Source organism: Argopecten irradians, chromosome 15 (assembly GCF_041381155.1).
Source record: "Argopecten irradians isolate NY chromosome 15, Ai_NY, whole genome shotgun sequence".
Lineage (NCBI taxonomy): Eukaryota > Metazoa > Mollusca > Bivalvia > Pectinida > Pectinidae > Argopecten > Argopecten irradians.
Window position 1 is genome coordinate 14,212,603 of NC_091148.1, and position 233,031 is coordinate 14,445,633.

The 233,031-nt window shown below is 35.4% G+C and overlaps 7 protein-coding genes and 2 pseudogenes across 12 annotated transcripts; 4 read left to right on the top strand and 5 right to left on the bottom strand.

The window, feature by feature from the left end:
* The first annotated feature begins 5,220 nt into the window (after positions 1 to 5,220).
* LOC138308602 (putative protein FAM47C) lies at positions 5,221 to 6,524 on the top strand. Its single transcript, XM_069249648.1, has 2 exons — positions 5,221 to 5,461; positions 5,509 to 6,524. The coding sequence occupies exons 1-2, from the start codon at positions 5,221 to 5,223 to the stop codon at positions 6,522 to 6,524; spliced, it is 1,257 nt and encodes a 418-aa protein (XP_069105749.1).
* A 43,280-nt stretch (positions 6,525 to 49,804) lies between these two features.
* LOC138308397 (CD151 antigen-like) lies at positions 49,805 to 85,538 on the top strand. Of its 5 annotated transcripts, none has more exons than XM_069249367.1 (9): positions 49,805 to 49,955; positions 76,113 to 76,194; positions 76,789 to 76,995; positions 77,667 to 77,741; positions 78,954 to 79,061; positions 80,416 to 80,436; positions 81,052 to 81,225; positions 82,052 to 82,135; positions 83,509 to 85,538. In XM_069249367.1, the coding sequence occupies exons 2-9, from the start codon at positions 76,129 to 76,131 to the stop codon at positions 83,575 to 83,577; spliced, it is 804 nt and encodes a 267-aa protein (XP_069105468.1). In that variant the 5' UTR covers positions 49,805 to 49,955; positions 76,113 to 76,128; the 3' UTR covers positions 83,578 to 85,538. The 5 variants fall into 5 exon arrangements, with proteins under 5 accessions (XP_069105468.1, XP_069105467.1, XP_069105469.1 ...); XM_069249366.1 differs by lacking the exon at positions 80,416 to 80,436 and adding an exon at positions 80,471 to 80,491; XM_069249368.1 differs by lacking the exon at positions 80,416 to 80,436 and adding an exon at positions 80,828 to 80,848.
* Positions 85,539 to 86,403: 865 nt separating this feature from the next.
* LOC138309398 (adenylate cyclase type 3-like) lies at positions 86,404 to 116,784 on the bottom strand. Its single transcript, XM_069250589.1, has 19 exons — positions 114,611 to 116,784; positions 113,158 to 113,307; positions 111,912 to 112,030; positions 110,382 to 110,493; positions 109,229 to 109,356; positions 108,679 to 108,825; positions 108,235 to 108,376; positions 103,267 to 103,358; positions 100,432 to 100,587; positions 98,008 to 98,080; positions 97,317 to 97,418; positions 96,269 to 96,516; positions 95,545 to 95,620; positions 94,806 to 94,961; positions 92,544 to 92,690; positions 91,563 to 91,670; positions 91,123 to 91,243; positions 89,774 to 89,898; positions 86,404 to 87,076 (listed from the first exon to the last, which is right to left on the bottom strand). Exons 1-19 carry the CDS (start codon positions 115,196 to 115,198, stop codon positions 86,924 to 86,926), a joined length of 2,943 nt encoding a protein of 980 aa, XP_069106690.1. The 5' UTR covers positions 115,199 to 116,784; the 3' UTR covers positions 86,404 to 86,923.
* Positions 116,785 to 131,402: 14,618 nt separating this feature from the next.
* Positions 131,403 to 159,025, bottom strand: LOC138308603 (solute carrier organic anion transporter family member 5A1-like; annotated as a pseudogene).
* Positions 159,026 to 168,321, bottom strand: LOC138309843 (solute carrier organic anion transporter family member 5A1-like). The gene is made up of 6 exons (XM_069251083.1): positions 168,235 to 168,321; positions 163,783 to 163,964; positions 161,837 to 162,089; positions 161,125 to 161,253; positions 160,501 to 160,601; positions 159,026 to 160,075 (listed from the first exon to the last, which is right to left on the bottom strand). Exons 2-6 carry the CDS (start codon positions 163,909 to 163,911, stop codon positions 159,773 to 159,775), a joined length of 915 nt encoding a protein of 304 aa, XP_069107184.1. The 5' UTR covers positions 163,912 to 163,964; positions 168,235 to 168,321; the 3' UTR covers positions 159,026 to 159,772.
* A 20,048-nt stretch (positions 168,322 to 188,369) lies between these two features.
* On the top strand, positions 188,370 to 192,212 carry LOC138308948 (probable palmitoyltransferase ZDHHC24). The gene is made up of 2 exons (XM_069250004.1): positions 188,370 to 188,502; positions 191,017 to 192,212. Exon 2 carries the CDS (start codon positions 191,024 to 191,026, stop codon positions 192,095 to 192,097), a length of 1,074 nt encoding a protein of 357 aa, XP_069106105.1. The 5' UTR covers positions 188,370 to 188,502; positions 191,017 to 191,023; the 3' UTR covers positions 192,098 to 192,212.
* Positions 192,213 to 194,997: 2,785 nt separating this feature from the next.
* Positions 194,998 to 206,813, top strand: LOC138308995 (palmitoyltransferase ZDHHC15-like). Of its 2 annotated transcripts, none has more exons than XM_069250081.1 (2): positions 194,998 to 195,154; positions 205,461 to 206,813. In XM_069250081.1, the coding sequence occupies exon 2, from the start codon at positions 205,468 to 205,470 to the stop codon at positions 206,470 to 206,472; it is 1,005 nt and encodes a 334-aa protein (XP_069106182.1). In that variant the 5' UTR covers positions 194,998 to 195,154; positions 205,461 to 205,467; the 3' UTR covers positions 206,473 to 206,813. The 2 variants fall into 2 exon arrangements, with proteins under 2 accessions (XP_069106182.1, XP_069106180.1); XM_069250079.1 differs by lacking the exon at positions 205,461 to 206,813 and adding an exon at positions 198,048 to 202,505.
* A 6,189-nt stretch (positions 206,814 to 213,002) lies between these two features.
* On the bottom strand, positions 213,003 to 224,750 carry LOC138309461 (sialin-like). Its single transcript, XM_069250662.1, has 11 exons — positions 224,021 to 224,750; positions 221,742 to 221,926; positions 220,613 to 220,846; positions 219,614 to 219,701; positions 218,791 to 218,886; positions 217,510 to 217,652; positions 216,737 to 216,886; positions 216,229 to 216,361; positions 215,173 to 215,328; positions 214,442 to 214,527; positions 213,003 to 213,324 (listed from the first exon to the last, which is right to left on the bottom strand). The coding sequence occupies exons 1-11, from the start codon at positions 224,121 to 224,123 to the stop codon at positions 213,172 to 213,174; spliced, it is 1,527 nt and encodes a 508-aa protein (XP_069106763.1). The 5' UTR covers positions 224,124 to 224,750; the 3' UTR covers positions 213,003 to 213,171.
* Positions 224,751 to 230,539: 5,789 nt separating this feature from the next.
* The window catches only part of LOC138308604 (calmodulin-like), a 22,358-nt pseudogene continuing 19,866 nt past the window's right edge, over positions 230,540 to 233,031 (bottom strand).

A 233,031-nucleotide genomic window follows, 5' to 3' on the forward strand; every position in this document is an offset into this window, starting at 1 on the left:
TTTGGGGTTTTTAGATAAACTCTTAAATAGTTAAATACAGCAGAATAACTTTGATATGTTATGAAAGTTTAGTAATTTTCAGATGGTTTGAGTACGATTTTGGAAAAGAAAAATAATATTTTAACTTATATATGAATAAAACAAAATGCACTTCCGGTTTTGAATGTCTGATTTTCGAAAAACCAGGTAAAATTGCTTATTTTCGTGCTTTCAAAAATCATATTTCATACCATGAATTGGGAAAACTGATCACATCAAACCATGATATAATGTTTAAACTGTGTGTTGATGCAAAAATATCATGTTTAAAAGAATACACTTAAAAGTAGTTAGCCAAGGCAAAATGCCTATAAACCGGAGGTCCCTCTGCCTGTCAACAAAGACAAAGAAGGAGTTTCCAATCTCTATTTATATATGTTTCTGGTTTAAGACACAGACATCCTATCCACCCCTGAACTATCCCATTATAAACAGGAGGCAGTTCATGAGAATAAAACTGGCCAATCACAGGTCTGCAGAGAAATCCTTTTAGATTTCAGAGAGTGAGCAATGTCCAACTTCAAAGCCACAGTCAACCACAGTGTACCATTATTAGATTATTTTGATGTACAAGATCATCAAGGATCAAATTACCTGTGTCTTCTGTTGCCTTCATTTTTGCTATGCCATAGCCTAAGGGTGGATATAATGTCAGTAGATAGTAACCCCTGGAGTATTGAGGATACACCTCTGCAGGATCATTTAGTTTTGTAAACTTAGATTAAAATATGGTGTTACAAAATATGTTTCATATTAAGATAATTTAAGATAACTAATAACAGATTTCTATGGAGTGGCACACATGCTTTTGAGAGCAATATTGAACATGCAACCATTGATAGTGGGGTTTTTATTCAGTTTTTATAATGGTAAAATTACTGCCATTACCTTTATTCTCTTCTTGAGAATTAATTATTAATAAATAGATTTAACACACATAAGAAATTCTAATAATTTTATTTGCTCAAAGTTTTCAATTTTGCACAGTGCAGCACTGCAGTACAAAAAGCACTCACAGTCTGACCTGCAAACACAAGAGTTTCTTCAATATTCTCTAGATGCAAAAATATAATTTGAGATTAATGAAATATCATTTAAATTTCTTTTCATAATTTTCCATTCAGCTTTAAGTGTTCAACAGTTTCTAGTGGATATAATGACAGTGAAAATAACCTCTGGAGTATCAAGGATGCAGTCTCCCATGTTATGAATATGTCATTGTTCTGTAGTAGAAGGGGAAATATACATGGCTAGTAAGAGGCTGAACTGAATACATCTACCACCTCAGTTAAGGTTCACTGATCTGGACCTGGACCATCCAAAAACATACAACATTTTATTACAATAAAAAGAATAGTGATGATGCATAATTTGTGTTTCTTCAGATGGAAACAGGTAATTCAAACCTTATACAGGTGAAGATTTGATTTAATGTAAAGTATATACATGTAACATGTGTATATACAAAAAAAGTCTGGAGTTATTCTTGTTTTATTGCACTGTTTAAATATTAGAGTTAAATTCTATCTTTTTTACCTCATTTAATAAATATGCTATTCACAAATAAATTTTGTTAAGGTTGACTGCTTTGCAATCTTAAGATTTAGTGGTAACTATTTTATCAAACAGCTGCAATGATATCAAAAGTCAAGTTCTGACATCTTATTCTTAATCTCTGTTAAATCTGAAAATCTTTGAAAAGAGAGTATGAAATTGCACAAAATATTAAATAAATGAAAAGCCTGAATGTCACTAGAATGACTGTTTGTTTCAATGTTAGCATATTAAAGCTTTGATCATACTCTATTGCTTTCTTATCAAAATCCAAAAAGGAAGGGATTGATCATTACATGTATTTTGCCTTATGTTTGTTTACAGATTTACATGGAGAAAATGTATTTCTTTACAAAGGCCAAATATTTCCATTACTGCAAAGAAACACAACGCGAATCTACCGCAGTCTCCAAAAACAAGCACGTATACGTACTCGGTCACACACGGAGTAGACCATGTCCTTAAATGACCCTGGCTGTTAATAGTCCGTAAATTTCATACTCTCGATAAAAAAATCGGTAAAAATCATAATCTACATATTTAGTACTAAATACGTTTATAGTAAGACCAAAAATCTGGTGTAGCACGAGATACTCAGGCCCTGACACTAGACTCGGACATTATGAGTATGGAGGATATAACGACAGTGATAATAACCCTAAGAATATCGAGGATACAACGACAGTGATTGTAAACCCTTAGAGTATCGAGGATGTAACGACAGTGATAATAACCCTAAGAACATCGAGGATACAACGACAGTGATTGTAACCCTTAGAGCATCGAGGATGTAATGACAGTGATGGTAACCCCTGAAGTATCGAGGATGTAACGACAGTGATAGTAACCCCTGAAGTATCGAGGTTGTAACGACAGTGATAGTAACCCCTGAAGTATCGAGTATATAACAACAGTGATAGTAACCCCTTGAGTATGGAGAATGTAATGACAGTGATAGTAACCCTTAAAGTATGGAGGATGTACGGCAGTGATAGTAACCTTTAGAGTATCGAGGATGTAATGACAGTGATGGTAACCCCTGAAGTATCGAGGATGTAACGACAGTGATAGTAACCCCTTGAGTATCGAGAACGAAACGACAGTGATAGTAACCCTTAGAGTAACGAGGATGTAACGACAATGATATCAAACCCGGGAATATCTAGTATATAGCGACAGCGATAGTAACCCATGGAATATTGAGGACAACATCTCTCAAACTTGTAACATATGTACAATGCTCTATCACCTGCAAAACTGATTGCTTTTAAAGCAGTATCATGTACAGTAGCCTGATAGGTTTCATATTCAGCTGATGGTACATGTACTTTCCCTATCAATTCCATCATCTGATTGCTATCATATTTGCAACATATGCTTACCGTATGAATGTGCAGGTTTTACTTGGAAAATGCCTGCTTCTCACATGAAAAGAGAAATAATTTCTAGTTGAGTTGTTTTACATGGTTATAGCATCCTCGATAATCCAGGGGTTACTATATAACTGACGTTATATCTACATCCGGGCTATCTCATAGTAAACCGAAGGCAACAGAAGACACAGGTAATTTGATCTTTTGATGCACTGTGGTCGATGAAACCTACAGAAAAGGTTTAGTGTGTCCCATGTTACCCTCGATACCCCAGGGGTTACTATCACTGACGTTATATCCATCTCAGGACTATCTCTTAATGAAACTGAAGGCTGTTCAGAAGAAAAAAGACTTGACCAATCACATGATGAGGAGAGATAGAAAATATTGTAGTACTACAACAATCATGTTGCTTTAAATAGTATTCTTAATTTTTTTCAAACAGTTTTAACAGCAAAATCTAGTGCAGGTAGACTGGGTTTTTTTTATTGTCGCCATCTTACCACACAGAGTCACGGCAGTAGCAGCAAAAAGCACAACACTCGAAGACTTCAATCTCATACACATTCCATGAAGCCTATACAACCAACTAAGATTTACCTCTTTTTTATTCTGTATCTTACCGACTACACAAAAAATTCTTTCACTCTACATAGCCGTCACATGCCGCTGACGACAACAATCGCCAGTATTAACGGACTAATTGGAAAACCAAGAAAACGTGTAGAAGAATAGAAGAATAGAAGAATTTGATATCACGCGAAGAGATGCATGAAAATTAGGTAAAACATGACTTGTTAATCACATCATTTTCACTTGAATTCAATAGCCTGATATAAAGTTACAGAAACAAAAACAAGTTCAAAATTCCTTGTGTAAATATAGGATCTGATATCATTTTTCATTCTAATTTCATGAAACAAATTCTAGATGTATTATTTTTATGAGTATTAAAACTTCGAAACTTCATGTACTTTGATTTTTTAAAAATATATCCTTTAAGAAATGATTACAAATTCCTATAGGGAAAGCCAATGAAAAGCGCTACTGGTCGATTTACACTTGTAACATATTGAAATATGGAGGAAAAAAATAACGAAAAATAATACAGGTGCGAGTTATTTGATAACAAGTGATTGATTGATAGAGCTATGTATAAAGCAATAAAGGTGTTTTTTTCGCTGCTTTGTGGCGTGTTAAAATTACCGTAATGTGACACGAAACACTGTGGGAATTTGCATTAAATAGCCATCTTTTTTAGGAAAATATGACACGTGTAGTGTTTACAGTAAGCTGATGAATGTTAAAGCTCTATGAAATCATCAAACTCATTTTACATTGACATTTTCAAATTCCTTAGCCATTTCAGTTTACTGTAGGACTGTGAAGCATGTTTTGGCTATTGGCATTAAGAATATGATAATGTTGACGTCACGATCCTTTGCTTAATTTGATTTTGATATGTTCATAATTACTTTTTAGATATGAATTTTGAAGCAAAATTGACCAAATCATTAGGAAGACTGGTAACTTGGAATACAACATACCTGAGTGTCTTCATTTGAAAATTGAACAAAGACAGCTTGTTGTAATCGAAGACATTTTTTCACTCATGCGAAAATATGCTTATATGACACGAACTGTACAACGGGACAATGAAAGAAGACAAATAACTCTTTGGCGAGGGGCAACTGAAGGCCGGATCTACGTACAATCCCGGAAACCACAGTGTCTAAACTCCACTACGCTCCACAACCTACACCCCCGGAAACCACAGTGTCTAAACTCTACTACGCTCCACAACCTACACCCCCGGAAACCACAGTGTCTAAACCCCACTACGCCCCACAACCTACACACACAGAAACCACAGTGTCTAAACTCCACTACGCTCTACAACCTACACACCCAGAAACCACAGTGTCTTAACTCCACTACGCTCCACAACCTACACCCCCGGAAACCACAGTGTCTAAACTCCACTACGCTCCACAACCTACACCCCCGGAAACCACAGTGTCTAAACTCTACTACGCTCCACAACCTACACCCCCGGAAACCACAGTGTCTAAACTCTACTACGCTCCACAACCTACATCCCGGAAACCACAGTGTCTAAACTCCACTACGCTCCAAAACCTACACCCCCGGAAACCACAGTGTCTAAACTCTACTACGCTCCACAACCTACACCCCGGAAACCACAGTGTCTAAACTCCACTACGCTCCACAACCTACACCCCCAGAAACCACAATGTCTAAACTCCACTACGCTCCTCAACCTACACACCCAGAAACCACAGTGTCTAAACTCTACTACGCTCCACAACCTACACCCCCGAAAACCACAGTGTCTAAACTCCACTATGCTCCACAACCTACACCCCCGAAAACCACAGTGTCTAAACTCCACTACGCTCCACAACCTACACCCCCGAAAACCACAGTGTCTAAACTCCACTACGCTCCACAACATACACCCCGGAAACCACAGTGTCTATACTCCACTACGCTTCACAACCTACACCCCCGGAAACCACAGTGTCTAAACTCCAGTACGCTCCACAACCTACACCCCCGGAAACCACAGTGTCTAAACTCCACTACGCTCCACAACCTACATCCCCGGAAACCACAGTGTCTATACTCCACTACGCTCCACAACCTACACCCCCGGAAACCACAGTGACTAAACTCTACTACGCTCCACAACCTACACCCCCGAAAACCACAGTGTCTAAACTCTACTACGCTCCACAACCTACACCCCCGGAAACCACAGTGTCTAAACTCCACTACGCTCCACAACTACACCCCCGAAAACCACAGTGTCTAAACTCCACTACGCTCCACAACCTTCACCCCCCAGAAACCACAGTGTCTAAACTCCACTACGCTCCGCAACCTACACCCCCGGAAACCACAGTGTCTAAACTCTACTACGCTCCACAACCTACACCCCCGGAAACCACATTGTCTAAACTCTACTACGCTCCACAACCTACACACCCAGAAACCACAGTGTCTAAACTCTACTACGCTCCACAACCTACACCCCCGGAAACCACAGTGTCTAAACTCCACTACGCTCCACAACCTACACCCCCGGAAACCACAGTGTCTAAACTCAACTACGCTCCACAACCTACACCCCCGGAAACCACAGTGTCTAAACTCCACTACGCTCCACAACCTACATCTCCGGAAACCACAGTGTCTAAACTCCACTACGCTCCACAACCTACACCCCCGAAAACCACAGTGTCTAAACTCAACTACGCTCCACAACCTACACGCCCGAAATCCACAGTGTCTAAACTCCACTACGCTCCACAACCTACATCCCCGGAAACCACAGTGTCTAAACTCCACTACGCTCCACAACCTACACCCCCGGAAACCACAGTGTCTAAACTCCACTACGCTCCACAACCTACACCCCCGGAAACCACAGTGTCTAAACTCTACTACGCTCCACAACCTACACCCCCGGAAACCACAGTGTCTAAACTCAACTACCTTCGACGACCTAGTGTGGGTACCCGACGATGGACGTAAATGTAATATCCCTAAACAGTAAATTACATGTAAAGCTTATGTTTGAAATCAACATAGCACAATTCCCTGAAACCGTCACTTAATGACTTATGAATTTAGCAAGGTATATACAGGAGAAAACTCAACATTAAGCGTTTAATCTTTTAACACGATACATCGACGGACATTAAACAGTTAAAGACATCAATTTTGCATAACATGTATAGAAATTCAAATTATACACGTTTTAAGAAGATTAAGAAGGTTGCAATTTTACACAATATTGTGAAAATATGTATTTATTTACAGCTGGATATATCATTAGAAAAATAATTAAAAACTTTTTTGCGCCATAATATGATAGTACGATTAGTCAGGAATTGTAACTAGAAACATATGTCCCCTTTCAAAGGCCCACTAGCTTCCCTGAGCAAAACATAAAGGCTTCTTAAAAACATTAATAACATCAGAAAATATATACTGATGGCCTAAGATGAGGTTACAATACCAAAGATATGCAAGATTTCCTGCGTAATATATAACGGTGGAGAGTCATTTCGCTATCTTGCTGTCTGGCACGGTAATAATCAACTATCGCGCGGTATTTAGGACGACGGCGGGAAACATTACACGACCCGCGTTATGAAAATTTACATTTTATTCGTTTTAATCAAATTGTTCAAAATGTGCTGACACGTGTAGTATAAACGGTAAGTTAATACCTCTACAAAATTATCGATCTCGTTTTACATTCCCATTTTAAAAATTACGAGCCGTTCGGAAAGGTATTGGGCCTTCAAATATGACAGACAGCTGGGATACTGTAAACCGATTTAAAACCTTGAGGTATTTTGTATTTTGTAACTACATTGTATGAACCAAGGATACCTCACCCCCAGGGCCCAGTTTCATGAACATTCCTTAACTTTGATGAATTCCTTAACTTAACACTCTCGATAGGGTATCATTACAGAAGTTAAGGAAAATCCCTTCAGTTAAGGATCCTTCCTTAAAATCTGTAATGATTTCATATGGAGAATTTTAAGTTAAGGAATTCTTTAAAGTTAAGGAATGTTCACGAAAGTGGGCCCAGGAAACATATGATTCTTCAACGATTCCTCGTTAAAATTATATATATTTCGGTCTTAGTGTTGACTTCATTTTGAGTTTTGATTGCAAGGTCGGTCGTTACTTTTGGCGTAGAAAAAGTAGATTCTATTTAAAGTGTTCTTCATATTTTTGTCCGCCTCTCTAAGTTTTAAACTTTCGATATTTACCGACTTTTGTAAAGTTTGTATTCTCAAAGTTATTAAACAATTGAAATAAAATATTGATTTTTAGCGTGTACACGTTTAAAATAGCTCGTAAGTATCCGAACTTGTCCGATCTATTCCGATCTGTACGGGTAATGCCGATATTGACCACGTGGTACGGCTCGGGAGGTTCCAATCTATACGGGTATCGCCGATGTCGACCACGTGATGCAACTCGGTTTTCCGATATTATCCGAAAGTTTGAAACATGGCGTTGACTGTGGCCGGTCTTTCAAAATGTGTGCTATTTCCTGCGACATTTACCGCTATGTCAATAGTATATTGGTGTTTGTATGGATTTGAACCATCACATATAAGCATCCATATTCACACATTATATATTTTATGAGAGTTTACAAGTGATGGTGAAAAGTACAAGAAATACACATTTAAGTTATTCTAATAAACCTATTGCAATTCATGCTTTGATGATGGAAATTTACCAGTAATGCATTTGTACATACGTTTACATGTTTTAATACATTAAATGGTTATGCTACACTGAATTGGGCCGTTTCAAAGGTCTACAATAATATTTTGACGAAAGAAATCTTCCATCTTTCAACCCTTTCACAAACTGGCGACATAAATTTGTCCACAAAGTAATTTTACCAAAATAAAACCATCATAATTACACAAAATATGATTCATGGAGAAAATAGGAAGATGGAAATTATAATAAAAACAATTTAAAAATGTAAAAAAAAAAAACCAACACCCCAGCAACCCTTTTGAGGTGGAAATTACTTGTACAACAGCATCATTATGGTTTTCACTATAACTATGAACATCAAATCCTTATTATTCATAAAGAATTTATATTAGATCTGGTGGTAAATTATGTGTCTGACAAAAAACTCAAACGCGTATGTACGAATTGTAAATATGGCTGGCAAGACAACATTTTAGAACAAGTTACATTATGTACAGTAAATTGAGCTGAAACTATATAAAATGATTCAAATTTTACTGTGTTTTCCAATTGATATATTTGAACCTGAATTTTATTCTGGCATTCCAAATTTTACATCATTGCTACATAGTGGACTAGATCTACATGTGAGAAAACAATCAGCTAACCGGTGGCCCGTAGAAATCCTATCCTGGCTCAATCGGGATACATAAGGGCAATTTCGAAGGTAATTTTTTATTCAGTTAATTGTTCCCTAAAATACTATTGCATACGAAAGCAATACTTTTGCGTGTGAACGCAACACTATTGCGTGTAAATGCATTAATTATTGTGTTCGCATGTCCTTTCGCAGCCACCGTACACAACTATACTCCATGAATAAAAGTACAACAAGTCACGGTTTAGTAACGACTCGGATATGACCTTGGCTGAAAATACAATGGTGTCTCTATGAACAGATAATGTACTGAAGCATTTTACTAAGTTTTGCCATCTTATTCTCCATTAGACACACCTTCACATCAATCTTAAGTCAAATACCGTGACGCTATTTGATGCCATTTCGATGATCAAAAAGGCGATCAGCATTTTTTCAGCGCTTCATAACTTTATTGTCAGAACCCACCACTGACAAACATTTAAGGAGTGTTCAGTGACATAAGATGTTATCGCGTAAATATCGAATGAACAAATCGAGTAAATATTTATGTAGATTGTAATGTTGAGAAGAGAACTGATTACCATAACAAAATGATCTGTAAGTGACGAAAATTATGTACTATAAACACCTACGTGTTCTTTAGCGCAATTAAATTTTCGCGCAGTTCAGCGCAATGATGAACTGGCGCAACCATCACCCATATAACAATTTACTGAAAATCAAATTAGCACAACCATATTTTATCACAGCATTTGTCTCGCAAAAAAAAAACCCAAAAAAACCAACCGCTAAAATGATATTAGATAAACTTAAAATCTAAATTCTTCCAATTAACCCGGTTCTACTTTTTGTCAAAACTCTAATAGTAAAAGAACAACAATGTTTTGATTTGCAGTAACTTTTGTTTAATTTTGAATGTGGATGAATATTTTGCTATTTCTCTGACAATAGACCCTTTCGATTCCGGGAAAAAATGTGACACGTATATCAGAAAAATGTGAGACGTTTGTTCAGTGGTTACTATACGACATAGTATTGTTGGTAGGGTAATCTTAGAGGCAAAATGCAAATCGTCAAAAAGTTTATAGACAACATTCTTACATCCCATAGATATAAAATATCAGGTTGTTACATTTACGCGAACATGATTGTGTTTAGATCTAGAGATAAAACCTACATGTGTAGGTATAAGAATTCTATTGTTTTCAATATATGTATATATATAATATATATAAGAAATAAAAACAATAACGACTGACTAGTCAGTCGTTATTGTTTTTATTTCTTATAGATTTCGTCCGTAATGATTTTTCTTTAAATTTATCATATATATATATATATATATGTAACGCCATTGTTGACGCAACCAGTCACACCATGTCACATCCATCAGATAAACATGAAATTATCACCGAATGTGTACCAACATAACAAAATAAACGACACTTTCCACCCCGAAGAAAATATTTAGAAATATATTCTCCCTCACAAATCATGTAGTAGATAAATTAATGTACAAATATCAGCTCCTGATTTTCGCTTGAATACATCATTTCATAAAAGATTCAAATGAAATCATCTTTTGCGGTTTTATAAGGCGTTGTTTTGTAGTTATTTCGATCTTGTAAATTTTCAAATTCAAATCTTTCTCTGTGAACTGAAAAACATTACAGTTATTCTTTTCTCTTTTTGTTTGTTTTTAAATTGTCACTGTGTACTGATTTGATTTATTGGAAAACAAATCAGTACACAGTTCCTTGGTTCTTTCAAAATATTGTAGTTTTTCAGAGGTCCTGATGTTTTCCTTGGCACCACATCTCTTTTGGCCTTCGTTAGAGCGCTCGATCTCTAGAGGATCTGTGTTTTGTTCAATGGTTGAGACATACCATAGTGTTTCTACTCCTGCTTAGCGCCATGCATAAAGGGAGTGGGACGATTGGTTCGCGCGTTTTCAGTATAATGTGATCGGGTGGGTTGTTTTACTTGGTGTCTTCGGCGGCAGGCTTTAGTGATATAGCACTATAAAAAGGGCAACAGTTCCCACTATACAAGAAGACACAACACGAATGTAACCAGGTAAGTATAAGGGCTTCGTAGAAGAGCCTGTAAAATACAGGCAACAGTGACAGCAGTGAGGTTGTGTGTTCGATGTTTAATTTCGAAGTGGTCATTTGGGGTCCTCCGTAAGACAACCAAGGACACTGAATTATCTCCCTTGCTAGGTCGCACGCTATAAATCTCAGCGTATAGTATTATGGATAATAAAATTGTATAGGGGTCCCTGTAAACCAACCCCAAACATCGTCACACGAATATACCGCAGTCTCCCAAAACATACACCCGCAATAATTCATATACGTAACACACCGCATACATGGGATTAAAATTCGAAACATTGAACAATGGCTTCAAGCATTTCATATTTTTGCATCAGTGTACATCCAGAGCCATGCTCACCGAATAGCTAGTCTACTTAAATATGCAGACACTATTCAAACACTTGCCCGGAGGTCAGGATTTCCTGCTGCAATCTTTTATGATTCACAGTTTCGGTTATTCATGCAAGACAATAATAAAACGGCATGGGATGTAATCAATAAGGAGTTGTATTTACATGTCCTGGCTATAAGTTTGAAACCTGTTCAGAGACAGGTGCCCTTTCCATCAACCCCAGCCCAACCATATGGTAATGGAAACAAAATTAAAGGTCGGTGCTGTCAATTCATGCAAACCGGTACATCTATGGATCACAGTGCAGGTTCCTTCTTGTCTGTGCCAAATGTGGGGTAACCACCACCACGTCAGACAATGTAGGGTGCAGGGCAGCAAACACCAAAATAAATCAGCCATTAACCCAAATAATGGAACTTCACCAAACACTCAGGGCAACACCGGAACCTCTCAAACAAACACCTCGGGTAGACATAACGCCACAAACAATCCCAGGGGTCATCCAGGAAACAGTTCATAACCTTCCTACGCCAGTAAAATTGGATATATTAAAACAGTATTTGGGAGGGTATGACTCTGATAGATTGATGAGCCTTCAAAATGGTTTTGAACAGGGATTTTCATTGCAACATCAGGGTGAAAGAAGCTTTCGTGAATCTAGAAACCTCAAATTACCAGAACCAAATCCTGTGATTCTAAACAGAAAATTGACAAAGAAGTATCACTAGGTAGAATCTTGGGGCCTTATGATTCTCCTCCATTCACAAATTTTCAGATATTCCTTTGGGTTTAGTTCCTAAAAGGAAGAAAAATGAGTATAGGCTTATACATCACTTATCCTACCCTAAGGGATCATCGATAAATGATGGGATTTCTCCTGAAGATTCATCAGTTCAATATCAGACAATATCAGATGCTATTGGTTTGGTTAAATATTTTGGGACTGGGACATTACTTGCCAAAAACTGATATTGAGAATGCCTTTGGTATTCTTCCCATATCCCCGAATGATTACGAACTCTTGGGTATGAAAATGGGTGGGAAATATTACTTTGACAAAGTTCATCCGATGGGCTGTTCTATATCCTGTAACCTTTTTGAACAACTCAGCACAGCTTTGCAATGGTCTATGTCCAACCATTTTCAAGCTACAGGAGTATGCATGTACTAGATGATTTGCTATTTGTCAGTCCCCCAGATTCGGATAAATGTAAAAATGATTTAGTGTCATTCCTTGCATTATGCCAAATGATATGTATACCCAACAAACATACCAAAACAGTACAGCCTACAACTGTCATAACCTTTTTGGGAGTTGAAATGGATACAGTTCAAATGGAGGCACGTTTATCACCCGATAAAGTTAAGAAAATTAATTCACTTTTGCCAGCTTTTGGTTCACGCAAAAAAGTTACACTTAAAGAACTCGAATCTCTGATAGGTTTCTCAATTTTGCATGTTGTGTTGTACTTCCAGGGCGCCCCATTTTACGCCGCTTCATTGACCTTACCAAAGGAATAATTAAACCATACTTTCGCATTCGTTTGAATACAGAAGCAAGGTTAGGTGCCTGGCAAGAATTCATAGCATCCTCAAAGGCAAAGCCACGTCATCTCGACTTTCCTAAGTCTCGCACCAAAATAAACCCTGTATTGTAAGATACTAACCATGTATTATCTATATACCTGGTACATATTGTCCATGAGTGGATATGACGTCAGTGATAGTAACCCCTAAGTATCGAGGATGGTGTTAAAGTATTTTTTTATACAATTATACATTGTATATGAATTATGTTTAATGAAGTGACTGTCATAGAGAGATAACACCGACGGACACACTGCATATTATTACAAACGGGTTTGTGGGAGAAAAAAAAGGATTGAGGTTTTATAAGCTCTTAACAAACACAAAGTTTCACACTATGACATATCGCTCTCTGAACACTATACTCTCAGAACTGGTTTTCAAAAGACGTATACAGATGAGAAACTTATTGAAATCCCTTTTGTTATTAAAAAACACACCGTGCAGTGTTTTATTTTATGCAAAACCTATTACCGAACTCCCATATCTATTTTCATTAGAGTTAACGCCCGACTGACGAGTTTGAACAGATAGGGTTAAAGGGGCGAGGATAAGCCGAATTACCTAGATACATAACTCCCAGCATCGCTACTGTATACTAATATTGTTTAATTTCACAAGTCTTGTGTAGAGAATATAGCCTAAATCTTGACTTTAAAGATGCTCCACCAAATAATATTTTTTTTGTATCAAAAACAGTAACAGACGAATTTGTATTTTTCTTCAGTTACAAAAGTTACCTAGTTCACACCATTACCACTATTAAAAAAATTGAGCTTATTTTACTTTAACATAAAAAAAAACTCAAAAAAAAAAAATAATCATAATGATACTAATTGCGTCTCCAAAAATGTTCGTGGCACTTTGTCCTATATTGAAATGAAGTTTTGATTGCGCATGCAATCTCCTCCTGTAGGTGCGGCGTGGGGGGGGGGGGGGGTGTACAAAATATTGAGGACCTTTGCCCCCCCCATTACGTTTCATCTTCCTACGCCACTGTTGATCTTGAATCTTGAATATAGTAAATAATTAAAGCATATAAAATGAATGTAGAGGCTCGCTAAAATAAAAGCTTCTTAGACTCTTTTCATAAAATCTCATATAAAATGAAAGCAAATTATATTTCATTAAATAATCTTATCACATAACTACAACAACCTACATTTCGAAGATTATCACGTCAACATATATTGCGAAAATTCAGCAGAGACGCCATTTTGTCCCGATATCCTTGATATCATGACGTCATTTATTGTTTCTGTCTTAACGTCACAACGGATTTCCAGCAAATGAAAATCATTCCAGGTCATATTACACAAGTGACATGCAAAAAATATTACACGGGCGAAATCAACTACCCCGACCCAAAGACACAGTTACATTATCCACACGAGATCGAATAGATGTTCGCTGAATAACGTCACTGTATACCTTATGAATCTTAAATTAAAATTATTTATAAACTCGGTATCCCCAATTACAAGGTGGCATGGTTTAAAACTCGTATTATTTTTTCTTTACTTTTCTTAATTGTGTAATAACATACAAATATTTGATAAAACAATAATATTTACATTTTGTCATGAAGACTCTCATTACTCAAATTATAAATGCAGTCTAGACTTGATGTAGTAATATATTATACTACTGTTGTTAAACGAATCAGTTCAGTAATGTAAAAAAAAAAATCTTCTAAACGTCTGGCTTGTTAAAGGGAAACTGGAAGGTTATAAACAAAGAGCGAGTTTTTGTTGCATTTTAAATTACTTAAGTATCCAAAGGGAGTATTTTTATCACCTTGAACTTGGCAGTTCAATGTAAATAGTTAAAATTCAAATGTTAAAATGTTTAACTGCGAAACAGAAAACAACTAAACATAACAATAAAGGTTGTTATATTGCAATGATTGGCAATATAAATACGATCTGGAGTGACATATAAATATCTACAGCGCCTGTAAGGGCTCTATTTTATTTATCTTCAACCCTAACTACAATATTGTAGCTCAAAAGACTTTTAGACAGAAACTGGTGCTGTCTAGAAAAGTATAAAAAATCAAAAAGTTTATTAACACCTTTTTATGCATGTTATTGTCAATACTGATCCAGTTTTATACCCCTACAAGGCTTCGTAAAAAAATATATAAAAGTCACCATATATTATTTGCGTTACATATAAATATGGCAGCAATTTCAAAGCAAAAACGTACAGCAATTCTACAGATTGTTAGATTCACGTTTTGTGAACAGTATGATAGATATTATTAATGATTGTTTTGTTAGTTTACGCAAAAATGGTACACAACATTTACATTTTCTTCCATAATTGTAATCTAACAATCATTACCAACATATAATTCTACAATTACTGAGTGAAGGCGGACGATATACACACTTGGGTATTTTTTTTAACTTAAAGCGTGTTACATCATTGCAACACTGGCTGTCGATGGCCCATTAGACAAAAACAAACAATTAAACAAACACACAAATCTAGAATAATGAGTTTGTTTTATTGCATTTTCTATCAGTGGCTATAGTTAACTTCACTGCAACTCACATTGTATTCCGAATTTGCGGGTAGGTATTGATTGTGACGTCATATGTTTGCGAGCGTAACGTCATACGTTTCGGAGAAAACGACGTGCGCTCACAAAATAATGACGTAACAATCGATACCTACCCGCAAGGGAGCTAACTCTGTAATATGCAAAGACGGAATAGGGATGGGTTGGGCCTTTGTAGGAAACTGTGACATTCCTATTTATCTTGCTGTTGTTATGAAAGAGATATCAACAGACAGAGGGGCGTGATAAAGCCGGAATGTGTATGCATGCATTCACTTCAATCCGCAGGTCTTAATATTATTAATTCTTAATATTCATAATAACAACTTTAGGTAAACAAGAAAAGCCGAGTTATCTAGTCGGATTATCGTAATGCCCTATGTTTCTTTGGTTTACCATCACTGTCGTGAAATCAGCTATCCTCGATACTCCAGGGGTTGCTATCACTGTCTTTAAATCAACCATCCTTGATACTCCAGGGGTTACTATCACTGTCTTTAAATCAACCATCCTTGATACTCCAAGGGTTACTATCACTGTCTTTAAATCAACCATCCGTGATACTCCAAGGGTTGCTATCACTGTCTTTAAATCAACCATCCTTGATACTCTAGGGGTTACTATCACTGTCTTTAAATCAACCATCCTCGATACTCTAGGGGTTACTAGTACTGCCGTCACCCCTGGACTATCTCTTTTGGCAAAACTGAAGGCTCTGTGTGCGACAACATACGATACAAGACATTTGGTCCTTTTGTGTGAATTGTATATTAAAAAATCGGATAACGGTACAATTTATTGTTTTGAAGTGGAGCGTAGCTCCCTATATCTTAATAAAAAACCAGTAGGTCAGGTTTTTTTTTCTTCTGAAATGCTTTCAGTTTTACTATGACACATTGCAGCGATTTAGTAGCTCCTGGAATATTGAGGATGTGGTGGTGGATATCACGATAGTGCTAGTAACCCCTGAAATATCGAGAATGTGGGTGGATATCACGATAGTGCTAGTAACCCCTGAAATATCGAGGATGGTATTAACTAACATTGCAAACATGTTGTCTAGAATGATGCTACACAAAAAATAAATCATACATTTGGATTTGTAAAAATTTACAAAATTCTTTAATTGATCTCCATACAGGACATCGCTACTAAATAAAACATAAAAGCTCACTGATAAATTCTTAAACTTGAAAAGGAAAGAGTGCATGGGAAGGAAACAATAATTGTCTATTTTCCAACAATACAAGGATAAAAAGTCGGTTGTGGAGACGATGTTGAAAAGGACGGACTTCGAGTCTATGGAGAATGTCCTTCTATCTTTGTCTTCGACTTCATGAACCCAAAACATCTCGAGAATAATAGTGCTTTAGTAGTGACTTATCGCTGGATATCTGGCTCCAGGATCATGAAAGAATCTTAGACTTCAGTTTTGACTTAGCCAATCATAAATAATGTAACTTTTTGTAACATCATCTTTGATTGGCTCAGTCTAAAATTAAGACAGTTTTGAACTTAAATCTGTTTCATGAACCTGAGGCCAGGTCAAGTATATGATCAAAGAGAAGAAGTACACATCATAAAATTGATGTTAATCACATCGTCATGTCATCAGGACTAAATGGAATCGGCGAACATTATATGATATCTGACATACAAGAAATTCTTTTGAATATATAGTGAATTCGTTTATTTTTCAAAAGCATTCGATGGAAAGATGGACATGGTTTTTTTTTCATTTCGTTCTTTTTCTATCAAATAAGATGCTATTTAGGAGTAATCATCGCCTACAATTTTAATCATTGCAATATTTTTATTGTGATCAAGGAAACACTTTCGGGATATTGTGTTTAATATTGCAGCCTACAATTGCCAAAGTATTGCGACAGTATTGTATTCTGAGTTATGTTTATTTATTTATTTCATTTATTATTTTATTCCAGTTAATGAAGTCACATAAGCTAAGATTGCCTTTAACAAGTCATCGGAACAAGTCTCATCTTTGTTTGCACACTGGAGGTTAGTACCAAAAAAATACCTTACTAGACCTTAAAAACACATTACTACACACATAACTATGTAAACATGCAACCTCATACCATATTAACATATTTTAATATTAAATAGAAAAAAAATGTACAACTTACGGATCAAGGTTCTGGGTATCTAATGAAGGTGTCCTTGAAACGGACAATTCCATGGTCAAGTATTGCATACTGTCCACTTTGATGTCAGTCATGATGGACGGCAAAGAGGTATTATACGTTCTTACACTATGTAGAACGCTGACGAGTCACATTGTCAGAAAAATGTGCTTCTCCTGCCGCAAACGTATAATTATGGTGGCATGTTTCTGCCATCGTGTTATTTCAGGTCGCCTTACGGTAACTCGACTTTGCCAAGATAACAGATTTTATTTAGATTGTATACTACAATGTATCTAACTCTCTGAAGTTAATTATGTCGACCAGTCGAATTACATTGTATAACAAGATATGTTGACTGAGATATTTCTGTCGGAAACTTGTATAACTCGACAGGTCGATATTATTATCTCGATAAAGTCGAGTTATCGTAACGTGACCTAAATAACACGATGGTAGATATATGCCACTAAGCAGTAGCCGTCGTATCAACATTTGATTTAAATATGAATAGGGTTTATTCTTCCGGAAAGAGAATGTTGAAAAAAAATGAAGCGTGCGTTTGCTACAAGCCTTGTTGTGTGTCGGCTTCTCTGTTTCCGCCTACAATTATATTTATGTGTTATGGCCTGGATGTGTGGTACTATTACCGGTATTTCACGGTATTGTGGAGGGATGGAATAGTGTCCACCTCACCGGGCACTATTGCAAATAGTACCCATGTGTGTGAAGCCAGTCAGAGTCCAGAATTCTGGCATGTGTTGTACTAATAATATACAATTATGGGCCGCTGGTGAGGATACATCCAGAATTACAGACCTGGTGAAGGGTATTTTATAGGTTATTTATACATTGTATATCACAATTAAGTGCCGTGTGGATTGAGGACGCTTAGATTCAGTAATATGGGTAAAGATGGCTTTTTTATTATAATATATAGTTACCTGTTCACACTATAGTGGTGTATGGGTTAAGACTGAACGCAAGCAATATGGGTACAGATATGTAATCTGATTAAAATCAAATCTTGATTCTCACAAACTAAGGAAGGTTTACCGGACCGACGTGAAACCAAGATATGGTTTTAATCACATTGTAAAGATATGTTTTCTGTTATAACATATAGATATGTTGTTACTGCAGCAATGTAAGGATTAAGGATGTTTATAATATATAAGTATGGAAGAAGGTAAACAGACTTTTCTCCCTAATGAAGGGTTATTTCACTTGCTAAAACCTTCAACAATGATATATAAACTGAGGATCTTACATTTGTGGCTATGTAATATGAAATTTATTAAACAATTCTGTAAATTGATATTAAAGAGTTTGATAAATTTTATATTACGTAGCCACGAGTGTAAGATTCTATTTATCACATAACTAGTATTTATGGAAATATTAAGACAAAACTTTCAGTTTCGTTGCTCTATGTATAGGAGTGGCGAAATCAGGTTCGGATTAGACGTTTCCGTCCACCGAGACAATCGTATGACGTCATATTTTGATAATTCTTACCTGTGACGTTATAATAGTGTTAGTACACGTATGCATTACGATATTCATGACATGCCTGAATGGAATTGTTATGTGGTAATTCGTGATATATCTCGAAGGTCACAATCGTTTTATTATACTGAAACACAAAACATTCAGAGAGATTCAGTAATGAAATCAAACTGACGGTTTTTATGTGTATTGTATTTTTATTGCATTAAGTTTTTCTTTATTCATTGAACACGTGTATTTTTTCTATCGTCAACTTAAAAAGGTAAACAAACCTAATTTGTTTGTTTGTTATTGATGGATTATTTGATTTCCCCTTTGGTATAATCATGGCAGAATACTTCCATGTCCTGAATTGTTCACGGCCACACGGCGGGCTTAGCCTGTTTGTAATCATCCTCGATACTCCAATGATTACTATAATTAACGTTATATTCACCCCTGGAGTATCATCCAGCAAAACTGAAGGCAGGTCAGGAGAAACCAATCAGAGACCTGCTTTGATGACTACAGAGAATGCAACGCCCACTTAAAATGTACACAGTCAACCACAGTGTACCATTATACGTCTCTTTTGATGTGCATCAATGAACTAAATAACCTGTTCTATTCTGTTGCCTCCAGTTTTACTTTGAGATAGTTCAGGGGGGTATAATGTCGGTACTAGTAACCCCTGGAATATCGAGGATGGTTTGTTATTGAAAGGTCAGCAATTGGGTTTATTATATGACTGGTGTTTTTGCTGTATTTTGATTGCATAATAACGATTGTATACAATTTACAGTTACGCCGTCAAATAATTTAAAAAAGTTGTTTTCAAATCACGTTGTGCGGTCTTTAAATTTCGTTACTGTTATCGTGGTGACAAAATAGCATTTATAGAAATATATTATCGGATAGTTTTTTATTTATTTATTGTTTGTATTTAGAAGCTGATGCTATGGCTGTTCCGTTTATTGAACACTAGGGCATATATAAGATATGCACGTATAGTATTGAATTTCAATGATCGTAATTTATTGGACATACAGGTGATATGAAACCCATTTTTCAGAAATACAAATATTCATGGCGCCATTCTATTTATCTTTCTTCCGGATGAGCTTCATATCAAATGTATGTCCAATCTGGTAACAGTTTGTTGCTTAAGGTAAAGTGTACTCCCAATATATATATATATGAATAAGACAAAATGAATGGTATAAATATTTGCCTAAGAGTACCTTCTGAACATACTAGCAATTAAAATGTACCTCACCATGCTATTTTAAAAGTTATGAATTCTTCAAAAATTGAAAAACTGAAATTTGAAAAAAGTAAGAAGTAGTAGGATATCTGAAATATCCATGCATGAAGAAATAATTAATTACTGACCAAAGAGCATTTTACAATGCATTAGCAAACAGTTTCGTGAAAAAAAACCCAACCATTTTGTCTTAAAAAGGCATTTCAAAACAAAAATACCTTCTGCAAATGTTGTAAAGAGAGAGCGTAGTAAAGATATATGCCTCTCTATAGAATAAGGTAATAGAAACACCTAGTGATCATTAAGCAAGGGGTAATTGTTGTAATGAACATGGTGAGTTATTTAACTAGTGGATTCAACAGTATGATTAAATTGAAATTAAAAAATTGATTTCTCAGTACAACATCCTACATCCTCGATGTTAAAGAGAGCTAAATGCTCGTTAATCACCCCCCCTTAGGCATATTTCTGTTGCGACAAAAATAACTAAAAACAACATTAATACACTGTGATTTGACAGATCGTGGCCGTAAGTTCGGTAGCGAGCTGAAAGTATTTCTACTGTAACTTTTCGAAGGGAAGTCGCTGTAGGACTGGATGTTCATCCTGGACACAGCAGTTTTTTGGTGGTTATATTTTTTTACAATTACTGACGCCATATCTACCCCCATGGACTATATAGAAAACCTGAAGGCAAAGCAGAACAGAACAAGGTAATTTGGTCCCTTTGGTGTTTGTCATCAAAAGAGCCATAATAACGGTACACTGTTTGTGTTGACAGTATTGCTTTTGAAGCTTCAAATGGAAATGATTAGCAATGCCTATGATTGGTTACAGATTTGTCTCTGAGATTTGACAATCAAGTTTTTAACTATGAGTAGTTCACGGGGGTGGATTTCACGTCATTAAAAGTAACGTCCTGGAGTATTTGGTATAGCAATGCGTACTTGGACAGTTTTATTATCTCAAGCAATTGTAACCAATATTAAAGTATTCTAAAATAATTGCCAATGCTAAATTTGACATTGACATAAAATTTGTATGTGGAAAACCATATATAATATGAAACCATCCTATCACATCCAGATGGATAACACCAATAACGCCAAAGGAAATTTTAACTGTAACATGTCACTTTGTACTGAATTTAACGAATAATTTATCAATATTATCAAAAGTACATTCTCATGATACAAAAGTTTATATCAATGTTATTAAAATACATTTTTTACCCTAAAAACATATTGAAACTATTCATCTACTAATTTTTTCTTATTTTGTCTTTTTAAATTCAGCTGAACAATCTTCAAAGCAATATGCGTACTTCAATTTATATTCTTGTTTCAGAGCATTTTCATTGGTTTAAAAATTTACTTTATTCAGCCCATAAAGGAAAAAAATGGCGTCGCCGTTTGTAACGTCGCTTCTGATTGGCTGAGATGACGGCGTAATGATTTTCATAGAGAAAAGAGTCTCAAAATGAATTTTGAGTATGGAAGAGATTTATCTTTAGTTAATTGGATTATAAGGATTAATTTGAATAATTGTTTTTTATGTTATGGAGATATAACACAAAAATCTGAGTGTACTCTCATCATAACCGCTTCGCGGTTAAATTAGAGTACACTCAGATTTTTGTGTTATATCATCCCATTACATAAAAAATCTATTCAAGTTAATCCTTAAATAACTTTTTCAATTAGGACCTGGAATCAATGTGTAACATTCTGGTCAAATTACTCGCCTAGTATTACAACAGCTGACAGATTTCGAGGATAATACGGTGATAGCATAGATATGACTAATTTAATGTAAACCAATGTCTCTTAGAGTCATAACCTTACAATATGCCTGCTTATTTTTGTTGATTTTATTGAGTAATAATATCTTTTGGTACGTTTGAAGACGTCACCATTTTCCGTGTTACGGATTGCATGTCTTGGTATGTGTAATAGTGAACACTTGAACATAGGTACTCCCTAAACACATTATCTTATATATATACAAAACTCATTTCAGAGACACATGATATCAAAATGTTCGTGTTATAAAAAGATTTGCATCTATATCATTCAAAAACGATGATCAGTATGTGACTGTATCAGCAGAGATATGTTTCAATCTATTGACTTAGCAGGCTGGCTTACTTTTCGAGGCATTACATTTATCTCAATTTCCGTTCTGCAACTCCTTGTTATGAGATTATCCAGAATTCTTTTTTCCCCCGGTGAATTCCAAAATTTACATATTACAAAATAAATTAAATATGTACTATGAATGGTGCCATTTGTTTTACAATTTGACCTAGTCATTAATGGCACACAGACACAAAAATCTCCTCACTATGACTATGGTTATTGTACTCCATGTTTTATTTCCAACCGTGGTCCACGCCACCAGTTTGTATCATGTAAGGTCATTTCCCGATAACTTTATAGATGCTCCATCGCTGACAAAAAGCGTATTTTTTCACTACAAAAATTTCCCCACCAAAACACAGCAGTAGACAGACTTAGTATTTTTCTTTCAGTTGACAAAAGTTACCTATTACAAACACACATTCTACCCTCCCATTCGAATACGTTTTTCTTTGAGCTTCTGATTTTACTTCAAGGTTAAAAAATATTGAATAATAATTAAAATTGCATTTCCCGAAATAAAAATATCCGTGGCACTATATCCTATATGGAATGAAGTACTGCTTGCACATGCACCAAAGGCAAAATAAATTATTTTATATTATTTTTCGTGTTAATTAGACATAAATATACACTACTAAACACCAACTATTGTTCAAATGAGGAATATCATTTATGCTCTGTTGGCGGTGGAGCATCTTTAAGTAGACAGTTAGATTAACGTTGCATTCTTTGTATTTATTTACTTTGTCTACAAAATTCATGCTCTTCCTGTAATATTTTTTTTCTTTATGCGCTTCCACAAATCAAACCTTGGTTAGTGAAACTGTAATTGTTATTGTAGAAAGTTATTCATCTCTACTTGGTATAACGTAACTTACCTTTTTGGAAGAATTACTTCTTCAGATGTTTGATGATAATCGAAAGAAAGTCCATGTCTCTAGAAACCGATCCTCTACCCTTAACCGAGGTTATTCTTACTATTCCAAAGCCATCTCACAATCACCGCACTTCTTGAAAAAATTTAGACCCAATTGGCGCAAATTCATTTCTGACAGTGCGTGTCCGGTATCGTACTAAATTTGCGTGTATGTTACTGGCCTCAATCATGCTCTATCGCTAAATTCCTAAGTGTGAGTCTTACTTAGAACTAAAATGTTTTGAGATAATCCTCAAATTATTCAAATTTGTGGGGTCTCTAACATAGTTATTATTATTAGAACAATTTCATCCGTCTTCTTTCATACCTCCCTTTTTGATCTACTTTTGACGCAGTGAATTTAGGGCATCTTCTATATATGCGTATGATTGGTGAATTCACTTTTAACTGCTGAAAAATTTAACGGTTGATGAATTTGCAATACATGTATTTATTTCAATTCTGCTGTCCTGGATACCGCCAAAAATATATTCCTAATAAACTATAGATTAGACCACAAAGAACAACCTTGGATATTTAGTGGAATCAGGATATTGATAAGAGACTTCATAGAAAATATAAATCCACACATATTCCACATAGCTAGCAGCGACATAAACTTGTAAATAATTTTACTTTTTTTTCAACAAAGACCGTTCATATTCCAACGCTAATACACAATAACATCAAATATGGGATTGATCAACAAAAAACAATCATTTTCAACAATTCTTTTATAAAACAGCCTACACTAGATGACTCTAAAACCAGTTCTTACCACATAATCGTAACAAACCCTGAACGTAATACATTGTGAAAATAATATAATTACAGAACAGGATGTTACAGGATGCTGCAACAAGTTTGTAATTTTTTTCTATATGCTTCAGGCCCTGGCCCCGATTTCTCGCAATAACACTTAAGTACACAATACAAATTGATTAAGGTAATAGTTTGCGTTATTTAATGGTGCTCGACCGCTGACAGAGCATAAACGAATATTCTTCATTTTAACAATTACCTGATACCATATATATGTGTCTGATTAATTCAAAAAGTTAAATTAATCACTCTCTTTTCATTATAAGTTACATATTAGGAGAAAATCTTAAAGTTTGGAGACTTAAGTCTGCACTTAAGTTTCGAGAAATCAGGGCCTGGATCATGTAAGTCGATGCATCATCAATGAAACAAAGTTAAAAATTTTATAAAGATTTTTTATTTTAAATTCATTAATGGAATGCATTAGCAGTAGATATTTCGTGAAATTGGCTTAATTAAAAGCTTTTTGCAAAAAGGTATAATTAAAACCCTTTTATATTTCATCTCAGGAAGTAGATATCTTCGAATTTTACACACTCGTTTAAGACTTTAAATGTCGTAATCTTAAACAACATTCATATAATTATAAGTAACTTGGAAGATAATCCACTTTATACTTGGGCTTCAGTCGAAACTATTTTTTGATATCATGTTCTAACTTTAATATAATCAGACAAAATACACTACATCAATTAAATATTGTTCTTACCGAAATAAACTTTACTTTTGGGAGATGACAGTTATTTTATAATAAAAAACAAAGAAATATTTCTAGCAGTTCATACCTATATCAAATTAAGTAAACGAGTTTGTTGAAATGTGATAATAACACTTTATACCGAAATTAATCTATTCCCGCAGATTTTAGTCAGCATCTGAATACTAGTTTTCATTGTATGTTACAATGTACAAGCATTTTTCTATATTAAAGATGCTCCACCGCTGACAAATGGTATTTTTTCACTATCAAAAACAGGATCAGACGATTTAGTATTTTTTTTTCACTTACAAAAGTTACTTACTTTACACCATTACCACCATTGAAAAGTTTAAGCTTTTTATTTTACTTCAAGTTAAACATATGAAAAATAATTAATTGCATCCCGAAAAAAATTCTGTGGCACTATATCCTATATGGAACGAAGTACTGATTGCGCAGGCACCAAAGACGAAACGAATTATTCTATATTATTTTTTATGTTAATTAGGCATACATATACACGATTAAACACCAATTATTGTTCAGATGATGAATATCATTTATGCTCTGTCGGCGGTGGGGCATCTTTAAATATATGTCTTCGTTAAACTTTGTGTATATCTTGTAAAAGGTGTTTCAGTGGCAGGGTTATGGTTTAGCGTGATAAAGAAATTTACAGACACCTCTAAGGTTGTTTTCTGATTCTGAAATATGTCGATGTGTTAAATGAACCTATATCGATATATGAATAAAATACTGTCTAGACTAAACAATTACTAAGAAAATTAAGGTATCACATTTTTCGGAGAAGCACATTTTGTTTCATGAAGACGGTCTTTGATTGAAAGACGAAAACTTGAGCTCAAATGAAAATGAAAAAAAAAAACCCACCTATTCAAACAACTTTAAAACAAACCTTATTCGGTAGATAAACAATATTTCATTACATATTAATGAAAAAATCGTGACCACATATTGATGAATGTAACAACAAAAAGTTGCATACAAAATATTTAATTAATTCTACTAGAGATAAAATAGAAGGAAACACATTTTAGTGTTAATGTTGATTGAGATGCTAAAACAGATTAATTTGTCACCTTGTTTTTCTATTCGAGTTGCGTAGTTTGACACTACCACACACCACCATCTACCTATGAAGAGTACACAATACAAATTGATTAAGGTAATGTTTGCGTTATTTAACGGTGCTCGACCGCTGACAGAGCATAGACGATAATCATCATTTTAACAATACCTGATGTTTAATAGTTTATATATATATGTGTCTGATTAATTCAAAAGTTAATTAATCACTCTCTTGGGTATATGCGTAAGCAGTGCTTCATTCCATAAAAGACAGAATGCAATGCACTGTTTTTAGGATGCAATTGATTATTTTAAATATTTCTATCTTATAGTAAAATAATAAGCTCAGACTTTTTAATAGAAGTAATAGTGTAAAGTAAGTAACTTTTGTAACTGAAGAAAAATACTAACTTGTCTGCTTCTGTTAACAGTCGTCAGAGGGGTAGATATTTAGTTAGAATCACTCAAGCCTGTTGACAACGAACTATTGTTAGCTTTTAGTAGTCCTAGCAAAGCAGGGTCAACGAAAGGACATTTCTCCACTGGTATATAAAACAATAGTTCTGGAATTGAAGCAGAAGGACCTCGTATTTTAAGAGGAAGACTGCTATTGCCAGGTATCTATATAGTTATATCCTTTATTTCATAATTTATTTTTGTATATCATTAATTTTTTTATATTTGTTTTGTAATATTAATAATTTTATCATTCGACGTATTTATGGCCCCGGTCACAGTATGATATGAAGATTTATTTACCCGAAGGTGTAGTATTTCCCGAGGGCATGCCCGAGGGAAATATTACATCTGAGGGTAAATAAACCTTCCTATCACTCTTCCATCGGGGATATAAATTGTTTATCATATCGAAAATTAGCGATTTGCTACTCTGGGTGAAATATTACTTAAACTTGCGATGAGTAAAGCATTACGTTTTACTCTTCGTCCGTTATTGTTGAACAAACCGAAGGGAGGATAACTTCGTGTGAAAGACGGGCGGTTACCATAGGGGAAAACGCCCCAGGGAAATACGATGTTTTATTTCCGCCCGAGGGAAATACTATGTTATATTCCCCTCCGAAAGAAATTTTATTTTCCTAGCATGTGACATGTTTCAACTAATCACAGACACTGTTATAAACATGAGGTATAATAATAATTGTTATATTATTCATTCTATCATTTTTTATCATTTATTTATTTTATTATATTATTTATTTTATCATTTTATTTGTTATGTTATTTATTTTATCGTTTTATTTGTTATATTATTATTTTATCATTTTATTTGTTATATTATTTATTTCACCTTTTTGTTGAAATTTCTTCTCTATAGATTTGGTAAGAAAGGCCCACTACCTTTCCGAAATTGCTTTTTAATTTTAGATTTGGAATGTGAAATGAAATCGATCATTCGGAGGCGTCGCAAAAGTTATTATTAGTTAACCGTTGAAGGGACTTGAACTTATTATTTCACTGTTGAAAACAGATGACAAGTGTTATGCGACTTATTAGATATCCTCAAACTCACACTTCCTCGCAATTAACGTCGGTAAAATGTTTGTCATCAACCGAATGGAGAAAGCTGAAGATATCACATATGGACAGAAGAAGCTAAAAGCATGGCCTCTAAGTGGTACATGCCCATACTTCCGTTACTTCTGTCAGAAAGAGGTCATAAAAACAAACACACGCTTCTGCTATCAAATAATCTAGTAAAATGTGTCGAAATGATAACACCAGCTTATATACCTCGACGTGTGCGTTATCCAGGGTGCTTCATTTAAATAATTTAGGGGGTACAAAGTATCGATTGTAAATTAGTAGTGTGCTCTTCTCAGCGAGCACAGTGGGGTTCATATCATTCATATCGTAATATTTGCTATTTATATTGTAAAATTTGTTATGTATATTGTATAATTTGTATTGTATATCGTATAATTTGTTATGTATATCAATTTGCTATTTATTTTGTGTAATTTGGACAGTACAATTTGTAATCCATATTGTATGTTTCGACATTTATATTAAATCTTTGATATATTTTACTATTCTTTTTGTATAGTTTCTATTTATATTGTGTCTGAAAACTATTTCCAAATACACATTTTTAGCAGAACGAGAGGTCAGTCTGAGAAAAAATTCGTTAATTTAGAAAGAATTTCTCCAGTAACAGCTATACATGAGCGAAATTATTTAACATATTGTAGATGCAAATACTGCATATAACATTAAAGTAATGCTAAATAAACACTGGAAAAATATTCATTTTAAAGTTCAACATTTTGTATATTGAGGAAACAAAGTCATTGATATACAGGTAACCAGCCTGCATCAATTAATTATCTTAAATAAAAACTTAAAAAATATTTTGTGCCTCTCTATTTTCATATTGTATCTATTTTATTCAATTAATGTTATAGTCTTTGACATCGTATCTTAGTTATTCACAGTATATATTGTGTTGATCCTATGGTATAATCTAATCAAAAATATATTTGACACATCGATTGGAAGGTAAATACCAAAAGTTCAAGGTATGGATTATTTCATTGCAATAACAGAAAATTCAATAAAAATGAGTGTCAATACGGTGTCTCGTTGTTAAAGATGCTCCACCGCTGACAAATAGTATTTTTCCCAATAAAAAACAGGAACAAACGAATAAGTATTTTTCTTCAGTTACATAAATTACTTACCTTATACCATGACCACCATTGAAAACTTTGAGCTTCTAAATTTTCTTCAAGAAAAAAATATTAAAAATAATTAATTGCATCCAGAAAAAAATATGTTCCACTATGTCCTACATGGGATGAAGTACTGATCTCGCATGCACCAAAAGAAACATAAACTATTTTATATTATTTTTTGTGTCAATTAGACATATATATATATGTATGATTGACACAAACAAATGATATAAAATAATGTGTATAATTGGTACAATTATTGTTCAAATGATGAGTATCATTTATGCTCTATCGGCGATGGAGCATCTTGAATTAAGCAATAGTGAGCGCTGCCCACTCTTGGATGGGTGACTGCTCCGTTGGTTCGAGCCCCGATCTCGGCACGTTACACGTATGCATAGAAATACAAAGGTTTTTCAAGGATATGCTCTATGACCCAAATAAACGAAGTTTCCACATTTTGCTCACATAATTTATGCATGATTAGGACGATTACCATAGCAGCTACAGCTGCAATGACACGTGATCATCATACCATCCCAATTGTATCATGGATGTACATGAAATTCACTAAGTCACATATTTTGAAAATGTGACCGATTTGGGGGGTCAAAAAGAGCACAAACCATGCAACGTCCTTTTCCCGAAACAGTTAAAAATCATAAAGAAAATATGTTAATTTTACTGGTCTTTATTTTGTATCTAATGACTGAGTATCTGTTGCTCCTGGGCTCCTTAGGAGTAGATGCCCTTATAAGAATCATGTAACAAATACGTGAAAATACATCTGAATGCCATAGCTTTATGTAAAATTACAAAAAATTACTTTTTCAGCGGAATCATGGAAAATTTTCAAAACCAAACGTTTCACAATTTCAACGGGACCAACTCTTCAATTAACCTCACCAATCGAGATTACAATAAGTCGGAAACAGTCCTCCATATTTTGCCTGTCCTGCCAATCGTGCTTACCATTGGAATCATGGGTAATCTTATGTCCCTGATTGTGCACCTGCAGCTTTGCAAGACGTCTACATTCTATCTGTATCTCATGTTTTTGGCCATATTTGACACGGGAGCATTATCAATTAACGGATTTCGTATAATCATCGAATTCCTCAGACAAAACGAGAACTATAATAACACGAAACTAATGCTGCTCTCCGCTGTGAAAGGCATATTTTCTCAGTTATCGTCATGGATCGTAGTGGCCATTACTATCGATCGCTATATTGCTGTTTGTTATCCCCTAAAAGCCAGAGTTTACAGTAAAAAGAAGAGGGCGTTGCTATATGTTGCAGCCATGTTCCTGATTTCCAATATCGTGAGTATTCCAGGATGGTGTGTCGGATGGCAAACTGACTTCTGCATCGTACCCGAATTAACTCTTGAACTCTGTTATAAATACGTTATATATATAAACAACGCCGTCAACTCCAAATTGATCCCATTTTGTCTCACATGTATTTTCAATACGCTAATCCTTCGTGCCCTACACAAAACAATAGGCATATCAACGAGTTTGTCAATGGAGATAGAAAATCACAGGCGATCTCGGCAGTTTGATTGTGTATTTAAAGGAACATTACGGGTTCTTCTTACTGTGACAATTTTCCATTTAATATGTATTTCACCGTCATTGTATTTTGCGTGCTACGGGATTGTTAACGGCAATACTTTAAATGAACTAAAACGCGATTTTCCATTTGGTGCCCATATAATCATGTTGACTAATGTATTGTCTCATTCTTCAAATTTCATTCTTTATTGCTTATCTGGAAAACATTTCCGGAACAAATTTCGCGACATCATTTGTTGTCGCTCCAATATTTTGAGGTGATTTGTAATGTTAGGGAACTACGATCTGACATGAAGTTCACATATGTACTACTAAACTTGTCGTAATCAATTATCGTTTAAAGTCACTCTATACGTAGCTAGCGGCAAAGTATTTGAAGAAGTAGTTGAAATTGAGTCAAAGAATATACATAATGATTTCTTAATAAATTTGGCACAGCATTTGTTGAACGTCGATACTTGCATTTAATTCCTTCATTTTAAACTGGTCGCCATAGAAGTTACGATTGTTGCCGAACGGAAGTCGGAAAATTCATGACCAGTTTTCGGAAGACTTCGGAAAGACGTAACGTAGTTATGGTAGAAACATGGTGTTCTTGAAAAATGGGAACAACTCAGAGATGTTCAATATTTATTTGATTTTTTATCGAAAGTTTCCGAATTATTATCGCTCATCTTGACTTCAACTTAGTCCTGTCTCTGCGTGATTTAAAATTCCTTCTAAATTATGAAAAAAAAATCAAACAGATACGGATATTGAGAACTTTAAACATTTGTTTTTTAACCTTTTCATGTTTTCAGTTGCTTAAGATAATACCTAATGAAAGAATTATCAACAAAATTCTTGACAAAAAAAAATCAATAATCTTCAAAATCAATTTACAAACTTTAATAACGTTGAATTTTAAAATTAAATTTGAGTGAAACAATATAAATGTAGGGCTATATGAAATAAAAAGCTTATATCGATTGCCGCCATGAAGGCATTCGTTTTCATTCTGACTTTATTCTTCGTAGTTTAGAATCCTAATTTATTATCAGATTAATTCAAGTCAATGTAACAATCTTTGTTGATGAACCAACTAGCCATATAATATACAAATATTTCATGGGTTACTGTGCTCTAGTTCATAATATTTAACCCGAGGTGGTGGTAATCAACAAATGTTATATTGCACAAGGCCGAAGGCCGAGTGCAATATAATATTTGTTGATTACCACCACCGAGGGGTAAATATTATGAACTAGAGCACAGTAACCCATGGAATATTTGTTTTATTACATAATCACCAGTTTTTAGTTGAATATTGTTATAAAAAGAATATGACAATCACTTAACAAAATCATCAACGCCGCACTGTACAGAAAAACTTCAAATCCTATTGAAGTTTGACGTATAGCACACGAACGTCAGGTTGTTACTCCGGTTTGGATGTCTTATTGTCTTCTTTAACATTATTAGACCTGCATGCAGCCTTTTAATTTAACTCATTCATCGTATCAGTCCTCTACTCGATAACGTCTACATGACGTGCTTGATTCAAGATTCATTAAGTTAGCGCGAAATTGATCGTGAACCTTTGTGACGTCATAATAACGTAACTCACTGTTACGCGCGATTCCTCGGAAGTTTTCTACAAAACTAGACAACAACAGCGAGGTGTTCCTAAAGCCGTGCAATATAACATCTCGAACCGTGCAATATAACGTTTCCATGGGAGCGTGCAATATAACTTCGAACTGTGCAATATAACAAGGTTTTATTGAACGGTCAGGATGATAGTTGAAAATATTATATTTCCTCATATATAGATTGGTGTAAACAAATTATGTAATAATTATATATATATATATATGTTTATTTTGTTATCATATTGTTTTAACAGCAGGTTTGGTACAAAGCCATTGCTAAAGAGAAAAAGGGCATACACTCTGTACTCTCTAAGGGAAAATGAAAGTAGAATTGTCACTTCCTGTTTTGATACCGATCATCAATGTTGATGCATCACAATCGATTAATCGAAATCGGTTGTCTTTTTGATTAGACATTGATTATAATGGCTCATTGGGACAGCACCATATGAATTTCCAGTATTGCAACGAGACTCAACAAGATCATACCACAGCCTCCCAAAATATACAGATATTTACACATACACATCTTAAATAATAAAACAACCAACCAACGTGCAGTACGTCAAATCCTAGTGTAAAGATTGATGCGATGTGGTCAGAGCTGGCACAGAATGAAGACGCTGAATATTGCAAATGACCAATTACATTTACAGTCACAAAGTGAGAGGAGCAAAAATTCAGTATACCTCGCTGTATGTAGTATAATGCGTGTGTAAATGTCTAGGTTTTGGAAGCTGCAGTAAGTGGAACTCTTCACGCTTGTTATAGTGATATCTAACTGAAATGTGGCCCCGACGACATCGCAACACAATCACTGACAATGGCGAGAGTATGCTCTGAAGATTTCATTGGATTAATATGGTAAACGTACCTATTCCGCGCTGATTTATACACATCGCTGAATTTTGCAAAAGTGGTTTTCCGTTATTAACACACCGAATCGCGTTAATTTGTATCCGCATTAATAATTCATAATTTACACTTTTTCGCATTTAAGTATATTTTTTAGTAAATATATATACATAGACCAAAGACAACGATAAGACGTATACTCATGAATTGTCATAAAATTTCCGATCGGAAAATTTCCGAGAAACAGCTGATTTGTTCTAGCAATGAGGAATTTTTAATGAAACAGCTTATAGTGTGAAAAGGTAACATCTACCTGTTAGATTACATTTGTTCTGATTATGTATAAAGTGTACTCGGCCGGAGTACGGCCGGAGTACGGGGACCTATTTTTCCTAGGGACTATGTACTGCGGTCACGAACGCTCGGAGTACGGAGACCTATTTTTCCTAGGGACTATGTACTCAGGTCACGAACGTTCGGAGTACGGAGACCTATTTTTCCTAGGGACTTTGTACTCCGGTCACGAACGCTCGGAGTACGGAGACCTATTTTTCTTAGGGACTTTGTAATCCGGTCACGAACGCTCGAAGTACGGAGACCTATTTTTCCTAGGGACTATGCACTGCAAAGGCGTACTCAGGTCACGAACGCTCGGAGTACGGAGGGACTATGTATTACAAATCAACTATTTTCGCGTGCGATTAAATTTCGCGAATATCCCGAAAAATTAGAAATCGAAATTCACAGGTAACTATATGACTTTAAATCGCGAAATTATCGTGAAAAGACATGAAATTTAATTTCCTCGAATATAATCTGGTTTATAGTATCACGTTGAAATATCTTAAAGTTATTCATACTTTTTTCCTGTTCTTTTTTTGTCATTTGAAACCATTTTAGTTTTATTGTTTATTCCACATATATAACAGTATAACAGTACAGAAACAGATTACAAAAGACATCACATTCTCGCTGACTTTCCCACTTGGAAGAGGTACATGTATTAGTGCTTTACGGTCAATATTTATGTAAGATTTCAAGTTGTCTTGTCTTGCTTTGTTTTACACACACTGTATATACTTATTCATAACAAGCTTACAGTAAGTGTTGCAAGCAACACATGTCCCCTGCCGTCAATTTCATTTTCTAAACTAAAATTTTTGAAGTAATCTATTTTTAGTAACATTGACCTTTGTAGTTGACCTTTTGTATGAATTTTGAACAAATTCCGTTGATGTTCTCAAGTTAACGTCTGGAAACTAAAATTTGTGAAATCTAAATCTAATTTTAGTAACAGTGACCTTTGTAGTTGACCTTTTGACTCCAAATTAAATTCAAAGCTGTGTTTATTCATATGCTACAATTGTGTGAAGTTTGATCAAACTCCGTTGACTTTTTCTCAAGTAATAATCTGGAAACTAATATTTTGTTAAACAAACTATTTTTAGCAGCAGTGATCTTTGTAATTGACCTTTTGGCCCAAAATTCAATCCCAAGCAGTACCACCTCCTATGCTATCGTTGTATGAAGTTTGAACAAATTTTATTGATGTTTTCTCAAGTTATCGTCCGGAAACTAAAATTTTGTGAAACAATCTTTATTTTGTAACAGTGACCTTTGTAATTGACCTTTTGACCCCAAATACAATCCCAAGCTATGTCTCCTCCTTAGCTATCATTGTATAAAGTTTGAGCAAATTCCGTTGATGTATTTTCAAGTCATCGTCCGGAAACTAAAATTTTGTGAAACAATCTTTATTTTGTAACAGTGACCTTTGTAGTTGACCTTTTGACCCCAAATTCAATCCCAAGCTATGTCTCCTCCTTAGCTATCATTGTATAAAGTTTGAGCAAATTCCGTTGATGTATTTTCAAGTCATCGTCCGGAAACTAAAATGTTGTGAAACAATCTTTATTTTGTAACAGTGACCTTTGTAGTTGACCTTTTGACCCCAAATTCAATCCCAAGCTATGTCTCCTCCTTAGCTATCATTGTATAAAGTTTGAGCAAATTCCGTTGATGTATTTTCAAGTCATCGTCCGGAAACTAAAATTTTGTGAAACAATCTTTATTAAGTAACAGTGACCTTTGTAGTTGACATTTTGACCCCAAATTCAATCCCAAGCTATGTCTCCTCCTTAGCTATCATTGTATAAAGTTTGAGCAAATTCCGTTGATGTATTTTCAAGTTATTGTCCGGAAACTAAAATTTGTGTATTAATCTTTATTAAGTAACAGTGACCTTTGTAGTTGACATTTTGACCCCAAATTCAATCCCAAGCTGTATTTATTCATATGCTACCATTGTGTGAAGTTTAATCAAAATCCGTTGATGTTTTCTCGAGTTATCGTCTGGGAACTAATATTTTGTGAAACGCACTATTTTTAGCTGCAGTGACCTTTGTAATTGATCTTTTGACCCCAAATTCAATCTCAAGTGTATTTATTCATATGCTACCATTGTGTGAAGTTTGATCAAACTCCGTTGATGTTTTCTCAAGTAATTGTCTGGAAACTAATATTTTCTGGGGAAAAAATCAATATCAAGCTGTGTCATCTCCTATGCTATCATTGTATGAAGTTTGAACAAATTCTGTTGATTTGTTGTCCATAAACCATTTTTGAATCTATTTTAATAACATTGACCTTTATAGTTGACCTTTTGACCCCTTTTCCATATGCTACCATTGTGTGAACGAACGGGTGGGCGGACGGACGGGCAGACGGACGGACGGACGGACAAGACAGACAGACAGACAGACAGCACGACAGACAGACAGGCAGACAGAGCAGACAGACAGACAGACAGACAGACAGACAGACAGACAGACAGACAGACAGACAGACAGACAGACAGACAGACAGACAGACAGACAGACAGGCAGACAGACAGACAGACAGACAGACAGACAAGACAGACAGACAGACAGACGGGAACAAACAATATAGTCCCCTCCGGTTTCACCGACATGGAACTAATCATACGAACACTATCCGGTATTGTGATCACAGTAAAAATTACGCCAATAATTGTTAAATATACTGTCACATCGACGAATGGTATTTTTTCTCTAACAAAAACAGGATCAAACGAAGTAGTATTTTCTTCGGTTACAAAATATACTTAATTTACACCAGTACAAACATTGAAAAGTTTGAGCTTCTTACTTTGATTCAAGATTAAGATATTAAAAAATCAATTAATTGCATCCAATCGGTAGTAGTCTCCTCTTAAGTGTCAACACATTCAATTTACCCTCACATGTGGAGGAAAACTTTTCAGAATTGTAATAATTCATAATATCTTTCCTTTCTTAAAAAGTTCTATAGGCAAAATGTTGCTTTTCACATACTCTCTGTAAATACATGTATAGTACTTTTACAATCAGTATAACAATATTTTATGCTTTACATTGCTTACCATGTTTACTAAATAACATTTCTTGTTTAGAGAAATTAATATACACAGATGTTTTCAAAATTATCCATTTTTTATTCTACTGTCAACATGCTTGCATTCACAGAATAGATGTTCAATAGTTTCGTTTCTCTGCACACAATATTAATTTTTGTTATAAAACATTATTTGCTAATATTCAACGCGTGATTCTAAATTGAAACCAATTGAGTAACATCTCTTATGAATTGTATTAAGAACAACATTTTGTACCTTTTCCAATTCAAATAAAAAAATGTAATAAAAAATATCGTACATATCCCTACACCCTCTTTGGTTTTATTTATTAGTTAAAAAGTAATTGGATTCCGTAGGAACAATTTGGGTATAAGAAATGCTATCCTCGATTTCTAACGTTATTCCATCCTGGACTATTTCATAGTAAAACTGAAGAGAGTTCAGGCGGAAAAACTGATTCCTGGAAAGATTACAAGAGAGTGATGCCGTGATACATCCTAGGATGAAATTATCTGTGTCTTCAGTTGCCTCCTGTTTTATTATGAGATAGTTCATGGATGGATATAACGTAAGTGATAGTAACCCCTAGAGTATCGAGGATGACCCAGTGATGGCATTACTTTAACCATTTGACCACCTTACCTCTGGTTACTTGGAACATGGTAAGATCCCTCTATATGCTTTAAAAATAAAATGTTTATATAATATGTATCGGATGAAACTAGAGAGTAGGTTCAGTTTACCAAAAATACAGATAATAGTTCATATTATATAATCAAACAACAGTTATGAATATCCTCAACAAATAAATTTCAGCTGGCAACTACATTATATACCTCATTATTTTAATATTTTGACTGACATTGTAAATTATGCATTTTCAAAAGTTTAATGTATTCATGATTTCAACACGAATATGGTTTATAATGTTATTAAGAAACACAATACAGTGTACTGAAAGATCCCACCAAACAAAATTTCCAAAATGCGCACAATCTTAATTACTTAATTTTATGCATTTTTTTAACAATGAAAGCTATAATGGAAGCGTCCCTTTTAACCATTACTACTGTACTTTTGCTAAGATTTGTGGGTTTTTTAATTTCGTTAAATTCGCAGATCCATCCTGATTCACGAAATATATCAAAATCAGGGTTTATATGGGGAAAAAGAAGTAATTCCAACCGTGTGGACAAAAAAAATGTCAAATTTTCGATGCAATCTGCCCCTTAATCAAGACCAAAAAAACCCGAACACGATCACATAACATGATACGAACAGTATAATATAGGCTGTTGTATGAGTGACAGTTTAAAAGGCTACACATACTGGGACCCTTGCAGAAGTCGTAAAAGAACAGTAGTCGTGATTTAAGAAAAAAATAATTGTTTGAATCTCACGAAACACAGTATTTCCACATAAACATAACGACACCATCATAAAGTATTTGTCAACAGCTCCAGACATTCGGAAATCTGGACATACAGCAGAATATGCACACAATTACTGCACTACTGTTCCCTTGTGACTACTGGCTTGGCCCCAGTTTATTTCGCGAAAATTCCGTCTTTGCATATTACACAGTTAGTTTTTTCTGGGTAGGTATCGATTGTTACGTCACTATTTTGTGAGCGCAATTCATGTCGTTTTCTCCAAAACGTGTGACGTTAAGCTCGCAAACACATGACGTCCCAATCACTACTTACCCGCAAGGGCAGATAACTCTGTAATATGCAAATACAGAATAATCCCCGCGAATTAGTTCCAAACAGTAAAAAACGAAATTTCACATTCTCGAAATTTCACAACTATATAGTACATTGTTATAAAGTTCTAGAAACAAAATCTGGCCAGAAACATTCTTTGGGGAAGGGGAGCAGAGATTGTAGAAATCTTGGCTCTGATCTCCCTGGGTAGAATTGTCCCCTGGGTAAAGGGCGGAGCTCAATAGGGTGAAATAGAGATAATTCATTTCAATCGCATCTATTCATTAAGTTCTGCATGAATTGTAACCAAATGTGACAAGAAACATGTCTGTGTGAAGTGGTGGCATACCGTACATTATTCAAAACTGAAGTTGCAAAACTTTTTGCACCTAAAAAAACTGCCTACAGAGATGGGTTTAGACAAAATGGAACTTTTTGATAGATTAGTATCATTGTTGCCACTTGAAGTCAAGTGCAAAATTGAAAACAACGTAGATTTCTAATTAATATTGCCTCGGCAGGTGAGAATCTGTGTAATAAGACAAATATTTTTGGAGATACATCAAACAAATTAAAGTCCTGAAAAAATGTACTTTAATGTATTTTATCTTTATTAAGTGTCTTACAATACTTTTGGTCAATGGCTTACAAAATTACAGGTCAAAAAGGAAAAAAAAAAAAAAAAAAAAAACTTCATTAACAAAAGAAAGGTCATGATTAAGGATGTATTCTTCTGAGATTTTACTCTCGTTGAAGTCTCGTTTCGACAAAGATCAAAGAAATTAATGATATTTTCAAATACAATTTATCAATATCTGTAGCAAGTTGCCAGTTTCAAATATTGTCAAAAAATTATATTTCTATTTTTAGTAGATTTTTTTTATATGGGGATTTTAAGAAGTGGCCGTTTGGCGGCCATTTTAGAATTGTGCCTTTTTCGCTTTGAAGTAGAATGTTCTTGTGTAGTTTTAGAAAAACACCTTTATAATTACTAAGGTAACACTTATTAACATTTTAAATAATACATAATACATTTTTGTTAAAAGCCTTTATAATTCTCATTTCATAATAACAATTGTAGATGAAAGGAGATCAGTAAAGATTATAAAACTCTTTCATATGTAGATATGAAAAGGATAGGGATGTTCTACCTGAGGGTCACAAAATGTTGTAAAACCCTAGGCTTACTCACAACATTTTGTGATCCCGAAGGTAGAATATCCCTATCCTTCATATCCACATATGAAAAAGAGTATTTTTCTCTCATACCTCGACGTTTAATTGCAGTTTTGTTACTATTATTTTCTGCCATTTTGAAATAAATTCGAAAAAGCGACTGCAACTCAACTTTCCATACATGAAACTTGCGTGATATTTTCAACGCTAATTCCGTTGTTTGTATCTTTTAAAGTTTATCCAGCTTAGTTTCTAAAAAATGTTAAAATTGAACCGAGGAAATAGTGACGAAGCTTTGTTGTATTGGAAGCCGTGTAATACAGATTAACGCAACATTAGTGTATTTCCCTAGACCAGCCAGTATTACACGTACAGGTATGAGAGAAAACAATAAATCTGTATTTCCATGGCATATATACAGTTTGCATAAAAACCAATTTCATAACAAATCAAATATTGCAAAGATTAATATGAAAATATTTTAATTAAAATATAATTTGAGAATGGTTAGTATTGTTTATGTTTTCTTTTTCACATCAAATGAACAACGGGACCAACTTATCAAAAAAAAAAAACACAAAAATTGAAACACTAAAGTATATACTGTGGACAACATATAAAGCAATACTTTTGTATGGTTCATAGTTTATAATTTCGGTATTAATTTTATGGAACAAGTGTTTTTCCAACTTACAAACTTTGGCACGTCCAGGCATTTTTGTCCTTTTTTGGAAAGACAGCAACTTGCTCTTTCACATCAACTGGCCTGCAGGTACAATGTAGTCTGTAACAATCGTACCTGCTTCCAACATGGCATGATCTCAGTATAATGTAACCGGAGGAGTGTGCTGTTTGGTATCTGGTGTTGTGGGACATTGAGATCAACCAACCAACCAGCTATTGTATGACTATATTTGAAATATTTTCTTTTTCCGAATTATTGAATCTTCCTTGACCTGGCCCCGATTTCTCGAACTTTAGAATTAAGTCCCAAACTGACTTAAGTCTAAAGTTTTCAAATAAGTTACATAAGGAGAAAAACTTAAGTTTAGACTTAAGTCTGCACTTTTGTTTCGAGAAATCGGGGCCAGAATGGTTCAATTATGGTCTTAAATTGAGCGCCCAGTCATGGCCAGTGAAGAATGTTTTGGGTTTTATCCTCTGACATGACATATCATAGTCTATTAAACTGGTAGTTTATTCTCTCGTCGTAATCAAACGCTTGCCATAAAGGCAACGGGACGAGCAGTTTGCCCATTGTTAGTAAGATATGACAAAAAACGGGACAGGCATGTCAAAGGAATATGTCCGCATTTCAATAAAAAATTCAATTGTTATTCAGGTGGAGCATTAATAAAACATGACAACGAAAAAAAATGTCTTTTCGATTTTTAACAACAATAGAAAATATGTCATTTTCAATCTCAGATGCCTACATGTATCTCATGGTGATCGTGAAAGGCGGCTTAACTACAGATTTTATTATTTTCTGGTCGTAAAAAGCGACTAAATTTAGGATATTATTTTTCTTCCTAACGTCTCCCTTGCCCCCCCCCCTCATTTTTGACCTACAGAGAAGTCTAATGCTCACTCATGTGAGATATGCTCTGGGTTCTGTCCCCTCAGTTGTTCAAGTCATGAAATTGTTTCTAAGTGGGAGAAAAAAAGTTGTCGGCTTTGATTTGAGTTTGAAACAAACTGGACCTTCTTTGTATCTGGAGGAGGTAGGGTGGAAGATGCAGCTTGCCCATCTTTGTTGCAGTCGTGTTGTTGTGAAAAGCGATACCGAAAGGCCCGAGCGCGCTTCTTTTACCACCGCAATTCAGATGCCCAACATGCGCAATACAACCGTTCTTTCCGCTATATCTGCGCAAAGCATTATCGATAGATTCGTAATATTCCCGTAAGAATCGCAATACTCCGGATCTTTTTCCTCAACATAAGTGTTATATATTCGTTGTTTTTTTTATTACATATTCGCATTTCCAATTGTACCCCACATGGGAGTGCATCCCTTATCGTATTCGCTTTTATTCGTGAAATATCCGTCTTTATTCGTAATAAATAAAAGGCCCAATACCTTCTCGAAACGGCTTTTGATTTTTAAATGGGAATGTAAAATGAGTTCGATACTTTTGTAGAGTCGCAAAAGTTATTAACTTAATCTACTACACGTATCATCACCTTCTGAACGAATTGATTAAAATAAATAAAATGTTAATTCTCATAACGCGGGTCGTCTTATGTTTCTCGCCGTCGTCTTAAAGTGAACAGTCGGGCAAGGATGGCTAAAGTCGGTAAAAATGGTGTGAATGTATCCAGTATAATTTCTTATTAAATGGAAAAATAAAAATCTCTCGTCAAAATCTGTCTGCGTACTAAGAAATTAATTTAAAGTATGGGAATTCTAAAACGTCCTCCCGGCTCACTATGTCCGTGGTTACATTTCCACACAGCCTCGCTTTCAATGCTTTCAACTTTTCTTTACTTTAATGGTCAGAACTGGGAAACTAAGCAGAACTTGACCGTCGTATTTATATGTGACAACTTTTGGAAGGCCAATGAACGCATTAAGACTGGTTTTCTTTGCCCGACTATTCACTTTAAAGTTACTATCACTGCGCCAGATGGCAAAACAGCGAAATGACTCTCCACTGTAATCATATATTGCGGAGGAAATCTTGCATATGATTGGTGTAAGCTCATCTTAGGCCATCGGTATATATTTTCTGATGTTATTAATGTTTTTCAAGAAACCTTTTTCTTTCATACCTACGGGTGTAATACTGGCTGGTCCAGGGCAATACACTCATGTCGCCTGAGGCTGTATTGCATGGCTACTCATGCAATAAAGCCTTGTGATGTCACGGCGTCAACAAAATCTCTATTTCCTCGGTAAAATTTTAACTTTTTTTCACGAATATGACTGGTTTTACTATGAAAGATGCAAACAACGGAATTTGTTATGAAAGTATCACGTAAATTTTCATGTATGGAAAATCGACTTCCAGTCTTCGATTTCTCCTAATTTATTTCAAAACGGCGGGATATTATAGCTGTAAAATTGCAATAAAACATCGAGGTATGCCAGAAAAATACTCTTTCATAAGTGGATATGAAGGATATGGATATTCTACCCTCGGAATCACAAAATGTAGCAAAACCCTCGGCAAGCCTCGCGTTTTACTACATTTTGTGACCCTCGGATAGAATATCCCTATCCTTCATATCCACATATGAAAGAGTCTTATAATATTTTGCGACGGAGAGGAAGTGGGCCTTTAAATGAAGTCTTGCAGATTTTTATATGTTGAACTCTTAGATGCCATGACTAATTTAAGTTTACTCAAATATCATATAATTTCCAAAGAGATTAAAACTTAGAGTGAGTTCTGTCGCACAGGTAATGTGTTATAATACAATCATTGACTTTTTGTGTAGGTTGACACGAGGAATTGTTAACCTTCCAAAGGTAATATTTCTCGAGACAGGACACCGAAGGGAATATCACCTTTCGAAGGTTAACAATTCTCGTATTAACGTACAAAAAAATCAATAAATGTTTTGTACTATGCAAATATTTCTACAATATAGTAGCATTGCCATTTGATGAAATTCCGAAACTAATATAACACAGTTCCAACTCTACTCCAAGATAACCGAATTCCGTTCTTATTCAAAAGTTAAAAAAATAGGAGTAATTAATAGAAAAAAAGAAGAGTTAAAGAAGATAAGATCATATAAGATTAAAGGGAGTATTATTAGATCAAGGGCAAGATGGGCGGAAGAAGGAGAGAAGACTACTAGATATTTTTTTAATTTAGAAAATCGAAACTATATCTCAAAAATAATCCCAAAATTACAAAATGACAATAACATCATGATAACAAAACAGGAAGATATATTAGAAGAAGTCTGCTCTTTCTATAAAAATCTCTATGTTGTCTCAAACAATACTGACAACAATATACAGCATTTGAATTTGTCTGGTTATCTTAATAATAATGATATTCCAAAACTATCTCAGGAAGAGTTTTACTGTTTAGAAGGAGAAATTACCCATGAAGAGGCAGGAAAAACTCTAAAGCTAATGAAAAACAATAAAAGCCCCGTGTCGGATGGATTTACTACAGAGTTTTTTTAAATGTTTTTTGGGGAAAATTGGGAGAGTTTATAGTAAGATCTATTAATTTTGGTTACAATATGGGACAACTTTCAATAACACAGAGACAGGGTATAATAACATGTATTCCTAAACCAGATAAACCTAGGCATTTCATTAAAAACTGGAGACCAATCTCGTTATTAAATATTTCTTACAAAATTGCATCAGGAACTATAGCTAATAGGATAAAAACTGTTCTTCATAAATTAATAAATGATGACCAAACTGGATTTCTATCGGGTCGCTATATAGGGGTTAATACTAGACTTATATATGACATTATGCACTATACAGAGGAACACAATATACCCGGCATGCTCCTGATGATTGACTTTGAAAAGGCATTTGACTCAGTGTCCTGGCTATTTATCGAAAAGGTTCTGCATTTGTTTGGTTTTGTTAATAGTATTGTAAACTGGTTCAAAACTTTGCATAATAATGTTCATTGAGCTATAAATCAGGGGGGAATATTTCATCTTTTTTCCGATATCAGAAGGGGCTGCCGGCAGGGGAACCCTATTGCACCATATCTGTTTATTCTTTGTGCAGAAGTCTTGGCTATAAAAATAAGAAGTAATAGAGATATAATAGGTATCAATATTGAAAACTGCCCCATTCTATTATCGCGGATGACACATCACTGATACTTGATGGTTCTGAGCAGTCACTTAGGGAATCGGTAAAAGAATTAAGCAATTTTGCAGATATTTCAGGTTTGAAAATGAACATTGATAAAACTCAGGTCATTTGGATTGGTAGCAAAAAGTATAGTGAAAATAGTTATTTACCAGAGCTTAATTTACAATGGGGTAAAGACAAATTTACCTTGTTGGGAATCGAATTTAGTCTAAATCTTCACGAAATACCAAAATTGAACTATGACAAAAAACTTACAAAACTAAAATCTTTAATTAAGATTTGGAATAGAAGATCATTAACACCTATTGGAAAGATTAACATTATCAAATCATTGCTTGTTTCTTAATTTAATCACCTTTTCATCTCATTGCCTAATCCAGATACTAAATTCATAAACAAACTTAATTCGATTCTATTTGATTACCTGTGGGCTGGAAAGCCAGATGAAATAAAGAGGGAGAGGGAGATACTTACTCAAAATTATGTTGATTGTGGTTTGAAGATGATCAATCTTGTTGCTTTCATAAACTCACTTAAACTTACATGGATCAGAAGAATTTATCAGAGTAATGAGAAATGGCAGATTTTACTGAAAACTTATATTGACACAGATCTTCTTGCACATTGTGGCTCGGAATATATTAAGATATGTATAGATAAATCTAAAAATAAATTCTGGATTGACGTATTCAAATCTTGGTATTTATTAAATTCAAAATACCTTGAGAATGTTCTGGAGAAAAAACATTTTGAAAGCTCCTATTTGGTATAATAGTAAAATCAAGGTAGGAGGGAGATCTGTCTATTATAAACATTATAACCAGACAAGCATTTTTGTTATAAATGACATAATAAACGAGAGTGACAAATTATTGATTTACACATTTGAGAAATTTATTAGAATATATCGAGTTAACACAAATTTTCTACAGTATCAAGGTCTTGTCGCAGCGGTCAAAACTTGTATTGCGTCATGCAATACACACATACAGGACGTTTTTATCCCTACATACCTCTCAATTTACAGATTTTTCTTAGGGATAATAAGGGTTCAAAAATTTTCTACAATTTTTTTTATTAAATCTGATATAATACCATCCGGCACCAGAAAGTGGAATGCTACATCTGACAACATAGACAAAATGACCTGGTGTAAAATATATCAATTTCCCTTTTGTATAACAACTAATTCAAAGCTTCAGTGGTTCCAATATAAAGTAAATCATCATATTCTTACAACTAACTCATTTTTATCCAAAATTGGATTAGTTGTCTCCCCTCTTTGTACATTTTGTAACTCTGAACCAGAATCAATAACTCATATTTTATGGGAGTGTGAAGAAGTGCAAAAATTATTATGTAGTCTTGATACACTATTGGAAGCCCTTTTAATCCCCTTTTCAGTAAACAAACAATCTTTTCATTTTGACCTACTTCATCGCGTAACTTTCTTCCCAGTAACAGAGTAGATAATGAAATAATCATAATCATCAAACAGTATATTTACAGAACAAGATGTTTACACAATTCATTGAATAAAAATGATCTTGTAAACTTAATAAAAGACAACTATACAATTCAAAAATATATTGCCTATGGTAAGGACGAAAATAATAAGAGTAAATTTGATAAAGAATGGAAAAAATGGGATTCACTATTAATTTGTGATACATGTATTTTAAAAATTTGCCTTTTATAGTTATATTTTTTTCTTTTACCACATATTTTTTCTTTATAGCAGTTATGCCCCTTTGTTTATGCTACCAGTTTTATTTATTCATAATTCAATTTCTTTATAAAGCCCTCCACAAAAGCCGAAGTATGTATACTAGATATTGATATCTGTTCTTCAGTTTCCATTTATTGTTTCTCGTCGCTACCATCTTGTCTTCAGCTATCTTTCCCTTCTTCTAACCTCTCTACCTTTTTTCCTATTTTATTTTCTTAAATTTCTTTGATCTTTATCTTATTTCTCTTTCTTCCAAAACATTGCAATTTACTGAACATTCTCATCATGGCATTTTTCTTGGTCCTTTTTTATATAGATTTACATGAATACAATTTATATACCAAAGCATCTTGTAGGTGTATGAAAGTAGGTGTATGAGTACTTGGAATATGGGTGTGTGCTCTTTTTCTATACTTTCTACTCCGTATGGAATAAAACTACTGTTTTGCAGTGACTGCGTCAATTGTATAACTTAAATAATTTGTGTGTATATAAATCTGGTATAAATAAATGGTGACGCATGCATGAGTTTGTACAAATGGGTATATGGTACTGCTTGTTATTGTAATACCTATTGTGTGAATCAGATGGGTAAGTGAATTTCTTGTACAGGGGCTTAGGAAGCGGGGGGGGGGGGGGCAACTGCCCCCCCCCCCCCCGGTTCCCTAGGACGGGGGGGGGGGGGCAAACATGTCTATGTCTTTTTGCCCCCCCCCCATTTTCGCCGACTGAAATTTTCTAAAAATGCTTATTTGAAAGAAAAAAGGGTCCTCCTACACATTTTTCGTACTTCATTCTAGAAAATTTTCCGCTGCACGGCGCATTTCCTAAAACGTTCAAGCACATAATGTCAAACCTTAAATAGTGAAAATTCAATACACACAAACTAGACTAAAAATGTCCATCAAGGGATTCTATGTGCTATTTAAAAAATGTCTCTTAAAAGATCAATTTGTTTATATGTCTTAGCGAGACAATTAATTCATTTTTTTTATGTTACACAACAATGTGCCGATGGTGTGAAGCCGGTATATTCAGATCGAGTAGGGTTGCATAATATTATGACGACACAATTATCATTTCTAAATGCAGGTAGCTTTAAATCGAAAAATTACCATGTTAAGAACGCTTTATAATCATTAAACTTTATCGTAAAACTCATCTCAGCCATTCTAAATCGTATTTTTTTTTCTCCGGGGGAGACCCCCGGACCCCACTAACACCAAATTCTCGCGCCTTTGGGCGCTCGCAAATTCATCAAAATGCATCGTAAAAATCATCTAAGCCATTCTAAATCGTAATTTTTTTCCCGGGGGACACCCCCGGACCCCCCTAACACCAAATTCTCACGCCTTTGGGGCGCTCGCAAATTCATCAAAATGCATCGTAAAAATCATCTAAGCCATTCTAAATCGTAATTTTTTCCCGGGGGAGACCCCCGGACCCCCCAAACACCAAAATCTCGCGCTGTCGGGCGATCGCAAAATCATCAAAATACATAAAACTAATCCCGGGGGTCACCGTCAGACCCTAGGAAAACACCAAAATCTCCCGCCTTCGACGCTCACACGCTAATTTCGGCCAATTTGCGTATTCGTTAATTTCCTTTTAGCGACCCCACTGTCTATAAAATGTATGAAAAATGAACATAAAGCATCTATTTTATGGTTGGGAGTTGAATTAATCTCCTCCTGTAGGTGTGGCGGGGGGTGGGGGGGGGGGGGTTACAAAATATTGAGGACCTTTGCCCCCCCATGACGTTTCATCTTCCTACGCCACTGTTGTATATGTAAGAGTGAGAGTAAACGAGTTGATAGTTATGATAATTTGTAAATTGCAATGATGAAAAACCTGAATATTGAAAATCTAGACTTGTCAGAAAACGGCAAAACTAACAGTCGCATAACATTTGTTCTTATACCGGCTGATCGCAAATGGCGACTAAATTGGGGCTTCTTGTCGCTCCGTTCGCTCGATACTCCAGGGGTTACTATATAAACGTCGTGGAACTTGCCAGTATTCACCCCTCGACTATCTCATATTAAACTGGAGGCAACCAGCGGCGTAGCTAGGTCTGTATAGGCCTGCATGCCTGGGGGTGCAGGGGGCTATCGCCCCCTGCTCAGGGTCCAGGGGCGAAGCCCCGGTAGGGGGTAGGGGGGGGGGGGGCGAAGCCCCCCAGAAGCTGACGGGAAATTTTTTCAATGTAGTAACCATTTTACTTCTTTGGTAACTTTTAACGTACATGTATATACCAATGGTTAAATGGAAGTCACAATATTTAGGTGATAACCATGCAAAACTATATACATTGTATACATACTAGACTCCCGTGACAAGTGCTCGAACAAAAAAACACGGATTTGGGTGTAAATATTAAATTAGTAAGTAATGGAAGAATTTTGAGTTATTTTTAACTGATGAAAAACTTATGCAGAATATTTTAAACAAAATTATAATTAAGTTTACGTGTTGGTTTGTTTATGACAGCGAGTCAAAGACCACTGTCAAAATGGTGGAAATTGCGTAAGAAGGGACCAGTCCTCGACCACCTCAATAAAAAAAATTGTATTAATGACCTATTTTTCTACTTATTCTGTTCTATTTCTAACAATTACAACAACAAAAATTCTTTTCTAAATCAAAAAATCTGTTCATATTCGACAAAAATAAAAGTCAACTATTTCGTGACACCAGAAATCACGGATTAACACGCGTTTTTAACGGGGCGGGAAGTGAACCAAAATTGATCAATTCACTTTTTCGTTACTAAGGTCAAGAACATGTTGCAATTGCTTTAGTTAAGTTGTTTTGCTATCATTTTTAAGATAATTATATGTTTTTAGAATATTTCTAACTTTTCATGCGATGTTGTTTTATTTTGGTATTCGTAAGTGTTTCCCGATTCAAAATCCACAATTGCTTGAGGGATTTTGGTGAAGAAGTCTTCTTCTTTAGTTTAAGTCTAATATTGTCTTCGACAAAATTCAAACATATTCAACAACTTGGTAACGGAAATATATTAGACTATTCTAATAAATTTCCAGAATGGCCAATCTTCAAGTCTTTCAAATGTGCACAAAGTTATGTTAGGCATACAGTTGGGCATATCATATATATTTATACATAACATAATTTATATTCTGCAGCGTCACGTGTATCCAATGTTGTGTTTTTTCTGACTGTTCAAAAATGTAAGTCAAATTAATTTTTGCATGCTTGAGCATGCAAGCATGCACGGGCGCTACGCCACTGGCAACGGACAGATAATTTAGTCCTAACTGTACACTGTGGTTGGCTGTGTGGCTTTGAAGTCGGTTGTTGATTTCTCTGTTGTCTTCAAAGGAAATCTGCTTAACTGTGATTTATCAGATTTTTTTCTCTTGAGCTGCCTCCAGTTTTCATGAGATAGGTGGATATAACGTCAGTCAGTAATAGTAACCTCTTGAGTATCGGGGATGCTCTTCGCTTGACGCATAATATTGTCGCAATGTCGCTCTTCGCATGCTTGAAAGGCGAAAGATTTCAACATAGATGAACGCAGTGTCATGCAATTTGAAACCTATCACTAGGGACTTTCTATTAAGTATCTGTTTAATATCGCTGAATGAGAATATATATATCAAAATAACGTAAACTGCAATAATTCGAGTAAGTACATGTATCTGATACAGACGTTATTTTTTATCGAATATATAGTTTTGTATCATACAACTGTGAAAATGTCTATAGTTTTGTATCTATTACTGTAGCACAGGCGTTTGGCTCTAGATATATAACAGAAATGTACATGAACACATTAATATATCTAATATATTGTGTACCGACACAATATACTTTATTACACATATAGAGTGTCCTTTTATCTACATTTACTAAGAGCCAGTGGAGTAGTTTCTATATACATATGATATAGACACATATAATATAAAATAAAATTAGGCCTTGAATTTCATGTTGTCTACTTCCCGTGCGATGCCTGTGAAAAAAATGGCGGGAGAATCACACATGCAACATGTACGTACATAACAAAAGAACTCGCTCTACTATAAAGTAAATAAGCAATGTATGGTATTTCACACATCATTTCGAACCAAAACCTAGAAGCTGTAGGACATTCACGACAAACAATTGCATACTTTTGCTTAGCCTTCCGGCCAACACCCACCTATAACTAGGTCAGGCGTATTGTTAACGTTATTTTCGTAACGCATGAGTGCATACTCACGTACACACACATATTTGTGCCCTGCCCAACCCAGTTCATTCAGCAACAGCCGACTTAACGCACAGCAGCCAAAGCTTACTTGGTGAGTACGTAAACTTTTATACATTTACTCGTATATTTCTGGACCATTTTGATAGTTTAGCGTCTCTTTGTATGAGGAAAATAGAATATAGTTTAGCGTCTTCTTGTATGAGGAAAATAAAAAATGCCGAGTACATTGCTACCTGCAGCTGTCGAACAACTTTTCCGTCAAAAATCAATAATTTTCTTGTTATGCACGCCGAGCACAACAGGTCATTTCTAAATAAAGCGCGGGTGGTGGCATTTAAACCGTTACGAAGTCCAAACTACGGTAAGTTGGGTCATTTGTATTGTAAACATCTTGGTAATTTGAGTTCTGTGGGTTTATCAAAGTTTATGATGCTCAATCGATGTACATTGACTACCGGCAGACTAGTAAATGTTTTCTTGTTTAGCGGTTTCTTAGGCCTCAGTAATATACAGTGATGTGCGTTGTTCCATTAACAAATTTGGGTGGGGATTGTACCAGAAACATATACACACTGTCATTAGCGGTGGTTGTACCTTGGCAATATTGGTTCACTGTATACTTGTATTTAAATTATCTTAAATTGTTGATGCCAAAACACGATTTATGTATGTGAGGGATATACCAGCAATTTCATACATAGGTATAGGTATTTTCTGATTTCACAACGGCTAAAGTTGGTACTAAAGGTTACACCCTTTGCACACGGAGTGCACTACGTTGACCAGAAAGTGCAAAATACAGGTAGACATATGCACGAGGTTTAGACTACAGGTAGACACGGAGTGCACAAGATTTAGACTACAGGTAGACACGGAGTGCACAAGATTTAGACTACAGGTAGACACGGGTGCACTACGTGTGAACAAAATCCCACTACAGGTGGACATCGTGTCCAGGTATTTGAGACCTAGACAGACAAGGCTACTGGATGTGTTACAGTTAGGGATCGGGGAAGAATAAGTTCTTCAATTTGAAATAATACATAATTATAATTTTTAAGTGTTTATTTCTTTTTAATTACAACATCTACAATTTAATGTACAGTATATATAACTATATAATACAATATTTTTTTTAGTATACACGAATAAAACCTTTTCACTGCAAAAGTAATAAAGATTGATTTATATTCATTAAGTATATATATATATATCATTTACATCAAGCATTTTCACAAGTTAAAAACAACTTTGAATTGCAGCAATAACCAGTCCTAATGTGCTTTTGAGACACTTTTTCTTTTATAATAAGCTATCAGTAATACAATCATATACCGGGTAACACATAGCTTTTAAACAAAAAGATTTGGTGCCTATCAATCAGATTTGTCTAGCGATACCCTTGTAGATCGTCTTTCATTAAAATATATACACTTTATATATATTTTTCTTGCTATTTTAAGTTCTAAAAGTATTGTACGTAAAAATAGCTTAATTACATATTCTGTATTAAAAACTGAACGTCTTTAAAAGATCATGCAGAATTAAATCCACTTCAAACTATATGACGTCCTCCACTAATTGGCGTGTCTACCTACAAGCTTAAGTACCCAATTCAGCTTGTTTTGATTCTTAATTACCGGTTCACACAATAAGTTTATGATCCCAACCCCGCAAGTTATCTTGGTCGTATATTGCGTCATGGTCCAATAATTTATAACTTGTCAAACATAGAGGTAAGCCACAGTATCCAGCTATACAGGTGCCTCAAGGTGACCATCGATAGATGGCCAGAGGGCAGGAATCGTTACCTTCTGTGTTTTGCACGGCTTTATGAGAATGGGGGCAGTATCTTTATATAATATGTGATTTTAGAATTGTTTTCTATGGAAGTTTGTTAAGACAAACAAATATACTTTACCGTTTAAAATCATATAGGTTCATGAGTTTGAAACACATAAGTACCATTCTTATTAGATACTTAGATACATGTAGGTTCCGGGGTGGGGTGGAGGTGGGGGGGGGGTAGATTGGGATGAGGTATGAGGGTAAAAACTAGCTGGCAAAACATTATAGTAAGTGATGCTGAATACACCTCAATTATTGTCAGGCAGCCGTGAAGTGGAGCTTACGGTAGCTGTACAATGCGTAAATCATGCATGTCTGTCACAATTAACCTTGAATTTACCAATAATACATGTATATATTATAATCAAAGTTAATGTAGATTAGGTACTTATTCAACATTGTAATATGGTATTTTATATACATAGTCATGATAATCAGGTGTCTGATATATGTAAAAAGCCAGTGTAAAAACAAATTAAATTAATGAAAAGATATTGGATGAAATATGATATTCCACTAATCTTGAAATAAATGTTTTAGTTAACTATACACTTGGTATTTAGATTATTTTTAATTTTTAATATATAAAGCTTCATTAACAAATAAATTAAAATGCACTACCAGTCTTTAAAACACATATCCCTATTGACTAGCATTGTTGTATAACTGTACGTATTTGTGTGACGAGTACAATGTATGTATGTAGAGAGGCTGCCACCAAAGTACAGCATGCTATAAATGGACCTCCTGGGGTTGTGATAAGGTACTACATGTATACAGGTGTTGTTAGTCTGTGATACACTTGACTGAACATATTGAAGGGTGCCCAAAGAAGGCCCCAGGCCCCTGGCCCCACTCTGGCCAATGTTAGGTAATTTAGATTATCATACCCGTGTGGTTGATGGAACAGTATGAAGTCCAAGTGACCATGGCAACTGAGCAAGTCCTAGCCTAGGGGTCTACCTTTCGAGAGCAGGCAAATTCCAAGTGAACAATATACTACATGTATGGATCATCACTTTAATATACATGTATACATTGTTATCATAATAACTTCACGCGGTTTGTAAAAGAAGGTCAGCAATATGATATTGTCAAATTTATCAAGGTTTCTAGAATTAAAATAATTATGACAAATTCAGAATCTAATCAACAACTACGAATCTACAGTTTAAGATGGGTAGAAGTTGGATTTATTTTTGATTCTGTCTGTTTGATTGTTAGTCAGACAGCATGTGACCCTACATTTTAGTAACGATCGGTCCTTTTGAACAGTGTTGATGCTCACGAGCAGCCACAATGCCCGATACTAAATTTTTGGCTTTCTTAAGCCAGGTGCTTACAGGTTCCTCAATCGGTTGCAGAGTGTAATAAAGATAATTTCTTGTATGCCGATTTTTATTAAGCGTTAAACAAAAAAATGGGTCGATTTTCTCAATTTCCCCAATGCTTTGTGCAACGCGCCAGGTTCCAGTGTAAATTTGCTTTCTTAAGGCCAGTGCTTTACAGGTTCCTCAATCGGTTTTGCAGAGTGTAATTAAAGTGAAAATTTCTAAATGCCGATTTTTTTTTAACGTCTATGGACGATTTCTCTATTTTCCCCAAAGATTTGCAACCGCGATGCCAGTTCCATGTAGCAAAATGATTATAACGTATTAAACAAACTATTTACGCCGCACCCTTTGCCGTTTTAGAAAACTAATCTCCATACATACATAATTAAACCATTTATGAATGATTTTAATTTGTTTATGTTTATATGTCCTTGCTTTTATTATGCCCATCAATATATTCTTTTTAATCAAAATAATTTGCCGATTAAAATATCTCTTTGGCGACGATTTACTTATACTAAAAATCTTACTCCACGCAAGGTTCATCACTTTATGCGTACGAAAAAGAATTTCATCTTTAAACTACTTATCACTAGCTAAGCAAAATAGTTTTTACTAGGGAACTATCCATTGATGAGACATTTGATGAGACATAACCAGTATGTGGTTTACCGTACGCAGTTAATTTGCAACGCAGTTAATTTGCTTTTATAAATTCTATAATTAACGTCCTTATTTATAAATTAAATTGTTTGATAATATATAATTGAAACATTTTACTTTATATGTATCTATTCAAATAAACATTACAGTACGAATGATTTCCAGTCATCAACGGCAATTTTTATGTTGCAATAAATATTATGTTTCTGATCGCAATAACTATTTCTATCTGTCAAAGTCCATATAGACTGCAGAATCAATACATATTTTCTCATATTTCTGTGGCACATCATCTAGTCTGTCTGTGGTCTGGATGTAGTGGACATTTTACCTGGACACGATGTCCACCTGTAGTGGACACCCGTGTTCACGACGTAGTGCACTCCGTGTCTACCTGTAGTCTAAAATCTTGTGCACTCCGTGTCTACCTGTAGTCTAAAACCTCGTGCACTCCGTGTCTACCTGTAGTCTAAACCTCGTGCACTCCGTGTCCACAATCGTAGTTCACACCGTGTGCACAATGTGTAACCTTTAGTCTACTACCAACTGTACTATATATTATCAGATTGGGGACACTCCCGTATATGCAGGATAATCCTGTATTTGAGGGATAATTTTGTGACGCAAATGCAGATTCTGTGGAGTGAAAATGGATAAAGTTGTTTTAAAAATTTGTTATAAAAAAAGGGCGTCATAATTTTCAGATAGCCATATAACTGATTGAAGACTTCATTTTTTTGTGTATGAACTATTGAATTCTATTATCTCACTTTGTAATAAAGTGACAATTTAGGTGCCTCTCCATAGACTACAGTGTATAGCCATCAGGGAAACTTAGTGGAAATTGAAATGTCATGGTTGATTGACTTTTACCTGTGTTCTATTTTTGGCCAATAGTAAGCAAAATAGAGGTGATTTTGTTTGTGACTTTTACAAACATTTAGATTATGAAATTTGTTTCCATTTGAGTAATACTGTGGAAAGTTGTATTAGTGATGATGCCATTTAAAAATTATGACGCCCTTTTTTGATAATTATGTTTAAAAAACAACTTTATCAGTTTTCATTTCACAGAATCCTGCATTTGTGTAAGAAAAATATCCCTCAAATACAGGACTGTTACTCAAATGCAGGACTATCCTGCATATATATGCGAGTGTCCCCAACCTGATTATTATGACCTCAAAGAGATATCATACAAATTGATATTTAGCTTAATTTGCATAATGACACAATGAAAACTTGAATAGTAATATTATACCAAGTCCATTGTACTGTCACCTATGTTTACAAACAAAATAATTGTCCTAGGACAGGATGTACCGAAACTTTTATTGTGATTGACCGTTTTGTAGTAAACATTTTTGTAAGGCGTTTATATAGTGAGAGAACAAGTTGTTGTACATGCTAGGCTGTCCCCTTGGGCGGTAATAATAGCCCTGTGTGATTTCCAAGGAATGTGACTCTCTGTTCTTAAGGGAATTCTTCAGACCTATATGTATTGGGAAAAGAGGATTCGTGATTGACAGGGACTAGCTGTTATAGTAGGTTCACAGGCCGATATTACTACCTAACAAATAGTATGCACACATATCTTCTAATACACCTATAGCTAAGATACAACTACTGGCTATATATACGTGTATAGTAGACCCCTGCAAGAAAACAACATGGATGTGTAAACCTATCTTTGCTGTTCAGGCTAGATTGGCCACAAGTCTCTAGAATATTGAAGAAAAAAAATCACTAAAATTTGGCTTGATTATTTGGCCATTACTATATGCCTGATTCTAAGTTTTTAACTAGGGGGAGATAATCTAGTTAAGAAATACTGAAAACAACTTGGGGTCTGGTGGCCAGTCTATATGTTCAGGCTTATAGACTCTAACTTTATTTGAAGAATAGACTGATGGAAATAAGGGTACCTGGTCCTGCTCAAAATCTAGACATGTACACGCAAATCATTTATAATCTGGTAATTAATAGGTTCATGAACACTGTTGAGAAATATAATAATTGTATTTAGACATTTTATGTTTTTTGTGTGTTTTTTTTACTTCCTAATATAACAGCCAGGGTCATTTAAGAATGTGCCAGTTTTAGGAGAGCTGGAGTTCCTAGAGAAAAAACACCAACCTACAATGTAACATGTATGGTCAGTTAACTTACTTTATTGGGTTTAACGTCACATCATCAGCCAAGGTCATGTAAGGATGTAGATGTGCCAGATTTGTTGGTTGAGGAAAAACCACCGACAAGTGGTCAGTACCTGACAACTGCCCCACATGGGATTCGAACTCGTGACCCAATTTGGGCCAAAGGTGGATGTCTTGTGGTAATATGTCAGACATCTTCACCACTCAGCTACTGCGGCCCCAAATCACAGTTACTTGTACCTGGCAACTGCCCTACATAGGATTCAAGCAATCCCAGAGAGGAATGGCTGTTGTGTCAGTCCAGCACCCTTAATCCCACAAACCACTTTCATGAACAAAACAGGCATATTTTGAGTATCATTGAAAAATCCTTAGATATTCTTTGAAATAAGAAACAGGGTCAACTATAAAATTTATTATCTATTTACCATAAAACCTTTAAGATCAAATATAAAAAGGGGGTGGTGTGGCCGGGAACTAAGGTATAGCTAGTGAGGATGTGTCACTACACCCTTGTTACCAGTGCATAGGGAGTGTAGAATATATCTATAATGGTTATGAATTGTGCATTTTATATGTACATATCAGTAGGCCTTGTGCATTTTATATGTGCATATTAGCAGGCCTGACGTTGCATTAAATAAATTGATAAAATATTATTTGTAAACTGGATATGCAACATTTTTATGGAAACCCTGAAGTGCTTGTATGAATACAAAATTTTAAATGTTAGTGTTAGCCATTTCCCATAGGTTATCATTCTGCTATGTGCAATCATTGTAATGTGAAGCATTTTGTTATGACTATGTAATCTGGCTGTTCATGGTATGTAATCGTCGTAATTTTTTCCGCTCCAAGGGACTGAAAAATGAGGACAACACTAATACATGACAGGAAATGACATCTGAGCAAATTAAGCAAACCATTCACTAATTAGGTTAGTCTGTACGGCCCTGACAGAGGACCATTTTGTGGTCAGTTTTTATTTATGATCATCATATGTGCAACTTAAAGTGAACAGTCGGGCAAGGATGGCTAAAGTCGGTAAAAATGGTGTGAATGCATGTATCCAGTATAATTTCTTATGAAATGGAAAAATAAAATCTCTCGTCAAAATCTGTCTGCGTACAAAGAAATTAATTTAAAGTATGGAAATTCTAAAACGTCCTCCCGGCTCACTATGTCCGTGGTTACATTTCCACGCAGCCTCGCTTTCAATGCTTTCAACTTTTCTTTTACTTTAATGGTCAGAACTAGGAAACTAAGCAGAACTTGACCGTCGTATTAATATGTGAGAACTTTTGGAAGGCCAATGAACACATCTAGACTGGTTTTCTTTGCCCGACTATTCACTTTAACATTTTAATTCTTGTTATTCAAAAAGAAACATGGAATGAAACAATGGCCCTAAATGACCTTATAGTTGTCGATGGGCCGTAAAACTCAAACAAACAAGGAATGAAATAAAGGGAAGGAACTATAAGATTCAAAGGGATGTAACTCTATAAATACATGTGTCCTATAATATTGCCCATGGTTGAAATTTTGCCTTTTCAAAGGGCAAGTAATAGCTCTATGCTGTTGTACAGCTTCATCAACCTTTACTGTCTGACAGTCTGTCACCAGGACATAATTCTCCAAATTTTAATTTTCTGGTAAACAACAACTCAGGCCTAGAGATCTAATCTCGACCCAGGATAAAGAGCTATAATTGTCATCTAGAATGACCTTGACCTTCATGTAGCTATGGTCACATGGGGTAAAATAGGCTGAAATCATAAAAAGACTTCTTATGAGTCTAGTTATAATTAAGAAGCAAAGGAATCTAATAATGAATTTTTGATATGAATTACAATGACGTAATTTGTTTTCATTTTACTAGTTTATTATTTAGTAATATATTTTGGTCAAAAGGCCTTTGCATGGATCTGTACAGAAGATGCTTTGCCCATAGAACTGACCGGCGGACAAGCATTTTTTTACCACACCATGTTCTTGCACCCATATATTCAATGCTTGTCACAGTATACATGCATGTATATGCAAAATGCAAGGTCACATGTGGTATACACACAGTTTGATTGACAGCTGGTGATCAATGTTTTCTGGCCGGGAAATAAAACATTGTATATTTCCCTTTAAGTCTTTCACTGGGAATTCAAATTATTTCCCATATTGATTGTACAACAATGACGGACGAGGCACAAAATGACAATTTTTAATCATCACAAATTTAAAGTAATAGATTATTACAAAAATCAGTCATTATTTTCAGTATAATAAACAATTTTTGTTCCTGTTGGCAATGTGATATGAAAGCTCATTTATCCTCAGATGTAAATATTTCCCTCTCAGGCAAGCCCTTAGGAAATATTACAACTTTGAATTAGCCCTTAGGAAATATTACAACTTAGAATTAGCCCTTAGGAAATATTACAACTTAGAATTAGCCCTTAGGAAATATTACAACTTAGAATTAGCCCTTAGGAAATATTACAACTTAGAATTAGCCCTTAGGAGATATTACAACTTAGAATTAGCCCTTAGGAAATATTACAACTTAGAATTAGCCCTTAGGAAATATTACAACTTAGAATTAGCCCTTAGGAAATATTACAACTTAGAATTAGCCTTAGGAAATATTACAACTTAGAATTAGCCCTTAGGAAATATTACAACTTAGAATTAGCCCTTAGGAAATATTACAACTTAGAATTAGCCCTTAGGAAATTACAACTTAGAAAGCCTTAGAAATATTACAACTTAGAAATTAGCCCTTAGGAAAATATTACAACTTAGAATTAGCCCTTAGGAAATATTACAACTTAGAATTAGCCCTTAGGAAATATTACAACTTAGAATTAGCCCTTAGGAAATATTACAACTTAGAATTAGCCTTAGGAAATATTACAACTTAGAATTAGCCCTTAGGAATATTACAACTTAGAATTAGCCCTTAGGAAATATTACAACTTAGAATTAGCCCTTAGGAAATATTACAACTTAGAATTAGCCCTTAGGAAATATTACAACTTAGAATTAGCCCTTAGGAAATATTACAACTTAGAATTAGCCCTTAGGAAATATTACAACTAAGAATTTAGGTAAATAATGAACCTTCATCAACTGGGGCCATAAATACCACGGTGGGGAATAAGTTGATAAATTACATGAATCAAAATGGCGGCCGCCATCAGTTTTGGCAGAAAAGGAGGTAAGTCATGGAAAATACTCTTTGTATCGGCATTTTATAGTGACAAGCATATTCCATACAGAATTCTAGACAAACCGATACCTTAGTTGTGTTGCAACACTCTGTACTTTTCTGTAACATTCTGACCAAAGTTTTGAATCGGAGCGATTTTGCTCGTAGTAGAATATTGGTAGCATTTGTGTCAACTCATCAATCCAAAACCTACGTGTTTACTCATTCTTTTACAAAACCAATTATTAACAATGAATATGATGTTTTCAGCCATAAAGGTTGCATATGCAATTGAACGTAGACTATAACATTTGGAAAACATCACATTTATAGCGAATGACACCAATTAAAACGTGAAAACGTACAAAAACTGTATGTTCGTGTATACTACCAATTCTACTACAAGCAAAATTGCTCCGATTCAAAACTTTGGTCCGAATGTTACAATTATCAATTACTTAAAGAAATCAACTATGTATAAAGAAAACAGAATAGTTTTCATATTTTCAGTCCATGTTTAAATTGAGGTACATGATATTGATGCCTCAAAATGTGGGAGGGGTTATATATATATAATTAGGGAATGAGGGGTGGGGCCAGGTAAGGGGGGGGTTCCTAGGAAAAATGGTTTTTTTTTGGTTGAATATGGTATATAACATGTACATGTATATATATACAGAAAAATATTATTGTGATGTAGCAATGCCTGCGGGCTTATGATCAGCTGATTATAACAGATACACTGTATATATATGTACCTCCATAAACAGCTGTTGAATAGCTAAACATCATAGTAAATCCGTGGCAATATATATATATCGATCACATATCCGTCAACCTTTGACTATAGCTATATAGTATATAAACATGGATGTTTTTTATCTTCTCTTATTATCATAATATTACATTTATGTGTGTGTGTGTGTGTATACATAGGTGAGCAGGGGTTGTCATGAATATGGTCAAGGATCAATCTAGCACTGATTTACTATTAGCTACCGTTATCTATAATTGGTGAATTTGGATTGGTTGACAGTTTTTTATTGTAAATTTTGATTGGTTGGTACATTGTGAATTTTGATTGGTTGGTACATTGGTGAATTTTGATTGGTTGGCACATTACTGAATTTTGGCTGGTTGGCACACTCGTAAATTTGGATTGTTTAGAACACTATTGGCAAGTTTAAATTTGAAATTGATTATGAATAACCATTTAATTTGCATTTTTTAATGTGATTTTGACTATATTTGAATGTTGATATTTTGACATTATCATCTATAATGAAATGATTGGATAGTTGATATATTAATTAATATTTGAATTGAATAGAAACATATCTAATTTACACATGGTTTCTTTCCACTTAGGAATATTAATCAACACACAGGATGAGTAGTATATATTAATTGATATTTTTTGATGGATATATTTATTTTTATATATCTTTGTGTTGTCTATAGATTTATTCTAGAATTTTGTCATCTGGTTTAATTAATCTGATTAATGTATCTGCTACACATGTATATATATATACTGTAGATTTTCCCAATGTTTTATGATGTGTGATATAAATTAACTCAACATATCATGTACATGTATTTATAAATATATATCACAGTTCACGAAGACTTGAAAATTCCCCTTCCAATTATGATTCTGTATTTACGAATATTCTAGAATTTAGTCATCTGGTTATATTAATCTGATTAATGTATCTGTTCTATATATATATACTGTAGATTTTCCCAATGTTTTATGATGTGTGATATAAATTAACTCAACATATCATGTACATGCATTTATAAATATATATCACAGTTCACGAATACTTGAAAATTCCCCAACACATTATATATATATATCACAGTTCACGAAGACTTGAAAGTTCCCCTGCCAATTAATTTAAGATTCTGTATTTACGAATATTATTTATATTGTTTTGTTCAAAGTATATATTCTGACCATGGCCATGGGATATTCAAAGAGAAATGCACTGTTACATGTATACATATTTGTTTGTGCAGAAACTAATTATTAACATAAAAAAGATTAATCTGATCAATGTTCATACGTCTGCAGAGATTGCTTCATATTTATCCAAGTTACTTTGGATCCTTATAAGTATATTCTAGCAAAGTAGAAAAAATTCAGAAAAGTTTGCTAGTTTTATTCATAATGATGGAAAGATCTGTTTTCTGTTAGACATAGCACAGAAAAGTATTATAACTTAGATTACATACTTAAATAAAAAAACCAAAAACCTTTGATGGAGTTCATAAAGTCCGGTTTCTACAAAGCGTTTTGGATGGTCCGACTGACTTCTTGAAAACCAAATCTGAGTTTAGGCCCAAAAAATTAAATGCATGTTTCAGGTTACACGACAAAAAAAAAAGAAAATAAATGCATGTTTCAGGTTACACGACTGAAAGAAAGAGAGTACCAACGATAGTTGGGTTTCGATTTTTTGAGGGTGGTGGAGGAGAGGATAGGGTGGTAAAAATATAAGTTATATATAACTTTATTACTTCATTATATTACTTCATAAGTAATGACTTTCAGGCTTTAGGCTTGCTAGAAGTCTTTTATTCCTCATTATAGTAACTTAACTTCATGCAAAAATCGAAACATTCAACTTCTTTGAATACAACATTTTTTATTTTAGTTTTTTGAAAAAGTTTGATAAAATAGCTTGGAACGGAGGTAAAAACTAGAGTAGGTAGTTTAGGGGTACCTGAAACATACATGTTTTTTTTGGCCTTATTGTAGTAATTATAACTACCCACTTTATCATGAACTCGCCCCCTATTTAGCACATGAGTCACAATTGCAAGATGTAATATTAAGAAATTTCATTTTCTTGCATGACTGGCTATCATATTATAGTTACAAAGAGTCACATCAATATGTACCATGATGTATATAATACAAGTTAAAACGACCAATATGCATACATGTTCAACACATGAGGGTGTATCATCATTGACGTCAGCAGCCGTACTTATCATGTACATGTTGACTCATTCACCCCTAAAATTTCATAATGGACTGCTCTAGTCTTTGCTCTAGAAGAGTCTAAAGCTGTCTTCAGGGGCAAATGAGATCAGCATATTATAAACAAAATTATCAGAAGTATTTTAAGGTGTTAGGGATGATGAAAGACTGATTTTTTGAAATATTTAATGATTATTGCCTCAGAATTCATGATTTCATTACTTTTATTTTTATAAAAATATAAAATTGCTGACTGTAGCTAGCTGAGCATGACTGTTTAGATGTAGTATACATGTAGTTTAATGTACTTGAAAGTTTAATTTCTCACGTATTTCACACTCACGTGACCTTATTACTATGAATCATGAAGCGTGTCCACAACAAATACTTATAAATTACGATGTATACATAGATGTATACATACTGGAAATCAATTCACACTAATTAAGAGGGTAGTGAAATCAAAGAAGGCCGAGTATACTCTATCTGTCAAAACCGGTTTTCTAGGAATAGATTCTACTGTTACTCAGGTAGACTAATAAGGTAGGTTATAATTCTCATTTACCATATAGGGTCCTACCCGGTATATATTGATGTAATAATGAAATTAATATAAAGAAATTATTAGATAGCAATTGTTAATTATCAATATCTATATTTATATATATATATTTGGTCCAGAGACCCAGGTTAGATTTCTGCTTTATTTTGGGCATTTAATTAGACTAGATTTTGATCAAGGTACTCCTAAGATAATTTGATTTTGTTATGTACAGGTATTTGTTTGTGTATTGTGTTCTTGTGATAACGTTTGAACTTATCTAACCTGAACCACATTTCATAATGTACATGTGTCACCTATACTTATAAGCAAAAATCAGTATTATGCAAATCTTATTCCGTCTTTGCATATTAGAGTTAGCTCCCTTGCGGGTATATAGGTATCGATTGTTACGTCATTATTTTGAGAGTGCAATTCGCATTGTTTTCTCCAAAATATATGAGGTTATGCTCCTAATCACATGATGTCACAATCAATACCTACCTGCAAGTGCAGATAACTCTGTAATATGCAAATACGGAATATTTTCAATAATTTTATCCAAAATTATAATACTTAAACATAGGTACAAATGTACGGTGTATAAATTAAGCACAGATAAATTTTAACCTGAGGATCTCCGGCCAGTCTTTCACATGTATACATGCGTTTGAAGTCCAGCCAAGATTCAATGTGGGCTTCCTGCAGTAAATATTTATCATCTGTTAGTACTCTGTGCTGTATAAAAGGGCCACATGTATAAAATAGTTTGGTTCATAGATTATAAATGTCTAGGGAAATTGAACTTTGAACGGGGTTATTGTATAAGTATGTCATATTGGTTATAAACAGTGTTTGTATTCTATTTTATCCATCTACTTGTGTTTGGCATGGTAAAGTGGCAAATTAATGAAAAACATCCCCATGGATTTCTTTTTTTACAATATATATTGTCCAAGTTCTATACCATATACATGTACTTCTAATGTGTTGTATTATACCAATAGCTTAGACTGGCCACCAGTCTCTAGAATATTAAAAACATCACTAAAACTATTTTCTCTGATTCCTTAATTAGTTTCAAACTAGGGGGAGATAACTTAGTGAAGAACTCTGCTGAGAAAGCCTTATATCAACAACTAATAATTAGGGCCTGTGACGGCCAGTCTACCAATACTTGAGTGACCTTATATTAGACCCATGGGCTGCTTGTTCAATTGTCAATTTACAATTGTTGTAATCTAAGCTCTCTTAAAAAGTCCATGAGGAACAAAATCCCAATACATTTAGATATCACTAAATAACTTGTTACTGAATTCCATTTTGAAAATGCTGCAAAGACATTTTGTATGGCCATTTGAAATTAGAAAAAGATTGTGAAAAATTATAGCTTTTATTATAATTAATTTTATGTAGATGTGTATATTACGTGATGTTTTCAAATGTTTAGTGTATTAGAGGGAAAGAAAAGAAAACATTGAGTTATTCTTTTGTACCTTGATGAAATGGCTAACACCCTACCCTCCCATTCCAGGCAGACTATAGAGTGCCTTAGCCAGGAGACAGATCATAGAGCCCCTGTAATTAAGAAAGCTTTAATAATTCTAATCACAGCCTCCGAAAATATACAGATATTCACACACACACAACAGGAACATACCACAGCCCCCCAAAATATACAGATATTCACACACACAACACAAACATACCACAGCCTCCAAAAATATACAGATATTCACACACTCAACACTAACATACCACAGCCCCCCAAAATATACAGATATTCACACACACAACACAGGAACATACCACAGCCTCCCAAAATATACAGATATTCACACACACAACACAAACATACCACAGCCTCCCAAAATATACAGATATTCACACACACACAACAGGAACATATACCACACCTCCCAAAATATACAGATATTCACACACACACACAACAGGAACATACCACAGCCTCCCAAAATATACAGATATTCACTCACACAACACAAACATACCACACCCCCAAAATATACAGATATTCACTCACACAACACAAATATACCACAGCCTCCCAAAATATACAGACATTCACACACACAACACAAACATACCACAGCCTCCCAAAATATACAGATATTCACACACACAACACAAACATACCACAGCCTCCCAAAATATACAGACATTCACACACACAACACAAACATACCACAGCCTCCCAAAATATACAGATATTCACACACACAACACAAACATACCACAGCCTCCCAAAATATACAGATATTCACACACACAACACAAACATACCACAGCCTCCAAAAATATACAGATATTCACACACTCAACACTAACATACCACAGCCTCCGAAAATATACAGATATTCACACACACAACACAAACATACCACAGCCTCCAAAAATATACAGATATTCACACACACAACACTAACATACCACAGCCTCCCAAAATATACAGATATTCACACACACAACACTAACATACCACAGCCTCCCAAAATATACAGATATTCACACACACAACACAAACATACCACAGCCTCCCAAAATATACAGATATTCACACACACAACACAAACATACCACAGCCTCCCAAAATATACAGATATTCACACACACAACACAAACATACCACAGCCTCCCAAAATATACAGACATTCACACACACAACACAAACATACCACAGCCTCCCAAAATATACACAGATATTCACACACACACAACACAAACATACCACAGCCTCCCAAAATATACAGATATTCACACACACAACACTCACATACCACAGTCTCCAAAAATATACAGACATTCACATACACAACACGAACATACCACAACCTCCCAAAAATGCAGGCATTCACATACACAACACAAACATACCACAGCCCCCCAAAATATACAGATATTCACACACTCAACACAAACATACCACAGCCTCCCAAAATATACAGACATTTACACACACAACACAAACATACCACAGTCTCCCAAAATATACAGACATTCACACACTCAACACAAACATAGCACAGCCTCCCAAAGTATACAGACATTCACACACACAACACAAACATAACACAGTCTCCGAAAGTATACAGACATTCACACACACAACACAAACATACCAAAGCCTCCCAAAATATACAGATATTCACACACACTACACTCACATACCACAGTCTCCCAAAGTATACAGACATTCACATACACAACACGAACATACCACAGCCTCCCAAAATATACAGACATTCACATACACAACACAAACATACCACAGCCCCCCAAAATATACAGATATTCACACACTCAACACAAACATACCACAGTCTCCCAAAGTATACAGACATTCACACACACAACACAAACATACCACAGTCTCCCAAAGTATACAGACATTCACACACTCAACACAAACATACCACAGTCTCCCAAAATATACAGACATTCACACACACAACACTAACAAACCACAGCCCCCCAAAATATACAGATATTCACACACACAACACAGACATACCACAGCCTCCCAAAATATACAGACAATCACGCACACTACACTCACATACCACAGTCTCCCAAAATATACAGACATTCACATACACAACACGAACATACCACACAGCCTCCCAAAAAATGCAGACATTCACATACACAACACAAACATACCACAGCCTCCCAAAAAATACAGATATTCACACACACAACACTCACATACCACAGTCTCCCAAAGTATACAGACATTCACATACACAACACGAACATACCACAGCCTCCCAAAATATACAGACATTCACACAATCAACACAAACATACCACAGTCTCCCAAAATATACAGACATTCACACACACAACACTAACAAACCACAGCCCCCCAAAATATACAGATATTCACACACACAACACAGACATACCACAGCCTCCCAAAATATACAGACAATCACGCACACAACACTAACATACCACAGTTTCCCAAAAAATACAGATATTCACACACACAACACTCACATACCACAGTCTCCCAAAGTATACAGACATTCACACACACTACAGGAACAAACCACAGCCCCCCCCAAAATATACAGATATTCACACACACAACACCGACATACCACAGCCTCCCAAAATATACAGATATTCACACACACAACACAAACATACCACAGCCTCCCAAAATATACAGATATTCACACACACAACACAAACATACCACAGCCTCCCAAAATATACAGATATTCACACACACAACACTAACATACCACAGCCTCCCAAAACATACAGATATTCACACACACAACACTAACATACCACAGCCTCCCAAAATATACAGACATTCACACACACAACACAAACATACCACAGTCTCCCAAAATATACAGACATTCACACACACAACACAAACATACCACAGCCTCCCAAAATATACAGATATTCACACACACAACACTAACATACCACAGCCTTCCAAAATATACAGACATTCACTCACACAACAGGAACATACCACAGCCTCCCAAAATATACAGACATTCACATACACAACAGGAACATACCACAGCCTCCCAAAATATACAGACATTCACACACTCACCACAAACATACCACAGCCTCATAAAATATACAGACATTTACACACTCAACACAAACATACCACAGCCTCCCAAAAAATATAGACCTGAAATGAGCCTGGCTGTTAGTTCATAAAATAACCAATCAGTCAACCCCACCCACACATATAAAGAGTTACATAAGAGGCGCATCTCTATTTTGTGATTCATTGCATTTCATCTAAGTATGTGGCACTCCTTTAGATGTCGCCCCCACTCTGTTCCGCAATCTTTCTATTCAGCGTGATATAAGCTTTAACCCTTTGTCAGAGTGACTAATTATAAGTGGTAAAGGTGTTTGAACTGAACTCATCCCCTAATGACACGTTTAGACTCTTCTAAGGCCATTCCAATTATGATTCTTGTTCTTTGGATTTTGGAATTTTAAAATAGAAGGGAGCGAGCGAAATTTTTTTTATTATAAAAATATTTTGAAAGCAGAAAAAATTGGAGCGAGCGAATATATTTTCACAGGATTTTGAATCAGACTTTTATGTTTATTTCTTGAAATAACACGTAATAACCAAGTTTATATGTTAAAAATATGAGCTTTGCTCTTTTCTTCAGTGTTTTTAACACTCATAACTGTATCAAAGATGTAAAAAAGAAGAAGTCTAATATTAATTTGAGCAGTTATTGAAAATATGCTATTGCACAAAAGGCTTTCAATACATGGTATATATCAATTTTAAGACAAATCGGGACATGTCCTATTAAAAAGCATGCGTCCCTCAGTCTCTATCTAAGTATCACTCTGTTTGCACGTGGTGGCGGAAAAACTTGACATTTATGTTGTTGTAAGACGCTTGCGTGTTTGAAGAGACAATGCACAAATAATTCAAACATCTGAGTGACCAGATAATAGTGACTAGTGAAAATAAACCCTATAAAATTTGCCCGGGTTCGTCACATTCCCGGACAAAAAAATGAGGAGCAGTAACAAAATTTTTTTGTATTTATTTCATTTCTGGATATAGGAGCGGGGAATTCGACAAACGAGAAATCAAATTGGAATGGCCTAACGTTAAGGCTGGAACAGTTCATTTAAATATTTAAGGGAAGAGATGAGTTTAGACCTGATCCATCTCTGAACTTTATTTGTAAATGAGAGATTGCGGCTTTATTTTGACGTCCAATCAAAGAGATCTAAATTTGTTGGCTTTATTTTGACGTCCAATCAAAGAGATCTAAATTTGTTGGTACGATTTACAAGCTTCCCTTTAGACAAAGTTCAATTTTTTTTCACAATTATGATTTAATTTCTATTTTAGAATCATTTTTCAGAGAAGTAATGATTTTTGTGGCATTGCCTCTACCTCATGTGAATCAATGAGTTGTGTGGAAAGGCCTTATGAGTTCCCATGGATTTTTCTTGTAAAGATGTTTAATTTATACATAAACAGTGATTATACATATGTATACATGTACAAACTTTTCATGTTTGCACAAAATCTTTCCTTGTGCTTTTATATTCAATGCATATAAGACATAAATAAAAGATCAAATGGGCCTGATAAAAAAAATTGTTTACCTTGAAGTTCTGTCTGATAGAATGCATATATGTAATGTGTATTATCTATCAACACCTAGAGAGATGAGGTAGATATATATAGATGTTATGTAATGAGATGTATAGAATCTACGTCAGGAGTATGTCTTGATGATTATTGCTGTCTAGTATCCACATCGGCGTTTATAATACTGTATTCAACCCAATAAGAATCCAGGACTTTTGAAAATAATCGAAAAAGTGATGGGTACTTATATATTTTTACCAATAGAACTAAATTTGGTGCACAAAGTAAGCCATAAATTAATTTGAAAAGAGATAAATTAAAAAGAATTAGAAGCTATGGCATGTATTCAGGTCAATGAAGCTGCCACTTTTGTAGATTTATTTCTTTATATTTTCTAATTCAGCGAGAGGATATCTCTGATGTACCTCGATCACAAACTGATTCTGTGACTATAGGCCTGGTATATACGTAGATATAGGTTATATATACATGTGTATTAGCACTTAGATGCTTCATCGTCCTTGAATTGATACCAACCGGTTGAGATACTTGTATATCATATTCGACCCAATAAGCGCCCAGGGCATTTAAAAAAGTCAAAAAATGAAAAGGTGCTAATAATACGAAATTATTGCAAATCTATACATACAGTTTTGTTTTTTTATTTATTACTGGTTAATTGAAATCAAGGCTTCAAAAAAGGAGGAGGGGCGCTTATAGGGTTGAATACAATGTGTTACTCATACATATATATATATTTATCGCACCTCGGACAGAAATGTCCCCAAATGATTGGCGCAGAGCCGTCACGTGGTGACCCCTAACACTTTATAGGGGTCAGTAAATTTTATTATGGTGCAGTATGGCGGCTGTCGCCCTCGCTTCAAAATTTTAACACATTCTCTTCAACTAAATATATACCATTTCTTTACCGTAAAAATATATTTTATTTATTATCTTTTATGTAAAATTCATTTAAAATCGTTTTAATACTTCAAATTAAATGAAACGCATTTTTTAAATACGAGTTGCTTCCCCTATGCCAGTTTGAAAGTTGATGACGCGGTGAAAGTCAAATGTAAGGATTCAAGCGTTTTCTTGACTGCGACCATAAACAAATGGAGGGGTTCGTATCTTTAGATCTATCAACCCTCACTCTACAGCTAATTTATCGGCATTATTTAAGTGATTATCTCAGCGAGAATGCAGAGATGATCATGAGTCTCCGCTATAAATGTTGGATGGATGTTTGTGTCACTTTTGTTTGTGATGATTTCAATACACCAAGTCTGATGTCGCATTGAGGTAGGCCTATATTGTGCACTAGGAATGTCGAATTATTGTTGATTTATGAATTACTCAGTATTGTTCTTCAGGTTCCTTATACAGTTATTTGCAGATTCTGGAAAGAAATACATACATGTAAATAAATACGTAGGCCTATTGTAGGCCAAATATTTAAAAATGCGGTGATTGTTGTATACTTCGCAAGCATGGTTCAGGTTTGATATCGGATTCTTGAGAAAAACAAATAGGAAACGAAGATCTAATGAAACAAATAAATGGTCCTCGATGCGATAAATTCGTTATATAGTCAGTTACTGACCCCCTATAAAGGCATAGAGGGTCAGTAAGAAGTATAGGAGGCTCGGGCTACACCCTCGCCCCCTATAAATCTTACTGACCATCTATGCTTTTATAGGGGGTCAGTAACTGACTATATAACTAATAATATACATACAGTAAAAAGAAAACACAACTATAAAACAGTTTTTACCGCCCTAGCGCTTTCTCGGCTCTTGCTGGTCTTCAGGGGTTTGAATTATTTTATTTGTAAAACATGACGTCATAGTACAATGACATCAAAGTAAGAATACGTCAAAGTAAGATTACGTCATAACATGGTACATAAAGATATTGTGAACCAGAACCATTCACAATATCTTTATGTACCATGTTATGACGTAATCTTACTTTGACGTCATTATAATATGACGTCATGTTTAATGAGTTAAATTTTAATGAGTTCCCACACAAAGAAATATAGAGAGTTCACAAAAGTTTGGTGAGTCCCACAGGAAAATTATGAGTCCAGGATTTGTTTCGGCGAGTCCCGCACACACTGACTCACTATCTAGTGTACCTAATTTGTCTATAAGGAGGAAACAACTGGTATAATTATCCCCCGCAAAACGCGTTTGCGGGGGATATTGATTTGGGCTCTGTCCGTCCGTCTGTCCGTCCGTGCGTACGTCCGTCCGTCCGTCCGTCCGTCCGTCCGTCCGTCCGTCGTCCGTCCGTCCGTCCGTCCGAGTATCGTTTCCGGGCTATAACTCCTAAACCGTTCAACTTGGCTACACGAAACTTTCTGTACATGTTAGGCTAGTGCTCTAGTTGTGCCTTTTGCTAATGGAAACCTTTCATTTTCGATACTTTTTCTGTTACCATGGAAACTTATTCAAAAATACCATATTATTAAAGTTTCCTTTCTATTCGGGCTATAACTCGAAAACCGTTCAACTTGGCTACACGAAACTTTCTGTACATGTTAGGCTAGTGCTCTAGTTGTGCCTTTTGCTAATGGGAACCTTTCATTTTCGATACTTTTTCTGTTACCATGGAAACTTATTCAAAAATACCATATTATTAAAGTTTCCTTTCTATTCCGGGCTATAACTCGAAAACCGTTCAATTTGGCTACACGAAACTTTCTGTACATGTTAGGCTAGTGCTCTAGTTGTGCCTTTTTCTAATGGGAACCTTCCATTTTCAATACTTTTTCTGTTACCATGGAAATTTATTAAAAAATACCATATTATTAAAGTTTCCTTTCTATTCCGGGCTATAATCGAAAACCATTCAACTTGGCTACACGAAACTTTCTGTACATGTTAGGCTAGTGCTCTAGTTGTGCCTTTTGCTAATGGGAACCTTTCATTTTCGATACTTTTTCTGTTACTATGGAAACTTATTTAAAAATACCATATTATTAAAGTTTCCTTTCTATTTCAGGCTATAACTCAAAAACCGTTCAACTTGGCTACACGAAACTTTCTGTACATGTTAGGCTAGTGCTCTAGTTGTGCCTTTTGCTAATGGGAATCTTTCATCTTAAACTCTTAGTTACAATGAGCTTCATTTATTTTATGTTTGAGCTTTCATACACAACTGGGCGCGGGTGATAATGCCAAGCTTTGCGGCTCCTTGTTATTATATTGTATCAGAGTCCCTGTCATGTACAAAAAAGTACAGCAAAAAAAATCAGACTAAGATATATGTTATATGTATCTGTGACCGTCTATTTCATTACCAGGGACATATATATATATGTCATATTTATTATATGAATATTAAAAATGTATGGAATTTGGCGAACAACATAAATAGATGAATGTTGATCAAGTCTTCAAAAATACACATGCATCTACCACTTACATATACCTGCTTGCCGTGACCATGCATGAATGAATGAACATGATTATGTTATTACGTTAGACCCTTGAATAATCTGTATGCCTTTAGTCCGGAAAAAAAAAATTACAATTCTGACAGAATTATCAGGGAACTAACTAATATAAGTACTGGGCAAGCGACAGTACAGAGAAAAATTTGCAATCTGGACAGTTTGGATGGAGACCCATGCATGCTTGAATGAATATAATATATTAATAAAAAATGTTGTTGACAGGAGCAAAATAAATCTAAAAAAATTTTGCTCTAATGGTAACACGAATGAAAGAATGTAAAACATTTTAAAAAAAAACCCGAATGAGATACTCAACATGCTTGGTATAATTTCGGATGTTATCGGATGTCCCTGCTCACTCATGCATGTCGCTGGTATTTCGACTCAAATTTCACCTTTGAAGTTAGGGTTAAAGTGTGTAAGTGATAGGAGGCTATGATATATAGGTCACATACTAACTCTCCCCTTTTTACTGGTGATTGTTCTGCCTTTAACTTTTAAAAGTTTCAGTAATAGTTAGCCAAAAAATAATGATTCTCTGATTGGCCAATTAACAACATTACAATGTTTTATTGATTTTTTTAAACAAAGGCATCATTATTTCTATAAGGTGATGTATTTAAAGTCAAAATGGGTATCTTGTCAATATTTTACAAGTAATATAGAGTCTTTAAATAATTACATTTTGATACATTGTTCTGCCTTGGAGGAGGGAGGGGCTGCGATTCCTGAGTAAACTTCTTTATTACTGTTGGCCTAGCCTTCATCTGTGGGTTTTGAGTTTGAATATGTTGTGGATGGGTTTTTTATCAGGCCCCAATTTCTTGAAATAAAAATGCAGACTTAAGTCAAAACTTAAGTTTTTCTTCTTAAGTGTGTGACTTCAGTTTGTTTCGAGAAATCGGGGCCAGGTACTGACCACAGGTCAATGGTTTTTCTGTGGGTACTCTGGATTTCCTCAGCTAGCTCCTAAACTGGCATTACCCCCCCTCTTTCCTCCAACAATGTTAAATTGTAGGTGTCATGTGAGAGCAGAAACTTGCTCAGGTGCCAGTGATTCATTGATCCTAATGGGGACGTCCAGATAATTATGACTACACAATATTAATGCCAATGTTTGGTTCCATAAACAGAATATAATATACAATATTGACTCTGACTCTAATTAAGGAATAGATGTTTATTTTGTTGAGGTTATTATATAACCAGGTTACATAAAATGTACACGGCTCCATTATCATTATACCCTCATAACCTCAACAAAATAAACATTTATTCCTTATTTTTAGCCCACCATCATCAGATGGTGGGCTATTCAAATCGCCTTTCGTCCGTGGTCCGTCGTCCGTCCGTCCTTCCGTCCGTCCGTCCGTCCGTTAACAATTCTTGTTACCGCTATTTCTCTAAAAGTACTGAAGGGATCTTTCTCAAATTTCATATGCAGGTTCCCCTAGGACCCTAGTTGTGCATATTGTATTTTGGGACTGATCGGTCAACAAGATGGCCGCCAGGCAGCCATCTTGGATTTTGATAGTTAAAGTTTGTTACCGCTATTTCTCAGAAAGTACTGAAGGGATCTTTCTCAAATTTTATATGTAGGTTCCCTAGGACCCTAGTTGTGCATATTGCATTTTGGGACTGATCGGTCAACAAGATGGCCGACCAGCCGCCATCTTGGATTTTGATAGTTAAAGTTTGTTACGGCTAATTCTCAGAAAGTACTGAAGGGATCTTTCTCAAATTTCATATGTAGGTTCCCCTAGGACCCTAGTAGTGCATATTGCATTTTGGGACTGATCGGTCAACAAGATGGCCGCCAGGTAGCCATCTTGGATTTTGATAGTTAAAGTTTGTTACCGCTATTTCTCAGAAAGCACTGAAGGGATCTTTCTCAAATTTCATATGTAGGTTCCCCTAGGACCCTAGTTGTGCATATTGCATTTTGGGACTGATCGGTCAACAAGATGGCCGACCAGCCGCCATCTTGGATTTTGATAGTTAAAGTTTGTTACGGCTAATTCTCAGAAAGTACTGAAGGGATCTTTCTCAAATTTCATATGTAGGTTCCCCTAGGACCCTAGTAGTGCATATTGCATTTTGGGACTGATCGGTCAACAAGATGGCTGCCAGGTAGCCATCTTGGATTTTGATAGTTAAAGTTTGTTACCGCTATTTCTCAGAAAGCACTGAAGGGATCTTTCTCAAATTTCATATGTAGGTTCCCCTAGGACCCTAGTTGTGCATATTGCATTTTGGGACTGATCGGTCAACAAGATGGCCGACCAGCCGCCATCTTGGATTTTGATAGTTAAAGTTTGTTACCGCTAATTCTCAGAAAGTACTGAAGGGATCTTTCTCAAATTTCATATGTAGGTTCCCCTAGGACCCTAGTTGTGCATATTGCATTTTGGGACTGATCGGTCAACAAGATGGCCGACCGGTGGCCATCTTGGATTTTGATAGTTAAAGTTTGTTACCCCTATTTCTCAGAAAGTATTGAAGGGATTGTTCTCAAATTTCATATGTAGGTTCCTCTAGGACCCTAGTTCTGCATATTACATTTTGGGACTGATCGGTCAACAAGATGGCCGACAAGCAGCCATCTTGGATTTTGATAGTTAAAGTTTGTTACGGCTATTTCTCAGAAAGTGCTGAAGGGATCTTTCTCAAATTTCATATGTAGGTTCCCCTAGGACCCTAGTAGTGCATATTGCATTTTGGGACTGATCAGTCAACAAGATGGCCGCCAGGTAGCCATCTTGGATTTTGATAGTTAAAGTTTGTTACCGCTATTTCTCAAAAAGTACTGAAGGGATCTTTCTCAAATTTCATATGTAGGTTCCCCTAGGACCCCAGTTGTGCATATTGCATTTTTGGGACTGATGGTCAACAAGATGGCCGCCAGGTAGCCATCTTGGATTTTGATAGTTAAAGTTTGTTACCGCTATTTCTCAGAAAGTACTGAAGGGATCTTTCTCAAATTTCATATGTAGGTTCCCCTAGGACCCCAGTTGTGCATATTGCATTTTGGGACTGATCGGTCAACAAGATGGCAGACCGGTGGCCATCTTGGATTTTGATAGTTAAAGTTTGTTACCCGCTATTTCTCAGAAAGCACTGAAGGGATCTTTCTCAAATTTCATATGTAGGTTCCCCTAGGACCTTAGTTGTGCATATTGCATTTTGGGACTGATCGGTCAACAAGATGGCCGACCGGTGGCCATCTTGGATTTTGATAGTTAAAGTTTGTTACCGCTATTTCTCAGAAAGTATTGAAGGGATTGTTCTCAAATATCATATGTAGGTTCCTCTAGGACCCTAGTTCTGCCTATTGCATTTTACGACCACCATCTTGGATTTTGATAGTTTAAAGTTTGAAAAGCAGAAAAAAGAATTGTAAGTTTGAAAAGCAGAGAAAAGATCCCTCTTTCATTTGTCAGACATAGATCAATCTTTGGTGGGCGCCAAGATCCCTCTGGGATCTCTTGTTACAGTTTTTCAATTAAATGAATATTATTAATTCCCGCAGGCAGTTGCATATTTTTTATTAAAAACACAAATTTTTTCTCTACCGTCATCGTCAACGAATTTGATTGAACAGCTGATTAGAATCGAGTCATTCATATGTTCCCGCCAAAAGTGGGGTCATGATCCTACGTTGCTTCCCCATCAAACTATTCACGTAACAATAGAATCGCCGCGCATGTTGTGCTAACATTATACACTGATAATGATAATACTTGAAAGCATGGTTATTGAGTCCATGTCAGTGCAAACTGTAAATAATATGACATAAACAAAGTATTTTGAATTACACAATCTTATATAATTAATGTCTACAAGAATTAACAGATAAACATTGTAAGGTATCAGTTTGTACATAGTTTGTTGTCTTTGTATTTTTCAGAATCTGAACTTTCAAGATGGAGTTGAATTGTGGTTTGAAATGTCTGAAGTACCTGCTTTTTGCCTTTAATCTGATAATCTGTGTAAGTAACAATTTATCATATTTGACTACATAAGCTACCAGAGTATTTGAATAATTGGAAAAAATAAAAGGCAGCTTATAAGGACCAAATTTGGACAAAATTTTCACAAAATTGTTGCAAAAAGTAAAAGTACAAAAGAATTCAAATATAGAAAGCATAGGTTTTCAGATTTCCAGAATGCATGAATATTTCCTTCGAGGTAATGGAAATGGGGGCTTCAAAAAAGGGGAAGGGTTGCTTATTAGATTGAATGTGATGCTTACAAAAATACCGTATTTATTATTAGCCAGGTATATGAAGACCAGCAATTCTTTTCTGGGATCTCATACCTAACTTGAACGCCACAAAAATAGTCTCTATAGTCTATAATTCATTTGAAATGTTTGAAAATGCATGTAAGCACTGAAAAGGAGCAAGAAACGTGTAGAAAATTAATGTGTACTGAATCCAAAGACAAGCATTTGTACTGAATCACATGCGATATCTTTTGTTTATCGTTGATTTGAGAACGTTTACCTTCTATTCTTGTACGTATCTGACTGTGAATATAAATCTCTTAAACTTTTAATTAATCATTATAACTTGATTTTACAGATTGTTGGCATAGCAGCCCTCGTTGTGGGGATAGTTTCTATGGTAGAAGATAGTAACTTATTTAGCCTGCTGAAACTTTCACTTGACCAGTCCACTCTTGTCCAGTCATCGTCCGTGATAATCATCGTCACCGGAGTTATCCTCTTCCTCATTGGTTTCATCGGATGCTGCGGTGCCTACAAAGAGAGCGAGTGCATGCTGGGAATCGTAAGTTCCTGAATTCCTAATTTAATTATATGAAATCCTAATTTATTATATGGAACCCTAGTTTTACTATGAAATCCTAATTAAATATGAACCTGATTTTACTTTATGAATTCCTAATTTTACTATTTTACTATATGAAATCCGAATTTTACTGTATAATTTCTAATTTTACTATATGAATTCCGAATTTTACTATTTTACTATATGAAATCTTATTTTTGCCCTTTTACTATTATAAAAAGGCTACCATATAAACAGAGTATTACTTCAACATTTAAAGATTGACAGCTCATGAAAATTGTCCATGTTGTATTACACTTAATGACATATACAAAAATATTCCATGGGTGAAGTAATTGGATACTAAGTGGATTATGAGATGAAAAGAAAGGTCCAGTCTACATTGTATATTCTCCAATACTTCACACGGATATCCCGTGGTTGCTAGGGAAAAGATAACTCTATCTTACACAGGGGGTATAAGACAGCTTACAGGCGCTAGACAATAACGTGACGTCATCAATACATGTGGCGTAACTGAGCCGCGCATTGTAGATGACGTATGTCATCAATTTTGATGCATAACGACGTTCCTGTGATAATGGCGCGATGAAAAAGCTGGAAACCACTGATCACTTTCCTTGACTGTTTCTGATCTATTTATGTTACAGTATGCTGCTGTTGTTCTCATCATCATCATCATTGAAATCGCTGGTATTGCTGTAGCTGCTGCATTCCAATCAGAGGTAAGGTAAAAATAGACATGTGAAAATCATACAGGTAAGGTAAAAATAGACAGGTAAAAATCATACAGGTAAGGTAAAAATAGACAGGTAAAAATCATAAAGGTAAGGTAAAAATAGACAGACAGGTAAAAATCATAAAGGTAAGGTAAAAATAGACAGGTAAAAATCATAAAGGTAAGGTAAAAATAGACAGGTAAAAAGCATAAAGGTAAGGTAAAAATAGACAGGTAAAAAGCATATAGGTAAGGTAAAAATAGACAGGTGAAAATCATACAGGTAAGGTAAAAATAGACAGGTGAAAATCATACAGGTAAGGTAAAAATAGACAGGTAAAAATCATAAAGGTAAGGTAAAAATAGACAGGTAAAAATCATAAAGGTAAGGTAAAAATAGACAGGTAAAAATCATAAAGGTAAGGTAAAAATAGACAGGTAAAAATCATACAGGTAAGGTAAAAATAGACAGGTGAAAATCATACAGGTAAGGTAAAAATAGACAGGTAAAAATCATAAAGGTAAGGTAAAAATAGTAAGGTAAAAATAAACAGGTAAAAAGCATAAAGGTAAGGTAAAAAATACAGATAAAAACCACACAGATATCATTTAAGGTAAAAATCAAAAGGTAATAAGATAAACACCGGTAAAGCACAGGTACAAATTACACAAGTTAAATTGTACAGGTAATATAAAATACAGGTAAAAGGACTATGTAAGGTTTGGGCCCTTTTTGGCCACCAACTTCATAAAATTTTCAAAACTATTTCTGAGTGATTAATTTGTTGTATTTTAAATATTCAGTATATCCCTTATTCAACTATAATGTCTTTTTCTAATTTTGCAGATGTAGTTGCCATAGTAACCATCCAAAATATGCATAAATCATGAAAATATGGAATTTGGACAATTTTTGCCATTTGTTTGCTTCGTTTTTGTCTATATAACTATAGAGCACATCTTTGATTAATTATAAATGTCATAAGTTCAATTTTCTGTTTGAACCCTGTAATGTAAAACAAGTGCTTTTCAATTATGAAAGTGGATGTGTTGAATCCCCTCCTGTATGAGGGCAACTCAATGTACCCTTTCCCTATGATAAGAAAATCAAATTAAACATGAACACACTTTGTACAATACGTACACCATGCAATAATTACTATAGTACGTTTTGTATGTAACAATCTTCTATGAAGACCTATTGTTCTGTTTGTCTTAGGTGACCGCTGAACTTAAGAACGGTCTGAAGAAGCACATAGCTGAAGACTATGATGGTACTGGTGCCAGGGATACTTTCACTTTCTTCGTTGACGCTACGCAAGTTCAGGTGAGTTCATTGGGACTTTAGTGTGTCACATGACTGAATCATGACTTCCATTGGCTTCTCAAGCATACATGGTCACATGACTTAATCATGACTTTCCATTGGCTTCTCAAGCATACATGGTCACATGACTGAATCATGACTTTCCATTGGCTTCTCAAGCATATACATGGTCAGATGACTGAATTATGACTTTCGATTGGCTTCTCAATCAAACGTTGTCTATCACCACTTTCCATTGGCTTCCCAAGCATATCTTTTTACATGTCTGAATCATGACTTTCCATTGAGCATCATTATTTGTCACATAGACTGAATCTCAACTTTCTATTGGCTTCCCAAATACATTGTCACATGACAGAATCATAATTTTCCATTGGCTTCTCAATCAAACATTGTCACATGACAGAATCATGACTTTCTATTGGCTTCTCAATCAAACCACATGCAGAATCATGACATTGTCAATCAAACATTGTCACATGACTGAATCATGACTTTTCTATTGGTTTCCCAATCATACAATGTCACATTACAGAATCATGGATTTCAATTAGCTTCTCAAGCATATGCATGGTCAGAGGAAGCATTATTAAACTTAAAATAGATCCATAATGACATTGTAAGTTTGATTTAGACCTATTTATCTATTATCTATTTGTTTGGCTGTCTGTCGATCTTTCATTTTTTTACATAAACTTAACTCATTTTTTAGTGATTGTGAAACAAGTTATATAACATATATAAAACACTTTCAATGGACTGGATAAAATTAAAGAGTTTAACGTACTGTCAGGTAATCGTTCCTGGGTACCTGGATAAAAGCGTGCAATGGGTCTTAAAGTGGGCCTAGTAAAAGGCTTAGCCACTACTACACCTCATCACCCAAACTTTCAATTATATTCGGCCAAGTTCATGAAGACTACTACAATGTTATTATATTGATTTTCACAGTTTGACTGCTTGTGGTGTAGACAGTTACATGAAGTTATTTTAATTTTTGCAGTTTGACTGCTGCGGTTTTACATGGAGTTATTTTAATTTTTTGCAGTTTGACTGCTGCGGTGTAGACAGTTACATGGAGTTATTTTAATTTTTGCAGTTTGACTGCTGCGGTGTAGACAGTTACATGGAGTTATTTTAATTTTTGCAGTTTGACTGCTGCGGTGTAGACAGTTACATGGAGTTATTTTAATTTTTGCAGTTTGACTGCTGCGGTGTAGACAGTTACATGGAGTTATTTTAATTTTTGCAGTTTGACTGCTGCGGTGTAGACAGTTACATGGAGTTATTTTAATTTTTGCAGTTTGACTGCTGCGGTGTAGACAGTTACATGGAGTTATTTTAATTTTTGCAGTTTGACTGCTGCGGTGTAGACAGTTACATGGAGTATTTATTTTAATTTTTTGCAGTTTGACTGCTGCGGTGTAGACAGTTACATGGAGTTATTTTAATTTTTGCAGTTTGACTGCTGCGGTGTAGACAGTTACATGGAGTTATTTTAATTTTTGCAGTTTGACTGCTGCGGTGTAGACAGTTACATGGAGTTATTTTAATTTTTGCAGTTTGACTGCTGCGGTGTAGACAGTTACATGGAGTTATTTTAATTTTTGCAGTTTGACTGCTGCGGTGTAGACAGTTACATGGAGTTATTTTAATTTTTGCAGTTTGACTGCTGCGGTGTAGACAGTTACATGGAGTTATTTTAATTTTTGCAGTTTGACTGCTGCGGTGTAGACAGTTACATGGAGTTATTTTAATTTTTGCAGTTTGACTGCTGCGGTGTAGACAGTTACATGGAGTTATTTTAATTTTTGCAGTTTGACTGCTGCGGTGTAGACAGTACAGTTACACGAGTTATTTTAATTTTTTGCAGTTTGACTGCTGCGGTGTAGACAGTTACATGGAGTTATTTTAATTTTTGCAGTTTGACTGCTGCGGTGTAGACAGTTACATGAGTTTTAATTTTTGCAGTTTGACTGCTGCGGTGTAGAGTTACATGGAGTTTATGAATGCGACCCAGTGGAACCGTGGCAACAATACCATTCCACTGTCTTGTTGTATTCTTGAGAACAAGGATGACTACAACGAGAACCCATCACAAGCCAAAGCCAAGTATTCAAACTGTCAGACAGCTCCTGATGCAACCAACTCCAATATTGGCAAGGTAAGTGATGATCGAGAAACTGGAGTGGAAGGGGAGGTCACTCTGATATGTCGACGAGGTTCTTAACATTTTAGGAACATTTTGTCTGATTGAGGAATTTGTGTGTACCTGGACATGACCCCTGGTGGGATTTTCTCAGATCCTCTCATCAAACTTAACGATAATAAGTATCGGTATTTCAATCAGATTGTTACAGTATGAAGTAAAGAGAACCTTACATTGATAGAAGAGTTACAGGTCAAAGGTCATTTACGTTTCTGAAACAGATTTATATTTCAAACGTAAAATGAGGTTGATAATTTTATACCGTCCCAGAGTTAATTAAGTTACGATTATAGTACTTCACTAATTACTTCATGAACAATTTAAAACAGATAAATTAAGTGTTTGTTTCAATAACGCGGTTGGTCTTATGTGAACTAGCATCACCCTAATGTGCATCATTTTGCCACACGACAAAACACTGAAGTGAACCTTCTCTTTTTACATAGATTTTCAAACTTAAATTTGGTGTCGTAACTTTACTTGTAGCGATAAATATAGATGTTCTGACATTATAACTACCCCGTAATGGATCGTCAACATGTTAATCAAAACTTAAATGACTTTGCATTTTGCATTGTGTATGCTACGATGTTTGCTCCGACATTAATTGAATAAGTACACGTCCGTTTGCGAGCACGAGGTATGTTTACATAATGCCTGTTGATCGGTCAATTTTTATTAATCTAACTTAAATTTTATGGTGTGGAAACATTGTGAGCCTTTAAAAAGGGTTGAAAGAAGAACAGGGATTAGTAATGTTATTTTCTGGGTTTTTTTTCAGACTTGCTACAACTCCATTAAGGACTTTGCTATGAAGAATGCCAGGAACATCATCATTGTTGGAGTAGTAGTCCTGATTGTAGAGGTGAGAATAAAACTAAAAACTTTACTCCCTTATGATGATCTTAATACTGTAAAACAATTTATTTTAGTAGAAGGTGATTAATTTTTCGTATATTTCCTGAAATCACGAAAATATATTACCGTAAAAAAGCATTACTAATGATGATCTTAGTACTGTAAACTAACGTATTGTAGTAGGCGATTAATTAAATGTATTTCACAGGCTACAAGAATTTGCGAGAAAAAATACATCGCAAAAATCATTCAACTACAGATATAATAGAGTGATTTACCTTAAAACGTGAAATTACATATGGATTGTGTGACATTGTCGTTTGGCATGAAAACATTTAGTTAATTCGCCACAAAATTCAGTTGGTTAACATTATAAGTGTAAGAAGTGATACGTAAATCATTAGAAAGTTTACTTCACTAAGTTCTAAACTATTGCATTTGAAATTAATTTGAATTTTGAACCAGTATTTACTACTGTTATATGCTTAACATATTCTTTTGAAAAGCTACAATGTATTCTATATATTTGAACCTTGTTAAATTAAGCTCGTTTAACCAGAAACATATAAAAAGGAGATTAGCAACTCTGTTATTTTCATGTTTGGCAGATCGATGTACCCCTGTAAGTGCCTTGGGAGTTATTCACTGAAATCATAAACAGTTTGGAGAAAAACTTTGATATGGAATTGAATTTACAATGTAGTAATTTTCTGATAGTTTGGATGTGTCTTTTGGAAGGAAAAAAAAATGTTTTAAGTTTTTGATGGATGTATTAATAAAAGAAAATGCACTTTTGGTTTTAAATGCATAGTTTTCAAAAAGAATACCAAATAAAATTGCTCATTATTATGCTTGCATTATCATATTCAAATATGTTGATAAGAAGAATAGGTCAAACAGGATTTTTAATCTTTTTATTTATGCAAAAATAACATCTTTAAACTAATGTATTTAAAAAAGTATCGAGGGGAAAATGCCTATAAACCTTGTTTATAAACAGGTCAAATTTTGTTAAAATTGGCTTCATTAACCAGAGGGTCATTATATAGAGTTGGTCACTAAGGCAGGTTTTACTGTAGATCATGAATAAAGAATCTTCCATGAGTGGCTATGTAATATAAAATTAAAAAAAAAAACAAGATTAATAAATTTCATATAAGTAGCCACGAGTATATTTATCACAGTATTTATAGCAATATGTACAAAACTTTCAATTTGACGTTTCCGTCTGCCGATGTAACATCATAATTTGATTATGACATCTTCATTGTGATGTCACAGTTGTGCTATTACACCTGTGTCTTGCGAAATTTATGACAAAGGTCATATGACAGTTATGTGATAATACATGTATTAATTAATTTCCTTGTTTCTGTTTAGGTGATCTGTTTCATCATCGCTGTATGTCTGTGCAACAGACTTAGGAAGGACGGTGGCACCAATGCCTAGGCACTCAACAAGAGTGACCTCCCCTTCGAAGAAAACCTCATCAAATACCTCCCTTGATTCCTCTTACTAACCAACGTGAAAATTTCACCACAAGATTATCCACTCTTTCAATATGTCGAAATTCCTACTGTTGTTTGCAGTGATTGATAATTTGTTTGTACACAATAGAAACGATTTTAGAAATGAGATCATTTCTCAATTTGATTAAGTTATAGTTTTCATACTCATTCATCCCTGAAAGTTCTAAATGAACTGTCTTAGCATTTTAAATGGAAGAGTTAAAAGGTGTCATCAGGGATGAATGAGTTAATTAAAGAAATAGAAAGGGAATTTGGTGAAAGATTGGATTCAAGAAAGACGATATTCGTATCACAGAGTTTGGTCCTAGACCAGTTAAACTTGAATCTCATATTAAAAAATAACCATCAGTAAGGTTTTTATGAGATTTGTTTTATATGTATATATTATACCCTTTTTGTAGTAATAATCCTAATTCTAGATCCTTATACATTTTTTTTTCATTTTATATTTGCATGTATTTTTGTACTTTTTAATGGCCACACTATTATCATTGTTATACTGTTTAGGGATATAATGTTAATGAAAATTATTATTATTACGAGAATATCCAGCTATTACACCTGAACCTAGCTACCTAAGTTATGTTACCATGGCAACAACACCTGAACTTACAGGGTCAAGTGAGGTGAGATTAGTAATTTGGCTTGTTGTTATAGAGCTTGGTTTTACCGCTGTAGTTCTTTTCAACAAATAAAAAGTCATTTTATAAAATGAATTTCAATAAAACGCTGAAAACCAAAAAGAATGTTCTTAACAATGATACATAAGAAGCTTTAGAAATAATAATAAAAATTTCAAATTACAGAATGAGGTCAAGGTAATAGCTATAAGCTTTCTTTTCGTAATATTTCAATATATATCAAGCCTTGTTGTCAGCGAATCCTAGTGTGCTTTTTCCGGATTGAAACATCTTTAGGGTTATGGATGCAGCAGCCATGTTGTTTCCATGGTTACAGTAGCCATGTAGTTTCCATGGTAACAGGTAATGACGGGGTAATTTATCACTGGATTTCAATTAGTGCAATGTCTACGTATTTTCAACAGTTATGATATAACTAATGCAGCTGCTTTTGGTTTTCATGTCAGAGTTGTTTTCTATTTTATGTTAGGTTGTTAAAAATGAAGAAATGACAAACGTTGTCTAAACATTGAGTCAATAATCAATAATTTTGATTGGATTACTTTTATTACGATGATTAAAGAATAACAAATTTGATTGGATTACTTTTACGATGATTCAAGAAATCATGAAATTTGATTGGATTAATTTTACAATAATTCTAGAAATCAAGACTTTTGATTGGATTACATTAAGAAAGAATCGTTGTTGATATGTTCATTGGTTATTGTTAAATATCTGTTGTAGTTTGAAATGGTGCAGTTAAGGATACTGACTATTTTCTGTTGCTGATTTAAGAAATAACATTGTAACGTGTTAGAACTTTGTTCATCTGCTCATATTATTTGTTTATCTTGCCATCATATGAATTTTAATCAAAACTGTATTTCATAAACATGGAAATTTACCCATTTTTATAATAAGGGTGACAACTCCTATTTTTGAAAATCCGGTTGTATTAATAAACTATCTATAGTTCAAAATATGTATTGATAGTTTTTATCACTTTTATTGTTAATTGATTTCATATTCAAAAATGAAAATGGAATTTGTTTAGGAAATAAATATATCTGAATGTGCCTTAAAAAGCAGGATACACTTATAAAACTTCTTTTTGTATTGAGAAGTTTATTTTTTCATGGATAAAGGGTGTTGGTAAATGCGAGCCTTTATTTATTTTTCCACAGCAAGTTACGTTGATCTCTATGTAAACATTTATCATGTGTATAGATTATAGAAATAAAATAATACAAAAAATCCATAGCCTGTGTATTTTATGTTTTCAAAGTAAGTATTTGAATTTTGAACTATTTAATTTTTTTTTTACTATTTTTCAATTTCAAAAGATTAGAAAAAATTGTTTTCACAATCCAATGAAATTAAATACGCAATGTAAATGTCTCTCGTGACGTCAAGATAACGTCGGATTTATGCGCCATTCTCGGTATTGCAAAAAGGTGCGAAAACAAAAGAATTTGCCAATCAGAAAGTCAGATTTAGTATGAAAACGAAGAAACAAGAGGCCCAGAGGGCCTGTATCGCTCACTTGGTAATTGTAAAGCTAAGTTATATTCGGACTACAGGATCATTGTTTCTTTTCTGAAGAAATTTAAAGATTTACCTCTAATTTCCCTATTGGGATCTATTCTTTCTGCTCCAGGGGGTCAGAGCCAAAATTTATACTAACTGTTCTCTTCCCCCAAGGATGTTTCTGGCCAAATTTTGTTACATGCCATGCAAAACTCTATGACTAGTAGTAATTTAAAGGATTTACCTCTATTTCCTCTATTTGGTCCGCCCCTCCTGTCCCCGGAGGGTCAGAGCCAAAATCTATACAAAATTTGACCAAATTTGGTTCCATTCAATGCAGAACTGTGACTAGTAGCGATTTAAAGGATTTACCTCTATTATCCCTATTGGGCCCTGCCCCTCCTGTCCCCGTAGGGTCAGAGCCTAAATTTATACAAAATCTGTTCCCCTTCCCCAAGGATTTTCTGGCCAAATTTGGTTACATTCCATGCAGAACTCTATGGTAGTAGCGATTTAAAGGAAATGTTGACGGCCGCGCCATGACATAAGCTGACCGGCCCTTCGGGTCAGGTGCGTTAAAAATAATGACAGCGGCGGAAATATGAAATTTTAATGTGTTCATTCACTTTTGTCACAACCTTCCCCACACAGTCACTTCACAAGAGACTGCATATTCACAATCATATACTGTCACCAGTAAGCTGATTCATCTGAGAGGGTTATTCCGTCTTTTTGTATGACAGAGTTAGCTCCCTTGCGGGTAGGTATCGATTGCAACGTCATTATTTTATGAGCGCAGTTCACGTCGTTTTCTCCGAAATGTGTGACGTTACACTCGTAAATACGTAACAATCAATACCTACTTACCCGTAAGGGCAGATAACTCTGTAATATGCAAATACAGATAATATAGCACTTTATGTCTTTCTATGCAAAGTGTTTCATTGTGCAGAATGGATGCTATCCACTTTCATTCGATTTTAAACCACTGTAGTATAAATAAAGTTTGTTTGTTAAACTATTGTAAAGTTGATAGAAAAAAAACATATCAGTACTATACACATCCTAAGTAGGTATATTCCGTCGTTATCACAAAATTATACGTAAGATAAAAATTCAGGACGAGTCAACTTGAGATGAAGAAATGGAATCGTCCGTCTTTGACAGGAAATACGTCACAAGTCTGCCTTTTCCTTTCACATCGATTGAACCTCTTAACTGCAGATCGTAATCCAGTCTTTGTAGAACTTGTGCTGTACTCTTTTGTACCTGAAACGATAATCAAAGTACTGATAGTTCCACTCATGAAAATAAGAAGTCTTATTTGGAATGCTAAAATATGATTACAACTATTGAAGACGTGTGAACTAAACCTCAAAATCGAATTACCTAAAAAGTCCCTTCCCCAAAGGTTTACAGTATCTTTTTAAATCCTTCTGTTTTATGAGCATCGCCATAAATATTACTGTAGAGGCAGGTTCTTGGTTGTTCTCTCTCTAACTGAGACTCCCAGGTATTCTGTATTTGCACACTACAGAGAAATCTGCCCTTGCGGGTAGGTATTGATTGTGACGTCATGTGTTTGCAATCGTAACGCCATCATTTTCGGAGAAAACGACGTGAATTGTGCCCACAAAATAATGACGTCACAATGGACACCTTCCCGCAATAGTGCTAACTCTGTATTATGCAAAGATAGAATGACTTTCACAAAACACACTGTACACCTTTAAGGTCATATGTCGATCAACTTCAAAATCAGTTATGTGACAGTCCTCTCGAAGGTCTTCATAATGGATTTAAAGTGTATGTCATTTGTGTGTATATTGCTTAATATACTTGCATTTCATAGTATTATCTCAATTAGGTATACCCACCAAAATGCAAACCAGTCGTCCCACTCCTTTTCTGTTGATTGCTATGCAGGAGCAGAAACTTACATTTCTTACGTTATTGTTTGATCAACAAAAGACTATAACCTACAACCCTCCTCACAAGAATAGCCAAACCAAAAGTGAACTGGTATAAAAGGAGACATTACGTCATAAAATAGAATAGATAGCGTAGCATAGTAAGTTTTCTTGTACAGCTACATGCGCTGGGACCGACAGTTATAATTTTAACGCAGTAAGTATTTGCATTGTACTCAAGTTGTTGCCACTAATAATTACTCTGCGTAATGTTTATTGATCTGCGTCAAGAGAGTGTAGTGTCTGGTTTGCCCGTTGCCAGTAACATGTGACAAGCTAGGTATTTTCCTCTTTTTCGCTATTAATGGTGTATTAAACATTTCCAATCATTCTAGTAACACTGACGTTATATCCCCATTACTTTTGACGTCATTCCTTCTTTTCACCATTATGTTTGACGGCATACCTGTACCCCGCCCCCGTTACTTTTGACATCATAGTGTTTCCCACAGGAAAAAAGGGCATGGTGCTGGGTATTGAAAAGGGCACCTTGACCGTGATAAATAACCATCAGAGGGGCACAAAGGTTATATCGACAACTTCCAATACAAGGGGAAATCTTTAAAACTGTCTTGTTGTTTATTTAATTGTGGTTCAACTTAATATCATTTAAATGCTTTAAACTCTCTGAGTTGCTAAGTAATATCAGGACATCTATTATTCTGAGTGAAAAAAAATGATTTTGAAAATTGTAATCTGCAGATAATATGATCATGACTATAATTGATTCACAATAAAGATCTAAATTTCATTCATATTAATTAAAAGAATGGGAAAATTCAAAATGTATTCCTTTATTTCAATCCAAATACCTTTATTTTAATATATATCTTTATCTAAATATTAAAAATACTGTATTGATTTGAATAAGATAACATGTTTCATAATAATGGACAATTAATTAAAATAATGTTCTAAATTAAGAAAATACAGATAAGTGTTAGAGTAGTATGCAAAATATTTCAATTTAATATAATCTGATAGAGAAAAAAGTTGATTTCTTTTTAATTTGATTTATTTTAATTACTTTGCAATTAATAATTTTATTATTATTAAGATATCTTTTCTAAAAATAAATTCACACCGAAATTCTAAAAAAAAAAAAAAATACCGTTTTCATTTTTAAAAACGTGAATATTAGTAAAATCCTGAAATTCAATACCTCCGGATCTACTATTACAATACACCCAAAATGGCGGCCATTACGATTGCAAATCTTGTGACATCCATCCGATATAGATAGGCCTATTAAACATTAAAAACGTGAGTAAATCATTTACAGTTGTAAGCAGTATTTGTATTTGAAGTAATGCTCACTAGCTGTAGTCATAAAACTTATTGAAAGGCCAGCTGATTGTTTTCTAGGCTGCTGATCGGCTGCTTGACTTCAGCTTACGTAATACACAGACCTGAAAGTGACACCACAAGCCAAGGGTGAAAATAGCCCAAGGCTGCTAATTAGGGCCACTGGGGTGTTGGTCAGGGGGTCAGGGAGTGGTCACACTTCTTTTGTTTACTTAATTATCAAGCCACTACCTGGTATTTTGGTAGTTTAGTAGAAGTGTACTGGGGGCAAACAGGGCACAGCGTTAGGTCATAGGGGCATGGCGTCAGGTAAAAAGGGCACGGCGCGGCGCCATGCTAATCGGGGCTGTGGGAAACACTACATCATACGTATATTTCCACATTACTTTAGATGTCATACTTATATTTCTCCATTACCGTTGACGTCATACCTGTTTTACTTTTGATGTTATATCTGTATTTTCTCCATTATTTTTTACTTTATACATGTAGTTTTTATTACTTTTGACGTCATACCTGTATTCCATTGGCGTCTTAACTGTATTTTCTCACGTTTCTTTTTAAAGCCATACAATTAAATTTTGACTTCATACCTTTATTTTCCTATAACCTTTAACATCATACCTGTATTAAACTCGACCTTAGTTTGAGGTCATACCTGTATTTTTCCAAGTTACGTTTGACGTCATACCTGTATTTTCCCTATGACTCCCGTGCTTTCCATACGGCTAGCCACATTGACGGTGTTACCAAATATATCGTAGTGCGGTTTGCGTGCTCCGATCACTCCAGCTATCACAGGGCCGTGATTGATTCCTGTATAACGTAAAGAAACATAATCATGTATGTTTTATTCACTAGAAACACGTCATAAAATGCAGATTGCAGTACCCGCAAAACCATACGTGGTGTTATTCTCCTCTTTATATTCCGTCTTTGCATATTACAGAGTTAGCTCCCTTGCGGGTAGGTATCGAATGTTACGTCATAATTTTGTAAGCGCAATTAACGTCGTTTTCCCAGAAAAGTATGACGTTACCTCGTAAACACATGACGTCACAATCAATACCTACCCGCAAGGGTAGATAACTCTGTTATATGCAAATACAGAATAATCAGCAATGGTACTGTTTGATGTAAAACAAAGTACATATAATATATGCTGTAAGTGTAATTTTTTTTTGCAAGTGAATACTCGTATATTATTCGTGTACATATTTTGAAAAAATAAATCAAAGACAATATCCGCAGTTTTCATATCGAATATCTACACAAATTTAATCGCTGTACATCCTCGATGTTATATCTACCCCTTTGCGACAACAGACGACACAGTTTCTTTGATCCTTTGATATTTATCATGTGATTGGTCTGGGTTTTTTTCCTGAAATACCTTATGAATCACTATGATAAAGTCCATGGGCGGGTATAACGACAGTGATAGTTACCACTGGTATATCGAGGATGAGTGTTGTATAATGTGATAAAGTCTTTGAAAATATATATACATTACATATACATGCATACGAAATTGCGCCTTTAAACCATGCATATATTTGTAAATAAGGCGTTGTCCTGGGGATTCAAAACATGAAATCTAATCTCGGGGAAAAGTAGATAAAAAAAAAGAAAAAAAAGTAGAACTCGAGGGTAACCTAATTCTTCGCCTCCCCCTTATTCTTCATCAAAGCTTCCTTGGTAGCGTCCTTAATACGACTGGGTTAGAGCTTACGACAGAACTTTTCATCTTTAATTACTTATTAAGGCATCGACGCTGCGTCATTAGAATATCAAAAGTCATCCTTTATGTCAAGGTCTTTGATTTCTCTTGATAATTATCTGGTTTAATATGAGTAATAAAATAGACTGGCTCATTAAAGAGACAAAACTACAGACATTTTTACATAATTAAGCTATGAGCATTTTCATGTTCTCAAAACTCTTCCCATATCTGAAATAACAGTATCAAAAGAGGGTCGTGGATCTCCATGGATACGGATAATTGTCATGATAATCGGAAAAGTCCCCGGAGTCGCTTACCTATTCTAAGCTGAAAGTTAGTAAACGAATCCTTTGATATTTCCTCTATGACGTCCATCATTTTCAATGCGAAATTGACCAGCGTTCCCAGATGTCCTTTCCTTTTGTCATTGCCACTTTCCTGAATAAAGAAGTTAATTGTAGTATGTAAAGTGTATTGTATTAACCGTTATAAAACTAACGATGACCTACGCTACGTTGGGCGCCATTGTAACAGAACGCATGGTTTGATGTAAACATAATACCTGCCTTTACCAAGGATTGAAATATGATATGATGTTTATGATAATTCGTGGGGATAAACTTCTGCAAATTTACTAGCATCACGAAAATTATGAAAGTAACACGCACAAAAGAAAATCTGTTGATGATCACTTATGATTTATTATAACATTGGAAAGATACAGCACAACAGGAGTCACTAAATTATAAATCTTTACCTCCATGGAGCTGTGATCGAGATGCTTCCGTAGACCACTGGCGACCATATATGTGGATCCGATGGTTTTAATTTTACAGAGCGAGGAAAATTCAGCCTCTTGAATTAACTAAAAAAATAATTATATCAAACAAACAAGGAAAATACTAGTTTCTCCTATTTGAAAAATCAAATAAAAGTGAAAAAGATTACTATTGTTTGCGTTATTAGCATGATACAGTGTGTTCCAGTAAAATGTCCCGACGTTAAATTATAAAAATGCATTTATGAAAAATCGGAATTATACGAAATAAGAAACTACGAAGGGTAAATGTTATCATATTTTTGGGGAAATTCAAAAATGAACAGCTAGGATTTCATAAAACATTATGATACTAATGATGATGTCATTGAAAACAACACTAATCTTGGTTATTTTCCGCCATTCGATCCACAAGAGGTTATAAATTGTCGGTACAATGTCATTATTCTAAATACTGGGACTACTACAGACACGATTGATATTTTCAGCAGAATAATATTTAAACAAGACAGAGTTTTTCTAACAAAACGATGTTTTACAATTTGAATGTTCTCGCAAAATAAATTACTGAGAGGAGAAAAAGGTTGACCGCAAAGAAAATAGTTTTTTATGCAATTTCGCGGGGCATGAATATGACCGCGAAAATTAGATCCGCGAATCAGCATGGTTTGAATCACATTAACATGTATATTGAAAGCCTGATCGTGAAAATTTATAAATCGACTATATCATTTTTAGCTAAAATCGCGAAAAATTCAACCCGCTAAAATATCCGGTTATTCCGTCTTAGCATATTACAGAGTTAGCTCCCTTGCGGGTAGGTATCAATTATTACGTCATTATTTTGTGAGCGCAATCACGTCGTTTGCTAGCAAACACATGATGTCACAATCAATACCTACTCGCAAGGGCAGATCTTTAAGATTTAAATACAGAAACCAGTATATTAGATATTCCTACCTCGTCGTAGTCCGAAATGATCTCGTTGAGGAAGCGCAGACAACCCAAGCCGTCCTCATAATTACAGTTTTCGTTGTAAAAATCTTCAAAATGAGGACAGGCAGCAAACATTACCCCGACATCATCGTGTGTTTGACTTAGTAAGTGCTGTTTTAGAAACATAAAGAGAGGTAAGAATCTTCAAAATGAGGACAGGCAGCAAACATTACCCCGACATCATCGTGTGTTTGACTTAGTAAGTGCTGTTTTAGAAACATAAAGAGAGGTAAGAATCTTCAAAATGTGGACAGGCAGCAAACATTACCCCGACATCATCATGTGTTCGACTAAGAAATGTTGTTAACGATACAGAAAGAACAATTTCATTTACTTGATTTCCTTTACGGATTGTGTAAATGTGAGCATGTTGCTGGATGGAATGATCCTTAACGTTATATAAGCCATAACTAGGCAAAAAATTTGACATGTTATTTTCCCTGCAGTAATCTTATTGAGAACCATCAGATTTGATTAATAAAGCTGTAAAAAGTATTCAAATGGACAGACAAACATGTATAATGCCTTATAAACGTTTGTACACTGTAAAATTCTTGTTTTTATGCCTTATGCATGTTTAGATGGAAACATATTTTCAGAAATCTCTTTACAATTACTATTAACACTGTAAGATATGAAATGACATTGTAGACCACAACTTGGCTTCATTGTCTGACCGTATGTTCTCAATGCATATTAAGTATTGAAATTATTAAAATGTTGGTAATTATTGGTGTTTAATAAAATATTAAAAGCTCTTCTTAATTCGTGAGTGTAAACATCACAGCCCATATAATTTTAACGCAAATGAAGGGGGTTTATATTCATCGTAGAGCAGGTTAACAGAATCGCGGTGCGCAGGAGGTGCGTACCTCTGACGTTAACCTTCTCCACGGTAAGGTAATATTGTCTTTATAAACCGTCCGTAAATGATTGTAGTTGGTATAAAGAAGTGATGCGAAATCAACCAACCAACACGATATTTGTCATCTCTTCCTTAAAATAACCTCATTTGGACATGAAGTAAAGTTTTGTATAAGAGCCTGGGTTATGTCACCTTGAACGCCCATAGATATACCATTATAGCATTATAAAGATTAATTTTCAACATTTTCAAATTTTTCTATTGTCCAAATGAAAATAGCTATAAAACTATAAAATGATAACTCATTCATCCCTGGAATCGCATTTAGACCTTTCTTAATCACAATGTTTAGGCCAGTCCAGTATGAAATTTCAGGGGTTAATTAGTTGACCAATAATCAACTGAAACTAGACCACATAATCATATTTTGTAAGGTCATTTCTGATTGGCTGCTATATATAACAGGATACTGATTTCAAAGAACAAAAGAAAAATGAAATTGGAACTTTCAAGAGGTTATCATTATTACACTGAATTACAAGGACTTCTAAAAACAGATTTTGTTATAGAGATATAACACAAATATCTTATCAGTAGCTGCTTCGCGGTTTGAATAGAATACTTTTTGTGAAATCCATACCATAAAAAACTCAAGTTAATCCTTGAACGGTAAATCTGTCTATAAAGACTATCCAAAGAACCAAGAGACACTGGTATTTATAGTTTGCTTGTTTGTTTGATTAAATTAACGTCCTATTAACAGCCAGGGTCGTGTAAGGACGGCCTCGTGTGTAGTGTGCAGGTGTGTGTTTTGGGAGACTATGGTATAGTCGAATTGTGTTCTTTTGTATAGTGGAACTGTTGCCCTATTATAGTACTATATCGCTGAAGCATGCCACCTAAGACACCAAGCAACGCACCCCACCAGGTCACATTATATTGACAACGGGCCAACCAGTCGTCCCAACCCCTTTATGCTGAGCGCGAAGTAGGAGCAGAAGCTACCAGACATTGGTGTGTCCCGGCCAGGGGACAGAACCCAGAGCCTTCCTCACAGGGGTGTGCGCTCAATAAAAGACCAAAAGTGAGGTGATGTCAAGGGAGACGTTAGGAAGAACATAGTTGGTTAGGAAGAAAAGAAACGATAATATCCTAAATTTAGTCGCCTTTTACGATCGTGCAATAGGGGCAGCAGATACAATTCTAATACCTTACCTGCAGGGCAGGTGTTTATAGCCAAGTGGTCTTTATACACAGGACAAACTCTGTGGGAATTTGACTTTTTGGAACCCTGATAAAGTGGTCTTATTTAGTAGGCGGTGTTGATACAGAGGTGGTTGATAAGACAGGTTTTACTGTACCTTTTTGTCGCTGTCGTTTAGAAGACTCCTTGCTATATCAGGTAAAATCATATTGTACAGTAAAGTCTTATTTTTTCTTCTTAGTTTTCTTAAATGTTCATGGTTATTTATTGTTTTGGACCTGTGGAGAAACGCCTTCCTCTTTAGAATTTCAACCTTTAAAACAAAAACAAAATATTTTGTGATACAGATTTACAAGTTTGCTAATGATTTAGAAAGGGTATGCTAGTTTCTTTGTCTTTTTAATCAACCACGTTTTGTATTTTGTAGAAACGAAGATATTTCTAAGCAAATCGGAACTTTGTAAGGTTTTGAAATGCGAAATGGGCTTATAACAAAGTAAATATTCTCTTTAAATGATGCGATTAAGATGACAGACGACAAGTGATAAACACAATACATGTACAGCGCTCGTACCATAATTATGCACACGTCGACTTTAGGACGTCAGACTATAATGTTTTACAAATTGCAGTCACACTTGTCTGTATAGACCATCAAGAGAACATAGAACGGGCGTTATAAACAAATTGTCTAGATAAATATGTAAATATAAGTAATAAACTGTTACCAGATTGGACCTACAGTGGATATGAATCCCATTCGTCAGCAAGATAAAATATTCATGGCGTCCTAACGGGCGCCATTCCATTTATCTACCTTCCGGATGGGATTCATATCCACTGTATGTCCAATCTGGTAACAATTTATTGCTTAAATGTTTGCTGTATCCACTCACCTTTCTGTCCATTAAAAGTACACATAACATCAGGCCCTGTACATTAACCACAGGGATCACCATATCTACGGCTGTGCTACAAAGGAATTAAAATAATAAAACTAATCATTCTAATTGGCTGTAAACGCTACTCGTAACTTAAATAATTTTGAAATAAATGTGCTCCTAGAACATTATTAATATTATGTAACAAATATCGGCCGTTTTATTGTAAAATCACTAACAAATATGCATGCGTTAATCCGCACAAATCTTAAATTTTGATGTTATATGATTTTTTATACAACGTCATTTATGACGTCATTATATATAACATAAATGACATAAATGACATCAGCACATTACGACACAACACAAAATATCAAATTCTGATGGATTGCACAAATAGGTTCTTTGAGGCAATAATGCTCCCGCTGGGCCAAATTTCACGAATATTCTTAAAATAAAGCAGAACAGTTAAGGTATTTTATAAAAAAGGAACATTCCTTGGCTGATGTAATGCTGCTTCCTATGGGAACATATAAGTTAAGGAATTCCCTCAAGTTCAACATCAGAGTGTTCCTAAAACTTGACCGTGAGAGAGCACTGTTGGGTCAAAGAAATTGGGCCCAGTAAGACCATACTAGCTAATTAAATAACTGGACCCTGGAAGAGTACAGCTGTGTCAAAGAAATGACGTATACGAATGAATGGATTATGTTAAAAAAATAATCTAAAAAATTACCTAACGTGATCATGGCGTGGATGTGAATACACAAGCAAAGCGATGGAGCTGGAAGCACTAAACACCAGGACAACACATTTAGCAGCATGTCTTAACGTCACCGCCTCATTCATACAAATCATTAATAACATTAGCTGCAAAAATACGTAGTCTGGCACGGTGTACGTCACCGGTGACGTCACTTCCATTTGAAGAGTAGCTGTTGTGTTGACAATTTGCGATACTTTATTCTGAGCCATCCACACATTCTGCAATGAATTTTGATTTGGTATAGCCGGTTATTTTCGATAATTGGACTTAAAATTAGACGAAAATAAGCAAATAGCCTCAAAATTTCGCGACCAAATTTATGTTATCAAAAATGGCATCATATTTACTAGTGTAGCAGGAAATACAAACAACTTTACAAAATTGTAAAGAATACGACATTTTACAAAATTGTCGGCTCTGATGACGCCATACCTTTTCAAGTAAAACGACATAAAATTTTCGTCCAAAAATTCTTGACGTCACCATGAATAAGAACAGATAAATGTGCAATTTACAAAATATGGACATATGAATACTGAGATAAAGTAAGGTTTGTATATTTGGTCTAACACCCTATTCCGAATTTGCATATTACAGAGTTATCTGCACTTGCGGGTAGGTATTGATTGTGACGTCATGTGTTTGCGAGCGTAACGTCATATTTTTCGGAGAAAACGACGTGAACTGCGCTCACAAAATAATGACGTAACAATCGATACCTACCCGCAAGGGAGCTAACTCTGTAATATGCAAAAACGGAATAAACAACAAGGGTAATTTAAGGACGCTCCTCTATGTATCCAATTTGTTGTGTATGTGAATGACTATGTTTTGGGAAGCGGAGATATATCATACGTATTAATTTTAAAGTTTTATTTTTGCACTTATTCAAGTACAGCGTTACATTTTGAAAATGGTATTTCCGGCATTGAACCGCCGAATCGCGCCAGTCAATACCGCGCTAATAAATAAGAAAAAAAGCCTGTTGGATAAGGAGACGTTGAAGCATGTTACTTACCCCTCCCATGGAAACACCCAGTAGTATCAGCCCAGATAAACATATCAACATGTTCTCTATAACGTGTACTAACAGCGATTTTTCCTTCAGGCCGTCCATCCCCTATAAATCAGAAAAAAATAAAATAAGAAATAACGATGTCATCTAATTAATGAAGATGATGTGAAATATTTATTATTTTCCACTGAACTGTACGTCTGAGCACCAACATCGTCATAGATGTTATTAATTCAAAATATTCAAAGATACATTGTATAAGCATTAAAGGCCTACTTCCTTTCAAAACGAAAACAACAAAAAATCCTAAGAACATCAATTAATAAAATCAAAATTGATATCAATGGCCTAAGATGAGGTTACAATATCAATCAAATACATGATTTATATGTTAACAGTGAAGTTTTGTCGTCTGGCGCAGTGATAGCGCGGTATTTAGGACGACGGCGGGAAATATAGAACGACCGGCGTTATGAAAATTAACATTTAGTATTTTTATTAATTAAATTGTTCATAAACAGGTGATAAGCGTAGTAATCACGGTGAGCTAATACATTTTACGACTGTACAAAATTATCGATCTCGTTCTACATTCCAATTTTATATATCAAAAGCCATTTCCGAAAGGAAGTTGGCCTTAAAGATAGATTTTTAATGTTGTGGTGATGTAAAACAGAAGTCGGAATATACTTACCTCGGACATTGTTAATATGTTAAAAAGCAGTATCAACGACCCTAAAGCCACTGAAAGTATGCTTTTCCAACATCTGAAAAAGAAAAATATAAAGCATATAAAACATGAAGCTGTTAAGTTTAATATGTTATAAAGTACATGTAAATAGATATGATTTTTCGAACCGCAGGCAAGTGTTCGGAATTGATTTTCATGTATTTTATGAGGCTTTTCCAATTAAATTATGAAGTTTATGGATATTATACACTAGAGATCAAATGGTTATCAGGAATATAATACCTGATATCATAATTGGAAAGACCATGTTCATATTTGCGGTTTTTTATTTCATTTATTTCTGTTCCTAATGCAGATATTTCGCCATCTTGAAAAGTCTCAACTCATCTACTATTCACTATGTGCTTGACTGGAAATTGATTCTCTGTTTCGTAAATCGTAGTTTTTTTTATCAAAACGAAATTAAATAAAAAATTCAATGTACAAAAATCGCAAATCAATCAACCTTATGAACTTTTCCTGAAATGTTGTAAGATGATTTTCAGCAATGAAATATGGGAAAACATTTAATGCAACTTTTCCAAGTTCCACTATGCTCATATATTCAAAAGCTGTCTAGGCTAATCACAGTTCAACGATAACTTTCATATATGCATCAAATAATTCCGTTTAAAACTAATCTAATACAATGTAAGAAACCAAATTCGAAATATTCCATTCTCTACCTATTTTTGATGTATGCGTTCATTGTCGAAAGAGAGTTGCAATTATGGATTTCAAAGTGTGCGTTTGAGTTGACTGACCCACTTCTGAATGAAACATTGTTTAGTGTGTACGTTTTAGTCGACTGACCCACTTCTGAATGAAGCATTGTTTAGTGTGTACGTTTTAGTCGACTGACCCACTTCTGAATGAAGCATTGTTTAGTGTGTACGTTTTAGTCGACTGACCCACTTCTGGGTGAAGCATTGTTTAGTGTGTACGATTTAGTCGACTGACCCACTTCTGGATGAAACTTTGTTTAGTGTGTACGATTTAGTCGACTGACCCACTTCTGGATGAAGCATTGTTTAGTGTGTACGTTTTAGTCGACTGACCCACTTCTGAATGAAGCATTGTTTAGTGTGTACGTTTTAGTCGACTGACCCACTTCTGGATGAAACATTGTTTAGTGTGTACGTTTTAGCCGACTGACCCACTTCTGGATGAAGCATTGTTTAGTGTGTACGTTTTAGTCGACTGACCCACTTCTGAATGAAACATTGTTTAGTGTGTACGATTTAGTCGACTGATCCACTTCTGAATGAAACATTGTTTAGTGTGTACGTTTTAGTCGACTGACCCACTTCTGGGTGAAGCATTGTTTAGTGTGTACGTTTTAGTCGACTGACCCACTTCTGGATGAAGCATTATTTAGTGTGTACGATTTTGGCGACTGACCTACTTCTGAATGAAGCATTGATTAGTGTGTACGATTTAGTCGACTGATCCACTTCTGGATGAAACATTGTTTAGTGTGTACGATTTAGTCGACTGACCCACTTCTGGATGAAACATTATTTAATGTGTACGATTTAGTCTACTGACCCACTTCTGGATGAAACATTGTTTAGTGTGTACGATTTAGTCGTCTGACCCACTTCTGGCTGAAACATTGTTTAGAGGATGGAGATTATATATTTATTTTTAAATATGATTATGTTTTTTTTTATTGAAACCAGGACAGCAGTCTGGGCAAAACAAAGTTGTCTGCCTTCGTTGTCACTTTTTATTTTATACGGATTTGTTGTTCAGATTGATGGTGAATGGTTGTAATTGATGAGGTGATGTGAAGATGAATGAATATGACGATGATGAAGATGGCGAGCTGAATGAATGGTGACTAGAATGATAATGTTGACGATAAAAAGGATGATGATGATGAGGATGATGATGATGAGGATGATGACGATGATGACTATGAGGCTGAACAATTTAGTTTAATGATAATGGTGCCGATAATGAGAATGAAGATGATGAGAATGATGATGATGATGATGATAATGAGAATAATAACGATGATAACAATCTTAAGGCTTAACAGTTTAGTAGAATGGTAACATCGACGATAACGAGAATTAGGATGATGATGACGATGATGAGGAAGATGATGAGGATGATGAGGATGATGGCGATGATGTGGCTGGACAGTTTAGCTGAATGATCATGGTGACGATAAAGAGGATGAGAATGAGCAATGAAAAATATGTTTGCCTTTATATTTCAATAATGGTAATACCTATATATAAAAAATTACCATAACAAAAAAATGAAAATATAATAATAATAAATATCACAACCCCATCAAACATCAACCAAATTTGAAAAAAAAAAACAATTAACAGTTTACATTCTAATATACCTGCAATGCATTATCTCTATACTTACGTAAACGAATATGGGAAGTTAGTAACAAAGCCAACCGTCAGCGCAAATACGAAGGAGAATGGCTGCAGCGAGAAAAACTGTCGACGGAATATAAACAGATCTTCCATCTCGCTGTTTTTGAACCTCAGGGACACTGGATTCCATTTGATTTCCTCGCTGTTGAACAAATGGATATTTATATGGTGATGTATGTGCATTTTAATGCTATAAATATTTAGAAATTTAGCAGTAATATTATTTCACTGATTTTAATGTTAGACATACAATACAATCAGATCACACTTTATAATAGACACGAGTTACAAAGAGTCACAACATGAACATACTGCAGCCTCCCAAAAATACGCAAGCACTTCACACAAAAAAACGGATCATACCACAGTTTCACAAAACACGCACGCGCTTCACACAAAACGAACATACTGCAGTCTCCCAAACATACCTTCAAAATAACACGAACATACTGCATGTATGAGAAATTTGTCTTATCAAACAGGTAGTCTTTATGCAGAGGTGGTCGCTAACGTAGAATTGACTGAATGTGGAGAGCGGCGACAACTGGCCATAGTAGCATTGAGTGCGACGCCACACCATGATGTAAATTACTACTAATTACTCTTTAATTAATAGTAGGGGGAGAAGAGAATAAGTGTGCATTATTCATTATTTTTTCGTAATCGACGTCTTGCGTTCATTTACGTCATAGTATCATATACTTATGATGGTTACCTTTGATACATTTTCCCTTTGTCATCTATATTTATCATTCAATTGGTCGACAGCATGCAATTTAATCTGGGTAGGACTGATCATTTTTTATTCTCATCTCTAAAGCGTTGAACAGCTTGTCAGAAATGGCATAAATAGCCTGTTATTTTCGCGAGGATGATATTTTTGCGATTTCGCGGGTCATTACTATGATCGCGAAAATGTGATCCGCGGTGTATCGAGAAATGGTTGAATGAAATCTACCCTTAAATCCATATCGCGAAAATATATAATCGCTTACATATGATTTTCTTTTTCTTTAGATCGAATTGCGTAATTTTTGGTCCACGAAAAATACCCACTATACAGTAATTTACATGCCTCTTAATTAAATCTAGGTTTATGACCAATAACTGTTATTTTGTCTATATACCAGCTACGATATTACATTTAGATGATACCGTGCTACATCCGGAAATGTTAGATGTTAGAAGGATGTTTTCCGCTTAACACTATTTTCTATTTTGTTCACTGAATTATACAGTTTAAGCTTGCTATTGATATTTGGTAATTTCAAAAGGATTTCAATATCAGAGGGTGCTCTTGAAGTCTATACTGTATATAAAATATTGTTTTTTGATAAATACCAGTCTTATGTCATCGAGTGAGGTGACTTTTTTCACGAGATGAAATATTACTGGTATTCATAATTAAACAGGGAATTATATTTTCTTGCATTTTTTTTCTTACTTTCATTTACAGAAAACTTCTAATTCAAAGGCTATTTCTCCATTGTATTTTACAGTTATTTGCCCTTGCGATTATCATATCGTATTGTTAGCATAACATCATATTTCTTAAAAATATATGACGGCATTTCCGCGCACAAACTAATGAGGTGACATTTTCACTGTCAATGCTGCATTCCGATTGGTCAAAAGCTAGTGAAAACATCAAAATTGATATTATCACCGAAGTCTTATGTTCACCGTAAAACCTTATATTTCACTGCGAAAAATGTAATTAATAAATTCTAACATTTAAGCCTCAGGTGATATAAGATAAGTCCTTACGCTGCCGATTGAAATAACAATAAAAAAATTCAAACTCTACGAAAAAAAGACAATAAAATAAATATGAAATACATGATAATGTGCAGATAATGGGGAATATGATATTCGCTAAACATCTGGACATCAATATCAATTTTTTTTCATGCATAACTTTTTTTATACAAGTTTTTAAAAAAAATCACAAACATCTGTATACAGTTTACATAAATGTATAATATTATACATATTATCCTCATTATCACACATACATATGCATGCTGTAAACATGTATAATGTTATATATGTATCAATCAATATGTTATGGGCATTTAACATACCTTTTATAAAAAATGTAAGTATGTTATTTAAAATAGACCAATTCACAATGTTCTTGTTTAAATAATCAAATGTTTGATAAAGATCCTCTTCTTTTTTATTTTCTCTTGAATTTTGTGAGAATATGTATACATTCCAATGTTCTCTATTTTTAACTATAATGGTCAATATATTTTTGTCATCAGGAATAGTCGGGATTGTGTTTTTAGATTTACAATAGTATATGTAAAATCTCATAAGCAACAATAAAAAATCAAAAATATGGAGGGTTGAGATATAAACAAAGTAAAACAAAATAGAATAGATACTATTGACTGAAAATGATTCAATTGGTATAGCATAACATATTAATGATGCTCCACCGCTGAAAAATGGTAATTTTTCTTTATCAAAAACAGTAGCAGACGATTTAGTATTTTTTCAGTTACAAAAGTTACTCACTTTACACCATTACCACCATTGAAAAGTTTGACCTTCAAATTTTACTTCAAGATAAAAATATCAAAAATAATTAATTGCATCCCGAAAAAATTCCGTGGCACTATGTCCTATATGGAATGCAGTACTGATTGCGCATACACCGAAAGCAAAATAAATCATTTTGAATTATTTTTTGTGTTAATTAGACATATGTATACACGGTAAAACACCAATTATTGTTCAAATGATGGGTATCATTTATGCTCTGTCGGCGGTGGAGCATCTTTAACAAAATTAAAAAAAGAAAAACAAAACTTACAAAGACGACGGAGAGTGTTCGGAAACCTCAGAGAGGCTTTCCTCTCCATTTGAGTGTATAATCTCGTTGTTATCTTCTTCGTTGTCGTCATTCTAGTAAAGAAACAATGATCAGACACTGTAAAGACATTTCCGTGTTTCAATAACCACAAATTACTACCGCAGCGAAACTGAAAACTGAAACCTATATCGATTTTTATACAGTAATAAAGAACAATATTGTATAGCAACGAATGAGAAAGAGAAGTACTCGGAGATCGCAAACAGCTAACAAGATTAATTAAAATGGAATATATAGGGAAACATTTGCAACATGAAATCATAATTATATAGTTTTTATAAACCTGTGGTTTCGTTGACGTCAACAGATTGTGATTTGATACTGTAAATTGACCAGGTGATCCACATTACCGTTCAGATATTACATAGCATTTATGAACAATGTCCTTCCGTTTTTGTCTATGACTTCATCACGCCAAAAGATATTGAGACTAATGCTTAAGTATATCAATGAATTAAGAAATTATCTACATATGTTAAAATAAACAAATCCTTCCCCTTCCCTTCCTCCCCCTCTCCCTCTCTTTCTCTAAAATCATGTAAATATGTATACTTTTGCCATATTTGTGCTCTTTGTCATGTCACCATACGTGTAGTTGAGAGGCAAACAAAATGCTAGCGCCGTATAAACCTATAGTGGGCTACATGTATATGCATGAATAATGGCGAAAGTAATGCGGTACCAGCGATGGTCGTATTCGATTTTAATATTTGACAACAGTGGTGAATTGATAGTATAAACCCCGTTGATTTCAACCAAAGGCTACTCAACTTTATTTCTCGATAGATTGAGTATGTCACGCGCAATTTGGAGCCGTGCGGATGAATTTATGATGGTCCAAATCAGAAACTTTTGGTGTTTTCAGTACCGAACGTACGTTCGATGAACATGTACATGTATCAAAATAGGTTTTAACACATATACATGTACGTGTGTAAATACAAATGTAGAAAAGCTACATTGTTTATGTTACTACCGTACCTCTTTGAGCAATGCTTCCGTGAGTATTATAAATAAACACTGTTGTACAATGTACACTTTTGCACATTCCGATGACGTCGCAATGTTTACATGTTGTGTGTCGGTGCAATGAGTCTGTGTTTTTCGCTACAACATGTAGATCTACATCCTATTTGTATTTTTAACATCTTTGGTTGTACGCAAATGGATAAAATATGTTAGGACAACATCAGTCTTTGAGTTGCATAAGTTTAACCAAAACGACCTAGCACGATAATGCATTTTTGTTCGCCTCTGGGGACAGACAAGTCCTGTACGTTATCTACTTTGAATCGGCGAGAGTAGGCCTTACATACACAATGTACGTTTGGGTGTTTCGAAATATGAATGAAACGGAATCCTACAATTGTAGCTTTACAATACTTGTAATAGATATCTCTAATATTTATTGAAGTGTTTGAAACAACAATATAAATATAAGCTAATATTTTGAGAGCGGTAAACGTTTACAGTAGTGGGCCTACCTGTGTTTGTACATGTTCCTCGAAACGACGTCCGATACATTTGAAAATCTCCAAAATCCGGAAATAATGACATGGAACTATGTAAACATCCGTGTATTCAAGTAATTTCAAACGTGAACTGATTAAGTAGAACTCAAGTGATCACAAAATTGAAGAAACTCTCTGTTTGTCACACCTCCTTGACACAGGCGGTTTGAATCGGACGCCGCGTCACAACTACGTTAAATATCCTGCCACGTTATGAATTGTGTAAGCGTGTGTAATCATACGAAGTAAAAGATTAAAACCAAAGTGCTTTGCACCATGGTGTTTTTAACAACAGATAAATAAAACGATTTATAGTTTCATACCGGGATAACCCCATATATATGCTTCATCAGACGGAACTCATTTTATTTGTATGTTCATTGATAAATTGGCGGGAATTTCCGCAACTTTGAGTGGCTGTTCCAAATGCCTGTCGGAACCAAACGATATAATTCAATTTTAGTCTTATAAATGCCATAAACACTAATAAGGGTAAATTTTGAGCTATGAAAATAATAGTTAAGACTGTAAATATAAGGATTAAAGTCTCTTTCTGGTGGTTCTATCGAAGGATAAAGTTGAGTAGGGTATCGATATTTGTTTCATGGACCGCTTCGCGGCCCATTCCAAATATCGATACCCTACACAACTTTATCCTTCGATAGAACCACCAGAAAGAGACTTTAATCCTTAATTAATATTTGACAACATGTCGTGTATGCCGACCATGATTCCACTATATCAAATATGAGTGGCTAGCATTTTGTTTACCTCTCAACTACAGGTGTTTTTTTTTTTTTTTAGTAAAACCGGAATATTTCATTGTGCAAAGCTGTTTACTTTCATAAATAGGATGTAACATGAGGGCAGCGGAGTACATAAAATCCCAATGAATAGATATGTGTACGTTTTCCCGGCATTGCATTGACGATGTATTAGAAATATGCCGCTGAAGTAGCGTAGGCAAAATCTGTCCTACGATTTCACATTTTTAAGAGGTATCGCGAGCTGACTTTATAGGAGAAAAACAAAACAAAACAAAAAAAAACAAAAAAAACCCAACCTTATAACATAGGCAGGTTTAGCGGACTAGTCTACACTCAGTACGGGGAAAGATTAACAAGAGAAATACTTAGACGCAAACGGTATCTGCAGTTTTACAGAATGGGTGTGGATTTACGGGAAAGTGTAGCGAGATCAGTTAGGGTATGAGCTTCTAAGTATAAACAGAATCTGTTTTAACGTATACTTGCATTCCCATTCAGACTTTCGGTTATTTCATATACTTATAGGTGGTAATTAAAGACTCTTTCATATGTGGATATGAAGGATAGGGATATTCTACCCGAGGGTCACAAAATGTAGTAAACCCGAGGCTTACCGAGGGTTTTGCAACATATATTTTCTGAGGTATATTTTTCATTTATTAATTAATTAAACTAAACATACACTTATAAATAGTCCATAAATAGTAATATATATATATATATATATATAAACATTTACATATATAGATATTATTACGCTTCGTAATAGAGGTAATAAAGACGATAAATAAACTTTGGTTAATTTACATCGATTGCGAAACAAGTTATGCAAATCACTTTCGATGACCCGTAAGTAAGCGCGCGAGGAGTCTTAGAGTGGGAGTAAAACAGTCGGAGTGCCCGGCGAAAACCCACGTAATCGGGTAGGTGACCTCAGAACATTTTACGCCTGTGCCAGGGATCGAACCCAGTCCGGCTAGGTGAAAGGCGAGCGGCTTAACAACTACAGCACGTAATAACCCATTACATGCATTAAGCGGAATACTTTTGAAAAGCGTGCCAAATGGCGCTATAGCGGAAGCTGCGGAGGTTGTTTTGAATTCAGTTACGCCACGATAATCCACTTGGATATTTTATCAATAGATGAAAATTGTCTATGTATAATATTGAATATTTAAAATCATTAAATAAATAAAATAAAATCAATGAAGTGAAAATTAGATATCTCTGAGGTTTTTGCGGTCCCTGTCGTAAATGGGGATGAATTTTCAAACACAGGAGTAACGTTCGTTGCAATAAATGATAAGAGGGAACCCGTCCGGACCTAAATTCCGAAATTCTAAAAAATCGCATACGGATATTTGCAGTTAATCATAAAATCAAACAGACATAAACCAGATATAATATCACTGGTGTTTTTTTTTTTTTTTTTTTTTTTTTTTTTTTTTTTTGTGTTTGTTTACGGCATGATTTTCAAAAAACTATTCAAATATGTCCCATTTCAGAACTGGATGAATAGTTAGGGTAGGGTTGCGAGTTACAAATTTCAAGCTTACGAAATTGTGAAAATTTGATCGAGGATCCCAAGTTTTTTTATGATATTTGAAAAGTATATATCCTAGGGTATATCATATACAAATATTGTGAAATTGACATGGGTTTTCATTTCCTTTTTGGCCTATTTATTGATTTTTTACGGGCGAAAATATGGCAAAACATGATAATTACGTATAGAAACGATCCTGGGAAATAACAAAAATTAGTTGGCATTTGTAAAAATACAATAGTTTTGTATATTGTTCTATCGTTAGAAATTTAGAACAAAAATTCAGCAGGATCGAGACTACATTCACTCTCATAATACAGAATTATTCTATTTTCGGCCAGCAAATTTGCACGGATGGTATATTTCAAGCTCAAATACCTCAAAAGAGTTGTGAAACCAAGAGAAAATGTTAACAAATTTTCATAAAAAAACATGTGATCGACCTCAGCAGACTGGGTCTACATAGAAAATAATGCTCGCACATTACACACAATATTTTACGGCAATGTGTGAATTAGATGTTTCCAATACTCATACTGTGGACATATACCTGCATGATTTGCTCATATTAGCCAGAAGGAAAACGTAAACAAACACATGTGCGCTAGTTACCTGCTGGCTCATCACATGCAGGTCGTGTTGAACGGCAGTCACGTGATACGGTTCGGAATCCGACAAAACCCGAAGTCGGTGAACATAGCGGTGATTGAAGGCGCTTTATTCAAAACCAGGAATATATCATCCCTATCCCCGATTTCTCGAAACAAACTTAAGTCAAAAACTGACTTTAGTCATAAATTTTCATATAAATAACATAAGGAGAAAAACTTAAGTTTTGACTAAAGTCTGCACGTTTGTTTCGAGAAATCGGTTATCTTATAGGCTTACATGTCCTTTTGGGGAGCTTAATCATCAATTTACGTGTCAATGTTCAAATATCAGATGTTTAAGTGACATATCGTTACAGTGAAATTTGCATGCAATATAACTTTAAGTATAATATAATTTTATGTTATAGGTGTTGTTTTTCTAAATGAAGTCATACTAAACAGAGACAAATCCCTATATATATATATGTATTTACCTGATGGTTATGGGCTTGTGCTATGAAGAATGTACGTATACCAATACGTTTAAGAAATTCCACTTTCTCTCCTGCTTTACTTGGGGTTATGACGTAGTCTTTGCTTAGCAATTCACGAGTCACGTGAGTTATATGTACCTTCCTGTAAAAAAAAGTTGAGAACCATTATCTACAAAAAGTGAAATATTTATTGAATTTTGGTTTCATTGATAACAAAATAAGTATATTTTAACTCGCATCCCGACTCCCTTACTAATACCGACTTCGATACCTCGACATAAACTCAAAATTTCGATTTGCATACAATTTTGACACATAAACTGATGTCAGATTTTGAAAAAGAACCCGAAATTGTTTACAAAATACATTTTCCTACAATTCAAATGCTAGTACAGTATAATGATAGTTTGTTCACCATTCTGTGAGATAGAGTGAGTAACTTACCCTGGAATTCCGGAACTTTCCATTAGATTTGCTATTTTCACATCCTGCCCAAGAACATCGAACTGCCATTGGCTGAGACCAAGGATGCCACTTAATACACTTCCGGTATGTATTCCTACGCGCATTGTTACTTTTGTGGAAATTTTCCTGGTAAAAAACACCGACAAGTAAACTCTGAATTAAAAATGAATTGAAATAAAATTTCAAATTCATAACCAAACAGTACATTTATTGACAATGAGTGCATAAAACATTAGACGCAATGAAACTACAAACTACAACCATTAAACTTTAACATTGTTGACAACATCCGATGTGCCCTAACGATATTCGACTTCTTCGACTTTGACATATTTACAGCAAGAAGAAGAAATACCCTTAATTGCATTGGCATTGTGTTGACGATATTACTAGACTACGGAACATAGATTGTGCATGTCTACAGGCTAAAGTAATCAAGAATTTTTTAGTAACAATTTTAATATCCTAGAGATTGGTTGCAGATCCACTCACTGCTAATAACACGGAGGCCTGTTGTAAATCTACTCACTTGATGGCGTTGATAATACCGAACCCCATACACACGGACAGGTAGGCGTGATCCTCCTGTGGTTCCGGTACCCCACAGATACAGTAGTAACAGTCACCGAGGATCTTCAGCCGCAGCTGGTGATATCGCTATGGAAACAAAGTTGTTGCTGTATAGACGGCTATTTTTGCGGGATCAACATTTTCTAGGACTCATGGGACATTGGCAAACGGTTTCGAAAATAGTACGCTTTGTGTTCAGATTTCATTGGCTTAAAAACTACTTTATCTGCATAAAAAGTAAAAATGGCGTTTCTGTTTGCAGCCACGCATCAGATTGGCTAATACAACGGTATAATGGTTTCACAGAAAAAAATAGTCCCTCAAAAATTGGTAATTTTACGAGATTATCTATAATTTATTGAATAAAAAACAAATATAAATATGATTTTATGTCATGAACACACCTTCCAACCCTCCCTATTATGGAGGGAGACTCCTGATTTTGAACCCCTGTTTTAGGCAATTATAACAAGTCCAAATTCTTTTAAAAACTATTCAAAATGTCAAGATTCTGACTATACCATCAGAAAGAACAGGTCAAAAAACAATCAACCTTTAATTTCTTCATAGGGGGTTACTAAGTAGACTTCATTGAAGTTGAAAGTTGAAACACGTGGAATTACCCCATTGGAATCTCAGTCAGTTGGCAAGTATGGTCATGTATATATAACACACATATAACCAGAAACTGCTCGCGAAGTTTTTTTCAATGAGAGTACTGTCTGATCATTGTGTCATATATTCAAAACAGCATTTCAAAATTAACCCTTAAAAATTACTTAAAAACCATGGAATCCTTTTTTCTATAAAATCATAACGATGTTAATGAACCAAACAAATTAATCACCATATATATGTAAAATTGATAAGCAATAAATCTTGATACCCGCTACCGTTTAAGCGGTACTAGCATTTCCAGTGGTGATGGAATGTACATTGTAACGCTTTGTAATCTTCCCACTGAAATGACGTTAGCGCGGGATATCATCTTTAAGCTTCATTTCATCACCAATAGAAACAATAGTCCCGCACAAACCTTATCAGGTATCACGTGGTTCGTGAATTATTTCCATTATATAAAATACAATAAATTCTGTAAATGATGAACTTACGTCTGCAATCCTATCAAAAGCGATGAAAATATCGTTTAACATTTTGATTAGCCGCTCTGCACTATAAAAAGACGAAATGGCTGTGAATCCGACTATATCCGCAAAAACAATACTACAAAGAGAAACAAACCATTAAACATAGTAATTTGATTAAAATACGAACGTGATACTTGGATTAAAAACGTTAAGAATGAAATCAAACACAACGATAAAATAGCAACACGATTCGAGTCTACGACATCTAAGTACACTCACTACATAAACCCATTCACCGCTAAAGACACATTTAGACTCTTCTAAATGAAAGACTGGACCAGTCCATTTTGGAATTCTAGGGGTTAATTATTTAAGTGCAATAAGGTGAGGAAAACAGCAACACGTATTTACAAAATCCAAATACAGTTAATAAGGTGTGAAAATGTAACTAGAGAGAAATTATGATAATATAAATTAACAGAAAATATAAATCGTACTTTATTTTCATCTCAAGTGAAAATGTTTAGTGTAGCTATCTCTCTAATATAACTTTGTTTGAATTTTTATATCAATAATTACCATAGAGGACAAAGCAATTAGACATAATTAAGAATCTTAATAATCTATCTATTTTAATGATAAGTATACATTGTCATCAAACTGGACGCATGATATTGCATTTATTTCAGTGTATATATCACCAATGTTGTTTTTGGTTCGTACAACAAATTTCTTCATTCATTCGCTTCACATTTCTATTATTAGAAATTTTCATGCGTATAATGATGCTATTGTACGCAAACGTAAGGGTATATCTGATCAGTTCTATATAAGTTCCCTGAACTTCACGACAATTGAAATAATCGTGACATCCGTAAAGTATAATCACAGCAGCAGATGACGAATTGTTAGTAACCATGGTTACAGTTTAGTATATAAATGATTAATTAAGTCTCAAACGATTGCAGCATTTAATAGATGATAGATATGAGTTAAGTAAATCACAAATACCGTGGAATTCAACAATAGCGGTTTTAATTTAGCATTGGATTATGAGACAATAATAAAAACAAACTGATAAAATGTCTGGGATATTAATATATTCACAAGCTTTGCAACAAATAAGATATAAAAAATTCACTAATGAAGTGATTAAAGGCCAAGTACCTGTCCAGAGCAAAACAAGAAGGTTTCATAAAAAGCGTTAATAACATCAGAAATTATACATACTGGTGGTCTAAGATGAGGACTACGGCGGGAAACATAAGATAACGCGCGTTATGAAAAATTAACATTTGATTTATTTTCATCAAATTGTTCAGAAGGTGATGGCACGTGGAGTATGAACGGTAAGTTGATAATTGTTGCGACTCTACAAAATTATCGATCCCGTTTTACATTCCCATTTTAAAAATAAAATGCCAGTTAGGAAAGGTAGTGGGCCTTTAAAGCTAATCATCTTTCGAACAATCTGGCCTTGAAATAGACACCGTTCTCTGTTCATCGTCATATACATGTATTACAAGGCTATGTCTAATACATTACAGTACGTACGTGACATTGTCACTTTTCGAGATATACATCTTCCTAAACGTCCCATTGGAGTAGTTATCAAATGCTTGGGTGATTTCCTCAGCTATGTACTTCGGAAACGATGCTGCCATTATTCTGGTCTACAAATACAAAACATTGTTCAAAATATGTTTTATTTTGTAATGTCATCTAGTAAAATTACTTTTTGAGGACTTTGTAGATTTTTGTAAACATCAACGTTATCGTAAAAACCGGCAAATATATTATCATTTTTGTGTTCAAATGTGATATTCATAATACATTGTATTTGAAAATATGTTTTGTCACAAATTGAAATTGCCTTATCCAAGAAAATACTAGACTATACGATTAATACAATTTGTATTAGCATATTTTAGGATAAGTGTTGTTTGTAGTTTTTTTTACATGATTTAAACAGAATATCCTATGTCATTGTTTTGATCCACATGTAATTATGTGTCTCCATTCCGATTTGAGGCTAACGGTGACGCTTGCTCGAAGAATTTTTTCCAACTAAAATTAAAATTTATTGTTGGATGATATAAACTGACCTGATCAATATAAATTTAAATCCAAATAATTCAATTTTGCTTGTTACGAGCACTTTCATTGGCTTAAAAATTTACTTTATCAGCCACTAAAGGAAAAAATGGCGTCGCAGTATGTAACGTTGCTTGTGATTGGCTGAGATGACGGCGTAATGATTTTTTAGACAAGTCCCAAAATGAATTTTAAATTGAAATATAAGGATTAATTTGAATAGATTTTTTTATAACATGAAGATATAACGCAAAAATCTGAGTGTACTCTCATCATAAACCGCTGCTTCGCTGTTTATTTAGAATACACTCAGAGTTTTGTGTTGTATCTACCATAACATAAAAAATTCTATTCAAGTTAATCCTTAATGAGATGTTATAGCACCGAAAATAATTTCATATTTGTGACCCGTTTTCAAAATTTTCCTTTTCTGATCCATCAGAGTTGCTTCCTTCGTTTCACTCCGTCACTACTGACGGAGTAAAATTATGGACGTAACTGACAGATCAGAATGGATATTCCCTGTTAATTGTGGTCAGTTGTTCATTGCGATATAGTAACGGTAGTTGAAGTACCTCCTGGAATATCAAGGATGCAGTAAACTATGCCAGACGTCAATACTGCCGGAGATGAACTAAGTTAATCTCAACAGCTTAGATTCGCGAAACCAAAGATAATAAAATGGTGACAGACAACTAAATCTTACCTTAACGACTTGTTCCTCTGAAACAATTTTTTCGTATTTGGAAAATCTGAGATATTCAAGGAAATCCATCAAGTATTCATTTTCTAAGGAAAAATGAGACGCAAAACCCTGACACATCAAACAAAGAAACACAAGAACGCTCATGGTTATCTGTAATAAAAGAAAAATATAACTTTCATAACACTCACGCTTATTATATATTAATAATAACCGGTCAGTGGATCTTAACGTTCATCTGATCTAAGAGTTCTGATACAGAATAAAACAGACATATAAACACTATATATTTGCCCTTTGCATAAATTAGGATCTTGAAATCAGTCAGTGATTTTATCGATTTGTAAATCGATTACAGACACAGGACGACGGACAAAAGGCGATTAGAAAAGGTCACTCAAGACTTCGTCTCAGGTGAAGTAAAACATTTCGAAAGTTATTGGTGGCGTAATCATAAGCACGTCCATTATAATTTGATCGTTTATGAAAAAAACCCTTTAATCACAAACACAATATATATAGGATAATATACTGTATGTAAGCTATTATCAACATGGGTATTTTTTCGCGGTTATACCTGAAAACGACAAAAATTCATTTAAAAGGTTTTCAATTTTCGCAATCTGGCTTTCAACGTATTATTCCGTCTTTGCATATTACAGAGTTAAGTTCTTTGAGACGTCATTACTTTGTGAACGCCATTCATGTCGTTTCGCTTGCAAACACATGACTTCACAAGTGCAAGTGCATATAACTATGTAGTGTGCAGATGCAGAATACAGTATGATTAAACCATTTCTCAATAACTTGCGATCAAATCCGTGTCATTTGGGATCGCGAAAATATCCTCCACATGAAAATATCCTGCTCGTGAAAATACCCTCCCCGTGAAAATATCCTCTGCGTGAAAATATCCTCCGCGTGAAAATATCCTCCACGTGAAAATATCCTCCACGCGAAAATATCCTCCCCGCGGAAATATCCTCCACGTGAAAATACCCTCCCAGTGAAAATACCCTCCCCGTGAAAAGACCCACAACGCGAAAATATCCTCCACGCGAAAATATCCTCCACGTGAAAATATCCTCCTACGCGAAAATATCCTCCACGTGAAAATACCCTCCCAGTGAAAATACCCTCCCCGTGAAAAGACCCTCAATGCAAAATATCCTCCACGTGAAAATATCTTCCATGTGAAAATATCCTCCACGGGAAAATATTCTCAACTTGAAAATATCCTCCACGCGAAAATATCCTCCACGCGAAATTATCCTCCACGCGAAATTATCCTCCACGCGAAACTATGCGGCTATACGATAAGCCAATACAAATTAAGTTTCATCTGTTGTGTTACAATACATGTGGATAGAATTTAAATTATGATAATCTTAAAAAATATTTTAAAATGTTTCAGTTAATAATGTACCTTTAAAATGCAAAATTTTTAATCACTTACCTGAGTCCATTGGTGATTTTGAGCATGTATGTTAATCCCCTGAATTAAAAAGAAGCACGAGCTTAAAGTGATACAGATAAACACGGAGAGGAAGAAAGGGCCAGACAAGGTTGTCATAGCCACAAAGAACATTAACAGTATCCAAATAAGGGTATATTCTGCCAGGTAGGTCGATGCATCCCATAATATCACAGCGACTAATGTCAAAACCGAAAACAGAGGGTAAAATCCCGAAAGTTTGGCTCGGATTCTTGAAAACAAAAGAAATATGAGTAGACCGCAGTGGATAATTGCTGCTGTCAAATGTATAGAAAAAGTTAAAGAGCATAAATCACAGCGTAACTGTATGTCAACCATGACACAAGCGTTGTATATCACCCCTATGAGAGGCAGCATTTCCAATAAAGCCTTCAGGTGAGAATGCACAAAACTCTTAAACGTAATACTGTCCCGTTGAAATCTACAAACATTGTAATAATTTGTTAAGTCGAACCTGAATGAGAGTTCATTTTCGATTGTGTTGTCGGTCGTACCAAACGACCTGAATCTAGTGGTGGGTACCCCCACGCTGGTCAACTCAATACTCATTGTAGCAGAGCACTCTTGTCTTTATGATACTATAGTCACTTCCAAAACAGTCTGAAACCCTGTACAGATACCCTGGTCAGTATTCACTGTAGCAGACCACACGTGTCTATATAATATAACCGTCACTTCCAAGAGCGTCCGAAACCCTGTACAGATACCCAGGTCAGCACAATACTCATTGTGGCAGACCACTCGTGTCTTTATAGTATCATTTCTTCCAAAAGAGTCTGAAACCATTTAAAAATGACGCTAGCCAGCTCAATAGGCATTGTAATATATTGTCTCTATGATATTGTTATATAATGTTACCATTACTTCCAAGAGAGTCCGAAATCCTATATAAACATTGTCACTGATCAGTTCAATGCTTATTGTAGCATAGCACTTATGTCTTTATGACATTATCATCATAGCTTTCAGGGGAGTCTGAAAAACAATAAATTGACGCTGGTCACCTCAATACGTATTATAGCAGAACACTCTAGTCGTTATCATATTATTATTACTTCCAAGAGAGTCGGGAATTCTAAATTCTATATAAACATTGTCGCTGATCAGTTCAATGCTCATTGCAGCAGCTAGACCACTTATTTAAATATTTACGACATTGTTGATACTTCCATGAATGTCTGGAACCCTCTAAACTGTAAAATGTTCACCTAGACTCCCTCATACTGTGACTTTGTTTAAAAACACATTCCCTGAGTCAGTTGTTAGTGTAGTCTGTTTCAATATTTAGTTCTTCTTTTACATGACGTCTATAGGAACATTTATCAAACTCCTTGATATCACCGATACTGCTAGGACAGTCAGAAACCCAGTACACTGTTAAAGTTTCATATAGTTTCCCTCCTGCTTTTGGTTAAAAATATTCCTTCAATTCAGGTATAGACTGCTTCATTATCTAGTATCTCTAGTTTCCTTCTCTGGCTTTTGTTTCAAAATTATTCCTTCATTTCAGTTATAGAGTCTGTTTTATTATCCCGTTCGTCTGTGACGTCGCCTCTAAATGAATAGTTGTTATTTAGCCTGAGTAGGAGGTTAACACTTTTCTGAACTAAACTATACTATTTGCTTCCTTGATGTTAAATCCACAAAAATATGTTTATAATCCCACACACAATGTTGTGACTTCCTTTGGTTATCAGGTGACTTTTTCCGGTGCGTGAAATCCCTTTGTTTTCTAAACATTTAATCACACTTCCGTAACTGCGCATTGGTCGGTCTAATATGTGGAATAAGAAATTAATGAGTTCAGAATACAACATTAACTATAGTTCCCGGATGACGAAAGCCAACTATTTCGCTGCATGTCTCCATCGTGACTGACATGTATATCCGTGTTAATTTTTGCGTGCCGTTGCATAGATGGCAATTCACACTAGCTAACGATGTGGCTTTATAATTGATATTGGCCGTGGCACTTAGTCGCCAGAGAAATAGTCATATTGATAATTATCCCATGGCATTTATCCAAGTATGGTTGTAATGATTGGTATTGGCCATGCGTGTGGATTCCTGACTTTCAGTGTTGTAATATAGTCCCGTTTCTTTGTCAGGAGAGTTTCTGATGTCTTCTTTGGATGATAATTCTGAAAAATAGCAATATATGAGATGTGAAAAAAGGATCTGCAAAAATCTGCAGCGAAATAAACGTTAAAAGAAAATACACAAAGATGTGAAAATAATTTGTTAATCATTGCGTAAAACACGCGCATTAATTGAAAATACACCCTACACAAAGATGATAAAAATTAATTGTGAATTTAGGTATGAAATTCAACTTATACAATAAAAAAGTAAACGGCTTACACAAACATACTCAGACACTAATTTCAAAAAAAAATGAAACACATATGTAATGAGATATGTAATGAGATATGTATTTAGCTTACTACCCATGCTGCTGTGAGTTAGGAACTGTCCAACTCAAATCCAGAGAGTCACGCCTCTCTTGTTATTGATCAGAAAGTGTAAATGAATATCAAGTTGTCAACACATTCTCGATATAGTTGTCTAACTTCCTGGTGTTCTGATAGCAATGGTGGATTTGACTGATCTTTGTTAAACAACTGTAGAAATTAATTAGTTTTACCTACCTGGGGTACTAACCAAGCACTGAAAGATCACGGATCTCGAGAGCATGTGTAAAAATGACAGTAATTTGGCGAAAATATATTTTTTGGGGTTCAAATCTGACCCTTAATTATCAAGATATTACGTAAATTACCTGTATCAATTAATTAATTAACAATTGCCACTGATTATATTGATTAATCAGCAATCGACGGCTTAAAATGGTTGGAATCACATTTCTTTCTGTTTAACATTATTACAGATAACTACTAAAAGAATGGAAAATGATATGCTGATTTTCAAGATGTCAATTCTAAAGATGTGTTCATGGATATTGCAATATTTTTTTTTCCATTGATATTTTTCTTTTATTTTTGTATTTTTCATAGGTTCCTTTGTTGTAAAAGATAAAATGCGTTAGATTTACATAACATTCAAAACAATCATTCAACTTAATCTCTATAATTCAACATACTAATGATATTTTTTCAACATTGCAAATTCATTTTGGATTTTTTTTGCTATGAAATCATTCCGCTGTTATATCAGCCAATCAAAAGAGATGTTACAAATGACAGCGTCATTTTTTCCTTTGTTGGACGATAAAAATTCAAGCCAATGAAAACGCTCGTTACAAGCTTTTATACTACAATATACTAAAGTAATTATAAACATAAATGCCATTACTTGTGCAACTAAGAAAATCTACCAAATAATTGATAAATAAATAGATAGATAAATATTTATATGAATTGTTAAAAATATAAAGTTTAAGAAGTATATCTGTCCAAGCGTTGTTTTGTTGTATTTTTTTTGCATGGTACAGAGTTATCTTTCCTTGTCTATAGGTATTGATTTTTACGTCACATCGTTTGAAGAAAACGGCGTAATTTTCGCTAACAAAGTAATGACTTCACAATCGATACCACACCTACCCGCAGGGGAGATAACTATATTAAGAATAGGAAATCAATACGATCGAGCAAATGGTCTTGAATTAAATACATTAATGTAAAATCACACTGTATCCGATAGAAATTAACACCTGTCAGCCTATTGTGCTGTACTGTCGACAGGTGTGGCTGGATAACAATACCTACATGTATTGTTAATAAAGGTATTGTCTCGGCTGTCATTGTGATCCGCTGACAGAACAGTAATCTGATAATAGTTAATAGCTTGTTATGAAAATAGACCAGATTATGTGACTACATAATCACAGCATGGTGTGTCAGTTGTGCTAGGTGCAAACGTCATTATTCACTCAGGCAAGGGGTAAAATGTGGAGTATAATGAAAATAAATGTCAATTTCATAACTGATAGATAAGCCGTAACGTTTAGTGTTTCATAATTTTAGGCCAAATTTGTGTTATTTTCTGTTTTGTGTCCCAATAATGGTTGGTTATAGGTCCAGTAAGTAAAAAAAAGCACAAATAATTTGATGAATTTTGCACTGAAAGACATGAACAACAGGGTGATTAGTGACTATTCTTTTAAGAAAATGTTCTCTATTTGAGCAATCGCAATGATACATATAACTTGTAACACCTCTAAATTCAAATGTACAGTCCCTTTGAGAGGAAAACATGGGTTTATGTTTGTGGAGTGTTTTTTCCTCGCTATTTGTAGAAAATCAAAAGGACATAAGAAAACTAAACACAATTATGGCTTTAGTAACTGATAAAGAAATAATTTTCATCAAAGATCTATATCAAACGAAAGAAATGAATTGTTTTATTATATTATTGATAACATCATTATATCAATAATACACAATCTTTAGCAAACTCAATTCTGTCACATAATTTCGCATTCAATCATATCGAATATAAAGTTTATGTATAGGCCGTTGGTAGGTGATGTTTCCCTACAGACTCAGTTTTTCTCAACCAACGAAATTGGGCTCATGGTGAAGATTCTGTATTTTCCCCTGCGGGTAGTTTTGAATGTTCAATCATATTTCATGGGGCAACATATTATGTTTTGGAGAAATGACGTTATTTGTGCTCACATTATAATGACGTCACAATCGTTGCCTAACAACAACTTATTTTCAGAATGTGGCACTTTGTGCAAATGAAACTACTTACATTTGATTAAAGTGTCACTTAAATTGCTTTTGTCTAAGCTCACATAACGAATAGCGGGATTGGTAGTCTTATATTTCATAAGTAGACTAGATAATTGTCATGTATAATTGTCATGAAATATATAATGTATATATATGATATAATAAGTACACTATTTTTTCAGACTCATTTCCGACACGATTGATGTTCGCGATTTACAGGCAAAACGTTCTATTGTACTTTGTACAGGTAAAACGCTCTATTGAACTTTTCAGTTAAAACGCTCTAGTGTACTTTTTATAGGTAAAACACTTTTTTGTACCTTTTCGCAGTTATTCAGTCTCGCGAATTGTAACTGTCCGTAAAATATTTGAAAATAATCGTCCGCGAAAATAAATTGATTAACAGTGTAATTTAATATAATTGATACATAGTAGTACAGATTTAGTGTGCTGACGACGACAACGACGACGACGACGAAGAAGAAGAGACGAAGAAGAAGAAAAAGAAGAGGAAGAGACGAAGAATAGACGAAGAAGAAAAAATGAATAAATAAAAATATAGAAAGAAAGAAGAAAGAAGAAGAAAAAAGAGACGAAGAAGAAGAAGAAAAAGAGGGAAATAAATAAAGAAAGAAAGTAGAGGAGGATGTACAAGATAATGATACTTACTGGATAATGATACTTACTGGTAAATGCTGCATACGACAAAGTAGTCTAAATCCTCCATTGTGGTGATGACAACGAAGAAGAAATAGAAGAAAAGAAGAAGATGAAGAGGATGATATATAAGATAATAACACTTACTGATATAATCTGTTGTTCCACCATATCCACATTTATCCTCGAAAGCAGATGCTGACTGAGTCAAGTCCATACCACCCAATATGTATCCTATATATAAGTAACGCTCACTGTTGGTAGCATATAAGGTACAAAACCAGAGTGTTTCCATGGTAACTACGGCCAATAATTGAAATCGGAGTCAGATAGTTAGGAAATGGCGTACATTCGTCTCCATTTCGACAACGAAAACGGAAATTGGTATGAAATTCTTAATTACGTGTTTACGTCAGGTGAAAACAATACGATACGTTAAGCGTAGGCGTATTATTCCAAGTTTAAAACACAGTTATGATGTCATCTACTGTCTTTCTGTACGGTATTCAACATAATACATAGACCTTACCTGTCGCTGTCCAATATGTTACCTTTAGCAGTCCATTACAAAGTCGAACATATTGGACAGCTACATGCCACAGCTTACTTAAATAAACAAGTGATATTTTAGTATGCCTGTATATTATCAGAGATTTAGATAGTATCTATGTCTCTGATATTCCTATGTGCATTTGAACATAACAAGGCTGATCAACAAGAGGCCCAAAGGGCCTTAACGGTCATCCGACTACCTTGACAATAGTAAAATTAATTATATATGGTGTCACTTTGTCAGGATCATTTTCAATTTCTTTCAACAAATTTTATTTCAAACAAGAGGCCCAAGGGCCTCAACATATAGGAAATTAATTAGATATAGTGTCATGGTAGTCATCTTCGATTTGGGATCAACTTGAGATGTAACAATACTTTGTCGGGACCATGTCAGGATCATTTCATGCAAGTTTCAGCCAAATCGCACCGGTAGAACTTGAGAAGAAATTCAATATGTGTTTTCAAGATGGCGGCTGTGGCGGCCATCTTGGATTTCGGATCGACCCGAAAAATAACAACACTTTGTCGGGACCATGTCAGGATCATTTCATGCAAGTTTCAGCCAAATCGCACCAGTAGAACTTGAGAAGAAGTTCAAAATGTGTTTTCAAGATAACGGCTGTGGCGGCCATCTTGGATTTCGGATCATCCCGAAAAATAAAAACACTTTGTCGGGACCATGTCAGGATCATTTCATGAAAGTTTCAGTCAAATTGCACCGGTAGAACTTGAGAAGAAGTTCAAAATGTGTTTTCAAGATGGCGGCTGTGGCGGCCATCTTGGATTTCAGATCAACCCGAAAAATAAAAACACTTTGTCGGGACCATGTCAGGATCATTTCATGCAAGTTTCAGCCAAATCGCACCGGTAGAACTTGAGAAGAAGTTCAAAATGTGTTTTCACGATGGCGGCTTTGGCTGCCATCTTGGATTTCGTATCAACCCGAAAAATAACAACACTTTGTCGGGACTATGTCAGGATCATTTCATGCAAGTTTCAGCCAAATCGCACCGGTAGGTAGAAGAACTTGAGAAGAAGTTCAAAATGTGTTTTCAAGATGGCAGCTTTGGCGGCCATCTTGGATTTCGGATCAAAACAATACTTTGTCAAGACCATGTCAGGATCATTTCATGCAAGTTTCAGCCAAATCGCACCGGTAGAACTTGAGAAGAAGTTCAAAATGTGTTTTCAAGATGGCAGCTTTGGCGGCCATCTTGGATTTCGGATCAAAACAATACTTTGTCAAGACCATGTCAGGATCATTTCATGCAAGTTTCAGCCAAATCGCACCGGTAGAACTTGAGAAGAAGTTCAAAATGTGTTTTCAAGATGGCGGCTGTGGCGGCCATCTTGGATTTCGGATCGACCCGAAAAATATCAACACTTTGTCGGGACAATGTCAGGATCATTTCATGCAAGTTTCAGCCAAATCGCACCAGTAGAACTTGAGAAGAAATTCAATATGTGTTTTCAAGATGGCGGCCATCTTGGATTTCGGATCGACCCGAAAAATAACAACACTTAGTCGGGACCATGTCAGGATCATTTCATGTAAGTTTCAGCAAAATTGCAGTGGTAGAACTTGAGAAGAAGTTCAAAATGTGAAAAGTTAACGCACGGCGGACGGCGCACTACGACGGACGAAACATGACGACTATAGGTCATCCTGACCCTTCAGGTCAGATGACCTTAAAATGTATGCATCAATTCAGTGCTCCAGATATATTTTGAAGGATGGCTAATTGTACTCTCACTGTTGAAAGAGAGGGGTACAACTCTGACTGTTGTGTGAACCCAAAACTTAAAGATGCTCCACCGCCGACAGAGCATAAATGATGTTCATCATTTGAACAACAATTGGTGTGTAGTCGTGTATATATCTGTCTAATTAACACAAAAACTAATTTAAAATAATTTATTTTGCCTTTTGTGCATGCGCAACCAGTACTTCATTCAATATAAGATATAGTGCCACGGAACTTTTTAGGGATGCAATAAATTATTTTTCATATTTTTACCTTGAAGTAAAATTAGAAGCTCAAACTTTTCAATGGTGGTAATGGTGTAAAGAACGTAACTTTTGTAACTCAAGAAAAATATTAAATCGTCTGCTCCTGTTTTTGATAGTGAAAAAATATCATTTGTCAGCGGTGGAGCATCTTTAACAGAGATATTCTGATAAAGGTTATGTAGACGTAGTGTAAAGTAATCTATAAGCTAGAAATTGTGCAAATATTTATCTGAACCAAAGGCACAGATTATGTAGACTATTACAAACAACTGAAATTAACACGATTTTACTAGATGTCTTCTGATTTTATTTCTGGATGTAAGCACTCATACTAGTTGGGTTGAGTAATAACAAGTATTGTAGGGGTAATTTGTACACGTTCATAGAACTTTTAGGGGTAATTGACAGGATTTCAATGGGTATTCTATCCATGTACGCATCATTGCTATAGCCTAAGGTATTACTCATAAACTGTTGTAGCTTGTAGATTTTGACAAAAAATATGCAAAACAAATATACGTTTCAGGAAAATAGTTCACAAGGTTCAAAACGTATTTGTCATCAAATACCCAAGCTATTGTTTACTAGTGTCTATAGCAGATTTGTTGGTAGTACCAGAGTTTGTTTTTATCGGATTTAATCATGTGAAATTGGTATGTGAATCACATCACATAGATATGGTAGATAGGTGAGCTTTGCAACTGGATATCAATGCACATTGTTAATGGTATAATGTTATACCAGTATAGTGAGAAGACTATTAATTAAAGATGCTCCACTGCCGACAGAGCATAACCTATACCCATCACTTGAATAATAAATAATGTTTACTCATGTAAATGTATGCAACACGAAAAATAATATAAAATAAATTGTTTTGCTTTTAGTAGTTAAAGATGTTCCACCGCTGAAAAATGTTTTTTTTTTTCTTTTATCAAATGAATAAATATTTTCTTCAGTCACAAAAATTAACTTACTTTATACCATTATATATTACCACCACTGAAAAGTTAAAGATTCCAATTTAAGAAAAAAAAAAAAAATAAAAAAAAAAAAAAATTGTGGAATTATGTCCTATATTGAATACAGTAATGAGTGTGTATACACCAAAAGCAAAACAAATTATTTTATATTACTTTTTGTGTATTAGATATAATTAGATATATATATATATATATATTATTTATATGATTAAACATTCAAATGATGTGTATCGTTTAAGCCCTGTCGGCTACATCAGACAGGCAGATACTGCGCTAAAGCAATTATTTGTCCCTTCACGAATATGTCTTCACTAAAACACAAAAACCTTTTAACATAAAACATCAATTTAATGAACAAATTAATACATAAATTTCAACTGCATAATGACTGTTCCGATTTTTCTCCAGTGAAGACCAAAATCATCAAATAAACAGTGATATGGATAGGACATTTTACTTTTAGTACCAACTAGCCAAACATCCAACGTCTAAAATGACAACATAATGTTATTTTCCATGGACAAAAAATCTAATGACAAATCTGTTAAAACCATTTCTCACAACTTACAACAATAGATGTCAAAACTCAAGGTGTCATTAAGTCAAATAATGGTCACAACTCACGGACACTAACAAATTTGTATGACTCGGAATTTAAGGCGCTAATCAAGTAATGTGACCCACTAATGGTGAAAATTGAAGTCATGTGACACATAACTCATGGTGAACGTCACAGTCATGTGACCTACAAAGTGTATAACTTATGGTGAAAATCAAAGTCACATGACCCGTAACTTTAAATTACAGGTCATCTTACTTTGATAGTCATCATAATTTATACATTTGGTAGGTCACATGACCTTGATTTTCCTTTATGGTGAGAGTCAAAGTCATTAGACTTACATGTACAAAATGTATAACTTATGGTAAAACTCAAAGTTATATGACCAATAACTTATGGTGAAAGACAAAAATCAGTTGACCTATAAAATGTAAATAACTTATGATGAAAATCAAAAGCATGTGACACATAATGTAAGGTGAAATGTGGTCTTTAAGTTATGGTGGAAATCAAAGTCACATGACCTGTAAGTTATAGTGGAAATCAAAGTCACATGACCTTTAAGTTATGGTAGAAATCAAAGTCACATGACCTATAAGTTATAGTGGAAATCAAAGTCACATGACTTTTAAGTTATGGTGGAAATCAAAGTCACATGACCTTTAAGTTATGGTAGAAATCAAAGTCACATGACCTATAAGTTATGGTGGAAATCAAAGTCACATGACCTATAAGTTATGGTGGAAATCAAAGTCACATGACCTATAAATTATGGTGGAAATCAAAGTCACATGACCTATCAGTTATGGTGGAAATCAAAGTCACATGACCTATAAATTATGGTGGAAATCAAACTCATGGGAAAAAAAAGATATGGTGGAAATCAAACTCATGTGATCAAAAAGGTATGGTGAAAATCAGTTATAAGTTATCGTGGATAACAATGTCAAGTGATCCATAACTTATGGTGAAAATCAAAGTCATGTGACCCAGTGACCCATAACTTATGGTGAAAATCAAACCCAGTGACCCATCACTTATGGTGAAAATCAAAGTCATGTGACCTAGTGACCCATAACTTATGGTGAAAATCAAAGTCATGTGACCCAGTGACTAATAAATTAGGATGGAAATCAATGTCAAGTGACCCATAACTTATGGTGGAAATCAAAGTCGTGTGACCCAGTGACCAATAGGTGAAAATCAAAGTCGTGTGACCAATAACTTATGATGGAAATCAGTCGTACAACCCATAAATTATTGTGGAAATCAAAGTCATGCAAGCCAGTGACCCATAACTTATGATGAAAATCAAAGACACATCACCTAAAAGTTATGGTGAAAATTAAAATCATGTGACCACTATATTTGGTTGCTATCAAAATGCAAATATAAAGACTAAAATAAATGATTTAAGTAAATTAAATGTAAAACTATTGGGTTCATACCTGGAGCCTAAATAAGTCCATAATTTAGCAATCTTCTCTCACATGTTTCTTTCATAGATTACAACAAAATCATTGATCTTACAGAGGTCAAAGGCACATATAGATTATGATAAGAACGTCAGTTTGCAATATCAATACTGTGTTACTATACAGCCCTCAACATTATCAACGAGAAAATTAAAATCAAATTCCAGGCGCCTTATTTTACTGGGAAGTGTGATCCCCCAGATGTTTTTGAAGCACTATCACTTTCTAAACATTAAAATTGATCAAAAGACAATATTTATCCCCAAGTTACTATAAATCAACAGAGTTTTCATTTACAATTCAATTCTAAGGGCGATAAGAATGCAAAATTCACAAAAACTCTAGCCACAAAATTGTTTTGAAAACAAATAAGAGTCGGAACATCACAATATAAATCATGAAATTTAATTGACGCAAAAATAAAATAAATTGTCACAAATATATGTTGGCTTACAATTTTGTTACATTTTTAGTGTTAAAATTATTCTTTTAACTAACTTTGACAGCAAAGTGATCTGGTTTGCTTACCATTGATAAAACTTTCTGAATACACAGTGATTGCATTATCCTGTATCTGCATTTTAAAGAGTTATCTACCCTTGCAGGTAATCATCCGTTGATTGTAACATCATACAGTTTTAATGGACTTAACATAACATTGTTCAAGAAAAACAAGATAATTTTTTGCTCACGAAATGAAAACGTCACAATCGATACCAACTGATAAGGGCAGATAACTCTATGAAGTGCAGAGACGAAATACTCTGTTCCGATTTTAACGTTTTCTCATTTATAATACAATGTATACATGTAAAACAATAGTCCACTAGGAACCAAAATTATGAATTATGATATGTTATTAAAATCATGTATGAGTATGAAATAATGATTCGTACAATAAACGAAAAAAAATAAAAAATATTAACATTATCACTGCCAACGTCATTCATCAAACAATAAATGCATTTTCGTGCTTTTCATTACATAATAAACACCATTTCGCACCAACAATAAATACACCACAATGTTCAACATGAATAAGGTCATTTGGATGGAGTTAAGTGTTACATTATGACGATATTTGTCCAGTTGTACACATATTTATAATTATATACACCTTGAATCAAATCATTGTTGTAGTCATCTTCCAAGTCTGTGAATTCAATATTTATATCATATAGAAGATATTTACAAAACAAAACACTTCAGATTTTGATTTTTTACATTTTATATAGTACACAGCCAGGATAATGAAATATATCTTCTACTCATTCAGTGGATTGTACTATAAATACTACCCCAAATATATCAGTACCAATATACAGTTATCTTTGTGTGTCAAAATTTTTGAGATTTGGACTAAAACTAGAAAATTAAAACTTTGCATTTTGGCTTCAACCCATTCTAAATATTTTGGATATCAAACTTTCACAACCATGGTGAAAAATCATGCTGAAATAACCGTCTTTACCTTGGATAATACTACACCCGAATGGACTGGTGTACACTACATTACCTAAATGAGTTTAAGATCAAATTATAATTATATCACCATTCATGTTCAAAATATACAATCAGGTTTTCCAAATATTACAAATACATTTATGCAAAACATTGAATATTTTTTTACCGTGCAACAACTTCTCAGTTTAACATTAAGTATTTTAATATAACAAAGCCATCTGCCGACAGATATTTTAATTGCAACGTCATATGTTTGTACTTTTCATACTTTTTCAAAACAATGCTAGTTTTGCTCAGAAAATTAAAATAACGTCATAATATGCATCTATCCACATGGGCAGATAACTCTGTTATATACAAAGATGGAACATGCTATCGCAACTTTACAATATATATAATATACCAATTTGATACACAATCATCTTCAAATATTTGTGAAAATCATTCTTCTCTTCAAAATGATAAAAAATAATGATGATTTTTTAAATGCGCATGCAAGGATTTATAAGTGAGAAGGATTCGTGACTGTCTCTTTACACTACAAAACACCAAGCGAGATGCCTATCAACTGGGAATAAAAAACATTTTTCTCAACAAATACTTGTCTTATCGAGTCAAACAAAACACCATTATAAAGTTTATTAAATTTCACAATGTTTATTACTTGCTTTAAGGACAGAAGATTTAGAAGACATGTCTTAAATTTTCGTTAAAAAAAATACAACAGCTCATGAAATGACAGCCCGCTTCAGAATGAAAGACGACAACCCTCGCATCCGCAAGCTACATCAATGGCTGCGCCGACGGATATCAAAGGAAAATCGTCACTTAACATCACGGTCAGTGCACAAACACAAAAGCTCATGGGCCGTACTTTTCCAAAGCCCAGTGCGACTTATACTTCTCATTCACGACCATGGTGCATGCTACCAAATACCCCAGTCAGTGAACTTCTATTGAAAAAAAATTGTCATGGGATTTTTTTTTTAACTCATTCACCCCTAAAAACACATTTGAACTATTTTATTACAAAGGCTGGAAGAGTTCATTAAGAGTTTTTAGGGGTAAATAGGTTTCTTACATTAATGAATGTAAGATATGTTATGAATCTTATTTCTTACACAGTATAAGATATATTGCTGATAATAAGATTTTGCTGGTCCAGCACATTAAGTAGATAAGGTCATTTTCACAGTAACATAGCATGAAAGGACAACAACAATACTTCTCATTGAAAGACAGCGACACGTTTGTCAACAATAAAGTAAATATTTGCATTAAGTCCAATATAGGCATGAAAACAGCAGATATACACAACTCAATGAGCTCAAACAGGAATACCAGTATTTCTTCATCAGTTAAACAATTACATGTATAGGCATAACACCAGCAGAAGTACACAGCTCAGAGTTCAAACAGGAATATTCCAGTTGGTCAGTAGCAGCTATATTTAGTAACAACTATATCATACTGTCATCCTGAACTAATCGGGTATTATCGCGAGAATACTCTATGTAATATTTATTACTCGAGGAGTTCCGGATGATCATACTGTATGCTTCCTTTCAGGTGCAATTTACTTTGATGGCGATCCAAGTAAATTGATAAATGTTTATCTCTGCTAATTGATGTAAATATTAATATATCATAGGGATTTCCACTAAATGTTTAAATCTGCAAACATTAATCTTCGTAAACTTGTATTGAAATGGAAATCGCAAAATTTAGTAGCAGCAAAAGAAAATTTGTTAACAGTAGTTAGACAGGGTCAGAAAATATAAATATGGTACAGCAACAAATCCTTTTTTCTGACTTAAAAACTAAACTGAAAGACAATTCACTATTAAACCGTAGATCCATTATTTCATTTCTGTTAAGTGAACTCAATAGTTTGACTGAGTAACGCAAATGCAATAGGCATATTGATGATAAAATCTGTATAAAAAATGAGTGGGAACTTTAGACAACTTGATCCTTAAACCTATTTATGCTAGGTACACTATGTTCCCAGCGGCAACGGCAGCCCTGTTTCAGGCCACCGTATAGACAAAATGTGGTGACCGCGAGACAATGTGAGACAACGCAGAAGGACGCGATAGACAAATGTGAGCGGTCGTGATGACCGTGGATGCCATGCCAGATTTTTAAACTGTCAAAAATTTTGCCACGGCAGTCATGGAACAGATATTAAATGACACAGGACGTAATGAAATGGGATTGACGTAACAAAACGTAACAGCGCGTACGAGGCCGTAACAAAACTTCCAGACGGTCCGTGGTGGAACGGGCAGCAAGCACGTTCCCCGGAATCTCATGGTGATTTCAAGTTTTTTGACGTTCTGTTGCGTCTTTTCCACGTTTTATCACGGTTAATGCAGATTGGCTGCACGTTTTGTGCCGTTTTCCCAGGTTTGTCAAGGTTTTCATGACAGGCCAAGGTGGATAATAACCACTTTGATTCGTTCAGTCAAGCCACATCACGGCTTGTAGGGGTTGAAAGCCCGACGTGATATGGCGTGTTACGTCTTATTAAGGTCTTACGCTGCAAGCTATAAATGATGGAGTATCATTGCCTGGCCTGGTACATATTTACTACTTCATGAAATTACTTGTACAAATAAATAGATAAAGTCATTATCAAACACATTTAAACCATCAAATTATACCATTATGGCGGACTGTGAAAAACGTATCGGAGCAAAACTAGCATAATTCCATGGCACACCACGTTTTGGGCAAACTGGGCTACCCTGGTCGCCGGGAACATAGTTTATAGGAGTAAAGTGTACTACTAGTGTATCATTAAACAATACTTTGGAATTCCTTCAGATATATTCTTTACAACAAAAACTAAAACACAACAGACTTTCTGACATGTTCTCAAATGCATTGAACACAATTGGGGGATTTATTTTTTTTGAATTAAAATTCACCTGCAAAAAGCACACAAAAGTAAATTAAAAAAATTTTAACAAGTGGGAAAGTGACTAGATAGGATAAAACAGAGGCAATGCTGGAAGTGGCATAGTCAGAGCACCTTATGTTGTTTAACATGATAAAGTTACTTGTATCGGTACAAAAAGTTTAGCATGAATATAGGGCAGTGTTTGACATTTATTTTGGGAAGCCATTTTAAAGCATTTATTGCAAAAGCAAATAAATATTTTGAATTGATATATTGATGCAATTAACATGTGAAAGTGACTTGATATTCGGGTTTTTGGCTAGAAGATCTAAACTCAAATTTGATTAAAAATAAGATTCATTAGGAAATGAAATTCGAAGCACCTGACATTTTTGGCTAACAAAGCAAATGTATATCGGCATGGTTAAGAAAAAACAAGGTGATGGATAAGACAATTAAAATCTTCTTTTTGAATCTGAGTTGATAAAACATGTGAAGCTATTATAGGGAATCTAAGACAAGAGCAGAACGACGGGGAATGTCTTTTGCAGTTTATCAAATTCAAATTTTCGAGTTGGGGGGGGGGGGGGGGGGGGGGGGGAGAAAAAGAAAAAAAAAAAAAAAAAAGGATTATGACAAATATGAGTATTCTGAAGAATAAAAATACTCATGAAAATTTATGAGTATTTCTACAGAAAAAGAAATATAACAAATACATTTGAGACAGCTTAAGTAAAATCTGAACCCATTAAACTGTACTGTCAACAGAAGATATCAACTTTACTTCAAGATTCATACTGATGAATACAATGTCAATAAAATCTTGCTGAAATTAAAATTGCACCATTTTGACTAGATTTATCATTAAAATATACATATATCTTCAAACATAATCAACTCCAGATCCAAAGAACTCAGGAATATTAATTTGTATAATCAAATATACCATCAACAGTATCTGAGCAAGGCTGTTTATTCTGAATTTGCATATTAAATTCTAGAGTTATCTGCCCTTGTGGGAAGGTATTGATTATATGACATCAAATACCCCCAAGGGAGCTAACTCTGTAATAAGCAAAGACAAAATATGAAGAAGTTAATTGTGAAGCAGCTATGCTTTGTAGATTTCCCTGACGAACGGTAAAATCATATATCTATATATGTTATACAACATGAACACTGAACACAAAAATCTCAGCCCAAGATAAATGAAAATTAATCCTTAATTAACAATCAAGAAGCAAGTGTTTCACCCAAGAAAATCTCCAATAATGATTTTAAAACAAAATAAAGCAACAACAATCTTTGTATGCAAAGTGCAACATTTCACCAATTCATTGCTAAGAGGACAGACGTTTAAAAATGTGCTATAGATTTGGATTCTATTATGAACAGCTTGAATATATTTAAGTGGTATAGCTCAAAATATTGTAATTAATATTTAATAAAATATTTAATAAAAGTTATTTAAAGACTAGCTTCATTTGGCAAGACATATAAATTTGATTGTGAAATATAAAGTATTATTATTAATTAAAGACTAGCTTTTTTTTTGGCAAGACAGAGCATTAGGCTTCAAACTAAAAATATTGTTTTAATTAAAAAGTTTCAACATGTAGCTTTACCTGACAAGAAAAAGAATGAAAACATTTTTGGAAACATTTTCCAAAAATAAAGAACAGCTATATTAATTTAGCAAATCAAAATGATTTTCTATGATTTGTAAGCAATTAACTAGTCAATATCAATTTAATTAATTAGAACATGGCAAGATATTTTGACATATTTTCAAGTACAAATTTCATTACTTGTAAATCTATATACTTGTACTGATATGTATAATTGAAGTTGTTAAATATAATTTTAATAATAACAAAATCAAACCAAAACAATCAAATTTGCTTGACCTTATTGAAAATGGCTTAAAAAACTAAAGTGACATTCCTTTGTTTGGACACCAGGTACATGTTGAAATTCTAACCATAAAATGAATGGAAATTTGGAGAAATGATATGGTGCCGATAAGTAATATCACAAATAAATCTTATTTTACAAATTATAGGGATTGTTTATGTACTATTTGTGTTTTGATCATATCTTATAATTGTTCAGAGAAGAATACATGTTTCCAATTTTGTTCCATTCTATCGCTGCTGTTTCAAACGAAGGAATGCTTCTTTTACATCACTTTTACATCTGTCTCTTTCTCCACAGCAGTTTTCTGAATACCTGTGTCATCAAATTATCCTAGCCAAATAATATAATACACATTTGCAAAAACTTGACAATAACATGTGTTTGTTAAGATATTCAATCCCATATATTTGGTATCGGTGACTATTTCAAAAACTAAAAATCCAAAATTCTTTTCTTCACAACTTATAATGGGGGATAGCTGAAAAATTATTGTAAATATTGCAACTTTGAAAAATACAACAATTTACGGTTCATTATTCTAATCCTGATTCTTTGCATTCAACAATGAAGGATATAATTGACTGACTTTACAAAGAAATTAAGATATGCAAGTTATATATTAAATTTTAAATCTGAATATTAACTGATATTAAACATTTCAGCAAAAAATATAATTCCGCTTAAATGAATGGCAGGTAGAACATGAAATGTCATTTTATCACATTTTTTTTGTGTTTAAATAAAATGTCAGTACATACGTATATAATACATTGCAATAAATTTACAACATCGTTTCATCAACTCAAATATCACAATTTGTTTTCAAACATTACATAGAACAATCAGCTCAAATTGTAGTAGATAGCTCAACGTTGGTGTCACAACTATTTACACAACAGTATATTCACATGGCAAGACATATATATATATATTTACACAAAAGTTCATCTTTGCACAGGTAAATTGATGCTATTACGCATATAGAGAACAATCATATACAGAAAACTTTGCAAAATTTTTCCACAACAACACATTTTTCTGTATTAAACATGTGCACTTCAAACTAACATACACATGTCTTTCATCACACAGATTTCCATAGCTTACAATCATACAGCTGACTCGACTGGTCGGGTTAATGAGAAGCTTGTTTCTGGAGTGTCTGAGTCACTGTCACTATAGTGATTGTGGTCCTGTGTGTAGATGGTACTGCAATGGTCCACTGTTTCCTGGCTATAAATTGGTAATACATTGTCATGATAACTGGACGCTTGACTGTGAGTGCGACGATGCCCCGATCTACGGTCAGTGTCGCGACTACTCTGACTGGACGTACGCTGGTGTTTTGTGCGCTGATCGTAATCCATATCCATTTTGTTTATGGAGTTCACGGAATTCATCATTTCACTGACCTGCAATAAACAATTGTCTCTTTTGAACTCCTTTGAATACTACCACAGATTCCTTTAATATCAATATCATTTACGCTCTGTCGGCGATGGAGCATCTTTAAAATCAGTACACAAAAGTACATTTTAATTTCCCTTTGGCCTACTGCAAACCAACTTATTTTTAGCAATTTTTAGCAAAGTAATTTCGCGATCTAAACTTACCTGCATTTTCAGTGATTTTATTTTTGTGATTTATTTTTATCCATGAAATTTAATGGCACATGGATATAAATTGGTTTACAGTATAAGACTATCAAAGCACCAATGACTCCCAAACCTCTTTTCTTACCTAACAATTTTACCTTAAACACTTAGCCAAAGCACCAGAAGAACAGAATTACTATTACAGAAAGGTAATTTTACATGAAATCACTTTTTAATACTTACCGAGAGTGTATTCTGGACATCCTGTTCATTTCTCTTCTTTATCAGGAACCATACAATCAGAAACAATGTAGCACCTAGCAGTTTCAGACCAGCTGATATGCCTGGAAAGTAAAACAGACACTGTATCACTGAAATATAAACCAATAATATACCACCGGACTAGAGAACTTCTCATCTGGATATGTAGAGCGTAAACCACAGGTTCTAAGTTTGATCCCTAGCAGAGGTACCATATTTTTTAACATTTTGTCATTAAGCATTGAACGTCTCATCTTGGCATTCATAACCAATTATGAATGCCAACTGGGCAGAGGCAAATTCAAGATGAAGCGCTAATTATATTTACATTTGATAACAATTTTATGATAAAATCTCAAGAGATATTGCATTTATAATGAATAAAGATTTCATTATCATCAAAGACAGAACAACCATCTTCGATAATTGCTGGCACGATAGTTGTGACATCACAATGATAATGACATCATAATAAGTGAATGGCAGTTCATAGACTGATGAATGCCAACTGCGCTTGGTAAGTTCACACATAGTAGGGCTCAGTGAAAATGCAAATATTTAAATTTAAACTACCTCTGCTAATCAGCTGTGTTATACTTACCAACATATTTGTATCTAAACTGGACAATATCGTAAACGAGACAGGACCCGTGGCGTCCGCATCTTTCCTTCCACAACAAACAGGCGGTGTCTATTGTGTTACCAAACATGATAGGAGACGGGATGTACGCTGTAAAAGATAATTATAAAAGTAGGATTTAACTTTCCTATACCATTCAACAGCATGCATTTTGGATGGACTTTTTAAGTTATCCCGCAATTGCAAGGGAGAAGTTTACACTGTCTTTTACCAATATGCACCATCAGTAGAGAAAAGACAGCTCCCATGCATAAGATTTTTACTGTTAACACTCATCAAGTCTCATGCTAACCAGCCAAAATCTTTCACTCAGGTTGAGATGTCCCTGTCCACTTGACAGACCGATGTTAGATTTTATCAATCAAAGTCTGTTTGGACTTTGAACTCAAGTGTTCTGATTATCAAATGTATCTAACAGAAGTTCATTCCAAACTACTACATTATAATACATACAAAATTCCACCTCTACTAAATGTATATAGACCAGATGTAATAACCAGAGATAAAAAATGGAAAATCTTTTAAAAAAAAGGCTGAAATTTACTCTTCTTTTGTGTGTGTGAAAACTATATGGAATTACATGTACCAGGTAGCTGTTTTCTGAAAGTCTAAAAGGCTGAAATCAGCCAATCGGCTGAAGATTTTCATCCCTGAATTACAGACTTACCAAACAGCCTGAGTATGACAAACTGCATGCCGAGAGCGAAACACCTCTCCTCCTCGTGTACTGAGCGGAGAGTGACCATGAGGAGAGGCATCTGTGTACCAGCCACAGTGAAGGTCACTCCCACTAGGAGGATCAGGAAGGGGAAGAGGTTCTGACACGTCGACTTACACGGACCTTTAGTCGCTACAGGCGACATGATCACCTCTGGAGATATACTGATGTTGTCCATTATACAGGAACACCCGCTGAAATTCTGTTAAAAAACATAACAGTTGTTTGTTAAAGTGCTTATATATATATATCGATACCCCAAATCCTACAGTTTTGATATGGTTTAAACCTGATATGATAAAGCTGGAAGAGCATTTTTCTCTCCTTTAACTAACGATAAGATGTCATACAAAAAGAGAAGATAAGAAGTGATAAAAGTGAAGTCTGCAACACGAACTAGGCCAAAAAAAGATAAATAAATAAATGTCTGTGTAGAGTTACAACGGCAAAATAAAATAGGGTCGGTCGGTCAGTCAGGAGGATTTTTTTTCTTTTTTCTAAATATAATAATTCAATGTTGCTTGTTACGAGCATTTCCATTGGCTTAAAAATTTACTTTATCAGCCCATAAAGGAAAAAATGGCGTCGCCGTTTGTAACGTCGCTACTTCTTTGCCCTATATAATATACACACACAGATGTTCTAACATAACATGTTATTTATAATTGAAACTTGTATTTTTTATTTCGGGAACGTATCTTATTGTAATTTTAGTCGAATTACTATAAAATAATTCATTTTTGCTTGTTACGAGCATTTTCATTGGCTTAAAAATTTACTTTATCAGCCCATAAAGGAAAAAATGGCGTCGCCGTTTGTAACGTTGCTTCTGATTGGCTGAGATGACGGTGCATTAATTTCATAGACAAAAGAGTCCCAAAATGAAAAATCTTCGCGGTTTATTTAGAGTACACTCAGATTTTTTGTGTTATATCTCCATAACATAAAAAAATCTATTCAAGTTAATCCTTAAATAATAATGGCAGGAACCGGAGTCCGAGATCGAAATCCCGACTTTTAATTTTTTTCGTAGAAAAGTGGGAAAAAAAACCAATTAGGGTTGGGGGGGTAAAAAATTAGGGTCCGTCAGGTAACCCTAAACAGACATATTAATATTTTTGGCCTTATCACATTAATAGATTAATTGCAACTTTTGTTGAACTCAAGTGTATGGGAAATAACTCTATGACAAATGTTTTGCTTGGTCCCTAGTGTGGTCTTTAAAAGACAGGTTTGACTTTACTTTGTTGGTCCCAAGATTTGTTATGGTACTGTGATCTTTATAAGCAGTTAACAATGCTTAGCTGTTCAGTGAAACTCGGTTAATACGAACTCGAAGGGACCAAGATAAACCTTCGAGGTATCCTAGTGTTCGAATTAAGCGAGTTCTCAATTATAAGTCTACTGACGAAAGCACCTGTTTTTTATCATGTCGCCATTTCAGCCGGGGTAATGTTTATGTACAAGTAATGAACATGTACTGCAGCTTTACAATTGATTATCGCTGATGATTGTTGATACAATATAATTTAGGTTCATGGCTAAACATTAAACAGTTTTTCCCATGTTTTTGTAGTGGTAAGCGGCTTTTGAAATGCTGTTTTATGGCATATTTGTGCAAAAGAAATCAGCATTTTCAGCGATCACAGTGTCCAAAAAATCTCTATACGAACATTTTATGTATGATTTAGGTCATTGGGACCAAAGAATTACTTAGTATTATCAGAGTTTTTGGAGTTTTCTGAATTCGAATTTTCCGAGTTTGTTAAACAAAGATAAAGAAAGAATTCAGCCGGGACCGGCAAAGTATTTCGTATTAAGCTGGGTTGTCGAATTACCCGAGTTCGTATCAAGCAAGTTCCACTGTATATCAAACTATAATAATATAAGTACCATGAGTTTTTCCTGTGGCGTGATATAGCTGTAGAATCGAGTACAGCCTGCGTGACACGGGGAGAAGTAGGTGATGCCATTGATGCCACATATCGGCTCAAGGTCATTATTGGAACAGGCACAGTCCATGTTACAGGACGACGTCAGGTTGGTCTCAACGGTGATCTGTTCCATCTCCGAGCTGTAAAATATACATCACATTTAAACATGACCTGCCATATACATGAGAATATGACGTATAACATGCTTTCTTTCGTGATATTTCACACTAGCAAAGTATTTATTGGTATCAAATATTGGTGGCTGGTTTATAGCTATTAAAACTGGAACTTTCACCAGAGTGGACAACTAATACCACTCACTGCACAAATTTAGTTATAACTCCATAAATGGGGGACAATGCAGAACCCAATTTAGAGATTACTCAACTCCCCCTTTATGTCAGGTTTTCTGTGTACCAAATTTTATCAAAATCTGTTAAAGTAGTTTAGGAGAAGTTTGCCAGACACCATTGTATCTACAGACTGACAGACGGTCAGACAACTTGATTCCAGGCAGTATACCCCCATTTAACTTTGTTGCGGAGGGTATAATAACCATGAAATTAAGTTTAATTGCCAAAAAAAATCATACATGGTGGGGGATTATAAAGGTAAGGGGAGGTAATTCACTAATGTAGAAAGAAAAATTCATCATTCTTATTCATTATTCAATTTACTGTTACTCTTTATCAACACTTTTTAAGTGTTTCCAAAATTAATAAACACATGATTCTAAATATACTTAAAAGTCTATCTATTTGGTGATATTAGTTCTATTCTCCACAACAGATACAGGCTATGAGTCAATTGGTTTGAAGTAACCATCAAAACCTCAGGACAGCATCAGTAACTTACCTGTTGAAGTAAGGTAGAACCAGCTATTTTAAGGTTTTCACATCCAAGATGTTACCAAGCAACAAGAACTTACCTGTTGAAGTAAGCACTATACGGATATGTAGCACCGGCTATTTTAAGGTTTTCACATCCAAGATGTTACCAAGCAACAAGAACTTACCTGTTGAAGTAAGCACTATACGGATATGTAGCACCGGCTATTTTAAGGTTTTCACATCCAAGATGTTACCAAGCAACAAGAACTTACCTGTTGAAGTAAGCACTATACGGATATGTAGCACCGGCTATTTTAAGGTTTTCACATCCAAGATGTTACCAAGCAACAAGAAAACTTACCTGTTGAAGTAAGCACTAAACGGATATGTAGCACCGGCTATTTTAAGGTTTTCATCCAAGAATGTTCCAAGCAACAAGAACCTTACCTGTTGAATAAGGTGGAACCAGCTATTTTAAGTTTTCACATCCAAGATGTTACCAAGCAACAAGACTTACCTGTTGAAGTAAGCACTATACGGATATGTAGCACCGGCTATTTTAAGGTTTTCACATCCAAGATGTTACAACAAGCAACAAGAACAAGGTTACCTGTTTAGTAAGCACAAGAACTTACGGATATGTAGCACCGGCTATTTTTAAGGTTTTCACATCCAAAGATGTTACCAAGCAACAAGAACTTACCTGTTGAAGTAGCACTGTACGGATATGTAGCACCGGCTATTTTAAGGTTTTCATCACATCCAAGATGTTAACCAAGCAACAAGAACTTACCTGTTGAAGTAAGCACTATGAGGATATGTAGCACCGGCTATTTTAAGGTTTTCACATCCAAGATTGTTTACCAAGCAACAAAGAACTTACCTGTTGAAGTAAGCACTATACGGATATGTAGCACCGGCTACTTTTAAGGTTTTCACATCCAAGATGTTACCAAGCAACAAGTACATACCTGTTGAAGTAAGCACTATACGGATATGTAGCACCGGCTATTTTAAGGTTTTCACATCCAAGATGTTACCAAGCAACAATTACATACCTGTTGAAGTAAGCACTATACGGATATGTAGCACCGGCTATTTTAAGGTTTTCACATCCAAGATGTTACCAAGCAACAAGATATTACATACCTGTTGAAGTAAGCACTATACGGATATGTAGCACCGGCTATTTTAAGGTTTTCACATCCAAGATGTTACCAAGCAACAAGTACATACCTGTTGAAGTAAGCACTATACGGATATGTAGCACCGGCTATTTTAATGTTTTCACATCCAAGATGTTACAGCAAGCAACAAGTACCATACCTGTTGAAGTAAGCACTATACGGATATGTCTAGCACCGGCTATTTTAAGGTTTTTCACATCCAAGAGGTTACCAAGCAACAAGAACTTACCTGTTGAAGTAAGCACTATACGGATATGTTAGCACCGGCTATTTTAAGGTTTTCACATCCAAGATGTTACCAAGCAACAAGAACTTACCTGTTGAAGTAAGCACTATACGGATATGTAGCACCGGCTATTTTAAGGTTTTCACATCCAAGATGTTACCAAGCAACAAGTACTTACCTGTTGAAGTAAGCACTATATGGATATGTAGCACCGGCTATTTTGTAAGGTTTTCACATCCAAGATGTTACCAAGCAACAAGAACTTACCTGTTGAAGTAAGCACTATAACGGATATGTAGCACCGGCTATTTTAAGGTTTTCACATCCAAGATGTTACCAAGCAACAAGAACTTACCTGTTGAAGTAAGCACTGTACGGATATGTAGCACCGGCTATTTTAAGGTTTTCACATCCAAGATGTTACCAAGCAACAAGAACTTACCTGTTGAAAGTAAGCACTATACGGATATGTAGCACCGGCTATTTTAAGGTTTTCACATCCAAGATGTTACCAAGCAACAAGAACTTACCTGTTGAAGTAAGCATCTTATACGGATATGTAGCACCCGGCTATTTTAAGGATTCACATCATCCAAAGGACGAAAAGAAGGATATAAATCCCATAAACACGCTAATATATCCAAAAACAAGCTCTATCGCCACGCTGGGACTGCCACCAATACCAAATATAGGGAGGGATGCTTTTAGAATAAATGATCGTACATTATACTACTGAATTTATTTCTCCACAAAACAATATACCATTTTTAATCAATTAACACCCCACCCTTGTGATTCAATATAGGCAGCCCCTCCACTTTTTGAGGGACCTTGATTTGACTTATATTGGGCGTTAATTACAGAGTCGCAAAAACTATGAACAAACTGCTGTAGATTCTCTTTATTTGATTTCTTTTGCAAATTGATGAATGGCTTATATGGTATAATTTCTAGGTGCAATAACTTTCCTCGCTTGTGAAATAATTTAACCCCGCCGCGATTTCTTCTAATATACCCGCCCTATTCACTGTTCATATTTAACACGCTCTGCGCGCATTTACCTGGGTCAATTACGGTACTTAGATTTCATGATTACTGCTCTTTTAATGTGGAAGTGGTTTTTTGGGCCTTTACACAAATAGCAAAGATCTTTCACCCACTCTCCTGTGTAACGAAACAGTGATTTAATCGCTATAGTTTTTTTTTATGTTATTCTACAGTGCAGGAGTAATAACTCTATCTAATTCCCACCAAGTAAGAATTTTTAGAAATTAGTGATAGAGTTATGAAATTTGAAGATTACGATACATATGAAAGAGTACTGTGAAACCTGCCTTAGTGACCACCTCTGTACTCTAAGATCCAACCTGCCCAAAATAAGACCACCTTTCAGGGTACCAAATGTTTCATTTCAATAAAAATTAAACCTGTGAATAATCGAACATCTGGCTTATACTAAAGACCATTTTTTCATTTGTCCATTGGGAGGGCCTTTATACTCAGGTATGACTGTACTTCATCAGATGATATCATTTAGAGCTTACTTTTGGTCGTAACTGAAAGCGTTCTTCAGTATAAAGCCCACTACTAAGATACGAACACCAGCTCCTGGTTATTACCTGATCCCTCCTACAAGGAATATAAAAAATAAAATAAAAAAAATGAATTAGTTATCAAAACAACCTCTCATCTCACCGACACACCAGTATTATTTATTCATTTATGTTTGTTTTTAGCACATGACATAAACAGTAGGGAATACCATGGGAGTAGGATCATCCGCTATCTCTTCGCTATATAACGTCCCTCTTTTTTATATTGGGCATTAACCACTTCAATACTATCACTGAACTATCTAACACCAATCTGATCAAAATTAAGTACTTGTAATTTTCGCTAACACTATGATGCTCTACGCACACTTCAATAACAAGATCTATCAAACTCCCTGTTTAGGGTCACCTCCGCATGGACTCCCTGGCTAATATCCTCCCAGAATAGGTCACCTCAGCATAAACCCCAGCTGATTACCTCCAGTCTAGAGTCACCTCAGCATGACGCCGCGGCCTATAACCTCAACGATTAGGTACCCTCAGCACTGGACCGGGCCTATAAACATCTCAGATAGGTTCACCTCACGCATAACCACCGGCCTATTTACATCAGATAGGTCTACCTCTCGCAATGAACCCTGGCACCTATAACCTTCAAGATACGGCTACACCCTCAGCATGACCCTGGCTTATTAACCTCCAGACTCCTGCGTCAACCTTCAGCATGACCCAGGCCTCATTAACCTCCAGATAGCTAATCGCAGTAGCCGTTTATGCTTCTGAGAGAATCTCACTCATCCATCACGGAGGACTTCATAGGCAACACACTGCATTGGCTTTATAATAGGGGTCATGCTGAGGCTGCTGCCCCTGAAACGAGGGAGTTGCTTAAATCTTTAGTCGCTGGATTATAACATATCGAGTATTGTAGTAAGAGCTCGGATATTACAAGCCTAATTCTTAAGTTGATTTGAGCTTTTAGTGATTACAAAAATTCACAGGCCAATATTAATACCAAAAACAAATTCCCTTATTGTTACTGTAAAAGGTGCATTATGCAACAGATTTGGATGGTTCCAAAAAAGTGTACTCCAGGTATATTGGAAGAAAGACGACTCCAAATCCGCGGACGATTGGTTATCTCGCCAGCCTGCATACCTCAGGCACGGCATCAGGTCGCCTATCTTGTTGAGTCAGCAGGTTCCAGGATGGAGCGGCGGATTGTCTGTAACGAAAAATCTACACACTCTGACAAGGATTTATCTCCCTTTGCTTGAGATGGACAGTCTGATAACACATAATATACACAATCAAGAATCATTTCCTATTTTTTCAGATAAAGTTCTACAGAAAATAATATTAAACAATTTGAGAAGTATTATCTCACCTTATCACAAACTACAAAGAGTGTTATGTACATGAATGGTATATACAAATATGACAAATATCTGAATGACTTATCCTCCCTTGGTGATCATATTGGACACAGTACCAAATTATCTCCCCTAGTGTAAAATACCAGTCACTAAGGAATATAATTAACTCCTTGTCAAATATCAAAATGTAAAGATGTCCAACACTAAATAGCAAAGAATGTCTGGAACAAAGGATGAGTTATCTCCCCTTCATCATAAACAACGCGAAGGCAAGGAGCTGTAGATGACAACCGAACATAAGACGAGTGCAGTAGCCAAATAAGATGGTAAATTGTCCATTTTATCACAACCTGGTGTGGTATTTTGAAAATGGATAATCATCTTATCTAACTAAAATACGTTTAATCTGCCTTACGAGATTTTATGATATTGATGTGTCATGTATTTGAAATGCTAGAGAAGGCAGTGGCACACAGCTGCAAGGTGAAACTGTGAAGGCCCTCGTGGCCAGTATTAGGGCCGTTGGGTGAACTCACAAGCTCAAACCACATTGTGTAGCAAATAGAGGAAATTTTTACCTGATGCTTGCGATCATTTAGAATCCAAAACGCAAATGTCAACACTTTTTAAATTTTGATAGAATGTGATCCTTCATCAATTTCAGTAGTTCAAAACTGCCGCCGCTCTATTTATATATAGATACCACGTTTTCGATACACTGTATGATGCAGTTCGAAATATTTATTTTGTTTTTTTCCTACACTCCCTGAAATCAACCGCTTGATTAAGATTCCAATACAACTACATAAGATAATCATGAAAGCAGTTGCCTGGGGGGGACACTACATCATTCGTTTGCCGCTACGCGGCAAACATAATAGTTAAGTCAGCGCTTACTCACAGATGTCCTTGCTGGTGCCAATGTTCAGCACCATTTTTTTTCAACTTTCGCTGAGAATTGTCATGATATAAACATGTGCTTACTGTTTATGTATATCAATATATTAGCTGTAATCATATACTATATATAACTACATAATTGTATGTATTAGTCTGTAACCAGCTTTATATACATTATTGTTCCTCTCCTTTATTTTTTGCATTAGCTGTACCACATTTACTATACTATATTGCATTAGCTGTAAACCATTGCGACTATACACTATTTTATTAGCTGTATACCATTCTTATACATTTTGCAGTAGCTGTATTACCATTTATTATCATATTGTATTACGCTTGCTATACCATTTGCTACGCTTACATACTTGTATTTAGCTGTAACCATTTATATACATAATTTTATTAGCTGATCTACCATTTTATATACATATTTTATTAGCTGTAAACCATTTACTCTATACATATTGTATTCGCTGTGACCATTTTATTTTCATATTGTATTCAGCTGTATACCATTTATACGTACATATTGTATTAGCTGTAACCATTTATATACATACTGTATTAGCTGTAACCTATTTATATACATATTTTATTAGCTGTAACCATTTATATACATATTGTATTAGCTGTAACCATTTATATACATATTGTATTAGCTGTGACCAGTTATATTACATATTTTATTAGCTGTATAACCATTTATATACATTACTGTATTAGCTGTAACCATTTATATACATATTGTATTAGCTGTAACCATTTACACCATATTTATAGCGGGTAACATTTATACATATTGATATTAGCTGATAAACCATTTATTATACATATTGTATTAGCTCGGTAACCATTTATATTACCATATTGTTATTGGCTGTAAACCATTTATTATACATATTGTACTTAGCTGTAACATTTATTCTTAAAATATGCATTATGCTGTAACCATCTATATACATATTGTATTAGCTGTAACCATTTATATACATATTGTATTAGGTGTAACCATTCATACACATATTGTATTAGCTGTAAACCATTTATATACATATTTTATTAGCTGTATAACCATTCATATACATATTGTAGTAAAAACACCAATCCTTTTACATATACAGTTACATACATTCTCAACACCTGCCTGAATAACACATATATTATATTAACAGGTAAGATACATTAGAAACACATACAGTTCAAACCTCGATGTAATCGAAGTTCAAGGGAACCGTCAGAAAACACTTCGATAAACATCGAGACTTCGAATTATTAGTGGTTGTAAATTTAGACCGTATGTTTTTATTATTACCATGACCAACTGTTGGTTGTTAGTGTACATGTCGTCTCCGTTCTGTAAACTATTATATAATCATTGTATTTACCCACAAGCAAAACAATCCATTAAATAAAAACGAAGTATGCAATTAATCACATGTATTGCTATCGTTTGCAATACATAGTATATTATAAACAAGACTTACGTGTGCTAGGACTAACCCATGTACAAGTGTTCGTTTGGGGAATATTTAGCGATTGTTGATATTACGGGATATGAATATAAAAACGAAAAACACGTTTTACAAACGAAACTAAAAAAGGAGGAAACGAAAGCGCGGCAACACCTCAAAAATTACTTCGATTCTAGAATGATCGATTTGCTCCAGTATTTTGCTAAAGTTGTGCAGTGCATGTAAAAGTTTTGAGTATGAGTTACTAATAATCTGGCATCGCTATTTACAGTTCCGTAAATTCTACTAAACCGCTACCAAATGGCGGGGGTGTGCGAACTATAAAAGACGACTAGGCCTAGCTGTATCTTTTGCCGTACTAATGTTTAATAACGCAGCTTTTAAAAAACAAAGCACCGGGTATCGGTCTGATTAGTCGATATTAAAAAAAGGACATAGTCTATCAGATCCCCCGCCAATGGAGTATTTCAACAGCTGAAGTAAGTATGATTGTGGTGACTGATGTGTATTGAAAAAACAATGAGGCCCAAAGGGCCTTAACGGTCATCTGACTACCTTGGCAATAGTAAAATTAATTTTATATGGTGTCACTTTGTCAGGACCACATCAGGATCATTTTTCAATTTCTTTCAACAAATTTAATTTCAAACAAGAGGCCCAAGGGCCTTAACATATAGGAAATTAATTAGATATAGTGTCATGGTAGCCATCTTCGATTTGGGATCAACCAGAGATGTAACAACACATTGTCGGGACCATGTCAGGATCATCTCATGCAAGTTTCAGCCAAATCGCACCGATAGAACTTGCGAAGAAGTTCAAAATGTGTTTTCAAGATGGCGGCTTTGGCGGCCATCTTGGATTTCGGATCGACCCGAAATATAACAACACTTTGTCAGGACCATGTCAGGATCATTTCATGCAAGTTTCAGCCTAATCGCACCGGTAGAACTTGAGAAGAATTTCAAAATGTGTTTTCAAGATGGCGGCGGTGGCGGCCATCTTGGATTTCGGATCGACCCGAAAAATAACAACACTTTGTCGGGACCATGTCAGGATCATTTCATGCAAGTTTCAGCCAAATCGCACCGGTAGAACTTGAGAAGAAGTTCAAAATGTGTTTTCAAGATGGCGGCTGTGGCGGCCATCTTGGATTTCGGATCGACCCAAAAAATAACAACACTTTGTCAGGACCATGTCAGGATCATTTCATGCAAGTTTCAGCCAAATCGCACCGGTAGAACTTGAGAAGAAGTTCAAAATGTATTTTCAAGATGGCGGCTGTGGCGGCCATCTTGGATTTCGGATCGACCCAAAAAATAACAACACTTTGTCAGGACCATGTCAGGATCATTTCATGCAAGTTTCAGCCAAATCGCAGTGGTAGAACTTGAGAAGAAGTTCAAAATGTGTTTTCAAGATGGCGGCTGTGGCGGCCATCTTGGATTTCGGATCGACCCGAAAAATAACAACACTTTGTCGGGACCATGTCAGGATCATTTCATGCAAGTTTCAGCCAAATCGCACCGGTAGAACTTGAGAAGAAGTTCAAAATGTATTTTCAAGATGGCGGCTGTGGCGGCCATCTTGGATTTCGGATTGACCCGAAAAATAACAACACTTTGTTGGGACCGTGTCAGGATCATTTCATGCAAGTTTCAGCCAAATCGCACCAGTAGAACTTGAGAAGAAGTTCAAAATGTGTTTTCAAGATGGCGGCTGTGGCGGCCATCTTGGATTTCGGATTGACCCGAAATATAACAACACTTTGTCGGGACCATGTCAGGATCATTTCATGCAAGTTTCAGCCAAATCGCACCAGTAGAACTTGAGAAGAAGTTCAAAATGTTTTTCAAGATGGCGGCTGTGGCGGCCATCTTGGATTTCGGATCGACCCGAAAAATAACAACACTTTGTCGGGACCATGTCAGGATCATTTCATGCAAGTTTCAGCCAAATCGCACCGGTAGAACTTGAGAAGAAGTTCAAAATGTGTTTTCAAGATGGCGGCTGTGGCGGCCATCTTGGATTTCGGATCGACCCGAAAAATAACAACACTTTGTCGGGACCATGTCAGGATCATTTCATGCAAGTTTCAGCCAAATCGCACCGGTAGAACTTGAGAAGAAGTTCAAAATGTATTTTCAAGATGGCGGCTGTGGCGGCCATCTTGGATTTCGGATTGACCCGAAAAAATAACAACACTTTGTTGGGACCGCTGTCAGGATCATTTCATGCAAGTTTCAGCCAAATCGCACCAGTAGAACTTGAGAAGAAGTTCAAAATGTGTTTTCAAGATGGCGGCTGTGGCGGCCATCTTGGATTTCGGATCGACCCGAAAAATAACAACACTTTGTCGGGACCATGTCAGGATCATTTCATGCAAGTTTCAGCCAAATCGCACCGGTAGAACTTGAGAAGAAGTTCAAAATGTATTTTCAAGATGGCGGCTGTGGCGGCCATCTTGGATTTCGGATTGACCCGAAAAATAACAACACTTTGTCGGGACCGTGTCAGGATCATTTCATGCAAGTTTCAGCCAAATCGCACCGGTAGAACTTGAGAAGAAGTTCAAAATGTGTTTTCAAGATGGCGGCTGTGGCGGCCATCTTGGATTTCGGATCGACCCGAAAATATAACAACACTTTGTCGGGACCATGTCAGGATCATTTCATGCAAGTTTCAGCTAAATCGCACTGGTAGAACTTGAGAAGAAGTTCAAAATGTGAAAAGTTAACGCACGCGGACGGCATGCGCACGGCGCACGGCGGCACGGACGCTATACGACCCTTCGGGCAGACGGCGGACGGCGGACGACGAACGGACGAAACATGACGACTATAGGTCATCCTGACCCTTCGGGTCAGATGACCTAACCGGTTTTCCAAATGCTGCGGAAATGAACCTGGTACAAAAATATGAAAATTTTCAGCAATGTTTCCATGGTTACGGAAAAAAGTGCAAAAAATGAAAACCTAAAAATAGCAAAAGGCACTACTAGACCATAAGAACAATGTGTCTATGAAGTTTTCATGGAAATATCTCTGCTGGTTTTAGAGTTGTGCTCCGGGAAACGATTCTTACACAAAAAATCTGCCATTTTCAGCAATGTTTCCATGGTTACAGAAAAAAGTACAAAAAGTGAAAACCTTAAAATAGCAAAAGGCACTACTAGACCATAAGACCAATGTGTCTATGAAGTTTCGTGGAAATATCTCTTCTTGTTTTAGAGTTATGCTCCGGAAACGAACCTGGTACAAAAATATGATATTTTCAGCAATGTTTTCCATGGTTTACGGAAAAAATGCAAAAACTGAAAACCTAAAATTAGCAAAAGGCACTACTAGACCATAATAACACAATATGTGTAAGAAGTTTCGTGTAGGAAATTTCTGCTACTGGGTTTATAGAGTTATGCTCCGGAAACCATTCGGTACGGACGGTGACCGACGGTACGGACCTGAACGGAAACCATTTGTATATCCCCTCGCCAACTTCGTTGGGCGGGGGAATAATAAACCTTGAAGATAATCAAGCTAGCAACACAAGCTGGTCAATAATACCTATTGTACCGCCGAAGGGCCGTCGCGTCGGACAAGCTTAGGTGTTGAAACGAATTGCCGCGGGGTATTGGCAAACACTCTGAATCTGCAACAGGTAAAGTTTTTATTCGAATCATCGAGAGTCTTGTGTCCAGTTTCCTATGGATTGCTATAACAAATGGACCATGAAAAAAAGTGTCGATACATCCGAGAACTTCGATTCATAAAATACTTCGATTCATACATGGGTTATTATATGTTATATAGTGAAGAAATGCGCGCGCGATCCAGGACAAAAAGTTCGATACAGCGAGAAATTCGATTCTTCGAAGTTCGAAATCATCGGACGGTTTTGGGACTGTACATTATAATAAATAGATATTATATCTTTTATACTTTATTCCCAACAACAAAAATATGATCATCTTTGTAAATAAATAATTGGTGTCCTGTAAGAGGGAGTTTCAAGATCTCAAAACAATGTGGGTAAATAACAATTTACTGTTCATTAGTGCCATTTCATGTGATTGTGATGTCAATCTTTTGACACAAATATTTTTGACGTTCATTATAATCACTGGAAGGTTGGGACTATATTTCTAATTGATGGTTAATTGTACTTAACCTACGTCGTTTTAGTATCTTAAAAACTAGTATTCACACTTTCTATGGGAATATTCCAAAATGTAATTGCAGTGGGATAGTTTCAATCACAAGTAAAACTAAACTTTAATCATGAAGAACTGTCATAAACATCCTGAGCATGAGGTATCAGTAATAAAGCTATTGAAAAACAAACTCACTGTGGATTTTTTTTAAGTTGTCAGACTCAAATTGCAGTATAGTAAATCTCTGCGAAAATAATAAGCAAGTTTGCAGTTTCAGATCTCTAGAGATAATTAAAAGGATGGCAATTAGTCTAATTAAGTACTGGAATCAATGAAACAACCAAATTTTAATTGTGTATTTACACTTAACAATTACACCATGTATGCCGGTTGTAGGACTAACAATAGCTTGTATCTTTTTTTTAATTAAATAAAAGATGCAAGCTAAAATAACATTGACCATTATATTAGTTAACTTTAATCTTACAAAAATAAAATAACATTAATTAACTTTAAAGATCCTCCACCGCCGACGGACCATAAATGGTACTCATCATTTGAACTATAAATTGGTTGTTTATTCGTGCATATGTATGTCTAATTAACACCAAAAAATACGAAATGATCTTATTTTGCTTTTTGCGAATGACGCCAATCAGTACTTCATTCCATATACGATATAGTGCCACGGACTTTTTTTCGGGATGCAAAAAAATACTTTTGATTTTTATATCTTGAAGTGAAATGAGAAGCTCATACTTTTCAATGGTGGTAATGGTGTAAAGTAAGTATCTTTTATAAAGAAAAAGAAAAAATACTAAATCGCCTTCTCCTGCATTTGATAGAGAAAAAAAACGTTTATCAGCATGTGGAGCATCTTTAATCTAAAACATGACCTGCCATGATCTAACATGAAGAATGAGTGAACAGCTATAACATGCTTTTCTTTTCGTTATATATTTCACACACTAGCAAAGTAATATTATTAGAGTATCAAATATTGCGTGGCTGGTTTAATGCCTATTAAAAACTTGCAACTAAACAAAAACAAAAAACACAATAAATAAAAAATATCACAGATGTGGACAACTAATTACCAAAACTTCTAGCTGCCCACAAATTTTTAGTTATAACTACCTATAAATGAGGACGGGACAATGCAAGACACCAATTTTTTTAGACGTTACTCAACTCCCCGTTTATGTCTAGGGTTCTGATGTACCCATTTTTATCTCAAAATCTGTTAAGTAGTTTATAAGAGAAGTTATGCCAGACACCATTCTTGTATACTACATAGCCTGCACAGCTCGCACGCGTCAGTACATCTCATGATTCCAGGCAGTAGAGCGCCCCCATGTTTAACTATCTGAGTTCTCAGAGGGATGGCTATAAATAACCCATTGACATTACAGTTTTAATTGCCAAAAAAAATCATACATGGTTGGGGGATGTATACAAGAGGTAAGGAGCGAGGTGTAATTCCTAATGTAAAAGAAAGAAAAAATTCATCCATTCTTATTCATTATTCAACTTTACTGTTACCTCTTATCAACACTTTTTACAGAGTCTGTTTCCATAAATTACAAATAAACACTGGATTATCTAAATATACTTAAAAGTCTATCTATTTGAGGTGATATTAGTTTCTATTTCTCCACAACAGATACACGGCGGCTATGAGTCAAATTGGTTTGAAGTAACTCATCAAAAAACCGTCACGGGACAGCATCAGATAACAGTATACGCGTTTGAAAGTAAGGATAGAACAGCTATTTTACAAGGTTTCACATCCAAGATGTTTACCAAGCAACAAGAAACTTACCTGTTGATTAAGCACAATATGATAGTAAGCACTATTATAACGGTTTTTCACATCCAACGATGATTACCCGAAGCAACCTTACCAGTGAAGTAAGCACTATACGGATTTATGATATGCATCCCGGCTATTTTAAGGTTTTCACATCCAAATGATGCTTACCAAGCAACAAGAACTTACCTGTTGAAGTAAGCACTATACGGATATGTAGCAGCACCGGCTATTTTAAGGTTTCAGACAACACATCCAAGAATGTTACCAAGGCAACAAGAACTTAGCCTGTTGAAGTAAGCACTATACGCGATTATGTTGCACCGGCTATTTTAAGCGGGTTTTTCACATCCAAGATGTTACCAAGCAACAAGAATACCAAGCCAACAAGAATCTTACCTGTTGAAAGTAAGCACTGAACTATACCGGATATACTGATATGTAAAGCATCCGCTATTTTAAGGTTCTTCACATCCAAGATGTTTACAAGCAACAACGAACCTGTTGAAGTAATATTTCGGAATAGCACCAGGGCTAATTTTAAGGGACGAAGAAGATATATCCCATAAAAAGCTAATATATCCAAGTCAAGCCAGCTGTGAGCTGTCACCATAAACAAAATATAGGGAGGATGTTTTAGAATAATTGATTACAATACATAGTGATCAATCTACGTGCCGCATCGCCGATGTTCATGGACTCACAGAAATATAGAAAGGACCCAGTGATAATTTCTGGGAATAGGGTATCTATAACACCTGGTGGACCCATGTTTACCACATAAAACATTGACAAGGACCCACATGGAAATAATCGTAGAAGATTGCAACACATGAATATAACTGAATATATCATGATAAAACAATGCATACCATAATTATCCAATCTAAACACAGGCATCCCTGTGATTCCACACAGGTCACAACGTGCCGAAGCCACTGCCTTTTTTGAGACCTTGATTTGACTCACATTGGCTTAAATACAGATTAAAACTATGAAAACTGTGTAGATTTGCTTTATTTGATTTCTATTTGCAAATTGATGAAAGGCTTATATGTATAATTACTAGTTGCAATAATGTAATAAATATCGGCCCCGACTTTATTCTATTAAACGCCCTTTCATGCATTTTTATTTAACCGCTCTGGGCATTTACTGGGTCAAATACAGTACTTAGATTCATGATAATGCTTGTGATGTGGAAGTGGTTTTTGGGCCTTTACACAAATAGCCAAGACCTTTCCCAACTCTCCAGTGTAACGAACCAGTGATTTAATCGCCTATAGGTTTTTTTTAATGTTATTCTACAGTGCAGGAGTAATAACTCTATCTAATTCCCACCAAGTAAGAAATTTTAGAAATTAGTGACAGAGTAATGAAATTTGAATTTGGATACATTTGAAAGAGTACAGTGAAACCTTCCTTAGTGACCACCTCTGTATAAAGACCACCTGCATAATAAGACCACTTTCAGGGTACCAAATGTTACATTTCAATACAATTTAACCTGTGAATAATGACCATCTGGCTATATAAAGACCATTTTTTATTTGTCCATTGGGAGGTCTTTATACTCGGGTATGACTGTACTTTATCAGATCATTAAGTACTTACCTTTTGGTCGTAACTGGAAGCGTTTGAGTATAAAGCCCCCTACTAAGATACCGACCACCGCTCCTGGTATACCGATCCCTCCTACAAGAAAATGAATTAGTTATCAAAACAACCTCTCCTCTCAAAACAGGCTCACAACACCAGTATTTTTTATTCATTCATGTTTGTTTTTACATTATGAAATAACAAGTGGGAATACATGGGATAGGCATAGCTTTCTCTTCATATTTAACCCTGTTTTTATAGTGGGCACATAAATGGCATAAATCAACTTCACTGAATATTAACACCAATATAATCAAAATTAAGACTTGCAAATTTCGCAAAACTAGATCTAACAGCTCCCATATTTAGGGTCACCTCTCAGCATGACCCCGTCCTATAACCACCAGATAGGTCACCTCAGCATGACCCAGGCCTATAACCTCCAGATAGGTCACCTCACAGCATGACCCTGGCCTATAACCTCCAGTTAGCGGTCACCTCAGAGCAATGATCCCTGGTCTATAACCTCCAGATAGGTCACCTCAGCATGACCCGGCCTATAACCTCCGAGATAGGTCACCTCAGCATGACCCCTGGCCTATAACCTCATGAGATAGGTCACCTCAGCATGACCCGGGCCTATAACCTCCAGATAGGTCACCCTCAGCATGACCCCTGGCCTATAACCTCCAGAAAAGCATGTCTAACTCAGCAGACACCGGCCTATAACCTCCCTGGTCACCTCATGACCCTGCGGTCAATAACCAAGATAAGGTCACCTCAGCATGACCCCGGCCTATAACCTCCAGATAGGTCACCTCAGCATGACCCTGGCCTATAACCTCCAGATAGGTCACCTCAGCATGACCCTGGCCTATAACCTCCAGATAGGTCACCTCAGCATGACCCCTGGCCTATAACCTCCAGATAGGTCACCTCAGCATGACCCTAGCCTATAACCTCCAGATAGCTATAGCAGTAGCCGTTTATGCTTCTGAGAGAATCAATCACATCAGAGACTTCATAGGCAACACACTGATTGGCTATACATAGGGGTCATGCCGAGGTGACCCTGAACGGGGAGTTGTTAAATCTTATATTGGAGTATAACATATAGAGCATGGTAGTAGAGCTGAATTACAAGTCTATTTCTAAATAAATTGAGTTTAAGACTTACAAAAATTCAAGGAATATTAATACCAAAACAAATTCCTTATTTACCTGTAAAGAGATTAGCAACAGATTTGGAGGTTCCAAACTGAGTCTCCAGGTATTTTGGAAGAAAGACGACAAATCCGCTGACGATGGAGATCTCGCAGCAGATACCCAGGCACGTAATCAGGTAGATCTTGTTGGTCAGCAGGTTCAGGATGGAGCGTGGAATGTCTGTAAAGAAAATATACACAATCAGACAAGGATTATCTCCCTTTTTCGAAGATAGACAGTCATACAGATTATATATGTATTAATGTCAGCCTCACAGAAAATATACACAATCAGACAAGGATTATCTCCCTTTGCATGAGATGGACAGTCTTACACATAAATATACACAATCAAGAATTATTTCCCTTTTTTTTCAGAAAAAGTTCTACAGAAAATCATATACACAATTTGAGAAGTATTATCTCACCTTATCACAACTACAAAGAGTGTTATGTACAGAATGGTATATACAAATATGACAAATGATTAACATCATCAGTTTCATCTGAATGATTATCTCCCTTGTGAATCATATTGGACACAGTACTAATTATCTCCCCTAGTGTAAAATACCAGTCACTAAGTAATAATTATCTCCCTTGTCAAATATCAAAATGTAAAGATGTCCAACAATAAGGAACAAAGAATTGAACAAAGGATGAGTTATCTCCCCTCCATCATAATCAAGAGAAGAAGGAGCTGTAGACCGAACATAATCAGTAGCTAAATATGATGGTAAATTGACCATTTTATCAAACCTGGTGTGGTATTTTGAAAATGGATAATCATCTTATCTAAAATATATTACTAATTTATGATATGATGTGTCATGTATTTGAAATGCTACAAGCAGTGGCACACAGCTGCAAGTGAACTGTGAAGGTGTGGCCAGTATTAGGGCTTGGGTGAACTCACAAGCTCAAACACAAGCTGTGCAAGAGAAATTTTATACCTGATGCTTCACATTTAGAATCAAACGCAAATGTCAACTCTTTTAATTTTGAAGCTGTGATCCTTCATCAATTTCAGTAGTTAGAGAGTTTAGCACTTCAAAACTGCCTTATTTATATATAGAACCGTTTTAGATACACTGTATGATGTTGTTGAAATATTATTTTGTTTTCACTCTGAAATCAACCTCAATGAAGCTTTCAATACAACTACATATGATAATCATGAAAGCAGCTGCCTGGACACTACATCATTGTTTGGTTCAGCAAAATAATGTTAGGTCTGGCTTACTCACAGATGTCCTTGCTGGTGCGAATGTTCAGCCATTTTTTTTTTCAACTTTCGCAATGTTTGTATAAACATGTGTTACTGTTTATGTATATCATATATTAGCTGTAATAATATATATATATATACAAATACATATTGTATTAGCTGTAACCATTTATATACATATTGTATTAGCTGTAACCATTTATATACATATTGTATTAGCTGTAACCATTTATTATATACATATTGTATTAGCTGTAACCATTTTATATACATATCTTTATCAAGCTGTAACCATTTAAATACATATTTTATTAGCTGTAACCATTCTATATATACATATTTTATATTAGCTGTAACCATTTAATATACATATATTGTATTAGCTGTAACCATTTATATACATCATTGTATTATAGCTGTAACCATTTATATACATATTGATTAGCTGTAACCATCTTTATATACATATTTTATTAGCTGCGTAACCATTTATATACATACATTTATTAGCTGCTTACCATTTATATACATATTTTATTAGCTGTAGACACATTTAATATACATATTGCACTTAGCTGTAACCAATATACATTATTGTATTAGCTGTAACGCATTTATATACATATTTTATTAGCTGCTGAACCATTTAGATACCATAGTTTTTATTAGCTGTAAACCAATTATATATACATATTTATATACATATTTTATTAGCTGTAACCATTTATATACATATTTGTATTAGCTGTAACCATTTATATACATATTGTATTAGCTGTAACATATTTTATTCTGTAACCATTTTATATACATTAGCTGTAACCATTATACATATTGTATTAGCTGTATAACCATTCAATATACATATTGTATTAAAACACCAATCTTTTACATATACAGTTACATACATTCAACACCTGCCTGAATAACACATATATATATTAACAGGTAAGAACATTAGAAACACATACATTATATAAATAATATTATATCTTTATACTTTATCCCAGCAACAAAAATATGATCACTTTAATTTGAAAATAAATAATTGGTGTCCTGTAGAGGGGGTTTCAAGATCTCAAAACAATGTGGCTAAATTCAAATTTACTGTTCATTAGTGCCATTTCATGTGATTGTGATGTCATCTTTTGACACAATATTTGTGACGTCATTATAATCACTGGAAGGTTGGACTATATTTCTAATTGATGGTTAATTGTACTTAACCTACGTCGTTTTAGTATCTTAAAACTAGTATTCACACTTTCTATGGGAATATTCCAAAATGTAATTGCAGTGGGATAGTTTCAATCACAAGTAAAACTAAACTTTAATCATGAAGAACTGTCCTAAACATCCTGAGCATGAGGTATCAGTATAAATCTATTAAAAACAAATCAATGTGGATTTTTTCAGTTGTCTGACTCAAATTGCAGTAGTAAATCTCTGTGAAAATAATAAGCAAGTTTGCAGTTTCAGATCTCTAGAGATAATTAAAAGGATGGCAATTAGTCTAATTAAGTACTGGAATCAATGAAGCAACCAAATTTTAATTGTGTATTTACACTTAACAATTACACCATGTATGCCGGTTGTAGGACTAACAATAGCTTGTATCTTTTTTTAATTAAATGAAAGATGCAAGCTAAAATAACATTGACCATTATATTAGTTAACTTTAATCTTACAAAAATAAAATAACATTAATTAATTTTAATCTTACAAAAACAAAATAACATTAATTAACTTTAATCTTACAAAAATAAATAACATTTAACATTAATTAGCTTACAAAATCAATCTGAAAAAAAAACTCTTAAATTTTGTGTATTTCATGAAAGACTAAAATAATTTCCAGTCCTTTAGTAAAAAGAAAATTCTTAAATTAAATGAGGAATTTTACTTAAACATTCTACAGGATATTAATTTATTACCACAATCCTTCACAAGGTAGAGCAAAAGTTGTCTCCCTTTGTCTGCAGTTCACTGTAACTACTGGTATACATTGTGGTTATATCAAGCCACTTGTTGGTTACAATGGTCTGATCACAAATATATATATATATCTTACAAGATGCCCAAGGACCTTAACGGTCATCTGACTACTGATGGGCCTTTACAGTCGTCTTGACTATACCAAGGTAACAGTTGACACACTTGCCAACTTTTTGAAATTCCCATGGGGGTAAATTCTGGTGTTTCAACTTTTAACCTCAAGAAAGTATATTTATTAAACCCTATGAAGAAATTAAATGTTGATTTTTTTGCATATTTTGACCTGTTCTTTCTGATGGTATAGTAAGATTTTTGACATTTTGAATAGTGAAAAATTTGGACTTGCTAAAATGGCCTCAAACAGGGGTTCAAAATCAGAAGTCTCCCTCTTTGATAGGAAGGGTTGGAAAGTGTGAAATGAAAAGTACCACATTAAAACCACGAGTTTTATCTAAGTGTGTTGTTATAAATGTGTTTTACTGTAACAATATTTCGCCATTAATTGCATATTGACATCCTAATACCATTCAATATGAAGAAATGTCCCTTTAAAGACTTGTGTTGACTGACAAGGCCAATTCCAACATTAGTTAGGTATATATATATGTCATTTTCCATGTAATGTTAGATAAATTTATATATATAACCCCACCAATAATCTGATTAAAATACGATTCTTATTCTCACTGTTACATAGAGGATCTGTTAACATCCCCGTTGATTCAGGATCATGTTCTGAAGCGTGTTCAGGATGGCGAGCGCACGAGCGACACGAAAATTTCCTGAACGGCAGCAAATGCTCGAACACGGATTTGATATTGTACAGTCTCTCGTGCACTTGCTCTGGCACTATTATTAGAATAAATATGGTTGAAAAATCTCTAAACAGGGCTCCGTTCCTGTCCATTCAGAAGAGAGCGCCCACTAACGTTCGCGAGCGCTTGCCATCCTGAACACGCCTCTGGTGACATTTATACTCACAGTACTTCAACTCAGCTGTTTTTATTCCATCTAGTGTACTCGACCCAATAAGTGCCAAGGGCGTTCAAAAAATTGAAATAATGAAAAGGTGCTTCATAAGACAAAATTATTGCAAAACCTTTTTTTAGTTTTGTGTAGTTTTGGTCTTTATTAATGCCCAGACAATTGAAATTGAGGCCTCAAAAGGGAGGAGGGACATGGGCACTTATTGGGTTGAATACAGTATACTTTATCATGAAGCATTACTAAAAACATTTTTTAAGCAATCATGAATATTTAGCAAATGTGGCACTTATGACTAGGTATAGACAGGAAAAAGATTTTGACAACTCGACCTCGCTGTCAAGAAGATTGGTCAATTTGAAAGGTCACCAGAACATGACCTCAGATGAGATGTTGTCAGATCATTTATGAAATGGAATGAGAATTGTGATCCAGATTTTAACCAGATCGCCCCACCAACACTCGTGCACCATAGGAGGGCAGTGATTACAGACTCATGTTATACGGACACATTCACCCCTGAGATTTCATAATGGACTGTTCTGGTCTTTGATTTGGATGAGTTTCAATGTGTCATCAGGGGTGAATGAAATGAAACCAATCAGTTAATTAACCCCACCAACACTCGTGCACCATGAGGCTAGTGATATAGATTTATAGATCCTCTCAAAATTGACCCATGTTATTTTAATTCATTCACCCCTGACATTTCATAATGGACTGGTCTAGTCTTTTGATTTGGAAGAGTCTAAATATGTTTCACGGGGGTGAATGCGACCAATGAACCCCACCAACACTCGTGCACGATGAGGCTAGTGATATAGATTTAGATCCTTACTTTTTACCTCATGTACCGCACCCTTACCACCAATATACTCATACTGGTATTCATTATTACGATCTGAAAGTCAAGACAATTTAAAAATCTGAAAATTTTACGGCTGTGAAAATACAGGAATCAAAAGATTTATGTCCCTTGGCTTAGGAAGTTCGAAAAGCACTAACTTTCAAAGAAACTAATTAGACTAAATAATAAGTTTAAGAAACATTTTTTTCACTATAAAAATTCTGCATTCAATTTAAAAACATTTCAAATTTTTCAATTTCTCTGAAAATACAGGAATCAAACTAGTTATGCCAAGAAAGCACAACCTTTCTTGGAAATTCATAGGTAAGATAAATTTTGGTCAATTTCACAAAATCAATCATTTATTTTCCAAAAAGATAGATAGCTAAGAAAATAGAAGATTTCAGTTAACTTCAATCAAGAACAATTCCAGTGACAACTAAATAAACCACACAATTTTTTATCGAAATGTGTCAGTTTCAAAAATTTTAACAACCAAAAAGTTTATTGGTTTTCTAGACAAAACTAAGGCTTTTGTATTGCAGTAGTGTAGCGAGACCTACCTTGTTTTGATGGTTTTGCCGTAGTCGTCACTATGACGGGACTGTAAATCGTCCTGACTTAGCAGATCACACATTTGCAAAAACTTGACAATAACATGTGTTTGTCAAGATATTCAATCCCATATATTTGGTACCGGTGACTATTTCAAAAACTAAAAATCCAAAATTCTTTTATTCACAACTTATAATGGGGGAATAGCTGAAAAATTATTGTAAATATTGCAACTTTGAAAAATACAACAATTTACGGTTCATTATTCTAATCCTGATTCTTTGCATTCAACAATGAAGGATATAATTGACTGACTTTACAAAGAAATTAAGATATGCAAGTTTTATATTTTAAATCTGAACACTGATATTAAATATTTCGGCAAAAAATATAATTCTGCCTGAATGAATGGCAGGTAGAACATGAAATGTCATTTTATCACATTTTTTTTGTGTGTAAATAAAATGTCAGTACATACGTATATAATACATTGCAATAAATTTACAACATCGTTTCATCAACTCAAATATCACAATTTGTTTTCAAACATTACATAGAACAATCAGCTCAAATTGTAGTAGATAGCTCAACGTTGGTGTCACAACTATTTACACAACAGTATATTCACATGGCAAGACATATATATATATATTTACACAAAAGTTCATCTTTGCACAGGTAAATTGATGCTATTACGCATATAGAGAACAATCATATACAGAAAACTTTGCAAAATTTTTCCACAACAACACATTTTTCTGTATTAAACATGTGCACTTCAAACTAACATACACATGTCTTTCATCACACAGATTTCCATAGCTTACAATCATACAGCTGACTCGACTGGTCGGGTTAATGAGAAGCTTGTTTCTGGAGTGTCTGAGTCACTGTCACTATAGTGATTGTGGTCCTGTGTGTAGATGGTACTGCAATGGTCCACTGTTTCCTGGCTATAAATTGGTAATACATTGTCATGATAACTGGACGCTTGACTGTGAGTGCGACGATGCCCCGATCTACGGTCAGTGTCGCGACTACTCTGACTGGACGTACGCTGGTGTTTTGTGCGCTGATCGTAATCCATATCCATTTTGTTTATGGAGTTCACGGAATTCATCATTTCACTGACCTGCAATAAACAATTGTCTCTTTTGAACTCCTTTGAATACTACCACAGATTCCTTTAATATCAATATCATTTACGCTCTGTCGGCGATGGAGCATCTTTAAAATCAGTACACAAAAGTACATTTTAATTTCCCTTTGGCCTACTGCAAACCAACTTATTTTTAGCAATTTTTTGCAAAGTAATTTCGCGATCTAAACTTACCTGTATTTTCAGTGATTTATTTTTGTGATTTATTTTTATCCATGAAATTTAATGGCACATGGATATAAATTGGTTTACAGTATAAGACTATCAAAGCACCAATGACTCCCAAACCTCTTTTCTTACCAAACAATTTTACCTTAAACACTTAGCCAAAGCACCAGAAGAACAGAATTACTATTACAGAAAGGTAATTTTACATGAAATCACTTTTTAATACTTACCGAGAGTGTATTCTGGACATCCTGTTCATTTCTCTTCTTTATCAGGAACCATACAATCAGAAACAATGTAGCACCTAGCAGTTTCAGACCAGCTGATATGCCTGGAAAGTAAAAAAGACACTGTATCACTGAAATATAAACCAGTAATATACCACCGGACTAGAGAACTTCTCATCTGGATATGTAGAGCGTAAACCACAGGTTCTAAGTTTGATCCCTAGCAGAGGTACCATATTTTTTAACATTTTGTCATTAAGCATTGAACGTCTCATGTTGGCATTCATAGCCAGTATGAATGCCAACTGGGCAACTGGGCAGAGGCAAATTCAAGATGAAGCGCTAATTATATTTACATTTGATAACAATTTTATGATGAAATCTCAAGAGAGATTGCATTTATAATGAATAAAGATTTCATTATCATCAAAGACAGAACAACCATCTTCGATAATTGCTGGCACGATAGTTGTGACATCACAATGATAATGACATCATAATAAGTGAATGGCAGTTCATAGACTGTTGAATGCCAATTGTGTATGGTAAGTTCACATAGTAGGGCTCAGTGAAAATGCAAATATTTAAATTTAAACTACCTCTGCTAATCAGCTGTGTTATACTTACCAACATATTTGTATCTAAACTGGACAATATCGTAAACGAGACAGGACCCGTGGCGTCCGCATCTTTCCTTCCACAACAAACAGGCGGTGTCTATTGTGTTACCAAACATGATAGGAGACGGGATGTACGCTGTAAAAGATAATTATAAAAGTAGTCCACTTACTAAAGATTTAACATTCGTATACTATACAACAGCATGCATTTTGGATGGACTTGACAAGTTATCCCGCAATTGCAAGGGAGAAGTTAACACTGTCTTTTACCAATATGCACCATGAGTAGGGAAAAGGCAGCTCACATGCATAAGAATTTAACTGTTAACACTCATCAAGTCTCATGCTAACCAGCCAAAGTCTTTCACTCAGGTTGAGATGTCCCTGTCCACTTGACAGACCTATGTAAGATTCTATCAATCAAAGTCTGTTTGGACTTTGAACTCAAGTGTTCTGATTATCAAATGTATCTAACAGAAGTTCATTCCAAACTACTACATTATAATACATACAAAATTCCACCTCTACTAAACGTATATAGACCAGATGTAATAACCAGAGACGAAAATGGAAAATCTTTAAAAAAAGGCTGAAATTTACTCTTTTTTTGTGTGAAAACTATATGGAATTACATGTACTAGGTAGCTGTTTTCTGAAAGTCTAAATGGCTGAAATCAGCCAATCGGCTGAAGATTTTCATCCCTGAATTACAGACTTACCAAACAGCCTGAGTATGACAAACTGCATGCCGAGAGCGAAACACCTCTCCTCCTCGTGTACTGAGCGGAGAGTGACCATGAGGAGAGGCATCTGTGTACCAGCCACAGTGAAGGTCACTCCCACTAGGAGGATCAGGAAGGGGAACAGGTTCTGACACGTCGACTTACACGGACCTTTAGTCGCCACCGGCGACATGATCACCTCTGGAGATATACTGATGTTGTCCATTATACAGGAACACCCGCTGAAATTCTGTAAAAAACATAACAGTTGTTTGTTAAAGTGCTTATATATATGGATACCCCAAATCCTACAGTTTTGATATGGCTTAAACCTGATATGATAAAGCTGGAAGAGCATTTTTCTCTCCTTTAACTTACGATAAGATGTCATACAAAAAGAGAAGATAAGAAGTGATAAAAGTGAAGTCTGCAACACGAACTAGGCCAAAAAAAGATAAATAAATAAATGTCTGTGTAGAGTTACAACGGCAAAATAAAATAGGGTCGGTCGGTCAGTCAGGAGGATTTTTTTTCTTTTTTCTAAATATAATAATTCAATGTTGCTTGTTACGAGCATTTCCATTGGCTTAAAAATTTACTTTATCAGCCCATAAAGGATAAAGAAAAAATGGCGTCGCCGTTTGTAACGTCGCTACTTCTTTGCCCTATATAATATACACACACAGATGTTCTAACATAACATGTTATTTATAATTGAAACTTGTATTTTTTATTTCGGGAACGTATCTTATTGTAATTTTAGTCGAATTACTATAAAATAATTCATTTTTGCTTGTTACGAGCATTTTCATTGGCTTAAAAATTTACTTTATCAGCCCATAAAGGAAAAAATGGCGTCGCCGTTTGTAACGTTGCTTCTGATTGGCTGAGATGACGGTGCATTAATTTCATAGACAAAAGAGTCCCAAAATGAAAAATCTTCGCGGTTTATTTAGAGTACACTCAGATTTTTGTGTTATATCTCCATAACATAAAAAATCTATTCAAGTTAATCCTTAAATAATAATGGCAGGAACCGGAGTCCGAGATCGAAATCCCGACTTTTAATTTTTTTCGTAGAAAAGTGGGAAAAAAACCAATTAGGGTTGGGGGTAAAAAATTAGGGTCCGTCAGGTAACCCTAAACAGACATATTAATATTTTTGGCCTTATCACGTTAATAGATTAATTGCAACTTTTGTTGAACTCAAGTGTATGGGAAATAACTCTATGACAAATGTTTTGCTTGGTCCCTAGTGTGGTCTTTAAAAGACAGGTTTGACTTTACTTTGTTGGTCCCAAGATTTGTTATGGTACTAGTGATCTTTATAAGTAGTTAACAATGCTTAGCTGTTCAGTGAAACTCGGTTAATACGAACTCGAAGAGACCAAGATAAACCTTCGAGGTATCCTAGTGTTCGAATTAAGCGAGTTCTCAATTATAAGTCTACTGACGAAAGCACCTGTTTTTTATCATGTCGCCATTTCAGCCGGGGTAATGTTTATGTACAAGTAATGAACATGTACTGCAGCTTTACAATTGATTATTGCTGATGATTGTTGATACAATATAATTTAGGTTCATGGCTAAACATTAAACAGTTTTTCCATGTTTTTGTAGTGGTGAGCGGCTTTTGAAATGCCGTTTTATGGCATATTTGTGCAAAAGAAATCAGCATTTTCAGCGATCACAGTGTCCAAAAAATCTCTATACGAACATTTAATGATTTATGATTTAGGTCATTTGCCCCCGGACCAAGTTATTATTCAGTTTTCCATGGAGTTTGTTTTCCTGAATTCGAATTTTCCGAGTTTGTTCAACAAAGATAAAGAAGGAATTCAGCCGGAACCGGCAAAGTATTTTGTATTAAGCTGGGTTGTCGAATTACCCGAGTTCGTATCAAGCAAGTTCCACTGTATATCAAACTATAATAATATAAGTACCATGAGTTTTTCCTGTGGCGTGATATAGCTGTAGAATCGAGTACAGCCTGCGTGACACGGGGAGAAGTAGGTGATGCCATTGATGCCACATATCGGCTCAAGGTCATTATTGGAACAGGCACAGTCCATGTTACAGGACGACGTCAGGTTGGTCTCAACGGTGATACTGTTCCATCTCCGAGCTGTAAAATATACATCACATTTAAACATGACCTGCCATATACATGAGAATATGACGTATAACATGCTTTCTTTCGTGATTATTTCACACTAGCAAAGTATTTATTGGTAATTAAATATTGGTGGCTGTTTTATAGCTATACAAATAGTAACTGTCACCAGAGAGTGGAAGTAAGACAATGCCACATACGGATATGTAGCACCGGCTATTTTAAGGTTTTCACATCCAAGATGTTACCAAGCAACAAGAACTTACCTGTTGAAGTAAGCACTATACGGATATTGTAGCACCGGCGGAGGGTATTTTAAGGTTTTCACATCCAAGATGTTCCCAAGCAACAAGAACTTACCTGTTGAAGTAAGCACTATACGGATATGTAGCACCGGCTATTTTAAGGTTTTCACATCCAAGATGTTATAAGCAACAAGAACTTACCTGTTGAAGTAAGCACTATACGGATATGTAGCACCGGCTATTTTAAGGTTTTCACATCCAAGATGTTACCAAGCAACAAGTAACTTACCTGTTGAAGTAAGCACTATACGGATATGTAGCACGGCTATTTTAAGGTTTTCACATCCAAGATGTTACCAAGCAACAAGAACTTACCTGTTGAAGTAAGCACTATACGGATATGTAGCACCGGCTATTTTAAGGTTTTCACATCCAAGATGTTACCAAGCAACAAGAAACTTACCTGTTGAAGTAAGCACTATACGGATATGTAGCACCGGCTATTTTAAGGTTTTCACATCCAAGATGTTACCAAGCAACAAGAACTTACCTGTTGAAGTAAGCACTATACGGATATGTAGCACCGGCTATTTTAAGGTTTTCACATCCAAGATGTTACCAAGCAACAAGAACTTACCTGTTGAAGTAAGCACTATACGGATATGTAGCACCGGCTATTTTAAGGTTTTCACATCCAAGATGTTACCAAGCAACAAGAACTTACCTGTTGAAGTAAGCACTATACGGATATGTAGCACCGGCTATTTTAAGGTTTTCACATCCAAGATGTTACCAAGCAACAAGAACTTACCTGTTGAAGTAAGCACTATACGGATATGTAGCACCGGCTATTTTAAGGTTTTCACATCCAAGATGTTACCAAGCAACAAGAACTTACCTGTTGAAGTAAGCACTATACGGATATGTAGCACCGGCTATTTTAAGGTTTTCACATCCAAGATGTTACCAAGCAACAAGAACTTACCTGTTGAAGTAAGCACTATACGGATATGTAGCACCGGCTATTTTAAGGTTTTCACATCCAAGATGTTACCAAGCAACAAGAACTTACCTGTTGAAGTAAGCACTATACGGATATGTAGCACCGGCTATTTTAAGGTTTTCACATCCAAGATGTTACCAAGCAACAAGAACTTACCTGTTGAAGTAAGCACTATACGGATATGTAGCACCGGCTATTTTAAGGTTTTCACATCCAAGATGTTACCAAGCAACAAGAACTTACCTGTTGAAGTAAGCACTATACGGATATGTAGCACCGGCTATTTTAAGGTTTTCACATCCAAGATGTTACCAAGCAACAAGAACTTACCTGTTGAAGTAAGCACTATACGGATATGTAGCACCGGCTATTTTAAGGTTTTCACATCCAAGATGTTACCAAGCAACAAGAACTTACCTGTTGAAGTAAGCACTATACGGATATGTAGCACCGGCTATTTTAAGGTTTTCACACATCCAAGATGTTACCAAGCAACAAGAACTTACCTGTTGAAGTAAGCACTATACGGATATGTAGCACCGGCTATTTTAAGGTTTTCACATCCAAGATGTTACCAAGCAACAAGAACTTACCTGTTGAAGTAAGCACTATACGGATATGTAGCACCGGCTATTTTAAGGTTTTCACATCCAAGATGTTACCAAGCAACAAGAACTTACCTGTTGAAGTAAGCACTATACGGATATGTAGCACCGGCTATTTTAAGGTTTTCACATCCAAGATGTTACCAAGCAACAAGAACTTACCTGTTGAAGTAAGCACTATACGGATATGTAGCACGGCTATTTTAAGGTTTTCACATCCAAGATGTTACCAAGCAACAAGAACTTACCTGTTGAAGTAAGCACTATACGGATATGTAGCACCGGCTATTTTAAGGTTTTCACATCCAAGATGTTTACCAAGCAACAAGAACTTACCTGTTGAAGTAAGCACTATACGGAAATGTAGCACCGGCTATTTTAAGGTTTTCACATCCAAGATGTTCCCAAGCAACAAGAACTTACCTGTTGAAGTAAGCACTATACGGATATGTAGCACCGGCTATTTTAAGGTTTTCACATCCAAGATGTTACCAAGCAACAAGAACTTACCTGTTGAAGTAAGCACTATACGGATATGTAGCACCGGCTATTTTAAGGTTTTCACATCCAAGATGTTACCAAGCAACAAGAACTTACCTGTTGAAGTAAGCACTATACGGATATGTAGCACCGGCTATTTTAAGGTTTTCACATCCAAGATGTTACCAAGCAACAAGAACTTACCTGTTGAAGTAAGCACTATACGGATATGTAGCACCGGCTATTTTAAGGTTTTCACATCCAAGATGTTACCAAGCAACAAGAACTTACCTGTTGAAGTAAGCACTATACGGATATGTAGCACCGGCTATTTTAAGGTTTTCACATCCAAGATGTTACCCAAGCAACACCTGAACTTACATACTGTTGAAGTAAGCACTATACGGATATGTAGCACCGGCTATTTTAAGGTTTTCACATCCAAGATGTTACCAAGCAACAAGAACTTACCTGTTGAAGTAAGCACTATACGGATATGTAGCACCGGCTATTTTAAGGTTTTCACATCCAAGATGTTACCAAGCAACAAGAACTTACCTGTTGAAGTAAGCACTATACGGATATGTAGCACCTGGCTATTTTAAGGTTTTCACATCCAAGATGTTACCAAGCAACAAGAACTTACCTGTTGAAGTAAGCACTATACGGATATGTAGCACCGGCTATTTTAAGGTTTTCACATCCAAGATGTTACCAAGCAACAAGAACTTACCTGTTGAAGTAAGCACTATACGGATATGTAGCACCGGCTATTTTAAGGTTTTCACATCCAAGATGTTACCAAGCAACAAGAACTTACCTGTTGAAGTAAGCACTATACGGATATGTAGCACCGGCTATTTTAAGGTTTTCACATCCAAGATGTTACCAAGCAACAAGAACTTACCTGTTGAAGTAAGCACTATACGGATATGTAGCACCGGCTATTTTAAGGTTTTCACATCCAAGATGTTACCAAGCAACAAGAACTTACCTGTTGAAGTAAGCACTATACGGATATGTAGCACTGGCTATTTTAAGGTTTTCACATCCAAGATGTTACCAAGCAACAAGAACTTACCTGTTGAAGTAAGCACTATACGGATATGTAGCACCGGCTATTTTAAGGTTTTCACATCCAAGATGTTACCAAGCAACAAGAACTTACCTGTTGAAGTAAGCACTATACGGATATGTAGCACCGGCTATTTTAAGGTTTTCACATCCAAGATGTTACCAAGCAACAAGAACTTACCTGTTGAAGTAAGCACTATACGGATATGTAGCACCGGCTATTTTAAGGTTTTCACATCCAAGATGTTACCAAGCAACAAGAACTTACCTGTTGAAGTAAGCACTATACGGATATGTAGCACCGGCTATTTTAAGGTTTTCACATCCAAGATGTTACCAAGCAACAAGAACTTACCTGTTGAAGTAAGCACTATACGGATATGTAGCACCGGCTATTTTAAGGTTTTCACATCCAAGATGTTCCCAAGCAACAAGAACTTACCTGTTAAGTAAGCACTATACGGATATGTAGCACCGGCTATTTTAAGGTTTTCACATCCAAGATGTTACCAAGCAACAAGAACTTACCTGTTGAAGTAAGCACTATACGGATATGTAGCACCGGCTATTTTAAGGTTTTCACATCCAAGATGTTACCAAGCAACAAGAACTTACCTGTTGAAGTAAGCACTATACGGATATGTAGCACTGGCTATTTTAAGGTTTTCACATCCAAGATGTTCCAAGCAACAAGAACTTACCTGTTGAAGTAAGCACTATACGGATATGTAGCACCGGCTATTTTAAGGTTTTCACATCCAAGATGTTACCAAGCAACAAGAACTTACCTGTTGAAGTAAGCACTATACGGATATGTAGCACCGGCTATTTTAAGGTTTTCACATCCAAGATGTTCCCAAGCAACAAGAACTTACCTGTTGAAGTAAGCACTATACGGATATGTAGCACCGGCTATTTTAAGGTTTTCACATCCAAGGACGAAGAAGGATATAAATCCCATACCTGTTGAAGTAAGCACTATACGGATATGTAGCACCGGCTATTTTAAGGTTTTCACATCCAAGATGTTCCCAAGCAACAAGAACTTACCTGTTGAAGTAAGCACTATACGGATATGTAGCACCGGCTATTTTAAGGTTTTCACATCCAAGATGTTACCAAGCAACAAGAACTTACCTGTTGAAGTAAGCACTATACGGATATGTAGCACCGGCTATTTTAAGGTTTTCACATCCAAGATGTTACCAAGCAACAAGAACTTACCTGTTGAAGTAAGCACTATACGGATATGTAGCACCGGCTATTTTAAGGTTTTCACATCCAAGATGTTACCAAGCAACAAGAACTTACCTGTTGAAGTAAGCACTATACGGATATGTAGCACTGGCTATTTTAAGGTTTTCACATCCAAGATGTTACCAAGCAACAAGAACTTACCTGTTGAAGTAAGCACTATACGGATATGTAGCACCGGCTATTTTAAGGTTTTCACATCCAAGATGTTACCAAGCAACAAGAACTTACCTGTTGAAGTAAGCACTATACGGATATGTAGCACCGGCTATTTTAAGGTTTTCACATCCAAGATGTTACCAAGCAACAAGAACTTACCTGTTGAAGTAAGCACTATACGGATATGTAGCACCGGCTATTTTAAGGTTTTCACATCCAAGATGTTACCAAGCAACAAGAACTTACCTGTTGAAGTAAGCACTATACGGATATGTAGCACCGGCTATTTTAAGGTTTTCACATCCAAGATGTTACCAAGCAACAAGAACTTACCTGTTGAAGTAAGCACTATACGGATATGTAGCACCGGCTATTTTAAGGTTTTCACATCCAAGATGTTACCAAGCAACAAGAACTTACCTGTTGAAGTAAGCACTATACGGATATGTAGCACCGGCTATTTTAAGGTTTTCACATCCAAGATGTTACCAAGCAACAAGAACTTACCTGTTGAAGTAAGCACTATACGGATATGTAGCACCGGCTATTTTAAGGTTTTCACATCCAAGATGTTACCAAGCAACAAGAACTTACCTGTTGAAGTAAGCACTATACGGATATGTAGCACCGGCTATTTTAAGGTTTTCACATCCAAGATGTTACCAAGCAACAAGAACTTACCTGTTGAAGTAAGCACTATACGGATATGTAGCACCGGCTATTTTAAGGTTTTCACATCCAAGATGTTACCAAGCAACAAGAACTTACCTGTTGAAGTAAGCACTATACGGATATGTAGCACCGGCTATTTTAAGGTTTTCACATCCAAGATGTTACCAAGCAACAAGAACTTACCTGTTGAAGTAAGCACTATACGGATATGTAGCACCGGCTATTTTAAGGTTTTCACATCCAAGATGTTACCAAGCAACAAGAACTTACCTGTTGAAGTAAGCACTATACGGATATGTAGCACCGGCTATTTTAAGGTTTTCACATCCAAGATGTTACCAAGCAACAAGAACTTACCTGTTGAAGTAAGCACTATACGGATATGTAGCACCGGCTATTTTAAGGTTTTCACATCCAAGATGTTACCAAGCAACAAGAACTTACCTGTTGAAGTAAGCACTATACGGATATGTAGCACCGGCTATTTTAAGGTTTTCACATCCAAGATGTTACCAAGCAACAAGAACTTACCTGTTGAAGTAAGCACTATACGGATATGTAGCACCGGCTATTTTAAGGTTTTCACATCCAAGATGTTACCAAGCAACAAGAACTTACCTGTTGAAGTAAGCACTATACGGATATGTAGCACCGGCTATTTTAAGGTTTTCACATCCAAGATGTTACCAAGCAACAAGAACTTACCTGTTGAAGTAAGCACTATACGGATATGTAGCACCGGCTATTTTAAGGTTTTCACATCCAAGATGTTACCAAGCAACAAGAACTTACCTGTTGAAGTAAGCACTATACGGATATGTAGCACCGGCTATTTTAAGGTTTTCACATCCAAGATGTTACCAAGCAACAAGAACTTACCTGTTGAAGTAAGCACTATACGGATATGTAGCACCGGCTATTTTAAGGTTTTCACATCCAAGATGTTACCAAGCAACAAGAACTTACCTGTTGAAGGTCCAAAGCACTAGTAAGCACTATACGGATATGTAGCACCGGCTATTTTAAGGTTTTCACATCCAAGATGTTACCAAGCAACAAGAACTTACCTGTTGAAGTAAGCACTATACGGATATGTAGCACCGGCTATTTTAAGGTTTTCACATCCAAGATGTTACCAAGCAACAAGAACTTACCTGTTGAAGTAAGCACTATACGGATATGTAGCACCGGCTATTTTAAGGTTTTCACATCCAAGATGTTACCAAGCAACAAGAACTTACCTGTTGAAGTAAGCACTATACGGATATGTAGCACCGGCTATTTTAAGGTTTTCACATCCAAGATGTTACCAAGCAACAAGAACTTACCTGTTGAAGTAAGCACTATACGGATATGTAGCACCGGCTATTTTAAGGTTTTCACATCCAAGATGTTACCAAGCAACAAGAACTTACCTGTTGAAGTAAGCACTATACGGATATGTAGCACCGGCTATTTTAAGGTTTTCACATCCAAGATGTTACCAAGCAACAAGAACTTACCTGTTGAAGTAAGCACTATACGGATATGTAGCACCGGCTATTTTAAGGTTTTCACATCCAAGATGTTACCAAGCAACAAGAACTTACCTGTTGAAGTAAGCACTATACGGATATGTAGCACCGGCTATTTTAAGGTTTTCACATCCAAGATGTTACCAAGCAACAAGAACTTACCTGTTGAAGTAAGCACTATACGGATATGTAGCACCGGCTATTTTAAGGTTTTCACATCCAAGATGTTACCAAGCAACAAGAACTTACCTGTTGAAGTAAGCACTATACGGATATGTAGCACCGGCTATTTTAAGGTTTTCACATCCAAGATGTTACCAAGCAACAAGAACTTACCTGTTGAAGTAAGCACTATACGGATATGTAGCACCGGCTATTTTAAGGTTTTCACATCCAAGATGTTACCAAGCAACAAGAACTTACCTGTTGAAGTAAGCACTATACGGATATGTAGCACCGGCTATTTTAAGGTTTTCACATCCAAGATGTTACCAAGCAACAAGAACTTACCTGTTGAAGTAAGCACTATACGGATATGTAGCACCGGCTATTTTAAGGTTTTCACATCCAAGATGTTACCAAGCAACAAGAACTTACCTGTTGAAGTAAGCACTATACGGATATGTAGCACCGGCTATTTTAAGGTTTTCACATCCAAGATGTTACCAAGCAACAAGAACTTACCTGTTGAAGTAAGCAGCACTATACGGATATGTAGCACCGGCTATTTTAAGGTTTTCACATCCAAGATGTTACCAAGCAACAAGAACTTACCTGTTGAAGTAAGCACTATACGGATATGTAGCACCGGCTATTTTAAGGTTTTCACATCCAAGATGTTACCAAGCAACAAGAACTTACCTGTTGAAGTAAGCACTATACGGATATGTAGCACCGGCTATTTTAAGGTTTTCACATCCAAGATGTTACCAAGCAACAAGAACTTACCTGTTGAAGTAAGCACTATACGGATATGTAGCACCGGCTATTTTAAGGTTTTCACATCCAAGATGTTACCAAGCAACAAGAACTTACCTGTTGAAGTAAGCACTATACGGATATGTAGCACCGGCTATTTTAAGGTTTTCACATCCAAGATGTTACCAAGCAACAAGAACTTACCTGTTGAAGTAAGCACTATACGGATATGTAGCACCGGCTATTTTAAGGTTTTCACATCCAAGATGTTACCAAGCAACAAGAACTTACCTGTTGAAGTAAGCACTATACGGATATGTAGCACCGGCTATTTTAAGGTTTTCACATCCAAGATGTTACCAAGCAACAAGAACTTACCTGTTGAAGTAAGCACTATACGGATATGTAGCACCGGCTATTTTAAGGTTTTCACATCCAAGATGTTACCAAGCAACAAGAACTTACCTGTTGAAGTAAGCACTATACGGATATGTAGCACCGGCTATTTTAAGGTTTTCACATCCAAGATGTTACCAAGCAACAAGAACTTACCTGTTGAAGTAAGCACTATACGGATATGTAGCACCGGCTATTTTAAGGTTTTCACATCCAAGATGTTACCAAGCAACAAGAACTTACCTGTTGAAGTAAGCACTATACGGATATGTAGCACCGGCTATTTTAAGGTTTTCACATCCAAGATGTTACCAAGCAACAAGAACTTACCTGTTGAAGTAAGCACTGTACGGATATGTAGCACCGGCTATTTTAAGGTTTTCACATCCAAGATGTTACCAAGCAACAAGAACTTACCTGTTGAAGTAAGCACTATACGGATATGTAGCACCGGCTATTTTAAGGTTTTCACATCCAAGATGTTACCAAGCAACAAGAACTTACCTGTTGAAGTAAGCACTATACGGATATGTAGCACCGGCTATTTTAAGGTTTTCACATCCAAGATGTTACCAAGCAACAAGAACTTACCTGTTGAAGTAAGCACTATACGGATATGTAGCACCGGCTATTTTAAGGTTTTCACATCCAAGATGTTACCAAGCAACAAGAACTTACCTGTTGAAGTAAGCACTATACGGATATGTAGCACCGGCTATTTTAAGGTTTTCACATCCAAGATGTTACCAAGCAACAAGAACTTACCTGTTGAAGTAAGCACTATACGGATATGTAGCACCGGCTATTTTAAGGTTTTCACATCCAAGATGTTACCAAGCAACAAGAACTTACCTGTTGAAGTAAGCACTATACGGATATGTAGCACCGGCTATTTTAAGGTTTTCACATCCAAGATGTTACCAAGCAACAAGAACTTACCTGTTGAAGTAAGCACTATACGGATATGTAGCACCGGCTATTTTAAGGTTTTCACATCCAAGATGTTACCAAGCAACAAGAACTTACCTGTTGAAGTAAGCACTGTACGGATATGTAGCACCGGCTATTTTAAGGTTTTCACATCCAAGATGTTACCAAGCAACAAGAACTTACCTGTTGAAGTAAGCACTATACGGATATGTAGCACCGGCTATTTTAAGGTTTTCACATCCAAGATGTTACCAAGCAACAAGAACTTACCTGTTGAAGTAAGCACTATACGGATATGTAGCACCGGCTATTTTAAGGTTTTCACATCCAAGATGTTACCAAGCAACAAGAACTTACCTGTTGAAGTAAGCACTATACGGATATGTAGCACCGGCTATTTTAAGGTTTTCACATCCAAGATGTTACCAAGCAACAAGAACTTACCTGTTGAAGTAAGCACTATACGGATATGTAGCACCGGCTATTTTAAGGTTTTCACATCCAAGATGTTACCCAAGCAACAAGAACTTACCTGTTGAAGTAAGCACTATACGGATATGTAGCACCGGCTATTTTAAGGTTTTCACATCCAAGATGTTACCAAGCAACAAGAACTTACCTGTTGAAGTAAGCACTATACGGATATGTAGCACCGGCTATTTTAAGGTTTTCACATCCAAGATGTTACCAAGCAACAAGAACTTACCTGTTGAAGTAAGCACTATACGGATATGTAGCACCGGCTATTTTAAGGTTTTCACATCCAAGATGTTACCAAGCAACAAGAACTTACCTGTTGAAGTAAGCACTATACGGATATGTAGCACGGGCTATTTTAAGGTTTTCACATCCAAGATGTTACCAAGCAACAAGAACTTACCTGTTGAAGTAAGCACTATACGGATATGTAGCACCGGCTATTTTAAGGTTTTCACATCCAAGATGTTACCAAGCAACAAGAACTTACCTGTTGAAGTAAGCACTATATACGGATATGTAGCACCGGCTATTTTAAGGTTTTCACATCCAAGATGTTACCAAGCAACAAGAACTTACCTGTTGAAGTAAGCACTATACGGATATGTAGCACCGGCTATTTTAAGGTTTTCACATCCAAGATGTTACCAAGCAACAAGAACTTACCTGTTGAAGTAAGCACTATACGGATATGTAGCACCGGCTATTTTAAGGTTTTCACATCCAAGATGTTACCAAGCAACAAGAACTTACCTGTTGAAGTAAGCACTATACGGATATGTAGCACCGGCTATTTTAAGGTTTTCACATCCAAGATGTTACCAAGCAACAAGAACTTACCTGTTGAAGTAAGCACTATACGGATATGTAGCACCGGCTATTTTAAGGTTTTCACATCCAAGATGTTACCAAGCAACAAGAACTTACCTGTTGAAGTAAGCACTATACGGATATGTAGCACCGGCTATTTTAAGGTTTTCACATCCAAGATGTTACCAAGCAACAAGAACTTACCTGTTGAAGTAAGCACTATACGGATATGTAGCACGGCTATTTTAAGGTTTTCACATCCAAGATGTTACCAAGCAACAAGAACTTACCTGTTGAAGTAAGCACTATACGGATATGTAGCACCGGCTATTTTAAGGTTTTCACATCCAAGATGTTACCAAGCAACAAGAACTTACCTGTTGAAGTAAGCACTATACGGATATGTAGCACCGGCTATTTTAAGGTTTTCACATCCAAGATGTTACCAAGCAACAAGAACTTACTGTTGAAGTAAGCACTATACGGATATTAGCACGGCTATTTTAAGGTTTTCACATCCAAGATGTACCAAGCAACACTTACCTGTTAAGTAAGCACTATACGGATATGTAGCACTGGCTATTTTAAGGTTTTCACATCCAAGATGTTACCAAGCAACAAGAACTTACCTGTTGAAGTAAGCACTATACGGATATGTAGCACCGGCTATTTTAAGGTTTTCACATCCAAGATGTTACCAAGCAACAAGAACTTACCTGTTGAAGTAAGCACTATACGGATATGTAGCACCGGCTATTTTAAGGTTTTCACATCCAAGATGTTACCAAGCAACAAGAACTTACCTGTTGAAGTAAGCACTATACGGATATGTAGCACGGCTATTTTAAGGTTTTCACATCCAAGATGTTACCAAGCAACAAGAACTTACCTGTTGAAGTAAGCACTATACGGATATGTAGCACGGCTATTTTAAGGTTTTCACATCCAAGATGTTACCAAGCAACAAGAACTTACCTGTTGAAGTAAGCACTGTACGGATATGTAGCACCGGCTATTTTAAGGTTTTCACATCCAAGATGTTACCAAAGCAACAAGAACTTACCTGTTGAAGTAAGCACTATACGGATATGTAGCACCGGCTATTTTAAGGTTTTCACATCCAAGATGTTACAAGCAACAAGAACTTACCTGTTGAAGTAAGCACTATACGGATATGTAGCACCGGCTATTTTAAGGTTTTCACATCCAAGATGTTACCAAGCAACAAGAACTTACCTGGTGTTGAAGTAAGCACTATACGGATATGTAGCACCGGCTATTTTAAGGTTTTCACATCCAAGATGTTACCAAGCAACAAGAAACTTACCTGTTGAAGTAAGCACTATACGGATATGTAGCACCGGCTATTTTAAGGTTTTCACATCCAAGATGTTACCAAGCAACAAGAACTTACCTGTTGAAGTAAGCACTACTACGGATATGTAGCACTGGCTATTTTAAGGTTTTCACATCCAAGATGTTACTCAAGCAACAAGAACTTACCTGTTGAAGTAAGCACTATACGGATATGTAGCACCGGCTTTTTTAAGGTTTTCACATCCAAGATGTTACCAAGCAACAAGAACTTACCTGTTGAAGTAAGCACTATACGGATATGTAGCACCGGCTATTTTAAGGTTTTCACATCCAAGATGTTGCCCAAGCAACAAGAACTTACCTGTTGAAAGTAAGACACTATACGGATATCGGTAGCACTGGCTTTTTAAGAGGTTTTCACATCTAAGAATGTGTTACCATGCAGACAAGAACATACCTGTTGAAGTAAGCACTAATACGGATATGTGGGAGCCGGCTAATTTTAAGGTTTTCACATCAAGATGTTACCAAGCAACACAGAGGCTTACTCGTTGAAGTAAGCACTGTACGGATATGTAAAGCACGGCTATTTTAAGGTTGTTACACTTCTAGATGTTACCAAGCAAACAAGAAACCTTACCTGTTGAAGTAAAGCACTATACGGAGTAAGTAGCACCGGCATATTTTTACGTTTGTTCACATCCCAAGATGTTACCATGCAACAAGAACTTACCTGTTGAAGTAAGCACTTATAAATGCAGGATTCTGTTAATCCTTGGGGAACTTAAAGTAAGGGGTTTTCATCCAAGATGTTGATCCAAGCAAACAAGAACTATACCTGTTGTAAGTAAGCACTATGTTACGGATGTTAGCACTGGCTAAGAAGTTTAGGTATGTCAAATCCAAGATGTTACAGAACTTGTATAAATTTTGGCTCTGACCCCCCCCGGGGGCAGGAGGGGCGGGGTCCAATAGGGGAAATAGAGGTAAATCCTATTAATCGCTACTTATCCTAGAGTTCTGCATGGATTGTAACCAAATTTGGCCACAAACATCCTTGGGGGAAGGGGGAAAGAACTTGTATAAATTTTGGCTCTGACCCCCTGGGGGCAGGAGGGGCGGGGCCCAATAGGGGAAATAGAGGTAAATCCTATAAATCGCTACTTGTCCTAGAGTTCTGCATGGATTGTAACCAAATTTTGCCACAAACATCCTTGAGGGAAGGGGAACAGAACTTGTATAAATTTTGGCTCTGACCCCCTGGGAGCAGGAGGGGTGGGGCCCAATAGGGGAAATAGAAGTAATTCCTATAAATCGCTACTTGTCCTAGAGTTCTGCATGGATTGTAACCAAATTTGGGCACAAACATCCTTGGGGGAAGGGGGAAAGAACTTGTATAAATTTTGGCTCTGACCCCCTGGGAGCAGGAGGGGCGGGGCCCAATAGGGGAAATAGAGGTAAATCCTATAAAACGCTACTTGTCCTAGAGTTCTGCATGGATTGTAACCAAATTTGGCCACAAACATCCTTGGGGGAAGGGGAACAGAACTTGTATAAATTTTGGCTCTGACCCCCGGGGGCAGGAGGGGCGGGGCTCAATAGGGGAAATAGAGGTAAATCCTATAAATCGCTACTTGTCCTAGAGTTCTGCATGGATATATTGTAACCAAATTTGGCCACAAACATCCTTGAGGGAAGGGGGAAAGAACTTGTATAAATTTTGGCTCTGACCCCCCCCGGGGGGAGGAGGGGCGGGGCCCAATAGGGAAATAAGAGATAAATATTCAAATTCCTTCAGAAAAGAAACAATGAACCTGTATTCAGAACATGATTTGACATTACAAACCAGGTGAGCGATACAGGCCCTCTGGGCCTCTTGTTTTCAATCATGATGAAATCTAGCTCTATTCAGACTTTTCAAATTCACATATAATTTTAATTTATCACAAAAACAAATATTCAAAATGAACAGTTCCTAGACCCCTGAACTGTCTCTTATCTTAGGTTGTAAGTTTTAATATGCAAGAGTCAAAACGACATGTACTGTATTCGACCCAGTAAGCGCCCAGGGCTGTTAAAAAAAATAAAAAATACAGGGGTGCTGAATCAGACCAAATTCATAGAGTAATATTATTATTTATAAGCCATTAACGATTTGCAATAGAAATCAAATAGAGATATCTTTCAGGTTTTCATTGATTCAGTCTGCATGTAAGTCAATGCAACCAAGTGAAAATGCAGGGCTGCGGAAAAATTTTGAAATGTACTCGTCCGTCGGACAAGTGCTTCATCACAATCTACTCGTCCGAATGACATTTTTACTTGTCCGCAATATTTGTCAGATAAATAAGTAGATGTGACTGTATATATTAGCCTACAGCGGTTTTAGATATATCCATTTGATTGTTAGAACTGTATTGATGCCGATTCGGGATAACATGACTAACAGACAGTTTTACAAGAAGACCGACAAAACATTTATTTCCCAAACAATTTTGTATGCAAGTGTTATAAAAAAGATATCTTTTTTAAAGGGTCGATATTTTTAACTTACTTTCCAATGTAGTAGGTATATATTATTTTTAACTCCATTAGCTTACTGGTAAGATTTTTTTGAGGCGAATGTCGCTAAAAACTGAAGCAAATTTCGCTGTGACATCTTGTTTTTCGATACACCTCTAGACTCTTGATTACGATATCAATAGACCTCGGATTTATTCATGTTACAATGCTGTACATGCGCATGCGCATTGAAAACGAAAGTCGGGAATTCCTAGAATGATGCAGAAAACGAAAGCTTATCATTGCTTCGTCGTATTTTTAAGAAACCGTTACGAATGTCAGACCCTATATAAATTTACCGAGAAACGATATAATTAATAAGGTGTAGGTCATATAGTCATTGTCAGAATTTTTTCACTCGTCCGACGGACAAGCGTGATGTCAACATTCACTCGTCCGATGGCCAAATCCACTCGTCTAGACGAGCGGACGAGTACTTTTCCCCAGCCCTGAAATGAGACCTAAAAGAGGGTAAGGGGTGCTAATAGAGAGACAGGGGCACTTTTTGGGTCAAATAATTCTATGGCCGTATATATATCGATCAGAAACTAATCATGCATCAGTCTGTCAGAATAAGGGTGTTACATCATCGAGGCCATAATACAATATTGATATAGCACTAATCTGTTTACCAAGTACAACATATCTAGATAGACGTTACTGACCCAATATGACTAGCTTTACCATATTATGTGAACAAAGAATGAGTTGATTGTTGTGAATTATATATACATAGACAATTAATAGATTATCCAAAACAGTTTGTCAGTAGCACATGGGTTAATGTTAATGTGCTCTCACTCAAGTAATGGAACACATGCCACATTGCTTTTTCGGCTCAGCAGTCTATAAATCTACAGATTTTTATGCCAGAGACCCAGGTTCGATTCCTGTTTAGACGATCCGACAGGAACTGTATATTTCCTGTTTTCTACATTAACGCCCAAATAAATAGCTCACAGAAGGAAATTGTCTTGATAGTTAGAAGTAAAAAAAAAAAGCATGAAGAAGAAGCGGGTCAGTGCATACATGTACACACATGTGGCTTCTGTAGTGTTAAATACCATGTACAGGTGTCTCTGAAATCATAAATCAGCTGACAGAGCATGCCTCTTTGACTCAGTTGTAATACGGGGGTTTAGAGATCCCAAAACGAGGTGTGGTAAGTACTATTTACCGTCGATTAGTCCCACCTTACAGTGATTATTACGTCACAAAAATCACGTCAAATGACGACATCATAATCACCGGAAGGTGGGACTAATCAACGGTAAATAGTACTTTATCCATGTCGTTTTGGGATCTCGAAACCCCCCTATTGGTGGAGTTATAATTGTAGATTTCATTATGGAAATCCAGGTTCTATTAATTCCTGGTCGGGCCACTTATTAGAAAGGAATACACCCCCCCCCCCCTCCAATAGTACTTTTTCAGTAACTAAAAACACATTTCAATTGATTTGTAGAATATATTTATGACTATAACTTTTTTCAGTAACTAAAAAAAACAAGTACTTTCTAAGAATCATAATAGTGGTAACAAACTTCAACAAGAGGCCCAGAGGGCCTGTATCGCTCACCTGGTTTTTTGTTAGTAATTATCACAAGACTCTGACAATTAGAAAAATAAGCAAATTGACTCCCAAAGTTTAATTTTGAATCACAACCATACAATGATGCTATTGATACCATACAAATATGCTATCCAATACATAGGTTCAGAGATAAAGTAATTTATATGAAAATAGTAGCCTAATTGACCTTTTGACCTCGCATCTATTGCCGTCTAAGGCCCGGGGGTCAGCCCTATCATTTGTACAATTTCAAATCCCAGCCCTATAAGGATGCTACCATTGCATTATAAGTGCTCTTCCATTCTTAGTTGCAGAGAAGAAGTCGTTTATATGGAAATAGCTAAATCAAACCCTTTTGCCCCACCCTTCAGGCCCCCGGGGGGTCAGCCCCATCATTTGCAAAATTTTGAATCCAAACCCTATAAGGATGTAACCATTGCATTATGAGCGTAATCCCATGTTAAGTTGCAGAGAAAAAGTCATTTATATGGAAATTGACCACTTTTGACCCCGCCCCTCAGGCCCCCGGGGGGTTAGCCCTATCATTTGCACAATTTTGAATCCCCACACTATAAGGATACTACCATTGTATTATGGGTGCTATACCGTGCTTAGTTTCAGAGAAGAAGTCGTTTATATGGAAAGAGCCAAATTGGCCACTTTCGACCCCGCCCCTCAGGCCCCCTGGGGGTCAGCCCCATCATTTGCACAATTTTGAATCCCCACCCTATAAAGATGCTACCATTGCATTATGGGTGCTATACCATGCTTAGTTTCAGAGAAGAAGTCGTTTATATGGAAATAGCCAAATTGGCCCCTTTTGACCCCGCCCCTCAGGCCCCCTGGGGGTCAGCCCCATCATTTGTACAATTTTGAATCCCCATCCTATAAGGATGCTATCATTGCATTATGGGTGCTATCCCATGCTTGGTTTCAGAGAAGAAGTCGTTTATATGGAAATAGCCAAATTGAACCCTTTTGACCCCGCCCCTCAGGCCCCCCGGGGGGTCAGCCACATCATTTGTACAATTTTGAATCCCCAACCTATAAAGATACTACCATTGCATTATGAGTGCTATCTCATGCTTAGTTTCAGAGAAGAAGTCGTTTATATGGAAATAGCCAAATTGACCCCATTTGACACCGCCCCTCAGGCCCCCGGGGGGTCAGCCCCATCATTTGTACAATTTTGAATCCCCACCCTATAAGGATGCTACCATTGCATTATGGGTGCTATCCAATGCTTGGTTTCAGAGAAGAAGTCGTTTATATGGAAATAGCCAAATTGACCCCATTTGACCCCGCCCCTCAGGCCCCCGGGGGGTCAGCCACATCATTTGTACAATTTTGAATCCCTACCCTATAACGATACTACCATTGCATTATGAGTGCTATCTCATGCTTAGTTTCAGAGAAGAAGTCGTTTATATGGAAATAGCCAAATTGAACCCTTTTGACCCCGCCCCTCAGGCCCCCGGGGGGTCAGCCACATCATTTGTACAATTTTGAATCCCCAACCTATAAAGATACTACCATTGCATTATGAGTGCTATCTCATGCTTAGTTTCAGAGAAGAAGTCGTTTATATGGAAATAGCCAAATTGACCCCATTTGACACCGCCCCTCAGGCCCCCGGGGGGTCAGCCCCATCATTTTGTACAATTTTGAATCCCCACCCTATAAGGATGCTACCATTGCATTATGGGTGCTATCCAATGCTTGGTTTCAGAGAAGAAGTCGTTTATATGGAAATAGCCAAATTGACCCCATTTGACCCCGCCCCTCAGGCCCCCGGGGGGTCAGCCACATCATTTGTACAATTTTTAATCCCTACCCTATAACGATACTACCATTGCATTATGAGTGCTATCTCATGCTTAGTTTCAGAGAAGAAGTCGTTTATATGGAAATAGCCAAATTGACCCCATTTGACCCCGCCCCTCAGGCCCCCGGGGGGTCAGCCCCATCATTTGTACAATTTTGAATCCCCACCCTATAAGGATGCTACCATTGCATTATGGGTGCTATCCAATGCTTGGTTTCAGAGAAGAAGTCGTTTATATGGAAATAGCCAAATTGACCCCATTTTGACCCCGCCCCTCAGGCCCCCGGGGGGTCAGCCACATCATTTGTACAATTTTTAATCCCTACCCTATAACGATACTACCATTGCATTATAAGTGCTATCTCATGCTTAGTTTCAGAGAAGAAGTCGTTTATATGGAAATAGCCAAATTGACCCCATTTGACCCCGCCCCTCAGGCCCCGGGGGGTCAGCCCCATCATTTGTACAATTTTGAATCCCCACCCTATAAGGATGCTACCATTGCATTATGGGTGCTATCCCATGCTTGGTTTCAGAGAAGAAGTCGTTTATATGGAAATAGCCAAATTGACCCCATTTGACCCCGCCCCTCAGGCCCCCGGGGGGTCAGCCCCATCATTTGTACAATTTTGAATCCCCACCCTATAAGGATGCTACCATTGCATTATGGGTGCTATCCCATGCTTGGTTTCAGAGAAGAAGTCGTTTATATGGAAATAGCCAAATTGACCCCTTTTGGCCCCGTCCCTCAGGCCCCCGGGGGATCAGCCCCATCATTTGTACAATTTTCAGTTAGTAGCCCATAAGGATGCTACCAGTCAAATTTTGTTGAAATCCGACCAGCGGTTATGGAGAAGAAGTCGATTGTTGACGGACGGACGGACGGACGGACGACGGACGACGGACGACGGACGACGGACGACGGACGACGGACGCCGGACGCCACGGTATGGCATAAGCTCACCTTGGTCCTTCGGACCAGGTGAGCTAACAATGAAATCCAAGATGGCGGGCCGTGCAGCCATCTTGTTGACCTATCAGTTACAAAATGCAATATGCACAACTAAGGCCCTAAGGGAACCTACATATAAAATTTTGAGACATCATTTCAGTACTTTTTTTAGAAATAGCAATAACAAACTTTAACTATCAAAATCCAAGATGGCTGCCAGACGGCCATCTTGTTGACTGATTGGTCCCAAAACGCAATATGCATAACTAGGGCCCTAGAGGAACCTATGTATGGAATTTGCATGAGATCCCTTCAATACTTTCTGAGACAAATCTGGTAACAAACTTCCACTACCAAAATCCAAGATGGCCGTCTGTCTTGTTGACAAATCAGTATCAAAACACAATATGCACAACTAGGTCCCTAGGGGAACCTACATATGAAATTTGAGAAAGATCCCTTTTGTACTTTCTCAGAAATTGCGGTAACAAACTTTAACTATCAAAATACAAGATGGCCGCCTGTCGGCCATCTTGTTGACCGATCGGTCCCAAAACGCAATATGCACAACTAGGGTCCTAGGAGAACCTGCATATGAAATTTAAGAAAGATCCCTTCAGTACTTTTTGAGAAATAGCGGTAACAAACTTTAACTACCAAAATCCAAGATGGCCGCCTGTCGGCCATCTTGTTGACAGATCGGTCCCAAAATGCAATATGCACAACTAGGGCCATAGGGGAACCTACATATGAAATTTGAAAAAAGATCCCTTTAGTACTTTCTGAGAAATAGCGGTAACAAGAATTGTTAACGGACGGACCACGGACGAAAGGCGATTTGAATAGCCCACCATCTGATGATGATGGGCTAAAAATCAAGATGTAACTAAAATGCTTTCCATGCAGATGTTTATCCTTCTAAACAAATTAAACATTCAATTATACCTGCCAAATTAAGATAAAATTTTAGTGATGACGAATCACATATCCCGTATAATGTAAGAAAACTCTATGTAGTTTACAGAAATACAAACAAAGTGAGGACATTGAGGTTCCATAAACATATCCTGTGCATGCCTTTAAGCTATAAAGACTGGTCAATTCATTACAGTGAATGATTACAAATCCCTCATCAATCTTAATCACATGATTGATAGCTATATAGACAGGTGGACTAGGCTAGCCAGCTAGCGTTATGTAGTTTATTATAGTAACTAGGCCTAGTGACTCTTATCCTCTTGTCAACAGATTACTAATATCTCTTAATTATAATTATCAATTAATTATTTTTTGTTTGCTTTCAGGCACTTTATATAGCCTTCAATAATTACTAGAGGAGCGGCTGTCTTATTTTATATATCGACAGTAGCATGATGCCTTCATAACAGTTATTTTAAACAACTTATATAAGCAAGTGTAACAGGATTGGACTGCATATTAGACTCAAATCATCATCGGTGACCAGGGCCGTTTTCGATTATGCGGTTTGACTGGTTGGACCTAGTTGTTCGTTTATTAATTAAAGACGGACCTGGTGATTTTTTTTCAGACAGGCTTTGACAAAGCCCTCACAGGCCTGTATAAAAAAATGCAGATCCGTCAGAATTTATACTTAAAATAATGACTTTAACCAACGGTCAAACCGGTTGTTCCGAATAAATGAAAACGGTCCTGGTAGCTCAGCGCAGAGCATTCTGTTAGTGTTCTGAGGTTCCGGGTTCAAATCCTGGTCTGGTTGCTACATTTTCTCCTCTCCTGTTACACAAAGATATGTACAGGGGCACATAATTACTATTAAGTAATATAATATACTGCAGTATATTATGTGTACAATATAATGTAACTGTTTATCCCACTAAGGGAAAATAAATATATGACATCACAACTGCGACACAAGGAATATTATGAGACGTACCCCTGTGCACTGCTAAAATTAATACACATCACCTGATTATCAAGACCATATGTTGTATATTATGTGTTACACTTGTAAAACAGTACACAATATTGATAGATATATTTTCAGTGAATTAACAAGTTATGTATTTACAATGAAAATGTAAACATTCGTTTAGAAACAGGTGGTTGAAGTTGAACGACGTGTCAGTAAATTTGTCGTCTAATCAATCGATGCGTCGATCTCTCAGTCGTCTCAGATTTACAAACAACCGCGAAATGCGAAGAAACATTGTGGACTTTTCTCGCGGGGTCTCTGTAAAGTTCCGCTGTGTATATGAGTACATCAGAGGGATGTTTACATTGTAATTATCGGAGGTCGAGGATGCGAATTACTGAGAGAGATAGAGACAGAGACAAAACTGACATCACTTCTTTCAGTCAGCTGATTTCTGTCAAAATAAAATAATATTTCTGACTTTGTTATACTTACCGTGTGTTGTGTATATCTTCTAATCAAACACGTTGTGGTTCAAACTCTATTATCCAGAAATGTTTTCAGAAGAGCCACAACTAACATTCCACATCACGAAGCATCCTTTTACATGCTGTATTTATGTTATCCATCTGCGAGGCAAAATGTTTTGCTGTGCTCTGATTGGTAGAAACTCTCTTTCATTGATGGGGAAATTGCGGGAATTTCTGTGAGGCCCAAAAGAGGGGAATCGTCACGGTTGCACATCATGCACTACGTCATTACTTAAGATTCTAAAAATAGATAGACAAGTTTCTATTAGCATCATTGTGAACTATCTTTAATGATTGTTATCATGAAACGGACAAGTTATTTAATTCCGAACGAATGAAATTGATTTGATGACTTTACATTTTGATTTTGAAAATATCCGAGACAAATCTCTGACTAATTATATAGATGAGGTGTTCGATCATTACCAGCTAGCTATGGACTATAAAATGTAGATAACATTAATATATTAAGCAAATCCATTTCGTCTTTATGTAGACGCCAAGTTAATAAAATAGTTAAATTGTGAATATCTATCTTGAAAGACTTAGAATTTAGCAAGGATGATCTCACTCATAAATCCTTGGAATTTTATAAGTGAGAAGGACTTGTCACTGGGGGTTTTTGGACAAATAGTTCTCACTTATAAATCCTCGTTTAAAATCTTTTATTCTTTTTGGACTTTGATTACACATGTATCATGCATATTTTAAAATACATGTATTGTACACAAGAAAAAAATATAATTTTGATGTTTTTATTGTCAGGTTCAAATTAATTTGCAAAGTTACATCAGAAATGTAAATTACAATCTAATTATCTAGTTATGTATTATACGTACATTACCGGAACGTAGTAGGCTCTCACAGGAAATTGTTTTTCAGGATAATGAAAATGTTTTATTTGGCATGAGCATACGACAGTTAGCTTTATTTGATTGTATTTTCATAGCCCTGACTAGGAAATACAACACCGAAGCAGTAACGAAATATAATATGGATCATATCTATATATAAATATACGACAGACTGACCCCCAGTTCATAGGGATTTAATGAAATCAAGGACGTATATTTTGTTCCGATACTACTATACTTTACGATGATATTAGTATCATTATGTTATTTAAGCTTGATATTTTGTGACCAGTTAAAACTTCTAAAAATAAAACCATTTCGCCATCTTGAAAATAAGCGGTTTATTCATGCAATCTTTATGAAATTCTAAAGCGGGATTCAAATTTATTATCAATCTTACTGAAGATTGCCGAAATTTCTGACATTGTTTTTTTTCAACTGTGCCTTCGGCTTTATATAAAAAATATTTTGTAAAACTTAACTTACCATATTTCAAAGATAGAAAAAAAATATAGGTACAGTACATGTATTTTTTACGGTTTCTGGTACGATTTATTACCTGCATCGCCATGAACTATTTTATAATTTGCAATTTATTTAAGACCCCTCGGTAATCTATGGCTCAAGTGCATTAAATGATTAATTATTACCAAATGTCTGAAAATATTGTGTGTCAATTAATGTATAAAATTACATCAATTCCCACGTCCCTGTGGTTCGATTCGTCTAGCCGAGACATTGTTGGAAGAGAGACAACTCGTGTTGGACTGGAATACTTTTTTTCCCCTGAGTTGCCTCCCTTCTTACGTACGTAGTCCACGTATGTTTCAGATGTTCAGTTTTTAGTTCAGTTAAATAAATGTTTTTATTGTATGATTTTAAGTAGCCAGAAACATTTTGGAAATGGTTTATAGGTAAAACTAATAAAAACAAGTTAAAATTAAAATTAAAATTCGACTTAAAAGCCTTCCTTTAATATCTAATGTTTCAGACGTTTACTGCTCAAGAAAAAACTTGATTTTTACTTATTTCAATCTATCAATCATACGATAGGATGAATCAAGGCCTTTGTGTTTAAAAAAATCTTCGTAGATTTACATGTCTAAATCTAAATAAGCTATGATGTATATTGATTTCAAATCGTCCATGTGGTTTGAGGACCAGGCCCCGATTTCTCGAAACATCAAATATATGCCGTATTTTTCATACAAACGAATCAAGAAACGGCTCTCAATATGTTATTCTACAGCAGAAGTATAATATTTTGAGAATAACAATACTTATAATACATCGGTTTTAATTTTGCAATAAGAGCTAAAAAGGATTTTAGACAGTTCTACCAGAAATCATGAAAACGACATCTACATTGCAGTAAAATGAGTACATAGGGTCAGACCATGATGAAGCCAATTTGTGGCTCTACAATTTCATTTGCATTATTACAGTGTTATTTTAAAGCAATTGTAAAATGATTTCAGAAGGTATTTACATCTAAACATACATATGGCAAAATGTCAAAATTTTTATCCAGTTATGGCACAAATAGCTTAAGTAATCCTAAGTACATTTACTTATGTTGCGTGATGAGTAAAATTGAAGTTTTAACTTAAGGCGGAACTTTTTGTTTTGAGAAATCGGGGTCCGACATACGTGATTTGACGTTGAAATCAGAGATAATACCTAATTTTAAAAGTTCCAATTAAAAGGCCTCAGTCGTATGTCAAGGCCGGAGTAAAAATATCTAAATGTCAAAATGCCCGAATCTGGTGTAAAGATACATGTATTGAAATCATGTCAAGTTAAACTCCGACTAGGACATGTACCTTCCATGTCAAGACATGGAAATCTCGGCTTCCGAAAATGCGAGTCCATTTTAAGGCCTACTACATTTCTGAAACAAATATAAAGGTTTAAAAGCGATAATAACATAAGAAAATGTATTTCGGTGAACTATGGTTCGGCCACACCGCCAAACAAATACAACATTTTGCTGTCTAGCGCAGTGATATTCAACTAACCAGCGGTAACATTTGGACAACGACAGGAAATACAAGACGACCCGCGTTATGAAAATTAACATTTACTTTATTTTAATTAGAATGTTAATGACGTAATGATAAGTGTAATATTAACGGTAAGTTAATGACGTTTTCGACTTTTCAAAATTATTAATTTCGTTTTACAATTCTATTTTTAAAAATCCAAAATCAAAAGCCGTTTCGGAAAGATAGTGGACCTTTAAAAAAACGTGTTCTGTACAATACGGAATTAAAGGTAAACGAATTGCATTTCCCGTATATAGACACTGTCGATTGATTTCCTGTAACCCGGGACAACGTGTAAACAATACACCGACAGTTGTTCCTGTGACCACTCACCTGTGACGGCGTTCGGGCGTACATGTGCTTTCATGTCTAGGTTCATGTGGTGTTGATAGTTGAGGACGAAGTACTATCGGACCATAGGACCATAATATATTCCCCATCGGACCTATCTCTCTGACCAGGTATGTACATTATATTACTTACCTGTATTCGTTGTTTACATGAAGACGTAAATAGAGTGTATTTTACATGTATTTTACACAGATCATATGAGTTGCAGCCCCTAACAGTCTATACATATCGGTATATACATATTCAGGACAAATGTTTTCGATTTTTATAAGCCTTTTATTGTATGATTTGCATGGTTACCGATTTTACTATTATATACATGTACACATACATATATACATGTATATATAACAAAATTTAGAATGAGCCCTGGGATTTGGCTGGGGTCAACGTTAAATTCTTCAGCGCATGACAGCCTTGATTAGTTGTATGCTTCACAGGCTTCACATATTATATATTCTCTCTCTCTCTCTCTCTACATATAAATATATAATCACAGTATTACACACATAGACAAATATCTATATTCCAAACGCCTGTGATATAATGATACTCCGTTACAAATAGATAACAACGAGAAATATATCACGTGTTCCATGTATATCTAATAGACACGAATTATAAATAATTTGTGAGATGTTTCCAATTCAAACTGTTTCCAGACCCCCCATTGCTGAACTCTAATAGCTTATACAGAATTAGACAGAGTCATGTAGGCGAAATAATGACGTCTCTTGTTATTTAAATCAGAAACATACACTGTATCCAGGATATAATTTTCATCTACGTCTTTGTATTTAATTATGCACGTGGTAATCTTGATGTTAATGTTTCCATCTTGTCACGAAATAACAAATAAATAACAGCGAGTAATATATCACGTGTTCCATGCATAGTAATAGGCACGAATTTTAAATAATTTACACTAAGTGTGCTCACGATCGATTACGCCCAGATCGAATGAATGTATATATTATATTGTTTCCAATAAACATTAGGAAAGACACCCCGGAAAACCCAGTGTCTATAAAATATACTACACTTACTTAGGCCTAGTGTACAGGTTGATTAGTGATTACGTCATGTTTGTATTGCATAACGTGGATAACCGACGATATACCAGAGATTTAGATAGTAATTAATTATAAATTATCTATGTCTATGACGAATTATTGAAAAAGTGGAATAGTTCAATGTCTATGACGAATTTTTGAAAAAGTGGAAGACGTTTGTACTCTCGGAGCTATATAGATATCGATATAATTTACACGTCTTGGTCTAAGTTTTCTATACTTTCTATAATTCTTATACAATTAATAAAGAATCACAATGGAATCTTTCACGTTTACAGTAGTACTTTGATATTATTTTTTATACCGCCTTCTTGACTCAACCTATTTTTGGGGTTAACTCCAAGAATATTCTTATCTTCTGGTGCTTATATATAATAGACAAGATATATATCAACAGAGATTTAAATAGTATGTATTTAAATCTCTGATATCAACTATCAGTTTTGCAGAAAAATCACTTGAATGCATGGGTATTATTCGTGTTTCCCTTAGCTTGTGACAGCGACAACTTTAAACCGAACAACACACGACGTACAGTATCTAGACAACATGAATGTCGTTCCATTTTTGTTTTAACATAAATATTAGCAAGATGAAGATATCGGGCTTCACGATCAGAGCAGATAACTCAATACCCTACCGCCTTGGGAGCATGACAAAACATCTTCAAAGTTCAATGTTATCAAACTTGTATTTTCGCAGATACATAATTATTCATCCTAGGACCCGATCCCGTCATTTTCACGTGCACAGCACAGAGATCTGATGATAAGTTACAGTTTACATAATGTTTGGCCCAACCAGAGTGTTCATAGACGTTTTAAAAGGACAATTCAATATAAGAGTACATTAAAATTTGCATATATTTCGGAAACAAACCAGTACTAATTGAAATTAGAATTAGTTGGTTTTACTGTGATATGCCAGAAAAGCCCACTGTGGTAATATATTCAAACTCTCTTGCTGTCCGCCATTACACATTAATATTGTGGTCGGACATCTTGTATACCAAACCCTGGCCTTTGCAAGTTTAGTAAACAATTGTTTGTCGAGAACTCAAATCGCTCTTACAGTAGTGTATTCATGTAATTATGTGCATGTTCTTGTCTAAATACAATTTCACCAACTCCTCAGTGGTTATGTATTGCATTTGATTAACGTACATGGGTACACGGGTACGGGTACAGCATACATGTTATACCTGCTTAATCTTAATGATCAACGATTTATAATTTCATCGGTATCAATCAAAATACTTCACAATGCCGTGGAATTTGTCAATACTTCTTGTTATATGTTTCATAAGGAAAATAGAACAATACATTTATTTCATATTTTTGCTTCGTGGTTAATGTTACAAAATTAGCATCATTGAATGGTGTCTAGATCGGCGAAAATGATAAATGTTCATGCTGTTTAATGGGAGATTGGTGTTCCAAATATATTATAAACTGTAACTAATTATCAGATCCCTATGATACTTGGTAACGACTTGGCAATACAAACATGTACAAGAAAACATACTAATTTCTCAATATTTTCTGCCTTTAGGTCCAAGATGGCGGGCGAAGTAGCGCTAGACATCGGGGAGCAGGATAAGCCCATGGGCTTGATGGAACAATTACGTATACACTACAAGTACAAGGGGAAACGAACAGACAAGCGACACAAACGGAACGTGAAGAACGCTGTCCGCTGGCTGGTAGCGTTCCAGGCTCCAACACAGCTCTTTATGCTGCATTGCTACCTCATACCATACCTGCTGGAAGATTACGACCAATGGACGCATTACTATTTCAAAGTTTTAGTGACGTATGGAGCTGTGCAGATTATAGCGAACTACATATGCACGTGCGTGTATGATACAAGACTCCCCAAAACGAAGGATAGGCCAAATTTACCGGGAGTGAACGACCGATGGGAAAATCCCCCAGATCATTTTGTTCCTTTACACACACCAAATCAAAATGGATTCGCTATTCCAGTACAACCCGTGAAGAATTTAGATAATTCTGGATTTGATTGGAAATATTGCGAAAAATGCGAAATGTTCCAACCCCCGCGCACTCACCATTGCGATATTTGCGAAGCGTGTATTTTGAAGCGCGATCACCATTGTTTCGTCGTTGGAACTTGTGTTGGGTTTAGAAACCAGAGGTATTTCGTAGTGTTGACATTCTATGCCGTGATATATGGAATATTCGGAGGCTATCTTCAGTACAAATATCTACAGAATATTTACTACCCCGTTAGTTATGCGTGGACAGACTTTATCCCTCCAGTCGCATTCTACCGCTGGATTTTCGGGACGGTTGAGGAAATGTCCCTACATGTAGCTATCATGATCTTCCACGTCTATCTAGAATTTCTGTATGGTGCAATAGGTGTGATATATTTCAATTCACAGATGACAATTATACCACAGGGGAAAACTCTACACGAATTAGCGAAACGCGTCCCTGTGCGCAATCTAAACAGCTTTAATCGGAACTTTAGGTCAGTTTTCGGTGATTTCTGGATTTTGAATTTCTTTTTTCCCATGCAGATTATTTTTCCACAAACAGACGATGGTCAATCATGGGAAGGTATAAAAATTGATCAAAATGCAAATCTCCAACAGAAAACAAACTAATTTTGTAAATGTTTTAAACATTGTACATGGCAATCTTTTGAATACTAATTATAATATTATTAATTATTATATATGCATGTTATTTATTAAAATACTCATACAAGAACATAGCATATTGTTTTATTGTTACAAAGGACCAGAATTAAGGAATCAGGATTATACTTCATAAAAAAACAAAACAACAACTTTGTAACAGAGTACTGGATACTGTTTTATTCATAAGCTGAATTCATTAGGTTATCGATGGACAGGTAAAAAAGCCGATTTCAACCTGCCGTAACATTGTAACCGCTCGACCGATTTTCATGCAGTTTTCGACATAATAATCAGACAGACGCAAACATTGTGAAGATTTTGAAAAAAAAAATGCACTGGAGTTACACTTTAAAGGCCCACTACCTTTCCGAAACGGCTTTTAATTTTTAAAATGGGAATGTCAAACAAGATCGTTAAATTTGTAGTGTCCTAAAAATTATTAACTTACCGTTAATACTTCATTTATCATCACCTTCAGAACGATTTGATTAAAATAAATAAAATGTTTATTTTCATAACGCGGGTCGTATTATGTTTCCCGTTGTCGTCCTAAATACCGCGCGGTAGTTGACTATCACTGCGCCAGACGGCAAAACAGCGAATTGACTCTCCACTGTTTTCATATATTATGCAGGCAATCTTGCATATGTTTGGTGTCGTAACCTTATTTTAGATCATCGGTATGCATGTTCTGGTGTTATTAATGTTTTTTAAGAAACCTTTATATTTTGCTCCGGAAAGGTAATGGGCCTTTAATGGCCCATTTAATTACCGAAACAAAAATCAATGACGTTTATCTCACTTATAAATCCTTGCAAATATAAAGGTTTTTTAAAAGCAATAAGAACATTTATATCGATGACCTAAGATGAGAATAAAACACCAAATAAATGCAATATTTCCCACGTAATATATGTTACCGGTAAATATTCATTTCGCCGCTTTGCTGTCTGGCACAGTGGTATTCAAGTAACGCGCGGTGATTCGGACGACGGCGGTATGAAAATTTACATTTTGTAATTTGTTCAGTAGGTGATAAGTATGGTACTAACGGTAAGTTAATCACTTTTACGACACTACAAAATTATCAATTCGGTTTACATTCTTAATTAAAATATTTAAGATGATCTACCGCCGACAGAGCATAAATGATACTCATCATTTGAACAATAATTGGTGTTTAATCGTGTATATGTATGTCTAATCAACACAAAAAATAATATGAAATAATTTGTTTTGAATTTAGTGCATGCGCAATCAGTACTTCATTCCATATAGGATATAGTGTCAGGGAATTTTTTCGGGATGCAATAAATTATTTTTTATATTTTAAACTTAAGTAAAATTAGATGCTCAAACTTTTCATTGGTGGAAATGGTGTAAAGTAAGTAACTTTTGTAACTGAAGAAAAATACCAAATCGTCTGCTCCTGTTTTAGATAGTGAAAAAATACCTTTTGTCAGCGGTGGAGCATCTTTAAAAGTCGTTTCGGAATGATAGTTTTATAGGGAACAACCATCTGAATGAAAAATAGACCTTCGAAATGGCTCCCGTGTATATAAAATACAGGATAGAATTTTGAATGTAAAAATTTGTATTTCAATTCACAAATAAACATTTCTAACTGTTGTTTATGAAATTAGTTCATGATAAAAATAAATTGAATAAAAATAAAAAAAAAAACAACAACAAAAAACCACAAACACACAAAAACAGGGGTCTAAGGAAAGAACCCTCGTGCACAACGTCCTTTTGTGGAATTCGAACCTGGTGTGTGCTAAACTTTTTAGTTTGTAATTTTGCTCGGCTATCGAAATGTTTTAATGAGTTAATTTCTAGATTTCGTTAGCTTTTAGAATTAGTTTATTTGGTTTGACGTCCTAAAGATAGGTCAAGGAGGCGGAGGAAAGTTGAAGTACTCAGAGAAAAAACAACAACCTACAGTTTTTACCAAGCGATATATATGTCATCTTCACATGTCAAGGCAAGATAATACATTACACTCTTTTTGCTATGTCGGTATCGCTCGGTAGACGAAGGTGCTCATATGTATAGGACTCGAACTCGCGACCCAGATATTGGGAAACAAAAGATTGAAGTTAAAGGCCCACTTCTTTTCGAAACGGCATTTCATTTTTAAGATGGGAATGTAAAACGGGATTGATAATTTTGTAGATTCGCAAAAAATATATAGATATTGGGAAACAAAAGATTGAAGTTAAAGGCCCACTTCTTTTCGAAACGGCATTTCATTTTTAAGATGGGAATGTAAAACGGGATTGATAATTTTGTAGATTCGCAAAAAATATTAGCTTACCGTTAATTCACACTTATCGTCACCTTTTGAACAATTATATTAAAATAAATCAAATGTTAATATTCATAACGCAGATCGTCTCGTTTTTCCCGCAGTCTTCCTAATTAACGCGCGTAATACATGTATATATACGTTGCGGCTTCATTGTTAAAAATGTTTTGTGTTGTAACTCGTAACCTCATCTTAGGACATTTATATTTATTCTAATGTTATAATTGTTTTTTAAGAAACTTTTAATGATTGTTTCAGAAAGATATAGTGGGCCTTTAATTTTTAGGGTAAATTTTAACTAGAAACAAGCTTTTGTATACATTATCTGCTTCCTGCTTAAGATTAAAAAAAATCATCAGGTTTTGATCTAAGACTAAAAACGATTAAGCATTTAAATCTGAAGTAAAAAAATTATTCACCAAATATAATATCAAACAGAGCTTTAGAATTTATTTAAATTTAAAGGTAAAATGGGACATGTAGATATGTGTCGTGTTGCCAAAGACGACCGAGTAAACATTGACATGCGCACCCCATTTACCGGTGTTCAGTGACCCGTGACGATACCCAGAAAGCGTGTTCGGAACTGTTAGGCTACTAACATGTGCTTTCACGTCCCTAGCTGGATGTGAACGTGGTGTGGTCAGACATTATGTCCGGAGTTGAGTGACCACCAGAACTTCCGCACCTACGGAGTAATACAGAACAGACAGGTACGTGTATATGTCATATTTGTCGTGTTTTACCTGACACAAATTATTCACACGTGTCACACATACAGGTATGATTTGAGCTGTTATTATCGGAGTACAGGTATCGGCTGTAGTATATTGCGACCATATATCTCAATCTACTGTCAGAATATCGAAACCATTTTATCATCAAAAATATGTGATTTAAATATACCGATTATATACTTGTAAGTATGATTATAATCGATCGTTGATTTACAACAATCTGTCTGTACGGTTCTAAGAGCATAGTCTATTTATAGAGATCGATAGACCTTTAACTGATCAATGTACGTACACATACATTGTATAGAATATCTTGATGTGCCATTGTGAGCATAATTCTTTATCAACAGGCGTTTGATTTTACAGATATTTTCTTTCTCTATATATACTGTTAATGTATATGTATATAGAGAATAAATATCTATAGAGCCAAACGCCTGTGGTTTATCCCCTTTGACAAATCAGAAAGTGTGCACTCTAGACCAAACAAACAGTGACGCATTAACTGACTATTCTGGTATTCACAAAGTGTTTATTTACATGTCAATGGGTTATAATTATTGAGCTAATTATATTTTATGCGCCAGACTTTCTTCACTATACAGTACTTGATCCAGGTCTGCATGGGACATTTTTGGGATAAATTGAACATCTCATGGTGACACTATTTTATATCATAATATGTCACTACACGTTTTGAAATGTTACTGATAACATTTTACGTCAATCATTTCTTCATATTCTTTATATATAATAACAGCAGAGACATAATGTAAAGTCTCTTGATTATGTTTAAAGGAATTCTAGATCTTCATATGCACTATAACAAATTTTGTATTTCAAGGGGAGTAACTCTAGACATCGCTAAGATTACAATTTTACAAGATAGGTCACTTGCCATCCTATTTAAAGATGCTCCAACGCTGAAAATGGTATTTTTCACTTCAAAGGGGATTTTTCTTAATCTTAGACATCGCTAAGATTAACCATTTTACTATGTGGAAGAATAGGTCACAAAAGGCGACATGCCATTATTTTTTTTGTGTAATTAGGCCTGTTCAATAATAAATACATTTATGCCCTTCGGCGGTGGAGCCTATTTAATCTGACTTTTACATTTTGTTAGACACGACATATTGTTTCACACGGGTCTCGTTGGATGGCTTCACCTCTAACATTGTTGGAGTAAGAGAGTCACCCTGCACGACCGTCTACAATTAGTTACTTGTAAGACATATTAAGTCGGGACATTTTGCCACAAAGTCGGAAGTCCTAGCTACATGTACAAAATGTACCTCCCAATATACGTTATGTATAGATCTATTCTTACAAGTTCATTTAAAGTTTGGAAGTTAAAGCTACAACAATTTTAGAAACTTCATTTATTGCACATTAATTCCATCAAACGGACAACATCACTACAGGACTTTTCTTACCTTGTACTTTCAACTTTCTAAACAGAATCAGTTGGGACCACATGTGCATTTTCCATTATATTCATTATCATCCGAAATAGTGCAATAGTGAAACCATATAAGTAATTGAGTGCTCCAGACAGTGGAAGTGAAGGTAAAATAGTCCCAAAACATGTCTTGATTCTGCCTAGTTACTGAAATTTGAAGTACCAAAGACGCCCGTGATATTATGAATGCAATTGTTGCCATTATTGTGAGTAAGGATTTTCCTTGAAAATGATGGGCCATAATTGAAATCTATCAGCATTAATGAAAGATGATGGTTGCATTGACATTAAAGAAATTTTTGTAGAACAAATCAAAAGTCTGCATGTGTCATCATGTACATTTGTACAATAAGATAAGATATCCCCTTCTGATATGACCGATATACCCTGTAACAAATAACCCCTCTCCCCACGTCCCTCAACACTCACACCCCACTCTCTCTGGGACTGCATGAGTGATTGATGAAGCTGACATACCATTCTTCCGCCACATCTAGGTCTTGACATGCAATGCAGTGACCAAGTCAAGAAGCGTCCAACACTGGATTGCTGTTGAAAAGTGGTATTAGGTGTCTGAAATTCTTCCACTTGTCCTCAATCTCTAGGCCATAGTGGCTGAGTGGTTGAGACATCTTAAATTTATCACTGCCACCGTGGGTCATGGTGGCTAAGTGATATTATACCACTTGCCTTCCACGTCTGGGTCATGATGGTTGAGTGGTTAAAGTGTCTGGCATTCTTCCACTAATGAGCGGTTAAAGTGTCTGAATTCTATCCATAGCCTTTCAGATTTGGGTCATAGTGACTAAGTAATATTCTACCACGTGCACGAGTCCTCCACCTCTGGGTCATGGTAGCTGATGAGTACTTAAAGTGTTAGACATACTACCACTAGTCGTCCACATCTGGGTCACAGTTGCTGAGTGGTTTATGTGTCTGACATTCTACCACTATAGCCTTCCGCCAGTTGGCTCTTGTTGTTGAGAGATTCCATTTCAACCAATTTCACTGAATAAATCAATTGGTTTGGGCAACAGGCTAGGCCTATATAGGCCCTTTCCTAGCCACAGATTATATAAGTTAAATATTATACACGTAATTCAGTTGATTAAACAACATATTAATTAAACAAATAAGAGATATTAAATGCGTTTGACATTTAATTAATTTCACCAGTATGCAACCATCCACCTCTGGGCAGATGGCCAATTGAAGCAGAATTTAGCAATTCAATTTCAAATACTGAAATATTTCTAATATTAACAAATCATTTTTAATACAGGAAAATGATTTTTTAATATTGACAAATCAGATTTTTGATTTTCTAATATTAAAAATTCACGTTTTTTGTGTTTAAAATGATTTCTAATATTATGAAATAATTTATTATTTGAAATTGAATTTCAGATCCAACATGGCGGGTCGACATGTAGTTCTGGATGTTGGGTCGGGTAAAGAGAAACCAAAGACTTTGATGGAGAAACTTCGCGCGCATTACAATGACAGACAAGCCGACCGACGCCACAAAAATGCTGCGAAGACGACAATGCGGTGCCTGATGACCATTCAGGCTCCCACACAGCTCTTTATGTTCCACTATTACATCATACCATACCTGTTTGACGGTTACGACGCCTGGACTCAGTATTACCTAAAAGTCATCGTAACGTACATGGCCATTCAAGGTTACTCCAACTTTCTGTGTACAATTCTATACGACACAAGCATTCCGAAGACTAAGGATCGTCCAGACTTGCCTGGCCTTAACCAACGTTGGGAAAACCCACCGGATCATTTTGTCTCCATACACACGAGTGGACAGAACGGCTGTGCTGTTCCGATCCAGTCTCAGAACGATGAAGTTTCAGGTTTCGAATGGAAGTACTGTGATATTTGTCAGATATACCGACCTCCCCGCGCACACCACTGTGACACGTGTCAAGCCTGCATCTTAAAACGTGATCACCATTGCTTCATGGTCGGGAATTGTATCGGTTTTAAAAACCAGAGATATTTTGTGGTTTTGACGTTCTACGCCGTACTTGTGGGGCTAATAGGGGGCTATTTCCAGTACCAGTATCTCTCACAGTACTATTACCCCATCAGCTACTCGTGGACCGATTTTATCCCACTTGTAGCGACCTATCGCTGGCTTTTCGGCACAGTAGAAACAATATCCTTTCATGTCTGTATAATGATTTACCAAGTGTACCTGGAGATCCTATTTGGGCTTTTCGGATTTTTATATTTCACTTCTCAAATCGCAATAATTGCCCAAGGGAAGACTCTTTATGAACTCGCAAAATCCATCCCTATCCGAAATTTAAATAGTATAAATGATAACTTTCGTTCAGTGTTTGGCGATTTTTGGGTTCTAAACTTCTTTTTCCCCATGCAGATAATTTTTCGTCAAAGAGATGACGGTAGAACGTGGGTAGGTGTTAAATTAGATCATAATGCAAATCTTCAGGAAAAGAACAACTGAATCTTAAGAAGTAAACTCTTCCATCCAATAGTTGAATAGGTTTGCCTCTGCTATAAAATAACGGGGAGAAGGGGACTTGAAATCGTCAAAGAAGCAATCATCCTCGATCCTCACTCACCTACACCCCTGGACTATCTCATATTAAAATTGAAGACAGGTCCTTTGATGCCCATTAAAAGAAACACATAACGGTACGCAATAGCTTTGAAGTTGGGCGTCGCTCAGTAAACGAGCCTAGGACACTTTCAGTATAAGGATATTGGTCGATCAATGGGTATCGCCGGGGTTTTTTCAGGGTAAGCTCATATTTGTTAATGAATGTGGAATATTATTGTTTAAAGTCTGGTAAACAACGTGGTATTACACTTTTATGTAGAAAGAAGTATTTTCTGCAATCAAGAACTTATTTGCATGTAACTTCGTAACAATATTGAAAATGTTGTGTGTTTATGTGGTGCCTTAAATATATTTGTTAGTTCATTCTACATATAGAGTTATGTCCCCTACATTAAATAATGTAAGTTGTGCCATTTTATATAGAGATACATTTTGTAATTTATAGTGAACTTACATTCAATGAAATGTATTTTATTGATTAAGAATCTGTGATGTCCCTTGTTTTTCTAGTTGTAATTAAATTGTTTTTTCTTTCAAAATGAACTGGTATTATTTTATTATACCAACCAAATACATGTAGTATAAATGACTATTTAAAGCCAAGAATTGTTTTAAGCAAACCTTAAATGTGTTGGTATGCTAAGTGCTTTTTTGTTTACTTTGCAATAGTTGTTGATAACATGGCATAAACAAGTATGCTGGATATGCTATATTTACAACCAATATCTGTTCTATTTTTAGGTTTATGATACAGTACATCACTTGATGTAAAACTCTATGATCCCTTCCATATTTGTGTTTTAATTGTTTTTACAAAAACAGGAAAATACTGAATAACATAAATGTGCCACACTATATATTTATTATATTTGTGCATTTTCACTTTGATTTTTATTTTAAACTGAAATTTTATTTTCAGAAGTGTTCAGGGATCAATCTAGCTCTGATTTATTACCGTTTATGGGTAAATTTCCCCTCAAGGAATGAATTCCCCTCTGGCCTAAAATTCCCCTGAAGATTTAAAAATTCTCCATTTTAAGCTAAAAAAAATGACCGTTTTTGTAACACAATTTCCCCTATTTTTCATTAATTTTTTTGGGACTTTTGTTTGCAAATTTCTTCATATTTATCATACAGCCACTGCATATTTTATGATAAACTCGAATTTTTGAAAGAGGGTTGTTTCCCCCAAAACCTAGATTGATCCCTGGTGTTAGTATTCCATTATTTTCTTCATTATTGACTATTAATAAGGAAAACATCTAATTGTTTTATGAATGTATTTAAAGTTATATGTGCCGTAATTTTCATACTCATGAATCAAAAAGAGGTTTTAATATGTTACTCACCACCAAAAATTACCTACATTTTGAGAAATACATATACTTTCAATGTAACGGTTTTAATTTTAAAAGTAAAAATAAGAACTGAAAATGATTATTGGCAGTACTGCTAAAATCATTACATTTGCATCTATAGTGGAGTAAAATGACTACAAACGGTCAGACCATGAAGCCAAATTGTGATCTAGAATTTAATTTAACATTTTGACAATGTTATTAGTAATTTAACATTTTGACAATGTAAAGTGATTTCTGCAGGCAGGTATATTTCCATTTAAACATACATTACATGTTCAATTTTACAGTACACAATTTCTGTGTTATAACTAACGTTTACAATCCCGGAAGCCATTTGAATGATTTTCACAACTTAATTCATCAAACCTTGTGGTTTTTATTAGATTAATTAAGAAAAATAACAACATTCTAAATGTTCACCCAGTTACGGCTTATATAAGTTTAAAGCTTTTTATACAATTTAATTTACAGTTCTGTTTATGAAAAAAACTATTGTTATCAAATTAGTGAAATCTTAGTGCTCATGTAAGTAAATTCTTATCTATAATAGGAAATACCCAAGTACATTATAATTTATATTGGTGCCTAACCGTTAATTTTGAGTCTAGATTATATTCAGCAGTGTGGTGAGGTATTGATGCTGATGAATACAAATTAAGCCATGACAAGACCTGACGTTGATTTTCCATGACGTGATACATTTTGGTATTAGTTACAACGTTTTAACATAAGAACATTCATATTTGTTTTTCTAAAAAAACAGAAATTTGCCAAAATAATTGGTGTAACTGTAATCTTACAGAATTTTGTAATAACTATGGAATTCACAGTATATATCATTGTTAATATATTGAAAGAGTGAGAACATATGATAGAACTACAATTATCCGAGTGAAGTGAAAAATTGGTCTTGACTAAAGAAAGGAAATTAAAACAAGATCTTCATAATTCCGTGAAATCCCAAAATTTTTGAGCGACTTTTGTTTTCTTTATGAATGATTGCACCCATGTTTCAAGCCAAGGTTTCAGCCAATCAAAGATGACGTTACAAACGACTACGCTATTTTTCACGTTATGATATAAAAACGTAATTTTTAAGCCAATGAAAATGTTCGTTACAAACTAGATTGAATTATTTTAATATATTGTGAAAAGTTTGAGCTGGATTAACGAAATATTTTTAACAGAAACAAAATTATATATAAAAAACCAACTTAAAAACAAGGTCTTATTTACATATGAGTGGATTTAATAGGTTCTGTATATATCCCCTGTATATATCATTAATGTGCCTTATAAGGAAATATGCTCCAAAATGTGATGAAAGTAATTCTTTCAATATTTCTGATATCAAACGCCATAATTCTGCAAACTATGCTCTTTTATTTAAAAAAGCCATAAATCTTCAAATAGCACTATTTTATTTACAAATGCCATACATATTTTATTTGCAAGTTACACTTCTGTATTTTATTTACACATGCCATAAATCTGCAAATTAGATTATTTTCTTAACAACATAAACTCTTATTAGTATGTTTTATAGGTACCTGTACATGTAATATTGCTTGATGTGTTTCAATCAATAGTCCTGTATCTTAATCTGGATTTCTTTGTGCTAAATTGACACAACATGACTAAATGCTCTAAATTATTTTTATTTACTTAGACTTTGACAAAGATTTGAAAATCTATGTGCCATATTTATAAATTTTTGTACACGTATATACTCTATGTATTTATAAATCGACTTGTGTCTTATATTCTTGTATTTAATCAAGAAATCTATGTGCTATCTATTCTAAAAATTATATTTTATATTCCTGTTAATTTACAATATCTATTAGCATAATATAATCAGCATTCTTTTATCTTTGTGCCATATCAAAGAAATAAAAAAAAACTTTTCAATATTTGGTGTTGTTGTGAGCGTATAGTGTGTAATACCCATTCACAGTGTATTATCATAATGATTGGAGAACTAATGACTATCACCAGAGTCCTGTCCCCCAGGGACTGAATAAACAGCCCCAGGGTGCTGAAAAGATATGGGCTTGTCCTCAGTAACCTGCGGACTATCCCTAAGGTGGTGACAGACCCGAGGGACCTTAAGAGATATCGGACTGTCCAGTCCCCAGGAAGACGTAATTGGTCGTCTCCATGGGCCTTAAGTAATTGAAATCTACCCAGGGGCCTAAAGGGACTGATTCAAGAGGCTTGAAGTGGTAGACCAAAAGTGATCAATTTGACAATGTTAACAACTATTTTTGAACTGTGTATTTGTCTCATAATATTTTCAACATGATAACACCTGTATATGGGAAGGATTGATACTGTACACAAATTTGGCTCCCCAATCGGCTCAGAAACAGTGTAAATCAATCATTTTGGCTCTATTTATTTAGCCTGTTCTTAATAAGTAAGCAATAGCAAGCATACCAGGGATCCAAAGTGTGTAAATATAACATGGGACTGGTCCATCACGAAACTAAACGATAGAGGACCGAAGAGATACGATAACGTAATATAATTATTTTTGTATAGATCTGGCTTAAAGTGGATATAAGTCGACTTATTTACATTGACGCACGCAGTTACTGTAAGTTTTGCGTATTTCGCGATCGAGAGATTTGAAAATTTGAGAAAAATAATCGCCACGAAAAATCAAAACTTTAAGGAATGTAATTTTTGAAATTAAAGAACATTGAAAAAAGTAGACAAGACATTACGTAGTCGCGAAAATAAGTTGGGATTAGATTATACGAATAGAAGTACTCCTACACATGTGAAGAATGAAACAATGTACAGTAAACACGTGTATAACAAACACGCCTACAACAAATTCATGGTTAAAACTTAATTATTGTCGTTCCTCGTCAATGTTGCAAAAAATGTTGATGCATTGTATCTTTACTATATGCGTATAACAACATATTTATATAACGAAGTGATAGCTTTAGTCCCCAGAGGTTTGTTATAAATCTTGTGCTGATCTCGTAGGAACATATCTGGAGCCCAAATGGTGAAACTCAAAAAGTCCCATCATGCCACATTAGTATCAAAATGTGTTTGAGGACTTAGCAATGCATCTTACCTTGACTGGTGCACAGTGTCTGTGTATTGGTTGAATCACTTTATAATGGGAATATTAACTCTGCTTGGCGATACTGACAGAAGAAAAAAGTAAAAAGGGTTATTCGTGTGAATGTGAAATATCACATGATTGAACTACCATCTCCTGGTGGGCAAAGTTTAATATGGACAGTTTGGCTATGTCTTTATACAGAGATTTTTTTCTTGATTGAATCTTCTGTTAATCTTCCATGGTTTATAATTCTTAGTGTCCATTTTTTCCTTTATTAAAGATGCTCCACCGCCGATAGAGCATAAATGATATTTATCATTTGAACAATAATTTGTGTTTAATCGTGTACATGTATATATATGCCTAATTAACACAAAAAATAACATGAAATAATTCATTTCGCCTTTGGTGCATGCGCAATCATTACTTCATTCCATATCGGATATAGTGCCACTGAATTTTTTCGGGATGCAATTTAATTTTTTTTCATATTTTTAACTTGAAGTAAAATAAGAAGCTTAAACTTTTCAAAGGTGGTAATGGTGTAAAGTAAGTAATTTTTGTAACTGAAGAAAAACACTAAATCGTTTGCTCCTTTTTTTGAAAAAATACCATTTGTCAGTGGTGGAGCATCTTTAAGTGAACGGAACAGATCGTCTTGGTCTCTTTTCTTCCAGGAATCTCTATACATGTACATTTGCATTAACGAGGTTACACTAAATTGAACCAGTCTATCAGAGAAGTACGGTGAAACAATAAACACGTACGATTAAACGAACCTTAGTAACGAGAATTATCACTGGCTTTATTTACAACTAACTCCTAAACCGTTCAACTTGGCTACACGAAACTTTCTGTACATGTTAGGCTAGTGCTCTAGTTGTGCCTTTTGCTAATGGGAACCTTTCATTTTCGATACTTTTTCTGTTACCATGGAAACTTATTCAAAAATACCATATTATTAAAGTTTCCTTTCTATTCCGGGCTATAACTCGAAAACCGTTCAATTTGGCTACACGAAACTTTCTGTACATGTTAGGCTAGTGCTCTAGTTGTGCCTTTTTCTAATGGGAACCTTCCATTTTCAATACTTTTTCTGTTACCATGGAAATTTATTAAAAAATACCATATTATTAAAGTTTCCTTTCTATTCCGGGCTATAATCGAAAACCATTCAACTTGGCTACACGAAACTTTCTGTACATGTTAGGCTAGTGCTCTAGTTGTGCTAATGGGAACTTTAAAGTTTCCTTTCTATTTCTTTTTCTGTTACCATGGAAACTTATTTCTAGTGCTCTAGTAACGAGAATTATCACTGGCTTTATTTACAACTGACTTCGACTTCTGTCCTTAGATTCATATGCAATATTAATGACAAAACACACTTCACTTGCGAGTATGAATAGCTTCTTAAGGAGACATTTTGTAGATTGATCAATGTTTGACATCCAGAATAATTTAAAGATGTTTTAGGATTATATATTTATGTTATGCATGTTCGGTATCCAATGCAAACAATAGTATACTAACGTTTCGTGAAAGTACGGCGATTGATTTCACTAGAACTAACTAAAGGTAACAAATAAAACCTGGCCTCAAGATAACAAAACAGTCTTCAGGTTAGATTTAGCCAATCAAAGACGACGTACAAAAGGTTACGTCATTTTTGATTGGCTAAGGCTAATATTGATTCATGATCCCGGAGCCTGGGTGCAGTGGATACTGTCTAGTACATATGAACAATGTTTATATACTTAAATCGTATGTTTCAGATCCATCATGGTGGCGAAGGTTGCTGTTGAACTTACTCCGGAGGAGAAGTTGGAGAAGCTGAGATTTCATCACTACACCCTGAAGATACTCCTCCGACTGTTGATGGCGTTTGAGGCTCCCTCCCAACTTTTCATGTTCCTCTACTACATCATCCCGTACTTATTCGAAGATTACTCTCAGGGAACTCGGAATGTTCTCAGTTTCTTCGTAATCCTCGGAACAATAGAAGGCTTGTATAATTATTTCTGTGTAATCCTCGCAGATCCATCTGTTCCGAGAAGTGTTCAACGAAATCATCAAAAATCAAATTCACAGGACAGGATGGTGACGACGACGTCAGATCACGTGACAGATTCCTCCTATCATAATGGAGTATCGATTGACCTTTACCCCGATCACGATGACGACGACCTTGGATTAAAATGGCGGTACTGTGAGAAATGTGATTGTGAAATGCCGCCGCGGTCCTGGCATTGTGATATCTGTCAGGGTTGTATTTTAAAACGTGATCATCATTGTTTTATGGTAGGGAACTGTATTGGTTTAAACAACCAGAAGTACTTTGCTGTTCTGGCCTTATACGCTCTACTCTGCGGCTGGGTCGGAGGATATTTCCAGTATAAGTATCTACAAACATTTTACTATCCCGAGTGTTGGTCCTGGACTGACTTCCTCCCACCATTTGCAGCATACCGGTGGCTGTTCGGAAGATGGCCTGCCCTGAGTTTTCATATCCTTGTAATGATTTGTCAGGTTTATCTAGAATTTCTTTTCGGAACTTTCGGGTTTCTGTATTTTACCTTCCAAATGACCGTCATAGCGAAAGGGTATACGGCATTTGAAATGGCTAAAATGATGCCTGTCCGAAATACGAATTCCAAAAATTTTAACTTTCGGACAGTATTCGGTGATTATTGGGCGCTCAATTTTATATTTCCAATGACATACTTCTTTCCTCCAAAAGTCGACGGCATTAGATGGGAAGGAGTGAAAATTGATCATAATGCATGAACAGTTTCTAATTGCTGCTACATTCACAAGGAAAATTATATTTTAATATCATATAACAATATCCATGATACTCGAGGCGATGCGATGGATTTTCGCTCACTATTCTATTGAAATTATCATAGAAAGTCACCAGTTCACGACCATCGTGTATAAAAGTGAAGATGGTGTGCAATCCGTTTTTATCTCTCATGTCTCTTTTTGTCATGCATAAAATCCAAAATTAAATGAACATATTGCTCAACACGTTTTATAAAATCGTCCAAATTTTGTATACATGGTTTATTTGTTATGTTTTAATTATTTGTATCGCTATACTGGTATTATAAAAGATTTTTTGTATGCGTGTTTCCTTTAAATCGCTACTAGTCATAGAGTTCTACATGGATTGTAACCAAATTTGACCACAAACATCCTTGGGGGTAGGGCAATAGAGTTTGTATAAATTTTGGCTCTGACCCCCAGGGGGCAGGAAGGGCGGGGCCCAATAGGGAAAATAGAGGTAAATCCTTTAAATCGCTACTTGTCCTAGAGTTCTGCATGGAATGTGACCAAATTTGGCCAGAAACATCCTTGGGGGAAGGGGAACGGAACTTGTATAAATTTTGGCTCTGACCCCCAGGGGGCAGGAGGGGCGGGGCCCAATAGGGGAAATAGAGGTAAATCCTTTAAATCGCTACTTGTCCTAGAGTTCTGCATGGAATGTTACCAAATTTGACCACAAACATCCTTGGGGGAAGGGGAACAGAACTTGTATAAATTTTGGCTCTGACCCCTCGGGGGCAGGAGGGGCGGGGTCCAATAGGGGAAATAGAGGTAAATCCTTTAAATCGCTACTTGTCCTAGAGTTCTGCATGGAATGTGACCAAATTTGGCCAGAAACATCCTTGGGGGAAGGGGAACAGAACTTGTATAAATTTTGGCTCTGACCCCCAGGGGGCAGGAGGGGCGGGGCCCAATAGGGGAAATAGAGGTAAATCCTTTAAATCGCTACTTGTCCTAGAGTTCTGCATGGAATGTTACCAAATTTGACCACAAACATCCTTGGGGGAAGGGGAACAGAACTTGTATAAATTTTGGCTCTGACCCCTCGGGGGCAGGAGGGGCGGGGTCCAATAGGGGAAATAGAGGTAAATCCTTTAAATCGCTACTTGTCCTAGAGTTCTGCATGGAATGTGACCAAATTTGGCCACAAACATCCTTGGGGGAAGGGGAACAGAACTTGTATAGATTTTGGCTCTGACCCCCAGGGGGCAGGAAGGGCGGGGCCCAATAGGGAAAATAGAGGTAAATCCTTTAAATCGCTACTTGTCCTAGAGTTCTGCATGGAATGTGACCAAATTTGGCCAGAAACATCCTTGGGGGAAGGGGAACAGAACTTGTATAAATTTTGGCTCTGACCCCTCGGGGGCAGGAGGGGCGGGGCCCAATAGGGGAAATAGAGGTAAATCCTTTAAATCGCTACTTGTCCTAGAGTTCTGCATGGATTGTAACCAAATTTGGCCACAAACATTCTTGGGGAAGGGGAACAGAACTTGTATAAATTTTGACTCTAACCCCGGGGGCAGGAGGGGCGGGGCCCAATAGGGGAATTACAGGTAAATCCTATAAATCACTACTTGTCCTAGACTTCTGCATAGAATGTGACCAACTTTTACAAGAGTTTGTATAAATTTTGACTCTGACCCCCCCAAGGGCAGGAGGGGCGGGAACTGATAGGGGAAATAGAGGTAAATATTTAAATTCCTTTAGAAAAGAAATAATGAACCTGTATTCAAAACATAACTTGGCATTACAAACCAGGTGAGCGATACATACAGGCCCTCTGGGCCTCTTGGCCCGAAGGGCCGGTTTGAGCTTATGTCATGGCGCGGCGTCCGTCGTCCGTCGTCCGTCGTCCGTCCGTCCGTCCGTCCGTCCGTCTGTCCGTCAACATTTCCTTTAAATCGCTACTAGTCATAGAGTTCTGCATGGATTGTAACCAAATTTGGCCACAAACATCCTTGGGGGAGGGGGAACAGAACTTGTATAAATTTTGGCTCTGACACCCTGGGGGCAGGAGGGGCGGGGCCCAATAGGGGAAATATAGGTAAATCCTTTAAATCGCTACTTGTCATAGAGTTCTACATGGATTGTAACCAAATTTGGCCACAAACATCCTTGGGGGAAGGGGAACAGAACTTGTATAAATTTTGGCTCTGACACCCCGGGGGCAGGAGGGGCGGGGCCCAATAGGGGAAATATAGGTAAATCCTTTAAATCGCTACTTGTCATAGAGTTCTGAATGGAATGTAACAAAATTTGGCCACAAACATCCTTGGGGGAAGGGGAACAGAACTTGTATAAATTTTGGCTCTGACCCCCTGGGGGCAGGAGGGGCGGGGCCCAATAGGGGAAATAGAGGTAAATCCTTTAAATCGCTACTAGTCATAGAGTTCTGCATGGATTGTAACCAAATTTGGCCACAAACATCCTTGGGGGAAGGGGAACAGAACTTGTATAAATTTTGGCTCTGACCCCCGGGGGGCAGGAGGGGCGGGGCCCAATAGGGGAAATAGAGGTAAATCCTTTAAATCGCTACTAGTCATAGAGTTCTGCATGGATTGTAACCAAATTTTGCCACAAACATCCTTGGGGGAAGGGGAACAGAACTTGTATAAATTTTGGCTCTGACCCCCCGGGGGCAGGAGGGGCGGGGCCCAATAGGGGAAATAGAGGTAAATCCTTTAAATTGCTACTAGTCATAGAGTTCTGCATGGATTGTAACCAAATTTGGCCATAAACATCCTTAGGGGAAGGGGATCAGAACTTGTATAAATTTTAGCTCTGACCCTCCATGGGCAGGAGGGGTCGGGCCCAATAGGGGAAATAGAGGTAAATCCTTTAATTCGCTACTAGTCATAGAGTTCTGCATGGAATGTAACCAAATTTGGCCAGAAATATCCTTGGGAGAATAAGAACTGAGTTTGTATAAATTTTGGCTCTGGTCCCCGGGGCAGGAGGGGCGGGGCCCAATAGGGGAATTATAGGTAAATTCTATAAATTGCTACTTAATTGTCCTATTGAGTTTTGTATGGATTGTAACTAAATTTGGCCACAAACATCCTTGGGGGTAGGAAAACAGAACTTGTATAAAAATTTTGGCTCTGACCCTCAGGGGGCAGGAGGGGCGGGGCCCAGTAGGGGAAATAGAGGTAAATTCTATCAATCGCTACTTGTCCTAAAGTTCTGCATGGATTGTAACCAAATTTGGCCATAAACATCCTTGGGAAAGAGGAACAGAACTTGTATGCGTGTTATATTTTTATGATTGAATTATTTGTATAGCTATACTGGTATTATAAACAATGCGAACTATAGGTGCTACACCGCAGACGAATGGTAATTGTTATCTATTAAAACAAGGGCAGACAAATCAGTATTTTTAATCAGTAACAAAAGCTGTTTATTTTACACTATTACCATCATTGTCTCAGATGTCTCAGCTGATTTTACTTAAAAATTAATGGAATTTAAAATAATTGATTACGCCCCGAAAAAAATCCAGGGCACTATCCCTATAGATACTGGATGTTGAAGTAAAACAATATTTCATACGTTTGTCTTATTTAGACATGGATATACACGATTATTTTTTCATGCAAATAAATATATTGTCTTACACGTATCATTACAGTAAATATTTGTTTCTAATTATATTACGTTCACTTTTTTGTGCAATTGTATTGATAAGATATCCTGTTTATTAATAATGACGTAAATGTTTGTTTACACAATCAAGCATTATTATTTACAAGATGCTCATATGAACTGTCCAATTGTTATGGATGTATTCCTTTACAATTCTATAGACCTGTTGCATTATTTATTTCCTATATTATCTTTTTTTACAATTTTATATAGATTTTCAATGGTTAGCATAGTTCCGAAATGTCTAATATTATTATGTAATGCTACGTAAGTATTTAAGGACTCCCTACTTGACGAATTTGACGTCGTTTCTTGGGAGCATGAAGTTAGTTGCGAGTTCCTAGATCCGAGTTCGAACTCTGGTATTCCGTCTTTGCATATAACAGAGTTAGTTCCCTTTCGGGTAGGTATCGATTGTTACGTCATTATTTTGTGATCGGAATTCACGCCGTTTTCTCCGAAAAGTATGACGTACTGCTCGCAAACATACAACGTCACAATTAATACCTACCTGCAAGGACAGATAACTCTGTAATATGCAAATACAGAACAGTCGTTTGTTTGGTTTTGTGTTTAAACTCAAGACTTATGCATCAATCACTACTCAAGACTTTACTTCTCTCTCTCCATCTTAACATAGGAGTAGGATCGGCTACGAGTTTCGAGTCCGATTCCTATCTCCTAACTTTATCAGAACTCGGTATTTAAAACTCGCGACCAACTTCATGCTCATTTAAAAGTAGAGCGAAAAAGTTCTTTTAAATTCATGCTTTATATTTTTGGCTTATACAATATCATGTATTTCGGCGCTATGTCTTTAATGATCAAACTTTATTCATTGTCTGTAAAAACGAAAATAGTGTTTTAGTGTAAAATCATTATTTTCTGCGTTATTTGTCATATATATATCGTGTTCCTAAGATCTACTAGCCTACTTGTTGATGAAGTAATATCATGTTTGATAATATGCAATCTTTTCTTAAATCTATTTATATCCTAAATCTATTTATATCCTAAATCTATTTATATCCTAAATCTATTTATATCCTAAATCTATTTATAGACACCTCTTGTTTTGTTGTTTACACTAGCTGCAATCTTGTGTTTACTATTTCAGTACCTCTCTGTATAAAACATTTACAAGCATTATTTTTATTTTTATAATAAAGTTTCAATAACATATGTGGCGTTTAGTTTTTTTGCTCTTGATTACTTGAAACACAGCAAGTAGTTGCTTGGATATGAAAGTATTTTTTTGTTTAAGAGCTACAAGACACCAGCTTCCTCGGCGTTTTTGTTTGGTAACTTAAAGGAACAATTCACTCATGCTTATTCTTTTACATAACCAATAAGCAAAATATGGCATAAATGTATCGTTCTACATTTGTTATGAAACATAAAACATAAAATATTGAAAAAGTCTACGTCATTGATTAGTATTTTAATTGATACCGTTGTAATTACAAATCGTTGATTAATACGTTTAAGCAGGTACAATATGTACGCTGTACCCAAACTCGAGCCAAAGTCACGCACGTTAAACAAATGAACTACATAACCACTAAGGAGACAAGACAATTCACCTAATAAGGTAAACACACTACTGTCAGAGCGATTTGAGCAGTTCTAGACAAAAGTTCCATTACTTTACTTTACTTTAAGATACAGGGTTCGGTATACAAGATGTTCGACCACAATGTGTAATGGCGGACAGCGAGCGAGTTTAAACATTTCACAGTCATTTCACCACCATGGGCTTTTCTGGCATAATACAGTAAAACAAACTGATCTAATTTCTATTATAACTGGATTTTTCCGATATATGTACAAATTTTAATGTTATCTTAGATTAAATTGTCCCTTTAAAATGATATAGCCTACGAGGTCTGTATTTATTATTTCACGAACTCGAATCGACGTCGTTTATTACACGAGATTCTTTAGCAGTAAAATTGAAGCCTATAAGGACAGCTTAACACGTACGGTTATTTAGTTTGTTGATTGGACTTAACGGCCTATCAACAGCTAAGGTAATTAAACGACGGCTTCCTCTGCACACAATGGTTTGCGTATATAAGTGTCTGTTGTGGGATGCTGCGGTATATTCGTGTTGTGCCATCTTGTAATAGTGGAACACTCTCGTTTTGGAGTGCTATCTCACTGAAGTAAGATAACTTTACGGAGATAACTTCGCTTTGTCGCTGGATCTATTGGGACCAATCAATGTTTAGATATAAATAACGAGATTATTAGCTAGAAAACACAGATCTATTGTCTTTTGTGCAACAACTACAAATCTCTCACGACCAATCAGCTTGAGGTCTAGAAGAATATTCCGAATCGGCACATTACAGAGTTATCGGCACTTGCGGGTAGGTGTTGATTGTAACGTCATGTGTTTGGGAGCGGTACGTCGTACGTTTCGGAGAATTGCGCTCACAAATTAATGACAAATGCAAAGACGGAATAGCTTGACCACGAAGTGTGTGTAAATGTGCAGCTAGATCAAACGAGGTACTTTGTGACCAATTTAGTTTTAGGTACATAAGGAGAGTATATTTGTAGTAGCTGAAAAATATAAATCGATCAACACCTGTTTTTAATAAAGTATAATACGAAATATTCATGGGTACTTTCTTTAGTAGTTTATAATTTCGCGGATATCAATATTAGTGACTAACCGATCGATATTAGCATCAACAATATAAAAAAAATCGCCCTTTTTCTATTCGTGGTCTCACAGCATCTACCAAAACAACGAAATAATCTAAACATGTTATACAGTAGTTCAAAATAAAACATACTTCAGAGTACAGGGACGTAATAAATCACACAAAAATAAATATAAAAAACACTTTGATTTAATCACAACAGATGAACACAATCATAAACATAACAAAACAACACCTTCTAAACAGATGTTAACAACAGTAGATGATATCACCTGATGTAATTACATCAGCGAGATCATTCAATTTGGAGATTTCAAAATTCACATTAATGCCAATATTATTATTTGTTTGCTGTATGATGGGTCCCTGTATCGTCCGGGACCTTGTTCCATGGCTGTTCTGTCCCTTTACCAAATATTAGATAGGTGATAAGTCCTATCAAATACAGCCCCATAGATATGTAGTAAACAATCTCCCATCTGGCTATTGTCTCCTGGCAACATAATGTTAATTAATCAATTAAAGTAATTCACTAAATAAACAATACATAGCAATGAATGTCAATATACGTTCTCTAAACCAACTTATTTTCGCAGTGACCCGATTTCGCGTTTTCATGGATAACGATTTTTTTTCACGGCGATTTCATTTCGCGATTTAGGGACATTTTGCTTTACTTTACATATGAATAGAATATTTCGCGGCGAGTAATTTTCACGATATTTTTTGCTCGCGAAATACGCGACATATAATCGCACGCAAAAAATAGATTGGTTTACAGTACTTATTCATCTCACTTTAATTTATTTTGCTTTAAAATACCCAAAAATAGAACCAGGTACTCCGAAAGTTAGCTAAGTTTCAGTTACAGTAAATCCCGAAATTTTAAACTCGCAAATTTAGACTAAGGTTAGGGCATCGGCCATGGTATAAACGAAAAAACTATGAAAGCATTTAAAATGAAACACTCTCGTCACTATGAGTTAAATTATTGATCACCACATTCGAAACGCAAATATTATGAATGAAAATGCCCAATAATATATAGTATACAAAGATACATATTCCAAGAATTCTAGGTAAGTTCAAGAACGGACTTTTGACTAATATTGATATTGAATTAAGATAAGATTAAGATTAAAGGTTTACATATTTGAATGCATTGAACAACAATGAATTGAAATAGTATAAGTAAAAAAACTCTTCGTTATACTGTACTATTGATATAAAACACATTTAAAGATGCTCCACCGCCGACAAAGCATAATTGTTATCCATCATTTGAATAATAATTGGTGTTAAATCGTGTATATATATGTCTAATTAACACACAAAGTAATATAAAATAATTTATTTTGCTTTTGGTGCATGCCGAATCAGTACTTCATTCCATACAGGATATAGTGCCACGGTATTTTTTCGGGATTCAATTAATTATTTTTCATATTTTTAACTTGAAGTAAAATTAGAAGCTCAAACTTTTCAATGGTGGTAATGGTGCAAAGTAAATAACTTTTGTAACTGAAGAAAAATACTAAATCGTCTGCTCCTGTTTTTGATAGTGAAAAAATACCATTTGTCAGCGGTTGAGCATCTTTAAGCCAACAAACCTGATTATTTGTAATAAGGCCAACAACATAGGGGGCGATAATCCCTGGCGTGTTACCAAAGAAATTAGAGATTCCAGAAAGTGTGCCTGTAAACAGAGGGTAATAAGTTTTGATATCGACCTTTGTAAAACCTCGCTTATCAGACACATTGTACGTTTGTCATTTATACGTCTATTACCCTATTCTGCATTCTCGATACTCCAGGTGTTACTATATATATCACTCTTGTAATATCTACCCCTGGACGATGTCATAGCAAAACTGAAGACTCTGTAAGCGACAACAGATGAAGCAGGTACTTTGGTTGCTTGATGAACATACATAAAAAGAATAGTACAAAGTGATTGATTGCATGTATTTGAAGTCGGGCGTCGTTCTCTGTAATTTTCAGAGGAAGTATATGGAGGCACGTGATAGCCAGTTTGTCTCCTGAACTGCCTTCAGTTTTGCTCTGAAATATTCCAGTAGTTGATATAACGACAGTGATAGCACCGCTGGAGTATCTACATATTCTTAATATAAGTTAATAAAGTAACAAAATAGCACTTTATTTTACTTCTTAGAAATGAAAATTGCAATTTAACGTTATTGTTTATAAGTTCGCCAAGATGTGACTCGATTTAATTTTTAAATTTTGAAAAAAACCTTTTGAAACAAATGCTTAAGCATCATATCTTGCTTCATTTTTACAGAGATCTGAAACAGTACATAGTGACTCTTTCATGCATTACCAGCATAGTTGTGACCAATATCGTAAATGTTGGCTCCAAGTCCTGTCCAGGACACTCCCAGCATTCCATTCCCTACGACAATGAGCACCACCACCACTGCGTGGTTACATCCAGCCAGCGTGATAAACGGAAGTAGTGCCGCGGCTACTGACAGACCTGTTAGTTAACAAACACGCTTTAAAAATCGCTTATCTTCCATCCTCGATACTTCTAGAGTTGCTTTCAATATCGTCATATCCACCTATGAACTATGTTTTAGAAAAAAATAACTTTATTATAATAAGAGAAAATTAGAACATCTAATGAGAAACTCTCCCTTGCCGAGTGGTATTGACCGACATCCTCGATACTCAAGGGGTTCCGATCACTTACGACCGCTACACCCCTGGACTATCTCATAATGAAATTGAAGGTAGCTCAGCGGAAAACATTTGACCCATCACCGGCTAGCAAATATTTCCTTTGAAGACTGCAGAGAGAGCGACGCCTAACATCAAAGCAACACAGCCAACCATAATGTACGTCAAAGGACTAAATTACCTGTTCTATTCTGTTGCCTTCAGTTTTAGTATGAGATAGTCAAGGGGTGTAGAGATCGTAAGTGATCGGAACCCCTGGAATATCGAGGATGATTGACCAGCGATTGCAATATTAATTTGATCTAAAGGTTATTTCAAAAGGATTTCTTGAAATTGTTATCAAAATGCTATACATAAAGGCTATGTAATATGATATCAACATTAACATAAAATACATTTTGATTACAGAACAATCTCTTTATTCCTATCAGAGACCATATTTTTGTTTTATAAATAATGTGTTTATGCCACAAAGCCTCCTTGTGGGTAAGCAATTATATCACGTGATCCTAATAACCAATAATATTTGACAATATTATGACGGCCAAGGTTGACTGCAGAACAATTTCATTATTCCAATCAAAGACTATGGATTATTTATAAGAGATATGTTTATTTCCTAGACACTATTGTCACAAAGCCTGTTTATGAGTAACCGACGAGAATACGTTATTATATCAAGTGACGTTCTAATTACCAATGATAATTGACAATTTTCTGACGGCCAAGGTTGACAGGTATCCTCTCTGACGCATGAAGTCTGACGCCCAACTAGTGATGAGGCCCAGTATCAGGTGGATGAGGTCGGGAAGGGCAACTAGAAGACCATCCTGTGATACACGGAAACATTGCAAAAAAAATAAATAAAAAATGTACATAACGTGAATATTTTTTTTATTTATTATGTTAGCTTTTAAGTCAGTAGTGTGACAAAGTATGCGCAGTGCATCCGGATTTTTTTTCCCTGAAAAAGCTAAATGTAGTTTTATTCTAAAGTGGAACATGGGACCAAAAAAGGAATCGATGGACAGAAAATCAAATATTAAATACAACCAGAGAAGTAGACAAGTAAAACAAGTAAAGTCATTTTGGAATTTGTGAGTTAGCTTAGTATCTACGTTTATTCGAGGTACAATCAGTCTATGACTTTAAATAGGAGTAATCATCAGGGTGACGTTATAAAACTATAAATCTTAAAATTGTACCTTTGCGATATCATAGTTCTGTATTTTGTTCATGTAGGTAGGAACTGACGTCAGAGTTACGTAATAGCCCCAAGATGTAGTGAAGTTGAGGACCACTATTGCCCAAAGAGCTGATGACGTCAGTATAGCTTTCCATGGAACCCTGAAATTCTAAAATTTAAAAAAAATCACGCGGTTTTCTCCACACATCAATCGCACGCTTAAATGCGAGTCATCGAAAGTGAATAATTTGCGTAAGTAATATACCTTTTTCGTAATCGATGTAAAATAAATAAAGTTTAATTAAATTAAAGAAAAATGATGGGAAAAGAATTAATAATCTTACAGGTTAATATCTCACGACATTGACCGAGTGATTTAAATTTTTGTTTACGCCCCACAAACGGCTAAGGTCAATATGAACAGCTTCCCTTGTATGCGTGTGGAGAGTAAAGTCATGTTGGAGAGTCTGTGGGTTGTTAGTTGTGTCTCCGTGCGGTAGCGAAAACTCTTGACTTATCCATAGTGCTCACTAAAGCACTGACAAAGAGGCCGAGGAACATGACATATTTAGTAGCATTATACAAACATGGACAAACCAGTCGTCCCACCCTGAATCCTGAGCGCTAAGCAGGACCACAAGCTGACATTGATTTTACAATGATACAATATAAACAAAACTGTAGTTACAATTCTCACATCCTACCTACCAAGCAACTTCAGCAAAGTACATAATCATAAGAATGATTTCATCCGTAATCGTCATGCATAAAAGAAATAAATGGCGTCCTTACTTTTTTAGATCTCATTTCCTGTTTTGATGTTCCAGTTGTACTTTGTATATAATCACGCTCTGCCTTAGATATTGTAGGATGTTTAGCCGGCGTATCATGTACCAAAAACTGCCAGAACACATACCAGATACAGGCCAGCCCTCCTACAAATAAATAGATAGGTATTACTGTATACCAAAAACTGCCAGAACAGATACCAGATACAGCCCAGCCCTCCTACAAATAAATACATAGGTATTACTGTATACCAAAAACTGTCAGAACAGATACAAGATACAGCCCAGTCCTACAAATAAATACATAGGTATTACTGTATACCAAAAACTGCCAGAACAGATACCAGATACAGCCCAGCCCTCCTACAAATAAATACATAGGTATTACTGTATACCAAAAACTGCCAGAAAGGATACAAGATACAGCCCAGTCCTACAAATAAATACATAGGTATTACTGTATACCAAAAACTGCCAGAACAGATACCAGATACAGCCCAGCCCTCCTACAAATAAATAGATAGGTATTACTGTATACCAAAAACTGCCAGAACAGATACCAGATACAGCCCAGCCCTCCTACAAATAAATAGATAGGTATTACTGTATACCAAAAACTGCCAGAACAGATACCAGATACAGCCCAGCCCTCCTACAAATAAATAGATAGGTATTACTGTATACCAAAAACTGCCAGAACAGATACCAGATACAGCCCAGCCCTCCTACAAATAAATACATAGGTATTACTGTATACCAAAAACTGTCAGAACAGATACCAGATACAGCCCAGCCCTCCTACAAATAAATAGATAGGTATTACTGTATACCCTAAAACTGCCAGAACAATAAGAGAATACAGTCCAGCCCTCTTACAAATAAAATAGATAGGTATACTGTGTGGCGGGTCAATCTCGCGACTGATCTATTTTTGCTTTACTCGCTTTTTAACTGAAATCTGCTAATTCAAAACACTAGCTAAATAATTTGCTAGATTATAGCATCATCTTCGTGGGTACCCTATCCTAAATGACACCTCTCACAAGCGAGTATACTCAAAATCAATTGCAAAAAATATTAATAACATCTACACCAATATAAATTGAATATTGCACTAAGAGGAGTCGGTGTATCGCAAAACTAAATTCTCGCAAATATGTTCCGTTTACAAAACCGCCAAAATATCAATATCAGACTACATGTTTAAAAGAATTTAGGTGTATTTCTTGCTAATACAATTTGTTACGTCATCCTATTTTATATAAAGAATATGATAAAATCTTACCAAATATATAGAAGCTTGATGGCCATCCACCCAGAGCTTTTGACGTAGACAAATACCCGACTAGTGGCAGACATACGACATTTCCAAGGTTGCACCCTGTAATTATATATATAAGTGAACAAGGTTTAACTTTTCTTTACATGAATGTAAACAAGGTATTTTTGTGAAGGTGAATTTCTGGTTTTACTGTCCAACGAATTCCCTATGATTTCGCGATTTCTAGCCAAACAATTCTACTGTACCTATGTTCTACATTTTATGACGATAATTCCCCCACCATTTCTTAAATCTCGCGAAATACACGGAATTTAACTACCCGAGAAAACTTATTTGTTTACAGTGCATACTGTGAATGTGGACATTTTCGAGAGTGGCTATTATCGCGATTTTTGTTGGGCCAGGCTTTCATTAAAGCCTGTATGATAACAGGTTACATTCACCTTTGATGGCTTCTTTTAAACTCAAGTTGATCTTTGATACTATTTTCAAATGTTCCAAAGATTCCTAAATCTAAAAATGAACATTATGATATGATATGAATCAACCTAAAAAAATTATAATGTCTTTAGCACGTTGCCTTCCATTATTTTTGCATTCTACTTGATCATTTGTGTCTGATTCCTGTTTCATTTGACTTCAAACATCAATATCATTGTTATTCTTATTTCGCTACAAAATGTCTTCTTTTTCAGAAGCAATCTGTATGAATATAAATTTGTTTTAAACTTTTTATGGTAACTTCCTATCAAAATGTAGGACTTTATATTTTTTAACACTATTTCGTCCATTACATGCCTTATATAATTAGTAATTAATTACTTACCAGCGAATATGAATGTAGGAATTATGGTTCTTTCCATTTCGGGGGCCCAGTGTCCAAGCATTGTGGCTAAAGATGGGAACGTCAAACCCTTATAGGAAGCAAATCATTTGTTTACAATTATCTTCATGAATATGCGCGGTTAATGATATATTTATACATGTAGATACTGAGTGTAGATATTATACAAAACATATGAATAGCACAAATTATCATCAAAATATAATTTAATTGAAATTCAAAAAGATAATGCACACCTGTCATAATTTTTGGTAATACCAGAATCTCTATCTATATTTATGGAGGCCTTGAATCAATAGACCCAATACGGAATAACTTTGAATTTTAAGCGGAAAGAAACAGCATAATTAATTGTTTAGCGAATTAGATGCTCGATCAATGAAAATTAAAAATTAGAAAATTTAAGGGCTGGTTGATGCATACAGTAAAGGTATAGATATACATGTATGAGCATTTTCTTGAAATGTCTTATGATGATAGATGATACAACGAAATTGTTGAAATTTACGCTATTCATCCTTTGCTCAAAATGGCAGAAATTATAGTTCAATCTAATGCTTAAAGATGCTCCACCGCCGACAGAGCATAAATGATATTCATCATTTGAACAATATTTGGTAATTAATCGTGTATATATGTCTAATTAGCATAAAAAATAATATAACATAATTCATTTTGCCTTTGGTGCATGCACAATCAGTACTTCATTCCATATAGGATATAGTGCCACGGATTTTTTTCGGGATGCAATTAATTATTTTCAAATTTTTAACTTGAAGTATAATTAGAAGCTCGAACTTTTAATGGTGGTAATGGTGTAAAGTAAGTAACTTTTGTAACTGAATACAAATACTAAATCGTCTACTCCTGTTTTTGATAGTGAAAAAATACCATTTGTCAGCGGTGGAGCATCTTTAAATGAAATTCCCCAAAACCAGTCAAAATGGTAGAAATTATATTCCTTCGTCCTAGTTATGTTACCCCTGCTAGTCCCTCCACCACTCTGGTGATGATAAGGGGGACAACTCCGAGTTTGGTAATCAAGGGTGTGAGAATAGTAAGAACCCCTGGGATGAGGACGCTGAGACCAAACAGCTGTTTCCCGCCAATTTTCCCTGCTAGCCAACCCCCGGGTATCTGGGTGGCGACGTATCCGTAGAAAAAGGCACTCAAGATAAAACCCTGTTCTGCCTCGTCCCAGTCAAACTCTACAGCCTGTAAAAAGAACAAGGGACAATGTAGAAAATAACAGAATCATATCCTCCATATACCAGTGGTTGCTATCCCCATGTCATAGCAAACAGGAGGTATTTAAGGAGAGAAAAAACTGACCACTATTCAGTCTCATCTTTTACAGCTCTGATAGCAATGAAAGTAAGCCCTGGACATCGCCAAAGAACCTGGACATCGCTAATGAAAGTAAGCCCTGGACACCACCAATGAAAGTAAGCCCTGGACATCGCCAATGAAAGTAAGCCCCGGACATCGCTAATGCATACTGTTAACCAACTTTCTTTCATGGCTACTAACTTTCGCGATTTCCAGTGTCATTGATGGAAATTCCAATCAGTACCAATGATGTAGATGTTAAAGCGCCGAGATCAACTTTCGTAAATTTACCCTCATTGCGAAATTCGCGAAAGTTAATCGCACGAGAAAGAAAGTTGGTTTTCAGTAACCAGGGCACTCAGCAAAGTATTGCCACCATTTTATCGATAGGATCTTAAATGTTTTTTCATTTCATATGAAATTTTAGGGAAAGAATTTTTAATTAAATGAAATTTCTATTTTTGCAAGACTTAGCGAAATCACTGAATATCAGGCAGTGGGTGGTAAAACAATACTATTATCATGCGTTACAGTGTCATGCATGTGTATCAATGGCGTCACAACGCACGCAAAAGTGGAAAAAGTGCGAGAAAAAAGTTAGAACGCAACTAACGTAAGTGGAATGTTATAATCATGCCGTATTAACCGATAAAATAGAGAGTATAGAAAGGGGATTAATCAGCCGAAAGGCTAATTCTCGTCAAACAGTAAATGATGAAATATTTCAAAGTTTACGCATTTTATATTAAAAATATTTATACGAAAAAAGTTAAGATCTCACCTGTTTGATTGGCTTTGTTTGATTAATTACAGGGCATCCCATGTCTGTGGATAGATTAGAGTCTTTCCGAACGTCTGTGTGGTTTGCCATGGCAACCATGGCCACGCTGAGATTGAATCGCATGGCGTAAGCATTAAAACACCCAAAGAATGCCAGCAGGGCGAGGGTATGGCGGGCTCCGTAACCTAGCAACGAGAAAATATACTTGAAAACAAATGCGCTGATATCTATGGGTAGGGATCCTGGTCCCAAGATCACGAAGCAGACTTATGTCTAAAACAGTCTTAGTTTAGACTTAGCCAATCACAAATGACGTTATAAAACGTTATGTCATATTTGATTGTCTTAAAATTGTAAGTCTAAGACCCTTTCTTTCATAACCCCGAAGCCTGGGTCAGTTCAATAAAACGTAATATAATTATATCTGCCGCTAACAACTGTGTTACCGCATTACACATACAGTCTTTGAGTATTTTTATGTCAATGAATATTTTCCAAATTTTTTTATGAATATCCGTGGTTAGCTTAAGACGAAGTACCACAATACGTATAAAACAAAATGTGATGTATCCATTCCTAGTTCCAATGCAATCACAAAACCAACGATATTTTTTGTCCTCATAACGACAATTTCATATTAAACATTACTAAAGCTTTTGGTGACAAAATAACGAATATCCAAAACATCAAATGGCAATATGATATTGTGTAAAGATGACCCACCGCCGACAGAGCATAAATGATATTCATCATTTGAACAATAATGGTGTTTAATCATGTATATATATGTCTAATTAACACACAAAATAATATAAATAATTCATTTTGCCTTTGTTGCATGGGCAATCAGTACTTCATTCCATGTAGGATATAGTGTCACGGAATTTTTTCGGGATGCAATTAATTATTTTTTATATTTTCAGCTTAAAAGAAAAATGGAAGTTCAAACATTTTAATGGTGATAATGTTGTAAAGTTAATAACTTTTGTAACTGAAGAAAAATACTAAGTCGTCTACTCCTCTTTTTGATAGTGAAAAAATTAACGATTTGTCAGTGGTGGAGCATCTTTAAGATTTGTTGCATTTAAAAAGGAATCATTTCATTTCCACGATCATTATCCTACTTTTTTGTTATTCCCATTCATTTACGCTGGACTATCAAAACAAAGAAAATAATATATGTTTATTTTGTAATCAACCCCTATTTATTTAATTTCCATTCAAAAGTATTGCAGTGTTAAGATGTACAAGTCAATGTCACAGCGACTAGACAGTTCGTAAGCTAAGACATTACCTCAATATGACACATTATTCATTATAAGCATACATTATTCAATACTTTACCGCAAGGGCAGACAACTGGTTAATGTGCAAAGACGGAATACACAAGCTATCTTGCGCAATATTTATCAATGGAAGTAACATCTATATATTGCCAATACATAATAAAAAAAACCATGTAAAAATATTATATCCCTTTCAAGGATTGATAATATAAGACACTTTCATACGTGGATATGAAGGATGGGATATTCTACCCGAGGATCACAAAATGTTGTAAAACCCGAGGCTTGACGAGGAGGTTTGCCGAGGGTTTTACAATATTTTGTAATCCCGAGGGTAGAATATCCCAATCCTTCATATCCACGTATGAAAGAGTATTTTTCTTTTTTCGCCCTTTTGAAATAAAATCGAAAAAAAATCGCGACTGCAAGTCAAATTTCCATACTTTGCATGATATTTTCAACGCAAATTCCGTTGTATCAGTATCTTTTAAAGTAAATCCACTTCGAAAACAGTGAGTAGCCATGCAATACAACCTCAGGTGACATAAGTGTATTGCCCTAGACCAGCCAGTATTACACGTGTAGGTATTAGAGAAATAACCGTATCACCTGAAAACAGGTTGATATCTGTTTTATTATATGATATTTACATGTTTAAATTTTGTAATCTTACTCTAGATAATGATGAAGGTAACTATTTCTGTCCTAAATCTACGTGACCGATTTTACTGATAACACTAAGCAGTCAATATTTTATCTTGTAGCATTGTCAGCATAACCTTTCATGTGTTTTCGTGTAAACAATCATAACTTTGACTATATTTATACATGTCCTTTTTAAAATAAATAAGTAATAATAAAAAAATAATACTCTTTTACGAGTGCATGCGTTAAAAATATGCAATAAAACACACTTGCAAAAACGCTATGGATAATGAGTAATTGTTCGAATAATGAGTAGTTGTTGAGTAAATATGTGTTGAAAATACCAACCTTTATGGGTAGGAACTTTGTTTCGAGACACCAAACTGCCTTCCTGTTCCGATGCCCCATATTGTAGGAGTTTCCTCGTTTCGTCGTCCGAATTTACCGACATTTTCTCTCATTATTTTACCGTCCACACCATCACCTGACTTGAAGCTGCTGACAAATTGCACGTGATCGAAACAAATTCTTCATCCGCTGTAATATTGTTGATCCTAGTTATCTCATCACTCGTGTTTATTTGATCAATCAGATATGGATACATTATACATGTATACGTAATAAGTTTGTGTTCCGATGCCATGAATTTAGACACTGTGGTTTCCGAGGGTAAACCTACACTGCAAACTCTGATGTTTACGGAGAAAATGATGACCATCGAATTTTTTATTTGATTGGATGTTTGAAGATGACCCACCACCGACAGAACAAAAACGATACCCATTGTTATAAAAATTGCTGATGTATAATCGTGTTTTATGTGTGTTATTAACACAAAAAATGCATAGGAAATAATTTATTTTTGCTTTTGGTACATGCACAATCAGTACTTCATTCCAAATAGGACATAGTGCCGTGGATGTTTTCGTGTCGCAATTGATTATTTTTAATATTCTTATTCTTAAATTAAAGTACGAAGTTCAAAATTTTCAATGGTGGTAATGGTGTTAAGTTAGTATCTTTTGTAACTGAAGAAAAAACATTTATCGTCTGGTTCTGTTTTTGATAGAGAAAAAATACCATTCGTCAGCGGTGGAGCATATTAAATGACAAGTAAGTATTGTTAAAGCTACTGTAAAGTACGGTTAAAACGAACTCACCTACAGCAAACCATATACAGCAAACATCATTTTTCTTCATCTTCAAGTTTTTTTATCCGTTGTAAAACGTTTTAAAATGTCAAACGAACTATGTTTCTTGCGAAGTGAATTTCTCGGGAGCCATATATTCGTTATAATCGTACAGTTTGCATATGAAAATACAGTACAGAAATTTTGTTAATTTAAGTACATAAAGCGTCAAAGTGGTGACTACTCTCTTATATACTTCTCTGAATATAAAAGATATATTTCATAATCGAACTAAACATCACTTTACTCTATTGTTGGGCCGCGGTGGCCGAGTGGTTAAGATGTCCCGATATATTACCACAAGCCCTCCACCTCTGGGATGCGGGTTCGAATCCCATGTGGGGCAGTTGCCAGGTACTGACCGCTGACCGGTGGTTTTTCTCCGGGTACTCCGGCTTTCCTCCACCAACAAACCTGGCACGTCCTTACATGACCCTGGCTGTTAATAGGACGTAAAACTAAACAAACCAAACCAAAACTCTATTGTTGCTAATAATTGGGAGAATTTTAGTTGCACTAAATTCGCGGATTCATCCAAATTCGCGAAATTTAATACATCGTGAAATTGATCGAAATAATGTTTTTTACATATCAGTTTGTCGGGTGAATGCTACTTTTAAAAGTTACAAAACAGATTCGCAAAAATAAGCCCACACGAATAAGTTTACGAATAGTAAATCACGAAATTTTACTCCCGTGGAATTTAACAAATTTTGAAGTAGTCCACCGTACCAAAGCAAGAAATGTGAAAAAAACTTTATCGTCATGATACATAGAGATGATAACTCTCGTAGAAGTTAAATAATTTGTAGTTATCTCCCTTTAATAACTTTGACGACTAAAATGGATCCAATGTTTTGTAATGGTCACGTTTTATGCTTGATGACTGTTTATGGCGATTCATCCTCGCGATAAAGACTAAATGGTTCTCCTGTTCTTGAGTTCAAAGGATTATGGCGGAGATTGAATTTCGCATTTTCTTCGCAAAATATGGAAAATTTTACAAAACATGGCTCAATCTGAAAATTATTTATCTAAACATATTTTTCTTGCCTAGAAAATGTATTTTTCTTGCCTACATATACATTAGAATGTTTTAAATGAAAATTAAACAAATGGCGCTCTAGATTACATAATGATTCATTTCAATATGGAATTTGAGGGAATTAATAACTGCATTAGAAAAAATTATTTCCACACATTTCTATAGAAAAAACAAGTAATCTATGTAGGACTTTGATAAAAATAACGATTTAATACGTAAACATTGATAACACCTTGTCTGTCTGCTAATATAGCGAAGCTTAATCCACACGAATAAAAATAACTACACAGTACTATATAAATGTTGCCAGAATTGTATCTTTAATGAAAAAGAAATTTAACGTAATATATATATAGCAGCTTTCCACTAAACGGACCAACTTTTGGCCTAACTTAGGCACAACAAAGCGATTTAGTCCAAAAGTTAGTCCCAACTAAGCTTAGTCCCTGACTTAGGCCGCTTGGCGAAAGGGGTCCTGGTGCTTGCAATCTTAGCATTTAATCAAAAGTAAGTAAAAAGAGTCACCTTCTTAGTTAAATCGGACATTGGGAAGGGAGATAATGACGGAAAGTTCAAGGCTGCAGACTCCTGGCCATTAAATACAGCTGTGTCGTTTGCTTAATCCAAACTGTGTCATCAGTGACCTTATGTAAATCTACTTAAGCTCGACACCATCAGACTTATAGATCTCTTTATAATGATATAGTAGTCAGACTTGGGGGTTTTGTACATCGTCAGGAAAGGTTATGGATTTCTCAGTTTTCTCTTTGAATAAGCCGCTATTAATACTAGATAGGGTAATATCATCGAATAAGTTTGGGAGTGATTTACCGATAATCAATCAATCTAGGAAATTGATACCCAAATAATAATAATCAATTCAGAATAATTTCCTACATTTGAAAGCACAGGCCAAATTTTCGAACCTATTATTGACCAGAAATTGAACCCAAATGATAATTATCAATTCAGAATAATTTCTTACATTTGAAAGCACGTGCCAAATTTTCTAACCTTATATTGACCAGAAATTGACTTGTCTACAAATTGGCCACAAGTTCTAGTTAAAAACCTGTTAAGGAAGCTGAAATTGACCTGAAACGAGCAAAAATGTCAATTCAGATTAAAAACTAACCTGAAAATCACCTGAAATTGACCTGAATCTCACATGAAAATTTGCTCAGATCAAAATCTGGTCAAGTTCATGTGAAATTCTGATCAATTTCAGGTTAGAGTTTTAAACCCAAGATGGACCTCAAGCTACATTGTATATTCTGGTCTATTTTAGATGATTTAATGTCAAGATTTTTTTAAATAAAACTCAGGTTAGGAAATATCATCTATATACTCCCTAGGTAAAAAAATTGCACACCTCGGAAACGGTACGTATATCAGATTTCTGATTTTGAAGGTTATTAGACTGAGATGGGTTTGCTACGAGGGAATTTAATAGTAAGTCTGATGCATCTGTCATCGTTGGTAACCGCAGTTAGAATAAATATAAACTACTGCATCACGTGGTCTTACAAAAATAATAGACACGGTTATATTGTGTACAGTGATAGATTTCCTTAGACATTTCTCAAAACTTAGATAAATCCTTTTTATCAAGTTGAACAAATCGAATCATTCAAATGATTCTAGAAAATTAAAAACATTATAACTTATATCTGTCCGAATCATATATTCGACTAAAACTAATAGTCTATAACCGATTTCCTCTTTGAATACACTGCACACGGACATTTGTAAACTAAAAAGACAATCTGACAGCGTGTCTAAGCAATAATAATGGAATCTTTATTAAAACCAAACTGCTTGCGCTTGTGAACTACACTGTACAATGGTGATCAGTTGGTGTAGTGAATTAGCCACTCGCATTTCACCTAGCCGCTTGGGGTTCGATCCCGGAACGGGCATGAAACGGTCAGGGGTCACATACCAGACCATGTGGGTTTTCTCCGGGCACTCCGGCTTCTTCTCATTCTACGACCCCTCGCAAGCTTACATGCGGGCCATCGAAAATGATTCATTTAAGATGATATAATAGTAAAATGTTTAGAAGTTTAGAAATTTATAATATATTATATTAAATTATAGCTAATTTGACATGATTTATAATATAGTGACAAATGTGATATAAGGCTAACAACATATAATTCAGACTTAGTATGAAAGTGATGTGCTACGTACAAATAAATGAAAAGGAGTCGTAATATAAAAATGAATTGTATTGTGTCGTATGTGTATAAAATTTATTACATTCATTTACAAGTGCAAAATCGTGACATGTTATGATAAAAATACACAATATCTTTAACATTTAAAATATATATTAATATCGACTTCAATGATTCTATATACACCTCTTATGGTTTGGCAACTAAAAATTGGAAAAAAATATGTTGTTAAGTGGTAACAAAAAAGCTAACAATGCTAAAAATGTATTAGTCAAGAATGAACGAGCTCTTATCATTAAGTATCCATTTTCATACTTTTCTCAATTGTCATACGACTGACAAAATGACCAGACGTACAAATTGCAAATCATATAAATTTCCCATATCGTCTTAATTTCTTTTGTATTACCGTAATGTCAGTTATATTTGCGGAAAATTGAATTCGAATAAGTCGTGAAAAACTTATCGGCGAAAAATAAGCATTAAAGCATAAAATCACAATCTCTTAAAACCGAATCCTTAAAATGGACTGTTGTTGTCGTTTAAAGCTGACCTGTGCAAATTAACAGCTGCATGGTATGACATTTCAGACTCCAATGTCTCGAAACAAAAGTGCATACTTAAATCAACACTTGTGATTTTCTCCTTTTATGACTTATGTGAAAAGATTGACTCAGTTTTTGACTTAAGTTTATTTTGTGAAATTGGAGCCTGTTTTAACTATCCAAACATAACACAATAGATCCATGAACATTATCGTGTTCTGATAAACATATCACCTGATGAGGTATTGACTTTCAAAAGCCAGAGAGAAATATTGAAATTAAATTACTGTTAATTTGAACGCAAATATATGAATAAATGTAAAGTTTTGAACAATTCAGAGCTTCCAGTAGTACACACAGCAAACGCGAAATAAGGTGAAAAAATGACTGTTTGACAATAATTTATTTTACTTTAAAATACCGTACAGTCGATTATTTTCGCTGGGATTATATTTGCTATGACCGCAAAAATTTGTTCCGTGAAATAATGAAAAATGGTTGAACGTTAACTTACCTTTAATCCATATCGCGAAAATCTAAAATCACTAAATTTTGATTTTCTCGTTTTTTAAATCCAATGGCGAAGATTTTGGTGCTCGAAAATAACGGCTATACGGTACTGCTTTATTTCAATGGTACTGCCTGTAATCATTCGTCAAGTTTAAAATGACAGGAAAATAAAATTCATATAATAACATTTAGATACAATAGAAATGCATGGGAGCAAGACGTGTGCTTTTGAAATACTCAATGGAAATTGGTTTTGCAAGGTCATCGATTCCCTGAAATCAAACAAGTGTGCGTTTTGAACTGAACATATAACAGAGAGAGTATTGACATGCTTTTCCAATCATTGAGAAATAGAATTTACAAAGGTAAAAAAATAAACATTATTTTAGTTTGTATGTAAATTATCATGGGGAATCATACAGAAAATCATTTGTGCATAAATAATGTTAGGTAAGAAAACGCTTGATATCTATACATCATTTTTAAAATGCATATATTAAATGTAAACATATTTGAATTTTCTTAACAAACTCGATAACAATAAATTCACAACGTGAGGGAGGATTTCGTCATATAACATATATACTGCCTTTGCCTATTACATAGTTACCTCCCTTGCGGGTAGGTATCCATTGTGACGTCATTATTTTGAGAGCGAAATTAACGTCGTTTTCTCTGCAAATTATGACGTTACGCTCTTAAAAAGCATGAAATCACAATCAATACCTACTCACAAGGGCAGATAACTCAGTAATATGTAAATACAGAATTATTTAAACATGTAAAGGAAAAGTCTAGATGTTATTCCTAAATCACCTTATTGCTATTTTAAAGCTTTGTAACCTACTATACAAATGCTGATAAAAAGGACTCTATGGAAACATTACGATCTCCGATAGTTTTTACGTTGTAAAAAGTACATATTACTGAAACTCATTCATTCACAAGACATTTTAGAAATATATTATGAAAGCGAAATTATTTCGCTTTTTCCAAATTTCTGCGAACATATTTACGCTAGTTTTTTTTTAAAGTGATAAAAAGTGTATGTTATTGAATCTCATTCATATAGACGTTTTACAAAGATAATACTATAAAAGTGGAATTATTCGCGACCTGCTAATTTTCGTTTCTTCTGCTTACAATAAGCATTACAATATATCTACGCAAGGACGTATCAGCAAGTGCAATTATTGACATTGAAACAAGAAAAACTTTGATTCACATAGCGTAAATTATCACTCAGCCAGCAGTTTAAAAACTGGCTTAGCGAAAATATCCGCACGCGAAAATTTCAACAGCATTTGCGATATGTACAGGGTCCTTAGTAGTCAGACCTAATTACAATTTAAATGTCCCGTTTTGTTCTCATTGCTGTATTTGTCCAGTTTCTACAGTTTCCATAGACTATCAATTGTGTTGCTGCGCATGCACAGGAACTGACGTCATGAACCGGAAATGGATATTTGGGGGTCACACCAAGAGGTCAGATGAGGTCACAAGCATCAGGGATCGGAATGCAGATCCTTTATTAGATCTGGAACGTAATTAATTCACATTTATATAAATCATAAAAATAAGTTTCAAATAAAAAGAAGTATCCATGAAAGGTATATCACACAACAACAAAACTCAACTATATCTGTATTTATTTTGAAAGAACACAAGGACATGAATATTTGTATCCAACCAATATAGTGCAAGCAAACTTCATGTCCAATTCATGAACATATCCTTGGATTACAATACGCTGTCCTATAATTGTCATATAATGTAAATAATATAGACAGCATATACCGATAAACATGTATGTTATTGAAATCACATACCAAGATCAGGTTTGATTCTTTTGTAAAAGCATCATATAATGCAGTGAATAGTGTTATAAAAAAGAAAAAGTCCAATGTTTATCAAATTGTTACCGATAAAAACATCAAAAATGAATTTTTCCAATGATATACCACAGGGAATCTCTTATTATCTCTCAACTTATCATCCGGAAACTAAAAAAAAATCTATTTTTAGTAACAGTAGTTGATCTTTTGACACCAAATTCAATCCCAACCTGTATTCCGTCATATGATACCATTGTGTGAAGTTTGATCAAAATCCGTTGATATAAAGGAGGGGACTAATAAAGCTACCTTTAAGTTAATTATATAACTTACCACAATTTTCACTGTATCAAATTTATCCCGAAATTCAATGTATCATGATCTACCGCGATATCCAATATATATTAACCTACAACGATATTCAATGTATCTTAATTTACCGCAATATTCAATGCATCTTAGCTTACCACGATATTCAACGTACCCTAATTTATTACGATATTCCATGTATCCTTACATATCACGATATTCAATGTATCCCTAACTTACCACTATATTAAATGCATCTTAACTTACCACGATATTCAATGTATCCTCTACTGTCTTTTTTAGCAAAACGAATAATTTCCTCCACCTCGTCGGGCGCCATTTTGTCGCCCATCGTTGTGAGATACCGTCGGAAATCCTTGACTGGGATTTTGCCAGTGCCAAGCTTGTCTAGGACCTTGAAGGCTCCTAAAACATCCTCCTCCTCCTCTTCTGTTCTGTGACATATTCCACCATGGCGGGACACATATTTCTCTACATCGGCGTAGGTAATTCGGCCGCTGGCTGTGATAAAAAAGATTCCAATGAATTTTGTTCTGTTGTAGTGTATAGTTTCTAACTCTTGTTGACTTATTGGTATTGTTTGAGATTTATATGTAATGTATTTATATAGTAGCATATCCACCCCTGGAACATGTCATTTTAATGCGACGGGTGGAAACAACAACAACATCATCATCATTACCATCATCATCGTCCAACACCATCATCTCACAAATTATCATCATCATCATACCATCATCGAAGAATATCCAACCTGCATTGGGTATCTTTCATTAGTAGCTGTCCCTCATTTCTACATAACATTCCTATATCAATAATTAAAGATGCTCCACCGCTGACAAAAGGTATTTTTCTCTATCAAATACAGGATCAGGCGATTTAGTATTTTTCTTCGGTTAAAAAAGTTACTTACTTTACACCATTACCACCGTTGAAAAGTTTACGTTTCTCATTTCACTCTTTTTTATAAAAATATCAAAAATAATTTTTTGCATCACGAAAAAATTCCGTGGCACTATATATCTTATATGAAATGACATTTTGTATTATTTTTTCTGTTAATTAGACATATATACACGATTAAACACCAATTATAGTTCAAATGATGAGTATCGTTTATGGTCCGTCGGCGGTGGAGTATCTTTAAGGACCGCTGTTTGATCCAACCACACAAAACCACAGACACCTAATACCTGACCCCACCCTAACATCAATTACTAATAGAATAAAACTATTGGTTTTAATCAACTACTTTGATAACGAAAACTAGACCTCAAAAGTGCATAATGCTTCAAGAAAGAAAACAGCAACCAGTTAAAGTTGATGATAGTTTTCATTTTCTACATCAGCAAGCAGCTTATTTCGAATATTGTAATGCAAGCAATTAATCAGAATAACATTGATATTTATTTAACTCTTATTTTGTAATGCAATGAATTAAAGTTTCAGTGGTAATTTTAGATACTAGAGAAAAAACTTATTTGTCATTCACCACATTTTTTTCTCTCAGAGTTAAATTCAAACGTTTAAAGGAAACCTACCGCTGACATCAAGTTCTTGTCTTGCCTCTTCGAGATCTCGCTCGGATGGATTCCAGCCCAGACAACGTAACATAGGTCCTAGGTCTCGTGCAGATATCTTACCCTTCCGTGAGGTTTTGAACATTCCAAAGGCCTGCCGCAGGTCTGAAATTCATTTTTTCATTCATATCAATGAAAAATGAT

What these genes read in the sequence shown, in the direction of transcription:
- LOC138308602 (XM_069249648.1), top strand. Translation starts at nt 5,221, where the DNA reads ATGTCTAAACTCCACTACGCTCCTCAACCTACACACCCAGAAACCACA. An exon ending in TACACCCCGGAAACCACAGT is followed by an intron (nt 5,462 to 5,508) that starts GTCTATACTCCA and finishes CGGAAACCACAG; the next exon opens with TGTCTAAACTCCAGTACGCT.
- LOC138308397 (XM_069249367.1), top strand. Translation starts at nt 76,129, where the DNA reads ATGGAGTTGAATTGTGGTTTGAAATGTCTGAAGTACCTGCTTTTTGCC. An exon ending in CCTTTAATCTGATAATCTGT is followed by an intron (nt 76,195 to 76,788) that starts GTAAGTAACAAT and finishes TTGATTTTACAG; the next exon opens with ATTGTTGGCATAGCAGCCCT. An exon ending in CCAACTCCAATATTGGCAAG is followed by an intron (nt 81,226 to 82,051) that starts GTAAGTGATGAT and finishes GTTTTTTTTCAG; the next exon opens with ACTTGCTACAACTCCATTAA.
- LOC138309398 (XM_069250589.1), bottom strand. Translation starts at nt 115,198, where the DNA reads ATGAGTATTGAGTTGACCAGCGTGGGGGTACCCACCACTAGATTCAGG. An exon ending in CAGAGGAACAAGTCGTTAAG is followed by an intron (nt 112,031 to 113,157) that starts GTAAGATTTAGT and finishes TTGTATTTGTAG; the next exon opens with ACCAGAATAATGGCAGCATC. An exon ending in TAAACGACAGCGACAAAAAG is followed by an intron (nt 92,691 to 94,805) that starts GTACAGTAAAAC and finishes TTTCTAAAACAG; the next exon opens with CACTTACTAAGTCAAACACA.
- LOC138309843 (XM_069251083.1), bottom strand. Translation starts at nt 163,911, where the DNA reads ATGGACTGTGCCTGTTCCAATAATGACCTTGAGCCGATATGTGGCATC. An exon ending in GTTTAGATACAAATATGTTG is followed by an intron (nt 160,602 to 161,124) that starts GTAAGTATAACA and finishes TTTACTTTCCAG; the next exon opens with GCATATCAGCTGGTCTGAAA. An exon ending in ATGTCCAGAATACACTCTCG is followed by an intron (nt 160,076 to 160,500) that starts GTAAGTATTAAA and finishes TGTTTATTGCAG; the next exon opens with GTCAGTGAAATGATGAATTC.
- LOC138308948 (XM_069250004.1), top strand. Translation starts at nt 191,024, where the DNA reads ATGGCGGGCGAAGTAGCGCTAGACATCGGGGAGCAGGATAAGCCCATG.
- LOC138308995 (XM_069250079.1), top strand. Translation starts at nt 198,055, where the DNA reads ATGGCGGGTCGACATGTAGTTCTGGATGTTGGGTCGGGTAAAGAGAAA.
- LOC138309461 (XM_069250662.1), bottom strand. Translation starts at nt 224,123, where the DNA reads ATGTCGGTAAATTCGGACGACGAAACGAGGAAACTCCTACAATATGGG. An exon ending in AGGAAATGAGATCTAAAAAA is followed by an intron (nt 216,887 to 217,509) that starts GTAAGGACGCCA and finishes TTTAAATTTTAG; the next exon opens with AATTTCAGGGTTCCATGGAA. An exon ending in AGAACTATGATATCGCAAAG is followed by an intron (nt 216,362 to 216,736) that starts GTACAATTTTAA and finishes CGTGTATCACAG; the next exon opens with GATGGTCTTCTAGTTGCCCT.